This window comes from Equus caballus, chromosome 1 (assembly GCF_041296265.1).
Source record: "Equus caballus isolate H_3958 breed thoroughbred chromosome 1, TB-T2T, whole genome shotgun sequence".
Lineage (NCBI taxonomy): Eukaryota > Metazoa > Chordata > Mammalia > Perissodactyla > Equidae > Equus > Equus caballus.
In genome coordinates, this window is record NC_091684.1 from 91,648,889 (window position 1) to 91,922,515 (window position 273,627).

The following is a 273,627-nucleotide window of genomic DNA, read 5'->3' on the forward strand; positions in this document are numbered from 1 at the left end:
AAGTGGGAACTCATCAGACTAAAGAACTTCTGCAAGGCAAAAGAAACTAGGATCAAAACAAAAAGACAATCCACCAATTGGGAGAAAATATTTGCAAATCATATATCTGACAAGGGGTTAATCTCCATAATATATAAGGAATGCACACAACTGAACAACAAAAAAGCAAACAGCCCCATCAAAAAATGGGCAGAGGATATTAACAGACATTTTTCCAAAGAAGATGTACAGGTGGCCAATAAGCACATGAAAAGATCTTCAACATCACTAAACATCAGGGAAATGAAAATCAAAACTACACTAAGATATCACCTTACACCTGTGAAAATGGCTATAATCACTAAGAGTAAAAATAACAAATGTTGGAGAGGGTGTGGAGAAAAGGGGACCCTCATACACTGCTGGTGGGAATGCAAACTGGTGCAGCCACTGTGGAAAACAGTATAGAGATTCCTCAAAAAAAACTAAAAATAGAAATATCATATGACCCAGCTATCCCACTACTGGGTATCTACTCAAACAACTTGAAATCAACAATCCAAAGTAATATATGTACCCCTATGTTCATTACAGCACTATTCACAATAGCCAAGACACGGAAACAATCCAAGTGCCCATCGACCGATGATGGGATAAAGAAGCTGTAGTATATGTATATATATGATGGAATACTACTCAGCCATAAAAAAGACAAAATCATCCCATTTGCAACAACATGGATGGACCTGGAGGGAATTATGCTAAGCAAAATAAGCCAGACTCAAAAGAAAAACACCAGATGATTTCACTCATATGTGGAATATAAACAAACACACAGACAAAGAAAACAGTTCAGTGGTTACCAGAGGAAGGGGGTAGGGGGTGGGCACAGGGGGTGAAGGGGAGCACTTATGTGGTGACAGACAAGAATTAATGTACAACTGAAATTTCACAATGATGTAAACTATTATGATCTCAATAAAAAAAATTTAAGAAGAAAAATTACAAGTGGTGGTGAGGATGTGGAGAAATTGGAATCCCCATGCATTGCCAGTGGGAATGTAAATGTTAAATGGTGCAACTGCAGTGGAAAACACTATGGAGATGCCTCAAAAAATTAAGCATAGAATAAACCATATGATCCAACAATTCCACTCCTAGGTATATACCCAAAAGAATTGAAAGCAGAGGCTCAATCATATATTTGTATATCTGTGTCCATAGCAGCATTATTTACAGTAGCCAAAAGATTGAGACAATCTAAATCTCTATAAACAGATGAATGGATAAACAAAATGTGGTGTATACATGCAATGGAATATTGAGCCACAAAAAGGGATAAAATTGTGACACATGTTACAACTTGGGCGAACCTTGAAAACGTGATGCTGCGTGAAATAGACCAGACACAAGAGGACAAAAGTTGTATTATTCCACTTATTTGAAATATCTAGAATAGGCAGGTGTAAAGACGGAACGTAGAATAGAGGGGCTGGCAGTAGAGGGAAATGGGGAAATATTGTTTAATAAGTATAGAATTTCTGATGAGATGATGAAAGAGTTCTGGAAATGGATCATGGTTATGGCACATTGAGAATATACTCAATGCCACTGCACTGTACACTAGAAAATAGCCAAAATGGTAAATTTTATGTTACATGTATTTTACTACAATAAAACAAAGTAAAAAATTATTTTTATCTGGATGATGACATTTGGGATGATTTTTCCAATCTCATTCTTTATTTTTTTTATCACTTATACTCTCTATAATAAATATAATAAGATAACAAAAACATAAAGTGGTTTAAAAAACATCAGGATTGGTTTTAAAAGTGTCAGGTCTTAGAATAGCCCTCGGAACAGCTCTGCAAGGGTTCCATGGATTATTATTGTCTGGACATCCCGTGATATGATGCATCCACGGTCATACATCTCTCTGTGATCACAGCTAAGGAAAGTTTTGTTTCTGTAGCTACAGTCATCAATTACCAGCAAAAGAAATACCAGCTTTGCCACAAATGAACTGAATTTTATGTATTTCTACAAAATGTAATAATAGATCAAAGTAAACATGATGTAGATTTCTATGGGGATCTCAACCCCACATTTTATGACTTTTCCAGGGACTTTCAACCAACTGGATGCTGCTTGGATAGACTTATCTTTTAAAAACTGTAATTATTGAATACAGCAGACTTTTTCTGTGAAGTGCATATGCTCCTTCTGTTTAGAAAAAGAGACCTGCACCCGTTTTCTATTAAAGGTTTTACAATGTGCTCCTTGCTTCAGTGAAGACTTGTATGCTCGAAATTTCTCGTATCTGGAAGGCCCAATGCCGTCTGTGGAGCGGAACACCCCGGGTGCTTTGTGAGCAGCAGTAGGGCCGGGTTGCACGCTAGCAAACAGATGTTCGGTGAGCAGCCCTTCACAGACCCGCAGCAGCTAAGCCTATTCCAACGGATCAAATGGATCAAAGGGGCGGAGGAGTACATATTCTGGGCGCAATTTCCCTCCTTCCATGCTTGTGTTCCACAAACATTAACTGATCCCCTCCCGTGGGCCAGAAGCTGCGCTGGGCACTTAGGACACACAGAGATGGGTACGACCTGACCCTGTCCCCATGATCAAGTCACTCCAGGTCTACAGGGGGAGTGAGAGCATAGTGGAGGCAGGGCTGTGGATCAGCAAGGCCAGGGCGTAGTTCCAAATGGGAGGAGAGCCGACCCCACTCTGGGCTGCGTCCTGAAGGACAAGTGAGACTCAGCCAAGAACTCACTGAGAGGTAAGCAGGGCTGTATTGAGCCCTGGGTATTTCCTGGGAGCAGTGAGGCATGACCATATTTTAGGCAGGAAGGCTGTGGAGCACCTGTCACAGTGCTGGCTAAGTGAGTATTCAATATTTGTAGAAGGCAAAATGGAGGCGCCTGTGAGAGGCCTCATAGAGCTATGCAGAGGCAAGTGAAGATACGATTCTCCTCCACGACGTGTTGTCCAGGGGCCCAGGAGAGGCCAGGAGGGAGCCACAGGTTTGGGAGGAAGTGGCATAGAAATGGCGGTTGAAGCCATGAGTACACAAAACACAGGAGCGTATAGAATGGAATGAAAAGGGGCTGAGGGCTGAATCCCAAAGGACACCAATATTTAAGTCTGAACAAAGGGAAAAGAGCATGGAAACGAGACTGTCAAGAGTGGCCAGGCAGGCAGGGGGAAGCCAGAGTCCTGCACTGCCCAGGGGGAGGAGTCGGTTCACGAAGGAGGACATGGCCAGGAGCACCCAGTGCCGCAGAGCCCTCACACAGGACGAGAACGGATGGGCGTCCCTTGGAGCTGGCACCGTCCCAGCAGAGGTGTCAGCACAATGCTGAGGGGAGGAAGCCAGTTCCGGCAGTGTGTTAAGAAGTGACTGTGAGGCCACCATCCAGCTGGATGAATGCCTTTTTAGAACCTAGAAGGTCAACCGTGAGGGACAAGAGAGAAAGCTGAAACCATATGGGTAAGCTGAGTTCTGGTGAGTTTAGAAGACGGAGGAGCTCAGCATGTGGAGATGCTGAAAGGAAGGCGGAGTACAGAGTATTTCCCAGAAGCCAGGTCCTGGTGTGGCCCAGAGAGAATCCTTGGGACACTCTCGTTCTTCTCAGAATCCCAAACTCTGTCAGGGATCAGGTAAATGAGTTCTCAGGCTTGCCAGCCTCTTCTCTGCTACCTTGTACCAGTCTCTCCATCTACCCCATTGGACCGGGACTGAGACACACTTGACTTGCCTTCAAGGTCTCAGAGATAGACAAGGAATCATATAATGGCACAGTGCAAGGCAGCCCAGAGAGGTTAAGTGATATGGTTAAGGTCACACAGCTAGCTGAAAGTAAATTCCTGACTAGCACACAGGTCTCCAGACTCTAAAGCCAATGCCATTTCTGTTATGTGATCGTGCATTTCATCCATGAGGTTCAGCTGCCTAACTATGCTTGTTCCCTTTCCTTGGAAAGAGAGCGACTTTTCTTCCCAGTGGAGTTCTACTGGTAATGAACAGGAAAACTTCCTCCTCAGGAGCATCTCTGAGCTCTGTTCTTCCATCCAGAGGGCCATTCAGGTATCAAGGAGAGTCTCTGTCTCCTTCTCCCTCTGTATCTCTCTCTCTTCCTCTCCCTCCTTCTCTCTTCTTCTCTCCCCATCTTCCCCTCCCTCTCCCCCTTCCTCCTCCCCTCTCTCTCTTCTCCCCACCCCCTCCCACCCCCGTTCAGAAAGGCACTGTGGGCTGGGAAATGCCCCAGGCCTGCATCAGTAGCAAGAATCAGCCTACTACTGATTCGCAGCTGCAGGGCCAACACAGCCTTTACACTGGTACTTGGCGGGCGGTCTTGGCTCTCAGTAGAATGGCGCTTTGTTATCGCAAACGATCAGTGCACTGAATTGAGCTGGCACCAATGATCTCAGCACTCCTGCCAACCGGGTCACATGCTCTGGTGCTTTCTGAGGGCCTGGCCCCTCAGTGCACCGTGTGGCTCTGCATAGGACGGAGCGGAGAGGAGCCGGGGGCAGGCTCTGCATTTCAGAAAAAAGTGCCTGTGGCCCGTGGTTCCCTCCCAGCAGAGCCTGAGGGATTCGGTCTAAGGATCTGTGGGGAAAGATTTCCACTCCCTGGGTCGAGGGCAGGTTCTTTAGATGTGACCACAGGGCTGCTATTGACGTCAGGTCTGGGGACAGCCCTGTGGGGAGAGATACTGGGCAGATGGGTTATCTCTGTGGCCTGAGGGGATGGGCAGCAGATGGAGGAGTGACCACTCTGCGGTGGCCCGCGGGCTGTCCTCTTTCTGTCTCAGGGCCCGTGGAAGTCTTGGTTTAGCGATTTTTTTTCCCCTTATATGTCCTTTATTGAGGACTTACAGTGTTACAATGTGTCAAATACTGCTGTCACACATACAGATTTCAATTTAAGATCCATTGTACAGTGTGCGTCCAGGAAAGTTAGGCCACAGGAAAGTTAAGATACACAGAGACTCAACGGCCACCCTTTGGCATGCCAAGCTGGCCCAGGTGAACAGGCACCTGCTCGCAGGGGGAGAAAGTCCATGCTGCAGAGTAATATCTACCCTCTTCTCTGGACCTGAAATCCCACTGAGGAACGTCATTCCTTAAGCTTAAAGCTTTCTTCTTCCTTCAAAATGTAAATAGGAGGGGAGATTTTTTCCAAGTGTCGTTAGTCACTTATACTATTATAAGAATAGTTTTGGGGTTATTTTACAGCATCACAGAATGCCCAGATTGGGAAGGACTCCACTTCCTCCAGCCAAGGCGGGAACATCTTCATGCAACTTCTGCTGAAACAAGAAGCACATGACGTTGCATTCACATCTGTTCTTGGCCACCTCATGAGCCCTTGTGAGCCTCAGTTTGGGTTGCTTTAAAATGTGTCTAGTGGGGATGAGAAAAGGAACCTTGTAAGATTGTCTGAATATTAAACACAATGGTCCCACCAAATGTCCATGTGGTTGTTAAATATTTTGACTATCACCCCTGCAGTCCGGGGAGGAGCCGTGACTTGTCTAGATACATAGGTATTTCACCCAACCAAGCTGTTTCTATTACTAAAAAATCGAAAATTAGCAGGCAGACAGATTAGCCTACTTAGATGTGCTCAAACTTAGCTCAAATTGTGTTTTGTCGAATTGATAGCTACTCTCCTAAATAAGAACTCTTGTCCCAGAAAAGATGAGTGAAGACAGTAATTTTTCTTGAAACTGAGAAAAAAACCACAAACATGGATTCTCATTTTGACTGATTTAACAGAAAACAGTCACTAAGGTAGACATTGATTAATTCAAGTTTATTTATTTACTTATTTTCTCTCCCATAGCTCTCTCTCCGTCTCTTATCTCATAGATCATGTACTTTTTGTTAACAGCTTTACTGATGTATAATTTAAATACCACCACACACCCATTTTAAGTATACAAATACTTTTTAGTGAATTTATCGAGTCATGCAACCATCACCACAATCCACCTTTAGAACATTTCCGTCACCCCCAAAAAGTTCCCTTCTGCTGTTTTGCAAGTTCATCCCTATTCCCACTTCCAGCCCCAGGCAACCATTGATCTGCTTGGTGTCTCTATGGATTTGCCTTTTCTAGGAATTTTATGTAAACAGAAAATGGAATAAGCATATATCAGCAATATTTACAATAATTCCATCATAAAGAATTTTGTTTATCCATTGCCCAGTCACGGATTGTTTTCATTTTTTGGCTGCCATAAATAATGCTGCTATAAATAGTCACATACAAGTCTTTGTGTATACATCATTTATTTTCATTTTTCTTGGCAGATATCTAGAAGTGGAGTTGCTAATTGATGTGGTAAGTGCATGTTTAATTTTTAAAGAAACTATCAAACTGTTTTTCAAAGTGGCAGTGCCATTTTACATTCCCATCCCCAGTGGATGACGGTTCCAGTTTCTGCATGTCTTCACCAACACTTGGTATTGTCAGTCTTTCTATATAGTAACCATTATAGTAGGTCTGTGTGGTATCTCATGTGGCTTTATTGGGTAGTTGTATTTCTCTAATGACTGATGATGTTGAGCATCTTTTCACGTGCTTATTAGCCATTTGTATATTCTCTTTGGAGAAATGTCTATTGACATCTTTGCCATTTAAAAAACTGGGTTGTTGTTTTCTTATTGAGTTGTAGAAGTTGTTTGTATATTCTGGATACAGATCATTTATCAGACATGATTTGCAAGTATTTCCTTCCAGTTTGCGGCTTTTCTTTTTCTTTTTACAATGGTGCCTTTTGAAAAGCAAGTATTTTAATTTCAATGAAGTCTAATTTACCAAAGTTTTCTTTTATGAATTGAGCTTTTGGTATCATATCTAAGAAATCTTTGCCTAATCCCAGGTCACAAAGACTTACTCCTATGTTTTGTCCTAGAAGATTGATAGTTCTAGCCCTTAGATTAGGCGTGATCCATTGAGTTGATTTTTGTATATAGTGTGAGGTAACTGTCTAAGTTTTGTTCTATTTTTGTCTTTTCATATAACTACATTGATATCCAATTGTTCCACCATCATTTGTTGAAAAGACTATCTTTTCCTCCATTGAATTGACTTGGCACCTTTGTAAAAAATCAATTGACTATAAATGTGTCTATTTCTAGACTTTCTATTCTGTTCAACTTATCTGTATGTTTGTCCCTAAGCCATAATCATACTCTCTCGATTACCGTAGCTTTATAGTAAGTTTTGAAATCGAGCAGTATAAGTTTTCCTACTATGTTCTTTATGTAGAATTCTCAAGATTTTCTGCATATGGATTCATGTCATTTGTGAACCTGTGAACAGGTTTACTTCTTTTCCAATCTGTATTTAACTGCTTTTTCTTGCCCCTCTTACAGAATCTCCAATGTAATGTTGAATAGAAGTGTCTGATATCTTTGTCTTATTACTAATCTTTGGAGGAAAGGATTCAGTCTTTTTCCATTAAGTATGATAGCTGTTTTTTATAGATGCTGTTTACAATGTTGAGAAAGTCCCTTCTACTCTTAGTTTTGTAAGAGTTTTAATCATGAGTGGTGTCGGATTGTTTGGACGTTTTTTCTGCATCTACTGAAATGATCATGAGGTTTTCATCCCTTATTCTGTTAGTATGGTGTATTACATGGATTGATTTTGAATGCTAAACCGATTTTGAAGTTCTAAGATAAATCTTATTTGGTCATGGTTTATAAACTTTTTTATGCGCTGTTGGATTTGGTTTGCCAATATTTTGTTAAGAATATTTGCATCTATTGCAATAAGGACATTGGTCTGTAGTTTTCTTTGATGTCTTTGTCTGGCTTTCTTAGGGTAGCATCAGCCTTATAGAATGAGTCAGGAAGTCTCTTCTCTCATAATACCAATAATACTGGTATAATAATAGTTACTATTTCATCTTTAAATGTTAGACAGAATTCACCAGTGAAGTTATATGGGTCTGGGTTTTTCTTCACAGGAAGATTTTTTTTAACTATTATTTTAATTTATTTCCTTCTTACAGGTCTATTCTGGACCTTCAGTTTCCTCTTAAGTCAGTTTTGGGAATTTCTTTCTTTTTATGAATTTTTCCATTGCACTTAAGTTGTCTAATTTGTTGGCATAAAGTTGTTCATAATATTCACTTACAATCCTTTTGATTTCTGTCAGGTCAGCAGTGTTGCCCCCTCTTACATTCCTGATTTTGTTGCTTTGGGTCTTCTCTCTTGTTTCTTGGTCAGTTAAGCTAAAAGTTATCAATATTGTTGATCTTTTCTAAGAACCAATTTTTCATTTCCTTGATTTGTTCTAGTCTTCAGTTTTCTAAGTCATTGATTTCTATTCTGATCTTTCTTTCTTTCCTATTGCCTTCTTTGGGTTTACTTGCCTCTTTCTCTCTCTCTCTCATGTTTCTTAAGACAAAAGCTTAAATTATTGATTTGAGAACTTTCTGCTTTTCTAAATCCTAGTTTAGCTCCATCTCATTAATTTTGATATTTTGTATTCTTATCTAATTCAGTTTAAAATATTTCTAATTTCATTGTGATTTTTTTCTTTGACTCCAGGTTATTTAGAAATGTATTGTTTAATTTCTAAACATTGAAGAGTTTCCAAATTTCTTTCTGTTTCTGATTTCTAATTTAATTTATTTGTGGCTGGAGAACATACTCTGATTTAAATCCTTTTAAATACATTGAAATTTGTATTATGGCCTATTAAATGGTCTAATGTAGAGAATGTTCCACATGCATTTGAAAAGAATGTGTATTTGTTATTTTTGGATAGAGTGTTCTGTAAATGTCTGTCAGTCAAGTTGGTTGATAAGTATTGTTCAAGTCTTCTATATCTTTGCTGATTTCCTATCTAATTGTTTCATCAGTTGCTGAAAGTGAGGTATTGAACTCTCTAACTATAATTGCTAAATTGTCTATTTCTTCTTTCAGATATCTATCCATTTTTGCTTCATAAGTTTTGAGGCCCTGTTGTTAGGTGCTATTACATTTATAATTGTTATATCTGCCTAATGTATTTACCCTTTATCGTCATGAATGTCCCTCCTTGTCTCTAGTAACAAAAATATTTTTTATTTTAAAATCTATTTTGCCTGATATTAATATAGCCACTCTGGCCATCTTATTGCTACCATTTGCATGGTATACCCTTTTCATCATTTTACTTCCAACCCATCTGTGTCTTTTGTGTGAAATGTACAGTATCTGTTAAATCTTGTTTAGGGTGACAATCACTGCCTTTGGATTATAATGTTCAGTCCATTTATCCTTAATATGATTATTAATATAGCGTATTTAGTTCTATTTTGTTTTCTATGTCTCATTTTTAAAATCTGTTCCTTTGTCACTGCTTTTGTGCTAAACAACATTCTTAGCATCCTGTTTTGACTCCTCGGTTGCTTTACTATATTTTTGTTATTTTCTTAGTGGTTGCTCTGCAGATTACCACATGCAAATTAACTTACACCATCTACTTCAGGTTTATATTGACTTAATTCCAATAAAATACACCATTTCTCTAATACATCTTCATGTCCTCCCCTCTCCTTTGTGCTATTGTTATAGCTCTCTATACGTTACAAACCCAACAATATTGTGTTCAAATTATTGCTTTATATAATCTTATGTCTTTTTACAAAATTAGGAGAAGGGAGAAAAAACATATTTACCCTGTCATTTATGTTTCCTCACAGATACCATTTCCAGGGCTCTTCATTTCTTCCTGCAAATTCAAGTTATCAAGTGTCACTTCCTTTCACCCTGAAAGATCCTCTATGGCAGGTCTGCTAGTAATGAGCTTTTGCCATTTTGCTGGATATAGAATTCTTGATTGAAAGTATTTGTCACTTCAAATGTCATTCCACTGCCTTCTGACATTCATTCCTTCTGATAAGAAGTCAGCTGCTAATTGTATTGGTGTTCCCTGTAAAGGATGAATCATTTTTCCTTGCTGCTTTTCAGATTTTTTTCTTTTCCTTTCAACAGTTTGATTCTGATGTGTCTAGGTATATAGCTCTTGTGTTTCATATGATTTTTGGTACAAAGCAATACGCTTGTCAGTAGCACATAGCTTATTTATATTATTGTTTAAAGGCAGCAGAGGATGGATTTTTTTAGGTGTCAAGACCTAATGCATATAAGTGATGATGGATATAATTAGGGTGAACATAAATTTCAATTTTCCCAGGACAGTTCCAGTTTACATCTATTGTTCTGGTTTTATAACTAACATTATCCCTCTCATACTTAAAAGTTTCTGATTTGAATTTAAAGCTATAGAATCACTCTATAATTACATCAATTGAATGAATGCACGTGAAAAATCTTCTTTGGTTTCTGGGTGTATCAGACCATGTGATTCAGAAACAAATAAAAGCTACACACACATACACATACAAAAACCTATATGGATGTGTATACACACACATTTTCTTTTTTGGTTCTGTGCTCCTGATCATAAAACAATCCACAGAGTCTCACTGAGAGTTCAAGATTGATAGTTCTGTAGTACACAGATTCTTGCAATGATGAAGAGAGGCAATCCCAAAGCATTTGATAGTAGCTAACGCTTTTGGGCATTTCAGAAACCACTGGTTCTTTGGGAAATGAGAGAAGGGAATGCACTTTAGCTGCACTGAGCACCCGCTCTGTGTCAGATACTGTGCTTGGTACTTTCTGTGCACAATTTCATTTATTCATTGCAAGATCTCTGTGAGGCAGGTATTACATCCCTCTGTTAGAGTTAAGGAAACGAAGTCTTGGAGAGGTTAACGAGTTTTCCAGGGACACATAATTGGAAAAGGAAAGAGAATGCCCAGTTCATCCTACTCCTTTCAAGTCCTGGAAAAATCAGTGGAGAGGCAGCTGTGTGCTCATGGACATAAAGGCCTAAAAGTACTCTGCAGAAACGACACTAGGAGAAAGGGCTCCTATGGTGAGGCCCTCCTGCCAAGTCTGCCTGTGAGCAGGGTTAGTTCTCACAACATCTAACAAACAATATGGCAGCAGCATGAACCAAGGAGAGCGGGCACAGAACAAGCAGAACAGAAGACATGTGCTTGTACTGGTGTGCTCTGCCAGAAAGCCTTGGTCCTAAGCCCTGCTCCTGAGAGGTGATGTGTTTTAAAATGCAGGTATTATTGTTATTCAAGTGTGTTGAGGCCAACAGAGAAGGAGACAGTTGCCAGTGAAAAGATAACTTATACTCACAGATCCCAAGGGTAGGGGGCCACCATGCCATGAAGGGCCACATGGGGAAGCCCTGGGATTTGTCAGAAGGCAGAGGGAGAGGGGGAACCATGGGCAGGAGTCTTTATTGTGGGAAGGAATGGGTGAAGCAGGTTAAGCAGGCTGAGGTTTGGCTAGTTTGAATAATTTCAGGGTGCTGGGGCATAAGGGCTATCCTTGTTTGTCAGGTACCTGCCCTGGGGTGATGACAGCAAGGGGATAGTGGCCCAGAGTATGAGAGACTAATAAGGGAGTTGTGTGTGTGTGTGGCGGGGGGGGGTGGGGGGGGGTGGGGGGGGTGGGGCGGGCTCTGGATTGGTTAGTGTGCATATGAAAGGCATGCTTGCAGGCAAGTTGTTTGCTATCTCTAGGAATTGACCAGTCCTGGGAGGGGCAGTCCCTTCAAGGTCAGCAAGGCCCCAAGATGTCAAAAATCAAATACAGAAATTAGAAAACATGGTTATTATACAAAGCCCTATCCTTCATTCATTCATGCATTCATTGGTGGGTGAGCTTGGGAAGGGTAGGGACCTGAGGGAGGAGACAATATTGCTCTGGCATCTTTAGCCATGAGTCAGGGGATACAGTTTTGATGAAGCTCCACTTTTAATTTGATCTTCATCCCAACCATTCTCTTCCCTTCCCACTCTGCAGATGCCTCCATCCCACCTCATCTGTCACAAGTATATTAATAAGAAAATGAGACCTAGCGCTTATTTAGCCAATATGTTTTTTCCCCTGAGGAAGATTTGCCCTGAGCTAACATCTGTTGCCAATCTCCCTCTATTTTGTATGTGAGCCACCACCACAGCATGGCTACTGACAGACGAGTGGCGTAGGTTCATGCCTGGGAACTTGAACCTGGGCTGCCAAAGTGGAACACACCGAATTTAACCATTAGTCCACTGGGGCTGGCCCGAGCCAATATCTTATCATGTTATTTCTCATGATTCCAGTTCAGTGGGTTTTTCCTGTCTAGTGTCAAGGGAGCTACAGTAAGGCTTCTTCACTCTGTAATTCCCCACCATGGTGGAAACGAACAAGATCAAGTCTGACTAGCATCTGGACTCCCTGAGAAGAAATAATATTGCATTTGGCTTTCCTGGCACAGACTATTGGACTGAACAGAGACAGACTCAGTTACCAGCTCTTGGAGGAGGAGGTAGAGATTTTCACATTGTTCCAGTCTTACCAGTGAACGTCCAGAATTCTCTACATTTGTCTCATTAAGGAAACACACTTACAATGCAGAAAATGCTTGATTATGACCTCACACCTTTCCCTTCTCATCTCCAGCCACACATTTATAAAAACATTGTTCTGTATGGGATGTTCGAGTACAATGATTGAAGCTACAGTGAAGCCAGGGTTCTGTGCACTAGCACTTTGAATAATTAGTAATGGGATGAGGTAGGGAAAGTAGAGGGAGAAATGGCTTGAGATGCCTGATACTGGATGTAAGGCATTAGCCATCTTAGGGCAGAGATTTCATAAAGAGGTAGCATAAAGTCAGAGAGCATGGCTGAGTCCATTCCATTCTTCCAAGATCAGGAGCATGTGTAGCAGATAGAGGGTTGGATGACGGAAATGGAGAGAGCCCTGGATATGACAGCTCTACACCAGGAGACGTTCTGAAGTTCATGGTCCAAAAGTCAAGGGTCAGCTGGACAGGCTGCATCCCCACCAGGGAAGTCTCAAATGTTCATTGTCAAGATGATGAACTGAAAATAAAAAGAAAGAAACAGCTAGGGCCTGTCATCTCTCCATTTCCCTAGCAGCCTCAGGAATGTCCCAAGTTTGTTGATGTCACAGGAGATCTGCCATCTGATTGTTTTGCCTACAGACATAGACTTCTGCCTCAACATGGAACCTTTTTAAAAAGTTAATTAATTCTCAGCACTTTATGTTTTCCAGAGGTTCTGAGCACCTTCTGAGTGAGCTCAGGTCAAGGGCAGATCGTGCGAGAGAGAGAGAGAGAAATGTGCTTTCTCCCTGTTGAAGCAGACAGCCTCCCTGAGGCACCGTGGGCAGGGCAGTGTAAAGGCCCTTTTCCTCTTTGGTGAGGGGTCCCCTCACCTTGAGGAAAGAGGTGATCCTCCATCACAGAGGGGCTTCAGGAAAGGGAAGCAGGCTCTGTGTCTGGGGCTCTTTACAAATGAACTGGTGGGGAAGTAGCATGAAGTTCCTCCTCATCTCTATCCTGAGTCTGTCCTGCCTCTTCCTCCTCACCAGCTTTCTTACCACAACATGGTGACTTGGGGGAACAAGATTATGTGGGACGGTTTTTTCTCTCCCCTGTGCCCTCCTTCTTGGCCACAGCCTGTGCCAAGGCCAGGGTTATGAGAGGCTGGCTGGAGGAAGACACACAGGCTCTATTGGCAGAGTCACTGCAGGTGAGGCCAACTCAAGTAGAGGAAGGCTCTGATTGTTTCCTAGATGGAGGGGAGGGGGCGTTCAAAACAGTAGCCCTTGAACTTGGCCGCACACTGGACTCACCAGGGGAATTTAAAAAATAACAATGCTTGGGTCCCACCCCTAGAGAGTTGGGGTTAGTTGGTCTTGGGCATGTCCAGGCCAATGGCGGGGGTGGGGGGGGGGGTGGTTAAAATCTCCCCAGGTGATGCTAATGTGCAGCCAGAGTTGAGGATGGCAGGGTTAAAGGGAGAGGGAGAAGGAGAGGATTCAAAAGACTTTTCCTGTTGTCTTGGAGAGTGATAACTATGGGATGGGGCAAGAGCTTACACCAAATGACTTGGGTCTGTTGAAGTGAGAGGGGACAGGATAAGGAGCTCATTCCAGCCCCCACACCTGCGGACACTTGGGTTGAAAGTGACACCTTGAACCTGAAGCAACGGAATGCTTCCTCCATGATTCTAGTATTTTTGGGCCTGTGACCGACTAAGAGGCTACTGAATACCAAACCTCCCTTGCACTACGGACAGGTGTCAACTCTCACACTTTCTTCACGCTTATTAGTGGCAACGCCTTGAAGTAAATGAGAAATAAAGGTGGGTCTAGGGGTCCCTCTTATTTTCACAAGGGGCTAATTTGAGTACATATATCTTTCTTTGGAATCCTGGGGTATTTTATACAGTTATAAATCAGAGGAATTATATTTATTGAATGTGTTGTAGATGATAAGGTGAGAGAGAATACTAGAAAAGAAAAATGTCCAGTGTCTGTTCTCAATGAAATTATAATGTATCCAGGGATCTGAGATACACATATGAGAAAATTAGTGAAAAGTCAACATAAATTGCCAAATTACATGATATTATTATAATCCAAACTTTTGGTGTAAGATTAAGGCCTAGAGCTCTTTCTGCCAATGGCAAACTGAGGCACAGAGCAGTTGATTGACTAGACTCAGAGCACAAGGAGAGGAGTCATCCCATCTGCTAATACATGCTGTCATCCTTCTTAATCTTGGAAAAGGCAATAAAATGGTACCCAAATCCAAAGTCGCCACTGACTTTGGAAAACAGACGCTGTGTGTGGTGTGAGCATGGAAATGGGTGGGCAGAGAAAGGACTCAGAGATGGGGAAGGAGACACAGGCTGCCTGGCTGTACCTCCCTAGGTCAGAGGGAAAGCAGAGCTGGACAGAAAGGCACAGGGAGAGAAATAAAAACACAGGAAATAAAGATCACGGGAACCACTGAAGGAAAGCACCCGGAGTTTTCCCCTTTGCCTTCAGGCAGAATGTCTAAGCAGTGTCCTCAAACTTTAATGTATTTAGGAACCGCTGGGGATCCTGATAAAACGAGATCTGATTCAGCAGGTCTGGGATGGCGCCTGACTCTGCATTTCTTTGCTCTTTCTTTTACTTTTTATTTTATTCATTTATTTAATTGAGTTATAACTGATGTGTTGTGTAAGTTTAAGGTGTAAGTTAAGTGTTGATTTGATCCATTTATATGTTGCAATGTGATTACCACTGCAGCCTTAGTTAACACCTCCCTCATGTCAAATAATTATCACTTCTTTTTGGGATGAGAAGAATTAAGATCTAGTCTCTTAGCAACTTTGAAGTTTAGAACACAGTATCGTTGGCTACCATCACTGTATGGCGCTCTGCATTTCTAACAAGCTCCCCTATGTGATGCCTATGCGGCTGCTGCCGGACCACAATGAGGAGTGGGGAGAGGGCCATCCTCACCTGGGATGCCTCTTTCGAGCCTCTGAAACTCTGACCCATGCTGTCTCCTCCATCATTTTTGCTGGAATCAGCCCCTGTAACTGGTGAAAGTAGTGTATTTCTCAGGGTTTTTGAGGTGTGCATACATGCACACACACATACCCCTCAAGAATCATGAGACCCACAGGACAACATGAGCAAGGGGAATGAATAAACTGGAAGCTAGAAGGCAGGCAGGCTGAGGGGCCCACATGGCAGAAGGAAGAGAAGAATAAGGAGGCAGCGTTTGCTTGCTCACTCTCTTCCAGGTGATTAATCTTTCTGTGCCTCAGTTTCCACATCTGCAAAATGAGGATACTATTAATCCTCAGCCCATAGGACTATAGTAATGATTACATTGACTGCTAAATGAATAGTACTTCAAAAATATTAGCAATCTTATTGTTGTTATTATCCCCTGGCTAAATGTTAACCTCCACACGCAATCATGATTCAACAAACGTTTACGGAGCGTGGGCTCTGCCTAGCTCTGGCGGGGTCCCTGAGCGGAAGGTGTGACTTGGTCCTACCTCGTTTATGTTGAGATGAATGAACTCCTTGTTCTTGGTGCTGAGGGCCTGGAACACCCCTAATAGGAGAGACAGGAGGAAAGCATCATGTAGGGAGAGTCCTTCTACAGGTTCAGTTATCTTCCCACGACCCAGGCGCCTTCCCCGGAGCCTGTGGAGGAGCTGCTCCATCTGGTGGTAGCAAGGATCTTCTAGAATGGCAGGCCAGACTCAGGCCCACTGAGTGGGAATTGCTCTTACCTGGTGGAAGCCTCTAGAATCTCTGTGATGGCAGAACCCAGTGGCTTTAGCATTGGGTGGCATGTGCTGTCATCTACAATATGCCAGTCAGCCAGCCAGCTCCTGGAGCCACAACATCTGCCCTATCTTCACTTTTAGGGGCTACAGATCCCTTGCAATCCATGGACGTTCTCCCCAGAAAAAAAGCACATGTATGTAGAGTTTTGCTTGAATCTTGAAAGCTGTTCAATCTCTATGAATCCCCTATGAGAAGGTAAGCATGGAGGAGTTCCCACAGGTGGGCAGAGCCGGGGTAGGAGAGCCAGCCAGTCTGAGCTGGACGCCATGTCTACAACACTGAAGAATCAGAGACAATTGTTTTCCTCTCTGGGCCTCCCCATCTGAGTGGCAGTGGTGGAGCCAATCAACCCTCGCCTCACCTGAGAATCACCCAGGGAGCTTTAAAAATACAACAAAAAGGGGGAGGGGACCGTCACAGAACAAAAGAGACAGAACCCAACAGCCAAATGCAGTGGTGATCCTGGCACAACCAGGCAAATGTGAAAGATGGCCTGGGGAATTTCAGCACGACCTGTCTCAGACGATGCGAGGACTTACTGAGAATTTAGTTAGGGTGCAAACGGCATGATGATTATGCTAAAAACAAGTCTATCTGTTAGAGATATTTACAGATAAAAGGACTGAATTTCTGAGCTCTATTATTAAGTAATTCAGGGAAAAAAATGTGTTAAGGGAACAAATGAAAATGATTAACAAGATGATAATTGTTGAGGCTGGGTAGAAGGCCCTGGAAGCACCTGGGGAATGTTATAAATACTGATGCTGTGTGTCACCCCCTAGATTCTGATTTAATTGGTCTACTGTGCAGCCTGGTCATCAAATTTTTTTTTTTTTGAGGAAGATTAGCCCTGAGCTAACATCTGCTGTCAATCCTCCTCTTTTTGCTGAGGAAGACTGGCCCTGAGCTAACATCCGTGCCCATCTTCCTCCACTTTATATGTGGGACGCCTGCCACAGCATGGCTTGACAAGTGGTGCTATGTCCACATCCAGGATCTGAACCAGCAGACCCCCGGCCGTCAAAGCGGAATGTGTGGACTTAACCAATGTGCCACCGGGCTGGCCCCATCAAAATTTTTTGAAGCTTTCCCAGGGATTGCAATGTGTGGCAACATTTGTGTGTGTGTGTGTGTGAGGAAGATTGGCTCTGAGCTAACATCTGTTGCAAATCTTCCTCTTTTTGCTTGAGGAAGATTGCCGTTGAGATAACATCTATGCCAATCTTCCTCTATTTTATGTGGGATGCTGCCATAGCGTGGCTTGAGCAGTGCTAGGTCTGGAGCCGGGATCCAAACCTGCGAACTTGCAAACCCCAGATGGTGGAAGCAGAGCTCGTGAACTTAACCACTACGCCACTGGGTCAGCCCCAATGTTTGGCAACATTTGAGAAGCACTGGTGGAGGACACGTGAGGACTGATTATTATTCTTTATACTTCATGTATCATTCAAAATTTCCAGAATAAAAAATTAAAATAATCCTGGGGTAAAGCCCCAGCCTTGGTATTTTTCAATCTTCTCCAGATGGTGAATCTAATGTGAGGACCCCAGAGTAGATAACATTAAGCCTAAAGCACCTTCTCTCTGACATTCCTCGATTATAAGAACAAGCTGAGAACACCCTGGAGGGAAGGATTGGTCCTGAGGGGGTTTAGATAGGAAAAGGGCCGTGAGAGAAGAGAAGCCGTCAGATCTCATCATTTCTAGGTCCGTCTGACCACCCTGTAAGTAATCAGTGACTCTCTCAGCAGCGTCTTTCTGAAGTTCACCTCTCACCAGCTACTGGTAACCACCCTAGAGAAAGTCCAGTCTCCTGGCTTGACGTGCAAGGCCTTGAGGACCTGCTCACCTCTGAAACTGGCATTATCAGTCACCACGTATGCCTTGCTTTCCTCTCAGTACGGCTCTCCTGGCGCTCCCAGTCTAGTGGAGACAGGCTTCAGACAAGTGACTATGGATATGTGTTCTAAGTGTCACAAAAGAAGCAGAGGGAGCTCTAGCACCGTGGAACTGAGGAGCACAGCCCCTGCCTTGGTTTACCAAGTGCTCTGAAGTCACCCACCAAACATACTTCAGAAAACGCCAAGCAAGACTGGCTCCATAATTTGTGGGGCCCAGGGCAAGATGGAAATACGGGGCTCCTTGTTCAGAAATTGCAAAAATTCAAGATGGTGACCCAGGAATGTTAAATCAGACATGGGTGTCCTTGGGGGTGCGGGGCCTCGTGTGCCTGCACAGATGGCACCCCCATGGCAGCTGCCCTGGTTCTGAGTTACAGGCCCCTGGATGGGCTTCATTCAGCTTCACCTTTGTGACCACCCTATCACTGTGGGGGGAGGTGGATATGACCATAAACTGCACACACTAAGGACCACCTACATAATGTCTGTCTCTTCTTGGGGTAACAAATCTTGTTTGAGATAACTGTGTCAGCATCCAGGGCTTACAAAATCCAAAGGTGGGTGGAGAGGGGGGGAGGAGGAGAAGGGGATGGGGGTGGGGTAGGATGGGAAGGACTGTTCTGATTCTATGTGCTATGATGGGATTTGACCTAAAATCGACCCTTCCTCAGATATGAGGCAGAACCCCACCCCAGCCCACCGTCCTTCCACAAAGACACTGTGGGTGCGTGTAGAGAATGACTGTTAAAATAAACGCACTGCTGAAAAGACACACATTCCCCCCACAGCTAACCACACACACGTCACATAGATCCGAAGATGGCTCCCTGTGACCTGTCTTTACTCTAATTTTTGGCAGGTTGCTTCTCACGTGCTCCTGGGAGGTGACTGGGGGGAGGTGGACTCTCCCCTGGGCCCAGGACACTTACGGCTCGCGTTCTCCAGCCGGACCATGCAGTTGAGGAAGTCGTCAAAGCCCAGTTGGAGCTCCTCGTCTGCGTATCTGAGGACGATCAGCTGCAGGAGGTGACTGCTCAGCTGGAAGCCTGTGGGGAGAGTGAGGGGTCACCGTCCTGCCATGGCCTGGCCAAGCCCCAAGGGGTGCACCAGGGAGCGCTCTGTCAGCAGAGGGGCGAACTAAGGGGAGGGAGCCAGCATTCCTGCCACAAAGCGTGGGTTCCCAGACCCAGCAGGGGCTGCTGTCCTCAGTGTGAATGCGGGGTGACAGTGTGTGTCTATGTTGGGGCCGTGCTGGTGAACTCACAGCTGTACCTTCTGAGTTTAATGAGTTTGGGGTCTTGGTTTTGACGCCCACAGCACCCATCGCATCTTGCCGACTTTTCAGGAAGCCTCGCTGTGGGGAATCTAACGCTGGACGGTGTCTGAGCCCCACTCCCGCACCAGCCTGCCCTCTCGGTCTATATCTGATCTCACTTCTGGCTGCACTTCCAGCTTCTGCTGGGCCCAGGAGGATTCCAGCTGTGACACCTGTAGTACGTGGGTGTTTCTCAAGGGCATTTCAACCCAAAGGTGTTGCAGGCTCTAGGAATCATGTGTCTCTGAAGGGATGCTGCTGGCCATGGAGAATGAGGTGGGGCAGGGAGAGGCTCGTTCACACACACCCACGATGGAGTAAGAACGCCAGGCTGGAGCTGGGGACTGGATTTGAGCTCTGGTGCTGTTTGGGCCAAGGGCGGTCTGCTTCGCTTCTCTGGGCTTGGTTTTCTCATTGGTTTGGGCGAGGGAAAGTTCCTTTTAGAGCCAATAGTTAATGTTTTGATTTCTAACCAGCATCCTTATGACTTCGTCCCCCTTTCATTTCAGCCTACACGCTCACTTTCTAGGAAATGTTCAAAGTGTTGCTCACAAGTCCACCTAGGGTCTTCCTGCCTCCTCAGTCCCATTTCCAGACAGAGGAGGAGCCAATCAGATGCAGAGCACAGTTTCTGCAGCCAGCACAGTGGCACTGGCTGCTGGCGGTGGCCAGAATCCTGGTGTCTGCTCTGGACGGGCTGGAGGAGGGAGGGTGGGGGGATTTCCTGTCCCCAAGTCAGGATAGGAAAGACCTGGTCACCCCTCCTCTCTGAAGGGCTCCCTTTGTCCCCTGCTCTGTCCTCCTGCCCTAGAAATGGGGTCACTAGCCCTTAAGAAAATCCCGTCCTTCTCCTCTGTGGTATTCTCCACGTGTCTTTCTAGTCTTGCTTTCTTCACCCTCACATAGGACCCAAGCTGCTCTTGATTTTTTACATTCTGTCACTGTATCAGACCATGAAGATGACAGTGTTTCCAAATGTTTGGTTTATCCTAGAGGGAACCAGACTGCAAGCTTTGGCAGGGCCCAGGGGACACACATATGAAGCATGCTTTGTGGAAACACCGTGCGGCTTGGCAGGGGCTGTGGACTCCAGGGGCCGTCGACACTGCAGCTATATGCAAAGGACAGCTGAGCCCCAGAGACTCAGACTGCAGGACAGTGACTTCCGGAGGCTTAGGAAGGCCACCAGGAAGCCACCCTTCGTGCAGGGAGCCAGTTATAAACTATGACTGAGTCATCCAGTTTGGATTCAGTGCAAAGCCAGGGACAGGGCCACAGGTGGCAGAGGGGTACGTGAGCTCTGTGAGCTCCTCCCTGACCCCAAACCACAGGATCGAGCACGCCCTGCCTCGTCTGTGATGATCACCGTCTGAAAGCGGGCATTAGAGGTTTGGAAGAACCGCGGCTTGCCACCAAAGGGTGATCATCTGCTCGGCCAGAAAACTTGGCCCGAGGCTGAGAGGCCTCACAGGGTCAGGCTGAGTTCATCCTTAGTGGGTGCATTCTAAAGTTCCTGCCAGTATCGCACAGGGGCTTAAAATGTGGGCCCTAGTGTGAGCCAGCGAGCCCTGAGTCTGAGGCCTGGCTCTGCCACTAAAAGCACCGTGACCTTAAGAAGCATGGACTCAGGTAGAGACCAGCCTCCTGCTAGGGCCGTGACCACCCACAGACAGCACCTGACAGCCGTCAGCCTGCGCCTGACATCCAGGCTTCCCTTTACCTGCGGCTCTCAGGGCGGTCCGCAGCTCGTAGGAGGACATGGTGCCGGATTTGTCAGCATCGAACTGAAGGAAAAGGTTCTATGGGGAGGAGAGCAGAGGGATGAGAACCAGAGAGCACCAGAGGCCACCCATGGCAGTAACTGGGGGACGGCCAGAGCAGGAGGAGAGATTCCTCACAAGGGCCCCAAGAGCCGAGGGTTGGGTCAGGCCCTCCGGAAGGAGTTGGTCCCTTTTGTTTTCCTTCTCCTTCTGGGCAGAGACATTGCAGTACTTCCGTCAGTCTCAGAAGTAAGTATTGGGATTCTGTCACCATTTCTTCCCTTCTGACCTTTCCAGATAAAATCCTCTAGCCTGCAGCACCTTGGCCTTTTAAAACCTCCTTCTGCTCTAGGCTTCTAGAATCCCCCAGCGGGTTACATACCGTCCACTTCTTCAGTTTGTCCCAGAACACTTTGAATGCACTAAACTCCAGCATCCCGTTGCCACTGGTCTGTGCAGGGAGCATTAAGGAAGGAAGCCGTGAACAACCTTTCAACCCAAGGCTCCCGAAGACCCTCAGGCCTGGGACTTCGGTGCGGGGACAATGGGCTGGCACGGGTGACATGGGTCACACAGATTCAGGGCTCTGAGAGAGGTGGTGTAATTATTAAACCACGGACATCTGAAGAGTGCAGAGGAGAGGTGGGGCCAGCACGAGAAGTTTTGAAAAAGCACACACAAAAAAGCTCTCATGCCCTTGGATGGGCCCCCAAAGTGACAAGACCCCCATATCTCTTCAAGAACATTCCCCCCACTGGCCAGTCTGAGCCTTAATTCCATTCCAACTCTAGCACCAGGCGTCTCCCAGGTTTTGGTTATTCTCTGTGAAGAAGCCTATCCTGCTCGTTAAGGATGCCACATTCTAGGAAGGTCTGTACTACAGAAAAACGCTCAACATCTATTTCTGCCTACGTATTTGGAAGGATACGTCCATTAGAGAAATGATGTTTTTACAGGAAATCAGGCTTAGTTTCTTGAATTTGATGTCCTTTCCTGAAATCACACAGGAAAGCAGAATTCAGTTGACCCCTGATAAGATAAGTCTATCCTTGTCTGCTGAAAGTCTAAGAGTGTGGTTAGACCTGGGGCTGGTGAGGGTGAAGACGTGGTCACTCTTAGGATGCTGGTGAGAGTAGAAATTGACATGGCCTTTTGAGAGGAAAATTTGCAAAATATGGAAAAATCCTTAAAAATGGAAATATCCTTCCATCCGTTTATCCTAGTTTTCTTTAAGAATCCCAAGCAAAGAATTACAAATTAAGATTTTTATCATTGGGTTATTTGTAATGGAAAAAATTTAGAAATAATATAAATGACCAATGGAAGGGTATGGGCAATAATTTAGGTTATGTCCATATGATGGATTAGAACACAATCCTTAAGAATCATGTTTTTGAAGCATATTTAATGACCTGGGGAAATGCTTATAAAAACTGAGTTTAAAAGGCATGCTTTAAAGTTACTGGAGAAATTTGAAAGCTCATACACGGCTAGTGGAAATGTAAAAGAATGACTCTGGAAAATAGCTGGGCAGTTGCTTATAACATTAAATAGAGTTACCATGTAACCGGCAGTTCTCTTCGCTAGATACCCAAGAGAAATGAAAAGACATGTCCACACAAAAAACTTGTACACGAATGTTCATAGCAGCATTATTCAAAATAGCCAAAAAGTGGCAACAACCTAAACGTTCATCAGTGGATAAATGGATAAACAAAATCTGGTGTAGTCATACAATGGAAGAGATCCAGCTGCAGAAAGGAATGAAGAAGACCTGACAAATGCTACAACATGGATGGACCTGGAAGACATTATGCTAAGTGAAAGAAGCCAGTCACAAAGGACCGCATATTATATGATTCCTTTTATATGAAAAGTCCAGAATAGGCAAATCTATAGAAACAGGAAGTAGATTGACTAGCCAGGGGCTCTGGAGAGCGGGGAGAGGGGTTCTTTTTAGAGTGATGGAATGTCCTAAAATTGGTCATGGTGATGGTTGTACAACTCTATGAACATACTAAAAACCATTGAATTGTATACTTTAAATGGGTGAATTGTATAGTATCTGAGTTATATCTCAAAGCTGTTATACTAAAAAATAAAATTGTATCTATAATTTAATACCAATTACATGTGTGTACATGCACACACACAGAAACACACGGACTACACATATACATACACAAAGACACACGCACGTGTATGCTAACTGGTTATTTATGGGTGGTGAGATTATTGGTGATTTTCATCTTTGTCATTAGGTCTTTCTGCATTTTCTGGAATTTTCTACCATAAACCTGCATCATTTTTGTAGTCAGGAAATAAGCAATGAAAGCTGTTTTTAAACTCTACTTAAAGTCAGCCCTGGAAAGCAGGTCTGCAGCTCTGAGGAGCAGGGAGCCTGGGGGAGCCGGAGGGGACCCAGGCAGCATGCCGTCACATGTCCCCCACATAGGAGCCCTGGGGTCGCCGGTGGGTGGTGGGTGCGAGCACTTACTCTTTTGCAGCACAGCATTTAAAACATATTCAAGCTTCTCTGCTGTCACCTCCATGTCCTGTGAAAGTGGAGACAATTGTATGGCCTTTAGCACCTTCTTTGTTAGAGCCGTGTGCCCATCTCCTGAGTGGTTGCAGCCTGCTTACTTCTCAGCCCAGAAAGGTTGGGAAAACTGGGCAAGGCATGCTTCTGGACCCCTGATCTGAAGCCCCCAGATGGCGCTTATGTTAGAGGACATTTGGGTCTGAGTCCCCACACGTCTGCAAAGCAGAATCTCCTGGAGAGCTTTGAAAAATGCCCACGCCGGGGCTTACCCTAGGGACCATTTCAATCAGAAGCCCTGCGAGTGTGGCTCATTGATTATTTTCAAAATCTCTAAGGGTGCATTTCAGAATCATTGATCTAAGGTTGTCCACTAAATTCCACTGAACCTCCACATCCACAGCATGTAGAAGCCTGTTAGAAATGCAGAGTCTCAGGCACCACTTCAGATCTCTTGCTGAGGAATCTGCATTTTCCAAGATGCCCGGGTGATTTTTATGTACAGGACAGTTTGAGTAGCAGTGACTTAGGGCTCCTTTTGCCCAGGGTTTTGAACTAGCAGTGTGCAACACAATCACCTGTGGCGTTCTTTTCACACATGCCTGCCCGGGCTCTGCCCCTGGAGCTTTTGAGGCCTGGAGAATGGGGGTTTGGGATGTTCAGCCCTAGTGAAGCGTTGCTGATCCAGCTCAAGCCCCCACTGAGCAGAGGAGGCAAGAAGGATGGAGCCATATGTCCAAGTCATAGGCTGGCTGGGAAAAGAGCAGGACTAGGACCGAAGAACTGAACTCTGGAGGTGCTTTGGTTGTTAAAAAGGTGGAATGAACCTCCTGCAACATTCCCTGCTTCCCTTCCAAGCCAAGATCTCCATTTCTGGTAACTTCTGTCCCTCTCCAGGGACACCAGAGGCTGGGGCAGAGGCTGGGAAGACCCAGGTCCCCCAGGAGTAGCCAGGGCCCCCAAGAAGCAAGCTGAGCAACTGAGAGGGCAGGAAATGGGGGACAGACTGTCCTTCTCCAGTGGCTGGCCCTGGCCCTCAGCTTCCAAAGCTGGCCACGCCTCTGTTGTTAATGGACAAAGTGCTGGTACACAATTGCAATTTAATGGTGGCTTTTCTGAACAATACCGCTTTTGACCAGAGCAGAGAGAGCCTTCTAAAGGCAGCGATTGCTGGGCTGAGTTCAAAGGAGCCAGCTCTTTAAGGCTTTCTCTAGCTTCACAGACAGCTGCTGGGTGGGTCTGAGCTCCTTTGGGTGGCAGACTGGTGTGAGAGGTGTCCTGGAGGAGGTGGTCTTTAGGGCCTCTCAGATGACCAAGGCTGGTCTCACTGCAACTAGCTCCACCATGCCTCGGGCGCCAGCCCTCTGGGAAGCGTTTCTGATGACACTCTCCTGCATCCCTGGTTGGGAAGCAGGCTCCTCAGCATCGTGGGGGATCAAGGGCAGCCATACCTCACCAGCCACTTGTTCAAACAGGGCCCGGAACTGCTGTTCCTCCTCTGTCTCTTGGCCAGGGAGCATCGGCTTTGGAGGCTAGAAATCAACCAGAGGAACTTGCATCGGACCCAGAAAAAAGAAACTTGACATTTGCTTTCCCAAGAAATAGCAAAAAAGAAGAGGCTGGGCTGGAGGTGGTGCTGCCCCATGGGAGAAGTCGGGACCTCACGGGCTATTTGGTGGAGCTCAGAACTGGCCTGGACCATTAGCAACAGCTGTCTCGATTTCTTGTGAAGGCTTTTTAGAAGGAGAGTCTGGAAGGACTTCTCAGTGGGACTCTGTGAGCCTGCTGGCCTTAGAGATGAGCCTGCGAAAGGAAGCCAGACTCCTGCCGGGGTTGGGGTCCCAGCCAGGGTGGGCGTCACTCCCTGCACTTCCTCCGTCTTACCGCTCACCACCCTTGACTGTAATTACTTGCTTAATCATCTGTCTTGATAGGTGGTAACATCTTTGAGGTCAGGAGTCTGTTTCTAGCACGGAGCACCGGGCCTGGCGCAGGGAAAGGGCTCAGTAAATGTTTTGGGTGTTTTGTCTTGTTTTGCTTTTGGCTTCATTAATAAGGCACAACCCAGAACGGGCAGCAAGGAGCGGCAAGTTCCCTTCTCAAAGCAGATCACTGCTGACTTTGGAAGCCTCAGACTGTGCCGGCCGCACCTCACACCTCTTGAAAGTCTTCCAGCCCTTGGACGAGTATAAAACCAGCCCCCGCCTCCTGACAACACACAACATAGGGAAGAAGTTATGTGTTTCCCCAAGTCCACGGCAAAAGAATCTACCGGCCTCTCTTGTTTTCTTTTTATCGATTATTTTTCTTAAACTGAATACGTTTTAAAGATACTCCATCCCTTTTGCAAGCAGCAGCCGCCTCTCAGCGAACAGAGCGAGTCAGTAGCACAGAGAAAGATCAATCCAAATAAAGCTTTCTACCGAGCACCCACCTGGTTCCGTGCTCGTGCCTGCTGGGACCAGAGAGACTAGGAGGGACAAGCCTTGTTCTCCAGGAGGTTGGAACCAAGGTGCTTACCTGATCGCACGTAACCATTTCCTGGACTTCAGAGTTTGAATTGACGCTATGGTTACAAGGACGGGTTCCCGGACAGTCACTGAATCCCACCCTCCCTGGGTCCATGAGAAGACTCACCTCAGGAAGCTCAATGTCTACATTTCCATCCACGTCCCTGTAGGAGCAAAAGCATGTGACTCATTGGTGGCTCACCTTCCTCATTAGGATCTGCTGCCCTAAAGGGCCCAGAGGTACTGGAAGGTTCTGTTCCAACTGGAGCCCTTCTTTTTCAGTGGCGTTTACATTTCACAAGGTCTGCAGACCCCCTGCCCTGACCTCCCTCTCCCCCGTCACTCAGCCCCTGCCCAGCAGGAAAAGAAGAGGGAGGGTGTTTAGCCATCACTCAAGGAACACTCGTAAATTCTGGCCTTCTAGAAGTAAAAGAAGCCAAGCCAGCAGTCCCTCCCTATTTCCTGAGTGCGCCTTAGCAAGGGATATTTATGAAGCGTGACACAGAACAGCAGAGCAGACCCAGAGCTGAGCTCTCTGCATCTTCTAAGGAGGTACAATTCCTTGGAGACAGTCATTCAGCCTGTTGAGGGTTAATCATTTGGGGGGGGGGGGGATTTTAAAAGATTATAGAGCAAGCTGAGTCAGAACAAAAAACGACTGACCCGAGCGAGCGGCATCCTTTTCCCTGGCCCCGCCCTGAAGGATGTAAATCCTTGCTCCCACTGGGGGAGGTGAGGCGCTGTGTGGTTGTGTGCTTATGTTTGGGGAAAGAGGAAAAATCTGGAAACACGTTTATTTTGCTGTTCATATATTTAGGGGAACCCACAGTGTTTGGAAAGCAGTAATACTGAGAGGAGGAGCAGGTTTCAGTTTTTGCTGATACTAAAAACCTTCGGAAGAATCCAGTCTTTTAGGTTAAAACCTAAAGCGCTCGCAAAGAAAAACTGCTAAAAACTCAAAGGGAATACAAAGAAGCACACAGTAGCCTCTCTTCCTCCTCGCCCCCTGGCACACACAAAACCCCTTAGAGCTTTCTTGTTGTTGTTTGGGACCCTCTCATGAGAACTAAACTTATGGAAATAGAGTTTAATGTGGGTCTTCTCTCCTCAACCTCCAGAGCTGACTCTGGGGCTCCATGTCACAGCAGATTAAACTATCTTGTTCAGGGCAAGCTGAGAATGGCGTCAGCTTTGCCACGTATAAGCTGCCGATAAATGCCAAGGACTCTGACCTCACCCACCAGCAGGACAGAGGAGACACAGAGTAGGATTGGCACAGCCTGGCTTCTCTCTCTCGTTCTTGCACCCACAAGAGTCGCCAATCTGTGTGGATGTCGTATGGGTGGCTTTGTGTAGGCAGATACTGGAAATTCACCCTCAGTTTGTCCTGGTATCTGGGAGATGACTGGAGAACAGCTCTCCCGCAGAGTTTTTTAAAGACTTTATTACTTCTAATTAGCTGACGAGAAAAAAACATGCCTCCTGTAATCAGCTTAGGAAACTCAACCAGGCTTTATAATTGGGAGTCTTCTCAATGACTGCCACCAACCTAATTTTACCCCACTAAACAAGAGATGAAAACCAGAGCAGACCATGTGGCCACAGTTGTCTCTCTCTTGTTGTCTCTGGTCAGTCCTTTGTTGTGGATTGATCTGACTTAAATACAGAATTAGTAGGTTTGCCATTCTCTGCGAACTCTAGAACGTCTCCATTGGGAAAAGAAAGAGATTCTTGTATCTTGAACCATTTTTTCCTCTGCCGGAGAACGACCAATGGAAAATGGGCAGTAATGGGAAATTTTTTCCATGAAGTAACTGATACAAAATAATTTTGTTGACATTGCCCAGGAGAGGTGGCAGAATGTCAGGAATGTAAAACAGTAGGTGTAGTATAAGCACCAGACCATTAGCTTTTTTGATGGCAATGTAAGTGCCTGACATTAAACTTTCGATTGGTGAGGTGTCCACTTCAAGGGAATTCATTTCAGATAAACAGATTGCCAGCTACACAACCGGATAAAAGAGCCAGGCCACCTCCCCCAGGAAGTTCCCTTTTGTTGGGAAAGCTCTGGTTGACCTAGATAACTGACCGCTTGCTTTTCCCTTCCTGTGCTTTAATTCCTGCTCTTATATTTTAAATTCACCAGAAAAGAGTGAGCCCACGAAACCCTAGGCTCCCCACCCTCGACCCCAATAAAAGCGGAATGCCAGGTCCGCTCTGTCTCTCTCTCCCTATGACATTGCCCTGTGGTCCCAGGCTTGCTGTGTGTCTTCCAGGACTTCTGAGTAGTAAACCTTATTTTTTCAAAGTTCCCTCATGGTGGTTACTGAGGTGTGTCTTACAATCATAATAAGCACCACAAGGGCCGGTCCAGCCACAACATAGGCTGGGAAATGTCTGTGGGGGCTCGCCACACCAGGTCCCAGCCAGAGCCTCAGGCATTCTTCGCCAATAGCCTCACTATCTATGGGCTGAGACCAACTGCAACAACACGCCAACATTTATTTAAACGGGAGCTGAAAGAACGTGCCATTTTTGAACCTTGCAATAGCCACTGACTTCATTGTGCACAGAAATAAGTCTACCATCCCTAAATGTGGCTCCTACTCTAGAAGCTTCTTGGTAACAGGGTCTGGAAAACGAAGGGCTCCACCCTTCAGCTGGAGAGAGCAACTTTTTAATAGTTTGTCTGGAGGAGGGGAGGAGTGAAACTAAAGCGGAAATGTATCCTGCTTTGCGAACTGATTGAGAAACCCTCCTGCCTGGTTTCTCAGGTCAATCATGGAAAAGGCAGGAACGGGGTCATGGCTCCAACAGACCCCTGGTGACTTCTCTGTGAAGGAACCACTAAATGAAGAGGGACTCTTGAACCTGTTACTCACTGGGTAATGGCTTTCTTCTCGGAAAAGATCCTCAGGCAGAAATCGGCTTCCTGATGGGGCTCAAAAGTGCTGGGAATCAGGATGTATTCCCCAGGAGGCAGCTTGAAGCGGTCGGAGACTTCTCTCAGGTTGATGAAGGTTTTGCTTCTGGCCTGGGAAGCGTGGTATCTGAAGAAGTCCTTGCTCAGGTGTTCGTCTTTGCCGGGGCACTGTGGCGGGGAAGCAAGGGGGGCGGTTTTTCTCGGGAGGACTGCTGATCTTGGCTCCTTGGACACAGTTTGGGGTCTGGCCATTGAGTCTCAGGCATGAAGCCAAGGAGGAACTGAGGATTTAGAACCCAGAGGGTGGACTGTGAAGAGCAGTCTGTTCCTACCCACCTTGTAAATGGCATAGCCGATGGTCAGCACATTGGCACCAAATCTCTTGAGTTTCCTTCGATCTTTCTGCATCAGGGCTACAAGGAAAGTGCACTCCTCCTGTCCCTCATCTGTCTCAGTCAGGGACAGTTTTATTTGTGGATTGGTCCAAAAGGTATCTGCCATTTGAAAGACACAGGTTATTTCCCTTTCCTTTAACAAAACACAAAAGACACACACACACATATACTCACTCACGCTTCCCTATCGACCTCCACCACAATCTCCCAAACCTGAGAAAATAATTTCTTCTCTCCCCCTTCTGATCGCCTTCTTGCCCTAATTTCCATAAGCCACTATGAGAGGGCGAAGTGTTCTCCCTTTCGTCTCCACCTTCTTTTGAACCATTTCCCATGCAGTCTTTCAAAGACATTCTTCTAGGTCTAGTTGGCTACAGTTTGTTCCATCTTATTCTTTCCATTTGGCATTTCAAGGAGAGGGCCGTGCACTGTGGCTGTCCCCCAGCATCTTTTCAATGGTTGTGCAATTTGAGCAGAGTGCCCCTCACTCCCAGCTCCAAGGGTGAACTCGGATTGGTCTATGCTGGTCCCTCTTGCCTCGGAGAATTAGAACAAGGCCAGTCAGCCCACAGCATTCACCAAGAAATTTCAAGGAATTCCTAGTTAGAGGGAAGCTGAGGACTTTTGTTTAACGACCCTTAGGAATTGTCATTGAGCATTTCAGTGAGGGCTCGGGAAGCCTTGCATGCTCTGGCAGCCCCCCTCTGACTACAAAGAAATCCAGACAGTGGAAGAAGACAACAGAGGAAAGAGGGCAGAACAGAGAATTACAAACAAATGGGCTGATAGAACTATGCCCGAAGCCCGCCTACTTCTCCTCTGAACTTTTCAATTATGTGGGACAATAAACCCTTTTTATTGCTAAACTAGTGTGAGTTGTGTTTTCTATTACTTGTAACGGAAAATAATCCAAGCGGTAAAACAAGGGAATTTCTCCAAGCAATTCTTATCCAACTTCCTGCTAAATTCCCGCAGCCTTCTTTTCCCAGTCAGCCCTGAAATCCCATGGTCTGACTCCACGTTTCAGGCTTTCTCTAGGGTCTTGGCCCTGATCCATTGATGGCCCCTGGTTGGACGGGACACTTGGGAATGACAGAGAGAATGACAGGCAGACTACCAACCCAGGAAATTGCGGCAGCCCCCAGCTGTGGAGCCCCGCACCCAGCTTCCTTGATGGACCATCACCTCCCATTTGTGGAGAGCACCCTCCTCCAGGGCATCCGGAGTGAGGTTGCAGATCTCTACTTTGTCAAAATGGGCCTTGAAGTCCCTAAACGCCATCCTGCAACCAAGTGGACAGAGACAATGCATAAGAGGTGATGGTCACGACATGGTCCATTCATTCATTCAATCATCTAACCAACAATTATCCAGTGCCTGCTCCTGTCTTCAAGGAGTGGGGAGACCTCAGGTGTGGGGAGACAGAAAATATACACACAGGCACAAAAGGCAAAGAAAGGTTAAAAAAAAGGTTTAAAATGGGGGAAAAAAGTAAAAACTTAGGCTGACTATATATAAATGCTACAAAGAAAAATAAAGTAAGGTGAAGGATGAGCGTGCAGGGGTGGGCGCCATTTTAAACAAGGAGGTAAGGAGGACCTCACTGATCAGATGTGGAAACCTGAAGCATGGGGGACGGGGCACAGTGGCTCTCTGGGGGTTCCAGGCAGAGGGAGAGCAAGGTCCTGAGATGGGTAACTGCTTGATGTGCTCAAGGAACACCAGGAAGACCAATGAGGTGGCACGAGGTGGCAGAAAGGGATAAGATCCAAAGATATTGATGGGTCAGGCAGGTCATCATAACGTTTCTGGCTTTGACTCCGAGAAGATAAAGAGCCATGTGAAGGTGTCAAACACAGGAGTAACATGACCCATGGCTGCTGTGTTGAGAAGAGACTTCAGCGGGCACAGAGCCACCAGCTGGGAAGTTAGTCCATCATCCCGCTGAGAGATGAGGGTGAGTCAGTCCAGGCTGGTAGGAGATTTGAGACATCTTCTGAAGGTAGATCCTACAGGACCTGCTGATGGATTGGATGTGGGGGAGGAGAGAATGAAAAAGAGTCAAGATGTTTGGTTTGAGCAACTGGAAGGATAGAGATGAGGGGAAGGCTGTTTTGGAGCAAGTTCGGGAGAGAAGCTCAGACGTTGAGGTTTGGACATGTTAACTTGGGCTGTCTATTAGATATTCAAGAGGACTGTCAAGTAGGCAGTTGAGTATATGGATCTGGAATTCTGGGAAAAGGAGCTGAAGACACAAACCTGGGAGTTATCAATGTACAGACTGTCTTTAAACTCATGCAACAGGGTGAGATCACCTAAAGAGTGGGAGTAGATAGCGAAGAGGGGGCTCCTTGGACTGAGCACTGGGGCACTTCAGTGCTAACAGGTTAGGAGACTAGGAGGGACCAGGACAGGACCTTGAGAAGGAGCCCAGGAAGCAGGAATCCAGGGAGCCCAGTGGCAGCCTTGTCAGTGCTGCTGAGGGATCGAGATGACTAGATTCAGCCAAGTGAGAGCCTATGGTGTCCTTGGTGAGGGCAGGTTCCATGGCATGATGAGCCACACACCATAGCTGAGGGGAGTCAAGAGAGTGAGGGCAGAGAACTGGTGAGTTTTGCCGTAGAGCAGAGGAGAGAAATGGGTTGGTGGCTTGAGTGGGTCAAGAGAGGTTTTTTTCCTTTGAAATAGGTGAAATTATAGCATTGGAATGCTAATGTAAATGATTCAGTAGAAGGGAGAGAATTCATAAATAAAGGGAGCCAGAAAGTTGCAAGAAGTATGTCCTAGAATGGGTGAAAGATGAAAATGGGAAGAGATGGGCTTTTGCGTCAAGATCCCTGGAGGAAAGGCTCCTTACCCAGAGAGCTGATGACTTTAATACCGTGCCCTGCCTGGGGCAGTTTCAGGCCCAGATGTCAGGGGCAGCTCCTTGAAGAAGGGCAGATGTGGTAGGGGCAGGGCAATGGATCGACCGCAAGGACACTCTTCTCTGCTGGGCCTCTCACTGTCCATTTCCTCATTTCCTCTGCCCCATTTCTCCTTCCTTCTGTGTCAGACCTTGCTTCCACTAGCTTCCACCTTCCACTAGCCTCTCACACTCTGGTTCCTCCCTCCTGCTCATAATTGCCAATTTGGGGGAGGATACTAATGCCAGATCTCAGCTTTTTTCTGCAAGTTCTGCTGTTTTCATGTAACTCATTAACCCAGAGACTCTGTACACAAAATTTAAGGTAAATTTGTCCCTAATTTCTGATTCAACAGATTGTCAATCTCTCAAAACACCTTGCCTGTTTTCCACAGATTTCTCTGACTTATGACCTCATGGTTCCCAATGCAGAGAGGGCTAGCAGGCCACCAAAGTTCATACACTAGGATGGACCAAGGACAGCACCCCACCCGCTCCATCTAGGGCAGGAGGTCAGCAGTGATGTGTGTTAATTCTGGGCCAAGGCTCTTAGGAAGCAGGGATGTCTTCTCCAATCTTTCATTTTCCATCTTCTTGCAGATGAGTTTCCTGCGGATGACTGTGTGACGCCAGGGGATGGTGGAGCCACACAACGGAAGGAGCTTGGGTCCTTGAACCACTGCATGGAGAGCCACCCACAGGACAGGAAGGTCCTCCTGCACTGTTGCAATGAGTGAGAAATAAACTTTGTTGCATTTGAGTCTTTGTACGTTTTGAGACTATTTGTTACAGCATCTGGTGTTATCCTGAGTCAGGTGCCTGGAAGTATGGAATCATCATAACAGATTTCTAAAACATGTGATGTCAGCTTAGCAGTTGGGCCGGAGGTTGAAAGGCAATATTAGGGATGGAAAATGGATATCCATGTTGTGAACGGCAAAACATTTGATAAAAATGTTGTTTGTAAAAATATGGAAAACAGAACAAACGCCTAATAAAGCTGTGCTCTAGGGAAAAAGAATAGAAAAAGCTGGAATATTAGTGTGTGCAGGATTTGGCTTGTTGCATTTAATAAGGTGTTAGAAGAAAGAAGTGAACTCTGGTAGGAACTGACTGGTTTGAGCACATGAAAATGAATAGAACCAGAAATCAGAAACCTGTGGTCCTCCAGGGTTGGAAGAGCCAATTGTTTCTAGATCCCACAGGAAAAATAAGACTGAAAAAAGCTTCTAGAGTTGAAGGCCCATTAAAAATGCTCAGTTAAACAAAGAGATTCAGCCCTGTGGGAAGTCCAGATTAGGAATGCATCCTTCTTCCTTAGGTCTGTATTTTTAGATGCTCTCAAGGCAGCTGCCTTCGAGGGTCTGCCGCCAAGCTGGGCCTCGAGAGAATGGACTCTGAGCAGCAGGCTGCCTGTCTTCAAATTCACCGTGCAAACTTGGATGACAGAGAATGCAGACAGGGATGCTGGGCTGGAGACCAGAGGCTCTGCTCATGTTTTCTGGATCTGACTAACCCTCTTGAAACCCTTAAATAAACCCGGAGATGGGATGAGTCCCTCACACACGACAGATTAAATTTTCTGCTGACAGGGATGAATATGAAGGATTGGAGACAGATGTATTTGATTTACCCAAAAAAATAAAATAAAAATAAAGAAAGATGGTGCTCCCTAAACCCAAGGTCCTGGGGCAAGTTCACATCCACTATGCAGTTAATACAGAAATGGAAACAGACATGAGCACTGTACCAGAATTCCCCATCGTCGAGGGCAGTGTGACACAGGCGTCTTTGCTCAGCTGGGCTGATGGAATGCCACTCAGAAGAACTAGGAGTGAACAAAGTCAGCGTTTAGGTAGAGGGTCGTGAACAGTGGCCAGAACAACCCCGGCCTTGGGGTGGGGGAGTGCCCCTCCCTAAACCGTGGTTTGCAGTATGTGAGGAATTGATCCTGGTCAGTGACTACTCACTGGGCCCCAGAAACGTGCCAGGGGATCCAGAGGCTGGTCAGAAAGCACATCTCCAAATGCAGCTAATGGGACCATCTGGCCCTCCTCCGTAGGAGACTATCATGGGACCGTCGCAGGAGTTGAACACCAGCAGAGAAGCAGAAAGAACCCACTGGAAGCCACAGTGGACTGAAATGTGTGACCTGGAGCACTTGACTACTCCTCTTCGTTTATAAGGTGATACTTTGAAAAGTGACAATAATTCCTTATGTTCACCCACGCTCGACATCTGATGTACCAGCTTCCTTCTTTACGTGACCTCCCTGGGAAGCCAGGTAGAGTTTTGTGACATATACGTGCCTGTCCTAGGGACAAGAGGGCTCAGGTGAGCAGCCGCCCACTCTCCTCCAAACTCAGGAGTTCCGCCCCCAAGTCCACTGTGTCTCTGTGAGCCCACAGCCGCCTCCAAATAGAAGTTCAGATTGAGTCCCTGCCCTGTGGTGCCATCCCTGTGTGGCCACCTCATCTACACCCTATAGATCCTGACTCCATGGGGAGGACTCAGGAGATCCGAGTGAAGGACTCAGGAGGAGCATCCCTCCAGGTCCCTCGCGCCGGGGTCAGAAGAGCGGACCTAAGAGCCATTATTTTCTTTCTGAGCCGTCACCCTCCAAGTGGCTCACACCCAGATAATGGGCCTGACAGGCTAAGCAGCACTTTCTGCCCTGTTCTCCTAACAGCCAGGGGCAGGATCACGATGGGAACCGGCCTTCTGTCACTCCCAGGCTGAGTGGGGGGAGAGGCGAGCTTGTTTCCAGCCTTGACTCCAGTAAAAACACACTTTCTTTATGTCTCCCTCTGCGTGTTTCCCAGGAGAAGGAAAAAGGGGCCCTTATCCTTTTACAGACCGCATTCTCTAAATCAAGGAACTCCACAGCTCTATTCACTATATGAAGCAGTCTCATTAATTTTGGTTTCAACATTTCTGTTCTTTCCATTTCCGCCAGGAGAGGGAGGCCGATCTCTTCCCTCCTCTGATGTTGGTCTGCTCTGAATCAGTCTCTGACAATGGCCCACAGTTCTGAGAAGGCGGAAGCCAATTGGGGGGATCAGGGGGGACGAGAGGTCATGCTGGGGGGCGGGAGGGATGGGACACAAGAGCAGCCATGTGGAGGACAAGCAGTCCTGGAAATGTGTTCTGGGCCCTCAGGCTGGAGTCTGATTAATAAAGACGAACACCAATGGTTGGTGGCCTGGTGGCTTTGTCTGAGCTGAGGACAAACACCGGCTCAGTTTTCCTCAAGTTCTAGACTTGCTGCAGGGCTCCTCAGAGCCCCACAAGCCATGGATGGGCCAGGGTAGTGGTGGTGGGGAGCCCAAGGGGCAGAGGCCCCAGCCGAGGGAGGAGGGAGTGAAGGAGAGACAGCTCAGGTGGGCCCTGCCTATGGATGTCTAAACATCCCCTGAGGCTAGTCACCTGGGCCACTTCCCAAGGGATGAGGAGGGGACACATATCAAAAATGCAGGCCTACCTTTGTAATTGGGGACCAAATAAATAACCCTGGTTGACTGCTCTGTCACGGATGAATTTCCTCTTTCACTTCTATTTCTCTTCTAAGCCACTGGGCATCTGGCCCATGGTCAGTGCCCATTAGAGAGAACCCTACAATGACCTGCTTGGCAATATTTCATGGATCCTCACCCCAAAACACTCATTGCCACCCATACCTCCATCCTAAACACACACACACATACACACATGTGCACATTGCTTATTACAGCTACTCATATGAGAGATAAAGCCTTTCACATGGGGATATGAAATATCCCGTGGGAAGGAATATGTTCACTGACATAAATACAATTCTATGAAAGTTAAAGAGTCATTATAAGAGTCTTCAAGTTTGGGCCCGAGGGCTGGAAGGGGAGGAAGTAAGGCCACCCAGAAGCAGGACAGGACCCCGAATAAGAGCCAGCAGGGAACTGTAGACAAACTACTCCTCCTTCACACGTCTGAACAAGCCAGCCATGGCCCCACAAGCCCCATAAGCAGCAAGAAGGAGGGGACCCACCAGAGAGACAGGGCGGGGACTGACCTGTCGCTCCAGGACCCGTTCCACTCCACGTGACCCCAAGGGTTCCGGACTCTGATGAGTTCGATTTTCTGGCCTCGGCAGTTTACCTAGAAGAGAAAAGCATTGGGAAACATGAAATGATGAATTCATCCATGAGCTCCAGAGTGGGTCCTCTCCAGCCAGGGCTGCCTTTACTGGAAGTGTCGTCTACAACACACTAAAGAGGTGTCAAAACTCATCAATTCTTAACTGGCTCTCAGGATTTTCTAATTCCTATTGAACACAATGGCTAGCATCACCAATGATATTATATTAATTTCCCCAGAATGGGTATGCTCCATCTGGGAAATGGAGTAGAACTGTAATTAACATGAAATTAGTCCACGTCAGTCTTCAAATGCGTGAGCTTTCTCTCCAGATCGGGATCTCCCCAGAGGCAGGGGTCAAGTCTTATTTGTCTGTGTGTCCTCAGCATCCAGCACAGTGAGTGGTAAAGAGTAATTTTTGGAAGTGCTCATGGAACCATTACTGAGTTTTCTTCATCCTTAGCATCTTATTCACAGGAGAACGATAAGAATATAAGCACATGCTGGGAATTGAAACAACAACAATAAACAAAAAAACACTTCTAAGTCTTCTAAATCCAACATTCTCCCCCTTTCAGGTGTCACATGAAGATCTCTGCTGTTCACACTGAGAAGCCTTGAGCCTGTAAAGACGGATGATTCAGCCACGTCCTTGAACACTCTGCCCTGGAGCAGGAAAGAGGACCAGAGCATTTTAGAAAGATCTTGGAGGAAAGAGAGTGGAAATAAAAGACTTCTATTCATTGACAACCCAGAAATTTTAGCTCTCAGAGCACTTTATCCACATGCATTTGACACAAATTATAATTTTGATGTGTAAAAATAATTTAAGTTAGTATAACCTCTCCAGAGTTCAAGATGCAGCCTGTAGTTCACCATTTATGAGGTTCATTGATTGAAATGTTCAGGGAAGGTAAATTCCTTATAGGTGGAGAGAAAGCAAAAGGAACTGAACAGAGATGATGGAAGAATTCTGTTGTTACCTGGAGTAATATTTAGAAGATCTAACATTAAAAACTGTGTGCCTACTCAAGTGAGTGAATGGCAAGGCACGCACGTACAGACAGAGAAGCAGGGACCAACACAAAGAGCTAAAATTCTGAAGAATCCAATTGCATCTCCCACCGTGAACACTCTTCTCACAAACCGCAGTGGGGAGGAAGGCCAGGGCTTCCTCCTGTGTCTCTACTCCTTGCTCGTTGGGAGTGTGTTACTCAAAACATGGGCAGTAACCGGAGGAGACCGGACGCACCTGTGTCCTCTACATACTGGGTTTGAGACTTGTCCAGGAGAGGCATGGGGGCAAAGAGGGGGGCAAAGTCAGGTTTGGACTTCACTGATTGAACCTGAGAGGGCGCAACCCTTAGCTTGTCTTCCTCTGTCATCTCCTCCTCTTCCCTTCTCTTTCTCATGAGTCCTTCAAGGAGCTCTCCTCCCAACCAAACACTCACTAGAAGCCAGAACAATGCTGTGTGGGGGTCTAGGTGGCCCCCAGGGATCAGTTCCGCCCTGGACTTCAGCTGCAAAGACTAGGATTTGTGACGGTTAGTTTTATGTGTTAACCTCACCAGGCCACGGGGTGCCCAGGTATTTGGTTGTATTTGGTTGGTTCTGGGTGTGTCTGTGAGGGTGTTTCTGGATAAAATTAGCATTTGAATCAGTAGACTGAGTAAAGCAGATGGCCCTCCCTATGTGGGTGGGTCCCATCTAATCAGCCGAAGGTCTGATAGAACAAAAAGGCAGAAGAGAGAATTCACGCTCTCTGCCTGACTGCTGAGTTGGGACATCGGTCTTCTGCTCTGAGACTGGGACTTATACCATTGGTTCCCCTGGGTCTCAGGCTTTGGAGTTAGACTGGAGCTACATCACTGGCTTTCCTGGGTCTCCACTTACAGATGGCAGGTCATAGGACTTCTCAGCCTCCGTAATCACGTAAGCCAATTCCTCATAACAAATCTCTCTACATATATATATATATATATATATATATATATGTATGTATATGTATATGTGTATATATATGTATATGTATATATATGTATATATATAGCCTATTGATTCTGTTTCCCTGGAGAACCCTGACTAGCATAGGACTGATGTGGAATGAGGGAAGAGAAGAAAAAACAAAGACCGGGTTTTCACACCTGCTAAACAAGTTGGGTCCTGTGGTGGAATCACATGTTTCTCTCTTTCCTGCTTTGCTGTTTTGAATTCCAGCCTGCCTCCTTTAGATGAGACATTCTCTGAAATGTCTGAAAGTGTGGTTTAAACTGCGACACACTAAATCAGTATAAGCAACTAGCATTGTCGAGTCTATCCGTGTACTCTGTCAGCAGGGGTTCATGTCGCCTACCTGGTCAATTCCCGTCACAGTGTAGGCATGACCCTTAATGAGACCGAAAGGCGTCCGGGCTTCAGATTCTGCAGCATTTCTGATCTAAAACATGAAAAGAGCAATGTTGAACCCATTGTGTAAGTCAAGCCTTCCCTACCTGGCCAGACCCAGCTCTGTGCCTGGCCCGGCCACGCCTGCTCCCCCAAGTGAGGGCTGTGTGCCTGGAGCATAGAAAATGGGTACACAGGACACCCCTAAGATGGTTAGCAGTGACATACAGCAATTGCCCATCTCTTCCCAGGGTGAGGAGACTCTCATTCCCAGATCAGACTCCAATGAAAAGTTGACTCTTCTGCCCATAAACAGAACAGCTTGAAAATCCCCATCATGCAGCACAGCACGAGACAGACGCACAATCACATAAGCAGAAGAGACGATGAGAAGCATATAACAGTATTACATACAGCCCCATGCCACAGACTTCAAAATGGAGAGGAAATGGATAATTTAGTAGCAAAGAATAAATTCCCAAGGTTAATCCAAGAAGAAATAGAAAACTTGAATAGGTTTCAAAAAATAGATGAAGTAAAATGATATGTGCATTTGTATGCATAAAGAAATCAGAAAACAATACTGTTTGATTTCTATCTATTGATATATTTCTTCAGGATATATGAAGTGAGAAAAACAAGTCTCAGAAGAGTATATAGGAAGATTCCATTTAGTACAATCAACCCCCTCCAACCTCCGTGTTTGTGTACATCTGTGCGTGCCTGTTTGTACGAGCAAGGAGAGTAGTATGAAGGGCGCACCCCAGGTATCACGGGGTAGGACTCGGGGAGGAGATAAAAATTTGCCTTTATACATAATCTCAGGATTGTTCCACCTGACACAGCAAGTATGGCTTGCCTTTCTAATTTGAAAAACATTAAACACTTTTGTTTTAATTAAAATAAACATTGACACCCCAACAAGTGATACCCTTCCTTGCATGTGGCCAGGGCACCTGGCTTAGACCTCCAGCCCTGGAACAGCACCTGAAATGTGAGCAAGCGAGCGACTTACATCAATGGAGCAGCCCACCAGAGAGCTCCTCTTCAGGGCCTTCTCTAGAATCTCATAGAAGTTCTCTGGAGCCTCTTTAGTTTCGAAGGTCTCTGCTACACCCCCCGTGAAGTCTTCCATGGCCTCGATGGCGTTGCCCCCCTTCAGAGCCTCGTAGCTCCCGTTCAGCCTATAAGGGCAGCAAGAAGGCATGGAAACTGCTGCAGGGAACAAGGAAGGCCACCAGGTGGCACCCCTTAGCCGGAGTTTTCCCAACTTAGTTCTGAGAACCATCTCCAAAGGCTTGCCCCAGCAGGATAGGGAGGAGGAAGATGGGAAGCAGGGAGGGGGTTTACTTGGAGGAAACAAGAGATCCTGAGCTCTCTGTGAGATAGGCAGTGTGGTGTGCAGGTAAAGAGCCTGGACTCTGGTCCCTAAGTGGCTGCAGGTTCAAGTGCCAGCTCTACCACTTACAAGCCGAGTGATCTTGGGCCAAGTCACTCACTTGGTGTTTCAGTTTCCTAATGTGCAAAATGAGGGTGATGGTTGTATGCTCCCTCCTAGGACTGCCATGAGGTTTAAATGAATCTCTCTCTCTTACTCCCGTTCAGGGGTCTGACCATGAGGGTGTTAGTTATACGTAGACAGAGAGAGAATTGAAGACTTCTCTCTTCCTTTCTGGTCTCACATACTCCCAATCATTTTTCCTCATAGTCTTCTCTTTTACTAATATGACTCTGTGTGTGTGTGTGTGTGTGTGTGTGTGTGTAGATACTTTGCTTGAATTTTAAAATAAACTTTTCCACTTATAAGAGTTTTAGATTTATAGAAAAACTTGCAAATAGTAGAGAGAGTTCCCATATACCCCTCACTCAGTTTCCCTTAATGTTAGCATCTTACATTAGTATGGTACATTTGTTACCTGACTGAACCCATACATTATTATTATTCAAGGCCACACTTTCTTCATATTTCTTTAGCTTTTACCTAACATGCCTTTTCTGTTCCAAAATCCCATCCAGGGTATCATATCATGTTTAGTCCTCATGTCTCCACAGACTCCTCTTGGCTATGACAATTTCTCAGACTTTCCTTGTTTTTGGTGACTTTGACGGTTTTGAGGAATACTGTCAAGTGTTTTGTAGAATGTCCCTGGGTTGAGATCTGTCTGATGCTTTCCTCATGATTAGACTGGAGTTATGGAATTTGGGGGAGGAAGACCACAGATGTGACGTGCCCTTCTGACCCCATCAGGGGTACACACTGTCATCCTGACTTGATGCTGCCTTGACTGCCTGGCTGAGGTGGTGTCTGTCAGGTTTCTCCACTGTGAAGTTCCCTCTCTCTGCCCTTTCCACACTGTCTCTTTGGAAGGACTTCACTTTGCGCAACCCTCACTTAAGGAGTGGGAAGACATGCTCCACCTTCTTGAGGGCGGAGAGTCTGTCACGGACTAATTGCCCTGAGGAACTCAAGGGAGGTTTCGGAGGCATTTAACTGTTTCTCCAAATTGTTTTTTTGTTGTTGTTATGTTAAGAGATGCAACCACCAACCACCTTGAATCAGACTGAGGCCACTGCAAGAGCAGTGCCTGCACAGGTGACCATAGCATGTGGTGTACGTGGAAGCAGGTTTTCCAACTGAGCCTGTGCAAGAAAATACCTCCCTCTCCCTTTTGAATATTCATTCCCCATCCGAAATAAAAGGCCTCTGCTTTCCCAGCTCAGGGAGCCACAGCTTTGGAAAAGATTCCACATGGTCTCCTTATTTGCAGCAAATAGATTTTACTTTGTGTGACAACTACTTCTGGTGAAGGCTCTGATTTCAACTTACCAAGAAGCAGACCCACTTTGGTTTGGTATCACATCTACATAAGGCACTTGGAATTCTTCTACATGGCAGACTTGCCTCTTCTCCCCTATTTATTTATATCAGTATGGATTCACGGATATTTATTTTATACTGTGGTTTATAATAAATACTATTTTACTTAATTTGCGGCTCAAATTGTTCCAGCTTTGGCTATTTCCAGCGGCTTCAGTTGGCTCCTGTGTCCCTTTGACATGATCCCATCAGGTTGTGTGTGTGTGTGTGTGTGTGTGTGTGTGTTTAAACCATGTCCTCAGTTTCTGTCACTACAAGATGCTCTAGGCTCATCTTATGTATTTCCCGCCCCAGTCCTAGAATCACCCTTATCTCCGAGGAGCCCTGGTTCCTTTTATTGGAGAAGAGTTTTAGAAACCAAGACCTGAGAATAAGGAGTGCTTGTTGCTATGGGATTGTCATTGCTTCTAGGCCCTCTCAGCTGACAAAGCAAGGAAATATACGTATGCATACTAAGCCATGTATATATACATATAACCATAAATATAGCTATATGTAACCATTCCTATTGAACTAAACATGAGTTTATACTGATGTCTCCAACTCTAATTCACTACCACATGTGTCATTTTAGCCTCCCCTCCGTGCTTCTGTGTAACCTCTCACTCCAACAATGAGAACCTGGCTTCCACCATCTGCCATCTATTTACTTGTTTGATTCAGTACATGTATCATGAGATCATAACTGCTGTCCTGTACCCTTGTGAGAAACAACTTTATCAGCCAGAGTACAATGAATGCTTATGTACAATTTCTCTTGATTTAATCTTACAGACTCCACTTATTTCCAAAGTTACTCAGGTCAGCACCTTTCTCTCCTACCCCTTCAGTGAGTTTGCTTCATAGATCTGTAATGCAGTTAGATTGTTTTGTCATAGTCTGCATTTCATCTTGGGATCCCCCATCCCCCCCTACATGATTTTTTTAATTCACATATATTAAGGTACACTCTTTATGCCATTAAATTCTACGGGTTTGATAAAGACAAATGCATGGTGTCATGTATTCACCATTAAAGTATCATACAGAACAGTTTTACTGCCCTAGGAAAAATTCCCTGTGCTGCACATATTCATCCTTTCCTCCCTCCTTCTCTCCCCGCTGAACCCCTGTCGACCACGGATCTTTTTACCATCTCCATAGTTTTGCCTTATTCAAAATGTCATATAATTGAAATCACACAATACGTAGCCTTTTTCAGATTGGCTTCTTTCATTTAGCAATACACATTTAAGATTCCTTCACATCTTTTCATGGCTTGATAATGTAACCACAGGATCAGGAACAGAACTTGCCACTCCAAAATATGCCCCTTTGGTATAAGAAGTATTTTGGGCTGATTATTTTTTTAAAAACAGCAGACCCAGGGAAAGCTCTGCAGACTTGGTAGAAGCTACCCATTTGTAAGGGAAATTTACATTTATAGGAGAAATCTCCATAAGGGGGCCTTCCTCTCTGTGCCAGGAAGGAGAGAAGACTAAATCTCTAGAAACTCTGATCAAGAAAGAAGGCATTGACTTAAATCTACAGAACAACTTTGCCCTTGTTTACTGTGCTGATCTCATCTTAACAACAGAACGTCAACACTAGTTTTCAGGGGTGGGGAGCCAGCCAGGAGCATGCACAGAAGAGAAAATCTTGATCTGCCAATCAAAACTCATCCTGCCAGTGCTTCTGCATACCAGCCTGCCCTCCCTAATCCCTTAAGCCTTACTCTATACCCTGGATCAGGGAGACAGAGCTGAGAGCTTTCCTTCTGTCTCCTTACCAGTCAATTGCATAATAAACTTTCTTCCCTCGAAGACCGGTGTACCACAGTTGGCTTCCGTGTGCATTGGACGGAGAGAGCTTTTGCTCAGTAACAATAACTCATTGCTTTTTATCACTGAATAATATTTCATTTTCTGGATTAACCATAGTTTGTTTATCCATCCATGTTGAAGGACATCTTGGTTGCTTCCAGTTTGGGCAATTATGCCTAGTGGTGCTATAAACATTTGTGTGGACATAAGTTTTTATCCAACTCATTTACCAAGGAGTGCAATTGCTGGATCACTTGGTGGGAGTATGTTTAGTTTTGTAAGAAACTGCCAAATTGTCTTCCAAAATGGCTGAACCATTTTGCATTCTCACCAGCAAAGAACGGGAGTTCCTGTTACTCCATGTCCTCGTGTGTGTAGTGATATTTCATTATTGTTTCGGTTAGCAATTTTCCAATGACAAATGATGTTGAACATCTTTCTATGCGCTTATTTGCCATCTGTACATCTATTTTGGTGAGATGTCCTCCTGACCGTTTTTGGCCTCTTTTAATGACCAAAAAATAAACAAAGATTTTCTTTTTAGGAAACCTATTCTTTACTCTTCTCTCTGAGGCAAAGGCCTTAGTTTTCACATTCTGTTGAATCCCACCAGCTGGAGCTCTTGGCCCAAACCTTCTGCACAGCTGCAGGGGGAGGGTTTCCCTATGCCGGGCTCACTGAGAATGAAGCTGTGCCCTGCCCAGCTCTGGAGAGCGCAGGAGCTGGCCCTGGAGAGGAGCCTGCTGAGGTTCCCTAATGGGGGGCTCACTGAGGGGCAGAGTGGGGGCTGGACTTCCCCAGCTGTGCCTGGAAGGAGCCACCCTCTGCTCCCCTCCAGCCTGTCCGATGGCACTGAGGGCATCTGCACAGGCCCGGGGCGGGGGGCAGGTGGGCAGGGGGCACCTGTGCTTTTTCTTTGATGGCTTTAATTCTGTCCTGCTGATTTCAAGGGTAATTTAACCCAGTTTACCTTGACTTTATTTTGCCACTTGTGTGCCCCCCTTGGAGGTAGAAGCATGACTCTCCTTCCTGGTTCCATCTCTGAGGACCTGAGACGGGCTCCCAGGGGAGATCTGCTGTCATCTGAACTCAGAACTCAGACTGCTGTGGCCTTTCGTGGCCAAGCTGGTGGGCTGGCAACCGAGAGCACTGGAGGGAACTGAGGCCAACAATGCTGCTTCCGTTTCAGTAGTACGAGGTACCTAGACTGGTCAAATCCACAGAGACAGGAAGCAGAATGGTGGTTGGCAGGGGCTGGGGAGAGGGGTGAGGAGTTAGTGCTTAAAGAGCACAGACCTTCAGTTGTTCAGGATGAAACAGTTCTGGAGAGGGATGGCGGTGAGGGTTGCACAGCAACGTGAATGTACTTAATGCCAGCGAACTGTACACTTAAAAATGGTTAAGATGGAAAATTTTACCACAGTTTTTTTTAAAAGAGAAAGGAAGGAGCATTCTAAAGGGAGAAAAATTGATGTCTCGATAGCCATGTGGTTCAAAGCCCGGACTCTTGAGCTACGAAAACGTTTTAGGAAGTATGGAGAACCAAGTGTTGTCAACACATCCAGAATTTCCCTCTGCTTACCCTCCCAGATCTTTCAAAGGCCAGATTCGTGATGCAGGGAGAGAAAGGGGACATATGTCACCTCTATGCCCGAGGATGGGCACACCTAGGCCATGACAGGAAAGCTGCTCCAGCCGCTCCTTTTCCACCTCCAACACTGACTGAGCCCCAAGCAGGTGGGCCCCGCCGTGCAGCACCTGTAAACCCAGAGCTTCAGTCCCCCTGCTCCATAGAAGCTCCATGAAAAGGCCTGGGGAATAGAGACCAGGCTTCCTGAGACAGGGACCTGCCCACGCCGGGAGCCGGCACTCACTTGGCATATGCTTTTTCCAGCAAGGCGCTCCAGAACTCATTGTGGTCAGCGGAGTGGAGGAAGATCAAGCGGTCCCTGAAGGTGGGCAGTCGGTCATCGATCACCACGTCCAGCCACTCACTGTGCTGCCAGAACTGTTACCATGGGTGGAGATGGAAATTATGGGAGTAAGTAACATGAGAGGTCCAGCCCCATCTCTAAGTGTTTCTCACTTTGCTTTTTCTCCCTCGGACCAAACTGCCTTTACAGCCTTGAGGAACACTGCCCGTGGCTTCCTTGGTGGGGCCACCTGGACCGTGTCCACTAAGCCACATGCTGAGCACCCCACCCCACCACCGACATTGGCTCAAAGACTTAGTGTCGACCTATCAAAGCCAGAGGCAAGCAGGACAGGACCCACATGTGGACACTCTATGGTGCTCTGAATTAGTTCTTCTCTTTCACAAGAAAAAGGTGGTGTGTACGTGTGGTCTGTTCTTGCACAGCTCGGTTCTCTGTGCTTTTCTACCACCCAGCTTCAGCTTCTGTCTCGGATCTTCCTTCACCTTGAGTTTCCTCCTCGCCCGGAGGCAGAGCCTCTGAGACTGACTTTTTGGCCACTCACACACAGAGAGAGGGAGTGAGACAGGTGGACACTCAGGCCAGGTGTGCGGATGTGAGGCGAGTGTGCATGTGCACATATGTGTGTGTGTGCTCTTGCATGCTCAGATGCATGTACCTCTGTGTGTGTTTGTGCACGTGTCTGCGTGTGTTTGTGTGTGTGCATGCATGTGTGTGAGCATGTGCATATGTTTGCACGGATGTGTGTGTGTTCTTTCTCATTCCATTGGCCTGAGAGAGATGCTAAGTTGAGAAGAAAGAGAAAGTCAGAAGAGGAGGGGAGCCATTTACTGACAGCTTTGCGGTGGCATCCTGAGTGTCTATGTCAATGAGTCAAACCCAGTCAGACTGGGCCAACCTGGTGCCTGGCGCAGGTTGTGTGTTTTCTTTTTTTTGGGGGGGGGGGGGCGTGGGAAGATTAGCCCTGAGCCAACATCTGCTGCCAATCCTCCTCTTTCTGCTGAGGAAGACTGGCCCTGAGCTAACATACGTGCCCATCTTCCTCTACTTTATATGTGGGATGCCTGCCACAGCATGGCTTGCCAAATGGTGCCATGTCCGCACCTGGGATCTGAACTGGCGAACCCTGGGCTGCCGCAGCGGAATGTGCACACTTAACCGTTGTACCACCGGGCTGGCCCTGGTTGTGGGTGTTTTAAGGAATACTCCCTCAGGCTCTCTGTGATGGGCCCTCAGTGGTATGTCGGGGGAGTGCCACTGATACTGCCACCTGTCCCAGCTGGGCTCCTCCTTGGGGGCTTTGCCCGGGCACCTCACCCTCCCAACATGTCACCTCAGGCTGTCTTGGGGTTAATGTGACTTCCAGGTCTGCAGAGGCATTGATGGGGCAAACGTTTAATGGCTGGGCCTGGGCCTCAGGACTTCCTGAAGAGGGGCAGGGCTGCAGGGAGCTCAGGGCTGGCCTTCCAGGGGAGAGCTGGCTCAGAGGGCCTTTTGGGGTGGCAGAGAGATGCCCCCCCAGCCCAGAGGGCTCTGCCGACCTCCCGCCCCAGCACACCTGTGCTGTGGCTGAGGACAGCAGAGGACCCCTGAGGAGGGACGTTTATTTCCAATGCCCTGCATGTGACTGACAGGGCCCCAAGAAGACCAACCCCCGCCTGATCAGAGGCAGCTCTGAGCAGCAGTAAAGGCCACCAGAGTCAAAACTCAGATTGCAGGCCTTCGGGACGGAAGGGATGGGGCTGGCCAGGGCATGGTGGCTTGTGAGGAGAAGGTGGTGATGCCTGGGGCAGGGGGGAAGGGAGTGTCTGCTGTGTGCCCGCTGGGCCGCCTCCTTTGTAGGATCTCTTTTGTTCTATGAGAACCCCGCAAGGTTAGCATCAGTCTCTCCTTTTTCCAGAGAGCATATGACGGCCCAGTCTCACTAAGAAAACTGCCTCAGGTCACCCACTGAAGGAGGTGCAAGGGCAAGTTTCAAACCTGGTCAGAGCCTCCACAAGGACTGGGGGTGGGGAAAGTGGGTGAAAAGGGAAGGGGAGAAAATGGGTAACAAGCTCCCAGGGAGCCCCGCCCGAGTATGGCTCCTCACTCGTCCCCCACGGGATCCCGGCAGAGGATGGTTCTGCGTTTCTCTCAGCTTTTATTTTTTAAACTCACTCATGTCTCCAAATCTATATTTCTTCGATAAGGAGAATCTCTCCATTTATCAGACATAATCCAGTTCACAAAAGGCATAATTGTTTTAGGCCATTTATGCTTAAAGCACAAGAAATTCCAAATGCTAAAACCCTTAACAAATGGACCTCCAGATTTGCAAGGTGGCCCTTCAATTTCACTGTACGCTTTCTGAAAGGATTTGCCACAGACGCCCACTCTGCCCTTCTCGGGCATGTAGAGGTTACCCCACGACAGAGCAGGTGGGGGCGCTGTGGGGTGCGGGGCTCTTGCACAAACAGGCTCACATCCCTCCCAGGGTCACCAGGCAGCTAAAGAGGTCCATGCGTGCATCACTTTGGGCCCCAGGGAGGTGAGTCCGCTGGCCACGCTCCCTCTCACCTGGAAATGGAATATCCCAGCATAACCGGGGCCGAAGCCTTGGTCCTGGGGGACCACTCTGGCCAGCGCTTTCTCATTCAGCGTCAGGGAGGCAATGGCAGCCAACAGCCAGCAGTCGCCTGCAAAATGAAAGCCATGAATCACAGTTTCCATGGCTACTTCACAGGAAATGGGACTACTCTGTGCCAGAAGGAGCTGTGTGGCGTTCCAGATGTGGCCACATCTTTTCTGCATTTAAAAACATGGACAAAATACCAACAAATACCTCTGTCCTCCCTCAGCCTCCCTTCCCGGCTCTTCCCCCGCCTAGTTTATCATAAACAGCTGTCATTGTCTTGGCAACATTATAGGATATGCTTACTTGGGTTACAGACCCACGCTCCATTATGCATCAGCTCTGTGGAATTCCAGCAACTTCCTTCCAGAGGCCCAAGGCAGTGTCAGCGTGGGCCGGGTGAGCTGACATTTCACAGATGCAGCCCAAGCAGGTCTGTGGCACTTGGGGGGCCTCAGAAAGAGCCCCCTGTGGTGCCTGGAGAGCACATTTCTGGGACTGAGCCCCCTCCTCAGCCCAGACTCAGTTTAGTTATAGATAATGGTAGCTCCATGGGCATTTGCTTTCAGTTATCTCGCATTTTCAAGATTTGTTGGATAACCTACTGATTTCTCCAGTGTCTTCACCTTAACACACATCTAAAGGAAAGCTCAAGAGTGAAGTCAAACACCAAGGAGTATGTTACCTGTGTCATACCAGACTCCCAGATGTATTCGTTTGCTCTCCTTGAGAAGGGAACGAACCCCTGGTACAGCTTAGCAGCCTTTTAGACGTTGCTTATGAAATGTGTGACAGCAGATATCTGGAAGTACCCATCTAACTGACAGGACCAGTTTTATCCCACATCTATTTGTTTTCAGTAGAGAACACCACTGTCGTTGGAACTCGTGACCCCATCACACTCAGTTTGGCTTTCTCGGCGTTCACATCTCTGGAGAGTACCACGTCCCACTGGACTTGGGTCATGTCACTGACCCCTTTCTGGTTGTTGTACACAGGCAAGAAGACTCACAGAGGACCTAGTGTCAGGAAAGCTGCTTGAGAGTCGCTCTGCCTCTGGCTTTCCCTAGGGTGTCGCCAGCAGAGGGCAGGCCGCTGGTTTCTAAAGCATCAGCTGGTCTTGGGTAGCCTCAGTTCCAGCCTCGGGGAGATTCTGACAGGAGGGGACACAGGCTGGAGGATTTCAGGACCATTTTTTCAGCAAACTTTACTGAGCACCTCTCGGGTGGCAGTCCCTGCTTTCAGCTCGAGGGTGGCCAGGGTGGGCCAGAGTCCAATGAAGCGACCCCCTGTTGTGGGCCGACCTCCTCCACCCTCTTCTCCAAGTTATAACTTTGCCCAATATACAAAAATATGTTTCTTTTCCTGGCCTGAGAGTGTAACACCTCATGTCTCTTCAGCCAGGAATGCTCTCAACTTTTGAAACACGAGATTTAGAAATCGATGTCATTTATGCAACTTAAAACAAAGGAAGAAACTCAACAACAAAACAGGATTGCTTTATCTCTGTGGGGCCTCTGCCGATGGGTAAGATTGGCCACCCCAGCTCTGTGCCCAAGACGGGGTATCCCCAAAGGGATGTTGGGGCTACAGCTGGATGGACTGTAGCACGCAAGGGGGTGCTAGAAGGGCGGCATGGGCGATGGTGTTGGTGGTGTTCTAGCTCTTATTTTGGGTGGCAGGCTCACAGCTGTCCATTTTATTGTTATTCTTCATGACATTTACATAGGTACAGTATTTGGATGCCATAAAAGTGTTACGAAGTAATAGTTATAATCAACCACCAACTAATGTTAAACGTAAGGCTGTAATTCCAAATATGTGTTTATACCAACGTGACAGACCAAAACTGAAAAACAAAGAGCCCATACGACGATTTTCTACTGAATAGTAATGCAGGGATGTGGGGGCAGTGGGACGGGAGGCAGAGGAAGAGTAAGGGGGAGAAACGAGAGGGGAGATGTTGGACAGAGCCGGGAGAACCTCCTAGGGAAGGCTTAACCTCAGTAAATGAAGATCAATCCGGATACAATTTTTTTTTGAAAAGTCTAAATTATATCTAGAATGTGTAATTCTATCATCTCTGTATCTCTCCATCTCTCCGTTTCTCAACTATCATCACTCTAGGTTTGGGACATCCCAGTTCTGTGTTTAGGACAGCTCGGTCACCCAGCATGGAGGTTCCAGTGTGGTCCACTTTGACCATGGGTAACCTCAGCCCGAAGAAAGTTGGCGTCTCACAAGCTTGCAGTGGTTTGCTGTCTTTGGCTGATTCTACTGGTATTCTTTTTTAGGTCTCTCCCTCTTTTATTTCATAGACAGAATAAAGTAAATGCAGCCCAATTTAGGACTAAATCATGAAATGCAGGACCCAATTTTGCTGGCTTGGGGGCACTCTCAGGTCAACTGAAGGAAGGAGACTGAGTTGCTCCGGGGGGGCTCCCCCAAAGTATGAGCCCCTGGGAGGCAGTGTGGCATAATAGTTAAGAGCAATCCAGATCCTGACTCTGCCTATCCATCACTCTCGAGACTTTGGAGCAGTTATGGCCCCCCTCCACTTTGGTTTCTCATCTGTAAGATCTGGAGGGTGGTTGGGAAGATGAACTGAGGTGATGCGTGCTTAGGAGAGTGACTAGCAGGTGACCGAGTTAATGTATGCGAGTACAAGCTACTGTTGTGGAGCAAGAGAGCCAGACCAGCACTGCTGGGTCTCTCCGCTCTCTGCAAACTCCTGGGCTGTGAGCCCCAGATCACAGGCACTTCCACCCCCAGGGGAACAAGAGCATGAGGGGCTCGGAGTCACTGGGCTCCATCCAGGGGGGAGCTGATGGGCAGACTGGGCCGGAGGGTGGGAAGGAGGCAGCAGAGGGTGATAGCAGTGATGTCCCCCCATGTGCCCCATGGGTTTCCAGGGACCCCCATGCTGCTCTTGCTGTGGCAGCAGCTCAGAGGCCCCATCCCGATGGCTCCCATGGGGAGGTCTGCTCAACCCCCTCTCTCCATGCTCTGTCTGCTCACACTTACCAAGCTCCCCCTGGCAGATATCAGTCCTGGTGGCCCCTCCAAGGATGAATTCTGGGTTTTCCACTATTTCCTGGAAGAATGAGAACATTGTTAAAGTGAGGCCAGCCACGTAGTAGTGGGCCAGCCTGATGGAGCGGGCTCAGGGACACACTCCTTTCTTGGAGCAGAGGGCTTTTCTCCTGTTTGATTTTGTTCCTGTGGAGGGACATGAGGAGGTCAAAGGTGGCTGTCGCTCTGTACCCCACAAACCTGTCTCTGGGCCTGTCTCTGGGAGATCACAGCCCTGGGGGTGGTCCTACCTTCTGGGCAGCCCCTCAGCATCGTCCCCCAGCCAAATAGACTCCCACCTTGCCTGGCTGCAAAGTGGGACCTCAGCCGCGCACTGAGGAGTCCCATCACCGCTCAGGCCCAGGGCCAGGAGCCAGGGGCTGCGGGTTCAAATCTCGGCTCCCGACTATGAGCATTGTGCCTCTGTGGGCTTCAAATCCTTCATCATAAAATGAGGTACCACATACACCACAGACTCCTGCCTAGGATGAGACACAAATCCCTACTTGGGCCACTCAGCTTCTTTCTTTTTTAAAATATGCATTGAAGTAAAAATTTTTTGTATATCCATACTATATAGTGAGAGATATGTGCATATAGCTGTCATATAATTTAACCAAAGTGTATTATATTTATTATATATTACACATAATCATACATATTATTGTATATAATATAATCATTAATATATATTAATACATATAATATGGAGGAATATGCATAAAACATTAACAAGAAAGTGTTTGAAAGCAATTATGTAAAAGTCACATATTCCTTCCATTTTTTTGAGGCACCAGGCTCCATTCCTGCACAGACTGCAGAGAAGAACAAGAGAGAAAAAGTCTCTGCCGAGTGACTAGGGGACAGACCATAAACAAGTGAACAGACACAGAAGTTCAGGAGCGGTGCGTGCCAGGACAGAGAGTGACAGTGCGGGACGGGGGCCACGTTAACTGGGCTGCTCAGGGAGGGCCTCTCAGGGAAGCAGGCAGTTGAGCAAGGAGTCATGTGAAGGTCCAGGGAGAGGAAACAGCGAATCATGAGATGGGGAGGAAGTTCTGGCACACAGCAGATGCTCGATCATTCCAACAGGATCTGAAGCAGAAGAGTGAGGGACTTTCCCACCTGGTTCCAGAAACCAGCTGGAGACAGAAGTGCACCACAAACCCAGGCCTGGCACAGGCTCAACCGACATCCTGAATGCCAGCCCCTCCCATCCCTGCCCTCTGCTCCAGGTAGCCTTTGGTGTCTTATTGCCATTAGATCACCCGCATCTCCAATATGGCAGCAAGGCAGCTGGAGGTGAGGGAGGCGGCTCCTCTGTGCCAGTCTCCTGGCTTGCTGGTGCAGACTCTCTCCCACCATGCTCTCTCTCCTCCTTCACCTCGGCTCCGAAGGCTGTTTGCAGGTGGCTCAGAGCTGGGCCAGTGGGAAGGTGCAAACCAGGAAAGTGTTAGTGGCCCCAGCAGTAGCCCTTGCCCATCAGCAGAGGGAGCCTGGGCAGGTCATCTAACGTTGTCGGGCTTTGTCCCCACCTGTCTCATAAGACGCAGACCACCCTCCTCCAGCTCAGATATTTTGGGGTTCTTGCAGAATGTGCATTGGAGCCCCTGCCCCACAGGGCACCCCAGGAGACCCCACAGCACCCCCTGCGCGGCCCAGCACCTATCAAGGGAGTTGCTCCAGGGCCCTAACAAGCAATGCTCCCACTGCCCTTGTTACTCATTCCTAACGCAGATATAGAATGACCCCAAAGGCTGGCAGATCCCTGCCCAGTAGGCCGTGCTAGATGCCAGTTTCCCTGGAGGGGAGGTGTGGAGGACCCTCCTTCCCACCCTGGCTGTCCTCCCCTCCTCCACCTTTTGGCCTGGCGCCCCAACAGCACCAACTGCGCCTGCGGCTGTCACCACCTCCCAGCTCCAGCCTTACAATTGGTTGTTCCTGTCCAGGAGAATTTCATCAAATTGCACCAAACTGTGGACTGATGGAGAAAAACAGAAAAGAAGAAAACTGAGAAATTCTCACCAAGTGAACACAAATTAGCCATCAGGTACAAACTGGTGAAATCCTCAGATGTGTGACTGTCTAGCGATTCTGTGAGTCAGTGCAGACGTGCACCAGTCACAGGGGGTTGTGTGTATGTGGGCGCTGAAAGGCGGCTGTGCTGTGGGCGAGGGGTAAATCCCCGTGTGCCTTGTAGCAGCGCATGCTGACAGATGTGGGTCCCACCTGTGCCACACATATGTGACTTGTGTAGGCATGTGGTACACATGTGACCATGTGTATGTTCCATATGTGTAGGTTGTGTGTGTACTCTGGGTTCCTTGCATTTGTGCCTGAGAGTCCTGCATACATGTGTGGGACCCATAGGTGTGTTTGATCATGTGAAATGCTGTTTGGGGGCTTGAGGACGAGGGTTATCTGAAACTACAGTCCTGTGACAGGAACAAACCTGAAGTGAACCTGGACTGCAACTTGGGGACCTGGAGAGCCCTGGAGGGAGGAGGACCCTGGCACCACTAGGTGGTTTTCCTGGAGGATGGAGGCCTGGGCATCCTGGGATGTTTGTCTCCACGGCCTGTTCTGTTCACCTTGTACATCATCAGGGGCTCAGTTCAGCCAAACACACAGACTTTTAATTAATTAAGTGATTTAAGTAATTAATTTAAAAAGAGAAAAGCTGCATTTCTGACAAAGTTGGAGAGGCTGGGCCCTACGATCGACAGCTGTGTGCTGATCCCCACTGTGTGCCCAGTGCTGGGGAGGCACGTGGAGACACAGGGGTGTTCCAGAGCAGCTGATGGCCTCTGGGGGGCGGGTGGACCCACACAGGGAGCTGCAAGCCTGTTGTGCAGGGATCTGGGCCACATGCCAAGGTATGGGCAGGCTGCAGGGGGCTGTCAGCCCACACTGGAGAGGTAGAAAAATCTTGAGGAGGGAGGTGTCCTGGGTTTAGGCTGAGAAGTTGGGGAGGGAATTGTATGGAAGAAAGCAGATGGATGAGGCAGACAGGGAGATGGAGAGAAAAAAGGCCAAAAGGAAGCCCTTGTGAGCGGAGGGAATCTGGCTGCAGGCTCAGGGAGGCAGGCCCTCGGCTGGACTGTGCTGTGGCTGTCTCCCATTAGGCTGGGAGACCCCCCACCCAAGACCCGCTCCTCCTCACTCAGACACGCAGCCCTTTCACAAGGCCTGGTTCAGACCACGCCCACCGGGGGTGATCTCACCTTCTCTCCAAGTTGAGCCCGTCACACTAACCCCACCCCAGGCCCCCAGGTCATCTCCCACAGTGCACTCCTTGCCCTGGGCTCCCTGGAGGGCAAGGCTGGCTGCCCGCCACCTCTGATGTCCACTTTTCTGATTGCAGCTGCTCTTGAGCTCCACCCCCTGCCCCCAAGCACAGCTGTGTTTGACAAGAAGGTGGTGCTGCACAGGGCACCCCGCCCCGTGGTCCCGCTGGGCAGCTCAGCACTTGCTGACAGAACGTGTACCACCTAAGTCTGAGCAGAAATGCAAACAGCACCCAAGCCACAGAGGCCTTCTGGAGGGACACTGGCACCTCTTATCATTTCCCTGCTGCCTCCCGCCTGCCCCCAAACCATGGACTTTGGACCTCCATCCTGCACCCCAAGCCCCTTGCTCCTGGTCTCCCAGAAATCTGTAAGATATAGCGCAAAGCCCCCAGCCCCCGTGAGCAGGAAACAGAGGTGTGTTTCTGGGAATGAGGACGGAGGGGGCAATCTCAGGCGCAGACAAAGCAAAGGGCAGAACAGATTCTAAAAACGAAACCACAGGAAGGACAGCAACACAGTAGACCTGAGTTAAGATAAAGAAATGATTGTTCAACCCTCAGCAGAGAGCAGAGGGGCCCGAGTGTATCAGGGACCTTGGTCTGTGGATGGAGGCCTCACTCATCATTTGGGGCAACACTGAGAGGGGATCAAGAGTGAAGATGACCATCTCCTAGAGCTGAGATCTGGGACTCTGGAATCCCTGGGGGATCCCGGTGGGCCCCGTTCCAAGAGGGAGACCTCCGGGAGTGGGAACAAAGACGTTCTCCACCCTGGCCTCTGCGCCTCAAGCTTTCATCTTGGAAAAACTCCAACTTTGGCAAAAAGAAGGTGAGTTGTAGGCTGCAGAATTACACCTTAAGCCTGGGGATGGCAGTGTAGACAGTGAAGGTGGGGCACCCTCCAGGAATGGAGAGATGATGATGTTCTGTTACAACGACAGCAGTAGAAATCACAATGACTGACACTTATTAATTACGGGCCAGGCTTTCTCCTATGGGCTCGACATGTGTTCACACTGTGGTTCCTCACAACAGCCCTGTAAGGGAGGCAGCATTATCCCCCTGTTTTGTGGAAAAGAAAACTGAGTCTCCGTGGTGTGCTGCTGGATCCCCCATCAGGGAGGAAGGCTTGTTCCCATGTCTGGGAGTGTGAAAGAGCTCCCTCTTCCCAGGTCATGCTTCTAGGGGGTATCCGCATCCAGTGGCTGATCAACAAGGGGTACAGACACAGGTGGGCTGTCACCCCAACGTGGGACGACTCTGAGGGGCCGCCCAGGTCCAGAGCACCCCTGCACTTGACTGAGGCCTTCATGGGGCCATACCACAACCCAGTGGCCCCTCCCGCCCAGTTCTGCTCCCTTCCCTTCCATGGCGTAGATCCTAAGCACCCCTGATAAACTGATAAACGTCCTGCAGACTACTCTTTGTCTGGGGTCCAGAGAGAAGGTCAGCCAGCTGTACGTGCTTTATTCTCAGGGTGGGTGGATGTGCTGTCTCCTGCCTGAAGGAACAGAGGCAGAGGGCAGCAGAGGGCTGGCCCAGGCGGGCTCACAGAATAGCCCGGTGTCTGCTGACACCACATTTGGCTTTCAGGGCAATGAGGGGTGCTTCCTACTCCATCAGGAAGCAATTTATGGGTGAACGTGGTGGCCAGCGCCCTGGCACCACTCTGTATTAGCTGCATGACGTTAACATCCAGGCTCCAGTTTCTCCATTGGTAGAATGGGGATGATAAAAATGCCCAGCTCTTAGGGTTTTAGGGGATTAAGTGAGATAGTCTTGGTCAACAGCAGATGTTGCCCTGGCCATAGTGACTGTTGGCTGTTATCAGGGTTTTGAAGGTGCCGGATGGTGGATGAGGCTGAGGGCACAGTGGGGTATGGGATAAACAAGCGCCTGCCTCACAGGAGACCCTGGCTCTAAGGAGGGACAGGGCAGCTACGCAGATCACCATATTAAAAGGGCTTAAGTGCTGAAATAAAGAACACGGAGTGTGCTCGGGGAATAAAGAAGGCTTCATGGGGGGTCCACAGGGCATGAGTCCAAGTTTCCCAAGCAGAGGGGTTCCCAGACCGTCGGAGTGTGCAGGCAGGAGGGGACGAAGATGCTGTGGAGTCTGGCCATGAGGATAGCACGGGCTGCCGGGGCGGCAGGGGGTGCGGCGTAAGGCTGCACACAGGATGGGGCTGCTGGGGAACCCTCTTCATTCCTAGGCAATGCTGAGCCCACGAGGGCACTGAGGAGGGGATGGCGGGACCCCTGGAGGCAGTGGAGGGACAGGACAGGCTAAGACTGGAGGCAGGGAGACAAGTTAGGAGGGAAGGAAGCTACTGGAATTTCTCAGAAGAAAGGCTTAGCCATTCCACAATAACCTTCTCAGACTTAGGAAAATACCAGAGACCCAGAAGCAGCTTACACATGAACCAGGGCAGGATGGTACGTAGGCGCGCGTGCACCCGGGCACATGCAGACACACACGCACACAACCACACAGGGCCTACAACAGGAAACAGCAATAAAGACCTTTCCACTGCAGAAACAACAGCTTCTGTGTACTCTGGGCCTGGCCCCAAAGAGCCCAGAGGTTTTTGTGTGTGTTTGTCTGTTTTTAAATAGAGAAGTTATATATTTAAAACATAGGCATTCTTTTCACGTAGGAGGTAGAGAGCAGGAAGATACAGTGAACTCTGTGCGGCTCATAAGTAAGAAGAAATTCAGAGCTAATGATGACGATGACACCAGTAATAGTAATACAACAATAGCTGTCATTCGCTGATTTCTGTGTGCCAGACATTGCATCTACATTGCTCATTATTGTTCCACTTTACAGCCGAGGAGACTGAGGCTTGGGGAAGTTAAGTGACATGGCCATAGTCACAGGACAAATTAGCGGCAGGGTGGCAAATTAGCACTCAGAGGCCCACCTTTAGGTCCAGCCCTCTGTACTCTCCGTCTTGCCTACAGCAACATGTCCCCACAGGAACCGCTCCCAGGCCAGTTTCCACCCAAAGGGAAAGAGAGCCAGCGGCAGGCAGAGGCGGAGCCCTGACTAACCCAGCATGGCAAATATTGACTCCTTGCCCCAGGCTCCAGCTGGTGCCCCCAGGGACCGTCACCTCCAGACTGCTGGGGTGGGGCGGTGCGGATGCTGGCTCCCCTCCAGGAAGGGAGATGCGTGGTTCAGGGAGAGAACCCCTGCTTCACCTGCATTCTGTCCATCACATCTGTGCTGCACGCATGCTGAGTGAGCATCCACCCACACTGCGCAGCCTGGGATCTGGGTCAGAAGCTACTAGCACGTTCCATGCATCATGGCAGCGTAAGCCCCTTGGAGAGGATGGGGGACTGTCTCCCACCCGTCTCTGCATGTTTGCCCTTGGGCTCTGGTGGAACGTCCTGCCCAAGACTTGTCCTGGATAAAGCTTTGACTCTTACTCACCACCTACTGACAAGACCCTCTCTGAATTGGGCCGGCCTCGGTGGAAGTCAGAGGACTGGTGGCAGAGTGCAGGCAGACTCCCAGGGCAGCTCCCTAGCACCAGCTTTCCTTGCTAGTCTCCCCCACCACCGAGCCACACCTCTGCCTGCCACCCCCATCCCTCCTCGCCACACTCACCCCCGGCCGTTTCCACACGAAGGGGATCTGGGGCCTCTCACTGTAGAAGAGAGAGGAGCTGTTGGCTGGGAAGTCTGCATCCTCAAACAGGGTGCCCTTCTGCAGGCTCTCCTGCCTTAGCTGCTCGAAGCTCTGGCCTGAGGAATGAGTGATACGGGCGTCCTTGGGAGTCGGGTGCTCCTGGGGCCCTGGGGCCGGATGGAGGTAAGGCATAGCTGCTCCCTGGCCGCCCAGCTGGCTCAGGTTGGCGATGGGTGGGAAGAAGTGAGATGTGTGTGCCAGTCAAGAAGGAACCAGCTCAGGGGCACCTGGGCTGAATGGCCCTTGCTCCCTACCTGTTTGCCTGGGAACCTCCCTGTTAGACTGAAATGGGGCACGCCCTGATGGCAAATTGTAGGGAGAGCCCTGGGCCCTGCCAGGAGCTCCTGCAGACTCAAAGAGAGCTGTGAGGCTGGGCCAATTCCGGGCAGAGGCAGCAGCCTCTGCTTAATGCACTGGGGGAGTCCCAGTGGGAGAGAGAGGATTGCTTTCTGGGGAAAGACAGCAAGATAGCAAACTGGTCCAGGAGGTGGCAGGCAGCGCTTGTTTTGCTGTGGGGAGAGAGCACTGTGTGATCTTAAATCAGAGAATTGCAGAGTTTTGCATCCAGCTGGAGTTTGGTGACTCTGATCCTTGGCATGAGCGAACACACAGAGAACATTCGATTCTTCTCCAGGGCCCACATGCCTCTCTTCTCCAACATTCCTGACAGCTGGTCTTGGGAAACATTTGCAAAAACAGACATCACATTAATAAAATTTCTTGCCCTGTAAAACTCTGCCAAGCGGGTACCACATTTGAGAAGAAATGAAGTCCAGAAAATGGAAGCATTTATTAAAACTGACAGCCACTGCGGGAAGCCCCTGGTTTTCTAAGCACTTTATGATGATTTCTTTGTGATTCTCTAACTAGCCAATGTTGGCTTTTGGAGTCAAGGGGTCTTGAGTTAATGGGTGCAGTTAAAAGCTTGTGATGTGAGTTTTTACATGACCTCCCAGTTCCCAGAAAAGTTCACTTAGTTCCACGCACTTTCTGTCCAGTGGATCTCGTGTATTGTTTTACAGAGAATGTGCAGACATCAGAGTCGGAGACATCCGGGTTGAACGCCCAGGTTTGCAGGGGGTGACCCTGGGTGGGGCCCGTCTGAGCCTGTTTTTGCAGTGCAAGTCAGGACAATGGGGCCTCCCAGGCTGCCATGGGGTTCTGGGAAAAACCAGCCTGTAGAGTCTGGCACGTGCAGTCAAGAGCTCCTGAGTCCTCCCATCCCTGTCCTGTCTGTCCCCTGTCCTGTCTGTCCAGTGCCCTTCTGAGGCTCATTTCCTGCCACTTATAAAGGCTCTCTTGTTATGTCTGTCCACACAATAAAGGATTCTGGAATGATTCTCTGCTAGAAATAGTGGAGCTGCCAGCATCCTGTGTCCCACTGCCCCGTCAGAAAGCTATGGAGACAGGTGGGACAATGTGAGGGCCATCCATCTCAGGTGACACTTGGGTCAGGGAAATGCCCACCAGCCCAGATTTCTGTGAATTTCTCCTTCAAACGCTCAAGCAACTGGGAAGTGAAATTCAACATTGTTGAGAGTCGTAAAGGGTTTACTTAATGCTGGACCCTCTCCAAGCTCCAGAAATTACTGTCCTTATTCCGTGCCCATCACAAACACCTCTCCGGACAGGAGTCCTGTCCTTCTACCTTGGTCTCTCCTTTGGACCGGAAGAATCAGTCTTTTTATTTAAAGTCTATTTTGGTCACTAGGTAATCAGAGAACTGCACTGTCATTTGTGACTAAAGCAAAAATGCCTCCAAGTTGGAAATACACTAAAAGTGTTCAGCAATTCTTTAGCCAACTGGTGTGCATCTTGCCTCCCTGCTCTCCAGGATTGTTGTCCAGTGCGGGAGACCAGGACTGCTGCTGGGTCCTGCCTGAGCGTGCCTGTCTGTCCCTGCAAAGGTCTGCAGGAAGGATGCTGTGCTCAGGTGGCACCACCTGTCAGCCTTCACGATCCCCTCTAAGTCCAGTCCCTTGGGAAGTGCCATGACCCCAGGGCAGGGCCCAGGGCGCTCTGTGCTGACCTTTCCTGCAGACCTTTTTGCCCTGGACTCAGGGCTGATCCTAGCGCCTCCATGCCCGACCCCAGCTCACCCCGGGGGAAGTAGAGGCCAGACACACATTTGCAGGATGCACGCTGAACCAAGGCCTCAGAAAAGCAGATACCATTCTTGAGGCTCTCAGTTTAATTTTCCAAACCTTTGCTTCTTCTCAGGATGCAAGATGGTTAGAGGAACTTCAGCCCACTGTTTGGAGGCCTGGCAGCCCCTCACACACGCTGGGAGACACTCTGAACACCTCAGAGTGCAAGGCCCATGAGTTTGCTCACAGGAACAGGGTGCTCTTCGTGTCATAAGCCCTGCCTGCTTGTCACCAGCCTAGAGGCATGGGTGACTTTGAGCCCTGCGAGTCCCACAGGGACCATTCATCATTTTAGCTGTAATTTCCTCCCCCTAGCCTAATAACCCACTAAAGTGAATTCTGAATTAATTGAGGCTTCCAGTCCTTTCTCTCTCTCTCCTCTGTACCCTTGGACCCACAGCGGAAACACTCTGTTTCTTTAGAGTAGGGGCCTGAGCAGGCCTGGGAGTGCTTGCCCGGCAGGGCAGGGAGATGCGAGGCTCTTGCCTGGGTGGGTCTGTGATGCCTCAGGGCAAAACCCAAGAATAAATTCTCTCAATCTTCGCCTGGTGTAGTGACTTTGTCCCAGGACTCAAGCGGGCTCGGACATTATGGCAGAGCAGACTCATCACCAGGTTTCGGCAGGTGTGCGAAACAGCCGTGACCCTCTCACGTGAAGGGTTCTGTTTTCCGCGCCTGCGCAAGGCGGATAATGCGCCTGCGCCCAGGCGGCGGATGATGGTTGCGCCCACCGCCTGCTGTGTGGAGAATGGGTTAGCAGGTGGAGGAAGATACCCGGGAAGGTGAGTCAGGAGGCCTGCGCAGGTGGTGAGAGGGCCCCGGGTGGTAGAAGAGAGGCGAGAAGAGAGGAAGCTCTTAGGAGAATTACTGCCGGGGCTTCCTGTCTGGGCGCTAGGATGTGGCTTTCTGCTCAGACCTGAGCAAATGAACGGATGAGGGGCAACCTGGAAGAAAAGTTCAACATTTTAAATATGTTGGGATGAAAATCCCCTCCTCATTGCTGGTGGGAGTGTAAACTAGTATCACCTTTTTGGAGAGCAGTTTATTAATATCCATCAAAATTACAAAAGCACAGACTCTCTCACCCAGTCATTTCCTTCTAGTAACATCCTGCAGATAAACCTGCACCCCAGAAAAGTGAAAGATGTACATACCTATTCATTTCATGGCACCATTGTTTACTTTGGAAAAAAAGGTGAAAAGCACTCAGTGCCCACTGTTAGGGAGAATGATCAAAAAATTACAGCACAGCTGGGGCCGGCCAGTGGGGCAGCGGTTAAGTGCGCAGGTTCCGCTTCTCTGTGGCCCGGGGTTCGCCTGTTTGGATCCCAGGTGCGGACATGGCACCACTTGGCAAGCCATGCTGTGGTAGGCATCCCACATGTAAAGTAGAGGAAGATGGGCATGGATGTTAGCTTAGGGCCAGTCTTCCTCAGCAAAAAGAGGGGGATTGGCAATAGTTAGCTCAGGGCTAATCTTCCTCAAAAAAAAAAAAAAATTATATATATATATATATATATATATATATATATATATAGCACAGCTAATTATGGAATGGAATAGCATGCAGGCACAGAACAGGAGGAGGAAACGCTAGACAAGGACATGGGAGGGCCCTGGGGCCCTGGAGTATGCTGTTCGATTGAAAGGTCAAGGTGCAGCGTGGTGTGCAGAGTATGCTATCATTTATGGAGAAAGGGGAAAAAATTGTATTTATAGCTGCATAAGAATCTTGGAAACTCCACAAGGAGTAGTAAGAAGGTTCCCTCTTCTGGGGGTGGATGGAGTCTATGAGGGACAGAGGTGGTGGGGAGACATCTCTATATGCCTTTTTATACTTTCTTCCTTGTAACCCTAAAGGCTTACCTGGTTGGATTTCTTTTTACGTTTGAGATGCCTGTGAAAGGGTGACGTCAAGCGTGTGGTCAGACAGTGGGACAGAGACGCAGAAAGGAGGCCTGGCCCATTGGATGCCCTGTCCTCCTCTCTGAGGTTCTGAGTCCCTCTGGATCCTGGGAAGGTTCATTCCCTCAGTGTGGCTCTCCTAGCCGCCTCCCTCATACCTGACCTCTGTGTCCCAGTGTCACTCACGGTGTGTTCGAAGGGGCTCTGCTCCCTCAGGGGTGAGAAATGACAGCTTCTGCAGAAGGTAGTGGGGACAGGGGGGCTCCAAATTCACACACTGCATCTCATGTGTGCAGAAATGGAATCCCCTCTCTTCTGGTACCTTCTTCCCTGTGGCCCCTGAGCCCTCAGACTGCCCAGAGCGCAGGTTATCCTGTCCCCTTTGCAGAGTGTTCAGTCCAGTTGCATAAGTTTTCGGTTTTAAGTATTATTGTCTCAGTCACTCCCAAGGCCAAAGCTGAATCCTCTTAGGGTGAACACCATCTTCAGTGTCTCTGCCACTTCCCCTTTCTCCATGGTAGCACATGGGCTCAGGCCTCTGGCCAGCCAGCCCCGCTCCACAGTAGCTGCAATCCTCCTGTGGTGCCAGGACCAGACCAGAGGTCCCCAAGTCTCCTGGCCTCTCCAGGATTGGGCTCCTCTCTCCGGCCCTAGAGGGCTTTCTTTCTAAGGTGGTGATGGCCCTTGTGTTATAAACTGTTATTGGTAATTTGGTAATTACCCTTGGTAATTTGCTTTATGATTAACTCTCCAGTTGCTCCTCCAAGCTTTGATCTGGACTTTTAAAAAGCCCATTTTGTGGGTTCTGAGGAGATGCTGTGCCCTGTCTTGAAGGGCCAACCTTCCAAAGTCTCACCATCGATGTTTAAAAGTCCAGCTTGAAGCTCAAAGTGAGCAAGGCCGTCTTCGTTCTGGGTGGGCTCTGCCTCCCTCTCCCTGTGTTTCACCCCCAGGAAGCCGGTGTCCTTGCAGAGGAGGTTCGGGAGTGGTGCCCTAGTGCCACCCCATTTCCTGGAAGGGGAGAGCTGGTGTTCCATCCACCACCTCCCAAGTTCACGTGGGCACCTGGGTACCAGGTGAGACCTCCTCTCCTTCCCCTGGGGCCTGTCCTTCCCTGGGGCACCCCGTGTTCCACCATCCCGCTGTCCACTCCTCCTCCCCGAGGGGAGCCCAGCTTCTCGTTGGTGGGAATGAGCTGTGCATAAGCACCACATCGGGGTGAGAGGGCTTCTCCAGGCACCCAGCCCAAATCTGCCCCTGCCCCCTACCCAGTCTTTGGCCTTAGTTGTCTGACCCCAGAGAGACTCCAACTTGGAGACACATGGACTCATGGACTACCTGCTGGTTCCCTTCCCATTTCCCAGGGCTGCTCAGGGTGCCCACGGCTTCTCTCATCCCCAGGCTTTTTTCCTGGCTTGACTGTGAAATATAGTTTCTTCCAAGGCCTAATCTCCCCAAATAAACTCTAGGCCACTGCCCTTCTGGCCTGTGGTCACACTGTTGGAATTGCTTTTGCATCCCTGAGAAGGGGTTTCACCCTTTAAAAACTCAGCGTGGAAGGCAGATAAATATCCCGGCTTCCCTCTGCTGACCCTGTGACACTTCTCTCCCTGCAGTGTCACCTCATGCCAGGATGATCTGCTGTCTCGTCCTCGTTAGGGGCAGTGGTGGATGCTGTGCACAGCTCCCTCCGGGTCTCTCTGACACTCAGTTGCCTGCCCGGCCCAGCTGGGCTCTCATCTCTGCAGCCTCTGCTGCGCCATCTCCTGCCTGCTCCGGGCAATGCCCTGGGAGAAAGGGCAACTCTTAATTCTCAGCCCCCACCCTCCTCTATGGTGGAAATTGTCATGTTTGGGCCTCCCGGCATGATCTGAACCTTGTTCTTCCAACTAGAGAGTTTCCCATTTTGTATGTCCACTACCCAGGGTTGGAAGCAGGACTCGTTCCCCATCTTCCTGGCTGCCCCGGCAACACGACTGTGGCTCTGCTCCTCAGGTGCCCTCGTGCAAGACTGACTCAGAGCGAGTGATGTGGAGAAGCGGGAGACAAGGAACTCATTTTGTGCGTCGTGTGTGCAAAGTGATGGTGGAGGCGTTATGTGGTGGAGGTCCTTATGGCAAGCTTCTGGGGTCCCCTCATTGGTATCCTGTGTGAGCTCTAGCATGCCGGCTGAGGAACAAGGTCTTTGCCATCGGCAGTGACAATGGCGTTTCTCTAAAGCAGCCTCATGAGGGGTCAAGTATCGTTTCTGGCTTTGTTCTTTCTGAGCCTGGATCTCTGGCTCCCCTTGAAACTGTCAGGTCCCTAATATCCTTTAGAAAATGGTTTTTCTGCTTAATCTAGCAACTGTTGTTTGTGACTAGACATCCTGACTTGCATGCTGCTCTGTCCCCTCCTGGAGCTGTGGGAACTCTTGGTTGATTTCCATGTGATATATAGAGGCTGAGGGACATGGAAACTGGGTGGGCTCGCAGGCCCCCCTCCGCCGGAGCAGCCTGCTGCTATTCTTGTCTAGGTCCCCTGCGCTCACGTGGGCTGCCCTGGGTAGCTGTCTCCCCTACAGATGCCAACAGGACCTGGAGCACAAGGCACTCTGTTGTCAGCGTCCCCTGCAAACACCTGGAGTTTGTCTATTGCTCTCCCTCTACAGGTTCGAGCAAGAGGATTGAGCGTGTGTGTCGGGGGTGAGGGGCGGTGGGTAATGACCCCACACATGGAACTGTGATCCTCATCTTCAGCTTTTCCCAACTCCCCCTGCCCCCGCCCCATCACCACAAGCGTTTCCAATTTCATGCATTCCTTCCCTCTGACTTTTGGATTTATAGAGGGCACTCAGTAACCTTCTTATGCTAGATTTGGCTTTAGACATGTAAAATATCAGTTTGGGGAATTTAGAGAAAATTCTTTTTCTCTCAACCAGTTCAGTGGATTTGCCTTCGGACTGTTACCTCACCGTGGACTTAAAAATCTATTTTGAAACTCAGTTCTGAACCCTTGGTTGGGTTCTGTCCTTCTAAAGTGATTACAAACATGGCCACAGATTCTCTGCAGCCACTCCAGTGGGAGGGGAGTCGTTTTCCCCTCTAAGTCTGGGCTGGCCTGGGAGTTGTTTGGATCAGGACAGTGCTGAAGAAGGGAGATGTCTGAGTCCCTGGCTCAGCTCTGGACACCTCGGAACTTCTGCTCTCGCCCTGAGAACCCTTCCGGCACTGTGTCCACAAGCCCTGACTGCCGTTCTGCTGGGAGAGGAACCACAGGGAGAGAGGCACCAGTCACCTCGGCTGTCAGGAGCCATCCAGCCCAGGCCCAGACATCTGGGCAAGCTCAGGTGGAACCATGCAGCCCCCCAGAACAGGACAGTCATCTGAGCCTGACGTCAAATGCCAACCACAGACTGGTGAGAAACAACCTGCTGTTGTTTAAAGCCCTTAAGTTGGAGGTGGTTTGTTATGTAGCAAAAGGTGACACACCTCCCATGAAACAGTGAGTATCTTGGAATTAAGGTGGCAGAGGGGATGGGTAATCTTGAGACGGTTAGGAACTAAGCGTGACTGGGTGTAAAAATACACCAGCTTAGGATTCAGTGTCTAAAAATATCCCTGATCCATATCATTTTCTAAATCAAATTATATTTGGCCTGAGTGGCCAGTCTCCAGGACTGATGAAAGATGTAAGTTCAGTTAGCTTCTGGAAGGGCTCTGCCCCTACCTAGGGTTGTACAAGCATTCCAAAGATGGACCCCCGAGGAGAGGGCGGTCGTTGGCATCCATGAGGCCTTCTTGCTTTGATGAGAAAGCAGCACGGGAAAGCTGGAGAGGCTCTCGCAACCCGTGGAATCCATTCCAATGGCTTTGTGAGGGTGTCAATTGCCCGGGACCCAATTCCTGCATTGAGTCTCCTGTCCCTGCTGTTAGTCCAGCCCGCTTCTCCCCTGGATTGCCCAAAGGAAACATGGGTTGGAAGGGGTCTGGGGGACTCCCTCCTTCCTTTCTAGAGATGCTGTAGGGGGTTTGCTCTGAGTCGGAAGGATCCTTCCACCCCAAGTCCAAGCAGGACCATGACAAGCACACTCTGATACACCAGAAGGAATATCCAGGCAGAACGTTAACTGTCCTGGATCTTCCCAAATCCAGAAGGCTTCATGATTACTCAGCCTGTCCCAGGGTCCTGGAAGGAGAGCCCAGCTGAGCTTTGAGGAGGGCTTTAGATTTACTGTAAAATCAAGCAAGACCCTTGGACCCCGATTTTATTTGGGACTCATACATCTAGGGAGATTGGAGTAAGGGGGACCTGAGGCTCCAGGAACCCCTTGGGCAGGGGCCTTTGCTGACAAGTCACATGGCTTTGGGCATGAATGATGCAGAGTGGGAAATACCTTGGAGCATCTTCCATCACGTAGGGGAAAGGACAGTCACAGGGAGCCACTGGAGGTGGTCTGCATGCCTGCCCTAGGGGCACCAGTCTCCAAATCCCCATCCACCCAGGATTTGTTTCTGCCCACTCAGCGGGCTCTAAGGAAGTCCGTTCTGTGAGAATCCTGCAGGGAAGATTCTCTGATTGTCATTCACAATCCTACTGGTTAAGCTGGATCAGGGATGACTAACTAGCAATGCTGGTAGGACTGTATATGGCCCCTACTCATTTTTCTAGGAAAAGAGTCCATATTTTTCACCAGATTCCTAAATGAGCTAATTTTCCCTTGAGCTAAAAAACTGCTTATCTCCAGTTTGGTTTCTAGTTCTAACATTTTTGTACTTTTTGATATTCGGTTACACAAAAGATAATCAGAACAGAGAAGATACTTTCTCTTCACATCTATCTTCGTGTTATCAACAATATTATCGTATGCTTGGTTATTTACTATTTTTGATTCCAGGGAACATTGATGAAGTCATTGGCTGCCCCCAGCAGTGGATTGATTCTCTGTGCCATCAGGCAACTGAGGGACTTTTCTTGTAGAGAAACCACATATGGAATCAAACGTACAGTTGCGATCTTCATCTGATTAAATTTGTCAAAATCTCCAGTCAGGCTCCATGACCCACTGGCTTTTATAGTAGCCAAGGAGGCTAGTGAAGTGAGCAATGGTAGGAATTTCCCACCATGCATCTCTCCAGGGTTTGACGAGATTGCTAACCTCCCCAGTCTCCCCCATGGGTGTTGTGTTGCCTGGGGTTTACGCTGAGGGAAGGGGCAGTGCCAAGAACTTCTATTTGGTCCCTTTCCCCTAATAATCTTCACTCCTTGGTTCAGGAAACCAAAATGGGAACTCCAGCAGCTGCTAACTATATCTATTCCCGTTATATATTCTGGAACCAGGGAAATAAGGACAGGATGGGTCCCTGGTCCCAGTGAACAAACTAAAATGTGGGCCAAAGCTCCTTCTATCCCCAGACCTCCAAAAGCTCCCACTCCAGCCAATGGGGCATGCAGCCCTTCTGATCATTAGAAATCAGCATATGTTCCAAACCAGTGTATAAAAGTCCCCAGAAAATGCATTTCCCTTTTACCAGGGTATGGTCACACTGGTAAGTGACTGCCACTTTGGGAACATTGGGGAGAGCTGAGGAGGAGAAGCATGGCGTACATCTCAGACAGGTCATTTCCCAAAGGGCTCCAGTATCCCCCTCAGTCTAGGGGCTTAGAGTCCAACACCTGATTAGAGCCTGGTACCCAGGGAAGAGACCATGACTCCTCACTGTAGCAACTATTGTATCTGGATTTTTCTTGAAGGCTGCCCAACAATTTCATTTCTAGGCACATATGATCATTATCCATCACTACATATTGCCGTGGGTCACATTCTCTAATTACCGTTCTGTCCTTGTGGCTTACTGTGTGAATCACACATACCTTGTCTCTGCTTGTTGAGCCGTCTGTTCCTCCAGCCTTCATGATCCCCTGCCATCATCTCCTGCAGCGAAGGACAGTGCCCCCACTGAGCTCATCAAGGATGCTAGTGCCTCCTACAGCAATGCCTTTTTGAATTCTTTCATGAAGGCTGTGAACTCTTCTCCCTCAAGCATGATTAGGGATGACTAAGCAGGTTGAATATCATTCATAGATCTGTGCCAACATTCCCATTTCCTGATGCCTCCTGACTCCTTCCTGCCCTCCTCAACAGTGTACCAGGGATATGCCAGGATTTTGACCATTTGGACCCAATGTAGGGTCCAGAACATCAACACCACTTGCAGGTGGTCAAGGCAATATTTTAAATCCCAAATACTGAGTGAGGACATTCATGTCAAGGAAATCAGTCTGGTCAAGACCTTCATCTTATCCCTTTGGTCCACCACTCTTAGAACTCATTCCCACCCACGCTGCCCAGGCTTTGCCAGCACAGATTGGCACGGTCCTGTAAGCTTTCGGTGTAGTCTCTCCCTTCCAGGAAGGTCCTTGGAGCTTTCTATTCTGGCTATTTTTAAATCTGTATGTAAACCTACCTCTATTTGGGGCTCCTGCCAAAACAGATCAGCAAAGTCAAGCAATTCTTTCATTGTCTAGAAGACCTGCTCCCTGAGTGAGGGGTGAACCTGGAGGGACAAACAGAAGTTATACAGCAAGCTAGCAACGGATTACAGAAAAAGCAAGAAAAATAATTTCAGAGCAGTAGATGTATGTACATTACCTTAATTACAGTGATGGTTTAGGGGTCCGTACATATCTCAAGACTCATGAAATTATACACTTTAAATCTACAGAGTTTTTTCTTACATAATTATACTTCAAAAAGCTGTAAAAAAAATTTAAAGACTAATACATTTTGGAATCCGAGCATTCTGTACTTATCAATAAGAAGTACTAAATAAACAACTCATTTTAAAAAAACACTACCAAGTCATATCCAGCAATTCTGTTTGGTCAGGAGAGTTGAACGCGGTAGAATACATTAACTAAGGTTCTTGAATTATAGGAAGCTAGACTTTATATAGTGAAGTCATATTTATTGTCGAATTTCCTTCTTGACATTTCCTTTTTTTATTAGTTTATACCTTGTGACCCCCTTCACCTATTTCACCCACCCTCCCAAACCCCTATATCCCACCTATGGCAACTACCAATATATTTCTGTATCTATGAGCTCAGTTTTTGTTTTTCACTTTTTTTAGTTTCCACCTACATGTGAGATCATGTGGTTTTTGTTTTTCTCTTTCTGACTTATTTCAATTAGCATAATGCCCTCAAAATCCATCTATCTTGTCGTTAATAGCAAGATTTCCTTCTTTTTAATGGCTGAATAATATTCCCTGTGGGGTGAATATATATTACACCATGTTTTCTTTATCTGTTCATCCACAGATGAACACTTAGGTTGTTTCCATGTCTTGGCTGTTGTGAATAATACTGCAGTGAACGTGGGGGTGCAGATATTTTTTCACATTAGAGTTTTTGTTTCCTTTGGCTAAATACCCAGAGAAGAATTACTGGATCATATGGTAGTTCTATTTTTAATTTTTTGAGGAACCTCCATACTGTTTTCCATAGTGGCTGCACCAATTTACATTCTCACAAACAGTGCACATGGGTTCCCTTTTCTCCACATTCTCACCAACACTCGTTATCTCTTGTCTTTTTGATGATAGCCATTCTAACAGGTGTGAGGTGATATCTCATTGTGATTTTGATTTGCCTTTCCCGGATGATCAGTGATGTTTAGCACCTGTTCATGTACCTGTTGGCCATTGTACATATTCTTTGGAAAAATGTCTATTCAGATCCTCTGCCCATTTTTAAATCAGATTGTTTTTGTGTTATTGAGTTGCATGAGTTTTTATACATTTTGGATATTAAGCCCTTATCAGATACGTAGTTTGCAAATATTTTCTTACATTTGGTACATTGCCTTTTCATTTTTTTGATGGTTTCCTTTGCTGTACAGAAGCTTTTTAGTTTGAAATAGTCCCACTTGTTTATTTTTGCTTTTGTTGCCTTTGCTTTTGTTGTCAAATTCAAAAAATCAGTGCCAAGACTGATGTCAAGGAGCTTACCATCTATGTTTTCTTCTAGGACTTTTATGGTTTCAGGGTCTTATGTTCAAGTCTTTAATCCATTTTGGGTTCATTTTTGTGTATGGTGTAAAATAGGAGTCCAATTTCTTTCTTTTGCATGTGGTTGTCCAGTTTTCCCAGCACCATTTATTGAAGAGACTGTCCTTTCTCCATTGTATAGTCTTGGCTCTTTAGTTGTAAATTAATTGACTGTATATGTGTAGATTTATTTCTGGGCTCTCTATTCTGTTCCATTGATGTATGTGCCTGTTTTTATGCCAATACCATACTGTTTTGATTACTATAGCTTTGTAATATAGCTTAGAATCAAGAAATGCGATGCCTCCAGCTTTATTCTTCTTTCTCAAGATTCCTTTGGCTATTCAGGGACCTTTGTGCTTCCATACAAATTTTAGGATTGTTTATTCTACTTCTGTGGAAAATGCCGTTGGAATTCTGATAGGGATTACACTGAGTCTGTAATTGCTTTGGGTAATAGGGACATTTTAACAATATCAATTCTTTGAATTCATGAGCATGAGATCTCTTTCCATTTATTTTTGTCGTCTTCAATTCCTTTCATAAGTGACTTATAGCTTTCAGTGTACAGGTCTTTCACCTCCTTGGTTAGATTTATTCTTAGGTATTTTATTCTTTTTGATGCAATTATAAATGGAATTGTTTTCTTAATTTCTCTTTTTGATAGTTTGTTTTTAGTGCATAGAAACACAACAGATTATAGATATTGATTTTGTATCCTGAAACGGTCCTGAATTTTACTAGTTCTAACAGGTTGTTTGTGGAGTCTTTGGGGTCTCTATATATAGTATCATGTCATCTGCAAATAGTGACAGTTTTACTTCTTCCTTTGTGATTTCTTTTCTTGCCTAATTGCTGAGGCTAAGACTTCCAATATTATGTTGAATAAAAATGGTGAGAATGGGCATCCTTGTCTTATTTCTGATCTTAGAGTAAAAGCTTTCAGCTTTTCCTCAGAATATGATGTTAGCTGTGGGCTTGTCATATGTGGGCTTGATTATGTTGAGGTTCTTTCCCTGTATGACCACTTGGTAGAGAAGATTTATCATATAGGGATGTTGGATTTTGTCAAATGCTTTTTCTTCCTCTGTTGGGATGATCATATGATTTTTATCCTTCATTTCGTTAAAGTAGTGCATTACGTTGATTGATTTGCAGATGTTGAGCCATCCTTCATACCTGGAAGAAATCCCGCTTGATTATGGTGTATGACCCTTTTCATGTGTTGTTGAATTTGGTTTGGTAATATTCTGTTGAGGATTTTTTGCAGCTATGTTCACCGGGATCCTTCTTGACATTCTTAAACTCTAAATTTAAAATGTCATCTCAACAAAAAATCACAGTTAAATGCAAATATATTCTGAAAGTCAGAAAGTCCTTAGAAGTAATTTACAATAAGACATAACAATTGAAAGGAAGAAAGATTCTAATGAACTTACTTTTCTTAAGAATTTTAGCTCTTCAGAAGAATTCTCATTAAGATAAATTTAAAAGGCAAGCTTTAGGATAAAATTAAGAACTTTTTTGGGCAATATATTTCAGTGTAACTGAAACTCATGTAATTTATGTGCAAGATAGTAAGGAATAATAAGCAGCCATTAAAATCATGTTTTCAAAAACATTTAATGACATAGATTAAGTGCTCCTATTAAGTGAAAAGGTAAGTGGGAATGTAGGATGACTGCACCTAATTTAGATGAAAGTGTACAGATATATTGAGTGATAGTTTTAAAATTTTCTAAACTGTTTTATTGTCATTATAATCAGAGTTCCACAAATACGCATTGTCATGATATACTATTTTGGTTAAACTGGACACACAGAGCTGTGATGTAGACGTCATTCCTCACACTTTCCCACTCCACCCCCTGTGCATCCTGGGAGGCAGCGACCTCGTCTCTACTTTCTGTCCTGGAACCCAGGGCCTGACTCAGGTGCTCAACTTCAGGTGTCCTGAAATACTGCCCTTGGAAGAGGCCTATTTTTTCATAGTGTGAAATGACAAGACACTGGTTTCCACTAGAAGGCATCCCCAAAATATGAATTTTACAGAATTTATTTTGAGATACCTGCAATTCTGTGAAGATGTCAAAGTTTGCATATGGCTTCTTTTGCTTACAGAACTGGAGACCCTGCAGCATTCCTGCCATTTCTCACGTGGCCACCAGAGGGCGGTGCGTGGCTGCTCATGACAATGACACAGCCCCACATAAGTCAACAGTTTACAAATTAATCCTCTTCAGAACGTGTTTTCTAAGCTTAGAGAATTTATTTAAGGATTATTTATTGGCTTTCCTTCTTCAATTTCTTTGGACTCTAATGAAAATTCCCTACAAATAACAACTATGCCCTGACTGGAAGATGTCCCTCACTACACACGCAGACCCAAAATTCTAAATGATGGGATGAAGGGGGGTCCTTACCTAAAATAATATTAAAAAATTAACCCAAAATGGATCAAAGACCTCAATTTAAGAGCTAAAACTACACAACTCATGGAAGAAAACATAGGCACAAATCTTCATGACCTTGGATTTAGCATCTGTTTCTCAAGGGTGACACCAAAATCAACCAAGGAAAAAACAGATATACCGGATAGATGGCCACCAACGTGATTGTCGTTCCGTGTGGCTCTTACTGTGCTCCAGGCACCAGGCAAGAATTGCACAGGCATTTCTCAACTAATTCTCCTGACAACACATTAAACCGCACCATTTACTTTCTCCCTTTTAAAGACGGGGTCACTGAGACTCAGAGCCTTGCCTGGGGCCGCCCAGCTGGAAGGAGGCTGAGCAGGGACTAGAACTGCGGTCTCTGTCTTTGGACTCTGCACCCACACTGCTCCCCCCTGGAGCTCAGGGGTCCAGAATTCCTCCAGATCCAATCCCCTAGGCCTTGAGACCTCACTGAGCTCAGGGGGCAGTGTCATCCCCTATGACTGGGGCTTGCCATGTTGGCTGGGATGGCCGGCCTGGGGCCCTGGGGGCTCTCCCTGTACCAAGACCCAATCCCTGGGCAGGAACCCTTCTGCTTAGTCCTTCCTGCTCTCTACTCTCCCTTGATCCCTGCTCAGTGGAGCTTCTCTCTCTTTCCCTGGGGAGAGCCCTGAGTTTCCTCCCTCTGAAGAACTGTGTGCTCTGACTGGGGGGCCCCATCTCTTGGCAGAGAAGAGAGAGGTTGCTGACTATGGCCTCCCCGCAGCCTCAGGTAAAGTGGACTCTCCCTGATCTCACTTTGAGGGAGGTGAGGCCTCCATCCTTCTCATTTGGGGTCTTTAGCAGGAAGCAGAGCCCCCTCCCTTACAAAACTGAACATGAGGGATACCGACACTGGGGGCTGGCAGGGGCAGGAGGTCACGACTGGAGGAACCTGAGGGGGTTTAGGGGCCTGCCCGGGGCTGAAGGCCTGGGTGAGGCTCTTCCCATCCTGCAGATTCCACGAGCACCTGCTGGGCTTTGTAAAGGTCTCTTGTGCTCACACAAACTCAAATGGTTCTGCTGTTGCAACTACAAACTTCATCTGGATGAGCACGTGCAAGGTCGTGTCTGTAACTCCCTGATCTGCCCTAGGAGGCTCCTTCCTGAGAAAGCAGCCCAGCTGGGGGGAGGGGAGTGGACAGAAAGCAGTGGCCTGGCCTGCCCCCTCCACTAGCCTGGAGGCAGGGCCCGGCTGCCTTACTTTGAAGCTGAGTTATGGAGCAGAAGGGGCTGGGGTAGCCTGGACCAGGGCCTGGGGTGTGTCATGGAAAGGGGCCTGGCTGGGGTGTCTTCCAGGACATAGAGCAGAGGATGCTGTGGGGGGAGATCCCTCGGGGGTGGGGGCTTGGGTGGGCCCTTCTCTGCTCTAGGGGTCACTCCCAGGTACCCTCATGGCCTCACTCCTGGCTTGTCCACCTCCCTCCTTCGGGTGTCACCTCCAGTGTCTTGGAGTCCCTACTCTCCCAAACAAGGCTCAAACTTCATAAAGACACTGGAGATATTGGAAACTGCAGCCAACACCTAAAAAGTGTATATAAATTGTTCCAGAAATTCTGCTTCTAAGGATCAGTGCTAAAAAAATAGAGATTTGTGGACACAGATGTACCCTCAGTACAATTATGAGAGTGAAAAATTGGAAATGGTCCAATTGTTCACAGCTGGGGCTGCTGAGTAAGTTGTGATGTGGGGACACTGAGAATGCACAAGGGGACAGGACTGACTGTGCATGTCCACCTGTGGGGACATCAGGCTATAGAAGAGCAGGGCCCTAGGATCCTGCCCACCACTCCCTCCCACACACACACACACACACACACACCATTGCAATTAAAGGGGAAGGGCTGGGAAGATGGTAACTACTTGTTATTTCTTGGTAGAAGGAGTGTATCTTTTTTCTTATTCATATTTAAGTCATTATTTTAGTAAATAAACATTATGTGTCTAAAATCTTAAAGTATATAATGTATTTTATTATATAATATATTAGTAATAAATGGAAACAATTTTTTATAATATGCACATTAAAAAAATTTAAGCATGGCCCATCCAGGAAAATAAAAGATTTTCACGGTGCCTCACTGCCCCAGACATTTCCCTTACGGTTTCCATCTCTTGCATCATATTTATAAAAGTGATCTCTATCCAAAGATAATTAATATATTTATGATTGGGGCTTCATTTTTACATAATCTTTGATCTATCATGGATTTTCCTTCTTAATAAAGAATTATTTTTATTAAAAACAAAAAAAAATTTCAAGCACTCTCCTCATACACTACGTAGCCAGATACAAATGGCCACACATTGTCTGATTCCACTTATATGAAAAATCCAGGAGAGGTAAATTCATAGACACAGAAAGGAGATGGGTGGTTGCCAGGACTGGGGCTCAGAGGAAGGACGGCTGACTGATTGACAGGGTTTCTCTATGACGAAAATGTCCCTGACCTAGAGAGTGGTCACGGCTGTGCAACGTTGTGAGTGTTCTTCATGCTGCTTAAATGTACAATTTAAAAGGATCAAATAGTTAAAATTTATTTTAGTCAATATTATAAGATGAAATATAGGAAACCGTTAAGTCTATGTAAGATGAAAACCAAAATTTTTAAAATGCAATAATAAGAGAGAGGAAGGAATTCTCTGGTGCTCCAGCTCAGGAGCTGAGACCAGTTGCTGCGATGACACAGGTGGTTGTTCCTGCTCTTGAACTTGAATGACAGCTGTCAAGCAGGCTTGAGTCTGCTCTGGCTCTGAATCTGGATCTGTGGCTCTGAGCTGCAGCGGGCACTGGAGTTGGAGCCCGTGTTAGCTCTTGAGGTGGTTCTGGATCCTGCTCTGGAGCTGGCGCTGTAGCTCCAAGAAGAGAAAATGCTATCAACACGACTGGCTTCCATGTCCCTTCCAAATAAAGGAAAGCTCTCATACCAATCAGTGAAGTCTCGGTCCGAGAACCACCCCCAGGAAGTCTTCCGAGGCTGCTCATTGCTCCTGGGCCCACCCCAGCCTCTGGAGGCTCTGCTCTGTGGGGCCAGTCCCATTATCACCACACACACACACCACCCACCCCAAGTCCTCCTCACCCTCAGTCTCTGCCTCAGTGGACGCATGGTGCTTGAGCTGTGCCAAGAGAAGGTTGGCCTGGCACTCCAGGTCCCGAGCCTGCATGTTGAGCCCCATGTAGGGCAACAAAATCTTCAGGTGGGGAGATTCTGGGGCCTGAAAAAACCCTCAGAGTACTGGTCCAGCCAGGTGCCCAGAATGGAAGAAATGGTCCTGAGGACAGACAGGTGGGCAGCAGGGTCAGAGGACTGGCCTTCCCTTCTGCACTGCCCTCCCAGGGCTCCCCTGTGGGGCCTGGGTTCCTGTCCCTCCAGCTCCTAGCTGTCCAGAGGCTAGTCCTTATCTTTGTCCACCTCCAGTCTGGCTGTCCTGGCAGAGACAGGCCTGGTCACCAAGGAGGGGCTGGCAAAAAGCCTTCATAAGTGACAGCCCTTGATCAGTGGTGCATGGCCTCTTCTCTTCCTCAGGGAAGCCTGACACACTCCTCTGTCTGTCTTTTGCCCCTTTCCCACTGGAATGTCACCTCCATGTGGGCAGGAAGTGGTGGAGTCTGCTCTGTTCCTTGAACTCACTGGCGCATCGTAGGTGCTCCATGAGCATCTGACCAATGAGGGAACAATGGGCTCTCTTGCCAGGCTTCCGGGGGCCCTCCTAACACCTCAAACTTTAGCTCCTGTGCCTACATGCTGCCTGATTTGCTAGGTGCCTCATGCGGGTCTCCTCCTCCCACTGACACTAATCTCTAACAGTGGGGTCCAGCGGGTTCCTGAGCCCTCACTGAGTGCCCTGAGCACCAGCTGAGCACCACTGTTGAAGTTCTACCAGATTAGTGAGCAGGGTACTTCCCACACCCCCTGTTCTAGATCCCAGGAAGGGGGTGGAGCAGGGCTGGGATGGGGAGGGGACAGACATGGATGGAGTCTCCTGAGGGCTGCCCCCACTCTCCCACAGCAGTTATGAAAGTTATGACAGCTTTCTTGTTTTCTACAAGAAGCCCTCAGACCTCTGCCTCTCCGCAGGAATCACAGGATGTGTGGGATGCTGGATGCTGCCAGCACCCGGATTCACAGGCCCTCTCTCCTCTCTCAGTTCTGTGGAGAGAGGAGGCCCTCCTACTTGATCAAAGCCCACCCACGTTTTCAGTTGGTTCAGGGGTCCATCATCCTCATCAGAATAAAGGAGGATGCACCCATGTTTGGAGGAGGCCAGCAGGGCGTTGCATGGGCTGTTCTGTGGACAAGACCTGTCTGTGAAGTCTAGGCTGACTGTCTGACTCTCAGCTAGAAGGGAGTCCTGGAGGGCACGGTTGTTGTCTGCTCGGTGCATTGGATTACGGTCAGTGCCTAGAAAAGTGCCTGCACCTAGTGGGGCTACCTGCATGTTTAATAAATGAAGGAGCCCCGTCACAGATGTCTGGGTGGGCCTTGGCTCCCTGCTCACCCCCGGGGATCCCTGCTCTGGCTTCGCCAGGACAGGACCCCTCTAGTTGGAATCTCAAATCTCCTTTTCAAATGAGAAAACAGCTCAGCCCAAGGCCACAAGGACAGTGAAGGATGAGGTAGAGGCTTCACCATGGGGAAGAGGAAAATGACCAATTAGCACAACCACAGCCCCCCAGCAGACCCGCCCACAGGGCCAGGCACCCAGAAGGCACTTTGCCTGCAGGACCCCACTCAGTCCTGAAAATAACCCTGTGAGGTTGATCCGCTATTCACCTGTCTGTGCAGAGGAGTGAACTGAGGCTCAGAGAGGTGTAGTGACATTCTGAAGAGTTACAGCTAGTAGGTGGCTGAGCCACCACTGTGCTGTGGAGCGGCAGGGCACTCACCTTTTAAACAGCAGGACCAGTACCTGTCGGGTGGTGGCAAAAGCTCTGCAGGTGCCCAGAAGGGTGGGGACGTAGGTGGGGCTGCTGCCCAGGAAGGCGGGCACCAGGTGCTCCAGTAGCTTCTGCAGCATCCCTGCCTGGACGGTCCACACCATGCAGGCCTCATTCCTGTTCTCTGTCAATGCACTTCCACCCTGGGGTGGGACAGAGGAGGGACATGCAGTCAGAGCAGCACTGTAGACACCAGGAGGGCTGGGGCTGGAGCTCAGACCAAACCCCCAAGCCCTCAGTGACCTGTGGCAGGAGGTGGGTCAGGAGTGCCCGCAGGAGGAAAAAGGCACTTGGCATTAAAAGTAGGATTTGAGGTAGGGAGGGAATAAACACGTTGGCATTTCAGGTTGGTTTGTCAGCTGAGTATCAACAGCACCTCCCTGTGTTAACTACATCCATGTGAGTCCTGACAAACACCCCACTGTAGAGGCGAGAACGCAGAGCTTTTCCTGGACTGGGAAGGGTCAGGACAGGAGGACACGCAGGGTGGTCAGTGTAGCACTGATGAAATGGCAACAGGAGGTCCCACATCAGTGGGGGGGCTGAATCGCTGTGGCGACCGCTCTCCCTACTGGAATGTTCTGCAGCCCAGGGAGGCCCAAGGCCCTGACCCAGAGGGGCTATGGGGGTATATCCTTAGGGCAGCAAATTGCAGAGTGACAGGCTTAGTACCTTGAGCCCATGTCCTTTTGGGTGAAAGCATTGTTATGAATCATGAGGATGTGTAAGACCTGGAGAAGGTGTGGAAGGACGGTCAGGCCAATGTGGACACCTGGGGACAGGAGTTAGAACTGGAAATCTGTAGAAAGATGCAAAAATACTCTTGACTGGACACGAGGTGAAATGGTATAAAGCCTCTTTTCTGATGTTCTGATAAGTGTATGGACAGTGACTTTGTGTCTGGCCAAGGCAGCGGCTGGGCAGTGAGGGTGGCTTGGGGGAGGAGACAAGGACTCAGATTTTGGGGAGAGCAGGACTCTTGGAGGGAGCCCAGGGGAGTATCAGGGCGTTTGGGATTGGGGCCCTCTTTGGCTGAATGGGGCCCTGGGTATTGCATCTGCATTCACCTGAGCCGGTGGTGGACTCTGTTGGTGGCGTGGGGCATCTTCCTCTCCTCAGGGAGAAGGAGTGGAGCACCCTGCTGATCCACACCTGTCTGGCCTCCCATGTGGTGCTCTGTAGACAGTGCCCGGAAGCCAAGTGGGAGCCTCAGTGTCTTTGCCACCTCTCACACCCGTGTGACTCTCCCCTCCACACACACAGCACAGTCTGTACAAACCTCCACCAAGGAGGGAAAAGAGATGAAAGCCTGAGGGCCTTGCATTATCATGGCACAGATAAGGGGCACCTCAGGAATCCCCTTTCCATGGCTCCCTCCACCCTGGGTGTGATGTGGAGAGGGGTGCCCTCAGGGGGTCCCCTGACCTGGACTCCTCCTCAGACAACAACTTACCAAATGCCCATCTAGACTGCCGACTGCCCCCCCTCACCCCCAGGCCATCTCCATATCTGTACACAGTTACACCAGCACAGGTCTTTCCAGGCCCCCTAAGAAAGCCTGGGGGCAGCCAGGGCCCCACTTTGAGGATGCAGAGCTGGGTTCATACCTGGCTCCACCTTCTCACTAGTGTGTGATTCTGGGCAAAGCCCTGAACCTCTCGGGCCTTCACCTTCTCCCCTAGTGGCTCCCTGTGATCCCACCTTCTGGGGGACACATCCTTGTGTCATCCCCTCCCCATGAGTGTGGACTGGACTTTGTGACTCACTTCTATTCCACAGAAGATGCAAAGTGACCCAGTGCCGCTTCTTCCAAGACTTGGTTATAGACAGTCACTGCCTGGCCGCTGCTCCCTCTGCCCTGGTTCTCTCTCTCTCCCTCAGATCCCTCGCTCTGGGGAACAAGCCTCTGTGTTATGGGTGGAGATGGAGAGAGGCCCACGTGGCCTTGCACTGAGGGAGACTGACAGACAGAGAGGGGCTCAGGCCTTCAGTCCAAACAGAACCCCGTTAATAGCCCCTGAGTGAGTCAGACCCTGAGTGAAGCAGGGCCTGCCTCAGGTGAGACCCCAGCCCCAGCTTCCTGAGAGACCCCGGCAGAAGCACCAGTTGAGCGCTGCTGGACTCCTGGTCCACTGACACTGTAAGATTATAAATGTCTGTGGTTAAGCTGCTAAGTTTGGGGAAATGTTACACCGCAGTAGCAATAGATCACTAATACTGTCATCCTGCCTGAGGCCCTGGCCCTGCCCCTCCCTCCTCCCTCCTCCCCTACTGTCCTCCCAAGCTCCCTCCAGCCACACTGGCCTCCAGTCTAACCTCCTCTCTGGCCAAACTCACTTCTGCCTCCAAGCGTCTGCTGTGTTGGGCCTTCTGCCAGGCAACTCTCCCCGGGTTTGTGCAGGGCTGGCTCCTCCTTGTCCTGCTGCTGGAAATACAAATGTCACCCCCATGCAGGCTTGCCAGACCCCTCACCTAGTGGAGCCCAGCACTCCACTGTAGCGCCTGCTGTTTTTCCACATAGCAATTGCTTTTTTATTTACATGTTTTTGTTTTCGTGGTTTTGTCCACTTTCCCCTCCAGACTGAGCTCCTGGAGGGCAGGGACCTTGTTGGGTTTTCCAGCTCTGGGACTATTTGAGTGCTCACGGTGCAGTTGCTGAATGAGTAGATAAGAGGCTCCATGCCGCCACTGACCAGCTTGATTGTTAGAGCCAAATTCACTTTGGTCGTTTTAAATGTACTAGACTGATAACTATTTAAGTTAGTCCTGTGATTTAAACCTTTCATGGATATATTAGGTTTTGCTGACTTACCAAATAACTCCCCAAATTTCAGCAGCACATCACTATATATTGTCCCACATTACAGTGCAGGTGGGTGTTCCTTTTGGAGAGACATATTCCTTCACATGGTCCTTCAGGAACCCACAGTTCTTCCCCCGTTTGCCTTCTCCATCCCTAGGACATCATCCACATCTGCATCCATCAGCATCAGGGGAAAGGACATGAAGAAATGCACATGAGAGGACTTTATCAGCCAGGTCTAGAACGGCGCACGTCAGTTCCTTTCCTCTTCCCTAGGCAAAGACATGGTCATATGGCCCCAAGGGAGGCTGGATAATGGAGTTCAGCTGTGCGCTCCAAGGAGCAGAGAATGGATTTTGATGGACAATTAAATTTCTCTGCGACAATCAGTAGCTCATTTAGATTTATTGTGTTTTTCAAATCTTTGCTAAACTTTTACCATATGCCAAGCACTGGGCTAAGGGCTTGATGGAGAATTGACTGAGCAGCACCTTGGCCCAATCTAAAAAAGGAGATGAAACATGGTACGAAGCACCTGCCATCCTAAGAGGAAAAAAGAGAAAAAAGGGAAAGTACTCTGGAAGTTCAGGGAATAATTCTAGATTTGGAAGCTGCCTGGACATGCTATCTCTTGAACTCCACTTTGAGACACAATCAAGGTGTGGTTGATGGAGGAAGATGGCAGCAGGAACCACAGAAGCAGTTAACTGCGTACAAGATGTGATAAGGAATGCTATGCAGCCATTGAAATCACATATTCAACAATATTAAAAGGCAGGAATAATTATTGATACTAAATGAAAAGTGAGTAGAAATATAGGGTGATCCGATTTTTGGACTAACTCTATATCTAAATTTAGATGGAAGGAACAAATGTGTTGAGTGATAGTTTTCCAATTTCCTAAAATGTTTGATTGTTTAATCAGAAGGTTTGCATACATACGCTTTGTGGTGATACACTGTTTTCTTCAACCAGACATAAGGTGCTGCAATGTAGACCGCTGATCCCCACACTTTCCCACCCCACCCCCTGCGGGTCCTGAGAGGCAGCGATCTTGTCTCTGTTTTCTGCTCTGGAACCCAGGGCCTGACTCAGGCTCTCAGTAATACTCCGTGAAACACTACACGTGGGGAGAGGCCTATTTTTTCATAATGTCAAGTAAAAAGACAATGACTTCTACTAGAAGGCACCCCCAAAACATTGAATCTTACAGAATTTGTTTCGGTCTAACTGCAATCCTATGAATATGTCTAAGTGTCAAGGTGCCTTCTTTTGCTGACAGAACCAGGAAGCCCTGCAGCACTCCTGCCATTTCACACGTGGCCATCAGAGGGCAGTGAGTGGCTGCTCATGACAATGACATGGCCCCACTTCAACAGTTTTACTACAAGAGTCAATCTTCTTCAGAACAAGTTTTATAACATTAGAGAGTTTCTTTAAGGAATATTTATTTGCTTTCCTCTTCAATTTCCTTTGGAAGCTAATGAAAATCCCCTACAAGTAAAAAAAATAAGGTAATCCACTGACTGGAAGACGTTCCTTGTGACACAGACACGTAAAATTATGTGTCCCCCTCCACCCCTCCCTCCATCACCCATCCATCTATAGACATCCATCTTTGTAAAACACCTTTTGGCCTTGGATGAAATGTGTTAGATTTTCAATCATGTTGCCTATTCTTTGAGATACGCTATGAATCTCTGGGTAGTGAGTGGTCTGCTCATCACATGGTGGAAAATGCACTGAAATCCTAGGAGACTTGATGAAGGTAATGGGCACCAGATCATGGGAAGTATTTAAAGAGAAATCCTTCTAGATCTGCTGAGAGATATCCTCGGCACAGGAGCTTAGGAGAAAAAGCATGAAGTCTTCTTTCCCTGGGGAAAAGGACTCAAATTTTTAATATACTAAAAGACAGACAGGATCATAAGAATGAAAGATGGTTATAATGATAAAAAGTGACAGAGATAAGGTAATGATTCAAATTACTTACCACTCTGCCTAAAACAGTTTATCACTGCATTACTTTGAAGTCATTCCTTGGGAATCCAAGAGGTGAGCTTGAACATGCTCTGCTATATATCAGAGGCCACAAGGCCGATTAAAGCCAGATAAAAAGTGAGAAACACCAATGCCTTCCCAATGACTCCCATTGCATCCATCTGTCACAGAAAAACAGGAAACAAACCCTGCAGGGCAATGCCCTGCTGCCTGCCCAGGGCCCAACAGGCTTATAGCACCATAGGAGTTGTGTGGAGGAGGTGGCGGGGCACAAGTCTAGGCTCTCTCCCACTACATCCAAGGAATCTCCAGGACCCCTGCCCACTCAGATACAGCGGGCAATGCAGGAGATCAGGCTGTTGAAGGACATGTGGTCTGGGGCATTGGGGCATCGCAGCATCAGGGTGTCAGGGCCCAGGGTCAGTGGTCCTCTGAGTCCCCTCTGCGCAGAGGAGCCACCCAACCGGGACTACAGCCACCGCCGCTGCCCTAGCCTGGTCCCAACTTGCCAAAACACTACTGGAGCCATCACCGCAAGCAGAGGAAATTGGAAGAACCACGCCACCCTTCCTCTGGGGCCACTTTTGCCCCAAGAATGTGCAGAAAGACCAAGAACCCGTGCCCATGAAGACCTCGCGGGGACCCTGGACAGCTCCTGAATGAGGGACCTGAGAAATACAGAGACAGACAAAGAAATTGAGAGGATCCAAGAACAGACCTAGACAGACACCCAGTGGACACAGAGAGACACTGATATTGACATACAGAAGCTCAGCACAAGAGACCACCACCTCACATGAGGGCGGGGTGCAGCAGCTGAGCTGAGCAAGAAAAAGGGGCCCTGGGGCTGGCGATCAACCCTGAGGGCCAAAAACATGCAGACAGGGAGTCTAGAGACCAGGGAAACTAAGAAAAATACACCATGACATGGACACTGAGGAACAATAGACAGGCACCAAAACTCTCTCTCTCTGTTTGTGTTAGCGAGCATGTGCATGTGTCTGTGAATGTCATTGTTTATCTCAATGCTCCGTCATTCTCGGTCTTTTCCTCCTTCTGAGGGGCAACCTTGGAATGTGTGGGATGACAGAAGGACAAGGCAGAAAAGTCAGGACCAAGAACAGGACGCTAGAAAGCAGCTCCATCTACCAGACATCGACAAGGCCTTCCCGATGACAGCACAGGCCTCATTCTGTTCAAGTGCAGGTGGACACATTGCCCAGGATACCCCAGTCCGATAGGTGACAAATGAACTTGCCTTCATTGTACCAAAAGACCTCACAGGAGAAAGGATCATGAACAAGCAAACCTTGAAGTGACAGGGAAGAAAAGTCAGACAAAACGCCGAGCCAGCGGGGGCGAAATTGAGGGTCAGCAACTGGCTCTGGGTTGGCAGGAGGGGAAACGGGGCCGGCAGGAGAAGCGAACCGTGAAGAGACTCCCTCCCAGGACGACGATGGCTGAACGGGGAGAGGAGGGAGCTTTGGGTCCTCTCTCGTCCTGCTTTGACCGGGATGTCCCCATTTTTCCACAGCGAGCGAGTATGGCTCTTGGATTCGGTGGGGAAGACGTGGTTTATCTGGAGGACTTTTCCCTTCGGGGGTTCAAAGTCCGTTCTCTGAGGCAAGGCTCCCTCTCTGCCTCCCTGTCCTTCCCATTCACCTCCCCGGAAGCCAGCTCTCCTCCCGGTTTCCTGGATCCCTTGGCCACGGTCCTCTGTTGCAAACACAGGCAGGTGCAAAGAAGATGCGAAAGGCTGCCCGAGCCACGCGAACGGAAAGCTGAAGCCAGGGAGCCAGGAAGGGCTGGCTGCTGAGGGAGGACGTGTCCTGTCAGGAGGCTTTTCAACTCCCTCTGACAGATGCGGCCTGGAGGGGCGGGGCCCGGCCGGGGCCCTGGGGTGGTAGGGGTCGGGTGTGAGGGGGTGGGTGGGGAGGCGGGGGGAGGCGGGAAGAGAGGGAGGCCCCCGAGTGAGGGGACACCAAAAGCCTCAGCCATCAAGACTCCTCATCTTTGCATCCAGCGTTCTCAAACTCAAAACGAACGCAAGCTCATCCACCAGGAGCAACGTAGCAGCGTTTCCAAGCGAGGCAGGACCGCCCGAAGGCGAAAGCAGAATGGGATCCTAGTCAGGTGGAGCTTGAAACTCAGACCCACCCAGCCCCTACCCCCCCCACCACCGCCCCCCCTCCCCCACACCCCGGGAAGGGGGCTTCTGGAAGGAAAAGCGAGACAAACTGACAGGGACAAACTTAGGTCGGGAAAGGAGTGTTGATTGTGAATGAGCCTCTCAAGGACAAGCGAGCGGGTACCAGGTTTTAGAAGATGACCTGCAGCGGCACAGACGCCAGCAAAGGCAGAAGCCATCCCGTCTTGGGTGAGGTGCCCGAGACGCGCCTCTCTAACCCAGTCCGCCCTGTCCTTGGAGAAGCGGGCGGTGTCTGGAAAAGCCTGACCAGGTGTCTTTCCTCGGTGGGCGGGGCTGGTCGCTTTGGGACCCGTTTGGGCCGGGAATCCGTTCCACCTGACAGGACGACTCTACCCGGCGGCTGGGGCGGCGGGGGCGGGGCGCCGAGGGAAGGGCTGGGGTGTCACCGGAGCGGGAGCCGAGCGGGTGGGAAGAGGCCGAGGCCAGAGGGAGCCGGCGGGCGGCGTGTGCGGCGTCGGGGTCCCGGTCCCGGTCCCGGTCCCGGTCCCGCCGGGCTGGCCCCGATTGGCCCTGGGTTCGGGTGGGGCCGCGAGCTGGAAGGGTTGGGCTGTGGCGGGGAGGGGTTGGGCCCTGCCCATGGGCGGCGCCGGCGGGCCCGCGGTGCGGAGGGTGGCGGGGGGGGTGGGGGAGGGCTGGCTGGAGGGGTGGGGGGCGTCCGCGGAGGACGGAGGCCGGAGGCGGCAAAAGGCGAGGGAGGCAAAAGCCTACAGCACCCGGTATTCCCAGGCGGTCTCCCATCCAAGTACTAACCAGGCCCGACCCTGCTTAGCTTCCGAGATCAGACGAGATCGGGCGCGTTCAGGGTGGTATGGCCGTAGACGCTGGCGCCTGCCGCCGGCGCCCCTAAGAAGCCGCGCCGCGTCGCCCGGCCCGCGGCTCGCGCGCGCGCCCAGGCCTCTGTGACGCGCACCCGCCGCCGCCGGCGCCCCCTGCGCCCGCGCTCGGCCTGCCGCCTTCCTCCCGCTGCTGCCTCCCGCCGCGGCCGCCTCGGGCGCGGCCAGCGGGCCAGCCAAACCCTGCGCTGCCCCGCCCTGCTGCCCTCCCAGGGCGCGGAGACCTGGAGCAGCCCGGGGTGCGAGGAGGCGGGGCGGGGCGGGCGGCGGTGGGAAACGAGGGGTGGTGGGGGCGGGGATGGGGGCGGGGCGCCTGGCTGGGCGCTCTCCCCTCGCGGCCCGGGAACACTCCAGGCCGCCCTGGCCGCTCGGATCCGGCGATGGGTCGCAGGAGATGCGGCTGCTGGGAGGTGGGGGGCGCGGGGCACTTGGCCCGAGGCGTCGGGGCGTCGGGCCGCCGGGCCCGTGCTCCTCTGAGTCCCCTCCGGCCCGAGGGGCCTCCCAGCGGGAGCCCTGACCTCTGCGGCGCCGGCCGGGCCCCGACTTGCCCAAACCCAGGCGGAGCCACCGGCGCGACCAGAGGGCGTCAGCGGAAGCCCGCCGCGCTGCCCCTGAGGGCGCGGGGAGGCGGGGCGGCCACCCTTCCCCCCGCCAGCGCCGCCCAGGAGACCGGCACCCCGCCCCCAACCCGCCCCTCGCGGGGACCCTGGACAGCTCCTGCTGGCGCCAGCCCAGAGACCCAGAGACAGAGACAGAGACAGAGACACGGAGAAACAGAGAAACGGCGACACGGAGAGGATCCAAGACACGGACCTAGACAGACACCCACCCTGACCCAGAGAGGCTCTGCCCAAGAGCTCGCTTCCCCCCCAGGAGGGCGGTGGTGCTGGAGCTGGGCCCGGGCCAGGAGGCAGGGGCCCCGGGGCTGGCGATCACCCCTGGGGCCCTAGGCCGCGCAGACAGGCTCTCAGGAGTCCCGGGCTCCCGGCATCGCTGCCCCGCCATCGCCCAGGAACCACAGACAGGCACCGGAGCTCGCTGGCGCGCTCTGTCTGCGCTTGCGTGTGCGTGTGCGTGTGCGTGTGCGTGTTGTGCGAGTGGGTGTGTAGGCGTGTGTGTGTGTGTGTGTGTGTGCGCGCGCGCGCGCCTGTGTGTCTGTGTGCCTGTGTGTGTGCGCGTCCGGGTTTGCGTGTTCCTTTCTCTCCGCTTCTTCACTCTGGCTCTTTTCCTCTTTCTGCCGGGCACCCCCGACCTTACTGAGGTGATAGAAGGAGCAGGCAGAAAAGTCAGGGCCCAGAGAACTTGGCACGAGAAAGCAGCTCCATCTACCAGACATGTAGAAGCCCCTCCCCGACGACCGACCGCAGCGTCCCCGTTCTGCTCAAGTGCCGCTGGGGACGTTGCCCGGGATCTCCCGCCCGCTAGGTCACCGACGAAGGCGCCTCCGTTTTCCCAAGAGCGCGCTCGCGCCCAGGACGGAGGGAGGAGCAGCACGGTGTGACGACGGGGAGGAAGAGTCGCGTCCGAAGGCCCGTCGGTGCCTGCCGACGTCCCGGCTCTCCCTGTCTCGAGACCTCTGGGCTTCAGGGTTCTGTGCCGCAAGGCTTTCCCGCCGCACCCCCCGGGACCCAGGGCGCGCTGTGTGCGCTGCCCATCTCCAGCGTTTGGGCCCTGTGGGCCTTCTTGCGTCCCACTGGAAAGGGGACCCTGGGACGGAGAGAAGACGGGCAGGGGGCGGGCTTCGGCAAAGAGAGCGACGGCCATCCACAGACGTCCGACGAGGCCCTCCGGGGCGCCAAGCTCTCCATTTTCCACGGCACGTGTCCTCGTCAGGTTCTGCCACCTCTCGCCGGCATGCGTAGGCACACCGCTGGTCTTGCGGCCCCAGAGGCGAGGAGGCGAACGCCCCGGAGGCCGAGATTGGCACCCGCGTTCTCGGCTGCTGGGTGGCCAGCACCTAGGAGAGTGTCTGGCCGGAAGCAGCCAGGCGATCGATCCCTGGGTGCTGGATGAGCCTTGGCGGCAAGAAGTAGGCTCGTGGGGAAGGACGGCGGCCGAGGCCCGGGCCCCCACCGAGGCCGCGCTCCGTGCTGAGCGGTCCGCTCCGTGTTTCCCGCTTGCGTTCTCACCAGCACTCGCCCCCGCAAGGAGGCACGAACTCCAGGACCCCCTCGCACCAGATGAGGAAAGCGCAGCTCAGGGAGGGCACGTCACTCGCGGGAGACGGCGGCCCTTGGGTTTCAGCTCAGGACTTCGGTCTCCCGAGCCTGCGTTTCGGGGCAAGGCTCCGGTCCCGCGCTCCGGGAAACTGACAGGGACGCAGTCCCGCTTCTCCCCGCAGAAGGTGCTCCTCGGAGATCAGATCCGGGGACCCGTCAGAACCACCCCGGGCACGAGCTGGCAGGGAGCGACGCGCACCGCCCCTGCCCCCCCATCCCGCAGCCCGCGGCCCGCAGCCCGCAGCCCGCAGCCCGCAGCCCGCAGCCCGCAGCCCGAGGAAGCGAGGAGCAGGCGATAGAGGCGCTGGGTTGGCAGGAGGGGACACGGGGCCGGCAGGAGAAGCGAACCGCGAAGAGACTCCCTCCCAGGACGACGATGGCTGAACGGGGAGAGGAGGGAGCTTTGGGTCCTCTCTCGTCCTGCTTTGACCGGGATGTCCCCATTTTTCCACAGCGAGCGAGTATGGCTCTTGGATTCGGTGGGGAAGACGTGGTTTATCTGGAGGACTTTTCCCTTCGGGGGTTCAAAGTCCGTTCTCTGAGGCAAGGCTCCCTCTCTGCCTCCCTGTCCTTCCCATTCGCCTCCCCGGAAGCCAGCTCTCCTCCCGGTTTCCTGGATCCCTTGGCCACGGTCCTCTGTTGCAAACACAGGCAGGTGCAAAGAAGATGCGAAAGGCTGCCCGAGCCACGCGAACGGAAAGCTGAAGCCAGGGAGCCAGGAAGGGCTGGCTGCTGAGGGAGGACGTGTCCTGTCAGGAGGCTTTTCAACTCCCTCTGACAGATGCGGCCTGGAGGGGCGGGGCCCGGCCGGGGCCCTGGGGTGGTAGGGGTCGGGTGTGAGGGGGTGGGTGGGGAGGCGGGGGGAGGCGGGAAGAGAGGGAGGCCCCCGAGTGAGGGGACACCAAAAGCCTCAGCCATCAAGACTCCTCATCTTTGCATCCAGCGTTCTCAAACTCAAAACGAACGCAAGCTCATCCACCAGGAGCAACGTAGCAGCGTTTCCAAGCGAGGCAGGACCGCCCGAAGGCGAAAGCAGAATGGGATCCCAGTCAGGTGGAGCTTGAAACTCAGACCCACCCACCCCCCTACCCCCCCACCACCTCCCCCCCTCCCCGCCACCCCGGGAAGGGGGCTTCTGGAAGGAAAAGCGAGACAAACTGACAGGGACAAACTTAGGTCGGGAAAGGAGTGTTGATTGTGAATGAGCCTCTCAAGGACAAGCGAGCGGGTACCAGGTTTTAGAAGATGACCTGCAGCGGCACAGACGCCAGCAAAGGCAGAAGCCATCCCGTCTTGGGTGAGGTGCCCGAGACGCGCCTCTCTAACCCAGTCCGCCCTGTCCTTGGAGAAGCGGGCGGTGTCTGGAAAAGCCTGACCAGGTGTCTTTCCTCGGTGGGCGGGGCTGGTCGCTTTGGGACCCGTTTGGGCCTCCCGGCACCGCCGTGGAATCCGTTCCACCTGACAGGACGACTCTACCCGGCGGCTGGGGCGGCGGGGGCGGGGCGCCGAGGGAAGGGCTGGGGTGTCACCGGAGCGGGAGCCGAGCGGGTGGGAAGAGGCCGAGGCCAGAGGGAGCCGGCGGGCGGCGTGTGCGGCGTCGGGGTCCCGGTCCCGGTCCCGGTCCCGGTCCCGCCGGGCTGGCCCCGATTGGCCCTGGGTTCGGGTGGGGCCGCGAGCTGGAAGGGTTGGGCTGTGGCGGGGAGGGGTTGGGCCCTGCCCATGGGCGGCGCCGGCGGGCCCGCGGTGCGGAGGGTGGCGGGGGGGGTGGGGGAGGGCTGGCTGGAGGGGTGGGGGGCGTCCGCGGAGGACGGAGGCCGGAGGCGGCAAAAGGCGAGGGAGGCAAAAGCCTACAGCACCCGGTATTCCCAGGCGGTCTCCCATCCAAGTACTAACCAGGCCCGACCCTGCTTAGCTTCCGAGATCAGACGAGATCGGGCGCGTTCAGGGTGGTATGGCCGTAGACGCTGGCGCCTGCCGCCGGCGCCCCTAAGAAGCCGCGCCGCGTCGCCCGGCCCGCGGCTCGCGCGCGCGCCCAGGCCTCTGTGACGCGCACCCGCCGCCGCCGGCGCCCCCTGCGCCCGCGCTCGGCCTGCCGCCTTCCTCCCGCTGCTGCCTCCCGCCGCGGCCGCCTCGGGCGCGGCCAGCGGGCCAGCCAAACCCTGCGCTGCCCCGCCCTGCTGCCCTCCCAGGGCGCGGAGGCCTGGAGCAGCCCGGGGTGCGAGGAGGCGGGGCGGGGCGGGCGGCGGTGGGAAACGAGGGGTGGTGGGGGCGGGGATGGGGGCGGGGCGCCTGGCTGGGCGCTCTCCCCTCGCGGCCCGGGAACACTCCAGGCCGCCCTGGCCGCTCGGATCCGGCGATGGGTCGCAGGAGATGCGGCTGCTGGGAGGTGGGGGGCGCGGGGCACTTGGCCCGAGGCGTCGGGGCGTCGGGCCGCCGGGCCCGTGCTCCTCTGAGTCCCCTCCGGCCCGAGGGGCCTCCCAGCGGGAGCCCTGACCTCTGCGGCGCCGGCCGGGCCCCGACTTGCCCAAACCCAGGCGGAGCCACCTGCGCGACCAGAGGGCGTCAGCGGAAGCCCGCCGCGCTGCCCCTGAGGGCGCGGGGAGGCGGGGCGGCCACCCTTCCCCCCGCCAGCGCCGCCCAGGAGACCGGCACCCCGCCCCCAACCCGCCCCTCGCGGGGACCCTGGACAGCTCCTGCTGGCGCCAGCCCAGAGACCCAGAGACAGAGACAGAGACAGAGACACGGAGAAACAGAGAAACGGCGACACGGAGAGGATCCAAGACACGGACCTAGACAGACACCCACCCTGACCCAGAGAGGCTCTGCCCAAGAGCTCGCTTCCCCCCCAGGAGGGCGGTGGTGCTGGAGCTGGGCCCGGGCCAGGAGGCAGGGGCCCCGGGGCTGGCGATCACCCCTGGGGCCCTAGGCCGCGCAGACAGGCTCTCAGGAGTCCCGGGCTCCCGGCATCGCTGCCCCGCCATCGCCCAGGAACCACAGACAGGCACCGGAGCTCGCTGGCGCGCTCTGTCTGCGCTTGCGTGTGCGTGTGCGTGTGCGTGTTGTGCGAGTGGGTGTGTAGGCGTGTGTGTGTGTGTGTGTGTGTGTGCGCGCGCGCGCGCCTGTGTGTCTGTGTGCCTGTGTGTGTGCGCGTCCGGGTTTGCGTGTTCCTTTCTCTCCGCTTCTTCACTCTGGCTCTTTTCCTCTTTCTGCCGGGCACCCCCGACCTTACTGAGGTGATAGAAGGAGCAGGCAGAAAAGTCAGGGCCCAGAGAACTTGGCACGAGAAAGCAGCTCCATCTACCAGACATGTAGAAGCCCCTCCCCGACGACCGACCGCAGCGTCCCCGTTCTGCTCAAGTGCCGCTGGGGACGTTGCCCGGGATCTCCCGCCCGCTAGGTCACCGACGAAGGCGCCTCCGTTTTCCCAAGAGCGCGCTCGCGCCCAGGACGGAGGGAGGAGCAGCACGGTGTGACGACGGGGAGGAAGAGTCGCGTCCGAAGGCCCGTCGGTGCCTGCCGACGTCCCGGCTCTCCCTGTCTCGAGACCTCTGGGCTTCAGGGTTCTGTGCCGCAAGGCTTTCCCGCCGCAGCCCCCGGGACCCAGGGCGCGCTGTGTGCGCTGCCCGTCTCCAGCGTTTGGGCCCTGTGGGCCTTCTTGCGTCCCACTGGAAAGGGGACCCTGGGACGGAGAGAAGACGGGCAGGGGGCGGGCTTCGGCAAAGAGAGCGACGGCCATCCACAGACGTCCGACGAGGCCCTCCGGGGCGCCAAGCTCTCCATTTTCCACGGCACGTGTCCTCGTCAGGTTCTGCCACCTCTCGCCGGCATGCGTAGGCACACCGCTGGTCTTGCGGCCCCAGAGGCGAGGAGGCGAACGCCCCGGAGGCCGAGATTGGCACCCGCGTTCTCGGCTGCTGGGTGGCCAGCACCTAGGAGAGTGTCTGGCCGGAAGCAGCCAGGCGATCGATCCCTGGGTGCTGGATGAGCCTCGGCGGCAAGAAGTAGGCTCGTGGGGAAGGACGGCGGCCGAGGCCCGGGCCCCCACCGAGGCCGCGCTCCGTGCTGAGCGGTCCGCTCCGTGTTTCCCGCTTGCGTTCTCACCAGCACTCGCCCCCGCAAGGAGGCACGAACTCCAGGACCCCCTCGCACCAGATGAGGAAAGCGCAGCTCAGGGAGGGCACGTCACTCGCGGGAGACGGCGGCCCTTGGGTTTCAGCTCAGGACTTCGGTCTCCCGAGCCTGCGTTTCGGGGCAAGGCTCCGGTCCCGCGCTCCGGGAAACTGACAGGGACGCAGTCCCGCTTCTCCCCGCAGAAGGTGCTCCTCGGAGATCAGATCCGGGGACCCGTCAGAACCACCCCGGGCACGAGCTGGCAGGGAGCGACGCGCACCGCCCCTGCCCCCCCATCCCGCAGCCCGCGGCCCGCAGCCCGCAGCCCGCAGCCCGCAGCCCGCAGCCCGCAGCCCGAGGAAGCGAGGAGCAGGCGATAGAGGCGCTGGGTTGGCAGGAGGGGACACGGGGCCGGCAGGAGAAGCGAACCGCGAAGAGACTCCCTCCCAGGACGACGATGGCTGAACGGGGAGAGGAGGGAGCTTTGGGTCCTCTCTCGTCCTGCTTTGACCGGGATGTCCCCATTTTTCCACAGCGAGCGAGTATGGCTCTTGGATTCGGTGGGGAAGACGTGGTTTATCTGGAGGACTTTTCCCTTCGGGGGTTCAAAGTCCGTTCTCTGAGGCAAGGCTCCCTCTCTGCCTCCCTGTCCTTCCCATTCGCCTCCCCGGAAGCCAGCTCTCCTCCCGGTTTCCTGGATCCCTTGGCCACGGTCCTCTGTTGCAAACACAGGCAGGTGCAAAGAAGATGCGAAAGGCTGCCCGAGCCACGCGAACGGAAAGCTGAAGCCAGGGAGCCAGGAAGGGCTGGCTGCTGAGGGAGGACGTGTCCTGTCAGGAGGCTTTTCAACTCCCTCTGACAGATGCGGCCTGGAGGGGCGGGGCCCGGCCGGGGCCCTGGGGTGGTAGGGGTCGGGTGTGAGGGGGTGGGTGGGGAGGCGGGGGGAGGCGGGAAGAGAGGGAGGCCCCCGAGTGAGGGGACACCAAAAGCCTCAGCCATCAAGACTCCTCATCTTTGCATCCAGCGTTCTCAAACTCAAAACGAACGCAAGCTCATCCACCAGGAGCAACGTAGCAGCGTTTCCAAGCGAGGCAGGACCGCCCGAAGGCGAAAGCAGAATGGGATCCTAGTCAGGTGGAGCTTGAAACTCAGACCCACCCACCCCCCTACCCCCCCACCACCTCCCCCCCTCCCCGCCACCCCGGGAAGGGGGCTTCTGGAAGGAAAAGCGAGACAAACTGACAGGGACAAACTTAGGTCGGGAAAGGAGTGTTGATTGTGAATGAGCCTCTCAAGGACAAGCGAGCGGGTACCAGGTTTTAGAAGATGACCTGCAGCGGCACAGACGCCAGCAAAGGCAGAAGCCATCCCGTCTTGGGTGAGGTGCCCGAGACGCGCCTCTCTAACCCAGTCCGCCCTGTCCTTGGAGAAGCGGGCGGTGTCTGGAAAAGCCTGACCAGGTGTCTTTCCTCGGTGGGCGGGGCTGGTCGCTTTGGGACCCGTTTGGGCCTCCCGGCACCGCCGTGGAATCCGTTCCACCTGACAGGACGACTCTACCCGGCGGCTGGGGCGGCGGGGGCGGGGCGCCGAGGGAAGGGCTGGGGTGTCACCGGAGCGGGAGCCGAGCGGGTGGGAAGAGGCCGAGGCCAGAGGGAGCCGGCGGGCGGCGTGTGCGGCGTCGGGGTCCCGGTCCCGGTCCCGGTCCCGGTCCCGCCGGGCTGGCCCCGATTGGCCCTGGGTTCGGGTGGGGCCGCGAGCTGGAAGGGTTGGGCTGTGGCGGGGAGGGGTTGGGCCCTGCCCATGGGCGGCGCCGGCGGGCCCGCGGTGCGGAGGGTGGCGGGGGGGGTGGGGGAGGGCTGGCTGGAGGGGTGGGGGGCGTCCGCGGAGGACGGAGGCCGGAGGCGGCAAAAGGCGAGGGAGGCAAAAGCCTACAGCACCCGGTATTCCCAGGCGGTCTCCCATCCAAGTACTAACCAGGCCCGACCCTGCTTAGCTTCCGAGATCAGACGAGATCGGGCGCGTTCAGGGTGGTATGGCCGTAGACGCTGGCGCCTGCCGCCGGCGCCCCTAAGAAGCCGCGCCGCGTCGCCCGGCCCGCGGCTCGCGCGCGCGCCCAGGCCTCTGTGACGCGCACCCGCCGCCGCCGGCGCCCCCTGCGCCCGCGCTCGGCCTGCCGCCTTCCTCCCGCTGCTGCCTCCCGCCGCGGCCGCCTCGGGCGCGGCCAGCGGGCCAGCCAAACCCTGCGCTGCCCCGCCCTGCTGCCCTCCCAGGGCGCGGAGGCCTGGAGCAGCCCGGGTTGCGAGGAGGCGGGGCGGGGCGGGCGGCGGTGGGAAACGAGGGGTGGTGGGGGCGGGGATGGGGGCGGGGCGCCTGGCTGGGCGCTCTCCCCTCGCGGCCCGGGAACACTCCAGGCCGCCCTGGCCGCTCGGATCCGGCGATGGGTCGCAGGAGATGCGGCTGCTGGGAGGTGGGGGGCGCGGGGCACTTGGCCCGAGGCGTCGGGGCGTCGGGCCGCCGGGCCCGTGCTCCTCTGAGTCCCCTCCGGCCCGAGGGGCCTCCCAGCGGGAGCCCTGACCTCTGCGGCGCCGGCCGGGCCCCGACTTGCCCAAACCCAGGCGGAGCCACCGGCGCGACCAGAGGGCGTCAGCGGAAGCCCGCCGCGCTGCCCCTGAGGGCGCGGGGAGGCGGGGCGGCCACCCTTCCTCCCGCCAGCGCCGCCCAGGAGACCGGCACCCCGCCCCCAACCCGCCCCTCGCGGGGACCCTGGACAGCTCCTGCTGGCGCCAGCCCAGAGACCCAGAGACAGAGACAGAGACAGAGACACGGAGAAACAGAGAAACGGCGACACGGAGAGGATCCAAGACACGGACCTAGACAGACACCCACCCTGACCCAGAGAGGCTCTGCCCAAGAGCTCGCTTCCCCCCCAGGAGGGCGGTGGTGCTGGAGCTGGGCCCGGGCCAGGAGGCAGGGGCCCCGGGGCTGGCGATCACCCCTGGGGCCCTAGGCCGCGCAGACAGGCTCTCAGGAGTCCCGGGCTCCCGGCATCGCTGCCCCGCCATCGCCCAGGAACCACAGACAGGCACCGGAGCTCGCTGGCGCGCTCTGTCTGCGCTTGCGTGTGCGTGTGCGTGTTGTGCGAGTGGGTGTGTAGGCGTGTGTGTGTGTGTGTGTGTGTGCGCGCGCGCGCCTGTGTGTCTGTGTGCCTGTGTGTGTGCGCGTCCGGGTTTGCGTGTTCCTTTCTCTCCGCTTCTTCACTCTGGCTCTTTTCCTCTTTCTGCCGGGCACCCCCGACCTTACTGAGGTGATAGAAGGAGCAGGCAGAAAAGTCAGGGCCCAGAGAACTTGGCACGAGAAAGCAGCTCCATCTACCAGACATGTAGAAGCCCCTCCCCGACGACCGACCGCAGCGTCCCCGTTCTGCTCAAGTGCCGCTGGGGACGTTGCCCGGGATCTCCCGCCCGCTAGGTCACCGACGAAGGCGCCTCCGTTTTCCCAAGAGCGCGCTCGCGCCCAGGACGGAGGGAGGAGCAGCACGGTGTGACGACGGGGAGGAAGAGTCGCGTCCGAAGGCCCGTCGGTGCCTGCCGACGTCCCGGCTCTCCCTGTCTCGAGACCTCTGGGCTTCAGGGTTCTGTGCCGCAAGGCTTTCCCGCCGCAGCCCCCGGGACCCAGGGCGCGCTGTGTGCGCTGCCCATCTCCAGCGTTTGGGCCCTGTGGGCCTTCTTGCGTCCCACTGGAAAGGGGACCCTGGGACGGAGAGAAGACGGGCAGGGGGCGGGCTTCGGCAAAGAGAGCGACGGCCATCCACAGACGTCCGACGAGGCCCTCCGGGGCGCCAAGCTCTCCATTTTCCACGGCACGTGTCCTCGTCAGGTTCTGCCACCTCTCGCCGGCATGCGTAGGCACACCGCTGGTCTTGCGGCCCCAGAGGCGAGGAGGCGAACGCCCCGGAGGCCGAGATTGGCACCCGCGTTCTCGGCTGCTGGGTGGCCAGCACCTAGGAGAGTGTCTGGCCGGAAGCAGCCAGGCGATCGATCCCTGGGTGCTGGATGAGCCTCGGCGGCAAGAAGTAGGCTCGTGGGGAAGGACGGCGGCCGAGGCCCGGGCCCCCACCGAGGCCGCGCTCCGTGCTGAGCGGTCCGCTCCGTGTTTCCCGCTTGCGTTCTCACCAGCACTCGCCCCCGCAAGGAGGCACGAACTCCAGGACCCCCTCGCACCAGATGAGGAAAGCGCAGCTCAGGGAGGGCACGTCACTCGCGGGAGACGGCGGCCCTTGGGTTTCAGCTCAGGACTTCGGTCTCCCGAGCCTGCGTTTCGGGGCAAGGCTCCGGTCCCGCGCTCCGGGAAACTGACAGGGACGCAGTCCCGCTTCTCCCCGCAGAAGGTGCTCCTCGGAGATCAGATCCGGGGACCCGTCAGAACCACCCCGGGCACGAGCTGGCAGGGAGCGACGCGCACCGCCCCTCCCCCCCCATCCCGCAGCCCGCAGCCCGCAGCCCGCAGCCCGCAGCCCGCAGCCCGAGGAAGCGAGGAGCAGGCGATAGAGGCGCTGGGTTGGCAGGAGGGGAAACGGGGCCGGCAGGAGAAGCGAACCGCGGAGAGACTCCCTCCCAGGACGACGATGGCTGAACGGGGAGAGGAGGGAGCTTTGGGTCCTCTCTCGTCCTGCTTTGACCGGGATGTCCCCATTTTTCCACAGCGAGCGAGTATGGCTCTTGGATTCGGTGGGGAAGACGTGGTTTATCTGGAGGACTTTTCCCTTCGGGGGTTCAAAGTCCGTTCTCTGAGGCAAGGCTCCCTCTCTGCCTCCCTGTCCTTCCCATTCGCCTCCCCGGAAGCCAGCTCTCCTCCCGGTTTCCTGGATCCCTTGGCCACGGTCCTCTGTTGCAAACACAGGCAGGTGCAAAGAAGATGCGAAAGGCTGCCCGAGCCACGCGAACGGAAAGCTGAAGCCAGGGAGCCAGGAAGGGCTGGCTGCTGAGGGAGGACGTGTCCTGTCAGGAGGCTTTTCAACTCCCTCTGACAGATGCGGCCTGGAGGGGCGGGGCCCGGCCGGGGCCCTGGGGTGGTAGGGGTCGGGTGTGAGGGGGTGGGTGGGGAGGCGGGGGGAGGCGGGAAGAGAGGGAGGCCCCCGAGTGAGGGGACACCAAAAGCCTCAGCCATCAAGACTCCTCATCTTTGCATCCAGCGTTCTCAAACTCAAAACGAACGCAAGCTCATCCACCAGGAGCAACGTAGCAGCGTTTCCAAGCGAGGCAGGACCGCCCGAAGGCGAAAGCAGAATGGGATCCTAGTCAGGTGGAGCTTGAAACTCAGACCCACCCACCCCCCTACCCCCCCACCACCTCCCCCCCTCCCCGCCACCCCGGGAAGGGGGCTTCTGGAAGGAAAAGCGAGACAAACTGACAGGGACAAACTTAGGTCGGGAAAGGAGTGTTGATTGTGAATGAGCCTCTCAAGGACAAGCGAGCGGGTACCAGGTTTTAGAAGATGACCTGCAGCGGCACAGACGCCAGCAAAGGCAGAAGCCATCCCGTCTTGGGTGAGGTGCCCGAGACGCGCCTCTCTAACCCAGTCCGCCCTGTCCTTGGAGAAGCGGGCGGTGTCTGGAAAAGCCTGACCAGGTGTCTTTCCTCGGTGGGCGGGGCTGGTCGCTTTGGGACCCGTTTGGGCCTCCCGGCACCGCCGTGGAATCCGTTCCACCTGACAGGACGACTCTACCCGGCGGCTGGGGCGGCGGGGGCGGGGCGCCGAGGGAAGGGCTGGGGTGTCACCGGAGCGGGAGCCGAGCGGGTGGGAAGAGGCCGAGGCCAGAGGGAGCCGGCGGGCGGCGTGTGCGGCGTCGGGGTCCCGGTCCCGGTCCCGGTCCCGGTCCCGCCGGGCTGGCCCCGATTGGCCCTGGGTTCGGGTGGGGCCGCGAGCTGGAAGGGTTGGGCTGTGGCGGGGAGGGGTTGGGCCCTGCCCATGGGCGGCGCCGGCGGGCCCGCGGTGCGGAGGGTGGCGGGGGGGGTGGGGGAGGGCTGGCTGGAGGGGTGGGGGGCGTCCGCGGAGGACGGAGGCCGGAGGCGGCAAAAGGCGAGGGAGGCAAAAGCCTACAGCACCCGGTATTCCCAGGCGGTCTCCCATCCAAGTACTAACCAGGCCCGACCCTGCTTAGCTTCCGAGATCAGACGAGATCGGGCGCGTTCAGGGTGGTATGGCCGTAGACGCTGGCGCCTGCCGCCGGCGCCCCTAAGAAGCCGCGCCGCGTCGCCCGGCCCGCGGCTCGCGCGCGCGCCCAGGCCTCTGTGACGCGCACCCGCCGCCGCCGGCGCCCCCTGCGCCCGCGCTCGGCCTGCCGCCTTCCTCCCGCTGCTGCCTCCCGCCGCGGCCGCCTCGGGCGCGGCCAGCGGGCCAGCCAAACCCTGCGCTGCCCCGCCCTGCTGCCCTCCCAGGGCGCGGAGGCCTGGAGCAGCCCGGGGTGCGAGGAGGCGGGGCGGGGCGGGCGGCGGTGGGAAACGAGGGGTGGTGGGGGCGGGGATGGGGGCGGGGCGCCTGGCTGGGCGCTCTCCCCTCGCGGCCCGGGAACACTCCAGGCCGCCCTGGCCGCTCGGATCCGGCGATGGGTCGCAGGAGATGCGGCTGCTGGGAGGTGGGGGGCGCGGGGCACTTGGCCCGAGGCGTCGGGGCGTCGGGCCGCCGGGCCCGTGCTCCTCTGAGTCCCCTCCGGCCCGAGGGGCCTCCCAGCGGGAGCCCTGACCTCTGCGGCGCCGGCCGGGCCCCGACTTGCCCAAACCCAGGCGGAGCCACCGGCGCGACCAGAGGGCGTCAGCGGAAGCCCGCCGCGCTGCCCCTGAGGGCGCGGGGAGGCGGGGCGGCCACCCTTCCTCCCGCCAGCGCCGCCCAGGAGACCGGCACCCCGCCCCCAACCCGCCCCTCGCGGGGACCCTGGACAGCTCCTGCTGGCGCCAGCCCAGAGACCCAGAGACAGAGACAGAGACAGAGACACGGAGAAACAGAGAAACGGCGACACGGAGAGGATCCAAGACACGGACCTAGACAGACACCCACCCTGACCCAGAGAGGCTCTGCCCAAGAGCTCGCTTCCCCCCCAGGAGGGCGGTGGTGCTGGAGCTGGGCCCGGGCCAGGAGGCAGGGGCCCCGGGGCTGGCGATCACCCCTGGGGCCCTAGGCCGCGCAGACAGGCTCTCAGGAGTCCCGGGCTCCCGGCATCGCTGCCCCGCCATCGCCCAGGAACCACAGACAGGCACCGGAGCTCGCTGGCGCGCTCTGTCTGCGCTTGCGTGTGCGTGTGCGTGTGCGTGTGCGTGTTGTGCGAGTGGGTGTGTAGGCGTGTGTGTGTGTGTGTGTGTGTGTGCGCGCGCGCGCGCGCCTGTGTGTCTGTGTGCCTGTGTGTGTGCGCGTCCGGGTTTGCGTGTTCCTTTCTCTCCGCTTCTTCACTCTGGCTCTTTTCCTCTTTCTGCCGGGCACCCCCGACCTTACTGAGGTGATAGAAGGAGCAGGCAGAAAAGTCAGGGCCCAGAGAACTTGGCACGAGAAAGCAGCTCCATCTACCAGACATGTAGAAGCCCCTCCCCGACGACCGACCGCAGCGTCCCCGTTCTGCTCAAGTGCCGCTGGGGACGTTGCCCGGGATCTCCCGCCCGCTAGGTCACCGACGAAGGCGCCTCCGTTTTCCCAAGAGCGCGCTCGCGCCCAGGACGGAGGGAGGAGCAGCACGGTGTGACGACGGGGAGGAAGAGTCGCGTCCGAAGGCCCGTCGGTGCCTGCCGACGTCCCGGCTCTCCCTGTCTCGAGACCTCTGGGCTTCAGGGTTCTGTGCCGCAAGGCTTTCCCGCCGCAGCCCCCGGGACCCAGGGCGCGCTGTGTGCGCTGCCCGTCTCCAGCGTTTGGGCCCTGTGGGCCTTCTTGCGTCCCACTGGAAAGGGGACCCTGGGACGGAGAGAAGACGGGCAGGGGGCGGGCTTCGGCAAAGAGAGCGACGGCCATCCACAGACGTCCGACGAGGCCCTCCGGGGCGCCAAGCTCTCCATTTTCCACGGCACGTGTCCTCGTCAGGTTCTGCCACCTCTCGCCGGCATGCGTAGGCACACCGCTGGTCTTGCGGCCCCAGAGGCGAGGAGGCGAACGCCCCGGAGGCCGAGATTGGCACCCGCGTTCTCGGCTGCTGGGTGGCCAGCACCTAGGAGAGTGTCTGGCCGGAAGCAGCCAGGCGATCGATCCCTGGGTGCTGGATGAGCCTCGGCGGCAAGAAGTAGGCTCGTGGGGAAGGACGGCGGCCGAGGCCCGGGCCCCCACCGAGGCCGCGCTCCGTGCTGAGCGGTCCGCTCCGTGTTTCCCGCTTGCGTTCTCACCAGCACTCGCCCCCGCAAGGAGGCACGAACTCCAGGACCCCCTCGCACCAGATGAGGAAAGCGCAGCTCAGGGAGGGCACGTCACTCGCGGGAGACGGCGGCCCTTGGGTTTCAGCTCAGGACTTCGGTCTCCCGAGCCTGCGTTTCGGGGCAAGGCTCCGGTCCCGCGCTCCGGGAAACTGACAGGGACGCAGTCCCGCTTCTCCCCGCAGAAGGTGCTCCTCGGAGATCAGATCCGGGGACCCGTCAGAACCACCCCGGGCACGAGCTGGCAGGGAGCGACGCGCACCGCCCCTCCCCCCCCATCCCGCAGCCCGCAGCCCGCAGCCCGCAGCCCGCAGCCCGCAGCCCGAGGAAGCGAGGAGCAGGCGATAGAGGCGCTGGGTTGGCAGGAGGGGAAACGGGGCCGGCAGGAGAAGCGAACCGCGGAGAGACTCCCTCCCAGGACGACGATGGCTGAACGGGGAGAGGAGGGAGCTTTGGGTCCTCTCTCGTCCTGCTTTGACCGGGATGTCCCCATTTTTCCACAGCGAGCGAGTATGGCTCTTGGATTCGGTGGGGAAGACGTGGTTTATCTGGAGGACTTTTCCCTTCGGGGGTTCAAAGTCCGTTCTCTGAGGCAAGGCTCCCTCTCTGCCTCCCTGTCCTTCCCATTCGCCTCCCCGGAAGCCAGCTCTCCTCCCGGTTTCCTGGATCCCTTGGCCACGGTCCTCTGTTGCAAACACAGGCAGGTGCAAAGAAGATGCGAAAGGCTGCCCGAGCCACGCGAACGGAAAGCTGAAGCCAGGGAGCCAGGAAGGGCTGGCTGCTGAGGGAGGACGTGTCCTGTCAGGAGGCTTTTCAACTCCCTCTGACAGATGCGGCCTGGAGGGGCGGGGCCCGGCCGGGGCCCTGGGGTGGTAGGGGTCGGGTGTGAGGGGGTGGGTGGGGAGGCGGGGGGAGGCGGGAAGAGAGGGAGGCCCCCGAGTGAGGGGACACCAAAAGCCTCAGCCATCAAGACTCCTCATCTTTGCATCCAGCGTTCTCAAACTCAAAACGAACGCAAGCTCATCCACCAGGAGCAACGTAGCAGCGTTTCCAAGCGAGGCAGGACCGCCCGAAGGCGAAAGCAGAATGGGATCCCAGTCAGGTGGAGCTTGAAACTCAGACCCACCCACCCCCCTACCCCCCCACCCCGGGAAGGGGGCTTCTGGAAGGAAAAGCGAGACAAACTGACAGGGACAAACTTAGGTCGGGAAAGGAGTGTTGATTGTGAATGAGCCTCTCAAGGACAAGCGAGCGGGTACCAGGTTTTAGAAGATGACCTGCAGCGGCACAGACGCCAGCAAAGGCAGAAGCCATCCCGTCTTGGGTGAGGTGCCCGAGACGCGCCTCTCTAACCCAGTCCGCCCTGTCCTTGGAGAAGCGGGCGGTGTCTGGAAAAGCCTGACCAGGTGTCTTTCCTCGGTGGGCGGGGCTGGTCGCTTTGGGACCCGTTTGGGCCTCCCGGCACCGCCGTGGAATCCGTTCCACCTGACAGGACGACTCTACCCGGCGGCTGGGGCGGCGGGGGCGGGGCGCCGAGGGAAGGGCTGGGGTGTCACCGGAGCGGGAGCCGAGCGGGTGGGAAGAGGCCGAGGCCAGAGGGAGCCGGCGGGCGGCGTGTGCGGCGTCGGGGTCCCGGTCCCGGTCCCGGTCCCGGTCCCGCCGGGCTGGCCCCGATTGGCCCTGGGTTCGGGTGGGGCCGCGAGCTGGAAGGGTTGGGCTGTGGCGGGGAGGGGTTGGGCCCTGCCCATGGGCGGCGCCGGCGGGCCCGCGGTGCGGAGGGTGGCGGGGGGGGTGGGGGAGGGCTGGCTGGAGGGGTGGGGGGCGTCCGCGGAGGACGGAGGCCGGAGGCGGCAAAAGGCGAGGGAGGCAAAAGCCTACAGCACCCGGTATTCCCAGGCGGTCTCCCATCCAAGTACTAACCAGGCCCGACCCTGCTTAGCTTCCGAGATCAGACGAGATCGGGCGCGTTCAGGGTGGTATGGCCGTAGACGCTGGCGCCTGCCGCCGGCGCCCCTAAGAAGCCGCGCCGCGTCGCCCGGCCCGCGGCTCGCGCGCGCGCCCAGGCCTCTGTGACGCGCACCCGCCGCCGCCGGCGCCCCCTGCGCCCGCGCTCGGCCTGCCGCCTTCCTCCCGCTGCTGCCTCCCGCCGCGGCCGCCTCGGGCGCGGCCAGCGGGCCAGCCAAACCCTGCGCTGCCCCGCCCTGCTGCCCTCCCAGGGCGCGGAGGCCTGGAGCAGCCCGGGGTGCGAGGAGGCGGGGCGGGGCGGGCGGCGGTGGGAAACGAGGGGTGGTGGGGGCGGGGATGGGGGCGGGGCGCCTGGCTGGGCGCTCTCCCCTCGCGGCCCGGGAACACTCCAGGCCGCCCTGGCCGCTCGGATCCGGCGATGGGTCGCAGGAGATGCGGCTGCTGGGAGGTGGGGGGCGCGGGGCACTTGGCCCGAGGCGTCGGGGCGTCGGGCCGCCGGGCCCGTGCTCCTCTGAGTCCCCTCCGGCCCGAGGGGCCTCCCAGCGGGAGCCCTGACCTCTGCGGCGCCGGCCGGGCCCCGACTTGCCCAAACCCAGGCGGAGCCACCGGCGCGACCAGAGGGCGTCAGCGGAAGCCCGCCGCGCTGCCCCTGAGGGCGCGGGGAGGCGGGGCGGCCACCCTTCCCCCCGCCAGCGCCGCCCAGGAGACCGGCACCCCGCCCCCAACCCGCCCCTCGCGGGGACCCTGGACAGCTCCTGCTGGCGCCAGCCCAGAGACCCAGAGACAGAGACAGAGACAGAGACACGGAGAAACAGAGAAACGGCGACACGGAGAGGATCCAAGACACGGACCTAGACAGACACCCACCCTGACCCAGAGAGGCTCTGCCCAAGAGCTCGCTTCCCCCCCAGGAGGGCGGTGGTGCTGGAGCTGGGCCCGGGCCAGGAGGCAGGGGCCCCGGGGCTGGCGATCACCCCTGGGGCCCTAGGCCGCGCAGACAGGCTCTCAGGAGTCCCGGGCTCCCGGCATCGCTGCCCCGCCATCGCCCAGGAACCACAGACAGGCACCGGAGCTCGCTGGCGCGCTCTGTCTGCGCTTGCGTGTGCGTGTGCGTGTGCGTGTGCGTGTTGTGCGAGTGGGTGTGTAGGCGTGTGTGTGTGTGTGTGTGTGTGTGCGCGCGCGCGCGCCTGTGTGTCTGTGTGCCTGTGTGTGTGCGCGTCCGGGTTTGCGTGTTCCTTTCTCTCCGCTTCTTCACTCTGGCTCTTTTCCTCTTTCTGCCGGGCACCCCCGACCTTACTGAGGTGATAGAAGGAGCAGGCAGAAAAGTCAGGGCCCAGAGAACTTGGCACGAGAAAGCAGCTCCATCTACCAGACATGTAGAAGCCCCTCCCCGACGACCGACCGCAGCGTCCCCGTTCTGCTCAAGTGCCGCTGGGGACGTTGCCCGGGATCTCCCGCCCGCTAGGTCACCGACGAAGGCGCCTCCGTTTTCCCAAGAGCGCGCTCGCGCCCAGGACGGAGGGAGGAGCAGCACGGTGTGACGACGGGGAGGAAGAGTCGCGTCCGAAGGCCCGTCGGTGCCTGCCGACGTCCCGGCTCTCCCTGTCTCGAGACCTCTGGGCTTCAGGGTTCTGTGCCGCAAGGCTTTCCCGCCGCAGCCCCCGGGACCCAGGGCGCGCTGTGTGCGCTGCCCGTCTCCAGCGTTTGGGCCCTGTGGGCCTTCTTGCGTCCCACTGGAAAGGGGACCCTGGGACGGAGAGAAGACGGGCAGGGGGCGGGCTTCGGCAAAGAGAGCGACGGCCATCCACAGACGTCCGACGAGGCCCTCCGGGGCGCCAAGCTCTCCATTTTCCACGGCACGTGTCCTCGTCAGGTTCTGCCACCTCTCGCCGGCATGCGTAGGCACACCGCTGGTCTTGCGGCCCCAGAGGCGAGGAGGCGAACGCCCCGGAGGCCGAGATTGGCACCCGCGTTCTCGGCTGCTGGGTGGCCAGCACCTAGGAGAGTGTCTGGCCGGAAGCAGCCAGGCGATCGATCCCTGGGTGCTGGATGAGCCTCGGCGGCAAGAAGTAGGCTCGTGGGGAAGGACGGCGGCCGAGGCCCGGGCCCCCACCGAGGCCGCGCTCCGTGCTGAGCGGTCCGCTCCGTGTTTCCCGCTTGCGTTCTCACCAGCACTCGCCCCCGCAAGGAGGCACGAACTCCAGGACCCCCTCGCACCAGATGAGGAAAGCGCAGCTCAGGGAGGGCACGTCACTCGCGGGAGACGGCGGCCCTTGGGTTTCAGCTCAGGACTTCGGTCTCCCGAGCCTGCGTTTCGGGGCAAGGCTCCGGTCCCGCGCTCCGGGAAACTGACAGGGACGCAGTCCCGCTTCTCCCCGCAGAAGGTGCTCCTCGGAGATCAGATCCGGGGACCCGTCAGAACCACCCCGGGCACGAGCTGGCAGGGAGCGACGCGCACCGCCCCTGCCCCCCCATCCCGCAGCCCGCGGCCCGCAGCCCGCAGCCCGCAGCCCGCAGCCCGCAGCCCGCAGCCCGAGGAAGCGAGGAGCAGGCGATAGAGGCGCTGGGTTGGCAGGAGGGGACACGGGGCCGGCAGGAGAAGCGAACCGCGAAGAGACTCCCTCCCAGGACGACGATGGCTGAACGGGGAGAGGAGGGAGCTTTGGGTCCTCTCTCGTCCTGCTTTGACCGGGATGTCCCCATTTTTCCACAGCGAGCGAGTATGGCTCTTGGATTCGGTGGGGAAGACGTGGTTTATCTGGAGGACTTTTCCCTTCGGGGGTTCAAAGTCCGTTCTCTGAGGCAAGGCTCCCTCTCTGCCTCCCTGTCCTTCCCATTCGCCTCCCCGGAAGCCAGCTCTCCTCCCGGTTTCCTGGATCCCTTGGCCACGGTCCTCTGTTGCAAACACAGGCAGGTGCAAAGAAGATGCGAAAGGCTGCCCGAGCCACGCGAACGGAAAGCTGAAGCCAGGGAGCCAGGAAGGGCTGGCTGCTGAGGGAGGACGTGTCCTGTCAGGAGGCTTTTCAACTCCCTCTGACAGATGCGGCCTGGAGGGGCGGGGCCCGGCCGGGGCCCTGGGGTGGTAGGGGTCGGGTGTGAGGGGGTGGGTGGGGAGGCGGGGGGAGGCGGGAAGAGAGGGAGGCCCCCGAGTGAGGGGACACCAAAAGCCTCAGCCATCAAGACTCCTCATCTTTGCATCCAGCGTTCTCAAACTCAAAACGAACGCAAGCTCATCCACCAGGAGCAACGTAGCAGCGTTTCCAAGCGAGGCAGGACCGCCCGAAGGCGAAAGCAGAATGGGATCCTAGTCAGGTGGAGCTTGAAACTCAGACCCACCCACCCCCCTACCCCCCCACCACCTCCCCCCCTCCCCGCCACCCCGGGAAGGGGGCTTCTGGAAGGAAAAGCGAGACAAACTGACAGGGACAAACTTAGGTCGGGAAAGGAGTGTTGATTGTGAATGAGCCTCTCAAGGACAAGCGAGCGGGTACCAGGTTTTAGAAGATGACCTGCAGCGGCACAGACGCCAGCAAAGGCAGAAGCCATCCCGTCTTGGGTGAGGTGCCCGAGACGCGCCTCTCTAACCCAGTCCGCCCTGTCCTTGGAGAAGCGGGCGGTGTCTGGAAAAGCCTGACCAGGTGTCTTTCCTCGGTGGGCGGGGCTGGTCGCTTTGGGACCCGTTTGGGCCTCCCGGCACCGCCGTGGAATCCGTTCCACCTGACAGGACGACTCTACCCGGCGGCTGGGGCGGCGGGGGCGGGGCGCCGAGGGAAGGGCTGGGGTGTCACCGGAGCGGGAGCCGAGCGGGTGGGAAGAGGCCGAGGCCAGAGGGAGCCGGCGGGCGGCGTGTGCGGCGTCGGGGTCCCGGTCCCGGTCCCGGTCCCGGTCCCGCCGGGCTGGCCCCGATTGGCCCTGGGTTCGGGTGGGGCCGCGAGCTGGAAGGGTTGGGCTGTGGCGGGGAGGGGTTGGGCCCTGCCCATGGGCGGCGCCGGCGGGCCCGCGGTGCGGAGGGTGGCGGGGGGGGTGGGGGAGGGCTGGCTGGAGGGGTGGGGGGCGTCCGCGGAGGACGGAGGCCGGAGGCGGCAAAAGGCGAGGGAGGCAAAAGCCTACAGCACCCGGTATTCCCAGGCGGTCTCCCATCCAAGTACTAACCAGGCCCGACCCTGCTTAGCTTCCGAGATCAGACGAGATCGGGCGCGTTCAGGGTGGTATGGCCGTAGACGCTGGCGCCTGCCGCCGGCGCCCCTAAGAAGCCGCGCCGCGTCGCCCGGCCCGCGGCTCGCGCGCGCGCCCAGGCCTCTGTGACGCGCACCCGCCGCCGCCGGCGCCCCCTGCGCCCGCGCTCGGCCTGCCGCCTTCCTCCCGCTGCTGCCTCCCGCCGCGGCCGCCTCGGGCGCGGCCAGCGGGCCAGCCAAACCCTGCGCTGCCCCGCCCTGCTGCCCTCCCAGGGCGCGGAGGCCTGGAGCAGCCCGGGGTGCGAGGAGGCGGGGCGGGGCGGGCGGCGGTGGGAAACGAGGGGTGGTGGGGGCGGGGATGGGGGCGGGGCGCCTGGCTGGGCGCTCTCCCCTCGCGGCCCGGGAACACTCCAGGCCGCCCTGGCCGCTCGGATCCGGCGATGGGTCGCAGGAGATGCGGCTGCTGGGAGGTGGGGGGCGCGGGGCACTTGGCCCGAGGCGTCGGGGCGTCGGGCCGCCGGGCCCGTGCTCCTCTGAGTCCCCTCCGGCCCGAGGGGCCTCCCAGCGGGAGCCCTGACCTCTGCGGCGCCGGCCGGGCCCCGACTTGCCCAAACCCAGGCGGAGCCACCGGCGCGACCAGAGGGCGTCAGCGGAAGCCCGCCGCGCTGCCCCTGAGGGCGCGGGGAGGCGGGGCGGCCACCCTTCCCCCCGCCAGCGCCGCCCAGGAGACCGGCACCCCGCCCCCAACCCGCCCCTCGCGGGGACCCTGGACAGCTCCTGCTGGCGCCAGCCCAGAGACCCAGAGACAGAGACAGAGACAGAGACACGGAGAAACAGAGAAACGGCGACACGGAGAGGATCCAAGACACGGACCTAGACAGACACCCACCCTGACCCAGAGAGGCTCTGCCCAAGAGCTCGCTTCCCCCCCAGGAGGGCGGTGGTGCTGGAGCTGGGCCCGGGCCAGGAGGCAGGGGCCCCGGGGCTGGCGATCACCCCTGGGGCCCTAGGCCGCGCAGACAGGCTCTCAGGAGTCCCGGGCTCCCGGCATCGCTGCCCCGCCATCGCCCAGGAACCACAGACAGGCACCGGAGCTCGCTGGCGCGCTCTGTCTGCGCTTGCGTGTGCGTGTGCGTGTGCGTGTGCGTGTTGTGCGAGTGGGTGTGTAGGCGTGTGTGTGTGTGTGTGTGTGTGTGCGCGCGCGCGCGCGCCTGTGTGTCTGTGTGCCTGTGTGTGTGCGCGTCCGGGTTTGCGTGTTCCTTTCTCTCCGCTTCTTCACTCTGGCTCTTTTCCTCTTTCTGCCGGGCACCCCCGACCTTACTGAGGTGATAGAAGGAGCAGGCAGAAAAGTCAGGGCCCAGAGAACTTGGCACGAGAAAGCAGCTCCATCTACCAGACATGTAGAAGCCCCTCCCCGACGACCGACCGCAGCGTCCCCGTTCTGCTCAAGTGCCGCTGGGGACGTTGCCCGGGATCTCCCGCCCGCTAGGTCACCGACGAAGGCGCCTCCGTTTTCCCAAGAGCGCGCTCGCGCCCAGGACGGAGGGAGGAGCAGCACGGTGTGACGACGGGGAGGAAGAGTCGCGTCCGAAGGCCCGTCGGTGCCTGCCGACGTCCCGGCTCTCCCTGTCTCGAGACCTCTGGGCTTCAGGGTTCTGTGCCGCAAGGCTTTCCCGCCGCAGCCCCCGGGACCCAGGGCGCGCTGTGTGCGCTGCCCGTCTCCAGCGTTTGGGCCCTGTGGGCCTTCTTGCGTCCCACTGGAAAGGGGACCCTGGGACGGAGAGAAGACGGGCAGGGGGCGGGCTTCGGCAAAGAGAGCGACGGCCATCCACAGACGTCCGACGAGGCCCTCCGGGGCGCCAAGCTCTCCATTTTCCACGGCACGTGTCCTCGTCAGGTTCTGCCACCTCTCGCCGGCATGCGTAGGCACACCGCTGGTCTTGCGGCCCCAGAGGCGAGGAGGCGAACGCCCCGGAGGCCGAGATTGGCACCCGCGTTCTCGGCTGCTGGGTGGCCAGCACCTAGGAGAGTGTCTGGCCGGAAGCAGCCAGGCGATCGATCCCTGGGTGCTGGATGAGCCTCGGCGGCAAGAAGTAGGCTCGTGGGGAAGGACGGCGGCCGAGGCCCGGGCCCCCACCGAGGCCGCGCTCCGTGCTGAGCGGTCCGCTCCGTGTTTCCCGCTTGCGTTCTCACCAGCACTCGCCCCCGCAAGGAGGCACGAACTCCAGGACCCCCTCGCACCAGATGAGGAAAGCGCAGCTCAGGGAGGGCACGTCACTCGCGGGAGACGGCGGCCCTTGGGTTTCAGCTCAGGACTTCGGTCTCCCGAGCCTGCGTTTCGGGGCAAGGCTCCGGTCCCGCGCTCCGGGAAACTGACAGGGACGCAGTCCCGCTTCTCCCCGCAGAAGGTGCTCCTCGGAGATCAGATCCGGGGACCCGTCAGAACCACCCCGGGCACGAGCTGGCAGGGAGCGACGCGCACCGCCCCTCCCCCCCCATCCCGCAGCCCGCAGCCCGCAGCCCGCAGCCCGCAGCCCGCAGCCCGAGGAAGCGAGGAGCAGGCGATAGAGGCGCTGGGTTGGCAGGAGGGGAAACGGGGCCGGCAGGAGAAGCGAACCGCGGAGAGACTCCCTCCCAGGACGACGATGGCTGAACGGGGAGAGGAGGGAGCTTTGGGTCCTCTCTCGTCCTGCTTTGACCGGGATGTCCCCATTTTTCCACAGCGAGCGAGTATGGCTCTTGGATTCGGTGGGGAAGACGTGGTTTATCTGGAGGACTTTTCCCTTCGGGGGTTCAAAGTCCGTTCTCTGAGGCAAGGCTCCCTCTCTGCCTCCCTGTCCTTCCCATTCGCCTCCCCGGAAGCCAGCTCTCCTCCCGGTTTCCTGGATCCCTTGGCCACGGTCCTCTGTTGCAAACACAGGCAGGTGCAAAGAAGATGCGAAAGGCTGCCCGAGCCACGCGAACGGAAAGCTGAAGCCAGGGAGCCAGGAAGGGCTGGCTGCTGAGGGAGGACGTGTCCTGTCAGGAGGCTTTTCAACTCCCTCTGACAGATGCGGCCTGGAGGGGCGGGGCCCGGCCGGGGCCCTGGGGTGGTAGGGGTCGGGTGTGAGGGGGTGGGTGGGGAGGCGGGGGGAGGCGGGAAGAGAGGGAGGCCCCCGAGTGAGGGGACACCAAAAGCCTCAGCCATCAAGACTCCTCATCTTTGCATCCAGCGTTCTCAAACTCAAAACGAACGCAAGCTCATCCACCAGGAGCAACGTAGCAGCGTTTCCAAGCGAGGCAGGACCGCCCGAAGGCGAAAGCAGAATGGGATCCCAGTCAGGTGGAGCTTGAAACTCAGACCCACCCACCCCCCTACCCCCCACCCCGGGAAGGGGGCTTCTGGAAGGAAAAGCGAGACAAACTGACAGGGACAAACTTAGGTCGGGAAAGGAGTGTTGATTGTGAATGAGCCTCTCAAGGACAAGCGAGCGGGTACCAGGTTTTAGAAGATGACCTGCAGCGGCACAGACGCCAGCAAAGGCAGAAGCCATCCCGTCTTGGGTGAGGTGCCCGAGACGCGCCTCTCTAACCCAGTCCGCCCTGTCCTTGGAGAAGCGGGCGGTGTCTGGAAAAGCCTGACCAGGTGTCTTTCCTCGGTGGGCGGGGCTGGTCGCTTTGGGACCCGTTTGGGCCTCCCGGCACCGCCGTGGAATCCGTTCCACCTGACAGGACGACTCTACCCGGCGGCTGGGGCGGCGGGGGCGGGGCGCCGAGGGAAGGGCTGGGGTGTCACCGGAGCGGGAGCCGAGCGGGTGGGAAGAGGCCGAGGCCAGAGGGAGCCGGCGGGCGGCGTGTGCGGCGTCGGGGTCCCGGTCCCGGTCCCGGTCCCGGTCCCGCCGGGCTGGCCCCGATTGGCCCTGGGTTCGGGTGGGGCCGCGAGCTGGAAGGGTTGGGCTGTGGCGGGGAGGGGTTGGGCCCTGCCCATGGGCGGCGCCGGCGGGCCCGCGGTGCGGAGGGTGGCGGGGGGGGTGGGGGAGGGCTGGCTGGAGGGGTGGGGGGCGTCCGCGGAGGACGGAGGCCGGAGGCGGCAAAAGGCGAGGGAGGCAAAAGCCTACAGCACCCGGTATTCCCAGGCGGTCTCCCATCCAAGTACTAACCAGGCCCGACCCTGCTTAGCTTCCGAGATCAGACGAGATCGGGCGCGTTCAGGGTGGTATGGCCGTAGACGCTGGCGCCTGCCGCCGGCGCCCCTAAGAAGCCGCGCCGCGTCGCCCGGCCCGCGGCTCGCGCGCGCGCCCAGGCCTCTGTGACGCGCACCCGCCGCCGCCGGCGCCCCCTGCGCCCGCGCTCGGCCTGCCGCCTTCCTCCCGCTGCTGCCTCCCGCCGCGGCCGCCTCGGGCGCGGCCAGCGGGCCAGCCAAACCCTGCGCTGCCCCGCCCTGCTGCCCTCCCAGGGCGCGGAGGCCTGGAGCAGCCCGGGGTGCGAGGAGGCGGGGCGGGGCGGGCGGCGGTGGGAAACGAGGGGTGGTGGGGGCGGGGATGGGGGCGGGGCGCCTGGCTGGGCGCTCTCCCCTCGCGGCCCGGGAACACTCCAGGCCGCCCTGGCCGCTCGGATCCGGCGATGGGTCGCAGGAGATGCGGCTGCTGGGAGGTGGGGGGCGCGGGGCACTTGGCCCGAGGCGTCGGGGCGTCGGGCCGCCGGGCCCGTGCTCCTCTGAGTCCCCTCCGGCCCGAGGGGCCTCCCAGCGGGAGCCCTGACCTCTGCGGCGCCGGCCGGGCCCCGACTTGCCCAAACCCAGGCGGAGCCACCGGCGCGACCAGAGGGCGTCAGCGGAAGCCCGCCGCGCTGCCCCTGAGGGCGCGGGGAGGCGGGGCGGCCACCCTTCCCCCCGCCAGCGCCGCCCAGGAGACCGGCACCCCGCCCCCAACCCGCCCCTCGCGGGGACCCTGGACAGCTCCTGCTGGCGCCAGCCCAGAGACCCAGAGACAGAGACAGAGACAGAGACACGGAGAAACAGAGAAACGGCGACACGGAGAGGATCCAAGACACGGACCTAGACAGACACCCACCCTGACCCAGAGAGGCTCTGCCCAAGAGCTCGCTTCCCCCCCAGGAGGGCGGTGGTGCTGGAGCTGGGCCCGGGCCAGGAGGCAGGGGCCCCGGGGCTGGCGATCACCCCTGGGGCCCTAGGCCGCGCAGACAGGCTCTCAGGAGTCCCGGGCTCCCGGCATCGCTGCCCCGCCATCGCCCAGGAACCACAGACAGGCACCGGAGCTCGCTGGCGCGCTCTGTCTGCGCTTGCGTGTGCGTGTGCGTGTGCGTGTGCGTGTTGTGCGAGTGGGTGTGTAGGCGTGTGTGTGTGTGTGTGTGTGTGTGCGCGCGCGCGCGCCTGTGTGTCTGTGTGCCTGTGTGTGTGCGCGTCCGGGTTTGCGTGTTCCTTTCTCTCCGCTTCTTCACTCTGGCTCTTTTCCTCTTTCTGCCGGGCACCCCCGACCTTACTGAGGTGATAGAAGGAGCAGGCAGAAAAGTCAGGGCCCAGAGAACTTGGCACGAGAAAGCAGCTCCATCTACCAGACATGTAGAAGCCCCTCCCCGACGACCGACCGCAGCGTCCCCGTTCTGCTCAAGTGCCGCTGGGGACGTTGCCCGGGATCTCCCGCCCGCTAGGTCACCGACGAAGGCGCCTCCGTTTTCCCAAGAGCGCGCTCGCGCCCAGGACGGAGGGAGGAGCAGCACGGTGTGACGACGGGGAGGAAGAGTCGCGTCCGAAGGCCCGTCGGTGCCTGCCGACGTCCCGGCTCTCCCTGTCTCGAGACCTCTGGGCTTCAGGGTTCTGTGCCGCAAGGCTTTCCCGCCGCAGCCCCCGGGACCCAGGGCGCGCTGTGTGCGCTGCCCGTCTCCAGCGTTTGGGCCCTGTGGGCCTTCTTGCGTCCCACTGGAAAGGGGACCCTGGGACGGAGAGAAGACGGGCAGGGGGCGGGCTTCGGCAAAGAGAGCGACGGCCATCCACAGACGTCCGACGAGGCCCTCCGGGGCGCCAAGCTCTCCATTTTCCACGGCACGTGTCCTCGTCAGGTTCTGCCACCTCTCGCCGGCATGCGTAGGCACACCGCTGGTCTTGCGGCCCCAGAGGCGAGGAGGCGAACGCCCCGGAGGCCGAGATTGGCACCCGCGTTCTCGGCTGCTGGGTGGCCAGCACCTAGGAGAGTGTCTGGCCGGAAGCAGCCAGGCGATCGATCCCTGGGTGCTGGATGAGCCTCGGCGGCAAGAAGTAGGCTCGTGGGGAAGGACGGCGGCCGAGGCCCGGGCCCCCACCGAGGCCGCGCTCCGTGCTGAGCGGTCCGCTCCGTGTTTCCCGCTTGCGTTCTCACCAGCACTCGCCCCCGCAAGGAGGCACGAACTCCAGGACCCCCTCGCACCAGATGAGGAAAGCGCAGCTCAGGGAGGGCACGTCACTCGCGGGAGACGGCGGCCCTTGGGTTTCAGCTCAGGACTTCGGTCTCCCGAGCCTGCGTTTCGGGGCAAGGCTCCGGTCCCGCGCTCCGGGAAACTGACAGGGACGCAGTCCCGCTTCTCCCCGCAGAAGGTGCTCCTCGGAGATCAGATCCGGGGACCCGTCAGAACCACCCCGGGCACGAGCTGGCAGGGAGCGACGCGCACCGCCCCTGCCCCCCCCATCCCGCAGCCCGCGGCCCGCAGCCCGCAGCCCGCAGCCCGCAGCCCGCAGCCCGCAGCCCGAGGAAGCGAGGAGCAGGCGATAGAGGCGCTGGGTTGGCAGGAGGGGACACGGGGCCGGCAGGAGAAGCGAACCGCGAAGAGACTCCCTCCCAGGACGACGATGGCTGAACGGGGAGAGGAGGGAGCTTTGGGTCCTCTCTCGTCCTGCTTTGACCGGGATGTCCCCATTTTTCCACAGCGAGCGAGTATGGCTCTTGGATTCGGTGGGGAAGACGTGGTTTATCTGGAGGACTTTTCCCTTCGGGGGTTCAAAGTCCGTTCTCTGAGGCAAGGCTCCCTCTCTGCCTCCCTGTCCTTCCCATTCGCCTCCCCGGAAGCCAGCTCTCCTCCCGGTTTCCTGGATCCCTTGGCCACGGTCCTCTGTTGCAAACACAGGCAGGTGCAAAGAAGATGCGAAAGGCTGCCCGAGCCACGCGAACGGAAAGCTGAAGCCAGGGAGCCAGGAAGGGCTGGCTGCTGAGGGAGGACGTGTCCTGTCAGGAGGCTTTTCAACTCCCTCTGACAGATGCGGCCTGGAGGGGGCGGGGCCCGGCCGGGGCCCTGGGGTGGTAGGGGTCGGGTGTGAGGGGGTGGGTGGGGAGGCGGGGGGAGGCGGGAAGAGAGGGAGGCCCCCGAGTGAGGGGACACCAAAAGCCTCAGCCATCAAGACTCCTCATCTTTGCATCCAGCGTTCTCAAACTCAAAACGAACGCAAGCTCATCCACCAGGAGCAACGTAGCAGCGTTTCCAAGCGAGGCAGGACCGCCCGAAGGCGAAAGCAGAATGGGATCCTAGTCAGGTGGAGCTTGAAACTCAGACCCACCCACCCCCCTACCCCCCCACCACCTCCCCCCCTCCCCGCCACCCCGGGAAGGGGGCTTCTGGAAGGAAAAGCGAGACAAACTGACAGGGACAAACTTAGGTCGGGAAAGGAGTGTTGATTGTGAATGAGCCTCTCAAGGACAAGCGAGCGGGTACCAGGTTTTAGAAGATGACCTGCAGCGGCACAGACGCCAGCAAAGGCAGAAGCCATCCCGTCTTGGGTGAGGTGCCCGAGACGCGCCTCTCTAACCCAGTCCGCCCTGTCCTTGGAGAAGCGGGCGGTGTCTGGAAAAGCCTGACCAGGTGTCTTTCCTCGGTGGGCGGGGCTGGTCGCTTTGGGACCCGTTTGGGCCTCCCGGCACCGCCGTGGAATCCGTTCCACCTGACAGGACGACTCTACCCGGCGGCTGGGGCGGCGGGGGCGGGGCGCCGAGGGAAGGGCTGGGGTGTCACCGGAGCGGGAGCCGAGCGGGTGGGAAGAGGCCGAGGCCAGAGGGAGCCGGCGGGCGGCGTGTGCGGCGTCGGGGTCCCGGTCCCGGTCCCGGTCCCGGTCCCGCCGGGCTGGCCCCGATTGGCCCTGGGTTCGGGTGGGGCCGCGAGCTGGAAGGGTTGGGCTGTGGCGGGGAGGGGTTGGGCCCTGCCCATGGGCGGCGCCGGCGGGCCCGCGGTGCGGAGGGTGGCGGGGGGGGTGGGGGAGGGCTGGCTGGAGGGGTGGGGGGCGTCCGCGGAGGACGGAGGCCGGAGGCGGCAAAAGGCGAGGGAGGCAAAAGCCTACAGCACCCGGTATTCCCAGGCGGTCTCCCATCCAAGTACTAACCAGGCCCGACCCTGCTTAGCTTCCGAGATCAGACGAGATCGGGCGCGTTCAGGGTGGTATGGCCGTAGACGCTGGCGCCTGCCGCCGGCGCCCCTAAGAAGCCGCGCCGCGTCGCCCGGCCCGCGGCTCGCGCGCGCGCCCAGGCCTCTGTGACGCGCAACCCGCCGCCGCCGGCGCCCCCTGCGCCCGCGCTCGGCCTGCCGCCTTCCTCCCGCTGCTGCCTCCCCGCCGCGGCCGCCTCGGCGCGGCCAGCGGGCCAGCCAAACCCTGCGCTGCCCCGCCCTGCTGCCCTCCCAGGGCGCGGAGGCCTGGAGCAGCCCGGGGTGCGAGGAGGCGGGGCGGGGCGGGCGGCGGTGGGAAACGAGGGGTGGTGGGGGCGGGGATGGGGGCGGGGCGCCTGGCTGGGCGCTCTCCCCTCGCGGCCCGGGAACACTCCAGGCCGCCCTGGCCGCTCGGATCCGGCGATGGGTCGCAGGAGATGCGGCTGCTGGGAGGTGGGGGGCGCGGGGCACTTGGCCCGAGGCGTCGGGGCGTCGGGCCGCCGGGCCCCGTGCTCCTCTGAGTCCCCTCCGGCCCGAGGGGCCTCCCAGCGGGAGCCCTGACCTCTGCGGCGCCGGCCGGGCCCCGACTTGCCCAAACCCAGGCGGAGCCACCGGCGCGACCAGAGGGCGTCAAGCGGAAGCCCGCCGCGCTGCCCCTGAGGGCGCGGGAGGCGGGGCGGCCACCCTTCCCCCCGCCAGCGCCGCCCAGGAGACCGGCACCCCGCCCCCAACCCGCCCCTCGCGGGGACCCTGGACAGCTCCTGCTGGCGCCAGCCCAGAGACCCAGAGACAGAGACAGAGACAGAGACACGGAGAAACAGAGAAACGGCGACACGGAGAGGATCCAAGACACGGACCTAGACAGACACCCACCCTGACCCAGAGAGGCTCTGCCCAAGAGCTCGCTTCCCCCCCAGGAGGGCGGTGGTGCTGGAGCTGGGCCCGGGCCAGGAGGCAGGGGCCCCGGGGCTGGCGATCACCCCTGGGGCCCTAGGCCGCGCAGACAGGCTCTCAGGAGTCCCGGGCTCCCGGCATCGCTGCCCCGCCATCGCCCAGGAACCACAGACAGGCACCGGAGCTCGCTGGCGCGCTCTGTCTGCGCTTGCGTGTGCGTGTGCGTGTGCGTGTGCGTGTTGTGCGAGTGGGTGTGTAGGCGTGTGTGTGTGTGTGTGTGTGTGCGCGCGCGCGCGCGCCTGTGTGTCTGTGTGCCTGTGTGTGTGCGCGTCCGGGTTTGCGTGTTCCTTTCTCTCCGCTTCTTCACTCTGGCTCTTTTCCTCTTTCTGCCGGGCACCCCCGACCTTACTGAGGTGATAGAAGGAGCAGGCAGAAAAGTCAGGGCCAGAGAACTTGGCACGAGAAAGCAGCTCCATCTACCAGACATGTAGAAGCCCCTCCCCGACGACCGACCGCAGCGTCCCCGTTCTGCTCAAGTGCCGCTGGGGACGTTGCCCGGGATCTCCCGCCCGCTAGGTCACCGACGAAGGCGCCTCCGTTTTCCCAAGAGCGCGCTCGCGCCCAGGACGGAGGGAGGAGCAGCACGGTGTGACGACGGGGAGGAAGAGTCGCGTCCGAAGGCCCGTCGGTGCCTGCCGACGTCCCGGCTCTCCCTGTCTCGAGACCTCTGGGCTTCAGGGTTCTGTGCCGCAAGGCTTTCCCGCCGCAGCCCCCGGGGACCCAGGGCGCGCTGTGTGCGCTGCCCGTCCTCCAGCGTTTGGGCCCTGTGGGCCTTCTTGCGTCCCACTGGAAAGGGGACCCTGGGACGGAGAGAAGACGGGCAGGGGGCGGGCTTCGGCAAAGAGAGCGACGGCGTACTGGCCCAAACGTCATCTGAGTGACGGACCGAAGACGGGCTCCCGACCATGAATCTCTGCCCCCCGTCGGATCAAGGCGCACCCTAAGCCCTCAACCTAACTGGGGAGCCGACCGGTTCTTTCGTCTGAGCGACCGCGTGCGCGGGGCAGCCGGCGTCACTATTGGACCGCAGCTCCCCCGAAGGTTGACGGTGGGGTGGAAGGACTCCCCCCCCGAGGGAACTGGGTTGGGTCTGAGAGGGTTGCCTTGCTTCGACGCCGAGCCGCAGGAAGCCGTCGGCCTATGGCCCCCGAGGGGGCGTAGAGAGTTGGGGGGCGAGGCCAAACTCTCGACCTCCTTGCTGGAGGGGCGCGCCTGACTCCCTTGAGAAAGAAAGGCCAGACTAGGCCAGAGTACTCGGCACGGGGAGATGCCGGCTCCCCTAGTCTCCGAGGCTTTGTTCAGGCCTCCGCAGTGCCCCCCTGGAACCTGTTCCGGGTGGCGGCGCGGACCCGGGGAGGGGAAGCTCCGGACTGCTCCTCTCCTAGAGTGAGTCCACAGGTTAGGAGCCGCAGGCCCCAGCTAGCGGCAACGTCAGACGGGAGACCGCCGGGGCTTGCGGCCCCGCTGGGTTTCAGCGAAGGCACTCAGGGGTAGGTCGCTGGTGTTGCAAGCGAAGGTCTGTGAGGGGTTCTTCGGTCAGGCCCCTCTCCGCCGGCGCGCCTGCGTACTAGCAGGAACGGCCAGGCCAGTGGAGACCTGGAGGGCAGTCCCACCCCCACCAGGTCCTGACGTTCCCATCGCCGCCCTCGGCGCTCTGGAGGGTGGCAGGGGGCCGGGGAGCGCAGCCTAGGCCTTTGCAATCCAGGCAGAGCAGACAAGGTCGCTATGCTCATTCCGCGCGGCTCGGGAGGAGTTCCGAGCCTGTGCCCGCCAGGAGCTCTTCCTCCCCACCCTTGATCTTGTCGCCAGCCTGTGGATGCCTGCCCTTCTTCTCCAAGAGATTGCCGGCGGCGATGGGGCGTCGGGTGCATGGAGGGAGCCTCAGGGGTCCCAGCCGGCCCACCGCGGGCCAAGCCCGGACGCCTTTTAGAAGCCATCGTGCTGGTTCGCAGTTTCCACGACTTCAAGACTGCAAGCCGCCCAGAACACAGGGGGGCCAGCGGCTCCAGAACCAAGGGTGAAGCACCGCGTCTATTGGGGCTGGTTCAGCGGCCTCCAGCTTGCGGCCAGGGGCCCAGGCGCCCTCTGCAAGGGGCGGCATCAAGCGGGACGGGCGGAGGACTGTGGCACGGTGCTTCGTTCGGCGGAGGTGTTTCAGCACGGGCTGCACCTCAACAAGCAAGGCTTGTGGTCCGAGCCACCTCCAAGCGATGGCAAAGCGTTCGGTCCCAGTCCAACGGACTCTACCTTTCGCGGGGAATTGAGTTTCCCGGACGGACAATGCCTCCGAGGCTTGGGATCCGCTGTGCGAGGAGAGGCGCCCCCCCCCGGTTTCCAGGGGGCGAAGTTGAGCTGCGAGGAGTTCAGGACAGAGACGGTAGGCTTCGACGACACCAAGGGTTGCGCTCCCAAGCAGCGACAAGTGCCCCCGCCTCCAAGAGTTGGCCTGCGAGATCACGGGCGGGAACGCCGGGGTCATTGACACACAGGCGGGGGTGGGGGGGGCTCGCTCGCCCGCGCAGGAGCTCGCTGGTCATCCGGACATGAGGCTGCTGGTCTCAAGTCCCCCCCACCCAGTTCTAGGTCATCCCCGCTGCCAGAGCGGACACATCCATGGCACGTTCTGCAGGAGTCAGCCTGCGCCTGCGCCTCGCGCCGCTACACCCTCTGGGCGCTATCTAAAGGCCCCCTGCTCTGCGTCCTGGAGAAGCTGAATGAGCTAGCAGTCAGGGCCGCAAGAATGCCGGTCGGGCCTCAACTGGAGTCAGAGGCAAAGCACTCGAAAAGAGTTTGGAGTCTCAGGGGCGAGCCCCCCAACCTTCGAACTCACGCCCCCAAAGCACTAGCAGGGCTCGTGACAAGCGTCTGAGACTGAGGACAAGCCAAAGCGCTCCGGCCCTCGCACCTTCCCTCGGCGGTGCCGCGTAGCAAGTGTGCCCAACGGATTCCCAGGTTGTACCCAAGGGATGTCCCGCTCAGCCTCCGCGAAGGGCGCTTGCGGAGGATCCCCTCTCTTGCCGAACGAGCGAAGCTGGGCGGGCGGAGATCTTTCCGGGAGCCAGGCAGGGCTTGGGGCCCCGAACAAGTAGAGGTTGGGCACCGGTGGCTTCGGCAGGCCCCCCGTCCAGGGGGGGAGCGCAGACCGGGCTTAGATGGAGATGATGGGGCTGCGCAGAGCACTAGGAGGTCTATGCCAAAGCGGGCCGCGCGCGAGTGTCAGCCTGGACTGGCTGCCCTGGCCTTAGGCTCTCCTGCTCCCTCGAAGTCGCTTCGATGCCCCGATTGCGGCGGTGCCAGGGGGCTTGCGTCCCTCCCTGAAGTCGCTAGGTGGCGAGAAGCCGGGAGCTGACCCCTGTGCCCACGCGCCTGCGTCTGGCAAGGAGGGGAAGGCAGCGAGTCTCCGCTGCCGCCCTCCCCTCCAACTGGTCGTATCGGGGCTGCGCCAAGACCCGATGCGCGAGGCGCCCCCGGCCGAGGGGATCCCTTCGGGAGGAGGGGCGCTGCCTTGATTTGACTGGCATGCGCGGGGGAGGCAAGGCGTGGGAAGTCCGACCCCCTGGCCCCCCCAAACCCAGGGCAGTGTGCCCCGGAGATTCAGACGTCCTGGGTGACGCCGGTCCAAGCCCCGGTGCCGCTGGGTCGGCGCGTGACCCATCGGCCGGGTCTCCCGGGCGCCACCGCTGCTCAGGTCAAGCACTCCCTTGGGGGTCGGGTGACACCGGACCGGGCAGTGTGAGACGTCAGGGAGGGGAGAGGCTGGGTACATTGGAGAGGTGCCGTCACTGTGGGAATGGGACAAGATGGCCACGAAGGACTAATGGGCCACCAGTTGCCGGGGGCGTCGCCCGCGTCGGGACCCGGTGGGTGTGGACTGGGCGACCTGGGAAAATGTGCCGGGCACGATCCCGGACGTCTGAAAAGGACTGAAGCGGGTCCCAGGCACGGCTTTAGGGGCGTCGGAGGACACACTAACGGCGGCCTGGTCAGTAACAACCGGAGAGGGCGTCCCCAGAGGGCAGAGTTTCGTTCCTTTCTACCGGCAGGCCAGACTAAGGGGGCCCGGAAAGTCAGTGGGTCGTTCGAGAGAATGGGCCCGTGATCCCTCCGTTGCATCCGCGGGAGCGCCCACTGCGTTGCCCCCGCGGCGTGGACAAGTCAAGCAGGCCCTTGCCGTGCTTGCCTCCCGAGCTGGGCTGGAGAGCTAAACTGGTCAGAACGTAGGACAAGAGAGACCAGGGCGAGATGCCCGGCCCCTTGGGAGGTGGGTGGACCTCATCCTATCTCCGGGAACTGAGCCAGACCCAGGCAGAGTGGCCGATTCCGACGGGAAAGTCGGCGTGACTTCAGACAAGCCTCACGGCAGAAGCCGCCCAATGAGCTCCCCTTCAGCACGACGGGGCATTCGGTTGAGGAAGGCCCACTAGGACGCCCCGAGCAGGGAGCAGAGTTGAGCTGGCGGTTCTGGTCGGCATTTTATTTCTCGACGGGTCAAGCGGCCCTCTCGTGCAGATGTCCCTTGACAAATCGCAGCCCTCCCTGGCTAACAGGGCAACACCAGCCCTCCTCCTTGCACTCTCCGATGGGGGGAACAGGAAGGGATTGGCACGAAGGTTGAGCGAGAGATAGCGAGAACTCGGCTCTGCGACGGTGCTGGCCGACGGCCGACCAGTGGCCCGTTTAGGGTAGCGAGCCCTGTTGGCTCCCTTAGGGGCTTAGGGAGAAGGGCCCACCGGAGACACGAACGCTTTCGACCTGGGGGGCCGCACTTCGTTCCCCGCGGGGGGGGGGCTCCAGCCGCCGTGCTCTCCGGGGGGGTGATTCGATAACCCTCCCGGCCACACACCACTATCGGCGGGCAAGGGGCCCCAGTGAAGGTCTTCGACCGGGGTCTAGGCTCGCCGAGTCACGGACTGTTCCCTGTCCAAACTGCAGGGCTCACACTTGCACCCCGCGGCGTGACCATGCCGCCAGGCCCACGACCCACAGAAGCCCGGTCTGAGGGGATCAGCGCTCCCACCAGGGCTCCGGTTCCCGAGAGCGTGGCCTTGAGCAGGCCCCTCGAGCCCCGCTCGCCGGGGGTTCGGATCGAACGGCGGGAGCCACCCGACACGACTAGCTAACAAACGTGCTGGCAGGATCCTCGGAAGCGACATCCCAGGACCTCTATCTTGCCGCCCCTCCTGGGAGCTTCCTCCAAGCAAGCGCTGGAGGCGAAGAGGCGGCTATTGGCGCAGGAGAAGGGGCGGCGCCCCCGGCTCGGTGGATCTGGGGGACTGTCGCGTTTGTTGTCTCTCTGGCCTTGCTGGAAGTTTCCGTGAAGCCGGGGGCCCTCCCGAGTGGCGGCCTTATCGGATTTCCTTCACCAGTCAGGTTACACGGGTTCTGCGGTGCCCAGCCGATCAGAAGCCCACCCTCCCGGTGACAGAGCCTTTTTGGAGAGATCTGTGGGGCCTTGAAGGACTCGGGGGCAGCGCCGGGTAGTCTACAGGCTGATGCATATCTCGTTACCTCAACCATGGGACTGGGACCACCGTACGCGGCCGTGGGTTTGTCCCCTCGCTGGCTCCTCCCGTTTGCCCAATGTGTTGTAACGCAGCGGCTCTCTCAAGGGAGAGAGCCAACCCGTTTCTGGCGGCGGAAGGTCTAGGTGCGGCAGAAAGCCTGTCATGGGCCAGAAGAGCTGGGTCTTCGGGTCCCAGGTGGGCCACTGCAGGGCGCTATCTTCAGAGGGAGAGGCGGGACCAGCTTCGCTCTGCAGGCCTCGGCGGGGTGAGACGCCCGGTGGCGTGAGCGAAGGGGGAGGGGAGCTGGGGGGCGAAAACAAGCCCGCGGAGGGCAAACCTGGGCCGCGGCCCCGACCCTGCTTAGCTTTTTTTTTTTTTTTTGATCGGGCGCGTTCAGGGTGGTATGGCCCGTAGACGCTGGCGCCTGCCGCCGGCGCCCCTAAGAAGCCGCGCCGCGTCGCCGGCCCGCGGCTCGCGCGCGCGCCCAGGCCTCTGTGACGCGCACCCGCCGCCGCCGGCGCCCCCCTGCGCCCGCGCTCGGCCTGCCGCCTTCCTCCCGCTGCTGCCTCCCGCCGCGGCCGCCTCGGGCGCGGCCAGCGGGCCAGCCAAACCCTGCGCTGCCCCGCCCTGCTGCCCTCCCAGGGCGCGGAGGCCTGGAGCAGCCCGGGGTGCGAGGAGGCGGGCGGGGCGGGCGGCGGTGGGAAACGAGGGGTGGTGGGGGCGGGGATGGGGCGGGGCGCCTGGGCTGGGCGCTCTCCCTCGCGGCCCGGGAACACTCCAGGCCGCCCTGGCCGCTCGGATCCGGCGATGGGTCGCAGGAGATGCGGCTTGCTGGGAGGTGGGGGGCGCGGGGCACTTGGCCGAGGCGTCGGGCGTCGGGCCGCCGGGCCCGTGCTCCTCTGAGTCCCCTCCGGCCCGAGGGGCCTCCCAGCGGGAGCCCTGACCTCTGCGGCGCCGGCCGGGCCCGACTTGCCCAAACCCAGGCGGAGCCACCGGCGCGACCAGAGGGCGTCAGCGGAAGCCCGCCGCGCTGCCCCTGAGGGCGCGGGGAGGCGGGGCGGCCACCCTTCCTCCCGCCAGCGCCGCCCAGGAGACCGGCACCCCGCCCCCAACCCGCCCCTCGCGGGGACCCTGGACAGCTCCTGCTGGCGCCAGCCCAGAGACCCAGAGACAGAGACAGAGACAGAGACACGGAGAAACAGAGAAACGGCGACACGGAGAGGATCCAAGACACGGACCTAGACAGACACCCACCCTGACCCAGAGAGGCTCTGCCCAAGAGCTCGCTTCCCCCCCAGGAGGGCGGGTGGTGCTGGAGCTGGGCCCGGGCCAGGAGGCAGGGGCCCGGGGCTGGCGATCACCCCTGGGGCCCTAGGCCGCGCAGACAGGCTCTCAGGAGTCCCGGGCTCCCGGCATCGCTGCCCCGCCATCGCCCAGGAACCACAGACAGGCACCGGAGCTCGCTGGCGCGCTCTGTCTGCGCTTGCGTGTGCGTGTGCGTGTGCGTGTGCGTGTTGTGCGAGTGGGTGTGTAGGCGTGTGTGTGTGTGTGTGTGTGTGTGCGCGCGCGCGCGCGCCTGTGTGTCTGTGTGCCTGTGTGTGTGCGCGTCCGGGTTTGCGTGTTCCTTTCTCTCCGCTTCTTCACTCTGGCTCTTTTCCTCTTTCTGCCGGGCACCCCCGACCTTACTGAGGTGATAGAAGGAGCAGGCAGAAAAGTCAGGGCCCAGAGAACTTGGCACGAGAAAGCAGCTCCATCTACCAGACATGTAGAAGCCCCTCCCCGACGACCGACCGCAGCGTCCCCGTTCTGCTCAAGTGCCGCTGGGGACGTTGCCCGGGATCTCCCGCCGCTAGGTCACCGACGAAGGCGCCTCCGTTTTCCCAAGAGCGCGCTCGCGCCCAGGACGGAGGGAGGAGCAGCACGGTGTGACGACGGGGAGGAAGAGTCGCGTCCGAAGGCCCGTCGGTGCCTGCCGACGTCCCGGCTCTCCCTGTCTCGAGACCTCTGGGCTTCAGGGTTCTGTGCCGCAAGGCTTTCCCGCCGCAGCCCCCGGGACCCAGGGCGCGCTGTGTGCGCTGCCGTCTCCAGCGTTTGGGCCCTGTGGGCCTTCTTGCGTCCCACTGGAAAGGGGACCCTGGGACGGAGAGAAGACGGGCAGGGGGCGGGCTTCGGCAAAGAGAGCGACGGCCATCCACAGACGTCCGACGAGGCCCTCCGGGGCGCCAAGCTCTCCATTTTCCACGGCACGTGTCCTCGTCAGGTTCTGCCACCTCTCGCCGGCATGCGTAGGCACACCGCTGGTCTTGCGGCCCCAGAGGCGAGGAGGCGAACGCCCCGGAGGCCGAGATTGGCACCCGCGTTCTCGGCTGCTGGGTGGCCAGCACCTAGGAGAGTGTCTGGCCGGAAGCAGCCAGGCGATCGATCCCTGGGTGCTGGATGAGCCTCGGCGGCAAGAAGTAGGCTCGTGGGGAAGGACGGCGGCCGAGGCCCGGGCCCCACCGAGGCCGCGCTCCGTGCTGAGCGGTCCGCTCGTGTTTCCCGCTTGCGTTCTCACCAGCACTCGCCCCCGCAAGGAGGCACGAACTCCAGGACCCCCTCGCACCAGATGAGGAAAGCGCAGCTCAGGGAGGGCACGTCACTCGCGGGAGACGGCGGCCCTTGGGTTTCAGCTCAGGACTTCGGTCTCCCGAGCCTGCGTTTCGGGGCAAGGCTCCGGTCCCGCGCTCCGGGAAACTGACAGGGACGCAGTCCCGCTTCTCCCCGCAGAAGGTGCTCCTCGGAGATCAGATCCGGGGACCCGTCAGAACCACCCCGGGCACGAGCTGGCAGGGAGCGACGCGCACCGCCCCTCCCCCCCCATCCCGCAGCCCGCAGCCCGCAGCCCGCAGCCCGCAGCCCGCAGCCCGAGGAAGCGAGGAGCAGGCGATAGAGGCGCTGGGTTGGCAGGAGGGGAAACGGGGCCGGCAGGAGAAGCGAACCGCGGAGAGACTCCCTCCCAGGACGACGATGGCTGAACGGGGAGAGGAGGGAGCTTTGGGTCCTCTCTCGTCCTGCTTTGACCGGGATGTCCCCATTTTTCCACAGCGAGCGAGTATGGCTCTTGGATTCGGTGGGGAAGACGTGGTTTATCTGGAGGACTTTTCCCTTCGGGGGTTCAAAGTCCGTTCTCTGAGGCAAGGCTCCCTCTCTGCCTCCCTGTCCTTCCCATTCGCCTCCCCGGAAGCCAGCTCTCCTCCCGGTTTCCTGGATCCCTTGGCCACGGTCCTCTGTTGCAAACACAGGCAGGTGCAAAGAAGATGCGAAAGGCTGCCCGAGCCACGCGAACGGAAAGCTGAAGCCAGGGAGCCAGGAAGGGCTGGCTGCTGAGGGAGGACGTGTCCTGTCAGGAGGCTTTTCAACTCCCTCTGACAGATGCGGCCTGGAGGGGCGGGGCCCGGCCGGGGCCCTGGGGTGGTAGGGGTCGGGTGTGAGGGGGTGGGTGGGGAGGCGGGGGGAGGCGGGAAGAGAGGGAGGCCCCCGAGTGAGGGGACACCAAAAGCCTCAGCCATCAAGACTCCTCATCTTTGCATCCAGCGTTCTCAAACTCAAAACGAACGCAAGCTCATCCACCAGGAGCAACGTAGCAGCGTTTCCAAGCGAGGCAGGACCGCCCGAAGGCGAAAGCAGAATGGGATCCTAGTCAGGTGGAGCTTGAAACTCAGACCCACCCACCCCCCTACCCCCCCACCACCTCCCCCCCTCCCCGCCACCCCGGGAAGGGGGCTTCTGGAAGGAAAAGCGAGACAAACTGACAGGGACAAACTTAGGTCGGGAAAGGAGTGTTGATTGTGAATGAGCCTCTCAAGGACAAGCGAGCGGGTACCAGGTTTTAGAAGATGACCTGCAGCGGCACAGACGCCAGCAAAGGCAGAAGCCATCCCGTCTTGGGTGAGGTGCCCGAGACGCGCCTCTCTAACCCAGTCCGCCCTGTCCTTGGAGAAGCGGGCGGTGTCTGGAAAAGCCTGACCAGGTGTCTTTCCTCGGTGGGCGGGGCTGGTCGCTTTGGGACCCGTTTGGGCCTCCCGGCACCGCCGTGGAATCCGTTCCACCTGACAGGACGACTCTACCCGGCGGCTGGGGCGGCGGGGGCGGGGCGCCGAGGGAAGGGCTGGGGTGTCACCGGAGCGGGAGCCGAGCGGGTGGGAAGAGGCCGAGGCCAGAGGGAGCCGGCGGGCGGCGTGTGCGGCGTCGGGGTCCCGGTCCCGGTCCCGGTCCCGGTCCCGCCGGGCTGGCCCCGATTGGCCCTGGGTTCGGGTGGGGCCGCGAGCTGGAAGGGTTGGGCTGTGGCGGGGAGGGGTTGGGCCCTGCCCATGGGCGGCGCCGGCGGGCCCGCGGTGCGGAGGGTGGCGGGGGGGGTGGGGGAGGGCTGGCTGGAGGGGTGGGGGGCGTCCGCGGAGGACGGAGGCCGGAGGCGGCAAAAGGCGAGGGAGGCAAAAGCCTACAGCACCCGGTATTCCCAGGCGGTCTCCCATCCAAGTACTAACCAGGCCCGACCCTGCTTAGCTTCCGAGATCAGACGAGATCGGGCGCGTTCAGGGTGGTATGGCCGTAGACGCTGGCGCCTGCCGCCGGCGCCCCTAAGAAGCCGCGCCGCGTCGCCCGGCCCGCGGCTCGCGCGCGCGCCTAGGCCTCTGTGACGCGCACCCGCCGCCGCCGGCGCCCCCTGCGCCCGCGCTCGGCCTGCCGCCTTCCTCCCGCTGCTGCCTCCCGCCGCGGCCGCCTCGGGCGCGGCCAGCGGGCCAGCCAAACCCTGCGCTGCCCCGCCCTGCTGCCCTCCCAGGGCGCGGAGGCCTGGAGCAGCCCGGGGTGCGAGGAGGCGGGGCGGGGCGGGCGGCGGTGGGAAACGAGGGGTGGTGGGGGCGGGGATGGGGGCGGGGCGCCTGGCTGGGCGCTCTCCCCTCGCGGCCCGGGAACACTCCAGGCCGCCCTGGCCGCTCGGATCCGGCGATGGGTCGCAGGAGATGCGGCTGCTGGGAGGTGGGGGGCGCGGGGCACTTGGCCCGAGGCGTCGGGGCGTCGGGCCGCCGGGCCCGTGCTCCTCTGAGTCCCCTCCGGCCCGAGGGGCCTCCCAGCGGGAGCCCTGACCTCTGCGGCGCCGGCCGGGCCCCGACTTGCCCAAACCCAGGCGGAGCCACCGGCGCGACCAGAGGGCGTCAGCGGAAGCCCGCCGCGCTGCCCCTGAGGGCGCGGGGAGGCGGGGCGGCCACCCTTCCTCCCGCCAGCGCCGCCCAGGAGACCGGCACCCCGCCCCCAACCCGCCCCTCGCGGGGACCCTGGACAGCTCCTGCTGGCGCCAGCCCAGAGACCCAGAGACAGAGACAGAGACAGAGACACGGAGAAACAGAGAAACGGCGACACGGAGAGGATCCAAGACACGGACCTAGACAGACACCCACCCTGACCCAGAGAGGCTCTGCCCAAGAGCTCGCTTCCCCCCCAGGAGGGCGGTGGTGCTGGAGCTGGGCCCGGGCCAGGAGGCAGGGGCCCCGGGGCTGGCGATCACCCCTGGGGCCCTAGGCCGCGCAGACAGGCTCTCAGGAGTCCCGGGCTCCCGGCATCGCTGCCCCGCCATCGCCCAGGAACCACAGACAGGCACCGGAGCTCGCTGGCGCGCTCTGTCTGCGCTTGCGTGTGCGTGTGCGTGTGCGTGTGCGTGTTGTGCGAGTGGGTGTGTAGGCGTGTGTGTGTGTGTGTGTGTGTGTGCGCGCGCGCGCGCGCCTGTGTGTCTGTGTGCCTGTGTGTGTGCGCGTCCGGGTTTGCGTGTTCCTTTCTCTCCGCTTCTTCACTCTGGCTCTTTTCCTCTTTCTGCCGGGCACCCCCGACCTTACTGAGGTGATAGAAGGAGCAGGCAGAAAAGTCAGGGCCCAGAGAACTTGGCACGAGAAAGCAGCTCCATCTACCAGACATGTAGAAGCCCCTCCCCGACGACCGACCGCAGCGTCCCCGTTCTGCTCAAGTGCCGCTGGGGACGTTGCCCGGGATCTCCCGCCCGCTAGGTCACCGACGAAGGCGCCTCCGTTTTCCCAAGAGCGCGCTCGCGCCCAGGACGGAGGGAGGAGCAGCACGGTGTGACGACGGGGAGGAAGAGTCGCGTCCGAAGGCCCGTCGGTGCCTGCCGACGTCCCGGCTCTCCCTGTCTCGAGACCTCTGGGCTTCAGGGTTCTGTGCCGCAAGGCTTTCCCGCCGCAGCCCCCGGGACCCAGGGCGCGCTGTGTGCGCTGCCCGTCTCCAGCGTTTGGGCCCTGTGGGCCTTCTTGCGTCCCACTGGAAAGGGGACCCTGGGACGGAGAGAAGACGGGCAGGGGGCGGGCTTCGGCAAAGAGAGCGACGGCCATCCACAGACGTCCGACGAGGCCCTCCGGGGCGCCAAGCTCTCCATTTTCCACGGCACGTGTCCTCGTCAGGTTCTGCCACCTCTCGCCGGCATGCGTAGGCACACCGCTGGTCTTGCGGCCCCAGAGGCGAGGAGGCGAACGCCCCGGAGGCCGAGATTGGCACCCGCGTTCTCGGCTGCTGGGTGGCCAGCACCTAGGAGAGTGTCTGGCCGGAAGCAGCCAGGCGATCGATCCCTGGGTGCTGGATGAGCCTCGGCGGCAAGAAGTAGGCTCGTGGGGAAGGACGGCGGCCGAGGCCCGGGCCCCCACCGAGGCCGCGCTCCGTGCTGAGCGGTCCGCTCCGTGTTTCCCGCTTGCGTTCTCACCAGCACTCGCCCCCGCAAGGAGGCACGAACTCCAGGACCCCCTCGCACCAGATGAGGAAAGCGCAGCTCAGGGAGGGCACGTCACTCGCGGGAGACGGCGGCCCTTGGGTTTCAGCTCAGGACTTCGGTCTCCCGAGCCTGCGTTTCGGGGCAAGGCTCCGGTCCCGCGCTCCGGGAAACTGACAGGGACGCAGTCCCGCTTCTCCCCGCAGAAGGTGCTCCTCGGAGATCAGATCCGGGGACCCGTCAGAACCACCCCGGGCACGAGCTGGCAGGGAGCGACGCGCACCGCCCCTCCCCCCCCATCCCGCAGCCCGCAGCCCGCAGCCCGCAGCCCGCAGCCCGCAGCCCGAGGAAGCGAGGAGCAGGCGATAGAGGCGCTGGGTTGGCAGGAGGGGAAACGGGGCCGGCAGGAGAAGCGAACCGCGGAGAGACTCCCTCCCAGGACGACGATGGCTGAACGGGGAGAGGAGGGAGCTTTGGGTCCTCTCTCGTCCTGCTTTGACCGGGATGTCCCCATTTTTCCACAGCGAGCGAGTATGGCTCTTGGATTCGGTGGGGAAGACGTGGTTTATCTGGAGGACTTTTCCCTTCGGGGGTTCAAAGTCCGTTCTCTGAGGCAAGGCTCCCTCTCTGCCTCCCTGTCCTTCCCATTCGCCTCCCCGGAAGCCAGCTCTCCTCCCGGTTTCCTGGATCCCTTGGCCACGGTCCTCTGTTGCAAACACAGGCAGGTGCAAAGAAGATGCGAAAGGCTGCCCGAGCCACGCGAACGGAAAGCTGAAGCCAGGGAGCCAGGAAGGGCTGGCTGCTGAGGGAGGACGTGTCCTGTCAGGAGGCTTTTCAACTCCCTCTGACAGATGCGGCCTGGAGGGGCGGGGCCCGGCCGGGGCCCTGGGGTGGTAGGGGTCGGGTGTGAGGGGGTGGGTGGGGAGGCGGGGGGAGGCGGGAAGAGAGGGAGGCCCCCGAGTGAGGGGACACCAAAAGCCTCAGCCATCAAGACTCCTCATCTTTGCATCCAGCGTTCTCAAACTCAAAACGAACGCAAGCTCATCCACCAGGAGCAACGTAGCAGCGTTTCCAAGCGAGGCAGGACCGCCCGAAGGCGAAAGCAGAATGGGATCCCAGTCAGGTGGAGCTTGAAACTCAGACCCACCCACCCCCCTACCCCCCCACCACCTCCCCCCCTCCCCCCCACCCCGGGAAGGGGGCTTCTGGAAGGAAAAGCGAGACAAACTGACAGGGACAAACTTAGGTCGGGAAAGGAGTGTTGATTGTGAATGAGCCTCTCAAGGACAAGCGAGCGGGTACCAGGTTTTAGAAGATGACCTGCAGCGGCACAGACGCCAGCAAAGGCAGAAGCCATCCCGTCTTGGGTGAGGTGCCCGAGACGCGCCTCTCTAACCCAGTCCGCCCTGTCCTTGGAGAAGCGGGCGGTGTCTGGAAAAGCCTGACCAGGTGTCTTTCCTCGGTGGGCGGGGCTGGTCGCTTTGGGACCCGTTTGGGCCTCCCGGCACCGCCGTGGAATCCGTTCCACCTGACAGGACGACTCTACCCGGCGGCTGGGGCGGCGGGGGCGGGGCGCCGAGGGAAGGGCTGGGGTGTCACCGGAGCGGGAGCCGAGCGGGTGGGAAGAGGCCGAGGCCAGAGGGAGCCGGCGGGCGGCGTGTGCGGCGTCGGGGTCCCGGTCCCGGTCCCGGTCCCGGTCCCGCCGGGCTGGCCCCGATTGGCCCTGGGTTCGGGTGGGGCCGCGAGCTGGAAGGGTTGGGCTGTGGCGGGGAGGGGTTGGGCCCTGCCCATGGGCGGCGCCGGCGGGCCCGCGGTGCGGAGGGTGGCGGGGGGGGTGGGGGAGGGCTGGCTGGAGGGGTGGGGGGCGTCCGCGGAGGACGGAGGCCGGAGGCGGCAAAAGGCGAGGGAGGCAAAAGCCTACAGCACCCGGTATTCCCAGGCGGTCTCCCATCCAAGTACTAACCAGGCCCGACCCTGCTTAGCTTCCGAGATCAGACGAGATCGGGCGCGTTCAGGGTGGTATGGCCGTAGACGCTGGCGCCTGCCGCCGGCGCCCCTAAGAAGCCGCGCCGCGTCGCCCGGCCCGCGGCTCGCGCGCGCGCCCAGGCCTCTGTGACGCGCACCCGCCGCCGCCGGCGCCCCCTGCGCCCGCGCTCGGCCTGCCGCCTTCCTCCCGCTGCTGCCTCCCGCCGCGGCCGCCTCGGGCGCGGCCAGCGGGCCAGCCAAACCCTGCGCTGCCCCGCCCTGCTGCCCTCCCAGGGCGCGGAGGCCTGGAGCAGCCCGGGGTGCGAGGAGGCGGGGCGGGGCGGGCGGCGGTGGGAAACGAGGGGTGGTGGGGGCGGGGATGGGGGCGGGGCGCCTGGCTGGGCGCTCTCCCCTCGCGGCCCGGGAACACTCCAGGCCGCCCTGGCCGCTCGGATCCGGCGATGGGTCGCAGGAGATGCGGCTGCTGGGAGGTGGGGGGCGCGGGGCACTTGGCCCGAGGCGTCGGGGCGTCGGGCCGCCGGGCCCGTGCTCCTCTGAGTCCCCTCCGGCCCGAGGGGCCTCCCAGCGGGAGCCCTGACCTCTGCGGCGCCGGCCGGGCCCCGACTTGCCCAAACCCAGGCGGAGCCACCGGCGCGACCAGAGGGCGTCAGCGGAAGCCCGCCGCGCTGCCCCTGAGGGCGCGGGGAGGCGGGGCGGCCACCCTTCCCCCCGCCAGCGCCGCCCAGGAGACCGGCACCCCGCCCCCAACCCGCCCCTCGCGGGGACCCTGGACAGCTCCTGCTGGCGCCAGCCCAGAGACCCAGAGACAGAGACAGAGACAGAGACACGGAGAAACAGAGAAACGGCGACACGGAGAGGATCCAAGACACGGACCTAGACAGACACCCACCCTGACCCAGAGAGGCTCTGCCCAAGAGCTCGCTTCCCCCCCAGGAGGGCGGTGGTGCTGGAGCTGGGCCCGGGCCAGGAGGCAGGGGCCCCGGGGCTGGCGATCACCCCTGGGGCCCTAGGCCGCGCAGACAGGCTCTCAGGAGTCCCGGGCTCCCGGCATCGCTGCCCCGCCATCGCCCAGGAACCACAGACAGGCACCGGAGCTCGCTGGCGCGCTCTGTCTGCGCTTGCGTGTGCGTGTGCGTGTGCGTGTGCGTGTTGTGCGAGTGGGTGTGTAGGCGTGTGTGTGTGTGTGTGTGTGTGTGCGCGCGCGCGCGCCTGTGTGTCTGTGTGCCTGTGTGTGTGCGCGTCCGGGTTTGCGTGTTCCTTTCTCTCCGCTTCTTCACTCTGGCTCTTTTCCTCTTTCTGCCGGGCACCCCCGACCTTACTGAGGTGATAGAAGGAGCAGGCAGAAAAGTCAGGGCCCAGAGAACTTGGCACGAGAAAGCAGCTCCATCTACCAGACATGTAGAAGCCCCTCCCCGACGACCGACCGCAGCGTCCCCGTTCTGCTCAAGTGCCGCTGGGGACGTTGCCCGGGATCTCCCGCCCGCTAGGTCACCGACGAAGGCGCCTCCGTTTTCCCAAGAGCGCGCTCGCGCCCAGGACGGAGGGAGGAGCAGCACGGTGTGACGACGGGGAGGAAGAGTCGCGTCCGAAGGCCCGTCGGTGCCTGCCGACGTCCCGGCTCTCCCTGTCTCGAGACCTCTGGGCTTCAGGGTTCTGTGCCGCAAGGCTTTCCCGCCGCAGCCCCCGGGACCCAGGGCGCGCTGTGTGCGCTGCCCGTCTCCAGCGTTTGGGCCCTGTGGGCCTTCTTGCGTCCCACTGGAAAGGGGACCCTGGGACGGAGAGAAGACGGGCAGGGGGCGGGCTTCGGCAAAGAGAGCGACGGCCATCCACAGACGTCCGACGAGGCCCTCCGGGGCGCCAAGCTCTCCATTTTCCACGGCACGTGTCCTCGTCAGGTTCTGCCACCTCTCGCCGGCATGCGTAGGCACACCGCTGGTCTTGCGGCCCCAGAGGCGAGGAGGCGAACGCCCCGGAGGCCGAGATTGGCACCCGCGTTCTCGGCTGCTGGGTGGCCAGCACCTAGGAGAGTGTCTGGCCGGAAGCAGCCAGGCGATCGATCCCTGGGTGCTGGATGAGCCTTGGCGGCAAGAAGTAGGCTCGTGGGGAAGGACGGCGGCCGAGACCCGGGCCCCCACCGAGGCCGCGCTCCGTGCTGAGCGGTCCGCTCCGTGTTTCCCGCTTGCGTTCTCACCAGCACTCGCCCCCGCAAGGAGGCACGAACTCCAGGACCCCCTCGCACCAGATGAGGAAAGCGCAGCTCAGGGAGGGCACGTCACTCGCGGGAGACGGCGGCCCTTGGGTTTCAGCTCAGGACTTCGGTCTCCCGAGCCTGCGTTTCGGGGCAAGGCTCCGGTCCCGCGCTCCGGGAAACTGACAGGGACGCAGTCCCGCTTCTCCCCGCAGAAGGTGCTCCTCGGAGATCAGATCCGGGGACCCGTCAGAACCACCCCGGGCACGAGCTGGCAGGGAGCGACGCGCACCGCCCCTGCCCCCCCATCCCGCAGCCCGCGGCCCGCCGCCCGCAGCCCGCAGCCCGCAGCCCGCAGCCCGCAGCCCGAGGAAGCGAGGAGCAGGCGATAGAGGCGCTGGGTTGGCAGGAGGGGACACGGGGCCGGCAGGAGAAGCGAACCGCGGAGAGACTCCCTCCCAGGACGACGATGGCTGAACGGGGAGAGGAGGGAGCTTTGGGTCCTCTCTCGTCCTGCTTTGACCGGGATGTCCCCATTTTTCCACAGCGAGCGAGTATGGCTCTTGGATTCGGTGGGGAAGACGTGGTTTATCTGGAGGACTTTTCCCTTCGGGGGTTCAAAGTCCGTTCTCTGAGGCAAGGCTCCCTCTCTGCCTCCCTGTCCTTCCCATTCGCCTCCCCGGAAGCCAGCTCTCCTCCCGGTTTCCTGGATCCCTTGGCCACGGTCCTCTGTTGCAAACACAGGCAGGTGCAAAGAAGATGCGAAAGGCTGCCCGAGCCACGCGAACGGAAAGCTGAAGCCAGGGAGCCAGGAAGGGCTGGCTGCTGAGGGAGGACGTGTCCTGTCAGGAGGCTTTTCAACTCCCTCTGACAGATGCGGCCTGGAGGGGCGGGGCCCGGCCGGGGCCCTGGGGTGGTAGGGGTCGGGTGTGAGGGGGTGGGTGGGGAGGCGGGGGGAGGCGGGAAGAGAGGGAGGCCCCCGAGTGAGGGGACACCAAAAGCCTCAGCCATCAAGACTCCTCATCTTTGCATCCAGCGTTCTCAAACTCAAAACGAACGCAAGCTCATCCACCAGGAGCAACGTAGCAGCGTTTCCAAGCGAGGCAGGACCGCCCGAAGGCGAAAGCAGAATGGGATCCCAGTCAGGTGGAGCTTGAAACTCAGACCCACCCACCCCCCTACCCCCCCACCCCGGGAAGGGGGCTTCTGGAAGGAAAAGCGAGACAAACTGACAGGGACAAACTTAGGTCGGGAAAGGAGTGTTGATTGTGAATGAGCCTCTCAAGGACAAGCGAGCGGGTACCAGGTTTTAGAAGATGACCTGCAGCGGCACAGACGCCAGCAAAGGCAGAAGCCATCCCGTCTTGGGTGAGGTGCCCGAGACGCGCCTCTCTAACCCAGTCCGCCCTGTCCTTGGAGAAGCGGGCGGTGTCTGGAAAAGCCTGACCAGGTGTCTTTCCTCGGTGGGCGGGGCTGGTCGCTTTGGGACCCGTTTGGGCCTCCCGGCACCGCCGTGGAATCCGTTCCACCTGACAGGACGACTCTACCCGGCGGCTGGGGCGGCGGGGGCGGGGCGCCGAGGGAAGGGCTGGGGTGTCACCGGAGCGGGAGCCGAGCGGGTGGGAAGAGGCCGAGGCCAGAGGGAGCCGGCGGGCGGCGTGTGCGGCGTCGGGGTCCCGGTCCCGGTCCCGGTCCCGGTCCCGCCGGGCTGGCCCCGATTGGCCCTGGGTTCGGGTGGGGCCGCGAGCTGGAAGGGTTGGGCTGTGGCGGGGAGGGGTTGGGCCCTGCCCATGGGCGGCGCCGGCGGGCCCGCGGTGCGGAGGGTGGCGGGGGGGGTGGGGGAGGGCTGGCTGGAGGGGTGGGGGGCGTCCGCGGAGGACGGAGGCCGGAGGCGGCAAAAGGCGAGGGAGGCAAAAGCCTACAGCACCCGGTATTCCCAGGCGGTCTCCCATCCAAGTACTAACCAGGCCCGACCCTGCTTAGCTTCCGAGATCAGACGAGATCGGGCGCGTTCAGGGTGGTATGGCCGTAGACGCTGGCGCCTGCCGCCGGCGCCCCTAAGAAGCCGCGCCGCGTCGCCCGGCCCGCGGCTCGCGCGCGCGCCCAGGCCTCTGTGACGCGCACCCGCCGCCGCCGGCGCCCCCTGCGCCCGCGCTCGGCCTGCCGCCTTCCTCCCGCTGCTGCCTCCCGCCGCGGCCGCCTCGGGCGCGGCCAGCGGGCCAGCCAAACCCTGCGCTGCCCCGCCCTGCTGCCCTCCCAGGGCGCGGAGGCCTGGAGCAGCCCGGGGTGCGAGGAGGCGGGGCGGGGCGGGCGGCGGTGGGAAACGAGGGGTGGTGGGGGCGGGGATGGGGGCGGGGCGCCTGGCTGGGCGCTCTCCCCTCGCGGCCCGGGAACACTCCAGGCCGCCCTGGCCGCTCGGATCCGGCGATGGGTCGCAGGAGATGCGGCTGCTGGGAGGTGGGGGGCGCGGGGCACTTGGCCCGAGGCGTCGGGGCGTCGGGCCGCCGGGCCCGTGCTCCTCTGAGTCCCCTCCGGCCCGAGGGGCCTCCCAGCGGGAGCCCTGACCTCTGCGGCGCCGGCCGGGCCCCGACTTGCCCAAACCCAGGCGGAGCCACCGGCGCGACCAGAGGGCGTCAGCGGAAGCCCGCCGCGCTGCCCCTGAGGGCGCGGGGAGGCGGGGCGGCCACCCTTCCCCCCGCCAGCGCCGCCCAGGAGACCGGCACCCCGCCCCCAACCCGCCCCTCGCGGGGACCCTGGACAGCTCCTGCTGGCGCCAGCCCAGAGACCCAGAGACAGAGACAGAGACAGAGACACGGAGAAACAGAGAAACGGCGACACGGAGAGGATCCAAGACACGGACCTAGACAGACACCCACCCTGACCCAGAGAGGCTCTGCCCAAGAGCTCGCTTCCCCCCCAGGAGGGCGGTGGTGCTGGAGCTGGGCCCGGGCCAGGAGGCAGGGGCCCCGGGGCTGGCGATCACCCCTGGGGCCCTAGGCCGCGCAGACAGGCTCTCAGGAGTCCCGGGCTCCCGGCATCGCTGCCCCGCCATCGCCCAGGAACCACAGACAGGCACCGGAGCTCGCTGGCGCGCTCTGTCTGCGCTTGCGTGTGCGTGTGCGTGTGCGTGTGCGTGTTGTGCGAGTGGGTGTGTAGGCGTGTGTGTGTGTGTGTGTGTGTGCGCGCGCGCGCGCGCCTGTGTGTCTGTGTGCCTGTGTGTGTGCGCGTCCGGGTTTGCGTGTTCCTTTCTCTCCGCTTCTTCACTCTGGCTCTTTTCCTCTTTCTGCCGGGCACCCCCGACCTTACTGAGGTGATAGAAGGAGCAGGCAGAAAAGTCAGGGCCCAGAGAACTTGGCACGAGAAAGCAGCTCCATCTACCAGACATGTAGAAGCCCCTCCCCGACGACCGACCGCAGCGTCCCCGTTCTGCTCAAGTGCCGCTGGGGACGTTGCCCGGGATCTCCCGCCCGCTAGGTCACCGACGAAGGCGCCTCCGTTTTCCCAAGAGCGCGCTCGCGCCCAGGACGGAGGGAGGAGCAGCACGGTGTGACGACGGGGAGGAAGAGTCGCGTCCGAAGGCCCGTCGGTGCCTGCCGACGTCCCGGCTCTCCCTGTCTCGAGACCTCTGGGCTTCAGGGTTCTGTGCCGCAAGGCTTTCCCGCCGCAGCCCCCGGGACCCAGGGCGCGCTGTGTGCGCTGCCCGTCTCCAGCGTTTGGGCCCTGTGGGCCTTCTTGCGTCCCACTGGAAAGGGGACCCTGGGACGGAGAGAAGACGGGCAGGGGGCGGGCTTCGGCAAAGAGAGCGACGGCCATCCACAGACGTCCGACGAGGCCCTCCGGGGCGCCAAGCTCTCCATTTTCCACGGCACGTGTCCTCGTCAGGTTCTGCCACCTCTCGCCGGCATGCGTAGGCACACCGCTGGTCTTGCGGCCCCAGAGGCGAGGAGGCGAACGCCCCGGAGGCCGAGATTGGCACCCGCGTTCTCGGCTGCTGGGTGGCCAGCACCTAGGAGAGTGTCTGGCCGGAAGCAGCCAGGCGATCGATCCCTGGGTGCTGGATGAGCCTTGGCGGCAAGAAGTAGGCTCGTGGGGAAGGACGGCGGCCGAGGCCCGGGCCCCCACCGAGGCCGCGCTCCGTGCTGAGCGGTCCGCTCCGTGTTTCCCGCTTGCGTTCTCACCAGCACTCGCCCCCGCAAGGAGGCACGAACTCCAGGACCCCCTCGCACCAGATGAGGAAAGCGCAGCTCAGGGAGGGCACGTCACTCGCGGGAGACGGCGGCCCTTGGGTTTCAGCTCAGGACTTCGGTCTCCCGAGCCTGCGTTTCGGGGCAAGGCTCCGGTCCCGCGCTCCGGGAAACTGACAGGGACGCAGTCCCGCTTCTCCCCGCAGAAGGTGCTCCTCGGAGATCAGATCCGGGGACCCGTCAGAACCACCCCGGGCACGAGCTGGCAGGGAGCGACGCGCACCGCCCCTGCCCCCCCATCCCGCAGCCCGCGGCCCGCAGCCCGCAGCCCGCAGCCCGCAGCCCGCAGCCCGCAGCCCGAGGAAGCGAGGAGCAGGCGATAGAGGCGCTGGGTTGGCAGGAGGGGACACGGGGCCGGCAGGAGAAGCGAACCGCGAAGAGACTCCCTCCCAGGACGACGATGGCTGAACGGGGAGAGGAGGGAGCTTTGGGTCCTCTCTCGTCCTGCTTTGACCGGGATGTCCCCATTTTTCCACAGCGAGCGAGTATGGCTCTTGGATTCGGTGGGGAAGACGTGGTTTATCTGGAGGACTTTTCCCTTCGGGGGTTCAAAGTCCGTTCTCTGAGGCAAGGCTCCCTCTCTGCCTCCCTGTCCTTCCCATTCGCCTCCCCGGAAGCCAGCTCTCCTCCCGGTTTCCTGGATCCCTTGGCCACGGTCCTCTGTTGCAAACACAGGCAGGTGCAAAGAAGATGCGAAAGGCTGCCCGAGCCACGCGAACGGAAAGCTGAAGCCAGGGAGCCAGGAAGGGCTGGCTGCTGAGGGAGGACGTGTCCTGTCAGGAGGCTTTTCAACTCCCTCTGACAGATGCGGCCTGGAGGGGCGGGGCCCGGCCGGGGCCCTGGGGTGGTAGGGGTCGGGTGTGAGGGGGTGGGTGGGGAGGCGGGGGGAGGCGGGAAGAGAGGGAGGCCCCCGAGTGAGGGGACACCAAAAGCCTCAGCCATCAAGACTCCTCATCTTTGCATCCAGCGTTCTCAAACTCAAAACGAACGCAAGCTCATCCACCAGGAGCAACGTAGCAGCGTTTCCAAGCGAGGCAGGACCGCCCGAAGGCGAAAGCAGAATGGGATCCTAGTCAGGTGGAGCTTGAAACTCAGACCCACCCACCCCCCTACCCCCCCACCACCTCCCCCCCTCCCCGCCACCCCGGGAAGGGGGCTTCTGGAAGGAAAAGCGAGACAAACTGACAGGGACAAACTTAGGTCGGGAAAGGAGTGTTGATTGTGAATGAGCCTCTCAAGGACAAGCGAGCGGGTACCAGGTTTTAGAAGATGACCTGCAGCGGCACAGACGCCAGCAAAGGCAGAAGCCATCCCGTCTTGGGTGAGGTGCCCGAGACGCGCCTCTCTAACCCAGTCCGCCCTGTCCTTGGAGAAGCGGGCGGTGTCTGGAAAAGCCTGACCAGGTGTCTTTCCTCGGTGGGCGGGGCTGGTCGCTTTGGGACCCGTTTGGGCCTCCCGGCACCGCCGTGGAATCCGTTCCACCTGACAGGACGACTCTACCCGGCGGCTGGGGCGGCGGGGGCGGGGCGCCGAGGGAAGGGCTGGGGTGTCACCGGAGCGGGAGCCGAGCGGGTGGGAAGAGGCCGAGGCCAGAGGGAGCCGGCGGGCGGCGTGTGCGGCGTCGGGGTCCCGGTCCCGGTCCCGGTCCCGGTCCCGCCGGGCTGGCCCCGATTGGCCCTGGGTTCGGGTGGGGCCGCGAGCTGGAAGGGTTGGGCTGTGGCGGGGAGGGGTTGGGCCCTGCCCATGGGCGGCGCCGGCGGGCCCGCGGTGCGGAGGGTGGCGGGGGGGGTGGGGGAGGGCTGGCTGGAGGGGTGGGGGGCGTCCGCGGAGGACGGAGGCCGGAGGCGGCAAAAGGCGAGGGAGGCAAAAGCCTACAGCACCCGGTATTCCCAGGCGGTCTCCCATCCAAGTACTAACCAGGCCCGACCCTGCTTAGCTTCCGAGATCAGACGAGATCGGGCGCGTTCAGGGTGGTATGGCCGTAGACGCTGGCGCCTGCCGCCGGCGCCCCTAAGAAGCCGCGCCGCGTCGCCCGGCCCGCGGCTCGCGCGCGCGCCCAGGCCTCTGTGACGCGCACCCGCCGCCGCCGGCGCCCCCTGCGCCCGCGCTCGGCCTGCCGCCTTCCTCCCGCTGCTGCCTCCCGCCGCGGCCGCCTCGGGCGCGGCCAGCGGGCCAGCCAAACCCTGCGCTGCCCCGCCCTGCTGCCCTCCCAGGGCGCGGAGGCCTGGAGCAGCCCGGGGTGCGAGGAGGCGGGGCGGGGCGGGCGGCGGTGGGAAACGAGGGGTGGTGGGGGCGGGGATGGGGGCGGGGCGCCTGGCTGGGCGCTCTCCCCTCGCGGCCCGGGAACACTCCAGGCCGCCCTGGCCGCTCGGATCCGGCGATGGGTCGCAGGAGATGCGGCTGCTGGGAGGTGGGGGGCGCGGGGCACTTGGCCCGAGGCGTCGGGGCGTCGGGCCGCCGGGCCCGTGCTCCTCTGAGTCCCCTCCGGCCCGAGGGGCCTCCCAGCGGGAGCCCTGACCTCTGCGGCGCCGGCCGGGCCCCGACTTGCCCAAACCCAGGCGGAGCCACCGGCGCGACCAGAGGGCGTCAGCGGAAGCCCGCCGCGCTGCCCCTGAGGGCGCGGGGAGGCGGGGCGGCCACCCTTCCCCCCGCCAGCGCCGCCCAGGAGACCGGCACCCCGCCCCCAACCCGCCCCTCGCGGGGACCCTGGACAGCTCCTGCTGGCGCCAGCCCAGAGACCCAGAGACAGAGACAGAGACAGAGACACGGAGAAACAGAGAAACGGCGACACGGAGAGGATCCAAGACACGGACCTAGACAGACACCCACCCTGACCCAGAGAGGCTCTGCCCAAGAGCTCGCTTCCCCCCCAGGAGGGCGGTGGTGCTGGAGCTGGGCCCGGGCCAGGAGGCAGGGGCCCCGGGGCTGGCGATCACCCCTGGGGCCCTAGGCCGCGCAGACAGGCTCTCAGGAGTCCCGGGCTCCCGGCATCGCTGCCCCGCCATCGCCCAGGAACCACAGACAGGCACCGGAGCTCGCTGGCGCGCTCTGTCTGCGCTTGCGTGTGCGTGTGCGTGTGCGTGTGCGTGTTGTGCGAGTGGGTGTGTAGGCGTGTGTGTGTGTGTGTGTGTGTGCGCGCGCGCGCGCGCCTGTGTGTCTGTGTGCCTGTGTGTGTGCGCGTCCGGGTTTGCGTGTTCCTTTCTCTCCGCTTCTTCACTCTGGCTCTTTTCCTCTTTCTGCCGGGCACCCCCGACCTTACTGAGGTGATAGAAGGAGCAGGCAGAAAAGTCAGGGCCCAGAGAACTTGGCACGAGAAAGCAGCTCCATCTACCAGACATGTAGAAGCCCCTCCCCGACGACCGACCGCAGCGTCCCCGTTCTGCTCAAGTGCCGCTGGGGACGTTGCCCGGGATCTCCCGCCCGCTAGGTCACCGACGAAGGCGCCTCCGTTTTCCCAAGAGCGCGCTCGCGCCCAGGACGGAGGGAGGAGCAGCACGGTGTGACGACGGGGAGGAAGAGTCGCGTCCGAAGGCCCGTCGGTGCCTGCCGACGTCCCGGCTCTCCCTGTCTCGAGACCTCTGGGCTTCAGGGTTCTGTGCCGCAAGGCTTTCCCGCCGCAGCCCCCGGGACCCAGGGCGCGCTGTGTGCGCTGCCCGTCTCCAGCGTTTGGGCCCTGTGGGCCTTCTTGCGTCCCACTGGAAAGGGGACCCTGGGACGGAGAGAAGACGGGCAGGGGGCGGGCTTCGGCAAAGAGAGCGACGGCCATCCACAGACGTCCGACGAGGCCCTCCGGGGCGCCAAGCTCTCCATTTTCCACGGCACGTGTCCTCGTCAGGTTCTGCCACCTCTCGCCGGCATGCGTAGGCACACCGCTGGTCTTGCGGCCCCAGAGGCGAGGAGGCGAACGCCCCGGAGGCCGAGATTGGCACCCGCGTTCTCGGCTGCTGGGTGGCCAGCACCTAGGAGAGTGTCTGGCCGGAAGCAGCCAGGCGATCGATCCCTGGGTGCTGGATGAGCCTCGGCGGCAAGAAGTAGGCTCGTGGGGAAGGACGGCGGCCGAGGCCCGGGCCCCCACCGAGGCCGCGCTCCGTGCTGAGCGGTCCGCTCCGTGTTTCCCGCTTGCGTTCTCACCAGCACTCGCCCCCGCAAGGAGGCACGAACTCCAGGACCCCCTCGCACCAGATGAGGAAAGCGCAGCTCAGGGAGGGCACGTCACTCGCGGGAGACGGCGGCCCTTGGGTTTCAGCTCAGGACTTCGGTCTCCCGAGCCTGCGTTTCGGGGCAAGGCTCCGGTCCCGCGCTCCGGGAAACTGACAGGGACGCAGTCCCGCTTCTCCCCGCAGAAGGTGCTCCTCGGAGATCAGATCCGGGGACCCGTCAGAACCACCCCGGGCACGAGCTGGCAGGGAGCGACGCGCACCGCCCCTGCCCCCCCATCCCGCAGCCCGCGGCCCGCAGCCCGCAGCCCGCAGCCCGCAGCCCGCAGCCCGCAGCCCGCAGCCCGAGGAAGCGAGGAGCAGGCGATAGAGGCGCTGGGTTGGCAGGAGGGGACACGGGGCCGGCAGGAGAAGCGAACCGCGAAGAGACTCCCTCCCAGGACGACGATGGCTGAACGGGGAGAGGAGGGAGCTTTGGGTCCTCTCTCGTCCTGCTTTGACCGGGATGTCCCCATTTTTCCACAGCGAGCGAGTATGGCTCTTGGATTCGGTGGGGAAGACGTGGTTTATCTGGAGGACTTTTCCCTTCGGGGGTTCAAAGTCCGTTCTCTGAGGCAAGGCTCCCTCTCTGCCTCCCTGTCCTTCCCATTCGCCTCCCCGGAAGCCAGCTCTCCTCCCGGTTTCCTGGATCCCTTGGCCACGGTCCTCTGTTGCAAACACAGGCAGGTGCAAAGAAGATGCGAAAGGCTGCCCGAGCCACGCGAACGGAAAGCTGAAGCCAGGGAGCCAGGAAGGGCTGGCTGCTGAGGGAGGACGTGTCCTGTCAGGAGGCTTTTCAACTCCCTCTGACAGATGCGGCCTGGAGGGGCGGGGCCCGGCCGGGGCCCTGGGGTGGTAGGGGTCGGGTGTGAGGGGGTGGGTGGGGAGGCGGGGGGAGGCGGGAAGAGAGGGAGGCCCCCGAGTGAGGGGACACCAAAAGCCTCAGCCATCAAGACTCCTCATCTTTGCATCCAGCGTTCTCAAACTCAAAACGAACGCAAGCTCATCCACCAGGAGCAACGTAGCAGCGTTTCCAAGCGAGGCAGGACCGCCCGAAGGCGAAAGCAGAATGGGATCCTAGTCAGGTGGAGCTTGAAACTCAGACCCACCCACCCCCCTACCCCCCCACCACCTCCCCCCCTCCCCGCCACCCCGGGAAGGGGGCTTCTGGAAGGAAAAGCGAGACAAACTGACAGGGACAAACTTAGGTCGGGAAAGGAGTGTTGATTGTGAATGAGCCTCTCAAGGACAAGCGAGCGGGTACCAGGTTTTAGAAGATGACCTGCAGCGGCACAGACGCCAGCAAAGGCAGAAGCCATCCCGTCTTGGGTGAGGTGCCCGAGACGCGCCTCTCTAACCCAGTCCGCCCTGTCCTTGGAGAAGCGGGCGGTGTCTGGAAAAGCCTGACCAGGTGTCTTTCCTCGGTGGGCGGGGCTGGTCGCTTTGGGACCCGTTTGGGCCTCCCGGCACCGCCGTGGAATCCGTTCCACCTGACAGGACGACTCTACCCGGCGGCTGGGGCGGCGGGGGCGGGGCGCCGAGGGAAGGGCTGGGGTGTCACCGGAGCGGGAGCCGAGCGGGTGGGAAGAGGCCGAGGCCAGAGGGAGCCGGCGGGCGGCGTGTGCGGCGTCGGGGTCCCGGTCCCGGTCCCGGTCCCGGTCCCGCCGGGCTGGCCCCGATTGGCCCTGGGTTCGGGTGGGGCCGCGAGCTGGAAGGGTTGGGCTGTGGCGGGGAGGGGTTGGGCCCTGCCCATGGGCGGCGCCGGCGGGCCCGCGGTGCGGAGGGTGGCGGGGGGGGTGGGGGAGGGCTGGCTGGAGGGGTGGGGGGCGTCCGCGGAGGACGGAGGCCGGAGGCGGCAAAAGGCGAGGGAGGCAAAAGCCTACAGCACCCGGTATTCCCAGGCGGTCTCCCATCCAAGTACTAACCAGGCCCGACCCTGCTTAGCTTCCGAGATCAGACGAGATCGGGCGCGTTCAGGGTGGTATGGCCGTAGACGCTGGCGCCTGCCGCCGGCGCCCCTAAGAAGCCGCGCCGCGTCGCCCGGCCCGCGGCTCGCGCGCGCGCCCAGGCCTCTGTGACGCGCACCCGCCGCCGCCGGCGCCCCCTGCGCCCGCGCTCGGCCTGCCGCCTTCCTCCCGCTGCTGCCTCCCGCCGCGGCCGCCTCGGGCGCGGCCAGCGGGCCAGCCAAACCCTGCGCTGCCCCGCCCTGCTGCCCTCCCAGGGCGCGGAGGCCTGGAGCAGCCCGGGGTGCGAGGAGGCGGGGCGGGGCGGGCGGCGGTGGGAAACGAGGGGTGGTGGGGGCGGGGATGGGGGCGGGGCGCCTGGCTGGGCGCTCTCCCCTCGCGGCCCGGGAACACTCCAGGCCGCCCTGGCCGCTCGGATCCGGCGATGGGTCGCAGGAGATGCGGCTGCTGGGAGGTGGGGGGCGCGGGGCACTTGGCCCGAGGCGTCGGGGCGTCGGGCCGCCGGGCCCGTGCTCCTCTGAGTCCCCTCCGGCCCGAGGGGCCTCCCAGCGGGAGCCCTGACCTCTGCGGCGCCGGCCGGGCCCCGACTTGCCCAAACCCAGGCGGAGCCACCGGCGCGACCAGAGGGCGTCAGCGGAAGCCCGCCGCGCTGCCCCTGAGGGCGCGGGGAGGCGGGGCGGCCACCCTTCCCCCCGCCAGCGCCGCCCAGGAGACCGGCACCCCGCCCCCAACCCGCCCCTCGCGGGGACCCTGGACAGCTCCTGCTGGCGCCAGCCCAGAGACCCAGAGACAGAGACAGAGACAGAGACACGGAGAAACAGAGAAACGGCGACACGGAGAGGATCCAAGACACGGACCTAGACAGACACCCACCCTGACCCAGAGAGGCTCTGCCCAAGAGCTCGCTTCCCCCCCAGGAGGGCGGTGGTGCTGGAGCTGGGCCCGGGCCAGGAGGCAGGGGCCCCGGGGCTGGCGATCACCCCTGGGGCCCTAGGCCGCGCAGACAGGCTCTCAGGAGTCCCGGGCTCCCGGCATCGCTGCCCCGCCATCGCCCAGGAACCACAGACAGGCACCGGAGCTCGCTGGCGCGCTCTGTCTGCGCTTGCGTGTGCGTGTGCGTGTGCGTGTGCGTGTTGTGCGAGTGGGTGTGTAGGCGTGTGTGTGTGTGTGTGTGTGTGTGCGCGCGCGCGCGCGCCTGTGTGTCTGTGTGCCTGTGTGTGTGCGCGTCCGGGTTTGCGTGTTCCTTTCTCTCCGCTTCTTCACTCTGGCTCTTTTCCTCTTTCTGCCGGGCACCCCCGACCTTACTGAGGTGATAGAAGGAGCAGGCAGAAAAGTCAGGGCCCAGAGAACTTGGCACGAGAAAGCAGCTCCATCTACCAGACATGTAGAAGCCCCTCCCCGACGACCGACCGCAGCGTCCCCGTTCTGCTCAAGTGCCGCTGGGGACGTTGCCCGGGATCTCCCGCCCGCTAGGTCACCGACGAAGGCGCCTCCGTTTTCCCAAGAGCGCGCTCGCGCCCAGGACGGAGGGAGGAGCAGCACGGTGTGACGACGGGGAGGAAGAGTCGCGTCCGAAGGCCCGTCGGTGCCTGCCGACGTCCCGGCTCTCCCTGTCTCGAGACCTCTGGGCTTCAGGGTTCTGTGCCGCAAGGCTTTCCCGCCGCAGCCCCCGGGACCCAGGGCGCGCTGTGTGCGCTGCCCGTCTCCAGCGTTTGGGCCCTGTGGGCCTTCTTGCGTCCCACTGGAAAGGGGACCCTGGGACGGAGAGAAGACGGGCAGGGGGCGGGCTTCGGCAAAGAGAGCGACGGCCATCCACAGACGTCCGACGAGGCCCTCCGGGGCGCCAAGCTCTCCATTTTCCACGGCACGTGTCCTCGTCAGGTTCTGCCACCTCTCGCCGGCATGCGTAGGCACACCGCTGGTCTTGCGGCCCCAGAGGCGAGGAGGCGAACGCCCCGGAGGCCGAGATTGGCACCCGCGTTCTCGGCTGCTGGGTGGCCAGCACCTAGGAGAGTGTCTGGCCGGAAGCAGCCAGGCGATCGATCCCTGGGTGCTGGATGAGCCTCGGCGGCAAGAAGTAGGCTCGTGGGGAAGGACGGCGGCCGAGGCCCGGGCCCCCACCGAGGCCGCGCTCCGTGCTGAGCGGTCCGCTCCGTGTTTATCGCTTGCGTTCTCACCAGCACTCGCCCCCGCAAGGAGGCACGAACTCCAGGACCCCCTCGCACCAGATGAGGAAAGCGCAGCTCAGGGAGGGCACGTCACTCGCGGGAGACGGCGGCCCTTGGGTTTCAGCTCAGGACTTCGGTCTCCCGAGCCTGCGTTTCGGGGCAAGGCTCCGGTCCCGCGCTCCGGGAAACTGACAGGGACGCAGTCCCGCTTCTCCCCGCAGAAGGTGCTCCTCGGAGATCAGATCCGGGGACCCGTCAGAACCACCCCGGGCACGAGCTGGCAGGGAGCGACGCGCACCGCCCCTCCCCCCCCATCCCGCAGCCCGCAGCCCGCAGCCCGCAGCCCGCAGCCCGCAGCCCGAGGAAGCGAGGAGCAGGCGATAGAGGCGCTGGGTTGGCAGGAGGGGAAACGGGGCCGGCAGGAGAAGCGAACCGCGGAGAGACTCCCTCCCAGGACGACGATGGCTGAACGGGGAGAGGAGGGAGCTTTGGGTCCTCTCTCGTCCTGCTTTGACCGGGATGTCCCCATTTTTCCACAGCGAGCGAGTATGGCTCTTGGATTCGGTGGGGAAGACGTGGTTTATCTGGAGGACTTTTCCCTTCGGGGGTTCAAAGTCCGTTCTCTGAGGCAAGGCTCCCTCTCTGCCTCCCTGTCCTTCCCATTCGCCTCCCCGGAAGCCAGCTCTCCTCCCGGTTTCCTGGATCCCTTGGCCACGGTCCTCTGTTGCAAACACAGGCAGGTGCAAAGAAGATGCGAAAGGCTGCCCGAGCCACGCGAACGGAAAGCTGAAGCCAGGGAGCCAGGAAGGGCTGGCTGCTGAGGGAGGACGTGTCCTGTCAGGAGGCTTTTCAACTCCCTCTGACAGATGCGGCCTGGAGGGGCGGGGCCCGGCCGGGGCCCTGGGGTGGTAGGGGTCGGGTGTGAGGGGGTGGGTGGGGAGGCGGGGGGAGGCGGGAAGAGAGGGAGGCCCCCGAGTGAGGGGACACCAAAAGCCTCAGCCATCAAGACTCCTCATCTTTGCATCCAGCGTTCTCAAACTCAAAACGAACGCAAGCTCATCCACCAGGAGCAACGTAGCAGCGTTTCCAAGCGAGGCAGGACCGCCCGAAGGCGAAAGCAGAATGGGATCCCAGTCAGGTGGAGCTTGAAACTCAGACCCACCCACCCCCCTACCCCCCCACCACCTCCCCCCCTCCCCCCCACCCCGGGAAGGGGGCTTCTGGAAGGAAAAGCGAGACAAACTGACAGGGACAAACTTAGGTCGGGAAAGGAGTGTTGATTGTGAATGAGCCTCTCAAGGACAAGCGAGCGGGTACCAGGTTTTAGAAGATGACCTGCAGCGGCACAGACGCCAGCAAAGGCAGAAGCCATCCCGTCTTGGGTGAGGTGCCCGAGACGCGCCTCTCTAACCCAGTCCGCCCTGTCCTTGGAGAAGCGGGCGGTGTCTGGAAAAGCCTGACCAGGTGTCTTTCCTCGGTGGGCGGGGCTGGTCGCTTTGGGACCCGTTTGGGCCTCCCGGCACCGCCGTGGAATCCGTTCCACCTGACAGGACGACTCTACCCGGCGGCTGGGGCGGCGGGGGCGGGGCGCCGAGGGAAGGGCTGGGGTGTCACCGGAGCGGGAGCCGAGCGGGTGGGAAGAGGCCGAGGCCAGAGGGAGCCGGCGGGCGGCGTGTGCGGCGTCGGGGTCCCGGTCCCGGTCCCGGTCCCGGTCCCGCCGGGCTGGCCCCGATTGGCCCTGGGTTCGGGTGGGGCCGCGAGCTGGAAGGGTTGGGCTGTGGCGGGGAGGGGTTGGGCCCTGCCCATGGGCGGCGCCGGCGGGCCCGCGGTGCGGAGGGTGGCGGGGGGGGTGGGGGAGGGCTGGCTGGAGGGGTGGGGGGCGTCCGCGGAGGACGGAGGCCGGAGGCGGCAAAAGGCGAGGGAGGCAAAAGCCTACAGCACCCGGTATTCCCAGGCGGTCTCCCATCCAAGTACTAACCAGGCCCGACCCTGCTTAGCTTCCGAGATCAGACGAGATCGGGCGCGTTCAGGGTGGTATGGCCGTAGACGCTGGCGCCTGCCGCCGGCGCCCCTAAGAAGCCGCGCCGCGTCGCCCGGCCCGCGGCTCGCGCGCGCGCCCAGGCCTCTGTGACGCGCACCCGCCGCCGCCGGCGCCCCCTGCGCCCGCGCTCGGCCTGCCGCCTTCCTCCCGCTGCTGCCTCCCGCCGCGGCCGCCTCGGGCGCGGCCAGCGGGCCAGCCAAACCCTGCGCTGCCCCGCCCTGCTGCCCTCCCAGGGCGCGGAGGCCTGGAGCAGCCCGGGGTGCGAGGAGGCGGGGCGGGGCGGGCGACGGTGGGAAACGAGGGGTGGTGGGGGCGGGGATGGGGGCGGGGCGCCTGGCTGGGCGCTCTCCCCTCGCGGCCCGGGAACACTCCAGGCCGCCCTGGCCGCTCGGATCCGGCGATGGGTCGCAGGAGATGCGGCTGCTGGGAGGTGGGGGGCGCGGGGCACTTGGCCCGAGGCGTCGGGGCGTCGGGCCGCCGGGCCCGTGCTCCTCTGAGTCCCCTCCGGCCCGAGGGGCCTCCCAGCGGGAGCCCTGACCTCTGCGGCGCCGGCCGGGCCCCGACTTGCCCAAACCCAGGCGGAGCCACCGGCGCGACCAGAGGGCGTCAGCGGAAGCCCGCCGCGCTGCCCCTGAGGGCGCGGGGAGGCGGGGCGGCCACCCTTCCCCCCGCCAGCGCCGCCCAGGAGACCGGCACCCCGCCCCCAACCCGCCCCTCGCGGGGACCCTGGACAGCTCCTGCTGGCGCCAGCCCAGAGACCCAGAGACAGAGACAGAGACAGAGACACGGAGAAACAGAGAAACGGCGACACGGAGAGGATCCAAGACACGGACCTAGACAGACACCCACCCTGACCCAGAGAGGCTCTGCCCAAGAGCTCGCTTCCCCCCCAGGAGGGCGGTGGTGCTGGAGCTGGGCCCGGGCCAGGAGGCAGGGGCCCCGGGGCTGGCGATCACCCCTGGGGCCCTAGGCCGCGCAGACAGGCTCTCAGGAGTCCCGGGCTCCCGGCATCGCTGCCCCGCCATCGCCCAGGAACCACAGACAGGCACCGGAGCTCGCTGGCGCGCTCTGTCTGCGCTTGCGTGTGCGTGTGCGTGTGCGTGTGCGTGTTGTGCGAGTGGGTGTGTAGGCGTGTGTGTGTGTGTGTGTGTGTGCGCGCGCGCGCGCGCCTGTGTGTCTGTGTGCCTGTGTGTGTGCGCGTCCGGGTTTGCGTGTTCCTTTCTCTCCGCTTCTTCACTCTGGCTCTTTTCCTCTTTCTGCCGGGCACCCCCGACCTTACTGAGGTGATAGAAGGAGCAGGCAGAAAAGTCAGGGCCCAGAGAACTTGGCACGAGAAAGCAGCTCCATCTACCAGACATGTAGAAGCCCCTCCCCGACGACCGACCGCAGCGTCCCCGTTCTGCTCAAGTGCCGCTGGGGACGTTGCCCGGGATCTCCCGCCCGCTAGGTCACCGACGAAGGCGCCTCCGTTTTCCCAAGAGCGCGCTCGCGCCCAGGACGGAGGGAGGAGCAGCACGGTGTGACGACGGGGAGGAAGAGTCGCGTCCGAAGGCCCGTCGGTGCCTGCCGACGTCCCGGCTCTCCCTGTCTCGAGACCTCTGGGCTTCAGGGTTCTGTGCCGCAAGGCTTTCCCGCCGCAGCCCCCGGGACCCAGGGAGCGCTGTGTGCGCTGCCCGTCTCCAGCGTTTGGGCCCTGTGGGCCTTCTTGCGTCCCACTGGAAAGGGGACCCTGGGACGGAGAGAAGACGGGCAGGGGGCGGGCTTCGGCAAAGAGAGCGACGGCCATCCACAGACGTCCGACGAGGCCCTCCGGGGCGCCAAGCTCTCCATTTTCCACGGCACGTGTCCTCGTCAGGTTCTGCCACCTCTCGCCGGCATGCGTAGGCACACCGCTGGTCTTGCGGCCCCAGAGGCGAGGAGGCGAACGCCCCGGAGGCCGAGATTGGCACCCGCGTTCTCGGCTGCTGGGTGGCCAGCACCTAGGAGAGTGTCTGGCCGGAAGCAGCCAGGCGATCGATCCCTGGGTGCTGGATGAGCCTCGGCGGCAAGAAGTAGGCTCGTGGGGAAGGACGGCGGCCGAGGCCCGGGCCCCCACCGAGGCCGCGCTCCGTGCTGAGCGGTCCGCTCCGTGTTTCCCGCTTGCGTTCTCACCAGCACTCGCCCCCGCAAGGAGGCACGAACTCCAGGACCCCCTCGCACCAGATGAGGAAAGCGCAGCTCAGGGAGGGCACGTCACTCGCGGGAGACGGCGGCCCTTGGGTTTCAGCTCAGGACTTCGGTCTCCCGAGCCTGCGTTTCGGGGCAAGGCTCCGGTCCCGCGCTCCGGGAAACTGACAGGGACGCAGTCCCGCTTCTCCCCGCAGAAGGTGCTCCTCGGAGATCAGATCCGGGGACCCGTCAGAACCACCCCGGGCACGAGCTGGCAGGGAGCGACGCGCACCGCCCCTGCCCCCCCATCCCGCAGCCCGCGGCCCGCCGCCCGCAGCCCGCAGCCCGCAGCCCGCAGCCCGCAGCCCGAGGAAGCGAGGAGCAGGCGATAGAGGCGCTGGGTTGGCAGGAGGGGACACGGGGCCGGCAGGAGAAGCGAACCGCGGAGAGACTCCCTCCCAGGACGACGATGGCTGAACGGGGAGAGGAGGGAGCTTTGGGTCCTCTCTCGTCCTGCTTTGACCGGGATGTCCCCATTTTTCCACAGCGAGCGAGTATGGCTCTTGGATTCGGTGGGGAAGACGTGGTTTATCTGGAGGACTTTTCCCTTCGGGGGTTCAAAGTCCGTTCTCTGAGGCAAGGCTCCCTCTCTGCCTCCCTGTCCTTCCCATTCGCCTCCCCGGAAGCCAGCTCTCCTCCCGGTTTCCTGGATCCCTTGGCCACGGTCCTCTGTTGCAAACACAGGCAGGTGCAAAGAAGATGCGAAAGGCTGCCCGAGCCACGCGAACGGAAAGCTGAAGCCAGGGAGCCAGGAAGGGCTGGCTGCTGAGGGAGGACGTGTCCTGTCAGGAGGCTTTTCAACTCCCTCTGACAGATGCGGCCTGGAGGGGCGGGGCCCGGCCGGGGCCCTGGGGTGGTAGGGGTCGGGTGTGAGGGGGTGGGTGGGGAGGCGGGGGGAGGCGGGAAGAGAGGGAGGCCCCCGAGTGAGGGGACACCAAAAGCCTCAGCCATCAAGACTCCTCATCTTTGCATCCAGCGTTCTCAAACTCAAAACGAACGCAAGCTCATCCACCAGGAGCAACGTAGCAGCGTTTCCAAGCGAGGCAGGACCGCCCGAAGGCGAAAGCAGAATGGGATCCTAGTCAGGTGGAGCTTGAAACTCAGACCCACCCACCCCCCTACCCCCCCACCACCTCCCCCCCTCCCCGCCACCCCGGGAAGGGGGCTTCTGGAAGGAAAAGCGAGACAAACTGACAGGGACAAACTTAGGTCGGGAAAGGAGTGTTGATTGTGAATGAGCCTCTCAAGGACAAGCGAGCGGGTACCAGGTTTTAGAAGATGACCTGCAGCGGCACAGACGCCAGCAAAGGCAGAAGCCATCCCGTCTTGGGTGAGGTGCCCGAGACGCGCCTCTCTAACCCAGTCCGCCCTGTCCTTGGAGAAGCGGGCGGTGTCTGGAAAAGCCTGACCAGGTGTCTTTCCTCGGTGGGCGGGGCTGGTCGCTTTGGGACCCGTTTGGGCCTCCCGGCACCGCCGTGGAATCCGTTCCACCTGACAGGACGACTCTACCCGGCGGCTGGGGCGGCGGGGGCGGGGCGCCGAGGGAAGGGCTGGGGTGTCACCGGAGCGGGAGCCGAGCGGGTGGGAAGAGGCCGAGGCCAGAGGGAGCCGGCGGGCGGCGTGTGCGGCGTCGGGGTCCCGGTCCCGGTCCCGGTCCCGGTCCCGCCGGGCTGGCCCCGATTGGCCCTGGGTTCGGGTGGGGCCGCGAGCTGGAAGGGTTGGGCTGTGGCGGGGAGGGGTTGGGCCCTGCCCATGGGCGGCGCCGGCGGGCCCGCGGTGCGGAGGGTGGCGGGGGGGGTGGGGGAGGGCTGGCTGGAGGGGTGGGGGGCGTCCGCGGAGGACGGAGGCCGGAGGCGGCAAAAGGCGAGGGAGGCAAAAGCCTACAGCACCCGGTATTCCCAGGCGGTCTCCCATCCAAGTACTAACCAGGCCCGACCCTGCTTAGCTTCCGAGATCAGACGAGATCGGGCGCGTTCAGGGTGGTATGGCCGTAGACGCTGGCGCCTGCCGCCGGCGCCCCTAAGAAGCCGCGCCGCGTCGCCCGGCCCGCGGCTCGCGCGCGCGCCCAGGCCTCTGTGACGCGCACCCGCCGCCGCCGGCGCCCCCTGCGCCCGCGCTCGGCCTGCCGCCTTCCTCCCGCTGCTGCCTCCCGCCGCGGCCGCCTCGGGCGCGGCCAGCGGGCCAGCCAAACCCTGCGCTGCCCCGCCCTGCTGCCCTCCCAGGGCGCGGAGGCCTGGAGCAGCCCGGGGTGCGAGGAGGCGGGGCGGGGCGGGCGGCGGTGGGAAACGAGGGGTGGTGGGGGCGGGGATGGGGGCGGGGCGCCTGGCTGGGCGCTCTCCCCTCGCGGCCCGGGAACACTCCAGGCCGCCCTGGCCGCTCGGATCCGGCGATGGGTCGCAGGAGATGCGGCTGCTGGGAGGTGGGGGGCGCGGGGCACTTGGCCCGAGGCGTCGGGGCGTCGGGCCGCCGGGCCCGTGCTCCTCTGAGTCCCCTCCGGCCCGAGGGGCCTCCCAGCGGGAGCCCTGACCTCTGCGGCGCCGGCCGGGCCCCGACTTGCCCAAACCCAGGCGGAGCCACCGGCGCGACCAGAGGGCGTCAGCGGAAGCCCGCCGCGCTGCCCCTGAGGGCGCGGGGAGGCGGGGCGGCCACCCTTCCTCCCGCCAGCGCCGCCCAGGAGACCGGCACCCCGCCCCCAACCCGCCCCTCGCGGGGACCCTGGACAGCTCCTGCTGGCGCCAGCCCAGAGACCCAGAGACAGAGACAGAGACAGAGACACGGAGAAACAGAGAAACGGCGACACGGAGAGGATCCAAGACACGGACCTAGACAGACACCCACCCTGACCCAGAGAGGCTCTGCCCAAGAGCTCGCTTCCCCCCCAGGAGGGCGGTGGTGCTGGAGCTGGGCCCGGGCCAGGAGGCAGGGGCCCCGGGGCTGGCGATCACCCCTGGGGCCCTAGGCCGCGCAGACAGGCTCTCAGGAGTCCCGGGCTCCCGGCATCGCTGCCCCGCCATCGCCCAGGAACCACAGACAGGCACCGGAGCTCGCTGGCGCGCTCTGTCTGCGCTTGCGTGTGCGTGTGCGTGTGCGTGTGCGTGTTGTGCGAGTGGGTGTGTAGGCGTGTGTGTGTGTGTGTGTGTGTGCGCGCGCGCGCGCGCCTGTGTGTCTGTGTGCCTGTGTGTGTGCGCGTCCGGGTTTGCGTGTTCCTTTCTCTCCGCTTCTTCACTCTGGCTCTTTTCCTCTTTCTGCCGGGCACCCCCGACCTTACTGAGGTGATAGAAGGAGCAGGCAGAAAAGTCAGGGCCCAGAGAACTTGGCACGAGAAAGCAGCTCCATCTACCAGACATGTAGAAGCCCCTCCCCGACGACCGACCGCAGCGTCCCCGTTCTGCTCAAGTGCCGCTGGGGACGTTGCCCGGGATCTCCCGCCCGCTAGGTCACCGACGAAGGCGCCTCCGTTTTCCCAAGAGCGCGCTCGCGCCCAGGACGGAGGGAGGAGCAGCACGGTGTGACGACGGGGAGGAAGAGTCGCGTCCGAAGGCCCGTCGGTGCCTGCCGACGTCCCGGCTCTCCCTGTCTCGAGACCTCTGGGCTTCAGGGTTCTGTGCCGCAAGGCTTTCCCGCCGCAGCCCCCGGGACCCAGGGCGCGCTGTGTGCGCTGCCCATCTCCAGCGTTTGGGCCCTGTGGGCCTTCTTGCGTCCCACTGGAAAGGGGACCCTGGGACGGAGAGAAGACGGGCAGGGGGCGGGCTTCGGCAAAGAGAGCGACGGCCATCCACAGACGTCCGACGAGGCCCTCCGGGGCGCCAAGCTCTCCATTTTCCACGGCACGTGTCCTCGTCAGGTTCTGCCACCTCTCGCCGGCATGCGTAGGCACACCGCTGGTCTTGCGGCCCCAGAGGCGAGGAGGCGAACGCCCCGGAGGCCGAGATTGGCACCCGCGTTCTCGGCTGCTGGGTGGCCAGCACCTAGGAGAGTGTCTGGCCGGAAGCAGCCAGGCGATCGATCCCTGGGTGCTGGATGAGCCTTGGCGGCAAGAAGTAGGCTCGTGGGGAAGGACGGCGGCCGAGGCCCGGGCCCCCACCGAGGCCGCGCTCCGTGCTGAGCGGTCCGCTCCGTGTTTCCCGCTTGCGTTCTCACCAGCACTCGCCCCCGCAAGGAGGCACGAACTCCAGGACCCCCTCGCACCAGATGAGGAAAGCGCAGCTCAGGGAGGGCACGTCACTCGCGGGAGACGGCGGCCCTTGGGTTTCAGCTCAGGACTTCGGTCTCCCGAGCCTGCGTTTCGGGGCAAGGCTCCGGTCCCGCGCTCCGGGAAACTGACAGGGACGCAGTCCCGCTTCTCCCCGCAGAAGGTGCTCCTCGGAGATCAGATCCGGGGACCCGTCAGAACCACCCCGGGCACGAGCTGGCAGGGAGCGACGCGCACCGCCCCTGCCCCCCCATCCCGCAGCCCGCGGCCCGCAGCCCGCAGCCCGCAGCCCGCAGCCCGCAGCCCGCAGCCCGAGGAAGCGAGGAGCAGGCGATAGAGGCGCTGGGTTGGCAGGAGGGGAAACGGGGCCGGCAGGAGAAGCGAACCGCGGAGAGACTCCCTCCCAGGACGACGATGGCTGAACGGGGAGAGGAGGGAGCTTTGGGTCCTCTCTCGTCCTGCTTTGACCGGGATGTCCCCATTTTTCCACAGCGAGCGAGTATGGCTCTTGGATTCGGTGGGGAAGACGTGGTTTATCTGGAGGACTTTTCCCTTCGGGGGTTCAAAGTCCGTTCTCTGAGGCAAGGCTCCCTCTCTGCCTCCCTGTCCTTCCCATTCGCCTCCCCGGAAGCCAGCTCTCCTCCCGGTTTCCTGGATCCCTTGGCCACGGTCCTCTGTTGCAAACACAGGCAGGTGCAAAGAAGATGCGAAAGGCTGCCCGAGCCACGCGAACGGAAAGCTGAAGCCAGGGAGCCAGGAAGGGCTGGCTGCTGAGGGAGGACGTGTCCTGTCAGGAGGCTTTTCAACTCCCTCTGACAGATGCGGCCTGGAGGGGCGGGGCCCGGCCGGGGCCCTGGGGTGGTAGGGGTCGGGTGTGAGGGGGTGGGTGGGGAGGCGGGGGGAGGCGGGAAGAGAGGGAGGCCCCCGAGTGAGGGGACACCAAAAGCCTCAGCCATCAAGACTCCTCATCTTTGCATCCAGCGTTCTCAAACTCAAAACGAACGCAAGCTCATCCACCAGGAGCAACGTAGCAGCGTTTCCAAGCGAGGCAGGACCGCCCGAAGGCGAAAGCAGAATGGGATCCTAGTCAGGTGGAGCTTGAAACTCAGACCCACCCACCCCCCTACCCCCCCACCACCTCCCCCCCTCCCCGCCACCCCGGGAAGGGGGCTTCTGGAAGGAAAAGCGAGACAAACTGACAGGGACAAACTTAGGTCGGGAAAGGAGTGTTGATTGTGAATGAGCCTCTCAAGGACAAGCGAGCGGGTACCAGGTTTTAGAAGATGACCTGCAGCGGCACAGACGCCAGCAAAGGCAGAAGCCATCCCGTCTTGGGTGAGGTGCCCGAGACGCGCCTCTCTAACCCAGTCCGCCCTGTCCTTGGAGAAGCGGGCGGTGTCTGGAAAAGCCTGACCAGGTGTCTTTCCTCGGTGGGCGGGGCTGGTCGCTTTGGGACCCGTTTGGGCCTCCCGGCACCGCCGTGGAATCCGTTCCACCTGACAGGACGACTCTACCCGGCGGCTGGGGCGGCGGGGGCGGGGCGCCGAGGGAAGGGCTGGGGTGTCACCGGAGCGGGAGCCGAGCGGGTGGGAAGAGGCCGAGGCCAGAGGGAGCCGGCGGGCGGCGTGTGCGGCGTCGGGGTCCCGGTCCCGGTCCCGGTCCCGGTCCCGCCGGGCTGGCCCCGATTGGCCCTGGGTTCGGGTGGGGCCGCGAGCTGGAAGGGTTGGGCTGTGGCGGGGAGGGGTTGGGCCCTGCCCATGGGCGGCGCCGGCGGGCCCGCGGTGCGGAGGGTGGCGGGGGGGGTGGGGGAGGGCTGGCTGGAGGGGTGGGGGGCGTCCGCGGAGGACGGAGGCCGGAGGCGGCAAAAGGCGAGGGAGGCAAAAGCCTACAGCACCCGGTATTCCCAGGCGGTCTCCCATCCAAGTACTAACCAGGCCCGACCCTGCTTAGCTTCCGAGATCAGACGAGATCGGGCGCGTTCAGGGTGGTATGGCCGTAGACGCTGGCGCCTGCCGCCGGCGCCCCTAAGAAGCCGCGCCGCGTCGCCCGGCCCGCGGCTCGCGCGCGCGCCCAGGCCTCTGTGACGCGCACCCGCCGCCGCCGGCGCCCCCTGCGCCCGCGCTCGGCCTGCCGCCTTCCTCCCGCTGCTGCCTCCCGCCGCGGCCGCCTCGGGCGCGGCCAGCGGGCCAGCCAAACCCTGCGCTGCCCCGCCCTGCTGCCCTCCCAGGGCGCGGAGGCCTGGAGCAGCCCGGGGTGCGAGGAGGCGGGGCGGGGCGGGCGGCGGTGGGAAACGAGGGGTGGTGGGGGCGGGGATGGGGGCGGGGCGCCTGGCTGGGCGCTCTCCCCTCGCGGCCCGGGAACACTCCAGGCCGCCCTGGCCGCTCGGATCCGGCGATGGGTCGCAGGAGATGCGGCTGCTGGGAGGTGGGGGGCGCGGGGCACTTGGCCCGAGGCGTCGGGGCGTCGGGCCGCCGGGCCCGTGCTCCTCTGAGTCCCCTCCGGCCCGAGGGGCCTCCCAGCGGGAGCCCTGACCTCTGCGGCGCCGGCCGGGCCCCGACTTGCCCAAACCCAGGCGGAGCCACCGGCGCGACCAGAGGGCGTCAGCGGAAGCCCGCCGCGCTGCCCCTGAGGGCGCGGGGAGGCGGGGCGGCCACCCTTCCTCCCGCCAGCGCCGCCCAGGAGACCGGCACCCCGCCCCCAACCCGCCCCTCGCGGGGACCCTGGACAGCTCCTGCTGGCGCCAGCCCAGAGACCCAGAGACAGAGACAGAGACAGAGACACGGAGAAACAGAGAAACGGCGACACGGAGAGGATCCAAGACACGGACCTAGACAGACACCCACCCTGACCCAGAGAGGCTCTGCCCAAGAGCTCGCTTCCCCCCCAGGAGGGCGGTGGTGCTGGAGCTGGGCCCGGGCCAGGAGGCAGGGGCCCCGGGGCTGGCGATCACCCCTGGGGCCCTAGGCCGCGCAGACAGGCTCTCAGGAGTCCCGGGCTCCCGGCATCGCTGCCCCGCCATCGCCCAGGAACCACAGACAGGCACCGGAGCTCGCTGGCGCGCTCTGTCTGCGCTTGCGTGTGCGTGTGCGTGTGCGTGTGCGTGTTGTGCGAGTGGGTGTGTAGGCGTGTGTGTGTGTGTGTGTGTGTGCGCGCGCGCGCGCGCCTGTGTGTCTGTGTGCCTGTGTGTGTGCGCGTCCGGGTTTGCGTGTTCCTTTCTCTCCGCTTCTTCACTCTGGCTCTTTTCCTCTTTCTGCCGGGCACCCCCGACCTTACTGAGGTGATAGAAGGAGCAGGCAGAAAAGTCAGGGCCCAGAGAACTTGGCACGAGAAAGCAGCTCCATCTACCAGACATGTAGAAGCCCCTCCCCGACGACCGACCGCAGCGTCCCCGTTCTGCTCAAGTGCCGCTGGGGACGTTGCCCGGGATCTCCCGCCCGCTAGGTCACCGACGAAGGCGCCTCCGTTTTCCCAAGAGCGCGCTCGCGCCCAGGACGGAGGGAGGAGCAGCACGGTGTGACGACGGGGAGGAAGAGTCGCGTCCGAAGGCCCGTCGGTGCCTGCCGACGTCCCGGCTCTCCCTGTCTCGAGACCTCTGGGCTTCAGGGTTCTGTGCCGCAAGGCTTTCCCGCCGCAGCCCCCGGGACCCAGGGCGCGCTGTGTGCGCTGCCCATCTCCAGCGTTTGGGCCCTGTGGGCCTTCTTGCGTCCCACTGGAAAGGGGACCCTGGGACGGAGAGAAGACGGGCAGGGGGCGGGCTTCGGCAAAGAGAGCGACGGCCATCCACAGACGTCCGACGAGGCCCTCCGGGGCGCCAAGCTCTCCATTTTCCACGGCACGTGTCCTCGTCAGGTTCTGCCACCTCTCGCCGGCATGCGTAGGCACACCGCTGGTCTTGCGGCCCCAGAGGCGAGGAGGCGAACGCCCCGGAGGCCGAGATTGGCACCCGCGTTCTCGGCTGCTGGGTGGCCAGCACCTAGGAGAGTGTCTGGCCGGAAGCAGCCAGGCGATCGATCCCTGGGTGCTGGATGAGCCTTGGCGGCAAGAAGTAGGCTCGTGGGGAAGGACGGCGGCCGAGGCCCGGGCCCCCACCGAGGCCGCGCTCCGTGCTGAGCGGTCCGCTCCGTGTTTCCCGCTTGCGTTCTCACCAGCACTCGCCCCCGCAAGGAGGCACGAACTCCAGGACCCCCTCGCACCAGATGAGGAAAGCGCAGCTCAGGGAGGGCACGTCACTCGCGGGAGACGGCGGCCCTTGGGTTTCAGCTCAGGACTTCGGTCTCCCGAGCCTGCGTTTCGGGGCAAGGCTCCGGTCCCGCGCTCCGGGAAACTGACAGGGACGCAGTCCCGCTTCTCCCCGCAGAAGGTGCTCCTCGGAGATCAGATCCGGGGACCCGTCAGAACCACCCCGGGCACGAGCTGGCAGGGAGCGACGCGCACCGCCCCTGCCCCCCCATCCCGCAGCCCGCGGCCCGCAGCCCGCAGCCCGCAGCCCGCAGCCCGCAGCCCGAGGAAGCGAGGAGCAGGCGATAGAGGCGCTGGGTTGGCAGGAGGGGAAACGGGGCCGGCAGGAGAAGCGAACCGCGGAGAGACTCCCTCCCAGGACGACGATGGCTGAACGGGGAGAGGAGGGAGCTTTGGGTCCTCTCTCGTCCTGCTTTGACCGGGATGTCCCCATTTTTCCACAGCGAGCGAGTATGGCTCTTGGATTCGGTGGGGAAGACGTGGTTTATCTGGAGGACTTTTCCCTTCGGGGGTTCAAAGTCCGTTCTCTGAGGCAAGGCTCCCTCTCTGCCTCCCTGTCCTTCCCATTCGCCTCCCCGGAAGCCAGCTCTCCTCCCGGTTTCCTGGATCCCTTGGCCACGGTCCTCTGTTGCAAACACAGGCAGGTGCAAAGAAGATGCGAAAGGCTGCCCGAGCCACGCGAACGGAAAGCTGAAGCCAGGGAGCCAGGAAGGGCTGGCTGCTGAGGGAGGACGTGTCCTGTCAGGAGGCTTTTCAACTCCCTCTGACAGATGCGGCCTGGAGGGGCGGGGCCCGGCCGGGGCCCTGGGGTGGTAGGGGTCGGGTGTGAGGGGGTGGGTGGGGAGGCGGGGGGAGGCGGGAAGAGAGGGAGGCCCCCGAGTGAGGGGACACCAAAAGCCTCAGCCATCAAGACTCCTCATCTTTGCATCCAGCGTTCTCAAACTCAAAACGAACGCAAGCTCATCCACCAGGAGCAACGTAGCAGCGTTTCCAAGCGAGGCAGGACCGCCCGAAGGCGAAAGCAGAATGGGATCCTAGTCAGGTGGAGCTTGAAACTCAGACCCACCCACCCCCCTACCCCCCACCACCTCCCCCCCTCCCCGCCACCCCGGGAAGGGGGCTTCTGGAAGGAAAAGCGAGACAAACTGACAGGGACAAACTTAGGTCGGGAAAGGAGTGTTGATTGTGAATGAGCCTCTCAAGGACAAGCGAGCGGGTACCGGGTTTTAGAAGATGACCTGCAGCGGCACAGACGCCAGCAAAGGCAGAAGCCATCCCGTCTTGGGTGAGGTGCCCGAGACGCGCCTCTCTAACCCAGTCCGCCCTGTCCTTGGAGAAGCGGGCGGTGTCTGGAAAAGCCTGACCAGGTGTCTTTCCTCGGTGGGCGGGGCTGGTCGCTTTGGGACCCGTTTGGGCCTCCCGGCACCGCCGTGGAATCCGTTCCACCTGACAGGACGACTCTACCCGGCGGCTGGGGCGGCGGGGGCGGGGCGCCGAGGGAAGGGCTGGGGTGTCACCGGAGCGGGAGCCGAGCGGGTGGGAAGAGGCCGAGGCCAGAGGGAGCCGGCGGGCGGCGTGTGCGGCGTCGGGGTCCCGGTCCCGGTCCCGGTCCCGGTCCCGCCGGGCTGGCCCCGATTGGCCCTGGGTTCGGGTGGGGCCGCGAGCTGGAAGGGTTGGGCTGTGGCGGGGAGGGGTTGGGCCCTGCCCATGGGCGGCGCCGGCGGGCCCGCGGTGCGGAGGGTGGCGGGGGGGGTGGGGGAGGGCTGGCTGGAGGGGTGGGGGGCGTCCGCGGAGGACGGAGGCCGGAGGCGGCAAAAGGCGAGGGAGGCAAAAGCCTACAGCACCCGGTATTCCCAGGCGGTCTCCCATCCAAGTACTAACCAGGCCCGACCCTGCTTATGCTTCCGAGATCAGACGAGATCGGGCGCGTTCAGGGTGGTATGGCCGTAGACGCTGGCGCCTGCCGCCGGCGCCCCTAAGAAGCCGCGCCGCGTCGCCCGGCCCGCGGCTCGCGCGCGCGCCTAGGCCTCTGTGACGCGCACCCGCCGCCGCCGGCGCCCCCTGCGCCCGCGCTCGGCCTGCCGCCTTCCTCCCGCTGCTGCCTCCCGCCGCGGCCGCCTCGGGCGCGGCCAGCGGGCCAGCCAAACCCTGCGCTGCCCCGCCCTGCTGCCCTCCCAGGGCGCGGAGGCCTGGAGCAGCCCGGGGTGCGAGGAGGCGGGGCGGGGCGGGCGGCGGTGGGAAACGAGGGGTGGTGGGGGCGGGGATGGGGGCGGGGCGCCTGGCTGGGCGCTCTCCCCTCGCGGCCCGGGAACACTCCAGGCCGCCCTGGCCGCTCGGATCCGGCGATGGGTCGCAGGAGATGCGGCTGCTGGGAGGTGGGGGGCGCGGGGCACTTGGCCCGAGGCGTCGGGGCGTCGGGCCGCCGGGCCCGTGCTCCTCTGAGTCCCCTCCGGCCCGAGGGGCCTCCCAGCGGGAGCCCTGACCTCTGCGGCGCCGGCCGGGCCCCGACTTGCCCAAACCCAGGCGGAGCCACCGGCGCGACCAGAGGGCGTCAGCGGAAGCCCGCCGCGCTGCCCCTGAGGGCGCGGGGAGGCGGGGCGGCCACCCTTCCTCCCGCCAGCGCCGCCCAGGAGACCGGCACCCCGCCCCCAACCCGCCCCTCGCGGGGACCCTGGACAGCTCCTGCTGGCGCCAGCCCAGAGACCCAGAGACAGAGACAGAGACAGAGACACGGAGAAACAGAGAAACGGCGACACGGAGAGGATCCAAGACACGGACCTAGACAGACACCCACCCTGACCCAGAGAGGCTCTGCCCAAGAGCTCGCTTCCCCCCCAGGAGGGCGGTGGTGCTGGAGCTGGGCCCGGGCCAGGAGGCAGGGGCCCCGGGGCTGGCGATCACCCCTGGGGCCCTAGGCCGCGCAGACAGGCTCTCAGGAGTCCCGGGCTCCCGGCATCGCTGCCCCGCCATCGCCCAGGAACCACAGACAGGCACCGGAGCTCGCTGGCGCGCTCTGTCTGCGCTTGCGTGTGCGTGTGCGTGTGCGTGTGCGTGTTGTGCGAGTGGGTGTGTAGGCGTGTGTGTGTGTGTGTGTGTGTGCGCGCGCGCGCGCGCCTGTGTGTCTGTGTGCCTGTGTGTGTGCGCGTCCGGGTTTGCGTGTTCCTTTCTCTCCGCTTCTTCACTCTGGCTCTTTTCCTCTTTCTGCCGGGCACCCCCGACCTTACTGAGGTGATAGAAGGAGCAGGCAGAAAAGTCAGGGCCCAGAGAACTTGGCACGAGAAAGCAGCTCCATCTACCAGACATGTAGAAGCCCCTCCCCGACGACCGACCGCAGCGTCCCCGTTCTGCTCAAGTGCCGCTGGGGACGTTGCCCGGGATCTCCCGCCCGCTAGGTCACCGACGAAGGCGCCTCCGTTTTCCCAAGAGCGCGCTCGCGCCCAGGACGGAGGGAGGAGCAGCACGGTGTGACGACGGGGAGGAAGAGTCGCGTCCGAAGGCCCGTCGGTGCCTGCCGACGTCCCGGCTCTCCCTGTCTCGAGACCTCTGGGCTTCAGGGTTCTGTGCCGCAAGGCTTTCCCGCCGCAGCCCCCGGGACCCAGGGCGCGCTGTGTGCGCTGCCCATCTCCAGCGTTTGGGCCCTGTGGGCCTTCTTGCGTCCCACTGGAAAGGGGACCCTGGGACGGAGAGAAGACGGGCAGGGGGCGGGCTTCGGCAAAGAGAGCGACGGCCATCCACAGACGTCCGACGAGGCCCTCCGGGGCGCCAAGCTCTCCATTTTCCACGGCACGTGTCCTCGTCAGGTTCTGCCACCTCTCGCCGGCATGCGTAGGCACACCGCTGGTCTTGCGGCCCCAGAGGCGAGGAGGCGAACGCCCCGGAGGCCGAGATTGGCACCCGCGTTCTCGGCTGCTGGGTGGCCAGCACCTAGGAGAGTGTCTGGCCGGAAGCAGCCAGGCGATCGATCCCTGGGTGCTGGATGAGCCTTGGCGGCAAGAAGTAGGCTCGTGGGGAAGGACGGCGGCCGAGGCCCGGGCCCCCACCGAGGCCGCGCTCCGTGCTGAGCGGTCCGCTCCGTGTTTCCCGCTTGCGTTCTCACCAGCACTCGCCCCCGCAAGGAGGCACGAACTCCAGGACCCCCTCGCACCAGATGAGGAAAGCGCAGCTCAGGGAGGGCACGTCACTCGCGGGAGACGGCGGCCCTTGGGTTTCAGCTCAGGACTTCGGTCTCCCGAGCCTGCGTTTCGGGGCAAGGCTCCGGTCCCGCGCTCCGGGAAACTGACAGGGACGCAGTCCCGCTTCTCCCCGCAGAAGGTGCTCCTCGGAGATCAGATCCGGGGACCCGTCAGAACCACCCCGGGCACGAGCTGGCAGGGAGCGACGCGCACCGCCCCTGCCCCCCCATCCCGCAGCCCGCGGCCCGCAGCCCGCAGCCCGCAGCCCGCAGCCCGCAGCCCGAGGAAGCGAGGAGCAGGCGATAGAGGCGCTGGGTTGGCAGGAGGGGAAACGGGGCCGGCAGGAGAAGCGAACCGCGGAGAGACTCCCTCCCAGGACGACGATGGCTGAACGGGGAGAGGAGGGAGCTTTGGGTCCTCTCTCGTCCTGCTTTGACCGGGATGTCCCCATTTTTCCACAGCGAGCGAGTATGGCTCTTGGATTCGGTGGGGAAGACGTGGTTTATCTGGAGGACTTTTCCCTTCGGGGGTTCAAAGTCCGTTCTCTGAGGCAAGGCTCCCTCTCTGCCTCCCTGTCCTTCCCATTCGCCTCCCCGGAAGCCAGCTCTCCTCCCGGTTTCCTGGATCCCTTGGCCACGGTCCTCTGTTGCAAACACAGGCAGGTGCAAAGAAGATGCGAAAGGCTGCCCGAGCCACGCGAACGGAAAGCTGAAGCCAGGGAGCCAGGAAGGGCTGGCTGCTGAGGGAGGACGTGTCCTGTCAGGAGGCTTTTCAACTCCCTCTGACAGATGCGGCCTGGAGGGGCGGGGCCCGGCCGGGGCCCTGGGGTGGTAGGGGTCGGGTGTGAGGGGGTGGGTGGGGAGGCGGGGGGAGGCGGGAAGAGAGGGAGGCCCCCGAGTGAGGGGACACCAAAAGCCTCAGCCATCAAGACTCCTCATCTTTGCATCCAGCGTTCTCAAACTCAAAACGAACGCAAGCTCATCCACCAGGAGCAACGTAGCAGCGTTTCCAAGCGAGGCAGGACCGCCCGAAGGCGAAAGCAGAATGGGATCCTAGTCAGGTGGAGCTTGAAACTCAGACCCACCCACCCCCCTACCCCCCACCACCTCCCCCCCTCCCCGCCACCCCGGGAAGGGGGCTTCTGGAAGGAAAAGCGAGACAAACTGACAGGGACAAACTTAGGTCGGGAAAGGAGTGTTGATTGTGAATGAGCCTCTCAAGGACAAGCGAGCGGGTACCAGGTTTTAGAAGATGACCTGCAGCGGCACAGACGCCAGCAAAGGCAGAAGCCATCCCGTCTTGGGTGAGGTGCCCGAGACGCGCCTCTCTAACCCAGTCCGCCCTGTCCTTGGAGAAGCGGGCGGTGTCTGGAAAAGCCTGACCAGGTGTCTTTCCTCGGTGGGCGGGGCTGGTCGCTTTGGGACCCGTTTGGGCCTCCCGGCACCGCCGTGGAATCCGTTCCACCTGACAGGACGACTCTACCCGGCGGCTGGGGCGGCGGGGGCGGGGCGCCGAGGGAAGGGCTGGGGTGTCACCGGAGCGGGAGCCGAGCGGGTGGGAAGAGGCCGAGGCCAGAGGGAGCCGGCGGGCGGCGTGTGCGGCGTCGGGGTCCCGGTCCCGGTCCCGGTCCCGGTCCCGCCGGGCTGGCCCCGATTGGCCCTGGGTTCGGGTGGGGCCGCGAGCTGGAAGGGTTGGGCTGTGGCGGGGAGGGGTTGGGCCCTGCCCATGGGCGGCGCCGGCGGGCCCGCGGTGCGGAGGGTGGCGGGGGGGGTGGGGGAGGGCTGGCTGGAGGGGTGGGGGGCGTCCGCGGAGGACGGAGGCCGGAGGCGGCAAAAGGCGAGGGAGGCAAAAGCCTACAGCACCCGGTATTCCCAGGCGGTCTCCCATCCAAGTACTAACCAGGCCCGACCCTGCTTAGCTTCCGAGATCAGACGAGATCGGGCGCGTTCAGGGTGGTATGGCCGTAGACGCTGGCGCCTGCCGCCGGCGCCCCTAAGAAGCCGCGCCGCGTCGCCCGGCCCGCGGCTCGCGCGCGCGCCTAGGCCTCTGTGACGCGCACCCGCCGCCGCCGGCGCCCCCTGCGCCCGCGCTCGGCCTGCCGCCTTCCTCCCGCTGCTGCCTCCCGCCGCGGCCGCCTCGGGCGCGGCCAGCGGGCCAGCCAAACCCTGCGCTGCCCCGCCCTGCTGCCCTCCCAGGGCGCGGAGGCCTGGAGCAGCCCGGGGTGCGAGGAGGCGGGGCGGGGCGGGCGGCGGTGGGAAACGAGGGGTGGTGGGGGCGGGGATGGGGGCGGGGCGCCTGGCTGGGCGCTCTCCCCTCGCGGCCCGGGAACACTCCAGGCCGCCCTGGCCGCTCGGATCCGGCGATGGGTCGCAGGAGATGCGGCTGCTGGGAGGTGGGGGGCGCGGGGCACTTGGCCCGAGGCGTCGGGGCGTCGGGCCGCCGGGCCCGTGCTCCTCTGAGTCCCCTCCGGCCCGAGGGGCCTCCCAGCGGGAGCCCTGACCTCTGCGGCGCCGGCCGGGCCCCGACTTGCCCAAACCCAGGCGGAGCCACCGGCGCGACCAGAGGGCGTCAGCGGAAGCCCGCCGCGCTGCCCCTGAGGGCGCGGGGAGGCGGGGCGGCCACCCTTCCCCCCGCCAGCGCCGCCCAGGAGACCGGCACCCCGCCCCCAACCCGCCCCTCGCGGGGACCCTGGACAGCTCCTGCTGGCGCCAGCCCAGAGACCCAGAGACAGAGACAGAGACAGAGACACGGAGAAACAGAGAAACGGCGACACGGAGAGGATCCAAGACACGGACCTAGACAGACACCCACCCTGACCCAGAGAGGCTCTGCCCAAGAGCTCGCTTCCCCCCCAGGAGGGCGGTGGTGCTGGAGCTGGGCCCGGGCCAGGAGGCAGGGGCCCCGGGGCTGGCGATCACCCCTGGGGCCCTAGGCCGCGCAGACAGGCTCTCAGGAGTCCCGGGCTCCCGGCATCGCTGCCCCGCCATCGCCCAGGAACCACAGACAGGCACCGGAGCTCGCTGGCGCGCTCTGTCTGCGCTTGCGTGTGCGTGTGCGTGTGCGTGTGCGTGTTGTGCGAGTGGGTGTGTAGGCGTGTGTGTGTGTGTGTGTGTGTGCGCGCGCGCGCGCGCCTGTGTGTCTGTGTGCCTGTGTGTGTGCGCGTCCGGGTTTGCGTGTTCCTTTCTCTCCGCTTCTTCACTCTGGCTCTTTTCCTCTTTCTGCCGGGCACCCCCGACCTTACTGAGGTGATAGAAGGAGCAGGCAGAAAAGTCAGGGCCCAGAGAACTTGGCACGAGAAAGCAGCTCCATCTACCAGACATGTAGAAGCCCCTCCCCGACGACCGACCGCAGCGTCCCCGTTCTGCTCAAGTGCCGCTGGGGACGTTGCCCGGGATCTCCCGCCCGCTAGGTCACCGACGAAGGCGCCTCCGTTTTCCCAAGAGCGCGCTCGCGCCCAGGACGGAGGGAGGAGCAGCACGGTGTGACGACGGGGAGGAAGAGTCGCGTCCGAAGGCCCGTCGGTGCCTGCCGACGTCCCGGCTCTCCCTGTCTCGAGACCTCTGGGCTTCAGGGTTCTGTGCCGCAAGGCTTTCCCGCCGCAGCCCCCGGGACCCAGGGCGCGCTGTGTGCGCTGCCCATCTCCAGCGTTTGGGCCCTGTGGGCCTTCTTGCGTCCCACTGGAAAGGGGACCCTGGGACGGAGAGAAGACGGGCAGGGGGCGGGCTTCGGCAAAGAGAGCGACGGCCATCCACAGACGTCCGACGAGGCCCTCCGGGGCGCCAAGCTCTCCATTTTCCACGGCACGTGTCCTCGTCAGGTTCTGCCACCTCTCGCCGGCATGCGTAGGCACACCGCTGGTCTTGCGGCCCCAGAGGCGAGGAGGCGAACGCCCCGGAGGCCGAGATTGGCACCCGCGTTCTCGGCTGCTGGGTGGCCAGCACCTAGGAGAGTGTCTGGCCGGAAGCAGCCAGGCGATCGATCCCTGGGTGCTGGATGAGCCTTGGCGGCAAGAAGTAGGCTCGTGGGGAAGGACGGCGGCCGAGGCCCGGGCCCCCACCGAGGCCGCGCTCCGTGCTGAGCGGTCCGCTCCGTGTTTCCCGCTTGCGTTCTCACCAGCACTCGCCCCCGCAAGGAGGCACGAACTCCAGGACCCCCTCGCACCAGATGAGGAAAGCGCAGCTCAGGGAGGGCACGTCACTCGCGGGAGACGGCGGCCCTTGGGTTTCAGCTCAGGACTTCGGTCTCCCGAGCCTGCGTTTCGGGGCAAGGCTCCGGTCCCGCGCTCCGGGAAACTGACAGGGACGCAGTCCCGCTTCTCCCCGCAGAAGGTGCTCCTCGGAGATCAGATCCGGGGACCCGTCAGAACCACCCCGGGCACGAGCTGGCAGGGAGCGACGCGCACCGCCCCTGCCCCCCCATCCCGCAGCCCGCGGCCCGCAGCCCGCAGCCCGCAGCCCGCAGCCCGCAGCCCGAGGAAGCGAGGAGCAGGCGATAGAGGCGCTGGGTTGGCAGGAGGGGAAACGGGGCCGGCAGGAGAAGCGAACCGCGGAGAGACTCCCTCCCAGGACGACGATGGCTGAACGGGGAGAGGAGGGAGCTTTGGGTCCTCTCTCGTCCTGCTTTGACCGGGATGTCCCCATTTTTCCACAGCGAGCGAGTATGGCTCTTGGATTCGGTGGGGAAGACGTGGTTTATCTGGAGGACTTTTCCCTTCGGGGGTTCAAAGTCCGTTCTCTGAGGCAAGGCTCCCTCTCTGCCTCCCTGTCCTTCCCATTCGCCTCCCCGGAAGCCAGCTCTCCTCCCGGTTTCCTGGATCCCTTGGCCACGGTCCTCTGTTGCAAACACAGGCAGGTGCAAAGAAGATGCGAAAGGCTGCCCGAGCCACGCGAACGGAAAGCTGAAGCCAGGGAGCCAGGAAGGGCTGGCTGCTGAGGGAGGACGTGTCCTGTCAGGAGGCTTTTCAACTCCCTCTGACAGATGCGGCCTGGAGGGGCGGGGCCCGGCCGGGGCCCTGGGGTGGTAGGGGTCGGGTGTGAGGGGGTGGGTGGGGAGGCGGGGGGAGGCGGGAAGAGAGGGAGGCCCCCGAGTGAGGGGACACCAAAAGCCTCAGCCATCAAGACTCCTCATCTTTGCATCCAGCGTTCTCAAACTCAAAACGAACGCAAGCTCATCCACCAGGAGCAACGTAGCAGCGTTTCCAAGCGAGGCAGGACCGCCCGAAGGCGAAAGCAGAATGGGATCCTAGTCAGGTGGAGCTTGAAACTCAGACCCACCCACCCCCCTACCCCCCACCACCTCCCCCCCTCCCCGCCACCCCGGGAAGGGGGCTTCTGGAAGGAAAAGCGAGACAAACTGACAGGGACAAACTTAGGTCGGGAAAGGAGTGTTGATTGTGAATGAGCCTCTCAAGGACAAGCGAGCGGGTACCAGGTTTTAGAAGATGACCTGCAGCGGCACAGACGCCAGCAAAGGCAGAAGCCATCCCGTCTTGGGTGAGGTGCCCGAGACGCGCCTCTCTAACCCAGTCCGCCCTGTCCTTGGAGAAGCGGGCGGTGTCTGGAAAAGCCTGACCAGGTGTCTTTCCTCGGTGGGCGGGGCTGGTCGCTTTGGGACCCGTTTGGGCCTCCCGGCACCGCCGTGGAATCCGTTCCACCTGACAGGACGACTCTACCCGGCGGCTGGGGCGGCGGGGGCGGGGCGCCGAGGGAAGGGCTGGGGTGTCACCGGAGCGGGAGCCGAGCGGGTGGGAAGAGGCCGAGGCCAGAGGGAGCCGGCGGGCGGCGTGTGCGGCGTCGGGGTCCCGGTCCCGGTCCCGGTCCCGGTCCCGCCGGGCTGGCCCCGATTGGCCCTGGGTTCGGGTGGGGCCGCGAGCTGGAAGGGTTGGGCTGTGGCGGGGAGGGGTTGGGCCCTGCCCATGGGCGGCGCCGGCGGGCCCGCGGTGCGGAGGGTGGCGGGGGGGGTGGGGGAGGGCTGGCTGGAGGGGTGGGGGGCGTCCGCGGAGGACGGAGGCCGGAGGCGGCAAAAGGCGAGGGAGGCAAAAGCCTACAGCACCCGGTATTCCCAGGCGGTCTCCCATCCAAGTACTAACCAGGCCCGACCCTGCTTAGCTTCCGAGATCAGACGAGATCGGGCGCGTTCAGGGTGGTATGGCCGTAGACGCTGGCGCCTGCCGCCGGCGCCCCTAAGAAGCCGCGCCGCGTCGCCCGGCCCGCGGCTCGCGCGCGCGCCCAGGCCTCTGTGACGCGCACCCGCCGCCGCCGGCGCCCCCTGCGCCCGCGCTCGGCCTGCCGCCTTCCTCCCGCTGCTGCCTCCCGCCGCGGCCGCCTCGGGCGCGGCCAGCGGGCCAGCCAAACCCTGCGCTGCCCCGCCCTGCTGCCCTCCCAGGGCGCGGAGGCCTGGAGCAGCCCGGGGTGCGAGGAGGCGGGGCGGGGCGGGCGGCGGTGGGAAACGAGGGGTGGTGGGGGCGGGGATGGGGGCGGGGCGCCTGGCTGGGCGCTCTCCCCTCGCGGCCCGGGAACACTCCAGGCCGCCCTGGCCGCTCGGATCCGGCGATGGGTCGCAGGAGATGCGGCTGCTGGGAGGTGGGGGGCGCGGGGCACTTGGCCCGAGGCGTCGGGGCGTCGGGCCGCCGGGCCCGTGCTCCTCTGAGTCCCCTCCGGCCCGAGGGGCCTCCCAGCGGGAGCCCTGACCTCTGCGGCGCCGGCCGGGCCCCGACTTGCCCAAACCCAGGCGGAGCCACCGGCGCGACCAGAGGGCGTCAGCGGAAGCCCGCCGCGCTGCCCCTGAGGGCGCGGGGAGGCGGGGCGGCCACCCTTCCCCCCGCCAGCGCCGCCCAGGAGACCGGCACCCCGCCCCCAACCCGCCCCTCGCGGGGACCCTGGACAGCTCCTGCTGGCGCCAGCCCAGAGACCCAGAGACAGAGACAGAGACAGAGACACGGAGAAACAGAGAAACGGCGACACGGAGAGGATCCAAGACACGGACCTAGACAGACACCCACCCTGACCCAGAGAGGCTCTGCCCAAGAGCTCGCTTCCCCCCCAGGAGGGCGGTGGTGCTGGAGCTGGGCCCGGGCCAGGAGGCAGGGGCCCCGGGGCTGGCGATCACCCCTGGGGCCCTAGGCCGCGCAGACAGGCTCTCAGGAGTCCCGGGCTCCCGGCATCGCTGCCCCGCCATCGCCCAGGAACCACAGACAGGCACCGGAGCTCGCTGGCGCGCTCTGTCTGCGCTTGCGTGTGCGTGTGCGTGTTGTGCGAGTGGGTGTGTAGGCGTGTGTGTGTGTGTGTGTGTGCGCGCGCGCGCGCCTGTGTGTCTGTGTGCCTGTGTGTGTGCGCGTCCGGGTTTGCGTGTTCCTTTCTCTCCGCTTCTTCACTCTGGCTCTTTTCCTCTTTCTGCCGGGCACCCCCGACCTTACTGAGGTGATAGAAGGAGCAGGCAGAAAAGTCAGGGCCCAGAGAACTTGGCACGAGAAAGCAGCTCCATCTACCAGACATGTAGAAGCCCCTCCCCGACGACCGACCGCAGCGTCCCCGTTCTGCTCAAGTGCCGCTGGGGACGTTGCCCGGGATCTCCCGCCCGCTAGGTCACCGACGAAGGCGCCTCCGTTTTCCCAAGAGCGCGCTCGCGCCCAGGACGGAGGGAGGAGCAGCACGGTGTGACGACGGGGAGGAAGAGTCGCGTCCGAAGGCCCGTCGGTGCCTGCCGACGTCCCGGCTCTCCCTGTCTCGAGACCTCTGGGCTTCAGGGTTCTGTGCCGCAAGGCTTTCCCGCCGCACCCCCCGGGACCCAGGGCGCGCTGTGTGCGCTGCCCGTCTCCAGCGTTTGGGCCCTGTGGGCCTTCTTGCGTCCCACTGGAAAGGGGACCCTGGGACGGAGAGAAGACGGGCAGGGGGCGGGCTTCGGCAAAGAGAGCGACGGCCATCCACAGACGTCCGACGAGGCCCTCCGGGGCGCCAAGCTCTCCATTTTCCACGGCACGTGTCCTCGTCAGGTTCTGCCACCTCTCGCCGGCATGCGTAGGCACACCGCTGGTCTTGCGGCCCCAGAGGCGAGGAGGCGAACGCCCCGGAGGCCGAGATTGGCACCCGCGTTCTCGGCTGCTGGGTGGCCAGCACCTAGGAGAGTGTCTGGCCGGAAGCAGCCAGGCGATCGATCCCTGGGTGCTGGATGAGCCTCGGCGGCAAGAAGTAGGCTCGTGGGGAAGGACGGCGGCCGAGGCCCGGGCCCCCACCGAGGCCGCGCTCCGTGCTGAGCGGTCCGCTCCGTGTTTCCCGCTTGCGTTCTCACCAGCACTCGCCCCCGCAAGGAGGCACGAACTCCAGGACCCCCTCGCACCAGATGAGGAAAGCGCAGCTCAGGGAGGGCACGTCACTCGCGGGAGACGGCGGCCCTTGGGTTTCAGCTCAGGACTTCGGTCTCCCGAGCCTGCGTTTCGGGGCAAGGCTCCGGTCCCGCGCTCCGGGAAACTGACAGGGACGCAGTCCCGCTTCTCCCCGCAGAAGGTGCTCCTCGGAGATCAGATCCGGGGACCCGTCAGAACCACCCCGGGCACGAGCTGGCAGGGAGCGACGCGCACCGCCCCTCCCCCCCCATCCCGCAGCCCGCAGCCCGCAGCCCGCAGCCCGCAGCCCGCAGCCCGAGGAAGCGAGGAGCAGGCGATAGAGGCGCTGGGTTGGCAGGAGGGGAAACGGGGCCGGCAGGAGAAGCGAACCGCGGAGAGACTCCCTCCCAGGACGACGATGGCTGAACGGGGAGAGGAGGGAGCTTTGGGTCCTCTCTCGTCCTGCTTTGACCGGGATGTCCCCATTTTTCCACAGCGAGCGAGTATGGCTCTTGGATTCGGTGGGGAAGACGTGGTTTATCTGGAGGACTTTTCCCTTCGGGGGTTCAAAGTCCGTTCTCTGAGGCAAGGCTCCCTCTCTGCCTCCCTGTCCTTCCCATTCGCCTCCCCGGAAGCCAGCTCTCCTCCCGGTTTCCTGGATCCCTTGGCCACGGTCCTCTGTTGCAAACACAGGCAGGTGCAAAGAAGATGCGAAAGGCTGCCCGAGCCACGCGAACGGAAAGCTGAAGCCAGGGAGCCAGGAAGGGCTGGCTGCTGAGGGAGGACGTGTCCTGTCAGGAGGCTTTTCAACTCCCTCTGACAGATGCGGCCTGGAGGGGCGGGGCCCGGCCGGGGCCCTGGGGTGGTAGGGGTCGGGTGTGAGGGGGTGGGTGGGGAGGCGGGGGGAGGCGGGAAGAGAGGGAGGCCCCCGAGTGAGGGGACACCAAAAGCCTCAGCCATCAAGACTCCTCATCTTTGCATCCAGCATTCTCAAACTCAAAACGAACGCAAGCTCATCCACCAGGAGCAACGTAGCAGCGTTTCCAAGCGAGGCAGGACCGCCCGAAGGCGAAAGCAGAATGGGATCCCAGTCAGGTGGAGCTTGAAACTCAGACCCACCCACCCCCCTACCCCCCCACCCCGGGAAGGGGGCTTCTGGAAGGAAAAGCGAGACAAACTGACAGGGACAAACTTAGGTCGGGAAAGGAGTGTTGATTGTGAATGAGCCTCTCAAGGACAAGCGAGCGGGTACCAGGTTTTAGAAGATGACCTGCAGCGGCACAGACGCCAGCAAAGGCAGAAGCCATCCCGTCTTGGGTGAGGTGCCCGAGACGCGCCTCTCTAACCCAGTCCGCCCTGTCCTTGGAGAAGCGGGCGGTGTCTGGAAAAGCCTGACCAGGTGTCTTTCCTCGGTGGGCGGGGCTGGTCGCTTTGGGACCCGTTTGGGCCTCCCGGCACCGCCGTGGAATCCGTTCCACCTGACAGGACGACTCTACCCGGCGGCTGGGGCGGCGGGGGCGGGGCGCCGAGGGAAGGGCTGGGGTGTCACCGGAGCGGGAGCCGAGCGGGTGGGAAGAGGCCGAGGCCAGAGGGAGCCGGCGGGCGGCGTGTGCGGCGTCGGGGTCCCGGTCCCGGTCCCGGTCCCGGTCCCGCCGGGCTGGCCCCGATTGGCCCTGGGTTCGGGTGGGGCCGCGAGCTGGAAGGGTTGGGCTGTGGCGGGGAGGGGTTGGGCCCTGCCCATGGGCGGCGCCGGCGGGCCCGCGGTGCGGAGGGTGGCGGGGGGGGGTGGGGGAGGGCTGGCTGGAGGGGTGGGGGGCGTCCGCGGAGGACGGAGGCCGGAGGCGGCAAAAGGCGAGGGAGGCAAAAGCCTACAGCACCCGGTATTCCCAGGCGGTCTCCCATCCAAGTACTAACCAGGCCCGACCCTGCTTAGCTTCCGAGATCAGACGAGATCGGGCGCGTTCAGGGTGGTATGGCCGTAGACGCTGGCGCCTGCCGCCGGCGCCCCTAAGAAGCCGCGCCGCGTCGCCCGGCCCGCGGCTCGCGCGCGCGCCCAGGCCTCTGTGACGCGCACCCGCCGCCGCCGGCGCCCCCTGCGCCCGCGCTCGGCCTGCCGCCTTCCTCCCGCTGCTGCCTCCCGCCGCGGCCGCCTCGGGCGCGGCCAGCGGGCCAGCCAAACCCTGCGCTGCCCCGCCCTGCTGCCCTCCCAGGGCGCGGAGGCCTGGAGCAGCCCGGGGTGCGAGGAGGCGGGGCGGGGCGGGCGGCGGTGGGAAACGAGGGGTGGTGGGGGCGGGGATGGGGGCGGGGCGCCTGGCTGGGCGCTCTCCCCTCGCGGCCCGGGAACACTCCAGGCCGCCCTGGCCGCTCGGATCCGGCGATGGGTCGCAGGAGATGCGGCTGCTGGGAGGTGGGGGGCGCGGGGCACTTGGCCCGAGGCGTCGGGGCGTCGGGCCGCCGGGCCCGTGCTCCTCTGAGTCCCCTCCGGCCCGAGGGGCCTCCCAGCGGGAGCCCTGACCTCTGCGGCGCCGGCCGGGCCCCGACTTGCCCAAACCCAGGCGGAGCCACCGGCGCGACCAGAGGGCGTCAGCGGAAGCCCGCCGCGCTGCCCCTGAGGGCGCGGGGAGGCGGGGCGGCCACCCTTCCCCCCGCCAGCGCCGCCCAGGAGACCGGCACCCCGCCCCCAACCCGCCCCTCGCGGGGACCCTGGACAGCTCCTGCTGGCGCCAGCCCAGAGACCCAGAGACAGAGACAGAGACAGAGACACGGAGAAACAGAGAAACGGCGACACGGAGAGGATCCAAGACACGGACCTAGACAGACACCCACCCTGACCCAGAGAGGCTCTGCCCAAGAGCTCGCTTGCCCCCAGGAGGGCGGTGGTGCTGGAGCTGGGCCCGGGCCAGGAGGCAGGGGCCCCGGGGCTGGCGATCACCCCTGGGGCCCTAGGCCGCGCAGACAGGCTCTCAGGAGTCCCGGGCTCCCGGCATCGCTGCCCCGCCATCGCCCAGGAACCACAGACAGGCACCGGAGCTCGCTGGCGCGCTCTGTCTGCGCTTGCGTGTGCGTGTGCGTGTGCGTGTGCGTGTTGTGCGAGTGGGTGTGTAGGCGTGTGTGTGTGTGTGTGTGTGTGTGCGCGCGCGCGCGCGCCTGTGTGTCTGTGTGCCTGTGTGTGTGCGCGTCCGGGTTTGCGTGTTCCTTTCTCTCCGCTTCTTCACTCTGGCTCTTTTCCTCTTTCTGCCGGGCACCCCCGACCTTACTGAGGTGATAGAAGGAGCAGGCAGAAAAGTCAGGGCCCAGAGAACTTGGCACGAGAAAGCAGCTCCATCTACCAGACATGTAGAAGCCCCTCCCCGACGACCGACCGCAGCGTCCCCGTTCTGCTCAAGTGCCGCTGGGGACGTTGCCCGGGATCTCCCGCCCGCTAGGTCACCGACGAAGGCGCCTCCGTTTTCCCAAGAGCGCGCTCGCGCCCAGGACGGAGGGAGGAGCAGCACGGTGTGACGACGGGGAGGAAGAGTCGCGTCCGAAGGCCCGTCGGTGCCTGCCGACGTCCCGGCTCTCCCTGTCTCGAGACCTCTGGGCTTCAGGGTTCTGTGCCGCAAGGCTTTCCCGCCGCACCCCCCGGGACCCAGGGCGCGCTGTGTGCGCTGCCCGTCTCCAGCGTTTGGGCCCTGTGGGCCTTCTTGCGTCCCACTGGAAAGGGGACCCTGGGACGGAGAGAAGACGGGCAGGGGGCGGGCTTCGGCAAAGAGAGCGACGGCCATCCACAGACGTCCGACGAGGCCCTCCGGGGCGCCAAGCTCTCCATTTTCCACGGCACGTGTCCTCGTCAGGTTCTGCCACCTCTCGCCGGCATGCGTAGGCACACCGCTGGTCTTGCGGCCCCAGAGGCGAGGAGGCGAACGCCCCGGAGGCCGAGATTGGCACCCGCGTTCTCGGCTGCTGGGTGGCCAGCACCTAGGAGAGTGTCTGGCCGGAAGCAGCCAGGCGATCGATCCCTGGGTGCTGGATGAGCCTCGGCGGCAAGAAGTAGGCTCGTGGGGAAGGACGGCGGCCGAGGCCCGGGCCCCCACCGAGGCCGCGCTCCGTGCTGAGCGGTCCGCTCCGTGTTTCCCGCTTGCGTTCTCACCAGCACTCGCCCCCGCAAGGAGGCACGAACTCCAGGACCCCCTCGCACCAGATGAGGAAAGCGCAGCTCAGGGAGGGCACGTCACTCGCGGGAGACGGCGGCCCTTGGGTTTCAGCTCAGGACTTCGGTCTCCCGAGCCTGCGTTTCGGGGCAAGGCTCCGGTCCCGCGCTCCGGGAAACTGACAGGGACGCAGTCCCGCTTCTCCCCGCAGAAGGTGCTCCTCGGAGATCAGATCCGGGGACCCGTCAGAACCACCCCGGGCACGAGCTGGCAGGGAGCGACGCGCACCGCCCCTCCCCCCCCATCCCGCAGCCCGCAGCCCGCAGCCCGCAGCCCGCAGCCCGCAGCCCGAGGAAGCGAGGAGCAGGCGATAGAGGCGCTGGGTTGGCAGGAGGGGAAACGGGGCCGGCAGGAGAAGCGAACCGCGGAGAGACTCCCTCCCAGGACGACGATGGCTGAACGGGGAGAGGAGGGAGCTTTGGGTCCTCTCTCGTCCTGCTTTGACCGGGATGTCCCCATTTTTCCACAGCGAGCGAGTATGGCTCTTGGATTCGGTGGGGAAGACGTGGTTTATCTGGAGGACTTTTCCCTTCGGGGGTTCAAAGTCCGTTCTCTGAGGCAAGGCTCCCTCTCTGCCTCCCTGTCCTTCCCATTCGCCTCCCCGGAAGCCAGCTCTCCTCCCGGTTTCCTGGATCCCTTGGCCACGGTCCTCTGTTGCAAACACAGGCAGGTGCAAAGAAGATGCGAAAGGCTGCCCGAGCCACGCGAACGGAAAGCTGAAGCCAGGGAGCCAGGAAGGGCTGGCTGCTGAGGGAGGACGTGTCCTGTCAGGAGGCTTTTCAACTCCCTCTGACAGATGCGGCCTGGAGGGGCGGGGCCCGGCCGGGGCCCTGGGGTGGTAGGGGTCGGGTGTGAGGGGGTGGGTGGGGAGGCGGGGGGAGGCGGGAAGAGAGGGAGGCCCCCGAGTGAGGGGACACCAAAAGCCTCAGCCATCAAGACTCCTCATCTTTGCATCCAGCGTTCTCAAACTCAAAACGAACGCAAGCTCATCCACCAGGAGCAACGTAGCAGCGTTTCCAAGCGAGGCAGGACCGCCCGAAGGCGAAAGCAGAATGGGATCCCAGTCAGGTGGAGCTTGAAACTCAGACCCACCCACCCCCCTACCCCCCCACCACCTCCCCCCCTCCCCCCCACCCCGGGAAGGGGGCTTCTGGAAGGAAAAGCGAGACAAACTGACAGGGACAAACTTAGGTCGGGAAAGGAGTGTTGATTGTGAATGAGCCTCTCAAGGACAAGCGAGCGGGTACCAGGTTTTAGAAGATGACCTGCAGCGGCACAGACGCCAGCAAAGGCAGAAGCCATCCCGTCTTGGGTGAGGTGCCCGAGACGCGCCTCTCTAACCCAGTCCGCCCTGTCCTTGGAGAAGCGGGCGGTGTCTGGAAAAGCCTGACCAGGTGTCTTTCCTCGGTGGGCGGGGCTGGTCGCTTTGGGACCCGTTTGGGCCTCCCGGCACCGCCGTGGAATCCGTTCCACCTGACAGGACGACTCTACCCGGCGGCTGGGGCGGCGGGGGCGGGGCGCCGAGGGAAGGGCTGGGGTGTCACCGGAGCGGGAGCCGAGCGGGTGGGAAGAGGCCGAGGCCAGAGGGAGCCGGCGGGCGGCGTGTGCGGCGTCGGGGTCCCAGTCCCGGTCCCGGTCCCGGTCCCGCCGGGCTGGCCCCGATTGGCCCTGGGTTCGGGTGGGGCCGCGAGCTGGAAGGGTTGGGCTGTGGCGGGGAGGGGTTGGGCCCTGCCCATGGGCGGCGCCGGCGGGCCCGCGGTGCGGAGGGTGGCGGGGGGGGGTGGGGGAGGGCTGGCTGGAGGGGTGGGGGGCGTCCGCGGAGGACGGAGGCCGGAGGCGGCAAAAGGCGAGGGAGGCAAAAGCCTACAGCACCCGGTATTCCCAGGCGGTCTCCCATCCAAGTACTAACCAGGCCCGACCCTGCTTAGCTTCCGAGATCAGACGAGATCGGGCGCGTTCAGGGTGGTATGGCCGTAGACGCTGGCGCCTGCCGCCGGCGCCCCTAAGAAGCCGCGCCGCGTCGCCCGGCCCGCGGCTCGCGCGCGCGCCTAGGCCTCTGTGACGCGCACCCGCCGCCGCCGGCGCCCCCTGCGCCCGCGCTCGGCCTGCCGCCTTCCTCCCGCTGCTGCCTCCCGCCGCGGCCGCCTCGGGCGCGGCCAGCGGGCCAGCCAAACCCTGCGCTGCCCCGCCCTGCTGCCCTCCCAGGGCGCGGAGGCCTGGAGCAGCCCGGGGTGCGAGGAGGCGGGGCGGGGCGGGCGGCGGTGGGAAACGAGGGGTGGTGGGGGCGGGGATGGGGGCGGGGCGCCTGGCTGGGCGCTCTCCCCTCGCGGCCCGGGAACACTCCAGGCCGCCCTGGCCGCTCGGATCCGGCGATGGGTCGCAGGAGATGCGGCTGCTGGGAGGTGGGGGGCGCGGGGCACTTGGCCCGAGGCGTCGGGGCGTCGGGCCGCCGGGCCCGTGCTCCTCTGAGTCCCCTCCGGCCCGAGGGGCCTCCCAGCGGGAGCCCTGACCTCTGCGGCGCCGGCCGGGCCCCGACTTGCCCAAACCCAGGCGGAGCCACCGGCGCGACCAGAGGGCGTCAGCGGAAGCCCGCCGCGCTGCCCCTGAGGGCGCGGGGAGGCGGGGCGGCCACCCTTCCTCCCGCCAGCGCCGCCCAGGAGACCGGCACCCCGCCCCCAACCCGCCCCTCGCGGGGACCCTGGACAGCTCCTGCTGGCGCCAGCCCAGAGACCCAGAGACAGAGACAGAGACAGAGACACGGAGAAACAGAGAAACGGCGACACGGAGAGGATCCAAGACACGGACCTAGACAGACACCCACCCTGACCCAGAGAGGCTCTGCCCAAGAGCTCGCTTCCCCCCCAGGAGGGCGGTGGTGCTGGAGCTGGGCCCGGGCCAGGAGGCAGGGGCCCCGGGGCTGGCGATCACCCCTGGGGCCCTAGGCCGCGCAGACAGGCTCTCAGGAGTCCCGGGCTCCCGGCATCGCTGCCCCGCCATCGCCCAGGAACCACAGACAGGCACCGGAGCTCGCTGGCGCGCTCTGTCTGCGCTTGCGTGTGCGTGTGCGTGTGCGTGTGCGTGTTGTGCGAGTGGGTGTGTAGGCGTGTGTGTGTGTGTGTGTGTGTGTGCGCGCGCGCGCGCGCCTGTGTGTCTGTGTGCCTGTGTGTGTGCGCGTCCGGGTTTGCGTGTTCCTTTCTCTCCGCTTCTTCACTCTGGCTCTTTTCCTCTTTCTGCCGGGCACCCCCGACCTTACTGAGGTGATAGAAGGAGCAGGCAGAAAAGTCAGGGCCCAGAGAACTTGGCACGAGAAAGCAGCTCCATCTACCAGACATGTAGAAGCCCCTCCCCGACGACCGACCGCAGCGTCCCCGTTCTGCTCAAGTGCCGCTGGGGACGTTGCCCGGGATCTCCCGCCCGCTAGGTCACCGACGAAGGCGCCTCCGTTTTCCCAAGAGCGCGCTCGCGCCCAGGACGGAGGGAGGAGCAGCACGGTGTGACGACGGGGAGGAAGAGTCGCGTCCGAAGGCCCGTCGGTGCCTGCCGACGTCCCGGCTCTCCCTGTCTCGAGACCTCTGGGCTTCAGGGTTCTGTGCCGCAAGGCTTTCCCGCCGCACCCCCCGGGACCCAGGGCGCGCTGTGTGCGCTGCCCGTCTCCAGCGTTTGGGCCCTGTGGGCCTTCTTGCGTCCCACTGGAAAGGGGACCCTGGGACGGAGAGAAGACGGGCAGGGGGCGGGCTTCGGCAAAGAGAGCGACGGCCATCCACAGACGTCCGACGAGGCCCTCCGGGGCGCCAAGCTCTCCATTTTCCACGGCACGTGTCCTCGTCAGGTTCTGCCACCTCTCGCCGGCATGCGTAGGCACACCGCTGGTCTTGCGGCCCCAGAGGCGAGGAGGCGAACGCCCCGGAGGCCGAGATTGGCACCCGCGTTCTCGGCTGCTGGGTGGCCAGCACCTAGGAGAGTGTCTGGCCGGAAGCAGCCAGGCGATCGATCCCTGGGTGCTGGATGAGCCTCGGCGGCAAGAAGTAGGCTCGTGGGGAAGGACGGCGGCCGAGGCCCGGGCCCCCACCGAGGCCGCGCTCCGTGCTGAGCGGTCCGCTCCGTGTTTCCCGCTTGCGTTCTCACCAGCACTCGCCCCCGCAAGGAGGCACGAACTCCAGGACCCCCTCGCACCAGATGAGGAAAGCGCAGCTCAGGGAGGGCACGTCACTCGCGGGAGACGGCGGCCCTTGGGTTTCAGCTCAGGACTTCGGTCTCCCGAGCCTGCGTTTCGGGGCAAGGCTCCGGTCCCGCGCTCCGGGAAACTGACAGGGACGCAGTCCCGCTTCTCCCCGCAGAAGGTGCTCCTCGGAGATCAGATCCGGGGACCCGTCAGAACCACCCCGGGCACGAGCTGGCAGGGAGCGACGCGCACCGCCCCTCCCCCCCCATCCCGCAGCCCGCAGCCCGCAGCCCGCAGCCCGCAGCCCGCAGCCCGAGGAAGCGAGGAGCAGGCGATAGAGGCGCTGGGTTGGCAGGAGGGGAAACGGGGCCGGCAGGAGAAGCGAACCGCGGAGAGACTCCCTCCCAGGACGACGATGGCTGAACGGGGAGAGGAGGGAGCTTTGGGTCCTCTCTCGTCCTGCTTTGACCGGGATGTCCCCATTTTTCCACAGCGAGCGAGTATGGCTCTTGGATTCGGTGGGGAAGACGTGGTTTATCTGGAGGACTTTTCCCTTCGGGGGTTCAAAGTCCGTTCTCTGAGGCAAGGCTCCCTCTCTGCCTCCCTGTCCTTCCCATTCGCCTCCCCGGAAGCCAGCTCTCCTCCCGGTTTCCTGGATCCCTTGGCCACGGTCCTCTGTTGCAAACACAGGCAGGTGCAAAGAAGATGCGAAAGGCTGCCCGAGCCACGCGAACGGAAAGCTGAAGCCAGGGAGCCAGGAAGGGCTGGCTGCTGAGGGAGGACGTGTCCTGTCAGGAGGCTTTTCAACTCCCTCTGACAGATGCGGCCTGGAGGGGCGGGGCCCGGCCGGGGCCCTGGGGTGGTAGGGGTCGGGTGTGAGGGGGTGGGTGGGGAGGCGGGGGGAGGCGGGAAGAGAGGGAGGCCCCCGAGTGAGGGGACACCAAAAGCCTCAGCCATCAAGACTCCTCATCTTTGCATCCAGCGTTCTCAAACTCAAAACGAACGCAAGCTCATCCACCAGGAGCAACGTAGCAGCGTTTCCAAGCGAGGCAGGACCGCCCGAAGGCGAAAGCAGAATGGGATCCCAGTCAGGTGGAGCTTGAAACTCAGACCCACCCACCCCCCTACCCCCCCACCACCTCCCCCCCTCCCCCCCACCCCGGGAAGGGGGCTTCTGGAAGGAAAAGCGAGACAAACTGACAGGGACAAACTTAGGTCGGGAAAGGAGTGTTGATTGTGAATGAGCCTCTCAAGGACAAGCGAGCGGGTACCAGGTTTTAGAAGATGACCTGCAGCGGCACAGACGCCAGCAAAGGCAGAAGCCATCCCGTCTTGGGTGAGGTGCCCGAGACGCGCCTCTCTAACCCAGTCCGCCCTGTCCTTGGAGAAGCGGGCGGTGTCTGGAAAAGCCTGACCAGGTGTCTTTCCTCGGTGGGCGGGGCTGGTCGCTTTGGGACCCGTTTGGGCCTCCCGGCACCGCCGTGGAATCCGTTCCACCTGACAGGACGACTCTACCCGGCGGCTGGGGCGGCGGGGGCGGGGCGCCGAGGGAAGGGCTGGGGTGTCACCGGAGCGGGAGCCGAGCGGGTGGGAAGAGGCCGAGGCCAGAGGGAGCCGGCGGGCGGCGTGTGCGGCGTCGGGGTCCCAGTCCCGGTCCCGGTCCCGGTCCCGCCGGGCTGGCCCCGATTGGCCCTGGGTTCGGGTGGGGCCGCGAGCTGGAAGGGTTGGGCTGTGGCGGGGAGGGGTTGGGCCCTGCCCATGGGCGGCGCCGGCGGGCCCGCGGTGCGGAGGGTGGCGGGGGGGGGTGGGGGAGGGCTGGCTGGAGGGGTGGGGGGCGTCCGCGGAGGACGGAGGCCGGAGGCGGCAAAAGGCGAGGGAGGCAAAAGCCTACAGCACCCGGTATTCCCAGGCGGTCTCCCATCCAAGTACTAACCAGGCCCGACCCTGCTTAGCTTCCGAGATCAGACGAGATCGGGCGCGTTCAGGGTGGTATGGCCGTAGACGCTGGCGCCTGCCGCCGGCGCCCCTAAGAAGCCGCGCCGCGTCGCCCGGCCCGCGGCTCGCGCGCGCGCCCAGGCCTCTGTGACGCGCACCCGCCGCCGCCGGCGCCCCCTGCGCCCGCGCTCGGCCTGCCGCCTTCCTCCCGCTGCTGCCTCCCGCCGCGGCCGCCTCGGGCGCGGCCAGCGGGCCAGCCAAACCCTGCGCTGCCCCGCCCTGCTGCCCTCCCAGGGCGCGGAGGCCTGGAGCAGCCCGGGGTGCGAGGAGGCGGGGCGGGGCGGGCGGCGGTGGGAAACGAGGGGTGGTGGGGGCGGGGATGGGGGCGGGGCGCCTGGCTGGGCGCTCTCCCCTCGCGGCCCGGGAACACTCCAGGCCGCCCTGGCCGCTCGGATCCGGCGATGGGTCGCAGGAGATGCGGCTGCTGGGAGGTGGGGGGCGCGGGGCACTTGGCCCGAGGCGTCGGGGCGTCGGGCCGCCGGGCCCGTGCTCCTCTGAGTCCCCTCCGGCCCGAGGGGCCTCCCAGCGGGAGCCCTGACCTCTGCGGCGCCGGCCGGGCCCCGACTTGCCCAAACCCAGGCGGAGCCACCGGCGCGACCAGAGGGCGTCAGCGGAAGCCCGCCGCGCTGCCCCTGAGGGCGCGGGGAGGCGGGGCGGCCACCCTTCCTCCCGCCAGCGCCGCCCAGGAGACCGGCACCCCGCCCCCAACCCGCCCCTCGCGGGGACCCTGGACAGCTCCTGCTGGCGCCAGCCCAGAGACCCAGAGACAGAGACAGAGACAGAGACACGGAGAAACAGAGAAACGGCGACACGGAGAGGATCCAAGACACGGACCTAGACAGACACCCACCCTGACCCAGAGAGGCTCTGCCCAAGAGCTCGCTTCCCCCCCAGGAGGGCGGTGGTGCTGGAGCTGGGCCCGGGCCAGGAGGCAGGGGCCCCGGGGCTGGCGATCACCCCTGGGGCCCTAGGCCGCGCAGACAGGCTCTCAGGAGTCCCGGGCTCCCGGCATCGCTGCCCCGCCATCGCCCAGGAACCACAGACAGGCACCGGAGCTCGCTGGCGCGCTCTGTCTGCGCTTGCGTGTGCGTGTGCGTGTGCGTGTGCGTGTTGTGCGAGTGGGTGTGTAGGCGTGTGTGTGTGTGTGTGTGTGTGCGCGCGCGCGCGCGCGCCTGTGTGTCTGTGTGCCTGTGTGTGTGCGCGTCCGGGTTTGCGTGTTCCTTTCTCTCCGCTTCTTCACTCTGGCTCTTTTCCTCTTTCTGCCGGGCACCCCCGACCTTACTGAGGTGATAGAAGGAGCAGGCAGAAAAGTCAGGGCCCAGAGAACTTGGCACGAGAAAGCAGCTCCATCTACCAGACATGTAGAAGCCCCTCCCCGACGACCGACCGCAGCGTCCCCGTTCTGCTCAAGTGCCGCTGGGGACGTTGCCCGGGATCTCCCGCCCGCTAGGTCACCGACGAAGGCGCCTCCGTTTTCCCAAGAGCGCGCTCGCGCCCAGGACGGAGGGAGGAGCAGCACGGTGTGACGACGGGGAGGAAGAGTCGCGTCCGAAGGCCCGTCGGTGCCTGCCGACGTCCCGGCTCTCCCTGTCTCGAGACCTCTGGGCTTCAGGGTTCTGTGCCGCAAGGCTTTCCCGCCGCAGCCCCCGGGACCCAGGGCGCGCTGTGTGCGCTGCCCATCTCCAGCGTTTGGGCCCTGTGGGCCTTCTTGCGTCCCACTGGAAAGGGGACCCTGGGACGGAGAGAAGACGGGCAGGGGGCGGGCTTCGGCAAAGAGAGCGACGGCCATCCACAGACGTCCGACGAGGCCCTCCGGGGCGCCAAGCTCTCCATTTTCCACGGCACGTGTCCTCGTCAGGTTCTGCCACCTCTCGCCGGCATGCGTAGGCACACCGCTGGTCTTGCGGCCCCAGAGGCGAGGAGGCGAACGCCCCGGAGGCCGAGATTGGCACCCGCGTTCTCGGCTGCTGGGTGGCCAGCACCTAGGAGAGTGTCTGGCCGGAAGCAGCCAGGCGATCGATCCCTGGGTGCTGGATGAGCCTTGGCGGCAAGAAGTAGGCTCGTGGGGAAGGACGGCGGCCGAGGCCCGGGCCCCCACCGAGGCCGCGCTCCGTGCTGAGCGGTCCGCTCCGTGTTTCCCGCTTGCGTTCTCACCAGCACTCGCCCCCGCAAGGAGGCACGAACTCCAGGACCCCCTCGCACCAGATGAGGAAAGCGCAGCTCAGGGAGGGCACGTCACTCGCGGGAGACGGCGGCCCTTGGGTTTCAGCTCAGGACTTCGGTCTCCCGAGCCTGCGTTTCGGGGCAAGGCTCCGGTCCCGCGCTCCGGGAAACTGACAGGGACGCAGTCCCGCTTCTCCCCGCAGAAGGTGCTCCTCGGAGATCAGATCCGGGGACCCGTCAGAACCACCCCGGGCACGAGCTGGCAGGGAGCGACGCGCACCGCCCCTGCCCCCCCATCCCGCAGCCCGCGGCCCGCAGCCCGCAGCCCGCAGCCCGCAGCCCGCAGCCCGAGGAAGCGAGGAGCAGGCGATAGAGGCGCTGGGTTGGCAGGAGGGGAAACGGGGCCGGCAGGAGAAGCGAACCGCGGAGAGACTCCCTCCCAGGACGACGATGGCTGAACGGGGAGAGGAGGGAGCTTTGGGTCCTCTCTCGTCCTGCTTTGACCGGGATGTCCCCATTTTTCCACAGCGAGCGAGTATGGCTCTTGGATTCGGTGGGGAAGACGTGGTTTATCTGGAGGACTTTTCCCTTCGGGGGTTCAAAGTCCGTTCTCTGAGGCAAGGCTCCCTCTCTGCCTCCCTGTCCTTCCCATTCGCCTCCCCGGAAGCCAGCTCTCCTCCCGGTTTCCTGGATCCCTTGGCCACGGTCCTCTGTTGCAAACACAGGCAGGTGCAAAGAAGATGCGAAAGGCTGCCCGAGCCACGCGAACGGAAAGCTGAAGCCAGGGAGCCAGGAAGGGCTGGCTGCTGAGGGAGGACGTGTCCTGTCAGGAGGCTTTTCAACTCCCTCTGACAGATGCGGCCTGGAGGGGCGGGGCCCGGCCGGGGCCCTGGGGTGGTAGGGGTCGGGTGTGAGGGGGTGGGTGGGGAGGCGGGGGGAGGCGGGAAGAGAGGGAGGCCCCCGAGTGAGGGGACACCAAAAGCCTCAGCCATCAAGACTCCTCATCTTTGCATCCAGCGTTCTCAAACTCAAAACGAACGCAAGCTCATCCACCAGGAGCAACGTAGCAGCGTTTCCAAGCGAGGCAGGACCGCCCGAAGGCGAAAGCAGAATGGGATCCTAGTCAGGTGGAGCTTGAAACTCAGACCCACCCACCCCCCTACCCCCCACCACCTCCCCCCCTCCCCCCCACCCCGGGAAGGGGGCTTCTGGAAGGAAAAGCGAGACAAACTGACAGGGACAAACTTAGGTCGGGAAAGGAGTGTTGATTGTGAATGAGCCTCTCAAGGACAAGCGAGCGGGTACCAGGTTTTAGAAGATGACCTGCAGCGGCACAGACGCCAGCAAAGGCAGAAGCCATCCCGTCTTGGGTGAGGTGCCCGAGACGCGCCTCTCTAACCCAGTCCGCCCTGTCCTTGGAGAAGCGGGCGGTGTCTGGAAAAGCCTGACCAGGTGTCTTTCCTCGGTGGGCGGGGCTGGTCGCTTTGGGACCCGTTTGGGCCTCCCGGCACCGCCGTGGAATCCGTTCCACCTGACAGGACGACTCTACCCGGCGGCTGGGGCGGCGGGGGCGGGGCGCCGAGGGAAGGGCTGGGGTGTCACCGGAGCGGGAGCCGAGCGGGTGGGAAGAGGCCGAGGCCAGAGGGAGCCGGCGGGCGGCGTGTGCGGCGTCGGGGTCCCGGTCCCGGTCCCGGTCCCGGTCCCGCCGGGCTGGCCCCGATTGGCCCTGGGTTCGGGTGGGGCCGCGAGCTGGAAGGGTTGGGCTGTGGCGGGGAGGGGTTGGGCCCTGCCCATGGGCGGCGCCGGCGGGCCCGCGGTGCGGAGGGTGGCGGGGGGGGTGGGGGAGGGCTGGCTGGAGGGGTGGGGGGCGTCCGCGGAGGACGGAGGCCGGAGGCGGCAAAAGGCGAGGGAGGCAAAAGCCTACAGCACCCGGTATTCCCAGGCGGTCTCCCATCCAAGTACTAACCAGGCCCGACCCTGCTTAGCTTCCGAGATCAGACGAGATCGGGCGCGTTCAGGGTGGTATGGCCGTAGACGCTGGCGCCTGCCGCCGGCGCCCCTAAGAAGCCGCGCCGCGTCGCCCGGCCCGCGGCTCGCGCGCGCGCCTAGGCCTCTGTGACGCGCACCCGCCGCCGCCGGCGCCCCCTGCGCCCGCGCTCGGCCTGCCGCCTTCCTCCCGCTGCTGCCTCCCGCCGCGGCCGCCTCGGGCGCGGCCAGCGGGCCAGCCAAACCCTGCGCTGCCCCGCCCTGCTGCCCTCCCAGGGCGCGGAGGCCTGGAGCAGCCCGGGGTGCGAGGAGGCGGGGCGGGGCGGGCGGCGGTGGGAAACGAGGGGTGGTGGGGGCGGGGATGGGGGCGGGGCGCCTGGCTGGGCGCTCTCCCCTCGCGGCCCGGGAACACTCCAGGCCGCCCTGGCCGCTCGGATCCGGCGATGGGTCGCAGGAGATGCGGCTGCTGGGAGGTGGGGGGCGCGGGGCACTTGGCCCGAGGCGTCGGGGCGTCGGGCCGCCGGGCCCGTGCTCCTCTGAGTCCCCTCCGGCCCGAGGGGCCTCCCAGCGGGAGCCCTGACCTCTGCGGCGCCGGCCGGGCCCCGACTTGCCCAAACCCAGGCGGAGCCACCGGCGCGACCAGAGGGCGTCAGCGGAAGCCCGCCGCGCTGCCCCTGAGGGCGCGGGGAGGCGGGGCGGCCACCCTTCCTCCCGCCAGCGCCGCCCAGGAGACCGGCACCCCGCCCCCAACCCGCCCCTCGCGGGGACCCTGGACAGCTCCTGCTGGCGCCAGCCCAGAGACCCAGAGACAGAGACAGAGACAGAGACACGGAGAAACAGAGAAACGGCGACACGGAGAGGATCCAAGACACGGACCTAGACAGACACCCACCCTGACCCAGAGAGGCTCTGCCCAAGAGCTCGCTTCCCCCCCAGGAGGGCGGTGGTGCTGGAGCTGGGCCCGGGCCAGGAGGCAGGGGCCCCGGGGCTGGCGATCACCCCTGGGGCCCTAGGCCGCGCAGACAGGCTCTCAGGAGTCCCGGGCTCCCGGCATCGCTGCCCCGCCATCGCCCAGGAACCACAGACAGGCACCGGAGCTCGCTGGCGCGCTCTGTCTGCGCTTGCGTGTGCGTGTGCGTGTGCGTGTGCGTGTTGTGCGAGTGGGTGTGTAGGCGTGTGTGTGTGTGTGTGTGTGTGCGCGCGCGCGCGCGCCTGTGTGTCTGTGTGCCTGTGTGTGTGCGCGTCCGGGTTTGCGTGTTCCTTTCTCTCCGCTTCTTCACTCTGGCTCTTTTCCTCTTTCTGCCGGGCACCCCCGACCTTACTGAGGTGATAGAAGGAGCAGGCAGAAAAGTCAGGGCCCAGAGAACTTGGCACGAGAAAGCAGCTCCATCTACCAGACATGTAGAAGCCCCTCCCCGACGACCGACCGCAGCGTCCCCGTTCTGCTCAAGTGCCGCTGGGGACGTTGCCCGGGATCTCCCGCCCGCTAGGTCACCGACGAAGGCGCCTCCGTTTTCCCAAGAGCGCGCTCGCGCCCAGGACGGAGGGAGGAGCAGCACGGTGTGACGACGGGGAGGAAGAGTCGCGTCCGAAGGCCCGTCGGTGCCTGCCGACGTCCCGGCTCTCCCTGTCTCGAGACCTCTGGGCTTCAGGGTTCTGTGCCGCAAGGCTTTCCCGCCGCAGCCCCCGGGACCCAGGGCGCGCTGTGTGCGCTGCCCATCTCCAGCGTTTGGGCCCTGTGGGCCTTCTTGCGTCCCACTGGAAAGGGGACCCTGGGACGGAGAGAAGACGGGCAGGGGGCGGGCTTCGGCAAAGAGAGCGACGGCCATCCACAGACGTCCGACGAGGCCCTCCGGGGCGCCAAGCTCTCCATTTTCCACGGCACGTGTCCTCGTCAGGTTCTGCCACCTCTCGCCGGCATGCGTAGGCACACCGCTGGTCTTGCGGCCCCAGAGGCGAGGAGGCGAACGCCCCGGAGGCCGAGATTGGCACCCGCGTTCTCGGCTGCTGGGTGGCCAGCACCTAGGAGAGTGTCTGGCCGGAAGCAGCCAGGCGATCGATCCCTGGGTGCTGGATGAGCCTTGGCGGCAAGAAGTAGGCTCGTGGGGAAGGACGGCGGCCGAGGCCCGGGCCCCCACCGAGGCCGCGCTCCGTGCTGAGCGGTCCGCTCCGTGTTTCCCGCTTGCGTTCTCACCAGCACTCGCCCCCGCAAGGAGGCACGAACTCCAGGACCCCCTCGCACCAGATGAGGAAAGCGCAGCTCAGGGAGGGCACGTCACTCGCGGGAGACGGCGGCCCTTGGGTTTCAGCTCAGGACTTCGGTCTCCCGAGCCTGCGTTTCGGGGCAAGGCTCCGGTCCCGCGCTCCGGGAAACTGACAGGGACGCAGTCCCGCTTCTCCCCGCAGAAGGTGCTCCTCGGAGATCAGATCCGGGGACCCGTCAGAACCACCCCGGGCACGAGCTGGCAGGGAGCGACGCGCACCGCCCCTGCCCCCCCATCCCGCAGCCCGCGGCCCGCAGCCCGCAGCCCGCAGCCCGCAGCCCGCAGCCCGAGGAAGCGAGGAGCAGGCGATAGAGGCGCTGGGTTGGCAGGAGGGGAAACGGGGCCGGCAGGAGAAGCGAACCGCGGAGAGACTCCCTCCCAGGACGACGATGGCTGAACGGGGAGAGGAGGGAGCTTTGGGTCCTCTCTCGTCCTGCTTTGACCGGGATGTCCCCATTTTTCCACAGCGAGCGAGTATGGCTCTTGGATTCGGTGGGGAAGACGTGGTTTATCTGGAGGACTTTTCCCTTCGGGGGTTCAAAGTCCGTTCTCTGAGGCAAGGCTCCCTCTCTGCCTCCCTGTCCTTCCCATTCGCCTCCCCGGAAGCCAGCTCTCCTCCCGGTTTCCTGGATCCCTTGGCCACGGTCCTCTGTTGCAAACACAGGCAGGTGCAAAGAAGATGCGAAAGGCTGCCCGAGCCACGCGAACGGAAAGCTGAAGCCAGGGAGCCAGGAAGGGCTGGCTGCTGAGGGAGGACGTGTCCTGTCAGGAGGCTTTTCAACTCCCTCTGACAGATGCGGCCTGGAGGGGCGGGGCCCGGCCGGGGCCCTGGGGTGGTAGGGGTCGGGTGTGAGGGGGTGGGTGGGGAGGCGGGGGGAGGCGGGAAGAGAGGGAGGCCCCCGAGTGAGGGGACACCAAAAGCCTCAGCCATCAAGACTCCTCATCTTTGCATCCAGCGTTCTCAAACTCAAAACGAACGCAAGCTCATCCACCAGGAGCAACGTAGCAGCGTTTCCAAGCGAGGCAGGACCGCCCGAAGGCGAAAGCAGAATGGGATCCTAGTCAGGTGGAGCTTGAAACTCAGACCCACCCACCCCCCTACCCCCCACCACCTCCCCCCCTCCCCGCCACCCCGGGAAGGGGGCTTCTGGAAGGAAAAGCGAGACAAACTGACAGGGACAAACTTAGGTCGGGAAAGGAGTGTTGATTGTGAATGAGCCTCTCAAGGACAAGCGAGCGGGTACCAGGTTTTAGAAGATGACCTGCAGCGGCACAGACGCCAGCAAAGGCAGAAGCCATCCCGTCTTGGGTGAGGTGCCCGAGACGCGCCTCTCTAACCCAGTCCGCCCTGTCCTTGGAGAAGCGGGCGGTGTCTGGAAAAGCCTGACCAGGTGTCTTTCCTCGGTGGGCGGGGCTGGTCGCTTTGGGACCCGTTTGGGCCTCCCGGCACCGCCGTGGAATCCGTTCCACCTGACAGGACGACTCTACCCGGCGGCTGGGGCGGCGGGGGCGGGGCGCCGAGGGAAGGGCTGGGGTGTCACCGGAGCGGGAGCCGAGCGGGTGGGAAGAGGCCGAGGCCAGAGGGAGCCGGCGGGCGGCGTGTGCGGCGTCGGGGTCCCGGTCCCGGTCCCGGTCCCGGTCCCGCCGGGCTGGCCCCGATTGGCCCTGGGTTCGGGTGGGGCCGCGAGCTGGAAGGGTTGGGCTGTGGCGGGGAGGGGTTGGGCCCTGCCCATGGGCGGCGCCGGCGGGCCCGCGGTGCGGAGGGTGGCGGGGGGGGTGGGGGAGGGCTGGCTGGAGGGGTGGGGGGCGTCCGCGGAGGACGGAGGCCGGAGGCGGCAAAAGGCGAGGGAGGCAAAAGCCTACAGCACCCGGTATTCCCAGGCGGTCTCCCATCCAAGTACTAACCAGGCCCGACCCTGCTTAGCTTCCGAGATCAGACGAGATCGGGCGCGTTCAGGGTGGTATGGCCGTAGACGCTGGCGCCTGCCGCCGGCGCCCCTAAGAAGCCGCGCCGCGTCGCCCGGCCCGCGGCTCGCGCGCGCGCCCAGGCCTCTGTGACGCGCACCCGCCGCCGCCGGCGCCCCCTGCGCCCGCGCTCGGCCTGCCGCCTTCCTCCCGCTGCTGCCTCCCGCCGCGGCCGCCTCGGGCGCGGCCAGCGGGCCAGCCAAACCCTGCGCTGCCCCGCCCTGCTGCCCTCCCAGGGCGCGGAGGCCTGGAGCAGCCCGGGGTGCGAGGAGGCGGGGCGGGGCGGGCGGCGGTGGGAAACGAGGGGTGGTGGGGGCGGGGATGGGGGCGGGGCGCCTGGCTGGGCGCTCTCCCCTCGCGGCCCGGGAACACTCCAGGCCGCCCTGGCCGCTCGGATCCGGCGATGGGTCGCAGGAGATGCGGCTGCTGGGAGGTGGGGGGCGCGGGGCACTTGGCCCGAGGCGTCGGGGCGTCGGGCCGCCGGGCCCGTGCTCCTCTGAGTCCCCTCCGGCCCGAGGGGCCTCCCAGCGGGAGCCCTGACCTCTGCGGCGCCGGCCGGGCCCCGACTTGCCCAAACCCAGGCGGAGCCACCGGCGCGACCAGAGGGCGTCAGCGGAAGCCCGCCGCGCTGCCCCTGAGGGCGCGGGGAGGCGGGGCGGCCACCCTTCCCCCCGCCAGCGCCGCCCAGGAGACCGGCACCCCGCCCCCAACCCGCCCCTCGCGGGGACCCTGGACAGCTCCTGCTGGCGCCAGCCCAGAGACCCAGAGACAGAGACAGAGACAGAGACACGGAGAAACAGAGAAACGGCGACACGGAGAGGATCCAAGACACGGACCTAGACAGACACCCACCCTGACCCAGAGAGGCTCTGCCCAAGAGCTCGCTTCCCCCCCAGGAGGGCGGTGGTGCTGGAGCTGGGCCCGGGCCAGGAGGCAGGGGCCCCGGGGCTGGCGATCACCCCTGGGGCCCTAGGCCGCGCAGACAGGCTCTCAGGAGTCCCGGGCTCCCGGCATCGCTGCCCCGCCATCGCCCAGGAACCACAGACAGGCACCGGAGCTCGCTGGCGCGCTCTGTCTGCGCTTGCGTGTGCGTGTGCGTGTGCGTGTGCGTGTTGTGCGAGTGGGTGTGTAGGCGTGTGTGTGTGTGTGTGTGTGTGTGCGCGCGCGCGCGCGCCTGTGTGTCTGTGTGCCTGTGTGTGTGCGCGTCCGGGTTTGCGTGTTCCTTTCTCTCCGCTTCTTCACTCTGGCTCTTTTCCTCTTTCTGCCGGGCACCCCCGACCTTACTGAGGTGATAGAAGGAGCAGGCAGAAAAGTCAGGGCCCAGAGAACTTGGCACGAGAAAGCAGCTCCATCTACCAGACATGTAGAAGCCCCTCCCCGACGACCGACCGCAGCGTCCCCGTTCTGCTCAAGTGCCGCTGGGGACGTTGCCCGGGATCTCCCGCCCGCTAGGTCACCGACGAAGGCGCCTCCGTTTTCCCAAGAGCGCGCTCGCGCCCAGGACGGAGGGAGGAGCAGCACGGTGTGACGACGGGGAGGAAGAGTCGCGTCCGAAGGCCCGTCGGTGCCTGCCGACGTCCCGGCTCTCCCTGTCTCGAGACCTCTGGGCTTCAGGGTTCTGTGCCGCAAGGCTTTCCCGCCGCACCCCCCGGGACCCAGGGCGCGCTGTGTGCGCTGCCCGTCTCCAGCGTTTGGGCCCTGTGGGCCTTCTTGCGTCCCACTGGAAAGGGGACCCTGGGACGGAGAGAAGACGGGCAGGGGGCGGGCTTCGGCAAAGAGAGCGACGGCCATCCACAGACGTCCGACGAGGCCCTCCGGGGCGCCAAGCTCTCCATTTTCCACGGCACGTGTCCTCGTCAGGTTCTGCCACCTCTCGCCGGCATGCGTAGGCACACCGCTGGTCTTGCGGCCCCAGAGGCGAGGAGGCGAACGCCCCGGAGGCCGAGATTGGCACCCGCGTTCTCGGCTGCTGGGTGGCCAGCACCTAGGAGAGTGTCTGGCCGGAAGCAGCCAGGCGATCGATCCCTGGGTGCTGGATGAGCCTCGGCGGCAAGAAGTAGGCTCGTGGGGAAGGACGGCGGCCGAGGCCCGGGCCCCCACCGAGGCCGCGCTCCGTGCTGAGCGGTCCGCTCCGTGTTTCCCGCTTGCGTTCTCACCAGCACTCGCCCCCGCAAGGAGGCACGAACTCCAGGACCCCCTCGCACCAGATGAGGAAAGCGCAGCTCAGGGAGGGCACGTCACTCGCGGGAGACGGCGGCCCTTGGGTTTCAGCTCAGGACTTCGGTCTCCCGAGCCTGCGTTTCGGGGCAAGGCTCCGGTCCCGCGCTCCGGGAAACTGACAGGGACGCAGTCCCGCTTCTCCCCGCAGAAGGTGCTCCTCGGAGATCAGATCCGGGGACCCGTCAGAACCACCCCGGGCACGAGCTGGCAGGGAGCGACGCGCACCGCCCCTCCCCCCCCATCCCGCAGCCCGCAGCCCGCAGCCCGCAGCCCGCAGCCCGCAGCCCGAGGAAGCGAGGAGCAGGCGATAGAGGCGCTGGGTTGGCAGGAGGGGAAACGGGGCCGGCAGGAGAAGCGAACCGCGGAGAGACTCCCTCCCAGGACGACGATGGCTGAACGGGGAGAGGAGGGAGCTTTGGGTCCTCTCTCGTCCTGCTTTGACCGGGATGTCCCCATTTTTCCACAGCGAGCGAGTATGGCTCTTGGATTCGGTGGGGAAGACGTGGTTTATCTGGAGGACTTTTCCCTTCGGGGGTTCAAAGTCCGTTCTCTGAGGCAAGGCTCCCTCTCTGCCTCCCTGTCCTTCCCATTCGCCTCCCCGGAAGCCAGCTCTCCTCCCGGTTTCCTGGATCCCTTGGCCACGGTCCTCTGTTGCAAACACAGGCAGGTGCAAAGAAGATGCGAAAGGCTGCCCGAGCCACGCGAACGGAAAGCTGAAGCCAGGGAGCCAGGAAGGGCTGGCTGCTGAGGGAGGACGTGTCCTGTCAGGAGGCTTTTCAACTCCCTCTGACAGATGCGGCCTGGAGGGGCGGGGCCCGGCCGGGGCCCTGGGGTGGTAGGGGTCGGGTGTGAGGGGGTGGGTGGGGAGGCGGGGGGAGGCGGGAAGAGAGGGAGGCCCCCGAGTGAGGGGACACCAAAAGCCTCAGCCATCAAGACTCCTCATCTTTGCATCCAGCGTTCTCAAACTCAAAACGAACGCAAGCTCATCCACCAGGAGCAACGTAGCAGCGTTTCCAAGCGAGGCAGGACCGCCCGAAGGCGAAAGCAGAATGGGATCCCAGTCAGGTGGAGCTTGAAACTCAGACCCACCCACCCCCCTACCCCCCCACCACCTCCCCCCCTCCCCCCCACCCCGGGAAGGGGGCTTCTGGAAGGAAAAGCGAGACAAACTGACAGGGACAAACTTAGGTCGGGAAAGGAGTGTTGATTGTGAATGAGCCTCTCAAGGACAAGCGAGCGGGTACCAGGTTTTAGAAGATGACCTGCAGCGGCACAGACGCCAGCAAAGGCAGAAGCCATCCCGTCTTGGGTGAGGTGCCCGAGACGCGCCTCTCTAACCCAGTCCGCCCTGTCCTTGGAGAAGCGGGCGGTGTCTGGAAAAGCCTGACCAGGTGTCTTTCCTCGGTGGGCGGGGCTGGTCGCTTTGGGACCCGTTTGGGCCTCCCGGCACCGCCGTGGAATCCGTTCCACCTGACAGGACGACTCTACCCGGCGGCTGGGGCGGCGGGGGCGGGGCGCCGAGGGAAGGGCTGGGGTGTCACCGGAGCGGGAGCCGAGCGGGTGGGAAGAGGCCGAGGCCAGAGGGAGCCGGCGGGCGCCGTGTGCGGCGTCGGGGTCCCAGTCCCGGTCCCGGTCCCGGTCCCGCCGGGCTGGCCCCGATTGGCCCTGGGTTCGGGTGGGGCCGCGAGCTGGAAGGGTTGGGCTGTGGCGGGGAGGGGTTGGGCCCTGCCCATGGGCGGCGCCGGCGGGCCCGCGGTGCGGAGGGTGGCGGGGGGGGGTGGGGGAGGGCTGGCTGGAGGGGTGGGGGGCGTCCGCGGAGGACGGAGGCCGGAGGCGGCAAAAGGCGAGGGAGGCAAAAGCCTACAGCACCCGGTATTCCCAGGCGGTCTCCCATCCAAGTACTAACCAGGCCCGACCCTGCTTAGCTTCCGAGATCAGACGAGATCGGGCGCGTTCAGGGTGGTATGGCCGTAGACGCTGGCGCCTGCCGCCGGCGCCCCTAAGAAGCCGCGCCGCGTCGCCCGGCCCGCGGCTCGCGCGCGCGCCCAGGCCTCTGTGACGCGCACCCGCCGCCGCCGGCGCCCCCTGCGCCCGCGCTCGGCCTGCCGCCTTCCTCCCGCTGCTGCCTCCCGCCGCGGCCGCCTCGGGCGCGGCCAGCGGGCCAGCCAAACCCTGCGCTGCCCCGCCCTGCTGCCCTCCCAGGGCGCGGAGGCCTGGAGCAGCCCGGGGTGCGAGGAGGCGGGGCGGGGCGGGCGGCGGTGGGAAACGAGGGGTGGTGGGGGCGGGGATGGGGGCGGGGCGCCTGGCTGGGCGCTCTCCCCTCGCGGCCCGGGAACACTCCAGGCCGCCCTGGCCGCTCGGATCCGGCGATGGGTCGCAGGAGATGCGGCTGCTGGGAGGTGGGGGGCGCGGGGCACTTGGCCCGAGGCGTCGGGGCGTCGGGCCGCCGGGCCCGTGCTCCTCTGAGTCCCCTCCGGCCCGAGGGGCCTCCCAGCGGGAGCCCTGACCTCTGCGGCGCCGGCCGGGCCCCGACTTGCCCAAACCCAGGCGGAGCCACCGGCGCGACCAGAGGGCGTCAGCGGAAGCCCGCCGCGCTGCCCCTGAGGGCGCGGGGAGGCGGGGCGGCCACCCTTCCCCCCGCCAGCGCCGCCCAGGAGACCGGCACCCCGCCCCCAACCCGCCCCTCGCGGGGACCCTGGACAGCTCCTGCTGGCGCCAGCCCAGAGACCCAGAGACAGAGACAGAGACAGAGACACGGAGAAACAGAGAAACGGCGACACGGAGAGGATCCAAGACACGGACCTAGACAGACACCCACCCTGACCCAGAGAGGCTCTGCCCAAGAGCTCGCTTCCCCCCCAGGAGGGCGGTGGTGCTGGAGCTGGGCCCGGGCCAGGAGGCAGGGGCCCCGGGGCTGGCGATCACCCCTGGGGCCCTAGGCCGCGCAGACAGGCTCTCAGGAGTCCCGGGCTCCCGGCATCGCTGCCCCGCCATCGCCCAGGAACCACAGACAGGCACCGGAGCTCGCTGGCGCGCTCTGTCTGCGCTTGCGTGTGCGTGTGCGTGTGCGTGTGCGTGTTGTGCGAGTGGGTGTGTAGGCGTGTGTGTGTGTGTGTGTGTGTGTGCGCGCGCGCGCGCGCCTGTGTGTCTGTGTGCCTGTGTGTGTGCGCGTCCGGGTTTGCGTGTTCCTTTCTCTCCGCTTCTTCACTCTGGCTCTTTTCCTCTTTCTGCCGGGCACCCCCGACCTTACTGAGGTGATAGAAGGAGCAGGCAGAAAAGTCAGGGCCCAGAGAACTTGGCACGAGAAAGCAGCTCCATCTACCAGACATGTAGAAGCCCCTCCCCGACGACCGACCGCAGCGTCCCCGTTCTGCTCAAGTGCCGCTGGGGACGTTGCCCGGGATCTCCCGCCCGCTAGGTCACCGACGAAGGCGCCTCCGTTTTCCCAAGAGCGCGCTCGCGCCCAGGACGGAGGGAGGAGCAGCACGGTGTGACGACGGGGAGGAAGAGTCGCGTCCGAAGGCCCGTCGGTGCCTGCCGACGTCCCGGCTCTCCCTGTCTCGAGACCTCTGGGCTTCAGGGTTCTGTGCCGCAAGGCTTTCCCGCCGCACCCCCCGGGACCCAGGGCGCGCTGTGTGCGCTGCCCGTCTCCAGCGTTTGGGCCCTGTGGGCCTTCTTGCGTCCCACTGGAAAGGGGACCCTGGGACGGAGAGAAGACGGGCAGGGGGCGGGCTTCGGCAAAGAGAGCGACGGCCATCCACAGACGTCCGACGAGGCCCTCCGGGGCGCCAAGCTCTCCATTTTCCACGGCACGTGTCCTCGTCAGGTTCTGCCACCTCTCGCCGGCATGCGTAGGCACACCGCTGGTCTTGCGGCCCCAGAGGCGAGGAGGCGAACGCCCCGGAGGCCGAGATTGGCACCCGCGTTCTCGGCTGCTGGGTGGCCAGCACCTAGGAGAGTGTCTGGCCGGAAGCAGCCAGGCGATCGATCCCTGGGTGCTGGATGAGCCTCGGCGGCAAGAAGTAGGCTCGTGGGGAAGGACGGCGGCCGAGGCCCGGGCCCCCACCGAGGCCGCGCTCCGTGCTGAGCGGTCCGCTCCGTGTTTCCCGCTTGCGTTCTCACCAGCACTCGCCCCCGCAAGGAGGCACGAACTCCAGGACCCCCTCGCACCAGATGAGGAAAGCGCAGCTCAGGGAGGGCACGTCACTCGCGGGAGACGGCGGCCCTTGGGTTTCAGCTCAGGACTTCGGTCTCCCGAGCCTGCGTTTCGGGGCAAGGCTCCGGTCCCGCGCTCCGGGAAACTGACAGGGACGCAGTCCCGCTTCTCCCCGCAGAAGGTGCTCCTCGGAGATCAGATCCGGGGACCCGTCAGAACCACCCCGGGCACGAGCTGGCAGGGAGCGACGCGCACCGCCCCTCCCCCCCCATCCCGCAGCCCGCAGCCCGCAGCCCGCAGCCCGCAGCCCGCAGCCCGAGGAAGCGAGGAGCAGGCGATAGAGGCGCTGGGTTGGCAGGAGGGGAAACGGGGCCGGCAGGAGAAGCGAACCGCGGAGAGACTCCCTCCCAGGACGACGATGGCTGAACGGGGAGAGGAGGGAGCTTTGGGTCCTCTCTCGTCCTGCTTTGACCGGGATGTCCCCATTTTTCCACAGCGAGCGAGTATGGCTCTTGGATTCGGTGGGGAAGACGTGGTTTATCTGGAGGACTTTTCCCTTCGGGGGTTCAAAGTCCGTTCTCTGAGGCAAGGCTCCCTCTCTGCCTCCCTGTCCTTCCCATTCGCCTCCCCGGAAGCCAGCTCTCCTCCCGGTTTCCTGGATCCCTTGGCCACGGTCCTCTGTTGCAAACACAGGCAGGTGCAAAGAAGATGCGAAAGGCTGCCCGAGCCACGCGAACGGAAAGCTGAAGCCAGGGAGCCAGGAAGGGCTGGCTGCTGAGGGAGGACGTGTCCTGTCAGGAGGCTTTTCAACTCCCTCTGACAGATGCGGCCTGGAGGGGCGGGGCCCGGCCGGGGCCCTGGGGTGGTAGGGGTCGGGTGTGAGGGGGTGGGTGGGGAGGCGGGGGGAGGCGGGAAGAGAGGGAGGCCCCCGAGTGAGGGGACACCAAAAGCCTCAGCCATCAAGACTCCTCATCTTTGCATCCAGCGTTCTCAAACTCAAAACGAACGCAAGCTCATCCACCAGGAGCAACGTAGCAGCGTTTCCAAGCGAGGCAGGACCGCCCGAAGGCGAAAGCAGAATGGGATCCCAGTCAGGTGGAGCTTGAAACTCAGACCCACCCACCCCCCTACCCCCCCACCACCTCCCCCCCTCCCCCCCACCCCGGGAAGGGGGCTTCTGGAAGGAAAAGCGAGACAAACTGACAGGGACAAACTTAGGTCGGGAAAGGAGTGTTGATTGTGAATGAGCCTCTCAAGGACAAGCGAGCGGGTACCAGGTTTTAGAAGATGACCTGCAGCGGCACAGACGCCAGCAAAGGCAGAAGCCATCCCGTCTTGGGTGAGGTGCCCGAGACGCGCCTCTCTAACCCAGTCCGCCCTGTCCTTGGAGAAGCGGGCGGTGTCTGGAAAAGCCTGACCAGGTGTCTTTCCTCGGTGGGCGGGGCTGGTCGCTTTGGGACCCGTTTGGGCCTCCCGGCACCGCCGTGGAATCCGTTCCACCTGACAGGACGACTCTACCCGGCGGCTGGGGCGGCGGGGGCGGGGCGCCGAGGGAAGGGCTGGGGTGTCACCGGAGCGGGAGCCGAGCGGGTGGGAAGAGGCCGAGGCCAGAGGGAGCCGGCGGGCGCCGTGTGCGGCGTCGGGGTCCCAGTCCCGGTCCCGGTCCCGGTCCCGCCGGGCTGGCCCCGATTGGCCCTGGGTTCGGGTGGGGCCGCGAGCTGGAAGGGTTGGGCTGTGGCGGGGAGGGGTTGGGCCCTGCCCATGGGCGGCGCCGGCGGGCCCGCGGTGCGGAGGGTGGCGGGGGGGGGTGGGGGAGGGCTGGCTGGAGGGGTGGGGGGCGTCCGCGGAGGACGGAGGCCGGAGGCGGCAAAAGGCGAGGGAGGCAAAAGCCTACAGCACCCGGTATTCCCAGGCGGTCTCCCATCCAAGTACTAACCAGGCCCGACCCTGCTTAGCTTCCGAGATCAGACGAGATCGGGCGCGTTCAGGGTGGTATGGCCGTAGACGCTGGCGCCTGCCGCCGGCGCCCCTAAGAAGCCGCGCCGCGTCGCCCGGCCCGCGGCTCGCGCGCGCGCCCAGGCCTCTGTGACGCGCACCCGCCGCCGCCGGCGCCCCCTGCGCCCGCGCTCGGCCTGCCGCCTTCCTCCCGCTGCTGCCTCCCGCCGCGGCCGCCTCGGGCGCGGCCAGCGGGCCAGCCAAACCCTGCGCTGCCCCGCCCTGCTGCCCTCCCAGGGCGCGGAGGCCTGGAGCAGCCCGGGGTGCGAGGAGGCGGGGCGGGGCGGGCGGCGGTGGGAAACGAGGGGTGGTGGGGGCGGGGATGGGGGCGGGGCGCCTGGCTGGGCGCTCTCCCCTCGCGGCCCGGGAACACTCCAGGCCGCCCTGGCCGCTCGGATCCGGCGATGGGTCGCAGGAGATGCGGCTGCTGGGAGGTGGGGGGCGCGGGGCACTTGGCCCGAGGCGTCGGGGCGTCGGGCCGCCGGGCCCGTGCTCCTCTGAGTCCCCTCCGGCCCGAGGGGCCTCCCAGCGGGAGCCCTGACCTCTGCGGCGCCGGCCGGGCCCCGACTTGCCCAAACCCAGGCGGAGCCACCGGCGCGACCAGAGGGCGTCAGCGGAAGCCCGCCGCGCTGCCCCTGAGGGCGCGGGGAGGCGGGGCGGCCACCCTTCCCCCCGCCAGCGCCGCCCAGGAGACCGGCACCCCGCCCCCAACCCGCCCCTCGCGGGGACCCTGGACAGCTCCTGCTGGCGCCAGCCCAGAGACCCAGAGACAGAGACAGAGACAGAGACACGGAGAAACAGAGAAACGGCGACACGGAGAGGATCCAAGACACGGACCTAGACAGACACCCACCCTGACCCAGAGAGGCTCTGCCCAAGAGCTCGCTTCCCCCCCAGGAGGGCGGTGGTGCTGGAGCTGGGCCCGGGCCAGGAGGCAGGGGCCCCGGGGCTGGCGATCACCCCTGGGGCCCTAGGCCGCGCAGACAGGCTCTCAGGAGTCCCGGGCTCCCGGCATCGCTGCCCCGCCATCGCCCAGGAACCACAGACAGGCACCGGAGCTCGCTGGCGCGCTCTGTCTGCGCTTGCGTGTGCGTGTGCGTGTGCGTGTGCGTGTTGTGCGAGTGGGTGTGTAGGCGTGTGTGTGTGTGTGTGTGTGTGCGCGCGCGCGCGCGCCTGTGTGTCTGTGTGCCTGTGTGTGTGCGCGTCCGGGTTTGCGTGTTCCTTTCTCTCCGCTTCTTCACTCTGGCTCTTTTCCTCTTTCTGCCGGGCACCCCCGACCTTACTGAGGTGATAGAAGGAGCAGGCAGAAAAGTCAGGGCCCAGAGAACTTGGCACGAGAAAGCAGCTCCATCTACCAGACATGTAGAAGCCCCTCCCCGACGACCGACCGCAGCGTCCCCGTTCTGCTCAAGTGCCGCTGGGGACGTTGCCCGGGATCTCCCGCCCGCTAGGTCACCGACGAAGGCGCCTCCGTTTTCCCAAGAGCGCGCTCGCGCCCAGGACGGAGGGAGGAGCAGCACGGTGTGACGACGGGGAGGAAGAGTCGCGTCCGAAGGCCCGTCGGTGCCTGCCGACGTCCCGGCTCTCCCTGTCTCGAGACCTCTGGGCTTCAGGGTTCTGTGCCGCAAGGCTTTCCCGCCGCACCCCCCGGGACCCAGGGCGCGCTGTGTGCGCTGCCCGTCTCCAGCGTTTGGGCCCTGTGGGCCTTCTTGCGTCCCACTGGAAAGGGGACCCTGGGACGGAGAGAAGACGGGCAGGGGGCGGGCTTCGGCAAAGAGAGCGACGGCCATCCACAGACGTCCGACGAGGCCCTCCGGGGCGCCAAGCTCTCCATTTTCCACGGCACGTGTCCTCGTCAGGTTCTGCCACCTCTCGCCGGCATGCGTAGGCACACCGCTGGTCTTGCGGCCCCAGAGGCGAGGAGGCGAACGCCCCGGAGGCCGAGATTGGCACCCGCGTTCTCGGCTGCTGGGTGGCCAGCACCTAGGAGAGTGTCTGGCCGGAAGCAGCCAGGCGATCGATCCCTGGGTGCTGGATGAGCCTCGGCGGCAAGAAGTAGGCTCGTGGGGAAGGACGGCGGCCGAGGCCCGGGCCCCCACCGAGGCCGCGCTCCGTGCTGAGCGGTCCGCTCCGTGTTTCCCGCTTGCGTTCTCACCAGCACTCGCCCCCGCAAGGAGGCACGAACTCCAGGACCCCCTCGCACCAGATGAGGAAAGCGCAGCTCAGGGAGGGCACGTCACTCGCGGGAGACGGCGGCCCTTGGGTTTCAGCTCAGGACTTCGGTCTCCCGAGCCTGCGTTTCGGGGCAAGGCTCCGGTCCCGCGCTCCGGGAAACTGACAGGGACGCAGTCCCGCTTCTCCCCGCAGAAGGTGCTCCTCGGAGATCAGATCCGGGGACCCGTCAGAACCACCCCGGGCACGAGCTGGCAGGGAGCGACGCGCACCGCCCCTCCCCCCCCATCCCGCAGCCCGCAGCCCGCAGCCCGCAGCCCGCAGCCCGAGGAAGCGAGGAGCAGGCGATAGAGGCGCTGGGTTGGCAGGAGGGGAAACGGGGCCGGCAGGAGAAGCGAACCGCGGAGAGACTCCCTCCCAGGACGACGATGGCTGAACGGGGAGAGGAGGGAGCTTTGGGTCCTCTCTCGTCCTGCTTTGACCGGGATGTCCCCATTTTTCCACAGCGAGCGAGTATGGCTCTTGGATTCGGTGGGGAAGACGTGGTTTATCTGGAGGACTTTTCCCTTCGGGGGTTCAAAGTCCGTTCTCTGAGGCAAGGCTCCCTCTCTGCCTCCCTGTCCTTCCCATTCGCCTCCCCGGAAGCCAGCTCTCCTCCCGGTTTCCTGGATCCCTTGGCCACGGTCCTCTGTTGCAAACACAGGCAGGTGCAAAGAAGATGCGAAAGGCTGCCCGAGCCACGCGAACGGAAAGCTGAAGCCAGGGAGCCAGGAAGGGCTGGCTGCTGAGGGAGGACGTGTCCTGTCAGGAGGCTTTTCAACTCCCTCTGACAGATGCGGCCTGGAGGGGCGGGGCCCGGCCGGGGCCCTGGGGTGGTAGGGGTCGGGTGTGAGGGGGTGGGTGGGGAGGCGGGGGGAGGCGGGAAGAGAGGGAGGCCCCCGAGTGAGGGGACACCAAAAGCCTCAGCCATCAAGACTCCTCATCTTTGCATCCAGCGTTCTCAAACTCAAAACGAACGCAAGCTCATCCACCAGGAGCAACGTAGCAGCGTTTCCAAGCGAGGCAGGACCGCCCGAAGGCGAAAGCAGAATGGGATCCCAGTCAGGTGGAGCTTGAAACTCAGACCCACCCACCCCCCTACCCCCCCACCACCTCCCCCCCTCCCCCCCACCCCGGGAAGGGGGCTTCTGGAAGGAAAAGCGAGACAAACTGACAGGGACAAACTTAGGTCGGGAAAGGAGTGTTGATTGTGAATGAGCCTCTCAAGGACAAGCGAGCGGGTACCAGGTTTTAGAAGATGACCTGCAGCGGCACAGACGCCAGCAAAGGCAGAAGCCATCCCGTCTTGGGTGAGGTGCCCGAGACGCGCCTCTCTAACCCAGTCCGCCCTGTCCTTGGAGAAGCGGGCGGTGTCTGGAAAAGCCTGACCAGGTGTCTTTCCTCGGTGGGCGGGGCTGGTCGCTTTGGGACCCGTTTGGGCCTCCCGGCACCGCCGTGGAATCCGTTCCACCTGACAGGACGACTCTACCCGGCGGCTGGGGCGGCGGGGGCGGGGCGCCGAGGGAAGGGCTGGGGTGTCACCGGAGCGGGAGCCGAGCGGGTGGGAAGAGGCCGAGGCCAGAGGGAGCCGGCGGGCGGCGTGTGCGGCGTCGGGGTCCCGGTCCCGGTCCCGGTCCCGGTCCCGCCGGGCTGGCCCCGATTGGCCCTGGGTTCGGGTGGGGCCGCGAGCTGGAAGGGTTGGGCTGTGGCGGGGAGGGGTTGGGCCCTGCCCATGGGCGGCGCCGGCGGGCCCGCGGTGCGGAGGGTGGCGGGGGGGGTGGGGGAGGGCTGGCTGGAGGGGTGGGGGGCGTCCGCGGAGGACGGAGGCCGGAGGCGGCAAAAGGCGAGGGAGGCAAAAGCCTACAGCACCCGGTATTCCCAGGCGGTCTCCCATCCAAGTACTAACCAGGCCCGACCCTGCTTAGCTTCCGAGATCAGACGAGATCGGGCGCGTTCAGGGTGGTATGGCCGTAGACGCTGGCGCCTGCCGCCGGCGCCCCTAAGAAGCCGCGCCGCGTCGCCCGGCCCGCGGCTCGCGCGCGCGCCCAGGCCTCTGTGACGCGCACCCGCCGCCGCCGGCGCCCCCTGCGCCCGCGCTCGGCCTGCCGCCTTCCTCCCGCTGCTGCCTCCCGCCGCGGCCGCCTCGGGCGCGGCCAGCGGGCCAGCCAAACCCTGCGCTGCCCCGCCCTGCTGCCCTCCCAGGGCGCGGAGGCCTGGAGCAGCCCGGGGTGCGAGGAGGCGGGGCGGGGCGGGCGGCGGTGGGAAACGAGGGGTGGTGGGGGCGGGGATGGGGGCGGGGCGCCTGGCTGGGCGCTCTCCCCTCGCGGCCCGGGAACACTCCAGGCCGCCCTGGCCGCTCGGATCCGGCGATGGGTCGCAGGAGATGCGGCTGCTGGGAGGTGGGGGGCGCGGGGCACTTGGCCCGAGGCGTCGGGGCGTCGGGCCGCCGGGCCCGTGCTCCTCTGAGTCCCCTCCGGCCCGAGGGGCCTCCCAGCGGGAGCCCTGACCTCTGCGGCGCCGGCCGGGCCCCGACTTGCCCAAACCCAGGCGGAGCCACCGGCGCGACCAGAGGGCGTCAGCGGAAGCCCGCCGCGCTGCCCCTGAGGGCGCGGGGAGGCGGGGCGGCCACCCTTCCCCCCGCCAGCGCCGCCCAGGAGACCGGCACCCCGCCCCCAACCCGCCCCTCGCGGGGACCCTGGACAGCTCCTGCTGGCGCCAGCCCAGAGACCCAGAGACAGAGACAGAGACAGAGACACGGAGAAACAGAGAAACGGCGACACGGAGAGGATCCAAGACACGGACCTAGACAGACACCCACCCTGACCCAGAGAGGCTCTGCCCAAGAGCTCGCTTCCCCCCAGGAGGGCGGTGGTGCTGGAGCTGGGCCCGGGCCAGGAGGCAGGGGCCCCGGGGCTGGCGATCACCCCTGGGGCCCTAGGCCGCGCAGACAGGCTCTCAGGAGTCCCGGGCTCCCGGCATCGCTGCCCCGCCATCGCCCAGGAACCACAGACAGGCACCGGAGCTCGCTGGCGCGCTCTGTCTGCGCTTGCGTGTGCGTGTGCGTGTGCGTGTGCGTGTTGTGCGAGTGGGTGTGTAGGCGTGTGTGTGTGTGTGTGTGTGTGCGCGCGCGCGCGCGCCTGTGTGTCTGTGTGCCTGTGTGTGTGCGCGTCCGGGTTTGCGTGTTCCTTTCTCTCCGCTTCTTCACTCTGGCTCTTTTCCTCTTTCTGCCGGGCACCCCCGACCTTACTGAGGTGATAGAAGGAGCAGGCAGAAAAGTCAGGGCCCAGAGAACTTGGCACGAGAAAGCAGCTCCATCTACCAGACATGTAGAAGCCCCTCCCCGACGACCGACCGCAGCGTCCCCGTTCTGCTCAAGTGCCGCTGGGGACGTTGCCCGGGATCTCCCGCCCGCTAGGTCACCGACGAAGGCGCCTCCGTTTTCCCAAGAGCGCGCTCGCGCCCAGGACGGAGGGAGGAGCAGCACGGTGTGACGACGGGGAGGAAGAGTCGCGTCCGAAGGCCCGTCGGTGCCTGCCGACGTCCCGGCTCTCCCTGTCTCGAGACCTCTGGGCTTCAGGGTTCTGTGCCGCAAGGCTTTCCCGCCGCACCCCCCGGGACCCAGGGCGCGCTGTGTGCGCTGCCCGTCTCCAGCGTTTGGGCCCTGTGGGCCTTCTTGCGTCCCACTGGAAAGGGGACCCTGGGACGGAGAGAAGACGGGCAGGGGCGGGCTTCGGCAAAGAGAGCGACGGCCATCCACAGACGTCCGACGAGGCCCTCCGGGGCGCCAAGCTCTCCATTTTCCACGGCACGTGTCCTCGTCAGGTTCTGCCACCTCTCGCCGGCATGCGTAGGCACACCGCTGGTCTTGCGGCCCCAGAGGCGAGGAGGCGAACGCCCCGGAGGCCGAGATTGGCACCCGCGTTCTCGGCTGCTGGGTGGCCAGCACCTAGGAGAGTGTCTGGCCGGAAGCAGCCAGGCGATCGATCCCTGGGTGCTGGATGAGCCTCGGCGGCAAGAAGTAGGCTCGTGGGGAAGGACGGCGGCCGAGGCCCGGGCCCCCACCGAGGCCGCGCTCCGTGCTGAGCGGTCCGCTCCGTGTTTCCCGCTTGCGTTCTCACCAGCACTCGCCCCCGCAAGGAGGCACGAACTCCAGGACCCCCTCGCACCAGATGAGGAAAGCGCAGCTCAGGGAGGGCACGTCACTCGCGGGAGACGGCGGCCCTTGGGTTTCAGCTCAGGACTTCGGTCTCCCGAGCCTGCGTTTCGGGGCAAGGCTCCGGTCCCGCGCTCCGGGAAACTGACAGGGACGCAGTCCCGCTTCTCCCCGCAGAAGGTGCTCCTCGGAGATCAGATCCGGGGACCCGTCAGAACCACCCCGGGCACGAGCTGGCAGGGAGCGACGCGCACCGCCCCTCCCCCCCCATCCCGCAGCCCGCAGCCCGCAGCCCGCAGCCCGCAGCCCGCAGCCCGAGGAAGCGAGGAGCAGGCGATAGAGGCGCTGGGTTGGCAGGAGGGGAAACGGGGCCGGCAGGAGAAGCGAACCGCGGAGAGACTCCCTCCCAGGACGACGATGGCTGAACGGGGAGAGGAGGGAGCTTTGGGTCCTCTCTCGTCCTGCTTTGACCGGGATGTCCCCATTTTTCCACAGCGAGCGAGTATGGCTCTTGGATTCGGTGGGGAAGACGTGGTTTATCTGGAGGACTTTTCCCTTCGGGGGTTCAAAGTCCGTTCTCTGAGGCAAGGCTCCCTCTCTGCCTCCCTGTCCTTCCCATTCGCCTCCCCGGAAGCCAGCTCTCCTCCCGGTTTCCTGGATCCCTTGGCCACGGTCCTCTGTTGCAAACACAGGCAGGTGCAAAGAAGATGCGAAAGGCTGCCCGAGCCACGCGAACGGAAAGCTGAAGCCAGGAGCCAGGAAGGGCTGGCTGCTGAGGAGGACGTGTCCTGTCAGGAGGCTTTTCAACTCCCTCTGACAGATGCGGCCTGGAGGGGCGGGGCCCGGCCGGGGCCCTGGGGTGGTAGGGGTCGGGTGTGAGGGGGTGGGTGGGGAGGCGGGGGGAGGCGGGAAGAGAGGGAGGCCCCCGAGTGAGGGGACACCAAAAGCCTCAGCCATCAAGACTCCTCATCTTTGCATCCAGCGTTCTCAAACCTCAAAACGAACGCAAGCTCATCCACCAGGAGCAACGTACAGCGTTTCCAAGCGAGGCAGGACCGCCCGAAGGCGAAAGCAGAATGGGATCCCAGTCAGGTGGAGCTTGAAACTCAGACCCACCCACCCCCCTACCCCCCCACCACCTCCCCCCCTCCCCCCCACCCCGGGAAGGGGGCTTCTGGAAGGAAAAGCGAGACAAACTGACAGGGACAAACTTAGGTCGGGAAAGGAGTGTTGATTGTGAATGAGCCTCTCAAGGACAAGCGAGCGGGTACCAGGTTTTAGAAGATGACCTGCAGCGGCACAGACGCCAGCAAAGGCAGAAGCCATCCCGTCTTGGGTGAGGTGCCCGAGACGCGCCTCTCTAACCCAGTCCGCCCTGTCCTTGGAGAAGCGGGCGGTGTCTGGAAAAGCTGACCAGGTGTCTTTCCTCGGTGGGCGGGGCTGGTCGCTTTGGGACCCGTTTGGGCCTCCCGGCACCGCCGTGGAATCCGTTCCACCTGACAGGACGACTCTACCCGGCGGCTGGGGCGGCGGGGGCGGGGCGCCGAGGGAAGGGCTGGGGTGTCACCGGAGCGGGAGCCGAGCGGGTGGGAAGAGGCCGAGGCCAGAGGGAGCCGGCGGGCGGCGTGTGCGGCGTCGGGTCCGGTCCCGGTCCCGGTCCCGGTCCCGCCGGGCTGGCCCCGATTGGCCCTGGGTTCGGGTGGGGCCGCGAGCTGGAAGGGTTGGGCTGTGGCGGGGAGGGGTTGGGCCCTGCCCATGGGCGGCGCCGGCGGGCCCGCGGTGCGGAGGGTGGCGGGGGGGGTGGGGGAGGGCTGGCTGGAGGGGTGGGGGGCGTCCGCGGAGGACGGAGGCCGGAGGCGGCAAAAGGCGAGGGAGGCAAAAGCCTACAGCACCCGGTATTCCCAGGCGGTCTCCCATCCAAGTACTAACCAGGCCCGACCCTGCTTAGCTTCCGAGATCAGACGAGATCGGGCGCGTTCAGGGTGGTATGGCCGTAGACGCTGGCGCCTGCCGCCGGCGCCCCTAAGAAGCCGCGCCGCGTCGCCCGGCCCGCGGCTCGCGCGCGCGCCCAGGCCTCTGTGACGCGCACCCGCCGCCGCCGGGCGCCCCCTGCGCCCGCGCTCGGCCTGCCGCCTTCCTCCCGCTGCTGCCTCCCGCCGCGGCCGCCTCGGGCGCGGCCAGCGGGCCAGCCAAACCCTGCGCTGCCCCGCCCTGCTGCCCTCCAGGGCGCGGAGGCCTGGAGCAGCCCGGGGTGCGAGGAGGCGGGGCGGGGCGGGCGGCGGTGGGAAACGAGGGGTGGTGGGGGCGGGGATGGGGGCGGGCGCCTGGCTGGGCGCTCTCCCCTCGCGGCCCGGGAACACTCCAGGCCGCCCTGGCCGCTCGGATCCGGCGATGGGTCGCAGGAGATGCGGCTGCTGGGAGGTGGGGGGCGCGGGGCACTTGGCCCGAGGCGTCGGGGCGTCGGGCCGCCGGGCCCGTGCTCCTCTGAGTCCCCTCCGGCCCGAGGGGCCTCCCAGCGGGAGCCCTGACCTCTGCGGCGCCGGCCGGGCCCCGACTTGCCCAAACCCAGGCGGAGCCACCGGCGCGACCAGAGGGCGTCAGCGGAAGCCCGCCGCGCTGCCCCTGAGGGCGCGGGGAGCGGGGCGGCCACCCTTCCCCCCGCCAGCGCCGCCCAGGAGACCGGCACCCCGCCCCCAACCCGCCCCTCGCGGGGACCCTGGACAGCTCCTGCTGGCGCCAGCCCAGAGACCCAGAGACAGAGACAGAGACAGAGACACGGAGAAACAGAGAAACGGCGACACGGAGAGGATCCAAGACACGGACCTAGACAGACACCCACCCTGACCCAGAGAGGCTCTGCCCAAGAGCTCGCTTCCCCCCCAGGAGGGCGGTGGTGCTGGAGCTGGGCCCGGGCCAGGAGGCAGGGGCCCCGGGGCTGGCGATCACCCCTGGGGCCCTAGGCCGCGCAGACAGGCTCTCAGGAGTCCCGGGCTCCCGGCATCGCTGCCCCGCCATCGCCCAGGAACCACAGACAGGCACCGGAGCTCGCTGGCGCGCTCTGTCTGCGCTTGCGTGTGCGTGTGCGTGTGCGTGTGCGTGTTGTGCGAGTGGGTGTGTAGGCGTGTGTGTGTGGTGTGTGTGTGCGAAAAAAAAAAAAAAAATGTGTCTGTGTGCCTGACCAGCACCCCGTGCCCCTGGAGCGCTGGCCCTGGCGCAGCAGCCGACGCTGACGAGCAGCTCCCGGCTCGGGCCCACGTCTCAGGCCAGGAAGGCCGGCCGGTTGGGACCAGACCTAGACCCCACCCAACAAGCTCCTCCCCAGACGGCCCGCACTCAAGGGGCTGTGGAGGGAGCCTCTCCCCGCCATACCTCGTGGGAAGAGGAACAATCCTCAGCGGTCCTGTCCCAGGAACCATCGGAGGGGCTGGAATCCGGTCGCACTGACTCAGAGGCGGGCCCCCAGCTGACCACCGCCAGAGCTGACCCGCCCCCTCCAAAATCAGGGCACACCTTGGCTGTCCAGCGCCAGCTGCCGCCCGCTTTTGTGAGGGCTCAGCGGGATTCACAGACTGCGACTGTCGGACAAGCCGGCCGGGGCAGCCAAGCACCCGCGCCGGCCCGGGTTGAAGGCCTAGCATGGCCGAGTGGGTACGTGACCCTCTGGCGCTTCACGAACGGTCGGGCGTCGCTTTGAAGCCTGGGGCCTCCCGCCAGTACCCCAAGGAGAGAGGCCCGATGCCCCCCCGTGGGGGACGTCCGAGTCAAAAGACCCGTGCCGAGGCAGCTCGGGCGGGCCTCAGACTTCCAAGGGTGAGGGTGTCCGCCGTGGAGGGTATTCAAGGCGGGCAGGGGAAAATTCAAATGGCCTTTAGAGACTGCCCGCGGCCTGCCCCGAGTGCGCCCAACCTGGCGGAGGGGGAGCTCCTCGGGACGGAGAGCCTTGGTGCTGGCGAATGGCAAGAGCCGGGGTCGGTTCGCCTTGCCCCGCGCGCTCTGGAGTCGGCCCAACCGCAAGCGCCCGTAGCTGCTGCGGTTGGTGGCGGCTCGATCCCGGTCAGGTACAGACTGGGGGGCGCAGACAACGCGTTGGGGTTCCGACCCAAGGCGCAGCCCTTCCCTTTCCAGCAATGGGCTTCCCTCCAGGCAGCTTCCCCAAAGGCTCAGCGAGCCCAGATTTCGGTTCCAAGGACGGGAAGCGGGGTCTCTGGTCTGCGGACAGGGCGGGCTCACTACCGCCGGTCCGGCTCGGCCCGGCCAGTGTGTCAGCCAGATCTTCCACGAAGTGCGGAGCGAGCAGCATCCGCGCTCCTCCCCCCGGAGCTACCAGTTATCGAGGGATCCGGATTTCCGCTGCACCTCCGCCGAGAAGCGATTGCCAGAACCGAAGGGGCAGAGGTGGTCTTGTGCAGCTCCGAGCGCCCCGTTCTTCTACGGCTCGGGCCCCCGACGGTAAGCCCCGGCTCCGCGTCCCAAGCCGCGTCCGTACCTGTGGGGGAGGGATCTGGTTCATGCGCCCCTCCTTTTGGGCCCCAAGGGCTCTGGACCACAGATGAAAGGAGTCTAGAGGGCCCGGGGTCAGGGGGCTGAGCTTCAGCGTGGCCCCTGGGCGGGCGGCTTCCCCCCGAAAAACCCCGGGAGTGGCGCGAGGCGGCAGCATCTTGGCGCGCCAGGTGGGCCAGTCTCCGTCCTCCCCCCGCTGGGCTTCCGGAGGTGCCCGAGGCGGCTGAGCCGGGCTTCCTCAGGGCCGGCATGCTTCCGAGGAAGCTGGGTCAGGGAGCGTAGCAAGCGTGGGCCCTCAGCCGCCGCGTCCCGAGGGGGAGGCCGCGTTGCCCTCAGGGTGCCCCGCCGTTCCCCCGTCCGAAAAAGGGGGGGCCCGGGTCCAGCCAATTAACAGCCAGCGACGCGCGGCGCGGTGAGTCAGGGCCCGCTGATTCCAGCAGGGGGAGCCGCGCGGGTTGAAGGACCAAGGGACACTGGCGAAAGGCAAGCGGCAAGAGATGACCGCCAGCCGGAGTGAGCTGGAGACGTCATGATCCCGGCTACGTCCTTAAGTTTGCTGTGGGGGCCCCCCTCTCGGTCGGCCCACCCCCCACCCAGACCGGAGCCCTGGTGGCGTACCTTTCGCTGTGTTGCCCCCAAAGGGAGCGGGAACCAGGTGGCTTGAGGCGCCGAGCGGAGTGCGTGGCTGCGGGTCGGGGGGGCAGGTTGAGATGCCAATTGGCACGTATGCCCGGGACTGAGCCTCTGCGTGCTGGTTGGGGGGACCGTCAGGGGAGAGGGGCTGCCTCGGCTCGACAGCTCTCCCCGGAGAGGCCCGAGGGGGTGACAGCTCCGCCACCCCGGCGCCCGGAAACTGCGGCTCCCAAGCGGGTCCGGGCGAATGGAGGTCGCCCAACCTTGTGCGCAAGGTCCAGAAGAAGCAGGGCTGGCGGGGTTCGACCGGCCGCCATCCGCTGGGCGACTCGGGTGGCGCCATGCTCCGGCGGGGTTGCCAGATCGGCAAGTGGTTTCAAGGGCGCCAACCGACGCACAGAAGCGTGAAAGGACGACCCCACGAGTTCAAGACGGAGGCCCCCTAAGGGGGGCTGTTGCCCCAGCCCCTGGCTAACTGGGACAACCGCCTGCCTGACGCCCCGCAGCGGAGAAGTGATGTTCAGCGGGGCACACCGGTGCGGGGCATGCTCGTCTGGTGCGTTGTTGGGTCGGCCGTTCCCGGTCCCCCAGGCCTGCAGGCACGGGGAAACACCTAACCAGGGTTAGGGGGCGCCCAAGAAGGGCAGTCGAACATCCCAGGGCTAATGGGGGCCTGCAAGGGCCGTGGCAACGAGAGCAGGGCACTCGGGTCACGGGCCAACCACAGCGCTCGGCCGCCGCCCCTGTAGGCCAGAGCCTCCTGGTTTGGAAGGACGGTAACGGATCCGGCCGTTTCAGGGTCCGCGGGGCTTAGCAGCGACCGCGCTCGTTGAATCCGCAGAGGCGCGGTGTGAGTCTCCCGGACCGGGGAGGGGGGTGCGAGAGGCCTGAGCCGGGCGAGCCCTCCGCAAGCCACGTCAGGAGCGCCGGCTCTCCGCGTGATGTCTGCACAGGCACAGTGGCGGCATCGCCGGTTCCAGGCTGATAGCCACAAACGTGGGCGGCCCCAATCCGCCCGGCCGCCTGGCCCATTCTCACCCCAACTGACTGCTGTCCCGTGGGTGCTGGCTCGCCGCCTCGTGCAGCGACCTCCAGACGGAGTGGCCTTTCCGGGCCGCCGGCCCGCCGCCTGGGCCCAGGCCGCGCTTTTGCGGGCCCCCCCCGCCCGCACGTGGGGCGGGGGTACGGGCGGGGCTGTGGGCGAAGCAGTCGGGGACGTCATGAATCGCGCCCCCGTCGGGGAAAGTGTCCCGCCCTCACCGGGTGCAGGGGTCTGCCGCCTTAGAGCTGAGTCCCTCCTTGGGAAACCCCGCAGTGAGAGGAATGTTTGCCCAAATGGAAGGGATCGCAGGCAGGATAGCGAGGGCCGCCTCCGCCAGCAGGAGCTCCAGGCTTGGGGCTTCGCCCACAATCCAGAGCCGGTCTAGGCCAAGTCTTTTCGGATCCCGCATGCTTCCCAACGGCCTCCAACACTGGGTCTGAGCATCAGGGCGCAGACTACGCCCAGAATCGTGCTGGGAAGGTGACGGTTAGCCCCCGCGGGGGCAGCGAGCTTCGGCAGTGACAGAGGCCTCAACTGGGGAGGGCCCGCCCCCTAGGGCGGCGCTGTGGCGGACGGGAGCCTGCCCGTCCCGGTGAACCCTTCTTGCTGCGCCACAAAGATCGCACGGGTGTCTCTCTCAAAGAGGGCTTCTCGGAGAGGGTACAGTGTCCAGGAAAGCGGACCCGCGCTTGTCAGCTGCTTTAGGGGGGCCCCCTGGGTTGGGTTCCGGGGCTCCTTTGCCTTCCCCCAGGACTCTAAGGTCCGGGCCTGCGATGTGGCCTAATCGCTGGTTTCGGGAGGGTGCCGGGGATCGTGACTGACAGTCCCGAGAGGAGATAAACGTTCGAGGCGCTTGGGAGGGTCAAACGGCCGGCGAGCTCAACTTAAAAGACAGCGGGGGGTTTGAAAGGACGTGGCGACCTGGCCACCGGCCCCTCCCAGCGGGGGAGCTTTTACCCCTGTTCCGCGACGAGAGGACCAGGAAAACTGATCCCCTGCACACGGCGGGGCGGGGAAGTCGACCCAGTCGCTCCAGCCTGCGCCCCCCCAAGCGCCGCGCGGTCGTCGCCTTGCTCAGCGCCAGGACGCAGCGACATTCCCAAGGTCGAGGCCGGTCCGGGGGCCTCGGGAGAAGACTGTGTCTGGGGGCGAGAGGGGGGTCCAGTGGGCAGATCGGGCTTCCCCCCCCAGCCGTGGAAGCACCGTCCGTTCTATACGCAGGGCACGCTTCCTGTGTCGGCGTGATTGGGGACTAGCAGTGTCATGGAGATCGGTTTCGGCTCAAGGAGAAGAGCCCCGGCCGCCGCTGGGCTGCCCCGCGGCCTGCCCGAGCGGCCCCACCCCGGGGGCCTGACTGTGCATTCCGCCGCGAAGAGAGTGTCAGAGGGACTCCCTCGGTAAGCCCCCCCTTTATCCCGGCCCGGCTCCCTCTCGAACCCCGAAGATCTCCCTGCCGTCCCGCTGACGCCCCCCGGCCCCGGGGCCGAAGATGCTGCCCTGGCGGGGAGTCTAGAAGTTGTTACCTGCGGGGCCCCACTCTAGGGAAGGAGATGAGCGGCTGGGCCCGACTTCGCCGAGCAGGACGGCCTTTAGCCCGCCAAGCGGAGCGTGGCCTGCTGCTGCGCCCCAGAGAGCATCAGCGGTGTCAGCGCTGCTGGAGGGCCTCCGGCAGTAAGTGACCAAGCAAGAAAGACCGGCTCTGCCACGCGGGCTGTCCACACCGCTGTCAGGCTGAACGGGGAGTACAACAACGCGGGTCGCATCCTAACACGGCAAGACACCGACTGGTGCACAGAGGCGGCCAATGCGAGGCGATGAAACCTGACCTCCCAAGTGGACGGAGAAGAGATTGCCACTTGCTCCCCCCCAGCTGGGAGGGCCCGTGTGCCGGCGCTTTGCTTGTCCCGGACAGACCCCGCGGCCTGCGGGCGCCGAGTGTAGGCCATGGGGGGCTCCGACGGGACGGCGGGTGGAGGATCGCCCGTGCCCGAGGTCCCGAGGGCCGGCCCGAGGGGAGAAGTGGCTGGTGCCCCCCGGCACCCAGCTCTGGTTTCCTTTGCCTGCCAGGGTGGGAGCGGAGGCTTTGTCCTCGGCAACCCGCCCCATCCAACTGGTCTCGGGCAAGCTGCCGCCCCCGGCAACTCGGGCCCCGGTCCGAAGCCGCGGCCCATGGACGTCCTTCTTCCTCGCGCTCCGCTCCCTGCGGGTGCCCCTCCGAGGGGCCGTGAAGACACTCCCGTCTCGAGCTGCCGCGGCGAGCTCCGCGCCAGCTGAAAATGCGCAATTCCCAAACACTGCGCCTCCCCAGGTTGAGGAATCCCGGCCAGAATCACCAAGACGGGGGACCCCTCAAACGGGAGGCCCCACAGACCCGACGCGCACCTCTGAGGGACTAAGACGGCGAGCAGAGGGTTTTGGCGAGCCACTGGGCCCACCTCGCTGGGGGGTCCGAGCCGCAACGCGACTGCCGGCACCGCCAACCAGACCAGGGTGTCTCCCGGGATAAATGAGAAGGCCTCCCCTCCGTATCACCAGTATGTGCGGGCCGCGGGCCTCTGGCCGTCGTTTCAGATCTCTCCCCCCGCGCCGCCGCATTCGGGCGGAAGCCAAGGAACTCGTCCTCCTCTTTCCACCCCGAAGGTCAGGCGTCTGGATGGCTCGATCTGAGTCGTGCTCGGGGGACCCGGCCCCCCTCCGGTCGTGCCGGGAACAACCTCCCCGGGCAGAAGAGCGGGCATGCACCTCCCTAGTGCAGCTTTACGCTGGTGAGCCCGCGCCCTTGCAGATAGGCCGGGGTCGGCAAGCGGGAACCCTCCGCTCCGCTCACCGTGCTCCCGAAGCCCCCGAAAACCTCCCTCCTGGGCCTGCGCCCTGATTGGTGGCGGGGGCGCCGGCCATTCTAGCGCTGAGCCTGCCGTGACGGTCAAAAATCGCTTGGGTGGTGTCCGTAGCTTCACGGCCTGTGGAAACTCTCCGCCGCACCAGGTGTGAGCTGGGCTCCCCTCGATCGGGCCATTCGACAGTGGGCACCCCTGTGCTAGGGAGGGTGACGGCGCGCAGCGCGCATCGCCCTGCACCCTACACTCGTGGCAGGGGGCCGGCGTGACTCAGGCTGGCGGACCATCGCTTGAGAACCTGGCGTGGAGCTGGCGCTTGGAGGGTGGCTCGCGAAGGGGAGCCAGGGCTTTTCGCATCCCCAGCAGGCTCAGTGAGAAGGGGCCCTGGCCCTGGAGGGCCCCAAACCCAGTGCCCTGCCCTGCAAGGCCTCCGTCTTCCTCAGCACCCCGCGCCGGAATCCTGCCTCTGTTGCGGAGGACTCGGAGTCGACGTTCCCTGATGCCCCTCGAAGCTCTCGAGCTCCGAAGGGAGGATGGGCGCGGCGCCCTAAGGCTTCACCTACCATCCCCCGCGCCGCCTCTCGGGACGTCCGCGAAGACTGAGTCGCCAAGGCAAATGAGGCAACCTCAGCGCGGGGGGGGCGGTCCTCAGGCTCGGAAGAAAGGGCCGTTGGGCCCGGCCGGCTCACCTCCCCCCGGACCCAAAGCCGGCCGCTCCCGGGGAAAGGCGCAGTGTGGAGTCCCCCAACTGGGGTGGGACCCCGTAGGCCCGATCACAGGGGGGGTGTGCCACGATGTCTGGGGGCAGATCCCAGCGCGTACGGGGGAATTAGGTTATCCACGCGGGTTTCGGACATGTAGGCGGACGGGCCGGAGCGAGCCCGGGGTCAGAGTCCTGTGGAGATCAACCTCTTGACCTCGCCTTTCTCCCCGTTCTGTCCTAGGCCGGTGCATGGCGTATGAGAGGTCTCTTCGCAAGAAAGGCCTCTGAAAGAGAGAAGCGGCAAATGGGGAGGCTGAGCCTGGCCACGACGCCTGGGCAACGGGAGATCACGGGCCTTGACCGCTCAACCCGGCCAAACGGCGCAACGAGTACGCAGGGGCCGGCGGCTCATGCTGGTGGCGCGCGACTTGCGGCCCGGGCGCGCCCCGGTCCCCGCTCCAAGGCTGATGTGCTGACGGGTCCTGGCCCCCCCGCTCACCCGGCGAAATCCCACTGGAAAGGCTGGCCCCCCAATACCAGGGGCAGAGGGGGGCAGCAGCCCCCTGCCTTGTGCTGGGCCTTCTCCACGGCTGTGGCCGGACCAGCCCTTTAGACCCCCATCGGCCTCCGCGCCGGTGCCCTTGGGCTTCAACCTGAGGCCCCGAGCGGGATGGCACCCGAAGTTCTGGGACGGAGAAGGCTCGCCGTTACCTGGGGTGGGCCGAGCGGGGGCGACAATTGCCTGGGGGGGGCCCCCTGCCCTTCCTGTCCCGCTCTTCCCCGAGTGGCAGCATTGCCTCGGGCCGGGTCTTCCGCTCCTCAGCGGACGGGGGGCCAGCCAGGGCCCGCTTGAGCCTAGGGATGCAGACGAGCGCTTCTTGGCTTGTTGGAGCTGCCTTTCCACCAGCGGGAGGGGCGGAGTACCTACAGCCACGCTGCCGCTCTATCAGAAAAAGGAGCGCCCTTGACGTCCCAGGAGTGCCCTGGGAACCGCAGGCCGGCGACAGCGACGTGGCGGCGTTTGCGTCAACCGCGACCTGGTGATGGGCGGCTCCCGAATTTGTGCGTGTGGGAGGGGGAGGCCCTGCCGCAAGTCGCGAGGGTGGGCCCTCATGCTCTTCGTCTCGCTAACTGGCCCTCGACGGAAGCGCCACGGCGGAGGAGAGCCCCGCCCGAACCCGAAAAGCCCCAGGCGGGGGGTCAGGGTCGGCGGCATGTGTTATAACCCGGCCTCCATGGCGAGACCCATGCCTCGGGACGCGGAGCCGTGTTAGCACCGGCCAGGCTTGGCGTTTGGCCCATCGGGCACGTTGCCTGCCATTCCGGGCGCTCTGACCGCCGAGTTGCCTGGCCTGAGCGGCTGGCGCCTCCACCGCGAGGGACTGACGACCAACGACGGCCAGGTACAAGGACGCAGGGCCGATCGAGAGAGGACGAACGTCGCCCACCGGCACAGACCCGGGCTGCCCCGTAGTCCCGACCGAGGTGGAACACGCTCGGCCAGGCTGCGTTCGCACCCCGCCTGCCCGGACCCGAGGCCCGGGCGCTGGGGAGCGACCTCGGGCTTTGTGCACGCGGACTACCCTGAGATCGGTCCAAGAAGAAAGCCCTGATTGCCCCCCGAGGGGAGGCGCACGGGAGGGTGTCTCCGGGCGTCCGGGCCCCCAGGATGCCCCAGTCACGCATGCTGGCCACCCGGTTGCGCAGGCGCAACCTAGTCCGCTGCGGCCGGCTGGCAGGACGCGACCCTGCAGGCTCCAGCTACGCCGACGGGTGGTCCACTCAGGAGTGGCTTCGTTGCGGCCCCCGCTGATGGGCACGGCGGTGGCCCCGATCTGTAAGCTCCTGGGTCCATCATGCTCCTGGTGCCGCGGCTCTCCTAACAGGAGAGGCATGGGAGAGGCTTTGGCCTAAGGGTTACCGGGCACCAGGCCGGTGGGGGGGCGGCCCCAACTTGACGCGGAACACCAGGAACGCAAACTGTATATAGGCGTCCCCGCTCTCATGCCGGGAAGGGCTCCAACTCTAGGGGCGGAAAGACTGGAGGCGTCAGAGGTCACGCCCTCCCCCCCCTAGAGGGTCGGGTTGGCGGTCCCTGCAGGGCCAAAGTGCCAGCCGCCGGGCTTTGCGAGCCTCGCTGGCAGGGAACCGCCGGGGGAGGAGTGAGTTAGTTGCATGTCTCTGGGGCCCGAGGCCTCGGCCGTTACCCGCTGCCACATTCTGGCGGAGGAGGATGATGAACGAAGTTGCAGGCCGACCCCTCCTTCAGTGCAGCGAAACTTTGCGGACGGGCTGCTTGGCCGTCGTTGGAAGGGTGAGACCCTCGTCCGGCGTGGGTCCTTGGGCCACCCGAGGGACTCGTTGATGCGAGAAAGACCACTCGTGGGTTCAGCCCTGCCTCCCCCAGGTACACCTGTCCTCCGCTGCAGATCGCTGGCCCAGCACGGGCGCGGCCGCCTCTCCCGTGTGGCACGGGGGAGAGCCGCCGCAAGTTCAGTCACGAGAGGCGATGAGCGTCAGGCCTCTGTTGAGACAGCGGGGTGCGGGGCAAGCGCCCCTAGGAAGCTGGATTCAAGGTGAGGTGGCCTCGGACCCAGCTCGCAGTAAAGGCCGCGAAACGGTGTTGACCCGAGGCGGCGAGAGAGGCGAGGGTGAGAGCAAGGGAGTCGGTTCGTTGTGTGTGCAAGGCAGCGGGCGCCAAGCGCACCCGCCGCGCAAGATTCGTGGCGGGGTTGGCCAGAAGGCGTCTCGGGAGCGCCTTGGGCGTCCCGACGGGACAAATGAGCCAGAGTGAGCGGGCTCTGGCGGCGGCCAGTGTAAGAAGGGAAGGCGGGGTGCCCGGGACCTGGCGGGGAGGCGGCGTTGGGGAGCCGGTCAGCAGCGCAAGGGGTAGGTCTTCGAACGCTGCTGCTTCACAACCCCACAAAGGGCTGTCAGTAAAGGCGGAGGCCTCCCCCCCAGGGGACCTCAGCGCCACTCTCCCTGAGAAGGCGTGGTACTGGTCCAGACGGAGGCTCGGCAAAGGCCTCCGGGGTTGGGCTCACCGCAGCACCCTAAGTCCAACTAGAGCGGCGAGAGACGGCCTTTCCGAGGGCCACTCCAACCAGGCGCGTGGGTTCGTCTAGGCGCGGCTGTCGTCTTCCCCTGGCTGCAAACTGTCGGACAACCGCCGTAAGCTCGCCTGTTGGACAGCCCTGTTCCTCTGGCAAGTGGCCGGCACCCCTCTTGCAGGAGTGGTGCTGTCCTGTCGCCGAGCAGGTGAAAGATGCTGCGATTCATGTCGAAGGCACCAAGATCGCAACCGGTGGGACGTAACGCCCAGAACAGGAAGGCCTTCCCGGGCGCCTCGTCGGAGGGAGGAGCCAAGGAAATGTCCTACTTGGAAAGACCCCATGTGCATCGTCCTACTGCGCAGGGAGTTGGAGCTTAACGCTCTCGGAGACTCGTGCCCGTCCCCGATGGAGGTGACCGCGGCCGGGGGGAGGAAATGCTTAGGAAACACCCCGCGCCCGATCGTCCTAGCGAAACAGACACCAGACCGTGGGGGCCGGAGCGGGTGCTTGGGCCAGAAGTCTGAGGCCACTTCCTGCAGCCAGATTGGGGTGAGGGGCCCGCGGCCCCCGCGACTGGCGGCGCCACTTTGCTCAACTGGGTCTGGGAGGTGCGAGTGCCAGCCAAGGCCAGTCGTCTTGTTCCATGGACCCGCTTGGTCCTCCGGGCGGGGGGCGGTCGAGGGCGGGGCGCGGAAGAGTCCAAGACGAGCCCCGGAGCCCCGTCCCCGCGGCATGTCGCCAGCGCGAGTTCTCGCGACGGACCGGCTCGCGATCTCGCGCCAGGGTTCGAAAGCCGTGAGGGAATGGCGGAAGCACGTCAGGGCCCTCGGGCTGAAAGGCCACGCTTTTTGAGCAGTGGATTCGGCACGGCTGGAGCTGCAACCGTTCCGTGGTCGGGGCAGTTTGGCCTGGGCTCGCCAGGCGACAAGCTGTCCCGGAAGGGGGGAGGGCTGTGCGCACTGAGGGCACGGAGATGCGCGCGGAGTGAGGGGGCGAACAGCCACGGGGCTGGGGGACTGGTCAAACCGCCTGTGTACCCCCCTTGCGGGAAGACCCAAAACCAGGGGCTGCGTGGGCAAACTCCCCCCCCGCAGTCCCTTGTGTCTGGAGGCAGGACACCAGCCCCCACACTCGCAGCCATTTCCACAGCTCATCCCGGGGACGCCTTCACGGGGGCGGCCGAAACCTCAGGTGCCAGCTTCACAATTCGCGATTGCCCTTGATCTGTCAGAGGCCTACCTGCACGCAACGGAGCGCGGGTGGTTGAGCCGCCTCCCCGAGGGGGGGCGGGGAGCGTCGGGGTGACCCGTGGACGGGCTGCGGGCCGCGCGCCTTGGGGGCTGGGAATCCCTGGAGCTGCAAACCCCCGGGCGGCCAGCGCTTGGGAAGCACGCAGACGCCGGCACAGTCGCGTGTGAATTCGGCTAGCCTGCTCACCGATTGGGCGATGCCCCTGCCCTCAACCGGGTGGATCCGGGTGTTCGCTTGAGGGTTCCCCGGGCGGCAACCCCGGAAGGCGCGGGACGCGTTGCCGCGAATGGAAGCAGAGGCCGGGTGTGCCCGGAGGCTCCTCCCCCTTCAACCTGAGAGCTCTAGCAAGAGGCGTCCGGACAGCGGCCAGGGACCTCCTCTCCCGCTGAGGAGAAATTGAGCCGAGGAGAGCGACACTTCAGGGGGCCCCCGTGGCCGGGGCGCCAGAATTTGTTGGTGAAGCAAGCCCTCTTCCAGCCACAGGCGCCGCGGCGTTTGCCTCGGAAACTTAGTGACGCACGCTTCCGGGCCTGCTGTCGTGGGCGGACCTTCACTTCCTCAGGCTCTCCCTGGCCGGGGGCGTCGTGCGGCTGGTCTGGGCGCAGCCGCGGCATAACCCCTCAGGCTGGCGCCCTCTCCCTCCGGGCTGGGGCTGCGAGCAGGACAGGGGGGCGGCTGGCAATCGTGACATACCTCTGAGCCGGGAAGGATGTCCACCAGGCCAGGGCGCTTGGCCGGCGCCCTCTCACCCACCAGACCAAGGGGCTCAGGCGCGTGGCCTGGAGGCAAGCAGGGGGAGGCAGCGGACGCTCCCCTTCCCAAAGACCACCAAGGCCCCCCACCATCGACGGCTAGCGGGCGCCCGCCAATTCCGAGCACTTGAACCAGGAGCACAGGGGCTCAGAGGGCGACTCACCCAGGGAGGAGCCTTGTTAGCACCCCACCGCAAGTGGACGTAGCGGCTCGCCCCTGGGCGAGAGGTGAGGAGAAGGTGCGCGAAAGGGAGCGCTCACTGGCTCTTAGGCAACAACTCGGGAGTCCTCCGCAAGGCGGGCCCCGCAGCAAACCTGGGCAGTGGGGGAACCGGAAGGGTTGTGCGCGGCTTCAGACCCACCCCTCAGGGCAGGTCAGCACGGGCCCGGAGCGCCGACGTCCGTGCCGTCCCTCCGAATTCGCCCAACGGCTCTTGGGACTGGGAGCCTTGAGACTTCGGAGCTTGGAAGGCCCGGTGGCCCTCCTGGCAGGAGAACGGGCTCTTCGCGTCCAGGAAGGCAAAAGCCCTGCTGAAGGGCCGGCGCGGCCTCTGCCTGACAAAGCTGGCATTCTCTGCGAAGAGTTGTGTCCCTACAGACTGGTCGGGAACCGGCCAGGGACGAAAGGCCTACTGGGAGGTGCGCAGGCAGCGCCGGGCAGCGGCGGGATTCTCGATCCGGAGGTGCCGACGTCTCCAGCACGACCCTGCTCTCGGTGGCGGGCTTTGCCGTTCGGCGAAGGCGCGGGCCGGGCCGCTCGCGACGGTCGAAGGGATGGCGCGCCCACTCAGGAGAGTGGTCCTCGCAGAAGTCTGCCGACGGTCGGCCGCAGCGGTCTGAGTTTCCAGCCGGACAGTCCCCCCCTCGGAGAAGCGCGCAAAGGGCCGTGCGAGCCACCACCGGGACATGCCGCTCCTCGGGTAGGGGGCACTTCAGGCTCCAGGACCCCAAGTGCCCCGGAGTCGGCTGATCCTGGCTCTAGGGGCCTCTGGGCCAGGCCCACCCTCAGCCGAGGAACCCTGGGTCCGTCGTTGCTCTTCTGCGAGATTTGAGAAGGTATTCTGGGCCGGCCCTTGTCTACGGGAGGGGTTCTGGCCCAGAGGGGAACTGAGGACCCGGGCGGGCGGGACCCAAGCCATCTGCCCGCCTCGGTGCCCTGAGGGAGGCGGTAGACCATAGCAGATGAGTTGAACACCGCTTTCCCGCTAGTGAAGACCCGATGTCCGGATTCTCCGCCCTTCAGAATGAGCCCCCCGAGTGATGGGGCCCCCAGGCCGCGGCCCCATGTCCGGCAAGGTTGAGCGGCTAAAACTCCGGGAGGTGGGGATGAGAGGAAAAGGAAGCCCGGCGAGCGAGAAGGAGCCCCCTTCCCGCGCTTCCTGCGGAGCCTGACCTTCGGAGGAGGGGGCGTCTGTAGACGAGCGGAGGCCCCCGCGAGGATGTGCCCATCGGTGGGTGCTGGGCCCGCCGTGAAGAAAGCCTTCGCGCTGGATCGCGAACTTGTGCACAAAAGATCGATAGCGGAAACCCAGCCGCCCCGGTCAGAGAGGGGGGACCCCTGGGCCAGAGAGCCCACCAGGGCAGGGCCCGAGCTCTGAGACCAGGGATAGGCAAAGTACCCTGGAAGACGGGGAGTTCGAGCTTATATGGTGAAGGTCGTGGCCCTTGGCTTCCGCGAGTCCTCGACAAAACGGGCTCAACCGGAGCCCGAGAGTGTTTCGCGGGGATCCCAGAAGTTCGCCGCCCCCTGCACGCGCGAGAAGAAGGGTTCACTGTGAGCTAAAGGACGTGCCCAGAGGACTGGCTGGTTGCCCCTACTTGACGGGCCCGCCCTCACAGCTCAGGAAACCCGGGGACTCAGGCGGGGAAGTGGAGCCCGAATGGGAGGGGGAGCCAAACCGAGGGGAGAGCCACCGCGAAGATGTTCATTGCCCGGAGACAACTGATGAAGCGTCTCAGGACCGGCGCTCCCCCTCAGGTGTCCAAAGAGCTTATCCATCTTAGCCGGAATGGGCCGGTTCCAAGAGTCCGGGGGCTCCTCCCCCCTGCCGCCCGCCTTGGGCGTCTCGCGGGAGGCGGCGCTTGGCGACGGCCAAAGGTCCTCGGAAGGGGGGCCCCAGGAAGCTGGTCCTTCGTCGAAGAACTAGTGAGCGAACCTGACCCTCCCATCGCCCGGTACCGCTGCAGGAGTACGGGACCCGGCGGGTGACCGCGCGGCAATGAGAGTTTTCTGGAGAACGGGCGAGATTTGCAGGGCCCGCCTGGGGGCGTGCCCCCTGGCTCACTCCGCCTCGGCTGGGCTGTCCGCTAATCTGGGGTTGGTAAGCGAGCGATGAGGGGGTTCTTTGCAGCGCGACCACGCGGAGACTCCGGGATAGGGCCAGTGGCCTGAAGTCGCTCCACTGCTCTGGTTCTGGCCTCTCCGAGTCGCGCCCGTTGCCGTAGATGCGCCCAGCCATCTCCCCCGGAGTCATCCACCGGTCGGAAGTTTGGGCCTTCTGAGGACAGGGATTTCGGGTGGGGCGCCTGTCGCGGAGAAGGAGGCCTCGGACTGGGCGGTGCGCAAGCCTTTGGGGGTCCCTCTGCTCAAGTTGGGGTGCGCAAGAGTCACACTGCGAGCTGGAGAGCCCTTCATGGCTAACGAGGTCCGGCAAGACCGGAATGCCGGAGAGGGGCGCCCGCAGGAAGCCCCTTAGCGTAGACGCGACCAGCGAGGAAGCTCTGTGCCAGGCAGCTTGGGAGCCCTCCCCGCCTCCTCCCGGCAGCGCAAAGATGCCGGGGTCCCTCTGGCCGCGTGGGCAGGGGCCAAGGTGGTTCCAGGCTGCCCCAGTCGCCCCCGATGCCGGAGATCCCGCAATCAGCGCCCTCGCACTGCCCCCTGGCGCGCCGCGCAAAAGAGCTGAGGCCCCTTTGCCACTTATCTCGGTCCTGGCCGGGGGTGAGGTATGGCAGGACCGGCTCTTCCCAGGCTGTAAAAGGACAGTGGGGGCGGAAACTTGGAGGTCGCGGCCCGCCAAGCCAGTGCAGAGCCACCTGAGTCAACGGCGAGCCGGGTCACGGCTTGAACGAATCCGCAAGGCGCAGGCGACCCGGGGCGGTGGAGCTCCTGGCACTCCCAGTGCGCCTCTGGAGTAGCAGGGCCCCGGCCTTGTATCCAAGCACCACATTGGCGCGTGGGGGCGGGGCAGCGTGTGGGGCTCGCTGCCGGGCTTTGCAGCAGCAAAAGCAGGGCTGCTTGCGAAAAGGAGAAGTGCGTGGGCTCGGCCCGCCCGTAGTGCTCTTGCTTCTACCCAGCCAAGCCACTTGGAGGCGGACCTGTCCCGAGAGCTCAGCACGACCCACGGGGCATCCTTGGACGACCTGCCGCCCTGGGGAAGCCGCGACGCGCCCCTGGTCTGTGGATGACCGCCCGTGAACCAAGCTGCGTTCACCATCTAGGGACCCCGGGCTTGAGGGCGGGAAGGCCGCATTGCTCCTCTCCTCTCCCAGGCGGAGCCACCCCTTGGGGCGGAGAGCAGCCGGAAGCTTCGCGGTAGCAATCTTTCCCCCTTCCAGCAGGATAGGGCAAATGAGAAGGGGCCTCAACGGGAGGCTTCAGAGGAGGGACATTTCCGGGGCCACCACGCTGAGGCACCTCCTGGTGCAGGGGGGCTGCTCCGGGCGGGGCCCACCGTCGGAGAGGCGGAGCTCCAAGCCCGGCTGTCAGCGCTCCGTTTCGTTGCAGCTGGCGGCCGCAGACCGGGAGGAGATCCCAACTTCCGGAACCTTGGACCTGCCTTCGATTCTGAGTCTTGGGTGATTGACCTGGCACGGACGACCAAGGGCGCCTGACGATGATCTGACTCACGATCCCAGAGGAAAAGGGGGTCGAAGACCAGAGGCTTGATTGCCAGAGGGCGAAAATGCGAACTGACTGCTCAGGCCCCGTCCCACCAGTGCAATCCAGCCCGGGGAAGCTCCCCCCGGCAAGGGTGAGCGAAGGAGGGCGGGCGGCAGGGCCGCCTGTCCGGGGTAACAGCACAATTGTTGTGCACGGGTTCCTAGGGAGCAGGTCAGGCAGTCGGGCCCCGAGGCTGAGGTGACCTCAGAAATCCCCCCCTCTGACCGCCCCGCGGGACGCCGACGCCCTGCTGGGAGTCTCACTCGCAAACACCTCATGGGCACCAAGATCCGAGTGAGAGTGGCCGGGAGGCGTCTGCCCTCGGGGGCAAAGCGGTCTGGCCAGGCCGGAAGAGTCAGGAGGCAGTCAGCGGGCAGGGAGGCCGCTACTGGACCTAGGGTTGTGCTGTGAGGCGATGGGGTCGCCGGCGATCCACTGGCCTGAGACCCGGGAAGCCAGCAGTAAGTGAGCAAGTGGGGGGAGGGATGCGACCTGGTGGTCCTGTCGGGAGCCGCAATGAGGCGGGCGGGAGGACCCTGTTAGGATCGGTGAAGTTGGTTCTCGCGAACCCAAGGGAGGCCCAGCGGCGCCGACGCCGTGGAGAGCTGCTGAGCCTTGTTCTGGCGCCCAGAGGAGGGTGACTGGAGCGCAGATGTGTCCTGCGCGCCGTCCCTGGCGAGACGTCGGATTGCACAGTGCCCGCGTTTCCAAGAAGAGGTGAATGCCTCAGAGAGATTGGTCTCCATCCGTGCATGGGAGCACGCTAGGGGAGGTCAAGGGACGCAACCGCTTAGTCGCCCGCCACCTCCCCCGCGACGACCGGGGCTGGGTGGGTGAGTCTGCTGTCTGGCAGGGTGGCCCCGGGCGCGGGGTTGGCAGCCAATGCTGAAGAGTTGCGGGCCTGCAGCCCCGGGTCAGAGGAGAGAGCCCGGCGGGTCGCCTGATCTCTCAGTTTGGATGGCCCCGACAGCAAGGCGCGGCCTGCGTTCCCGGAGGCACGAGCTCTCCCGGGCCCCAAGGTAAGGGGCCCCTTCCCAACCCGGTCTGAGCTCGGCAGTCTTTTTCTGGAGCCGGAGGCACGGGCGCGTCAAGTGTGGACTGGTGAGCCAGCAAGGGCGCCCGAGCCGGGGCGCACTGGAAGTCCATCCGCCAGTTGCCCGCACGGGGCAGTGTGCTTTGCTGCGCCACGGAGCCCCGCTGGGGAGGGCCCGGCGGGGGGCTCTCCATGCGTCTTTGCCACGCCGGCTCAGGGACCAAATGCCCAGGAAGGCCCCGCGAGGGCTGCCCCCGGTGGACCTGTAGGAAGGCTATGATCCACAAGTGAGCCTCTGTTGGACAACGGCCGGGATGCGAGGGGTGAAGTGCGGCGGAGAGGCCCGGAGCTGGGGCGAGCATCCCGGCGGCGGCCGGTGCAAGCGGGGCGGCCCCGGATGGAGAAATGCTCTCCTGGAAATGATGGCGTTGTCGGGAGGGCCCGGAGCCGACGCGGAGAGCGGGGCGCAGTCAGGTTCCCCCGGCCTTGTTCTAGGTGAGCCCCGGAAGCGGCGGGGGCTCTTACCACCTGTGAAGCTATTGGTCCCCCATCAATCGCGAAGCGGACGAAGGCTCACGAAGTTGGGGGTCTCGGCATAACGGAGCGCCAAGTCGCGAGCTCCCTCTCCTGGGAGCTTTGGGAATTCAGACGGAGGCAGGGGACCAAGGAAGACGCCAGCCTCCTGCCCCCAAGGGCCCCCCGGGAGGGAGCACTTCGTTCCCAGCCTCCCCAGCTCCCAAAGAGTGAGCTAGCGCCCCCGTGACCTTGCCTTCGCCCGGGGGTTGAGTCCTGGCGGGTGGTGCCGCTGAGCCCTGCCCTCTAGGGAGAGCCTCGGGCTGGCGAATCGCCACACGGGGAGAAGGAGGTCCTGATTGGGGGGTGAGGAGAAGCTCCAGGCGAAGTGCCGCGCCGCTCCCAAGCTTGACCGCACAGAGTAATACCCCTGACCCACGGCTAAAGGTGGCCCCTACACACAGGACCGGGGTCGCATGAGCGGTGCGGAGAGACCGGGCCCCCCGAGGACCCCGAGCCTGAGCTGATCTCAGGACCCCTCAGAGCCAAGGCGCAGTCAGCCGCGGACTGGAGCCCTGGCGACTGCCCACGGCCACCCCCCCGTCGCGTCCTGTTGCAGCCCCGCCCCCCCGACTCTCAGCTCTTTGACACCCGGTGCAGGACCCAACCACCAGCCTCGTTCTTCCGCTGCTGACCCTGGCGCCAGGTGACATATGAGGCCTCCAAGGTGCCCCTCTTTCTGACGTCCACGCACAGGGGAAAGGGCCGAGTGGGACGCCGCCGTGCGGCCCCCTGCAGCAAGCACGCTAGGTCGGCGAACTTGGCCACAGGGGGGGAGCTCGAAGACACGCCAACAAGGCGTCGCCCCCCGGTTGCGTCAATTGAGGCTGTTATGAGGCCTTGACCGGGGCAGCAGGCTTGGTTCGCTGTTGGCCGCTCACTGTTCTGATGGGGCGTCCGCACCTGGAGTGGGACTCTGCCACAAGTAGGCAGACGGTCAACAGGGTGAGTCCTGGCGATCGGAGGCGCCCCCGCGTTGTCTTGGACACCCCGGCCGCTGCCACTGCCGCGCCCCCGGCCACGAAGGCGTGCAAACCCTCGCCCCCCCGGCCCCGGGCCCAGTGACAGGGGCTCCAGTCGCTTGCAGCAGGCGGGGCAGTTCGAATGGTTTGAGCACAAGGCGATGCCTCCCATGCAAGCGCGGGGCGCGGAGTCGAGGGAGAGGGTGGGTTGAAAGGGATTGGACTGGAGCTCCCCCTCTGGGCGCCACCGCTGCATCGCGCGAGAGCAACAAGGTGACGACGGGAGAATGGCGCCCGCGCGCCCCCCTCCCCCGCGGGGCGCCTTCCCTGCGAGGGTTGTTGAGCACCGAAGCTTCCCGGGGAAGCGGGACTGCCAGTAAGCCAGGGAATGGGGCGGTAGCCGTGAGGCGAGATTCTGGCTCCAGTCGACCAGCTTAACCGAAAGCGTGCGACTTCCAGGCTCTCCCCAGTCCGGGAGTGGAACAGAGAACCCCCAGCTGAAGCTAGTGGGCGCCCAAACGCGTGGAAGGAAGCCTGGTCTGCCTCCAGCCGGGGTGCCGTCGCCTTGCCCCTCTCATCGCACAGACAGAACACTGACGCAGGGCGGCAGGCGAGGGGCTCCCGCCCGGGCCGAGGCGTCGTAGGGGCCTGACCTTTAGCGGAAAAGCCGGGGACCGAGATGCCCCGAGCTTGCCAGGCAACAGACGGACACAGAGCAGGGATCCCTGGGCCTTGGGGCCCTCCGTCGGCAGGACCCGCCGTCCCTGCGGGCAGAGCCCGCGCCTGGATGTCGAGAGGGGCCCCTGACCTAAGCGCCCTGTGGAGTTGGATTCAGGCGGGGGTGTTGTCTAAATATCTGAGGGCTAAACCTTACTCGGACGCTGGCTGCCTGCCCCTGTCTCGCGTGGCTGCTCTCCGAGGAATCCGGACGTCGGGGGAGCCCAGCCGACGCAAGCACGGGAAGACGGTGGGACTTGGGACGAAAGGTCAGACGAGGGCGGGCAGACTCGGGCTGGGGCCGCGGCCCGGTAGGCTCAGCCTTCCGGCATTTCCGAGCGAGCTGGGGCGAAGAGCCCCTCGGCGGGGGTGACCGCTCCCTTGGCTGCCGGCTTTCGCGGTTGCGACTGAGTGCTCGGCCTTCCCCCCTCCAGGCACCCCCTCCTACTTGAAGTCTGAGGTCAGCGACCTCCGGCTGACGCTCGCGGGCGGTGCGGCGGGGATGAGTCTAGCTCTGGAGACGGGCGAGCGGTCAAGTCCTCGTCTCGCAACACTGAAGCTCCCCGCCTGGAGAGGATGTGACGATGCAAAGGTAGTGAGGGGGCTGCAGGGGTGTTGGATGGGGTCCCGCTCCCAGCAGGTCTTGGGCCAGGGGGGCGCAGTTTGAGTGAGATGCTGGGCAAGGAACTTGCCTTTCAGGAGCCCCGCCGGTGGAGCCTTGCGGCCCCGCCCCTTCCCGGGAAGGCGAATCTCGCTGGATGTTAGGAGAAAGGTCTGCGTGGAAAACGACGCAAGTGAGCCCGTGTCCACTGAAGAAGATCCTGAGGCCAGGGAGCGGACACGCCCTTAGGCAGGTCGGCCCTCGCCGCGCCCCCGGCTGAGACCGAGCCGAGCGCGACCAGCGTGTTGGGGGACAAGTCACCTCAGTGGGACTGAAGTCAGCGCCGTCCATGCCCCAGCGGCAGCTCCCGGCCGGTCCGCATGACAACCTAGGCTGGTCATGACCATGATCTTTTATTCCTCCCCTGCCTCTCCGACGTGCCGCTTCCGATGTGGAGCCGCCGCTCGGTTGGCCCTTGGATTGGGCCCAGAGCCAAGGATGTGTGAAGTAGTAGGCTGATGAGGCTGTTCAGCGCATGCTGGGGGTCTCGGCCCTGCGGCCACAGTGGCTTACCACCAGCCCCTGGGCCACCGAGGCTGCTGAGAGTTTCTAAAGTAGGGATCGCAGCCAGCCCCATCCAGTCCGAAGCAGGGGCGCGGCCCCCCGGCCCCCTCAAATCCGCGGCCCGCGCGGCGGACGGGGCAGGTGCTACCTCCCGCGGCGGAGCTGACTTTCCACGCCTTTGAAATCCCCCCGAACACCTTAGGCCCCCCCAGCGTGAGCCGCCTAAGAGGCCCCGAAGAGCTGCCAGCCACCTACCAACAGATAGCGCCTGAGTCCCTCCCTCGGGCGGGGGGTCTGGGGGCTAACTCCCCCAGCGCGCGGGAGAAGGGGGGGCTCCAAACAGGAACCAAGTCTTGAACGGGGCGAAAAAGACCTCAGGCGTCCGTCTGCGTCTTCTCATCCCATGTGAGCGATCCTGCCTGCGGTGGGGGGATCTCCAGCGGCCGCTTAAGCGTGGTGAGCTAACTTGGTGACGCGGCGCTCTTTGGGCGAGACCGCCCCTGACGTTTAGCCGGAGGCAGGCGGTCCGGGCCACAGGGTTCTTTGCTTGCGAGCGGTCGCCGGCCGAAGGAGCCTGAGGCTGCTGGTCCCAGACCTACAGGGGAATTATGCGGCGTCAGAAAGAGCTCAAGTGCTACCCTGGGGCGACAAATTCAACTGAAGCCCCCCAAGCCCAACGAGACCTCCCCGGGGGGGGCCTGGGACGCGAACTCTAGCGGCTCAGGTTACGGGGGGCGCTGGGGCGATCGGCGGGCGTCGAGCCCAGTGGCGCTCGGGAAGCCATGTTCCATTCGACCCGGGTGGGCCGACCGGCCAAGCTTGTCCAAGCGGAACGGTCGGCGGTGCAAGCGGGCTCCGCTCGTGCCGGGAAACCTAGGGCGCGTCGATCTGGTCGCCCCGGGCGCCTCTGAATGCCGGGAAACGCGGCCGTGAACCGGCCCTGACTCGAGGAGGGGACCTGCGCCGAGTAAATTCGCAGCGAGGGGTGCAGTTCGCTGTGTCCCATCGGGGTCCTTCGAGAGCAGGTTGGAGCGCGGCGGCGCTGAAGATGCGGACCCCGCCCTCAGCGGACCGAGAAGGGCGGGCTTCATGGGACGGCTTTCCCTCCTCGCGGGGCTGCCGCGGCCCGTGCGGCCGAGGTCAGGTAGGCACCCGGTTCGGCCCGGGAGACGGGCCCCTCCCATTCAGGGTCAGATAGGGGGAAAGTGGCCGCAGGGAGTCCTGATTGCTCGCTGCAGGTGCCGGCGTGGGTAGCGGCGGGGGCCACTGACCCGCCGCTGCAGCGCTCGGCGGTGCGGGGACTGCCCCGCCGCCGGCCGCGGTCCGACCTCGCCCCCCCTGCCTCGATGACTATGGAGGGCGAGGGGGGGGCTCCGCCAATGGTCCGAAGACCTTATCGACACTACCGACATGCGAGCCATCCTGAAGGAAAGAGCGGGACAGCGGGAAGAGCCCCCGGGGGGGCCCCTAGGGCCCTGTGCCGGCGGAGTCAACAATGAGCGGGGGTGGGAATGCGCGCGAGGCACGTTCCTGGCTGCCCAGCCAGGAGCCCGATGCTAAACGGCTCCAGTCAGTCGCGGAGAGGCTGGGGATGCACTGCGCCTCCCAGTCTCCGCGCTGGCTACGTTATGCACGAGCGACAGCTGGCACAGCGAGCCCCGATGCGAGGCCCGCGAAGGGTCAACGGAGGGGGGAGTCTGCGTGACTGAGCTGCGGAGGGGGGCGCTTGATCCCCACCTCGGGAACCAAAGACAGAGGCAGAGGTGCTGGCTGGGCCCGCGCGCCCCGCCTCGGGTGCCGCCCCCCCAGATCTGAAAGAGTGGGCCCGGCAGAACTCCCCCACGCGGAGGGGTTTGCGGCCTGCCGGGTTATCGGCCCCAGGAGGCCCTCCGTTGGTGCTGGGGGCTCCGGGCGGGGCCGCTTCTGCAAATTTGGGCCTGGTGGCTCTCCGCATCGCGGAATCCCAGTCAAGCAATCCTGCTCCCAATGGACTCGGGCGACAACTCTGACCGCGAAGGGCGGGGTTTCCGACAAGGAGCAGCGCCGCGGCGCGGAAGCAGACCGGCTGGAACTTCGGACCGGCATCCGCTCCCGCGGAGCGCCCGGGGTCTATCTGAGTGATTCGCCTGAGACAGCGAGAGTCGCTGGCCAGACTCACCAAGGTCCCGACCTAGCGGGAAAAGATCCACATGAAACTGGCCTCACCGGCGCGCTGCTGGCTTGAGGCTGGCCTGGGCCACGGACCCAGGAACCACCAGAGTCCCTCCCCGCCCCGTGAACCGCACCCCGGCTGTTTTGTTCAGGGCCCTTTGACAGCCCGGCGACCGCCACCGGGTGGCCCGATCGGCCCTGCGAGAGGCACGAAGAGGGGAGTCGCTCGCAGGGCGGGGAGCTTCGCGTCTCCGCAGCAAGGAGGGCCCCACAGATTCAACATGCCCGGCGAGGTGGTAGTAGCTGGGCAGGGCGCAGCGAGCACTAATTAAGTGGACCCGGTGGCGCTGTGCAGAACTGTTGCCATCTGGGCGCTGGAACCTCCGGGAGCGGGGCATCCGGTGCCTCCCCCGCGGCTTCAGGGGCACTTCTCCGTTCTCGTCCCAGGTCCGGGGGAGGTCAGAAGACGCCCAGCGACAGCACCGAATGTCACAACCGGCCGGGTGGAGTGGACAGGTCACCTGTCTGAGTGGGCGAAGGGGACCCATCTCCGGCCGGAAGGCCCCGGCCATGGAACCGGCTGGGCGGCTCCTGGGTAAGAGCTGCGTCAATGTGCGGCGTAGGCCAGCCCAGGAGGGGTGGCTCTGGAGGCCCAAGGCTTCAGCCTTACTGGTCTGGTGGGGAGGACGGCGACCACACCCCAGGGCCAGTTCGTCCCCCAGTCGCCGGGACGAGCCTAAGGGCTTCCGACCCGCAGACCTGCTCCTCCGCCGCTGCAAAAGAAGCCTCCAAAAGGGCGTGGTGCGAATCCCCTTGCCGACTAAGGCCGTTTTGCGCGGTATGGGGGCCCGGGCAGCAGACGGGGCAGGTCCTCCGGATCTGGGCCGGGCGAGAAGCGAGCGCTCTTGTGGGCAAGTCCGGTCCCCTGAGGAAAGGTGCTCAAGATCAGACAAGCCTCCCGGCCGGAAGCAGACCAAACCCCTTGAGGCTGTGACGGGGGCCGAAAGGTAGTCGTGCAACCAGCGTTTGTCCGGGCGAAGGGCTTCTGACCTTAGGAGGGAGGTTCTCCCGGGCGCAACTGCGGGGGCGTCCCGCGAAGAACTTCTGCGGGGAGCTCTTACTCGCCTGGCATCCCCGGGGCCGTTGAATTCGTCCTTCGGGTGGTCTGCCGCCCTCACGCGCCCAGACGGCCCCGAGGCGTCCGCAAGGCCTCCGCGTTGAGCGCTGGGCTGGCGCCCTGGCGTTCGCTCATCGGGAGCCACGGCTGGACCGGCGCTGGGCGGAGGTGCCCCGCCGGACACAATGGATTCGCCTTGAGGGAGCATGGGGGGACCCGTCGAGTGCGAATCACACCTAGTGCCCCGGCCTGGCCCTAAGGGAGCGGTCACGTGTCGACAGGTCGTCAAGGGGGCCTGGCGGACTGACTAAGTTGACGGCCATAGGAATAGCCGGCCCGGGCCTTGTCCAGCTGGGGCAGACCCGGCCTTCGAAGAAGGCCTGCGAACTGCGACCCTCCTGCACCGCAGACCTCCCGGGAGGTTCACCCCCCCGAGTACGCTATCCCGGGAGGGAGGCAGGGTCTCCGGCCGGCGCGGTGCCCGATTTTGTTCCCCGAGGTGGCGGAAGGGCCCTCGCTTGGCCGGGCCCTAGGCGAAGGAAGAGGCAGCTCCCCCTGTCTGGGTTTGAGGCGGCAACCGTCCAGGCGTTGCTAGAGGCCCAGGCGCGCCCGCCTCTGGCTCGGCTCGGGTCCCCCAGAGTTGTGCCCCGGCTCCAGAAGTCTGCTGGTCCAGTTTCTGCGCGAGCGTCTACAGCTGAGACGCTTGAGGTCTAGGCAGCAGCTTGAGATTGCGAACGTCGCCGCGCTGGGGAGGAGGAGGGGATTCGGAACCTCGCCGTGGGCCGGGAAGCAGGCGGAGCCTAGGCCGCATCCCCCTTTCCGCCAACAGGCCGCGTTCCACCAACCTGAATGGGTGCGGACAGCAGAGACCAGCGGTCCCCATAGGGGATTTTCCATGAATGGATCAAGAGGCAAAAGAGGGGACGCGGCTGCGGAGCGCCATTTGGCCCGTCGGTTCCCGGGACGCCTTACAAGCGAGGCATGCCATTCTCGGACCATTCAGTCCTGGCCGGTGCCGCTTCCCCCCGAGCGCTCGTGTCTGGGGGCCCCTCCTGGTTGGCAAGGAGCGGCCGGGGGACTGGAGGATCGGAATTCCGGGTCTTTCAGAGTCACCCCTCGCTAACAGTGTCGGGCACGCACGCCAAAGAGTGCACCTACGCCCGGAGGCCTGACCGGTCGAAGATGCCGGTCCTCCTCACTGTAGCCGTCCACTCTGCCGGACAGTGGAGGCGTAAGGAGGTGGCCCAGGCACCCCGCTAGGGGGTCGCACGTGGGCCAAACTTGGTGAGGGCAGGGGCGCTTTCCAGCGCACGACCCCGCAGTCATGAGTCCTAAAGAGAGAGCGGCGCTGCGGCCCTGACGGAGGGAGGCTGATGGCTGTGGGAGGGTAGCCCTTCCCCCTTGCGGCTGTGGCACAGTGAAGAGCATCGCAGGGAGGGGTCAGCAGACCAGGCGGGAAGGGCGCGATGTGATTAAGGGGGTAGAGAGCCGCTACGGAGCCTGCACCATTACGCGGAGAGCAGTCCCCTCTGTGATCGTATCGGAGCGCGTTGGCAGAGAGGGAGGGACCACAACTCCGCATTGCTCAGGGGCGGGCCGAGCCGGTCTGAAGCGGGCGTTTGACCCCCCCGTGCCCCAGCTCCCTGTGGACTGATCAGCTCCTCGGTCGGAGGTAGGTCGGGCCCCGGCGACGCCCCAACCAGTCCGGGGTGGCCCGGACGAACGAGAGGGGGAAGGCAAGGGATGCCCCAGCCTAGCAACGCGGGGCTCTCACCCAGCCGGCTGTGAAAATGCAGACCGAAATCGTCGCGACCGTTGAGGGACCTGGAAAGTGAACCCTTGTACGTCTCAGGGGCCAGCCTTCGAGAGGCCCGAGGCGTGCCCTGCCACTCTGAGTGGGCGTGCCCGGGGGGCACCCCAGCCTTCGGCGGCAACCGCATCCGAGGGATCCCGATGGTATGGGAGTCCCGAAGGGGGTGGGGAAGGGAGGGTCCGACAGTCTGGTCCGCCCGTGCGGTCTGGAATCCGAGGACAGAAGTGGTGAGCCGGGGCGGCACGGGACCTGGCGTGGAGCCCCGGCGGCTGAAGAGCGTCGACGCGTTCAAACACCTCGCTGGTCCTAGCTCGTGCTCGCCACTGTGGCGGGAGCCTGCACGCCTGTCGAAAGCACTTTCCCCCAGGGGGAGAGGCCCGAGTTATGCGCGGGTCGTTTGAAAACTCAATCCGGCTCCCCTTGTGGTTGGCTGGGCTGCCCCTCCAGACCTCCGTCCGAAGCCAGCCGGCCAAGGCTCTGGTTCCAAGGGTGTAAACGAACCCCATCGAAAGCTGACCGAGGCGGGGCGTCGAAGGCGGCACCGGGTGTGGGAGAGGGAGCCTGGCCGCTGGCCTCCTCTCTGCCGGGGCCTCACAGACCGCCAAGGGACGGCCAAAGCTGACCAACGGGGGGCTCGTCCGGCGGGGCTCAAAACTCCGTGTGCGGTAGAGGAGAGGGTCCTTGCCAATCAGGGACAGGAACCCAGCTCCCCTGCTTGTCAACTTGGCGCGGGCCTAACCCAGCTCAATCGCGCCCAAGTCCCCCGGGGCAGTGAGGCCAGGGCCCCCCCTGGGCGCCGCCCCGCCAACCCAGTGCCGAGGGAGAGCAACTGTCGTGCGGCAAGGGCATCTCTGCCCTTCCAGATGACAGAGCTCATGTCCTCCGAGAGCAGGTCCATCCACGGTTCAACAAGCAAGGAGCCAAGACTCGTCGCAGAGCTCCAGGGTCGAGAACCCGGACCCTGGTCAGCAGGAGACTGATCAGCCCGCACCTGCCCGCCCCCCTGTCGTGAGTGGGTCTCAGGAATCGGAAGAGACCGGGCCCGGGAGACGGGAAGCCTGCGAGGGGGCGAAGGGGCGTCAGAGAGTCGCCAAAGCAGAGGAACGCTTGCGCCTCTGAGTTCAGCGCGCGACAGTCCTCGCGTCTAATTCCCCCCCGAGTGGTCCTGCGCCTGGCTGTGCGAGGACCTCCCCGAGCCTGGTACGGCTGCGCTCCTCCGACCTGACTAGGAGGCTCCGCGGCCCAGAGCCGCGGGAGAAGGGACGCTCTGAGGCGGGGCTTCGGGAGGCGGGGGGAGAGGAGGCGAGGGAAGGCTGGACTGTCGTGCTCCTGCGTGCCTGCGAGTCCCCCTGTTGCGGGGAACGGAATGTGGCGGCCCAGGGGGACCACCCAAAGACCCTCAGAAAGAAGGCCGCGCAGGGACAACGGGGCGCCTTTCTTGACGGCCTGACACCTTTGAGGAGTGGGTGGGTGCGCAGCCTTTGCTGGCCGCCCGTGCAGCCTCGGCTGCGGCGCGGGGGTGACTCTGTTTGCAGCCAGGCCCCGGGGCGCTAGCGTGGGGCTGGCAGAGTTGGCCCGGTGGTGCTTTGCTGTCTCGGATGTGGCCCTCGAGAGTGGGAGACCGCAGCATAGCCCTATTCTTCGAGAGCGTGCGAGCCAGCCTGGCCGACCTCCTTCTGGGGAGTGTCGAGCTGCGCCGGCTGGCCGCCTTTGAGAACGGCGGGCACCCGGGCTTGCTGGAAACCCCCACACGGGAATTTGGAGTTGACCGCTGCCCGCACCTGGGCAGGGACGAGCCTGCGTGGATGGTGCCTCCCCTCCTTCCGATCTCCACCATCTGCCCCGATAGGGCCGGCCGGCAAGTCTGCCCGCCCGGGGCCCGGCCTCAGCCCCGTCGACGCCAGAAGCTCCGGCGGCCCCTTGCCCTCGGGCAACCAACCGCCCAGGCGACCAGGCAGGGGAGTCCGACGTCGGCCCGGGTCTCACGCGAGGGCCGCAGCCGCCCAGAAGGCTGTGACGCTGCACCGCGCCCGGACGAGGAGCGTGCGAAACGTGCGGAAGGGTTGAGCGGAGGCCGGCTGGCCCCTGAAATCGAGTGAAGGGGATGCTGCAATTCCGGGGGCCACGTGCTGCAGGGTCCCTCACCGGCTCCCGCTGGTTCTCAGGGGCCTGGCCGGGCCACAAACGGAAGGGACTGCCTGCCAGGGCTCCTCCGACCTGCAGCGAGGCGAACTGGGCGAACCAGTGGTGACGCGCCGCACGAGTCCAGAGGGTTCATGACGCCCGGGTTCACACCTGCCAAGCAAGGGTCACCCTCCGCCGCGTGGACTGCGACTCGGTTTCGAACCACACCAAAACTCCTAAGGGCCCGGGTCGGCGAGCCCCTTCGCGCTTTGTGAGCCTGGACGCGGCCCAGGCAGGGTATCCAGGAGACTCGAACTGGAGGACCAGCACCGGGCCCATGGGGCCAGCGTGTCAGGGCCGCGGAGTCGAGCTCTGGAGGGGATCAGCTCGAAAGGGCGGAGGGGCCCTTTGCTGTCTTGCAATACGCGGGCCCCGGTCGGGTAAGGTCCCGAAGAAATCCTCTCCCAGCTGGCGTAGCATACCGCGCCCCGGCCTGCGGCTCCTTGCGATCCCGAGCTCGGATCTGAACTTTCAGAGTTCATCTCAGGAGGGTTTCGCGGCGACCACTGGGGGGCTTCGGTCCCACCCGAGGAAAGAAGCGCGCCCGCGAGTGGATCCCGGGAACCCGGGATCTGCAACGCTTACCTGCTCTGGCACCCCAGCCCACGGCCGGCCGAGAAATAGCTTCAGCGGGCGCGTCGGCCCCGGACCCGCGCAGGGCGGCCGGCGCGCAGCGGGGGAAGAGAGGTCCGTGGCGAGGCACTCTGACCTCCTTCACTTCCCCTGGGACTGACGAGCCAGCCGTCAAGGGAAAGGCCATCCCACGAGCGGCCGGGGTTACACGCCGGCTGGCGGCGGCGGGACCCGGGAACTCCTGCGTTGCGAAGGAGGCGAGGCAGAGCCTCCGGGCCGTGGGGCCGACCGGCATGTGCGCCGCCGAAGCGTTTGCCCCCGGGTGCTCCCTGACGCGAAGCCTGTTCAGTGCTTAGGATCTCGAAAAGCCCACCGAGAACACTTCCGCTATCGCTCCGGTCGCGGAAGAGGGGCGACGCCTCAGATAAGAGGGGAGTCTCCGTCAGAGGGCGCCTCAACTGGTCCAGAGAGTTTTCCCTGGATTTAAGCTCCCACCTCCACAGGCTTAACGTGAGTTGGGCGGCATTTCTGAGGACGCAGAGGAACGAGGGAAACGCCAGTGGCGGTGGCCCAGGGCGCGGAGGAGTGGCAGCGGAACATGTTCATGGACAGGCGGGTGGCTGGAGCGGAGCGCGGTGTCCTCAGACAACCGCTCGGAACAGCACCTTGGTGCCAGGTGTAGGCTGAGGGGGCTTGTCAGCTCGTTGGCAGCCAGAGAGGTTACGGCGCTTTCCGCGCCCCCTGGCCGGGGGCAACTGCCGTTGGTTGCCGGGCAACGGAAAAAAACCTGGAGGGGAGCTATGTCGCGACCCGCGGGCATTCTGCCCGGGCGGAGCCCCAAGTAGGGCGAAAAGCCAGAGTCAACTGCAGGGAGCGGCCAAGTGCAGAGGGGGGGGAGGCCGGGCGGCTGGAGACCTGGCGAGGGAGAACGGCGGGACTTCGGCCGCGCCCCCCCAAGGGTACTGGGGAGGGACATCCCCTGCGGTCCAATGGCTTAGACTCGATCTTGACGCGCCGAGGCGCGGGAGAAGCTTGGGGGCCCGAGATCTCTTGGAGGGTGAGTCCCTCCCTAAAGCCTGCGTGCTGCCGCCGCAGCGCCCTGTGAAGCAGGGCGTGGGCTTCCAGAGTCAGTAGGAGCCGAGGCGACCGTAAGCCGTTTAGACCGCAGGGAGACCGGACCGCTCGGCCCCCAGACCGCCGGGCAGCCTTTTAGCTCTCAGTGGGCCTGAACTTCGGGCCGGCTCCGAGGGGGCAGGCACTGGCCCGACCGGAGGCAGGTGATACAGCCCAGCCGCCGACCCCTTCTGGGGAAGTGGTTGGGCAGCCAGCCCGAGTTGAGCCGGTTGCCCCTCCCGACCTCGCTGAACTCGGTGGGTGCCCCTAAGGGGACGCCCCAACCTTCCGGCGGGGCCCAGTTTGCCACGTCTTCGGGGTGTGGGGCTTCGCAAGCTCTGTCCACCGGATTGGAAATCACGCGAGGCCGGGCGGGGGTGCAAGTTGCTGAAGGGACCCCCGGGCCCGACTGGCGGCAGCTAGCCAGTTCGTCTCACAGCTGCAATCGAGAGCCCGGCCGCCGAGGCAATTTCAAGCCAGTGCTTGTGCAGGTGAGTCTGAGCGGAGGGGAGGAACCAAGGCGGCCTCAGCGCCCCCAGGCCTCCGAGGCGCATGCAGCAAGGCGCCCACGGGCCGAATCGCTCCCCGGTTGCCTGGCCGTCCCCCGAAGCAGGCAGGCCGGCCCGCACTGAGACAGACTGTTCGGGGCCGAAAACAGAACCGGGGGACAGGGTGATTCCCCAGGGCTCAGGAGTGTGGGCTCCGCCTGGGCAACCCATGCATTTCGCGGAGGAGGCTCCTCGGCACGGGGCAAGTTTAGCACTCCCCGCGAGGCGGCCATCGTCCTCCTGCGCAGTCTCTTCGCACGCCCTACAGAGCCGCCAGTCCAGAACCAGGCCAGAGCTCGGCGACCTCTGCCGGGTCGCCGCGTGAGGGGGCGCCAGCTCTCCTCTGGGAGACCAAAGGCGAATCGGCCGCGGGCTACCCAGCCAGGCGTGGCCCAACGAGTGGGAGTGCACAGGGGAGGCTCAGCAGCCGGTCGGGGCTCCCGGAGGAGCGAGTGTCCAGCGCAATCCCTGACGGGCGACGCGGGAAGATTCCCGAAAGGTTCGAGCCCAAGTTTCCCTCATGCCCGGGCCTTTCAGCTTGGCCGCCGAGTTCTTCGCTCAGTGGTCAAACCCCACGAGCCCCCCAAGAAGAGGAAGGACCGTGGGCACTGATGCATGACTCCCACGTCACACCTTCTGCCCACTTGTGCCGCGAGATGGAGGGACCTGCTCGCCATCAAGAGGCATGATGTGACGGCAGTGGAGTCACCGCGCCCTTCAGTCGCTTTCCACGTGAAGCCATGCATGGTTCCGGCTGAACCTTTGAGGGGGGCGCGGCTGCACTCAGGGGCCTGAAGTTGGCAGCCCGGCGGGCCCTCGCCTCAGGAATTTCCACGAGGGGGGTCCGTGCAGGGCCACGGCCAGCCTGGCGTGTCCGCTGTGGTCCTCGCGGCCGGGCGGTGGCGGTCCGAAAACCCCGGGAAACCTGGAGTCACCGGAGGAGGCGTACGAGGGAGGGTCCCACGGCCGGCTTCCGAGCCCGTCCCACGTTGTCCGAGGGGACAATGCACGCAGAATGGTTGCAGAAGGATTCGGGAAGTCGCAACAGGGTGCGTTGACCGGGGGGGAGGGGCGGCCCGGCCGCCCTCCCCGAAATGGGTGGAGGGAAGCCCACTGCCACGGGCCCCGAAGAAGCAAGAGACTCCCAATCAGCGTGCCCGGTGTGCCTGCTCTTCCGAGGGTGGCGCCGGTCCTCCTAAAGGGGGCCAAGGACGTGTCTAGAGTCCAGGAGGCAGGAAGCTCGCGTGAAGACGGTACCTTTCACGCCTCCCCTGGAGGGCTGCCTGAGAGGTGCGGGCAGGCGTGAGGAGGGCCTGGGCAGGCTCCTGGAGGCCCAGGGACTGTGGAGGAGCCCGCGCCACTGAGCACAGTTGGGTGCGCCCAGTCTTCAAGCCCCAGTTGCCCTCACAATGAAGAGGGGCCGGGACAGCGGCGCGGCCCCTGTGGCGTGTGCGAGGGTGGGGCGCCAGGCTTGTAGTCAGGCAGAAGTCGCCGTCCCAGAGATAAGAAGGGGAGGCTGGGGCCCAGCAGGCTCCTCGCTGGATGCTCCTCTGGCCCCGGGCGGTCGTTAAATGGGTCCCGGCCGAAGATGAAACAGCCGGTTGAGGGAGTCCTGCGGGCACCTCAGGAGAGGCTGTCGTGGCCAGGGCGCGGAATGCCAGCGGGCCCCCAAGAACGCTGTTGCAGAGCATTTGGGTCCACTGGGCGCCGGGCGGAACGGAGGGTCTCGCCTTCCTCCTTGGCGGACAGGTACGGCCCGGCGAAGCAGGCCGTGGACGTCCACCCCGATTCGATGCGACCTTGAAGCAGGGGGCAGGCTCAGTCGAGTCAACCAGGTGACAATTGCGTTCGCCGTTCCACTAGAGCAGAGCCACGGCGCGGCTGCCTTGGCAGGGTGAGGTTGGGCCAATGTTCCAGGACGCGAAAGGGGAGTGGACGGGATCGCCGGCCGCCCCTGGTGCGGAGGGCGAGAAGCCCTCCCCTGGTCTCGCCGCCGGCTCTCGCTGGCCACTCCCCTGGCGAATTTGAGCTAAGTGAGCCACGGATCGAAAGCGCTCTACCCCGGGGCGCTCGAGGCGCCAGTGCTCTGCGCTTCGTGAAGACTGGACGAACCTGGGGCCGGCGAGTGCCCAGGGAGGGTGAGACCATTGCCCCCCAGGCTTCCGGAGGAGGCAGGAGGGTTGCCGTGAACCCCCGCTCAAACGGTCCCTTGAGCCGAGCGAGGTCGTAGCCGCTGATGGGAAACGGCGTCTCCCGCCCGCACCTACAAGCCATGGATCGCTGAGCCGCAGGCTGATCCGCGGCCGAGGCTTCACTTGGGGGCCCGGGGACCGTGTCCCCCTCCATAGGCTACACTGACACGCACGTATGGGTATACGAGGGGCGCCTACCGCAGTGCTAGTCAAAGCAGGTGGCGCTTCTCAGCGTCCAGAACGCCCCGCTGCTGCTCAATACGTGGTTTCGGTATTCGGCCAGGGGAACCAGGGAGGCAGCCTCCCAGAGCAGCGCCGCCACTCAAAGAGGCCTGCAACGCTCTCCCAGTGCCACCAGTCTTCGACGAGCCACAAGAGGTGGCGGGCCGGCCACCTCGCGGCCTCAGCTTAGTGCGCACCGGCAGGGCGGGGGAGGCGGGGGCTGGCGTGGCACTCCCGGTCTCCCCGCCTGCACCGCAAGAGGGGGGGACCATCGGAAAGCCAGGGGTGAGGCGACGCGGGGGGGCGTCTCGTTACAGGCCGCCTCCCGGCACTGGCAGCTAGCCGCCCAGCCCGCTGGGTGCCCAGGCGAACCGCCCATCGCAGCTGCTCAGTCCCTCGGGTCAGTGGAACTGAACTGGGTTTACCCCCGAGAGGACTGCTCCCCGAGCAGCGGAGCCTGAGGGCCGGGCCGACCCCACAGCCACCTCTTGCCGGGTGGCCCTTGGGGCCCCGCCCTGGGCCGGCGCCACCGCTGCAGTGTGAGACCTTTGGTCCTGCAGCGAGTTCTCTCTTGTACCATCTGGCCCGTCGAGGAGAGGCAGGGGGGCCTCCCCAGGTGCTGCTGGGGGAGGAACAGGAGGGGAAAAGGCGCGGGCTCTTTAAGGGACCCGGCGAGCAGCTAGGGGGGTAGACATCTTCAGCCCGGGGAGCCGCAGGAGGGGGGAGGGCAGCCGATCATGGGGGGCTGCTGCGGGGAGTTTCTATGTTCCGGTCAAGGAAGGGTCTTTCCAGCTGGGCCCCGGAGCGCAATGGGGGAGGATGGATCAACCTAGTGTGAGACTTCAGCGGGTGGGACAAGGGCGTGCCGGACTGACCAGATCTGGCTTCCAGCCCCCCAACGGCCGGCGGCGGGGCATTATCGAGAGGAGTTGGTCCCCTTGGGTGGGCCCTTGCGAGGGGGGCTAATCAGCGTCTTACGTCCTAGCGAAACTCCTGCGAGCCTTGCAACAGCCCGTGATGCCACCCGCGGCCCGCGAAGTAGCACCTGGACCAGTTGGTGCCCTCCCTCGGTGGTCGGCTCGGCCATTGTGGGGCGAGGACAGCTGGCCGGTGATGAAAGAGAAACCGCGGGATCACGCCGAGGCTTCGCCGGCTCTAGCTAGGCCGGTGAGGAATCGGCCTGACTCGGGATTGCAGTGACCGCCTCATGGAGGCGGGGGAGCGAGGCGTGCCGGAGGCCTGGCACCTACCGGCGTGGCGCGGCCCACCAGGCTCCTTGTTCGCCCCTCGGACGCCACGGGTCGCGCCGCGGGGGCCACTTCTGGAGGCGACAAGGTCAGGGGGGGCCAGACGGCCGTGAGATGGCCCATGTAGGGAGGCGTTGTGGAGCAACGAGGTTTGATCCCCACTCCGGCAGACGTGTGGCCCACCAGGTCGGAAGCCGCGCCGGTCGCAGCCCCCCAAGCGCAGCGCAGCGGCGCCCCGGATCCCCGGGCGGCCGCTCGCCCACGGTTGCGAGGACTCGGCGGTTCCGGACCTCCCTTTTGAATTCCCCAGGCTCCCAGAGGGGGTCCGGGCGCGGAGAGGCGGTGAGGCCCACTGGTGCCGGGCGCGCACCCTCAGCAGGATCGGCTGGGTGCCAACACCGTCCTTGGGCTGTTTCGCACCCACGGGTGCTCCAAGTCCTCTGGCGAAAGACGTGCTTGTGCAACTCCGGGCCCTCCATTCGGAGGGCCGCAGTCCGTTGGGTTGGGCCTCTAGCCAGGGAGACTCCCGCGGGCGGCGGCGGAAAGCCTCCCGGACCCGTTTGCTGGGGAAACCGGAGTCGAATGTCTTGGAGTGGACAACGCCTGCTGGGCTGGACTTGACCGAGCCAAGTACGCGGCCGGAGTCGGCCCTCCCGGACGCTCCCCAGTTGGCCGGCCAACCAGCGCGGCTCCCGCCGGGGCCCCCACCTCGCTGCCGCCACCTTGGGGGATGGGGCCCGCCCCGGCGCAAGGCCCCCCCCGCCGGCTGCGTGCAAGACACGGGAGGCCTCAGTGACACAGTCTTTCACCTGTGAGATCAACGGGGGGCCGCCTCGCCGGGTCCCAAGTGGTCGCTCTTGCTCGGGGCTTCGTCTCGAGGCGTGGCTCTCACTCTGTCTTCCGTCGACCCACATTTAGGAGGGATCCGCCGCTCCTCACCTGTAAGCCCGTGGGGGGCGCGAGCTGACCTGCCCCGTTGACTCCTCCAGGCGAGGGCTACCCCGGGGCCCCCTCCGGTCGGCCTCCCACCCTCTCCTCGGAGGGGGGGAGCACCGAAGCGCGGCGTGGGACTAGCGTCCACCCCATCTTTGCCCCCTTGCAGCACGGAGCGGACCTTCAGAGAACTATTCCTGTGAGAATTGACGGTGAGCGGCAGATCTGACCCCGGAGTAAGGCTGGGTCCCCGAAGCAGTCCAACCGGGGCCTCTTCCCGTACGGTTCCAGCCGGCACGCGATGTGCGAGGCGAGTTTTGGGTGAGGCACGGCGCAATGGGGCGAAGTAGTCTCTCGCTTCCATGAAACCCCAGTGAGAAAACCCATTGGGCGCCAGAAGGGAACCGCGGCGCACCTGGGCCGGTGACCCGGCATCGAGCCGAGATTGGGGACATGTCCTGCCCGAGGAGGCTCCCACGTCGGGGCAGGGCTCCAGCAGGGGCCGAGAACCGAGCGAGACGTTGAGGGATTCACGCCAGCGAGAGTGTGAGGTGGCTTGAGGCCCCACTCCCCCCGGCGCGGGCCCTCGCCGCTCTCAAGGAGCCCGTTTCCGTCGGGCCAGCCAGGTACCCGGAAGATGCACGGGGAGCCTCTGGGCCAGGCCCTCTCCGCTGGGCTGCCAAGCTCCCCTGATTTCTCAGGAAGTGGCACGCCAAGTTTGGGCAGCCCGCCCTCTGGAGAGTTGCTCGGGCCAGGAGCGAGAACGCGGCTACCAGGGTCTTCGGCCCTGAATCAGGTTTGAAGGGGAAGAGGGGCGGGAGTAGCTGGGTCTGGGGGGGCCTTCCAGCCTCAGCGTCGGGGCCAGAAGGAGGGGTGAGGAAAGCCCGGGGCGTTCTCAGCCTGCGAGGACCGCGAGTTCCGATCGGTGCGCCCGGCGAAGACGGGTTATCAGGAAGGCGCGGGGGCGACTAAACACCCACCTTGCTTGCGGGGGGTGAGGGGACTGACCCGCGGCGGGGCAGGCCACACCGCCGGTGCTTGCCAATGCAGCCCCGGAGCGCGCTGCAACGCGTACGCCTCCCGCCTTCCGGCAGGGCCCAGCCGCCCGCAGGTCCTCTCAACGCCATTGAAATGCATGGCGACGTGAGCGGCGAGACGGGCCTCGGCCTTGAAGAAGCTGAGAGGGTGTGTCGAGTGAACCGCCCCGAACCGGTGAAGACCACCGGCAGAGGTCCGGCCCCTGATGCAGTACAGCTGGGTGCAGTGAGGGCGTCCCCGGGGGAAACGGGCACTGGGGAGAGGAGCATCCCCAGGAGGCGCGCGACAGCGCTGCGGGGAACCCAGTCTCCTCGCCTGGTTGGCTCCGCCGGCCGCCGGCGAAGAGCGGAACGCTCGGGGCTTCACCCCCGAAAAGGATGCGAATAAGCTTCAGGCGTCCCGCCTCTGCCACTGTGCCGGTGCCGCCAGAGTCCGACGTAATCGGCCTCGAGGCCAGAGGCGCAGCATGGAGGGGCCCGAAAGGTGGCGAAGGGAGGGATGTTGGGAGTCCCTTGACGTCCTCAGTGAGCTTGGACGGCTCGGACCACGTCCGCGCCCGCGGCGCTTGATTAACCATCAGCGGCCGGGGGCGGGGCTGAACGCGCGGAAGTTCGGCCCCGGCAACCCGAGCCGCCCGCTCCCCCTCGGCACCACCCAATTCGCGTGGACTGGAACCCTTCTGCGGGGGTCAAGCCGGCCCGACAAAGCGCTGGGAATTAGCAGACTTGGCGGGTGCCTGCCGTTGGAGACCCCCCGTGGGCGCATTGCGAAGCTCCGCCGAGCGCCCAATGACTTGAGGGACCTAGCTCGGCGGGAGACCAAGCGGGGCGGGAGATTCTGCCTGAGCTTGCAACTCGACCCTGGGTGTCCTCCCGGGTGCGCCCGAGTAGGGAGAAGCGGAGTCCTTCCGCCTGCCTACGGGGGGGCCCGCAGGACTCCGCGCGCCAACTGAGACGCTGCCTACCCGGCCACCGTCCCCGCCGCCCTGGTCCGTCCGCCCGCTGACGGGCAGGCGCCAGCGGGTTGGGGGTGGGAATCCCCCCCTGCACTGTGCGGGGCACATCTCCGCTGCGAGGGGTCGCTCGGAGCCTAGCCCCCCCCGGGGGGGGGCCAGGAAGAGGCGCGGCCGGACGCCTCGGAGCCTGTCTTAGGCAATTCTGAACGACGCAACTGGGCTTGGGCCCTCTTGCCGCGGAGTCTCCGAACTGGAGGTCCGTAAGTTGCCGCCCGTGGACCCCTGAAGTGGAGGGGTGCTACCCTGACAGCCCGCCCGGCATTGGCCGGTCGGCCGATGGTTCTCTCATGCCGTCCCCGCTTTGGGACTTTCTCGCCGTGGCGGTTTCGGTGTTATACCCTAGTTCGTGGGGAGCCCGAGCCCGGACCCAAACCCCCAACAAGCCTCGCCACATAGCTGCTCGGCCAAAAGCACGCGCCGGGCTCGAAAGCGAGGGGGGAACCCGTTCCCGATAACCAGGGAAAGCCCTCCCCCGCTCACCGGGGCAGTGGGCAGAGTGGGGCCGCCCAGACTAGTTGGGCGCCGCGTGGCTGTTTGGCTTGCCGAGGCCGCGGTGGCCAGTGACTTCCAGCCGGCCGCGACCGACCCTGTTCGGGTCTCGCGGGGGGTCCGGAGGGAGGAGGGCGCCTTAAGCACACGCGGCGGCTGGAAGGGCCCGGTGGCTCTGCAGGGGGGGGAGGGATAAGCCCCCGGGCCGGGTTCGAGGCTCCCGAGAGGGGCCGAGACCCTAGATGCATCGACGAGCTTGAATCGGACGCCCTGGGCAGGGTGGTGGGGGGGAGAAGCCTCGCAGGGGTAGGAGGGGCACCCTCCTCACGGGTAATTCCATTGAGCGAGCCCGCGAGAAGCCGGTCTCGCGGGGGACTGGGCGCCTCCACCCTCAGTGCGCAGAAGCGTGCCCCAACTGGCAAGGTCGGCTGCGCCAAGTTGGAGCGCGCCGTACATCCGCTCGGATTGCAATCCCTGGCCAGCTTTCAGAAAGTGTTGAAAACCTTCGGCCGAGCTCTCGGGCTCAGCCGGGGCACGACAGCCGAGGCGGTTGGCGAGGCTCGGCAACCCTTCCATGCCAAAGGGTCCCCAAGGGTGAAAGGGCAGGGGCAGCTGCGAGGGTGCGCCTAGGAAGTCCTGGAGCGGGGGTCGCTGCGCGACACCAGCCGACAGAGATCCGGTTTGGCAGCAGGGCTTCAGGAGCGTGGTTGCCGAAAGGCGCCATTCGCCCAGGCTCCTGGCAACACAGCCCGTACCGGTGGCCGCCCCGAGCCGGGCGGCCATTTGCGCGGGTCCGGAGGGCTTCCTGAGCGCGATCCAGGGTGCCCGGGTCCAGGATGACGGACCGTTGGGACAGTTTTCCAACTCCCCCCTCCCACCCTCTGGATGCGCAGGTGCAGGAGGGCCCTTTTGGTTAGAAGTGCTGCAAGAGCTGGAGTAACACTACCCCAGGGGATGGTTGGCGAACGGGTCGCCGTCAGGAGCCAAGCCAAAAGTCTTGGCGCGCCCCCACGGGGCTGGCTCGGGCCCAAGGAGGCGGGGCGGAGAGCCGCAAACCTAAGGCACACAGGCGCGCGGGCGCGCCCCTCATTGGCGCAGCTCAGCGTACCCTCGCTGACACTTGGATGCCCCGGGTCCCCCAAGGTTCTTAGCTCCACCCGTAGGGGCTCGCTTGCCAAACGTCGCGCCGGGATGTCCTCGCACAAGGCCCTCGCGACCCCCCCCCAAACCCGAGCTTCGCGCTGCGCGTCAGGGGCGCGGTTGCTCCCAGTCGCTCCTGCTGAGTCCAGAGCAGGAGTGTGGGGGAAAGCCCTGGGGCCAGAGAAGAACCTGGGGAGACCCTGAGAGTCAGGGGAGAGCTACGCCCCGCCCGTCCGTAGGCCGCGACAGGGCGGGGATCCTACTTTCAAAACTGCCGCCCACCTACACTCCAGTTCCCAAGGGCGGGGTACTGAGTGCGCAAACTCCCCCCCGGCGGACAGGTAAGCGCCGGAAAGTGCCCCGGATTGAACCGCTGCCTCGCGGCTTCCGCAGCCGTTGGCTCCACTGGGCCCGTGCGTGTCTGTGCGTGCGCGCTGAGGCGCAGACCCGGGGCGCCCGAGTCAGAGTCAGGCTGGGTCTACCCTGATGGAGAACAGCGCCCCCAGGACTTAGTTTCTGCCTCGGCAATTCTAGGTCTTCCCAGACCAGGCGCTGGAGGTCGAGGCCCCAGACTCCAACCAAAGGAACGGAGGAGCGAAGTGTACCCCCGTGTCGGCAAGCCTCCCGGCCAGAGGAGGCTGCAACTCGTCGGAAGGGGTCATCTCCCTCCAAGAGGAGGGCTACGGGGAGGCGCGCTGGGGGAGAGACCGCGAGGGGCCTCTCAGGGGCCTTCCGCCGGTGGGCGGGGTGGTGGGCAAAAGCCCCCCCGCTCGCTCGGCGACGCCCTGGCCCAATCTCAGTCGTGCTCTTAGCTTGCCTAAGAAGCCGAAGACACAAGCCGCGCGCAGGGGAGGGCCCTGGGAGAGGGCACCGGGGCGCGTGCGTTTTCCGGCGACTGCACGTCCGCACCCTCCGGGGGGCGGTGAGAAGGCCGCCAACGAGGGACAGGAAGGGACCAGAGAGACCCCTGGACAGCCGCGACCGGCAGAGACCTCGAGAGGGCGAGACTCGCGGCAGCGGAGTTAAAGGAGGAGCCAAGTGGTGACCGCAAGGGAGTCCGTCGGGGCGAGAGACACCCCCCAGACGGTGTCCAGTGGAACGCCCCGCCCGGCCATCTTGGCCCTTTGGCCCACGCCAAACCAGGAAAGTGCGGCGACCCGGGCCAGGGGGGACCACGTGCAACGGACAGCGGAGCCCCGAACGGGAAGGGTGGCCGATGGGAAGAGAGGACAATCCGGGGCCCGCTCGCTCGCCTTCCGAGGAGGCCCAGCCCCTGCCTTCCCTTCTCGTGGCAGCCCCTTGGAGGTGCTACATGCCTTGCGCCACGGAAGATGCACAACAAGCCACGCCGGAGGTTGAGGGCTGTGAATTGCCCAAAGAAGGCCGGCGGGGCGGGTGCAGCTTAAGAAGCCGGGAGTGGTCGACCGCTCCACCAGTGGAGGACGGCTGGGGGGGCGCCGCTGCGCACCATGAGTTGGAGCGGAGACCAAGCAACAAGGCCTCGCCCCAACCATTGGGCCTGGGACAGTGGGGGGTCCGGTTGGTCGTCGGGGGGAGGGGTGGGTTTGTTCCGAGGGCGGTTGGCACTTGGGTTTGGGCATGTGCGCCCGGTCGGGCTTTGGAGCAAGGAGCGGGAGAGGGGGGAGCCAGTCAGACGCTTTTACCTCTTTCGGAGCTCCGCCGGAAGGGCGCTCTTCGAGGGGCGCCGGGTCCGCCCCCGGGGCGAACCCTGGACAGGGGCGCCTGCCTTTGGCGCCGGGTCCAAGGGGAAGGCTGGGTGGCAGAAAGATGCCCGCCTGGAGAGTCCCTGGGGCCCAGGGGGCTCCCCTGGCGGCCTGCAGCCACCCCCTGAGGGCCTCTGTGGGCTGGGACCCCGGAAGCGCCTGCCGAGCAGGACCTCTCCAACATGCATTCGCGGGAGACCCGCTGGGCGGACTGCCGCCACTCGGTGGCGCTTCCAAGGCCCCGGCCCGGGGAGTCTGAAGGGCGGCTCTGCCCGACCAGGCTTCGTGGCACTCCGTCGAGGGCCGCTGAGGTGCTTTGGATTTTCTGCTGGAAGGGAGCACGTGAGCGGCGGGATTCCGTCCTTTGTTGCAACGCCGCCCTTAAAGCGAACTGGGAGCCGCTGCGGGGGAAGGGGAGGCGGGGGTGAACCACGTCAGGCTCCCTGATCACCCGGCCGAGCTAAACTTCGTTTGGGAACCGCCCCAGATGCCTCGCCGTGGGCGGCCGGCATGGGCTCGCCGGCAGCGCCTGGCGGCTACCGTCCCTCTGGTGGCATCTTGGCCCCATGGGCTCGCCAAAGGGAAACCGGCTCGTAGCGGGGGGGTGCCTTCCGTCGAGCATCAGTTGGGAGGCCGGCCAATTGCCGCAGAGCCTCGGGCAGCCCTACCGCCGTGGACCTTCCCTCCGAGGACCCGAGGTTGTGCGCGGGGCTCTGCCGGAAGTTGTTTGCCCCCTCTTCCCGATCGCACGCACGACCGGAGCCCACTCTCCGGAGGCCTCAAGACCTCGACACCCCGCAGCCTCAACCAGGGGCGCTTGATGGGCGATCTCACGCCAGGAGTACCGCTGCAAGCGGGAGACCGGACCCAGAGGGCGCTCCCCAGATCGGCGCACCTCCGGCGCGTGCCGCTCGGGTCTAGCCGACTCTCCTCTTTTGTCCCTGTGCCTCCTGCTGGCACGAATAACAATTAGTCGGCCCCCAGACCGAGACCCCCCCCTCAAGCGGCAACGCCCCACTACCTGGCGACACTCCAGCACTCCCTGGGGATCCGTGGTGACCTGCTCCCGCAGTGGCTGGCCTCCAGGGGCAACCCGCTCGGGGGACCCCGACCACCACCACTCTCACTTTTTCGGCGGATGAGCGGTGAGAGGGTCCAGGGCGTGCTCGGAGGTGCCGCCCAGGAGCCTGCCAGAGTCGAGCCCGAACTGGTGTCGGACCTCACTCGGAGACACCAGTGCTCGTCGGATCGGCGAGTCATTCGGAGCCGCCAGCGAGGGAGGGGACCCCAGCCGGGGCCGTCGCAGTCGGCCAAGGGTCGCCAGTTGACCCCGGGGGCAAGAGACACCGATCCGCCGGCCAAAAAACCCCTTGTGAGGCGGACGCGTGCACTCTCCGTCCCCCGGTGAGCCGAAACGTCGGCAAAGCGCCCTCCCTCCCTGGGGCCCCCTCCTGAGCGTGAAGGCCTGCTTGAGGCCGAAAGACGCCCCCAGGGAGGGGTTTCCTGTGGACCGGGACCTTTGTGACCCCGAATCCAGAAGAGCGACCTTTATCTCCCCGCCTTTTCCAGCTCTGGGGGGCCGCGCCAGCGGAGACGCTTGGATCCGCAGGGCCAAGGCCTTAGAACAGGGTTGTCAGCCGGCTCTGGCAACCGGGGGGGCCCCAAGGGGCGCCCCTGCTGCGGCAAGCTCCCCCGGGGCCCCGTGGGGCCAGCGCGAAGGCCACGCGCGGGTCCACAAGGTCTAACCCCAGAAAGAGCCCTATCGTCTGAGGTGCGGTGGCTCGAGGTCCGGCGGCGCAGATGCGCATTGATCCAAGGCTTTTGGAGAGCGCGGATGTGGTGGAAAATTTCGGCGCGAAAGGTGCAAGGTCTGGGCCAGACGCGACGTGTCTAAGCTCTGGCCCGAGGGATCCCCTGGGGGGCGGAAACCCCAGACCCGGACGATTCAACAGGAGGGGTCGCGAACCCGCCGCAGCTCTTCTTGCCATCGAGGGCCCCGCTGGCGTTGGCCTCCGGGGGACCGACGAGTTGGCCCGGGCCCCAGTGGTCTTGCAGGAACGGCAGAGGGGGGCCCGGTTCCCCTTCTCCAGTCCGCCCCTGGCCCTGGAGGGATCGGGCGGCCGTCACGCCAAAGAGTTCCCGGGGCAGCGGACCTGGCCGTCCGGGAGGCCCCTCCTCGGCGGCCGCGCGTGAGAAAGCGCAGCCTATAGACCCTTGAGGGACCAGTGGCTCATGCTGGGGGGGTTGGGTCTTCTTACACAAGGCCGGACGCCCGGCTGGGCTAGGAGGTGACGGACAGGCTGGGCCAGTCCTTGGCTGCCCCTGCATAACACCCCCACAGCCCCAGAACCTGGCGACCCTTCTGCCGGCTTGTCAGCCAAGAAGAGCGGTGGGTCCTCCCCTCAACCACAGAGCTTGTCCTCTTCTCACTGCGTAGCCCCCACGCGGGCGCTGGAGCCCCGGGGGAGCAGGCCACTTCCTGGGCCGGAGTTCGCACCGAAGCCCGTGCGCCGGCAGCAGGGGGGGCCGTTTGAGCGCCCCGCTGGCCCACGGCGACGCTGTGGAGAAGCGCCCGCAAGCACGGCCCAGGAGTCGCGGCGGCCTCCCCGACAGCTCTGTCGCGGCACTGGCTCGGGGGAGATTTTGGCAAGGCGGCCAGGAGCAAACAGCACCCCCGGTATTCGCTCAGGGGGAGAAACCCCGTTCTCGGTCTCAGCCCTCGGGCGGACTCAGGTTCCTTCATGGTGATGAGAAAGCCCGCTGATCTAGCGAGCTCCCCAGGGGCCAAGAGGGCGAGCCGCGGTGGGAGGGCATCGCAGTGAGAGAGACCCCCTGGCCCACCCGCGCCCCGGTTCGTCTTGGAGCCGTCTTCGTGGTTGCTGCTGCCCCCCTCGATCTTTTGGGACCTGGGCGGGTCCGCCCGTTCGCATTGAAGACCCGGGAGCGCTCCAGCATCTGGGAAGAAATGGTCCGAGATGGCGGTCACTCTGCCCTTGGGGCACATGGTGTTGGTTTGCTGCATCCTGTCGTGGGCAGCAGGTCCCCTTCTGTTGCCCAGGCGACGACCTCGGGTTATCCAGCCCCTGGGCCAACAGGCCGGAGGCTTGAGGAATCGCAGCGGTAGATCGGGTGCAGGAATTGAGGTCCCCCCCGTTTCGGCAGCGCAACCGTCACGCTGCCGATCGGAGCGGCCGGCACTTCTAGGCGGTGGCGCGGAAGCAAAGACAGCAGGGAGAGAGAGTGTTGCGGGAAACCATTGCTGAGAGAGGAGCAGCTCCCTAATAGACTGGATCGCCGGGCGTGGCAGGGGTGGCTTTCACTCTGGGCACGCCGGGGAGGATGGGCACATCCCCGACTGAGGGGACCGTAGAACATGCCCCTTGGGAGGGTCCGAGGCTGGCTTTCCGGCCGGCTTCCTCCGGCCGAGGTCGTGTTGGTTTGAGGACCCAACGAAGTAGCGGGCCCCCAAACTTTGCCCCCACGGTAAAGGAGAGGCTCTAGCTTTCGGAAAACTAGATTCCACCCTGTGTCAGAGAGGGCCCACCCGGCGGGCCCAAAAAGGTCCTCGCCTCACGGAGGGACCGGGTGGGAAAACTGATCCGACTCCCAGGACTCGCGAAAGCGGGATCCAGGGCAGGGAGACCGGCCCCGCCCGCGGCTGAGTCCGGAGGGGGCCCACAAGCAGAGCCGAGCCGCTAGGGCCGGAAGCGAGTCCGACTATCCCGGCGACCAACTGCAGCCTGTGGATCTGCCAGCTGGCGGGTCTCCCAGCTCGGGCGGGGGGTCCACGGGACTCGCCGCCTCCGCTCGCGGGGGGTAGTCCCCTCCGCCGCATCAAGGCAGGCCCAGCGGGGCGGCGTGTTCCAAGCCAGGTCGCTTGCTTCTCCGGAGGCTCAGCCGATCCGACTGACGCCGGGAGCCCTACCCCCCACTCCTGCCCGCGGCCCAATTGGTGCAGGGGCCAGGCCTGCCACCTTCGCTGCCCGCTGGGGGTCGGCCTCCCAGCATTGAAGGTTCCACTCAGGAGGCCGTGAAAGTGGACCGCGGGCGGCGTTTCGACCGCGGGTTGGCGTCTCGCGGCGCCGGGGGTGGCCATCGGGGGAAGACGCAGGATGCCTGGGTTCGAGGTCTGAAAACCCCTGAGCTCGCTGCTCGAGGGCGAACCTTGCCGAGAGATGAGTCAGGGCGCGGACGTCGGTAGGACAGCTGGCCCCTCTTCTGGCTTCTACAGGGGAAAGGACACGAGGCAGCCACGGGGGAGGTTGGTCCCAGCTGGTCTGGGTACGTGGCCGGTGGCGCCCCCTCCAGCGGCAGAGACGCGCAGCAAACGATGCGGTGGGGGGAGCTCCTCAACCCCATTAGCCCTGACCGCTGGTCGACCCAGGTAGGGCCCCGTGCCGCCGGACGCGTCCGCCTGCCGCTTAGAGGGAGGACGACCTGGTCTCGTGCGCTTCCAGCTGTCTTCGAGTGCCTGCTCTGCGGGCGGCTGTGCAACGTTCGCCCCGCTGGCACAGCCGGAGCCCTGCTTTGGCCCCTTTGCCCGCGAGGCCAAACAGGAGGGTCTGAGGCGAAAGACCGGAGCGGCCGGCGGGAACGCTTCCGAACGCAGGCCTCTGGCCGCGCGGGAGCTCAGAGGTCAGAACCGCCTGGCTTCCACACTTCCCGCTGCGCACATGTTCTGCGACGCTAATGCACTGCAGGCCTCTGCAGGCCCGGAAGGCCCACCCGGGCGAGCTGCAAGGGGTGGCAGACTTGAGATCTTCACACTCGGGCACCGTCTTCGGGGCTCTGCCGGAACGGCGAGTGGCCTTCCCTCTACCATCTGCCCCGGGGCCCCCACCACCTGGTTTGCGCCGACGATTGGCAAGAGAGCCAATACCCGTCCTGGACGGAAGCCTCCTGCTTCCCCAGGACCCAGAACGAATTTTATTTGGGGAAGACGGAGTGGGTCCAGCCTGCAAGATAATCCCGGTGAAGGCTCTCTAAAACCCGAGCCTGGTAGAGTGAGAGGCACCCCAGTCGGACGGCCGGTTTAGCGACGGGGCCAAGGGCCATCGGCGGGAAAATGGAGCCCAGGAGGGCGTTCGGCGCTTCCTCGGTGGTTGGCCTGGCCCAAAGCAGCCGCCAGCCGGATGCACCGTTGGGGATCACGACTTGTTTCCTGGTCCCCAGCACCGTCGAGGAGTCTGATCGGCCCCGAGTGCCGCGCCCGAAGGCTCTGACCGCACGGAGTGGACCGGACCCAGCGCGCCGCCGGGGGTGCCTCCGACGGGCTTGCCTGGCGGAGGGTAGGCACGCCGGGGGGGACTCGCGAGGAGGTCTTCACACCCTCCGGGCCCGACTGGCCGAGCTTTGCGCAACCGAGAGGAGGGTATCCGACCTCGGGGTGGCTGCCGCTCCCTGGAGTTCCCGCCCGGTGGCCTCAAGATGTGGTGGGCTGTCACCACGCCTGGCGGCCTGCCCTCTCTCCGTTGCCCGCCGCTGTGCTCCTTGGTCGGAATGCGGGGGTTGGGGCCCCCGTGTTTTCTGTCGGGCTGTGCGTTTCGTTCCCCAGAAGACTCAACTTGGCCACCAGCTGTGCCGCCCAGAAGCAGGCGGAGGGGGGGCCCCCACAAGTTAGCTGTCCTGACGCCCGCGCCCAAGGAGGCTTGATGGGTGAAAGAACTTTCGGGCGGCCGACCCGGGGTCCTGGTACTGAGTGGCTCCACCGCCAAAGCAGAGGAGCCAGAGCCCCGGGGAAGCACCATGCCGGTGGGCGACAAGTGCCGTGGGGGAGCTGCCCCCGGTGGGCAGAGCCGCTGGCCGGCGAGGAATCTCTCCCTGAAGAGGTGAGAGGGGAAAGCCTTCCAGACGGCCCGGCCTGCACGGCGGGCCGGTGCTCACTGGCCCTTTGTGGAGAGTGACGGCCCTCATCAAACGTCTGGGGCGGCGCCGGACCCAGCCGTTTCCCCGGTCGCTGCATGAATGCAAACTCAAGCCAGCGGACGCCCAGGGTCGCCTCCCTGGAGGCTGCAGACTTCACACGCGCAGCGGCGGGCCGCCACGGGGTGGAGTGTCGAAACCACCGGCCGCGGGCATGGTCCGCTGTCGGGCTCTTCGGGGCTCGGGAGGCTTGGGCTGCTCCAGGCCGTGAGCTTGACATAGCCGGTCGGACTTGCAGCGGAAACCTCGGCGCCCCGGAGGGCCGGGGATCAGAAACTCAAGTTCCCTCTAGGAGGCGACGGCCCAGAACGCCCTTGGCGGAGTCGGCCACGGCCCGGGTCGAAATGGCCCATTCGATCAGTGGCAGCGCAGAGCTGTCGGCGCCTCCAACAGTCGTGGAGAGCCCTCATCAAAGAGCCTTCCGCCCGCCCCCGAGGGGAAAAACCCGCCAGTCCGAACGCCCCCATCCCGCACGGCCAGACTGCCTCGCGTCCAAAGGGTGCGGGCTTGCAGGGGGTGCCCAAGGTGGAGGATTGGGCGTGCTTGCGGGTGGGAGCGACCGCCGGGTTCCGGGGAGCAGAAGGCGAGCAGCCTCGTCCCCAAACACGGGCCCCTGGGATCGGCAAGAGAGGGCGCGCTCCGCCCGGGGTCCGGGCCTCCAGAGAAGGTTCTGGGGGGACGGAGGCTGCAACCATGGCAACGGGGGGTGAAGGGTGAACCGATGGGACTCGGGGCCTTGTCCCGAGATGCTCCCGGACTGGAGATGGGTCTCCCTCCCGGGGTGAGTGCTGCGACGCGGAGGGTCCCCCACCTGAAGACGCAGCAGAGGCTCTCTGCGCTTCTGCGTTCGGTCAGACGGCGTGACCGACGGGGCGCGCCTTCCCCCAGACGGGGGCAGAAGGCCCCGGCGCAAGACGACGCAAGAGTGAAGAGCCAGGCGGCGTGAAGCCATCGAAACCTTGCCTCCTGGTCTCCAGGCAAGAGAATGACGGTTGCTTGTTGGGGGCGCTGCCCGCCCCCCAACCGGCTCCTCGAAACTGCGTCTCCTAGTGCGGGGTGGAGGCCCAGGAGCCCCCGACGCGGGCCGCTTTTGAACACAAGGTCCACTGGGGGCTCACTTCCGGGAGAGGCGTTCAGTCCCCCGACTGGCGAGCCCGGTCGCTCTGCCCATTTGCTCAAGTGGATGGGGTGGGGCGGGAGGAGCTAGCCGCCCTCCCCGGGGGTGGAGGAGCGGCGGTGAGGGGTTCGGGCATGTTGCTGGAAAGGCAAGCGCGGTGTGTACCTGCGGACGGAGTTTCTGCCCTCGTTCCGGAGGAGATCTAAGCCGGCCATGCGGCGGCCAGGAGGCAAAGCGCGGCCCCCTCCCCGCAGGCCCCGGGCCAGACGTCCTTCGTGCCGTAACCGTCGAAGAGAGGGCTGAGGGAAAGGGTGAACTGGCAGCATGTGAGGACGCACCCTGAGGGCAGGAGAAGGAGGCTTCCTCCAAACCTGTCTCGTTCGCCCCAGTCCCTCGGTTCTGACGCCTTCTAGCATGGGACCTGTGGTCCCTGCACGGCCCTCGGAAGATAGAACTGCCAGCGCCTTGATCTATACGAGGCCGCGCCGAGCCTGAGATGAGGCCTCTGCAGGGCGGTCGGGCCGACCCAGGAGTGGTTTACCCAGGCAAGGCCTGCAGCCGCACCAGCAGGAGAGCGCCCTCTGGGGGGCGCCCGGCTGATGCCCCCCCGTCCTTGGCCTGCCAGCCCCGGCACGGCTGGAGGCCCTAGCGTCTCCGTGCGTCGCACCCGGCTGCCAGCCCGTGCCCTCCTCTGTCCGCAAGAGATCCATGAAGAGGAGGCTGTCGAACGGCGGGGGGCAGAGAGGGACTGGGTGGCGAAAGTGAAGCAAGACTGGATGCGGACACCCAGCAGGAAAGGAGTGGCGGCCGCGGGGCGGCTCCAGCCCCTGCCAGGACCACTTCTTGCCTGTGCTATGTCGCCTGGCCCTGCGACCTGCGCTTTGGCGCTTCAGGGGGGGACCGCTTGGGGGTGCGTTGGAGACTGCTACGAAGAAGCGGAAAGGGCTACCCAACAGCCGTCAGGGAGCTCCGGTCCGGCCGCCAGGCAGCCACATAACCGACGAGGCCGCTGGCCACGCTAGGAGGCGCCCCGTCAGACCGGCGTGGCGCCCGGTAGACTTGTCGGCTGGGTGTCGCGAGGGCCCTCTCCACTTCTAGACACCAGACCGAAGAGGCAGTGCGAGAGGGGCCCGGCGGAGGGGTCCGGCAAGCGCTTGGGCGGAACAGTCGTACCCTAGGACAGCCCCTCTCGCACCGCTGCGAGGCGGGGGTCGATGCGCCACGACCAAGATGGCACCCCGTGCCTTGAGGCAGCAGGCTGTCCGCCTCTCCCTGCTCCCCAGTGCGCTCCGATCGCGGACCCCTGTCGAAGGGGCGTCTGGCACAGTTCCCGGCTTTACCAACCGACTGGCTTTCCTAGGGCATCTCTCGGGGGGCCTCATCACCAGAGGGCTGAGGGGGCCCTTCACGAAGGAATCCGAAGGCATCGTCCCCGTCATATGCGAGGATTGGCTCTCAGGGGAGGCGAACTCCCTTCGGATTCATTTCAACAACACAGCCGCCTCCAGGGCCCGTCGGCGCCCCACCTGGAACGGCTCGAGGGTGAGCGGCGCAGGGACCCACCGGGGAGCAGCTTGACGGGCCGGGCGTCAGGGCGGAGATGGGTCCTTCGGGAGTGACCGCCACGCGGACATCGGCTTGGGCCGGCCAGAGGCCGATAAGGCTGGCAGGCTGGAGCGGAATGTCGGGGTCACCCCCGGCCTGTTGGGAGAGTGGCCCCTGCAGAGCGCTGGCTCCAAACTGTCGCATCCCCCCAACCGAGCGTGCCCATTGTTCCAGAGCTCAGCGGCTAACGTCAGCCTGGGGGGCGAGAGAATCCTGGCCGATTAGAGTTCCCGAGGTTCCACACCTCCCGGCTGGTGGCTCGGGCCGGGTGGGGAGATCGCCCAGGATTACAATAATCCAGCCTCTGATCTGGGCGGGAATGCTAGTGGGCAGCACCTGTCTTGGTCCGTCGGACCTCTGCGCTCGGTCGCCGAAGCCCTCCGGCCCAGCCTCCAAGAGAAGAAGGTAGCAGATTCGCTCTTGAAATTGGGTAGAGACTCCGCCTGGGTCGCGCCGCAAGAGGCCCGGGATAGGAATGAGAGAGCGTTCGCGTACAGCCGGGCCAGGCTCCAGGGGCCCCGAAGGGAGGCCGTTGAAGAGCCTTTCAGAAGGAGTCGGAAGGGGCTTTTTGTTTCTTTGTGGCGGGCAGTACCTCGTGGGCATCTAGGAGACAATGGCCTGGGACTCCACGTGGAGGCGTCACAGCTGAGCGCCCGACCCCGGGCGGCCGGGGAAGTCGCCCTCCCGGTCCCAGGCGCAGGGCCCGTCGATCCCCGGAGTCCGGGCGAGATTCCCCCCTTCGCACCAACGGTTCTGCAAGCGGTAAAGCTCAAAGGGGGCCGTGCGGCGCGGTCTGGGCCCGGGGCAGAGCCGGTCGGAGGGATCATGTGAGACATGCGGAGCCACGGGGTCCTTCCCTCTCGAGGGTGCCCTGCCGCGCCCCTGCGGCCACATGCCCCGTTGGGGCGGAGCGGCCCGCGCCGAATTGCCGAGGGCTGCCAAGCCGAGGACTTACCCCCGCCCTGCTCTGGCGCAGCAGGCTTCTTCCCCCATCTATTCGAGCTGGAGAGGTGTGGCCTGGGGGAAGGAGGAGATCGGCTCTCTGCTTGGTCGGCAAGGCCCAGGTGGGCCGGCAAGGGACTTCCTGCGTTGTCGCTGTGCTCCTCATGGGCGTCGCGACGGCGACGGCCCCCCCAGGGCGAGCAGGATAGCGGGCCGTTGACCGCCTTTCAGAGGGGGTGCATGAAGTCAATCGTTCTTCCTAGGTGTGTCTAAATAATTGTCGTTGGGGGGGTCTCAAGCAAGGGCGAATGCGCTCTGGTGGTTCAGGAGAGGCTGGCCGTGAGCCTGTCAGAGCGTGGCTCTCCCTACTCGCACCAAGGGGTGACCTCATGGAGGAGTGGCTTGGACGTGTTGCCTGACCCTGCGGCTTCAAGCCAGAACCTGGGGAGCAGGGTGCGCGCAGCGGAGGAAAAGGGGACTGCCGCATGTCTGTCCAGCAGAAATGGCGGAAACGAGGCGAGGGGGATCGTTTGCCTCTTACGCGTCAGGTTGGGGCACGCGGGCCCCAATCCAAAGCCGTCTCGCGGCAGCCTGGCGCCGGCCGGAAGAGCCACAAGGAGCCAAAGCCGTCACGGAGCTCGAGGACCCGCCATCCGGGGGGCGGGAAGTCGGGGGGAGGAATCGTGCCAGGTCGCCCCACGGAGGCCCGTCCTCCGAACCGATGCGAGGCCGAACAGCTTTCCCGGGTTGCGAGAGCCACGGGGGGCAGGTCACCACGACTCCGGGCGGGGGAGAGCCTGGCGAGATGGCGCGAGGCAACTCCCGAGCCACGCCGCTGCCCTCTCCGCTGTCCAGTTGATGCGCTCCTGGCCGCCTTCAAGGGCAGGCGCCTGAGGCAGGACTTGCTTCCCTGCTGGGCGATCCCTCGAGCCCCACCGTAGGGAAACGCTCGGGAGAGAGCTTCAGGCACGGAGCCGTGCGAGCGACAAGTGCGATTCCTTGGGGCCAGACGGCCCGCCAAGGACTAAAGTTGGCAGCCTAGGGTGCTCCCCGCCCGCGCCCGGCAGCCGTGTGTGTGCCGTGCGCCTGCCGACTCAAGGGGAGAGGCGCGGACCTTGCGTGCGGGAGGGCCCCGAGCGGACAGGTCAAGATGGTGGGCGGGGGCACTCAGTCCCGTTGGTCCTTGGTGCTTTACCATTCAGGCGCGGAACCCGGGGCGCGAGGGTGGGGCCCAGCGAAGGCTCCCGTTCTCCAACTGTGAGTTCGCTGCCAAGCTTGGCTTCGCTGCAACCCCCCCCGGAACCAGAGGACCCTGCGCCCGACCCTCTGTGGTGAGGTGACGGGCTTCGCTCACCACGCGCCGAGTCGTCCTCCTGGCTGCCTCAAAGGCCCCTACCGCCTCTCCATGGGGAAGGGCCCGACAAGCCCAAGCTCTGCGAGGAAGGGGCCCGTTGAGCTGAACAGGGACCGGCTGGAGGGCGAATGACACGGAAGCCGCGGTAGCAGCGAGGGGCCAGGGTTGCTTCAAGTAGACTTCCCCCCCCTGCTTGTATGCCCTGCTGGTTGCCCTCCCCGCACCTCCTGAGGCAGTGGGGACCCGCTCGCCCCGGGAGTGCTTCCAGCACGCACTTCGGCGCCGCCAGGGGCTGTCTGGCTACGCCGCATCCTGTCCACGGGTGATCGTCTTACCCCCCGGTGTTGGGCCAGGCGAACGACGGCTTTCCGGCTCGCCGGGCCAGGGTCAGAAGCACCCGGCCCCACGAGCTCGGCCAGCTCGCTGAGCTAGCCGGCAGACACCTGCGATGGACGGGGAAGCTTGGAGGGGGCGGCGCGCACAGGTGCCCGATCATCCCGTGCATGCTTCCTGCGGCAGGCAGGAGGGGCGCCCTGGACCCAAAGATGGGCCTCATGACCCTCGTCGGGGCAGCAATTGGGACCGAAGTCGCCTGATTGACCCCAGCCCTCCTAGAACTTTGCCTCTCCGCCCTCCGCTCACCCCCCCCGCGGTGACTGCCGGCTGGACAAGGCGTGCCCGGCCCGGGAAGGGCCAGTGGGGACCGGGGAGGCGGGTGTCGTGTCCCCCCGGAAAAGCCACCGCCTTGGCGGCTGCATGTATGAGAGGGTCAGTCCACTGTCCGGCTCCTCAGGCCCGGGAGATGTGCGCACCTGAAAAACTCAAAAGAGCCTGGTTCCAGGGGTGGTCCCAAGAGGAGCTGCATTGCCCTGAGGAGCGGGAGGCAGCTGAAAGGAGGCCTTATTGGGAAGAACTGGGTTGGGCTTGCCGCGATGCGCGAACTCAGCTCCCGGGCCCCAGCTCCCTTTTGGAGGGACCCTGGACGGAGGTCATGGTGAGCTCCTATTCAAAGGGCTGAAGGCAGCGTGGTCGGGGACCCGGGGGGAAGCCTTTGACCAAGGCTATCTGGCCACCAGGGGGCGGCCACTCCGGAGTTGAGTAACCCCCGCCTCGGGTAGGCTCCTGAGGGGACGCCTGAGAGTCGGCAGGGATTGACCCGGCTCGGGGAGCCTCGTTGGCTCGCGCGAAGCGAGCGGCCGCAAGTCGGGTCAGGGGGGCCTCCCTTGGCTGACTGGCGTCAGCCCGCCCAGGGTAGGCAGGCGCCCAACTTGTGCGGAGTCATGAGATCCGGCTCGGGGGGGTGAGGTGGCCTCGCCCGCGAAGGTAGCGCGGGTGTCACCCAGGCCCGGGCCCCTATGGCTCTTTTGCTGCCCCAAGCCAAGGTGTGGCTGATGTGGGCGGATCTTGGGCAGCCCCGTTGCAGACGCCGGCGTTGTCCGGGCCCTCCCGCCGCGACCTCCCAGAGGATTGATGTCGGCGCTCTCGAGAAACGGGGGTCCGCCTGCGGGGGGATCCCGGCTTCCAGCTTGCCGGCAGTCTAGTGAGCTACAACACCCGGACCAAGCCCCGGCCTGGGGCCGGCCTTCTGACCCGTGCAAGGGCTCCTCCGGCGGCACATCTCGGCCCGGGGACGCTTCCCGGTGGCTCCCTCCCTCCCCTAAAACAGTGGGTTCTCTCAGGGGGACTGGTGTGTGCTTGCCCCACCACTCAACGGGGGGAGGGCAGAGCACGGCAACGATCAAGGGTTGCCTGGGGCCCCGCCACTCTGGGACCATCCCAGCGTGCGCCCTGCAGTCCAGAAACGGTGCAGTGACACCAGCTTCATGCCCCCGCAGAGACGAGGGCCTGCGCAAGGGCTCGGAGCAGAGACGAATTGTGGGGACTCGCCGTGGTACGTCTCCGCGCGCTGATTCTGCTGCGAGGAGACCTCCTTCGGCCCCAGGGGTGAGTGGCTTGGGGCGGAAGCCCCTTCCCCCCTCTCCTCAGTTCGGAATCCCCGCGGGCCCGCGCCGCGAGATCTGGTAGGGTTGGCGACAGGCAGCCCCTTCGGTCGTTGTGCCCGGGGAAAAGACGCACGGTTCGGGACACCGGATGGGCCTCGTGATTCCCGGCCCGATTACCTCAGGCCCCACAGGGAGAAGGCTCTTCGAGTGGCCGTACCGTTCCAACGTCCGCTTAGTGTGAGTAGCCCACGGCACGAACAGGCGAAGCCGCGGGGACTGAGGACGGAGGGACTACGCGGAAAGTCTTTGAGCGCTGGGCCCGCTCGGCGCCAAGGCCGATTGGTGAATCGGCTGGCTTCTCCCGTTGATTCTTGTGAGTGGAGATCATCTCGTGAGCGCAGCCTGAAGGCCTCACTGCACCGGGGCCGGAGTAAATGCCGGCGAGGAGGGGGGACCGGACTGGGGGGTTTTGCCGATAACGGCGGGGGCCGGGACGGCCGCCCACGACTGGAGCACTCGCGAGAGGTCGCTGCCTCTGAGCGGTGCATGCTCAAAGGGCGTCGCGTTGTCTTCGCTGCTGAAAGCCACCCCTGGCTTGGAGCACAGACGAGCGAGGCCCGGCGAGAAGGGAAGATCAAGCAGCGCCTCGTCTGAACAGGCGGCCGCCGCGAGGTATAAAGGGGGCCGGGAGCCTTTGGCTAAGCTCGTCTGCTCGTGTGCCTTCTGAGACTCCTCTGCGGGGAGACCGTTCCCAGCGGATGCCGGACTCGGTGAGCACGCGGTCCTCCTGAGCGAGGCCGGCCTCCGAAGCCGTCACCGATCCAAGTAGCATTCGGAAGAGACCAGCCTTTCGGACAGGCGCGTCAGAGGGGCGGGTGGCCAAGCCCTGCAGCAAGGTGGCCCCGGAGCGTGCGCCGGGAGCCGACCGCTTGCCAGTGTATGCCGGCATCTACGGTGAGGTGTGGCCGCGCTCCCTGATATCGTCGGAGCTGCTGAAGGGCCCACCGCAGCAGAGTTGGCAAGTCGGGGTGGCCGGGGGGAAGGCAGGCACTATCGGACACCGCTGGTGGCCGTGAGAAGACGAGCTGGAGCAAGGCGCAGACCGCAAAACCGTATGAGACCGTTCCTCGCTAAGCTGGCCCCGAGGCCCGGTTTACCAGACCAGGCCACTGGCTGTGAGGGATAAGCGGAATTCAGCTGGGAAGCAGCCTGCTCGAGGCCTGCTTTCCGGTGGACTGCAGCCTTCACACTGACCCCACTTCCAGGAGGGCAGCAGGCGTAGATAAGCCGGGCAAGGAAGAGCGGGCAGTCCCTGGGGAGGAGAGCGCCAATGTACGGCCAACGCCGCAGGGGTCGATGCTCACCGGCCCGCAGATGCCAGTTCTGGAGTCCGGTCCTAGACGTGCAGTCGCTTTTCTGCCACCGGCAACAGGCTTGCACGAGATGGCGAGAGGAACTGATGCGCCCACCGAGTGCTTTCCGCGGACAAGGCGGATTACCTAGAGATGGACCCGACTTCGGTGCCTTGAAAAGCAGGCGCTGTCTCTTGGGCCATAAGCCCGGGGGGCCAGCCACGGACGAAGCTGGGTCGGGCGAGAGGTCCCTGGCGAGACTAAGAGGAAAGGCCGCCAACCAAAAAGCGCTCGCAAGAAGGCGCCACTTGTTCGCACCCACCGCCTACACCGCCCAATGAGGGACCACAGGCAGGGGAAGAGATCAGCGCAGGCACTCGCGGCACTGACCTGTCAAGGCCCAGTGCAACATCCCCCCGCCCCGCGACCAAGTGGGGGCCCGCAGTGGGAGGGGGGAAGATGATTGCCCGGCCTACCCTGGGGGCAAGCGGAAGCCGCGGAGGAGAGGCGCTGTCGCTGGCGCGAGGAGAGAGCGGCGCTGTGGAGCCTGCCGCCACACGGGGCAACCCCTCTCCCAACAGCATCAGTTGGAGACGACGGGAATCTTGCGTTAGATCATCTCGCCGCTTTCAGCGAGTCGCCGAAGGACCGTTCTGAGCGCTGGAGCCGCCCTCCCCCGCAGCGGAGGGTCCTCTCGGGCGCTGAGGCCCCCTTGCGGCGCTCGACGGCCGAGTGGACTAGCCGCGGGGTCCCAGCCAATTAGGGCTGATCACCGCGGGGCGACGCATCGCCGCAGGTGGAAGGCTCCCAGCCGAAGGATAAAAAGCCGAGAAGAGGGACCACGCCCCTGGATGCACCTATGTGCGTGCCCAAGACCGGCCGGGTCGCGTGCGAAGGGTCGGGGTTCCAAAGGCGCCTGGACCCCCGCAACTCCCCCCCGGGCGGCGGGTGAAGGCCGGATAACTCGGCTCTCCGGCAAAGCAGTCGGGCGAGAAAAATCCTGGGGTGGTCAGAAGGCCAACGGAGAAGCGATTTGCTCAACACTGAGCTGAGAGTCCCCACACCGGTCCCCTCGTGCCGCCTTAAACCAGTTCCGCACTCGGCGGTCCAGCCCGGGGGGCCTTGCCCGCTTAAGTGCGGCCCGTAGCCCTCGTCTCGGGTGCCCCGGGCCACGCCTTTTTCGTCAGGCTGGGGACCCCGTCAAACGCCGATAACCCCTGGCCGCGGGCCAGCCTCCCTTCCGGACGCGACGGTGTCGGTGACGGAATGTTTCGAGTGGCCCTTTCGGATCGTGACTGGGGTAACTCGTGCGCCGGCTGGCCAAATACAGCGGGGGAACTCGGGGCCCCAGTCTGCCCCGTGCCCCGTAACGAAGTTGGATTCAATTCTCAGCCTTCTTACAACGCCGGGGTTTCGGGCTTTGTGCGGTTGGGGGTGGCGGTCCGGAACGTCGGATTAAGGGACGCAAATTGGAAGGTGTTCCCGGGCTAGAAGGATCGGGGCGCGGGGGGCGACACCCCGGTCGCCGAAGGGCGCTGTCCCCCTGGAGCGAGCTGGGCCCGACGGGCGCTTCTGGCAATCTCGGAGCGGGGTCCACTTCGCCGGTGACGCCGGCTGGTACCGGGAACCCCCTGCCTGGCCTGATGGTAGACCGAACAGCCCAGGCGGTGAACGACCCCGGTCCGCTGCCAGGACGCACCGGCCCGGACGGCTCCCGGACGATGTCAGTTAAAGAGTGTCATGAGACGCCAGCGCAGTGTCCCCGGCAGGAAGGTCCAGTCGAGGCTGGTCAAACGACTGCGGAGTGTTAATCCTGATGGCGGTCCATGCCTGCTCCATGTGCCGGAGCTCCACGAGGCGGAGTCGGGCCTCAGCAGGAAAAACTCCGCTGCTCCGCTTCCCCGGGTGACCTCAGGAGAGGGAAGCGTTCTGCGTCGCGTGTGAGCCAAAGCCCGCTCTGAAGTCGGGCGAATCTCCCGCTGCAGACCGAGGAGCCGAGTCTGCCCGCGTGCACAAGGCCCTGGGAGGGGCCGCTCTGCCGGGCGTTGGGCGGGGCGGAGCACGCCAAACCCTATCCCTCAGGGAAAAGAAGCGCGCTCCCCGAGGCGCGAAACGCTCCACCCTCGGACGGCTTCGGACCTCCCCTAGGAGGTCTGCCTTGACACGGGCTGAGCCGCGGGAGGGCAACAGCGGTCGGCCCAGCTCAAAGTAACAGTCCGGGGTAACTTCGTCCTCTGGAGCCTGGTCACTGCCCTATGAGGGAGCGCAAAGCCCCCCAAAGGGCCCTCATCGAACCTTAATGTTCCAGGAACGTCTCACACGGGCCGGCAGCTGGTGCTCCCCCCGATTTTACAAGGTGCCTGCAAGCGGAGGTGGCTCGGCTCGGGGCTTGAGAGGCTGGCAGCGGGCCTCCGGTCCGAACGAGGGCTCCTGCCGTGGACGACAGGCAGGGGGCTGCCGTGAGCCCTCCGACCACGAACTCTCCAGGCATGGAGAAACTCAGGTAACGGAATGGGGTCCCCAAGTCGACTCAAGAGGGCTGCCCGCAGCAGAGGTCACTCCCGCCTCCCCGAAGGGGGGGACTGGGCTGCGACCCCAGGCCCCCGGGGGGGCCCGAGAAGAGGTTGCCTGGCCCTGAGTAGGTGTCGCCTGCGCGAGAGGCCCGCTCCCCTTGCCCCCCCAGCTGGACCAGAGGAGTGGAAAGGGGGTCCGCCTGTCCCTGCCGGGAAGCCCTGCTCACCCGCAGCCGGCCTTGCTCTCTGCAGGGGCGGGGCCCCGTGCGGTGAGAAGCGGAACGGGAAGAGCAGGGCTCCAGGCGCGTTGCGGCCGGCTCCAAACCAGCCAGCCCTCCGCTCACCCAGGGCACGTGGCAGTGGCCGCCACGGCCCCAGGGGGCAAACCGCGGCCCAGGTCGGCCAGCAAAGGTGTGTGCAGTACGACCCAACTGGATATCTTCGCCCTTTGCGCGTAGCGCGAGTGAGCTCCTGGAGCCAGGTGGGGTAGAGGGGCGAAACTTGAGGAGGAAAAGTCCCGCTAACCTGGGGGGCAATCGGCGGTGCCACGAGGGAAGCGGAGGAGGCTCCTGCTGGATTGGCTGGAGCTGCCTTTGGGTTCGAAGAGGGCATTCGTCCCAAGGGCGATGCTGCGGACCCACAAGCGGGGGCCATCGACGAGCTCCCCAGTGGGCCCAGACAAGGGAGCCGACGGGTTGGATTTGGACCCCGCCCGGCAGGACGCCGCTGACACGGACCGAGGGGCCCTAGTCTGAGAGGACTTCACAAATAATGGTTCAGGGGGGACTGCGGGAGGGAAAGCTTTTAGCAAACGCCCAACATTGAATTCAGCCCGTTTTGAGAGGGCGTGCCCCAGGACTGGCCGAGGGAGAGACGGGTAGATCAGGTGAAGGGCCTAGCAAGTCGTCTCGCCCCTTGGGTGCTCTTGTCCGGTGGCGCTGGCCCCTTGGCAGAAAGGCCGGGAGTAGCACTTGGCCTCCCTCCCTGCTGTGGTGGGGCTCTTGGACGGAAGCCAAGGGACCACCGGCGGGCGACGCAGAGGAACTTGGCAAGAGCTCGGACAGCCGCAGCAGCCCGCCAGGACGGGTGCCCCCCCGCCAAAGGCCATCGGTCAAAGAGGGCCGGCGGAGCACGCAATCGTCGGGCAGACTTGGCGCCTCACCGGGGCTTCCCAACCCCGATGGCGCTCAGTTGGGGCGCCCTCTCCAGGCGCGGACGCGGAGCGAGCTCCGCTGCCCCTGGGGTTGGGGTGCCAGCTAGGAAAGGCCCCCCATCACCTAAGCGGCTGGGCCACCTGCGCCAGCCGTCGAGCGGGACTGACTGCCCGGAAGTGCCGTCCCCCGGTTGGCAGCAGCTGGGGGGACCCGCGGCGAGATTGGCCGGAGGGTCTGTGCTCCTCGCCCCCAAGAGGCGCTCGGGCCGCACCTGGCAGGGTGGGACTCCGCATCGCGTCCGGGTGCAAGGGTGAGTTTCATGTCGCCCACTCCCGAGTCTCGGGACCTGGACCGCCGGAGCGCAGCCGCTGCAGAGCCCTCCGCTCATGGGGGAGGAGCTAATTCCCCCCGGAGTCAGGAACAAGGTGCCCTTCACAGTGCGCTTGCAACGCGTTATCGTCCTGCGTTCGCGGACCAGCCGCATCTTAGGGAGTCTTTGGCCGGGCTGAAGGGGGCGCCTCTTTCCAGGAACTAGGGACTCGCGCCCCTCGTGACTCCTCCGGCCTGCGCTGAGCGAGGTCCAAGATCTCGAAGTCATGAAGAGCCCAGGAGTTGCTGCGCCAAGCAGAGCAGGGACGTGACAAGGCCCAGCGCCAAGGAGGAGGGTTGGGTGGTCAGACACGAGGGCCGGTTACGGCCAAGCCCGCGATGTACCAGGTCCTCTCACCCCAAATGGGCCGCTGCCCGAGCCCGCCTGGCAGCGGTTTACAAGGTTCCCTCTGGACGCGAGGGAGCAAGGGGGCGCAGCCGACTGCGCACCCTTGAGCGCTCATGAGGGTCCCCAGCCAAGAGCCTCCCCCTTCGAGAGGGAGGCGACTCCGTCGTCCCCCCGGGGGAGCAGGGCTTCAGTTCCCCCTCCAAGAAGTTTTCGCAGAGCGTTGTTTGATGGGGGGCGGCCGGAGTCCGTGTCACTGGGACCGAGACGGATCCGGAAGCAAGGATCCCCCCGGGCACCGATGCAGGCAGACCTACTGGAGGGACGGCATCGGGTAAGTCTCCCTCCCAAGTGCCTGGCATTCGTGAGTGCTAGTGTCCCCCGCGGAGATCTTGTGCCGTCGGGAAGTAAGGGCCGGCGGCGGTTGCGGGCCACACGTGGCCCACGGTGCCCAAGGTGAGTGAACGACGATGTCCCCCAGAATCCTTGCCTCCGCCTGAGTGACGCAGAACTACCGAAAGCTGGGGCGCATGAACGTGGAGTCTGTGTGGGTCACCTGCCTTGCCGAGCGAGAAGTCCAGAAGGCCTGGCCGAGCCCCTTTACCGAGTTGGACCCCGTCGGCGGCCGTCATGGGGGACGAGCCGGAGGGAACACACCGCCGGTCCGCCTTGCCCAATGGCGCCAGAAAAGTGGGCAAGCTGGAGCCCCTTATGAAGGGAAGGCCCTATTTGGGCTCGGAGGGAGGCCAGGAAGAGGCTGACACGCACGGGACCCGATCGAAGCCGTGCCCCCGGCCGCAGACGCCTGGCACACTTCGAGGCCAGCCCGGGGGAAAGGGGCTATTCAAGCACAGAGGGCCTCGGCGACGTTACCTTCCGCAAAGGACTGTCAGACGGACAATGGGCACCCGGCGTCTCCCGGCTTACTGAGAGGGAAAGGACGGCCCTGGCCACCAGGGGCGGCCGTGCTCTGCCGCTCACCCCCCTCTCACCGGGGAAGGCGAACAGGCTCTCCGCATTTGTCAGCCCAACACCAAAGTCGGGGTCCTCCATGGTTGTCTGGGGCCATTGAGGTGGGACAACGCCGCAACTTCGTGGGACTCGAGCTGGCTCGAGCCCCCGGGGGCGGGAACTGGACTGCCGACGGGGGGGCTGCAGCGGTGATTGCCCAGAGTAAAGCACGGGTCTGGTGGCAGCCCTTCGCAGACCAGGGTTTTGACTAGGGATCTCCCATTGGTGCAGATCCTAGCGCTCCGCGGGTAGAGCAGCACCGACTTGTGGAGACGTGCTGCACGGGCAGGCCCACCGCACTATTGATGCGCAGGGTGGTGAGAGAAGGTCTGCTCATGCCCAGCCGGGTCGGCCTGGACAGGGTCGGTAGGGCAGAGTGCGGCAGGGGCGGACGGGGCGGGCTGGTCACCCTCGGGCTACCAGCGCATCTCTCGGATCAGGCGTCCCCTTGAACAGCCACTGAGGTCTCGGACAATCTCCCTCCCCAAGCCCACAGGGGAAGGGCGGCTTCGCTCCCAGTGACTGGTGGCCGGCCCAGGAGCGTGAGACAGACCGGTGCGGGGGACCCTCTCCGGACCTTCCGCTGAAGGCACTCCCTCGACGCCCGCGCTGGGAAGGAGCTTTGCACCTAAGAGGAGCACTTCAACTTGCGCCCCTGGACCGCTGGCCTGGGCTGCCAGGGAAGCTGCTGGGTCAGCGCGCGTGTGCCCCGAAAGAAGCCCAACGAGCCTTCAGCGGAGGCCAAGGCTTGAGTCGACTCCGGATTAGGGGCCTTCCCTTACAGCAGGAGGACCCCCCCAGCCCCCCCGCGAAGAGGTCCTGGAATTAGCGAGCTTGCCTGGCTCCACGGGAGGGCGCCTGGTTTCCGCCCGCACAGAACGGAGGGGGTCGCGCGGGCCCCCCGCGGGGAACTGCTGACTTAATCCCACCCCTCGAGCCGAACCCTGACAGGCGCACCAGCACGGCGTTTCAACCACCGGACACGCCCCAAGTGGAGACTCGGTAAGAAGGGCACGATAAGCACGGGGAAGACGGAACATTGGTCTTCAGCGTTGTCGCAACTTCCCCCGCTTTCCTCAGGAGGACGCCGGGGATTCTTTGGACCGCCCCACACTGAGTAGTGATCGGGGCGATCCCCCGGGAGCCGGGCGATGTCTCTCCGGCTCCTGGCCACTCCCGGAGCTCGAGCTTCGGTTTCTCCTGATGGATCTTGCCACCTCCCGGTGCAGTGCCAAACCTTTCTGGGAATGCGGCCTGCGAGGGGCGTGGGGCAACGACCGCGCCTTTGGCTCTCAACAAAGCCCCGTCCTTCCGGAGCGGGACAGCCCCTAGCCCCCGGCCTAGGAGATGCCCCCCATGGGCCTTGTCCCGGGATCAGAGAGGCCGGGAAACCCGGGGCCGGTCGGGGGCGGGGGGAGCCCCGAGTCTCCTTAGAGATGGTAGCTGTCAGGATGCCCGGCGGGTCTGCTCGTGTTGCCCAGCGGGCAGTCACTGGCCATGGCGGCTCAGGCGTGGGAGCCCGGGGGTCCTATTCGTAAACCCCGGCGAATGCGGGTAGGACGCGCAGTGCCGGGCCCGTCGGGGGCGATAGAACGTTGCAGCCGCAACGGTCCGGCGAACCGAAAATCCCGTTCACACTTTTTCCGCCCTAGGCCCCGGGGCCTCCCCACCCGAATCGAGCCGCAGAACAGCTCAATCAGCCTGTGATGATGCTCCTCGGAAGACACCCCGAGGAAAAGAGGTCCGTCACCCGCCCTTGGAGCTGGCGAGCTTCTTAGCCCGGAAAGACTGGGGCGGTCGGAAGACAGCCGAGGGCACGCCTAGCAGCCTGAGCCCGAGATGCGGACTCTTCGCGGGGTTGTTCCGGCTGGGGCTTTTGCTCTCCGCTCAAGGGCGTTGGGCCACCGCCAACCCCCAGTGTTGTACCCCGTGCCTCCCCCATGGTTATTACAAGCGGGAGTCCGGGAGAGCGAGCACTCCGTCCTGCCGCCAGGGGAAGACGAGGCTGGGGCGGGGAGGCAGAGAGGGCGCTCCGGGACAGCAGCCACTGGGTAGGCTGTCTCGCTCAGGACAGGAGCCGGCAGCGAGATCTCCTGTGCTGCGGAGACCAGCTCAACAGAGGGCCCCCTGGATCCAGCCCCCCAGGGCCTGGGCCGGCTCCCCGGCCGTGCAGGACCGCGCAGGAGGGGGTTGCAATGGGGGTGACACCCTGCCGCGCGGGGGTCCTCAGCGCAAGGCTTCGAGACCACGAACCCCAAGCGGTTAGAATGATCTCCGGGGACCTCCGCAGGGAAGGCGACGGGGAACCCGAGACTACGTGCGGTCTACAGCGCTTGCGCCCGAGCGACCTAAGGGCCGGTCGTCTGTGTTGGGGTTCTGTGGTCGGGGGCACGGAACTTTCCCCTCGGGGACTGGTCTGTCTGGGGCAGTGGAGGCAATTCCGACACGGGGGGACACGTCAAGCCCCCCGGCGCCGGTTCAGAGGAGCTCCCCCGCTGGGTCTCCGGGCGCCCGCCGGGGGTTGAGATTACCTGGAGATTTCAGTGTCAAAGGACGGCGTATTCTCGTGGCCGGGAGTAACCCTGTTGGTTGGCCACGGGACCCGAGCCTGCCCCATCGTTGCTCGTCAGCTCGTAAAGCCCAAGCAAGCCGGTGTTGGATGGCTCTCCTCGAGTCCTGGCTCCTGTGCTCGGGGGGAGCTCTGCCGTCAGACACGTGGGAAGGCGAGCTCCCGCCAGGTCTCCCCGAGCAGCCCCCCCCATTGCGATGGGGCCCCCGGGCCCGGAGCCGCCCGGAGGGGGGGTCTGCGGAAGAGAGCCAGTTTGGAAGCAGCGTGCGAGTTTGCACGGGACCAGAACCAATCTTCGAGGCCAGCTCGCCGAGCGGAGAGCGCCTGAAGCGGCGTTGGGCCCGTCTGGTCCGCCCCCCCGGCGAGCCCCTTGAGAGCCCAGGCCGCCCATGAGAAAGTCCGCCGGGGGGGAGATTTGCCCCGATCGGGCCGTGCCCGGCCAGCACGTGGGCTCTGGACCCCCAGGCCCGCCCCTGGGGGCTCCCTCGTAGTGATCGGCAGGTGCGGCGTTGGGTCGGCGTGGAGTTGGTCCTCGCACACGGAGTCGGGAGACTGTGGCAGGAGCACCGGTAATGTCGGAGTCCCGGCCCCGCGCGAGGAGCGGCAGCCGTTTCTCGATCTCGCCAGCTTGACAGCCTGGCGATCAGCCGAGCCTGTCGGCCGGGGGCTGGCAGGCACCTGTGACTGGGGGCGTGATGGTGCAACACGCTGGGTCGGAGGCCTCAGGGAAAGCGGGGCCGGGGCTAGCCCCAAGCTCAGCAAGGCCTCAACATCCCTGGAGCCCGGGGAGTCAGTTTTGGGGGCTGGAAGCTGCGCATCTCCTGGTAAGCGCGAAGCCAAAGCCACGAGTTCACTGCCCAGCTGAGGGGAAGTTCCCCTGGGCCGCCCTCCGAAGCAGGGGCCAGGGGGGGGGGTCTTTTGCCGCAAGCTTGGGTGAGGCGACTGACGTCGCGCTGGCCAGAGAGGACATCCCGACAGCGCCCCCGAGGGAGGGCACTCGAAGAGCTGCGAGGCCGCCCGGGGGTATACCGTTCGGCGCGTGAGCGACAGGGTGGGCCGGGGGCCCGCCCCTACAGACCCCGATTTGCCCGCGTTGAGCCCGGGACCGCTCGCCCGAGACGGCCTACGGCCCTCCAGCGAGATGGAGGCGGGAGTGAGGCGGCCGGGTTAGTCCCCGAGGCCTAAGGGACAGCCCTCTCTGGTTTCCCTGTTGATTCGGGGCTTTGGGGCGCGCTGCCCATGGAGATGAAAGTTTTTGGGCGGGACGACCTCGGCGGGTTCTGGGCCCCTCGGCCCGCCGGTGCCCCGTGGCGCCCTCTCGGGGACGGATGGAATGCCGGCCTGGCCGATCCAAACTCCGGTCCCGAGCCCCACCAGGAAGGGAACTTGCGGAGGCCCCTGCACCCCAGCAGGCTGGGACGGTAGTTAGGCTTGCCCTTTTGGCAACAGCGTCCAGGGCTGGAGCCTGGATTCTCAAGCCGGGCAGCGCCCCCGGTCGGACGTGTTTTGTCCAAGACCGCTTCAGCTGGGGTTGTGTTGCGGAGAAAACGAGCCGTCGGCTGAGGAGGCCCTTCTGCGCTGGTCCCCGCTGGCCACACGGGCAAAAACTCCCAAGGCCCTTTCCTCCAGGGTCCTTTAACGCCGGCTAGGCACTCGACTCCCCCGATGGTAAAGTAGTCCGTTCGCCTTGCCCGACCCAGGGGCTCGGCATTGGAGAACCCAAGCCCGCCTTCAGGCCCAGGGGGTAAGCGCCCTCCTTCGTCTCCAGGGGCAATGGGCCCCTTCCTCCGGGGGGACGGGCTCCCCCTCTGCCTGCCATGGCTTCCGCCCCCCACGACGCGGGCTCGGACGGCGGGACTGACCCACCCCTCACCCAGGAGGGTGCCCCGGAAGTAACTCCGGTCCTGGGAAGTCCCATGTAGGCTGTTGAGGGCGCAGGGGCCGTGAGGATCGGATTTGCCCGGCCGAGAGGCTTGCCGCGGCCCGTGTTTCTTCTTCGTGTCGAGTCGGGGCGCAGTCCAATGCGCGTCTTCAGATCAAGGGATGGAATGCTCCTCGGGGGAGCCAGGCGAGTAGGCTCTCCCCCTTGAAGAAGGCTGGGGCTGGCCCCGGACGGCGAAGAGACCATGGCGGGCCCTTTGTTGGGCCTGAACCATTGGCATAGAGCCAAAAGGTACCGCCCTCGGTGACTGGCTGCAGAGCAGTCCTCCCCTTCAGGAAGCGTGCGGCTTGAGGGTCCGAGGAGTGAGCTCCTCCCAGCCGGGCGTGGCTAGGAAACTGGAGCCGGCCTAGGACCCTCTTTGTTCGGGGCCGTCTGTGCCGTCCAGTCAAAGACGCTGTGGGCCCCCTAGGACGACCAGGAGCCTTCCGGAGTAGCGACCGTCTGCCGACGTCAAAGAGCTCTCTGAAGGCTGGCGCCCTCCCCGAGACTCGTCGCGGGATCTGACCCTCTCTTGGTAGGTGGCGGAGCGAAGCCGTCCCCGGGCTGGCAGACCCCGCTGCTTGCTGAAACACTCGGAATGAGACTGAGTCAGTTGCGGAGTGGGTGGGGGGGTCCGCAGGCGGCCTTTCGGCCAGCGGGCGGAATCCGTCAGCCAAGGGTCCCCGCCCTGCGGAGGCGCGCAGAGGCAAACACAGGGGAGTGATTGGCATGCCGACGGGGAACCCGTGGGGGCCTATCCGATCGGAGGGGATTCAGCGGTTTAGGATCCTGCGCCTGCCCTGACAGCGGATCATACCGTGACAGAAAAAGGACAGCGACGGGCGGAGGGCTGGCTCCCAGAGGCCCAAGCGCTGCGTTGCTTCACGTGTGCCCGCAGGCCCCCTCAACCTGCGAGAGGGGGGCCCCTAGCCCCATCAAGCGCTGAGGTTCTTCCAACCCAGGACCCACAGGGAACGGCTCGCGCCCGGGTGCACTGGCCCAGCCTCAATGGATCTCCCGCAGAGTTCGCCGGAAGGCGGCCAGGGGGAAAGCACCGCAAATCCCGAGGTGCCCCTGTTCCCCAGCCCGGAACTCCCTCGGGCTAGGCTCGGGGGGTACCCCGGGGGCGGACGATGCTACCCCTGCCCAGCGCGGAGGCGCGCGGCGCACAGCGCTCCCGCCCAGTGGGGCAAGAAGGAGAGTGAGAAACCCGTGGAGCTGCCTGATAACCCCCCTGGCATGCGCGCCGCGCCTTAGTGATGCCGAGATGGGCTGCATGAGGTCCAAAAGAGAACTCGGGTTAGCTCACCAGATCACCGACCCAAGCCTCACCTCGGGCATGGCTTTGGTCTCCTAGGGCGGTCCGACTACACCGCCTAGATCTGCCGGCGTCGCGGCTGGAGTGGCCCCCGTCAGGCGCGTTCGGCAAACTTGCACTCAGAGGCCTGAGCCCAAAGGATGTCCTCGGCGGCAGCGCGGTGAAGGGCCAGGTCAGAGAGTGGCGGCCTGAGCCCTCCTTTCCCGCGCTCTTCCGGGGGTCCGCCGCCGAAGTCGAAAGCCCTTCGTAGCAGCATTCGTCAGGTGCTCCTGCTCCACGAGCGCCCCCGACCGGGTACCCGCCTGAAGCCAGCCGTGACTAACTGGTGCCCCCCCGGTTGGGGCCAGGAGGGTTTGGAACCCTTTGGGGCGCGCAAAACCAGCGACCCCTTGGGGCCGAGGGCTGAAGACCCCGGGACCACGGGCGGCCCGCCACCGCTCCGGCACGCAGTGGAGGGCGTCAGCGAAGAGGTGGTAGGCCGGTAGGCGGAGGCCGACCTGTCCTGGGAGCGTCCAAGGTTCGGGACGACGTGGTTCTCCCCATCTGCGTCTGAGCGTGGCGCGGGGCTCCCCATCTAGGCGGAAGGCATTTCGTTTCGAGCTCCGCAGGGGAACGGACGTGCCGTGGCGGCGGCTTCCCCCGGTGTAGGCGCATCGTCTAAACTCCCAACAAGCCCCTGGGCCGCCGCCTCGTCGCGGGACCAGGGCCGGGGGCACAGAGCGTCGATCGCACCGGCGTCCGCTTCACCGCCAGCCCAAAAGCGCCATGGTGGGTCCCGCCCTCGAGACCCGACGGTGCCTTCGGATGGGCCTTTCGGAGACCCGTCCTGCACCCGTGGCGGAAGCCCTCCAATTGAAAGGGGGCTCTCCGGTCGAGTGGTCATCCCTTGGCCACCTGCGTCTCCCGGTCGACCCCAGGCCCCTAGGACGGCGCCGCCGTTTTGAGCCCAACTTATGCCGGCTCCGCGGCCCGCGCCACGGGTGCGAGGGAAAGGCCACCGTGAGGGGCAACTCGCCCCTATCCAGGCCAGAAGGAATGAACACGTGGGCCCCTTCGGGGATGACCGCTTGGGAGGGGTGAGGAGCCAGGAGTGAGCCGGACCCCTCTCATCCCGCCTCTCGGTTGTTGAGTCCGAGGGGAAGTCGGCGGCGGCGCGTCCACGAGGGCCTCCCAGAGTGGAAAGGCTGGCCCTGTCAGGCGTAGCCTTGCGCCGGGTGCCCATCGGTCATGGACAGCGTCCCCTGCACAGGACGGGGACTCTCGTCGCCTCCGGCAGCGGGGTCTGGCCGTGGACTGCACCTACTGTCCGTAGCTGGCCAGGACCTGCCAGGCCCTGGAGGCGCCTTCGGCCCGGGACGCTTATACCTCTCTTCAGCGGAGAGCCCTGCTTGAAGATTCTGGCTAGGGAGGGAGCCTGCCATACACCCCGTAACTAAGGACAGGGTTACCCCGTCCAGGGGGGCCAGCGTGCCGGGGGCGCCCCCGCCGGCCCTGTTCCACCGACGCGGCCGCGAAAGGCGGAGTTCGGGCATCCAAGCACGGGGCTGCCATCTGCATCCGTCGACCGCCAGACCAGCGTTCTGGAGAGCGAGAAGCTGGCGTCTTTTGGGGAAAGTGCCGGTTAGGCGGTCCTTCCGCCCCCGCTGCCTTCCTCCTGCTGGCTCCACGCTGCCCGGTCCAAGGAGGCACGGTCCGAGCAGGGGCATCTGAGTTAAGGGCTTCGCCGCCCGAATGGACAGGAACGGACTCGAAGATTCGAGGAGGAGGGCTCACCGAGGAGGTTTACGGAGGCGGTGCCATCGAGGGAGGTGTCGACTGTTCTGGCGCTGTCAGATGCGGCGGCCTGGGGTTTGACCCACTGCGCCAGCAAAATGGGTTCGGGGAGGAACAGAGCGGTAACAGGGGGATGCAGTGACGGCCCCACTCCTCCCACGGGACCACGAGTCCCCTCCTGGCCTCTTGCTGGCAGCAGAGGGGCCACCGATGAGCACAAGATGCCGGTTCCTCTTTCTGCCGGGCACCCCCGACCTTACTGAGGTGATAGAAGGAGCAGGCAGAAAAGTCAGGGCCCAGAGAACTTGGCACGAGAAAGCAGCTCCATCTACCAGACATGTAGAAGCCCCTCCCCGACGACCGACCGCAGCGTCCCCGTTCTGCTCAAGTGCCGCTGGGGAC

General features: G+C 62.5%; 1 protein-coding gene and 28 non-coding genes across 30 annotated transcripts; all 29 read right to left on the reverse strand.

Moving 5' to 3' along the window:
* Positions 1–12,379: 12,379 nt before the first annotated feature.
* On the reverse strand, positions 12,380–58,542 carry CAPN9 (calpain 9). 2 transcript variants are annotated; one of them, XM_023647809.2, is made up of 21 exons: positions 58,178–58,542; positions 51,225–51,294; positions 48,146–48,264; positions 45,530–45,663; positions 39,991–40,159; positions 38,944–39,027; positions 36,526–36,611; positions 34,231–34,308; positions 30,697–30,857; positions 29,517–29,674; positions 29,140–29,348; positions 26,385–26,421; positions 25,199–25,279; positions 23,706–23,763; positions 22,137–22,201; positions 21,591–21,659; positions 21,169–21,247; positions 19,063–19,179; positions 15,936–15,994; positions 15,388–15,467; positions 12,393–12,950 (listed from the first exon to the last, which is right to left on the reverse strand). In XM_023647809.2, exons 1-21 carry the CDS (start codon positions 58,388–58,390, stop codon positions 12,938–12,940), a joined length of 2,139 nt encoding a protein of 712 aa, XP_023503577.1. In that variant the 5' UTR covers positions 58,391–58,542; the 3' UTR covers positions 12,393–12,937. The 2 variants fall into 2 exon arrangements, with proteins under 2 accessions (XP_001494460.3, XP_023503577.1); XM_001494410.5 differs by lacking the exon at positions 15,388–15,467 and having other exon boundaries at positions 12,380–12,950.
* A 26,929-nt stretch (positions 58,543–85,471) lies between these two features.
* LOC138919522 (5S ribosomal RNA) lies at positions 85,472–85,590 on the reverse strand. Its single transcript, XR_011429750.1, has one exon. It is a non-coding gene; the product is annotated as a 5S ribosomal RNA (ribosomal RNA).
* A 4,076-nt stretch (positions 85,591–89,666) lies between these two features.
* LOC138919524 (5S ribosomal RNA) lies at positions 89,667–89,785 on the reverse strand. The gene has a single exon (XR_011429751.1). It is a non-coding gene; the product is annotated as a 5S ribosomal RNA (ribosomal RNA).
* A 4,072-nt stretch (positions 89,786–93,857) lies between these two features.
* LOC138919525 (5S ribosomal RNA) lies at positions 93,858–93,976 on the reverse strand. The gene has a single exon (XR_011429752.1). It is a non-coding gene; the product is annotated as a 5S ribosomal RNA (ribosomal RNA).
* A 4,048-nt stretch (positions 93,977–98,024) lies between these two features.
* On the reverse strand, positions 98,025–98,143 carry LOC138919527 (5S ribosomal RNA). Its single transcript, XR_011429756.1, has one exon. It is a non-coding gene; the product is annotated as a 5S ribosomal RNA (ribosomal RNA).
* A 4,044-nt stretch (positions 98,144–102,187) lies between these two features.
* Positions 102,188–102,306, reverse strand: LOC138919529 (5S ribosomal RNA). The gene has a single exon (XR_011429758.1). It is a non-coding gene; the product is annotated as a 5S ribosomal RNA (ribosomal RNA).
* A 4,078-nt stretch (positions 102,307–106,384) lies between these two features.
* LOC138919530 (5S ribosomal RNA) lies at positions 106,385–106,503 on the reverse strand. The gene has a single exon (XR_011429759.1). It is a non-coding gene; the product is annotated as a 5S ribosomal RNA (ribosomal RNA).
* Positions 106,504–110,546: 4,043 nt separating this feature from the next.
* LOC138919531 (5S ribosomal RNA) lies at positions 110,547–110,665 on the reverse strand. The gene has a single exon (XR_011429761.1). It is a non-coding gene; the product is annotated as a 5S ribosomal RNA (ribosomal RNA).
* Positions 110,666–114,745: 4,080 nt separating this feature from the next.
* LOC138919535 (5S ribosomal RNA) lies at positions 114,746–114,864 on the reverse strand. Its single transcript, XR_011429765.1, has one exon. It is a non-coding gene; the product is annotated as a 5S ribosomal RNA (ribosomal RNA).
* Positions 114,865–125,767: 10,903 nt separating this feature from the next.
* LOC138919115 (5S ribosomal RNA) lies at positions 125,768–125,886 on the reverse strand. The gene has a single exon (XR_011429048.1). It is a non-coding gene; the product is annotated as a 5S ribosomal RNA (ribosomal RNA).
* A 4,066-nt stretch (positions 125,887–129,952) lies between these two features.
* On the reverse strand, positions 129,953–130,071 carry LOC138919116 (5S ribosomal RNA). The gene has a single exon (XR_011429049.1). It is a non-coding gene; the product is annotated as a 5S ribosomal RNA (ribosomal RNA).
* A 4,056-nt stretch (positions 130,072–134,127) lies between these two features.
* Positions 134,128–134,246, reverse strand: LOC138919117 (5S ribosomal RNA). The gene has a single exon (XR_011429051.1). It is a non-coding gene; the product is annotated as a 5S ribosomal RNA (ribosomal RNA).
* A 4,078-nt stretch (positions 134,247–138,324) lies between these two features.
* On the reverse strand, positions 138,325–138,443 carry LOC138919118 (5S ribosomal RNA). Its single transcript, XR_011429052.1, has one exon. It is a non-coding gene; the product is annotated as a 5S ribosomal RNA (ribosomal RNA).
* Positions 138,444–142,528: 4,085 nt separating this feature from the next.
* On the reverse strand, positions 142,529–142,647 carry LOC138919119 (5S ribosomal RNA). The gene has a single exon (XR_011429053.1). It is a non-coding gene; the product is annotated as a 5S ribosomal RNA (ribosomal RNA).
* A 4,066-nt stretch (positions 142,648–146,713) lies between these two features.
* Positions 146,714–146,832, reverse strand: LOC138919122 (5S ribosomal RNA). Its single transcript, XR_011429057.1, has one exon. It is a non-coding gene; the product is annotated as a 5S ribosomal RNA (ribosomal RNA).
* Positions 146,833–150,910: 4,078 nt separating this feature from the next.
* LOC138919124 (5S ribosomal RNA) lies at positions 150,911–151,029 on the reverse strand. Its single transcript, XR_011429058.1, has one exon. It is a non-coding gene; the product is annotated as a 5S ribosomal RNA (ribosomal RNA).
* A 4,078-nt stretch (positions 151,030–155,107) lies between these two features.
* Positions 155,108–155,226, reverse strand: LOC138919125 (5S ribosomal RNA). Its single transcript, XR_011429059.1, has one exon. It is a non-coding gene; the product is annotated as a 5S ribosomal RNA (ribosomal RNA).
* A 4,070-nt stretch (positions 155,227–159,296) lies between these two features.
* Positions 159,297–159,416, reverse strand: LOC138919250 (5S ribosomal RNA). The gene has a single exon (XR_011429265.1). It is a non-coding gene; the product is annotated as a 5S ribosomal RNA (ribosomal RNA).
* Positions 159,417–163,486: 4,070 nt separating this feature from the next.
* On the reverse strand, positions 163,487–163,605 carry LOC138919126 (5S ribosomal RNA). The gene has a single exon (XR_011429060.1). It is a non-coding gene; the product is annotated as a 5S ribosomal RNA (ribosomal RNA).
* A 4,070-nt stretch (positions 163,606–167,675) lies between these two features.
* Positions 167,676–167,794, reverse strand: LOC138919127 (5S ribosomal RNA). The gene has a single exon (XR_011429063.1). It is a non-coding gene; the product is annotated as a 5S ribosomal RNA (ribosomal RNA).
* Positions 167,795–171,821: 4,027 nt separating this feature from the next.
* LOC138919129 (5S ribosomal RNA) lies at positions 171,822–171,940 on the reverse strand. Its single transcript, XR_011429066.1, has one exon. It is a non-coding gene; the product is annotated as a 5S ribosomal RNA (ribosomal RNA).
* Positions 171,941–176,006: 4,066 nt separating this feature from the next.
* LOC138919130 (5S ribosomal RNA) lies at positions 176,007–176,125 on the reverse strand. Its single transcript, XR_011429071.1, has one exon. It is a non-coding gene; the product is annotated as a 5S ribosomal RNA (ribosomal RNA).
* A 4,067-nt stretch (positions 176,126–180,192) lies between these two features.
* Positions 180,193–180,311, reverse strand: LOC138919131 (5S ribosomal RNA). Its single transcript, XR_011429076.1, has one exon. It is a non-coding gene; the product is annotated as a 5S ribosomal RNA (ribosomal RNA).
* A 4,072-nt stretch (positions 180,312–184,383) lies between these two features.
* On the reverse strand, positions 184,384–184,502 carry LOC138919133 (5S ribosomal RNA). Its single transcript, XR_011429077.1, has one exon. It is a non-coding gene; the product is annotated as a 5S ribosomal RNA (ribosomal RNA).
* A 4,070-nt stretch (positions 184,503–188,572) lies between these two features.
* Positions 188,573–188,691, reverse strand: LOC138919134 (5S ribosomal RNA). The gene has a single exon (XR_011429078.1). It is a non-coding gene; the product is annotated as a 5S ribosomal RNA (ribosomal RNA).
* A 4,067-nt stretch (positions 188,692–192,758) lies between these two features.
* LOC138919136 (5S ribosomal RNA) lies at positions 192,759–192,877 on the reverse strand. Its single transcript, XR_011429088.1, has one exon. It is a non-coding gene; the product is annotated as a 5S ribosomal RNA (ribosomal RNA).
* A 4,067-nt stretch (positions 192,878–196,944) lies between these two features.
* Positions 196,945–197,063, reverse strand: LOC138919137 (5S ribosomal RNA). The gene has a single exon (XR_011429089.1). It is a non-coding gene; the product is annotated as a 5S ribosomal RNA (ribosomal RNA).
* A 4,057-nt stretch (positions 197,064–201,120) lies between these two features.
* Positions 201,121–201,239, reverse strand: LOC138919138 (5S ribosomal RNA). Its single transcript, XR_011429090.1, has one exon. It is a non-coding gene; the product is annotated as a 5S ribosomal RNA (ribosomal RNA).
* Positions 201,240–205,296: 4,057 nt separating this feature from the next.
* On the reverse strand, positions 205,297–205,415 carry LOC138919139 (5S ribosomal RNA). Its single transcript, XR_011429096.1, has one exon. It is a non-coding gene; the product is annotated as a 5S ribosomal RNA (ribosomal RNA).
* Positions 205,416–273,627: the final 68,212 nt, after the last annotated feature.

Coding starts and splice junctions, on each gene's coding strand:
- CAPN9 (XM_023647809.2), bottom strand. CDS start 58,390: ATGCCTTACCTCCATCCGGCCCCAGGGCCCCAGGAGCACCCGACTCCC. Junction 29,349..29,516: donor TCGGCTATGCCATTTACAAG/GTGGGTAGGAAC, acceptor TCCCCGCCACAG/TGCCCCGGCAAAGACGAACA. Junction 21,248..21,590: donor ACAAACTGAAGAAGTGGACG/GTATGTAACCCG, acceptor TCCTCCCCATAG/AACCTTTTCCTTCAGTTCGA.